This window comes from Podarcis tiliguerta, assembly GCF_965153285.1.
Source record: "Podarcis tiliguerta genome assembly, chromosome: 1".
Taxonomy (NCBI): Eukaryota; Metazoa; Chordata; class Lepidosauria; order Squamata; family Lacertidae; genus Podarcis; species Podarcis tiliguerta.
The window spans coordinates 3,490,505-3,765,066 of record NC_139534.1 but is presented as its reverse complement, the minus strand read 5'-3'; the positions used below and the strand labels follow the sequence as shown (position 1 = coordinate 3,765,066).

The 274,562-nt window shown below is 43.2% G+C and overlaps 2 protein-coding genes and 1 long non-coding RNA gene across 12 annotated transcripts; 2 read left to right on the top strand and 1 right to left on the bottom strand.

Annotated features, from left to right (window-relative positions):
- The first annotated feature begins 87,318 nt into the window (after positions 1 to 87,318).
- Positions 87,319 to 114,320, top strand: TWIST2 (twist family bHLH transcription factor 2). The gene is made up of 2 exons (XM_083403171.1): positions 87,319 to 88,058; positions 113,597 to 114,320. Exon 1 carries the CDS (start codon positions 87,538 to 87,540, stop codon positions 88,018 to 88,020), a length of 483 nt encoding a protein of 160 aa, XP_083259297.1. The 5' UTR covers positions 87,319 to 87,537; the 3' UTR covers positions 88,021 to 88,058; positions 113,597 to 114,320.
- Positions 114,321 to 124,811: 10,491 nt separating this feature from the next.
- On the bottom strand, positions 124,812 to 248,162 carry HDAC4 (histone deacetylase 4). 10 transcript variants are annotated; one of them, XM_083401020.1, is made up of 28 exons: positions 247,961 to 248,156; positions 223,799 to 224,041; positions 214,298 to 214,352; positions 201,020 to 201,097; positions 199,647 to 199,891; positions 197,857 to 198,007; positions 192,874 to 192,994; positions 190,489 to 190,610; positions 184,900 to 185,031; positions 183,802 to 183,914; positions 179,333 to 179,449; positions 179,041 to 179,239; positions 177,138 to 177,361; positions 172,780 to 173,022; positions 169,068 to 169,254; positions 167,060 to 167,193; positions 165,448 to 165,568; positions 161,813 to 161,859; positions 160,007 to 160,114; positions 159,602 to 159,657; positions 155,294 to 155,381; positions 153,305 to 153,424; positions 148,737 to 148,834; positions 140,092 to 140,210; positions 137,272 to 137,405; positions 134,158 to 134,242; positions 131,575 to 131,719; positions 124,812 to 129,785 (listed from the first exon to the last, which is right to left on the bottom strand). In XM_083401020.1, exons 3-28 carry the CDS (start codon positions 214,347 to 214,349, stop codon positions 129,746 to 129,748), a joined length of 3,279 nt encoding a protein of 1,092 aa, XP_083257146.1. In that variant the 5' UTR covers positions 214,350 to 214,352; positions 223,799 to 224,041; positions 247,961 to 248,156; the 3' UTR covers positions 124,812 to 129,745. The 10 variants fall into 10 exon arrangements, with proteins under 10 accessions (XP_083257146.1, XP_083257142.1, XP_083257145.1 ...); XM_083401016.1 differs by lacking the exon at positions 214,298 to 214,352 and adding an exon at positions 214,203 to 214,274 and having other exon boundaries at positions 177,138 to 177,376; positions 247,961 to 248,142; XM_083401019.1 differs by having other exon boundaries at positions 177,138 to 177,376; positions 247,961 to 248,141.
- A 2,119-nt stretch (positions 248,163 to 250,281) lies between these two features.
- On the top strand, positions 250,282 to 267,838 carry LOC310659582. The gene is made up of 4 exons (XR_014502825.1): positions 250,282 to 260,688; positions 261,572 to 261,781; positions 263,028 to 263,117; positions 267,824 to 267,838. It is a non-coding gene; the product is annotated as an uncharacterized lncRNA (long non-coding RNA).
- Positions 267,839 to 274,562: the final 6,724 nt, after the last annotated feature.

The following is a 274,562-nucleotide window of genomic DNA, read 5'->3' as shown; positions in this document are numbered from 1 at the left end:
TTCGTCCGATGTGAATCCCTGGAACGTGCTGGTAGAAAGCGTGGGTGTGAAAAGCCAGTCGTCGAAATACTCGGCTGGCATGGGCCTGTGTGGGAACAAGGCATGAAACTCCTCTTTGAGGAGAGGCTCGTCCAGGGCATAGTCCGGCACCCAACTGTTGGCGCTGGCCGGGGTACCTTCCCTTGCGAGAAAATATTCTACTCCCTCCTCCCCCCATCTCGAGTCCAAAATCTCTGTGACCTGGTTGATGGGTTCTCTTCTTGGCGACTCCCTCCTTGGGGGGGCCTCCCTATACGGGTCTGGTGCCGTGCCCTGCGCCTGAAATCGGTGAGGTGCTTTGTAGGGCGTGAGCACCGACCTATGGAATACTGGGTGCATTCTGGATCCTTCCGGAAGTGTCAACCGGAAGGCCACCGGATTGATCTGTGCTTCAACTCGGTAAGGTCCTAGTTGCTTATGTCCGAGTTTCTTCTTAGCTAAAGATCTGGTCGGCACTGCGTGGGCCGCTAACCACACCCAGTCTCCCACCTGTATGTCTTCACCAACCCTCCTGTGCTTGTCAGCCTGCAGTTTGTATGCGTGCTTTGCAAGCTCTAATTGCCTCCTAAGCTGATCGTGGACTTCCTGCAATTCCGCCGCCAAGACTTCCGCTGCCTGTGGCTCCCCCTCCCCCAGTTTCTCTAATCCCGGGAAGGTTCTGGGATGCCTCCCGTTGTTGGCGAAGAACGGCGTCACCCCTGTGGACACGTGCTTCGTGTTGTTGTAAGCGAACTCAGCGAGCGGCAGGTAGTCCACCCATGTCGTCGGCTGTTGATTTGCATAGCATCTCAGGTACTGCTGCATGATGGCGTTGACGCGCTCCGCTTGTCCGTTGGTCTGCGGGTGTCTCGCCGACGCTAGGTTGATCTTGACGTTCAGGAAACCCATCAGCTTCTGCCAGAAGCTCGAAATGAACTGGCGCCCCCTGTCGGACAAGATAGACCGTGGCAGTCCGTGCACCCTGAAGACGTGGTCTATGAACAGTTTGGCGGTCTGTTCTGCCGTGGCCACCTTCGCGCACGGAATGAAGTGGGCCATTTTAGTGAACATGTCCACCACCACTAGCACTGCCGTTTTACCCCTCGAGCTGGGTAAATCCGTGACAAAGTCCAGTGCCACCCTCTCCCACGGTTCGCTCGGGGTCTGCAGCGGTTCGAGCAGTCCTGCCGGAGGTTTGTGCACTGACTTGGCCCTTTGGCAAGTGTCGCACCTCGAGACGTACTCCGCGACTTCCCCCCTCATCTTGGGCCACCAGAAATCTCTGGCAACGAGTTCCGCCGTCTTCTCCTTGCCGAAGTGCCCGGCGGTTGGCGCGTCGTGCAACTGCTGCAGTACTTTCGCGCGGAGCTCATCTCCCGGTACATAGAGTGCTCCTCTGCGGATGAGCAATCCGTCCCTTATTTGGAACTCGTCGTTTTTCACCGTGCCCTTGCGCACCTCCTCCATCTTGGCTAGAGCGAAGGAGTCCTCCTGCAGTGCTCGACGGACCGCTTCCAGGTCCACGGTTGCGGAAGCGCACGCCCACGCTTTCTGGGCGAAAATGTGCTTGGCCGCTGCTGGCGCCGCTTCTTCGAGGTATTGCGGCTTTCTGGACAGTGCATCTGCCATGATGTTGTTGTCGCCTGGGATGTATTCTATCCTGAAGTCGAAATCCGCAAAGAACTCCGCCCATCTGATGTGCCGCTGGTTCAGGAACCTTGCCGTGCGCCAGTACTCCAAGTTCTTATGATCCGTGCGAACCTGCACAGTGTGTTTGGCCCCGATGAGGAAGTGCCGCCACGCCTTGAATGCTGCATGAATGGCCAGCAACTCCCTGTCCCAGATGGTGTAGTTCTGCTCTGACTTGCTGAGCTTCCTAGAGTAGAAGGCACACGGTCTCCAGTCCCCATGCGGGTCCTCCTGCAACAGTACGGCGCCCACGGCTCTGTCTGAGGCGTCCGTCTCAACCCTCAGCGGTTTGCTGGGATTCACATGCAGTAGCTGCCCTTCGGACGAGAAGAGACGCTTGAGGTTCTGGAAGGACTGCTCCGCTTGCTCCGTCCAGATGAACTTCTTCTTCTTGGAGCTGAGCGTGTCGGTAATGGCCGCTGTCTGCATCGCGAACCCCTTGATGAATTTGCGGTAAAAGTTGGCGAACCCCACAAACCGCTGGACCTCCTTCCGAGTGCGCGGGCTCTTCCAATCCAACACCGCGCGAACCTTGGCGCTGTCCATGGCGAGCCCCTTGTCCGACAGCTTGTAGCCCAGGAAATCCACCTCCTTCCTGTCGAACTGGCACTTCTCCAGCTTTGCGTACAGCCGATGCTCCTGCAGTCGCTGCAGAACCTCCTTGACGTCCCCCTCGTGGGTCTCCTCAGATTCTGAGAATATCAGGATGTCGTCCAAGAAGCAGACGCATTTCTTGTAGAGAAGACCCGCCAGGACGTGATGCATGAACGCTTGAAAACAGTGGGCGCCATTTTGTAAACCGAAGGGCATAACTCTATATTCATATGTGCCCAGGGGCGTGAACATGGCAGTCTTCCACTCGTCCCCCTCCCGTATGCGGATCAGGTTGTACGCCCCTCTCAGATCCAACTTTGTAAAAACGCGTCCTTTCCTCACCGTTGCAAGCAGGTCATCTATTTTGGGCATTGGAAAGGCTGTGGGCTTGGTCTTTGAATTTAAGAGCCTGAAATCCACTACAAGTCTTTTTTGGGGCGTGTCCTTTTTCTTCACAAAGAATACAGGACTGCCCCCCGCTGCTTTCGACTCCCGGATGAAACCGCGCTTTAAGTTGAGGTCTATGAACTCCTTGAGCTCCTGCAGCTCGTCTTCAGACATGGAATACAGTTTCCCGGCTGGCAGCGTCGCCCCTGGCAGGAGGTCAATCTGGCAGTCATAGGGCCTGTGGGGAGGCAGCTTGTCTGCTTCCTTCTCGCAGAAAACCTCCAAAAACGCTGCGTACTTGCGTGGCACTGCTTGCAGCGTGCTCAATTGTAGCTGCGTGTCTTCCCCTCCTTCTTCTTGGCTACGAAGAATGCAATGTTCCGCGCAATAGGAGGAACCGAAGGTCAATTGGCGTTGGTACCACGCCAATGCTGGACTGTGCCTGTGCAGCCAACTCATGCCCAAGACTACCGGCGTGCCTGACAGTTTGGTGACGTTGAAGCTGATGACCTCTTGGTGATTTCCAATCCGCATCACCATTGGTTGCGTTTGTTGCACCACTTGCCCCCCTAGCAAGTCCCTGCCATCCACTGTGACAACCTTCAGGGGCAGTGTGGCTGGCAGCAGTGGTATATTGTGCTGCTGAATAAAATCCAGTCCTATAAAGTCGGCGTTGCTGCCGGAGTCAATGGTGATCGGCACTTCCAGAGTGCTTCCGTTGGGCAGTTGGAGAGACGCTGTAAGCTGCACCACTGGTTTGGGTGGGAGGGGGTCTGTGGGCTGCAAAATCCCTGGGGATTGTTTCATTGATTTGTCTGGCTGGACCCCAGTACCTCTTCCTCCAGCCAGACTCTGTCGTTTCCCTGCTGCGTTGCTTCTGTCACTGTTGCTGATGCTGCAGTGTGCTTGTGGAGCCTCTGGGGACACTCTTTCGCCATGTGTTGAGCACTGTCGCAGATGTAGCACTTCCTGTTCCCTCTAGGAGGCTTCGTCTTGACTGCTCCCGGCGTCAGGGCTCTGGTAGCTGACTGAGCCCTGGCACCTCCGAGCTCCATCGGTTCCTCTCCCCCTCCCTGCGAGGGCGTGGACTGCGCACGCGCTGCTTCTTTGGGATAGAAGGGAGGTGCTCTGGCTGGTGCCCTTCCCCAACGTCCTTCTTCTCTGTTGCAAGGACGTTCCTCCAGATGCACCCCGATCTCCAGAGCCCTCTGGACCACTTCCTGGGTGCTCCTTGGCCTCTCCCCCCTTCCAATCTCGGCTTTTACTTCTGTATTCAAGCCCTCCCAAAAGAGATCTCTCACTGGCGCAGAAGCTTTGTCCCATCCCAGTGCATGAACCAGTGCGAAGAAACGCGTATGGTACTGACGCACGCTGGCTTTGCCTTGCTTAAGTCCATGTATGTCTCTCCTGGCAATATCAACGTCTATCTTTGATAAAAAACACGAGTCCATAGCTTTAATGAAAGCCTTCGCGTCTTGGAGCGCCGGATCATTGTCCCTCCATAAATTTCTCAGCCACGTTTTGGCTTCACCATGCAAATGGGATAGGATAAACCCCACTTTCTCTCTTTCATCTCTAAAGTCTTTGTCAAGCAGATCCAGCGCAAACAACAGGTCTGCTCTAAAGTTGGGGTACTGCTGTAAACTCCCGTCAAAATGGGATACAAGGCTGCCTCCCCTCTTTCCCAATCCAATGCCCTCTGCTTTGGATCCAGGTGGCCCCTGTTTGGAAATCACGTCCAATCTTACTTGGAGATCCCGGTAGGCGCTACTCATTTCCTCCTCTCTTTTTCTGGATGCAATTACCTCCGTGCTGAGTCGTGTCACAGCTTCTTGCAGGGCGGATATCTGCTCTTCCGTCGTCATCTTGCCTGAGTTCTGTGAGCTCTTGAAGCACCCCTCCTCTGCCCTCGCTGCGTCAACTCACGTGGCGAGGTTCTTGGTGCCAAAACTTTAAGAATTGAGATAGAGCTTACTGTCAGAGCTGGCTCCGGGTCCCAGCTCACCAAGGACCAACGCTAGCCGGTAGTACAGTATCAAAGTCTTTATTGAAGAATAGTCTCCATTTACAAATCTCAGCGTCCCAGCTCTACGTCTGAGCTTTAGACCGGCGAAGCTCTATCTGGATCTCCGCCCCCTGTGCACCAGCTTAAAACTCTAATCTTACTCCACCTCCTCCTTCTCTCTCTCTTCCTCTGGGTCTTACTACCCCCCGGGGTCTCTTCCCTCCTGGACTCTTCTGACGCAGAGCTGGACCCCTCTGACTCCTCCCCCTCTCTTCGGCGTGCTTTAGGACCTGGCTCCCTACCCGGGCTGCCCACCTTGCCGCCCTCCTGTACATTTGAACTTGGCGCGCGCGCGCGTTTAACTTTCCTGATGACCGTTTCCTCGCTCCCTGACGAGGGTGTGGCCACTCCTGCTTCACGCTCTCCCTCTGCCTGCGCGCTCCCTGATCCCGATGCCTTGGACTCCTCCCCCCTACTGCACTCTGGGGGGGAAGCTGGTCCGGATTTCCAGCTGTTACTCTCTGAGTCCCCTCTGGCCCCTTCTTCCCGAGGTGTCCCCCTTGCCCTGACCATGGGGGCCCCTTTCTGTGAATCCTCCGAGTCACTGGAGAGACTCAGAGACCTCGGACTACTGTCGCCGCTGACATTTCCTTCCGACTCCTCCCCCTCGCTCTCCGTTTCTTCCCTCTCCTGTGACTCTGCTCCTGAACCCCTGACAATGATATTATTTCTGTTAATTATTCTATTTAATTTGGGTTTTAGCAAAGCTGCTTCCTGGTGAATTTGATCTGATGTGTTACAGTGCTTCACGTATCATGAAAAAGATAGGGCGTGGTCCTATAGCTTTAGTGCGGACAGTATTTGTTTTTAGTAGTGTGGATGTGTTTATTTAAAGCATGCGCTGTTGTTCCAAAAACAGCTCAAGGTATTTATTTAGCAGGCAGTGTGGCAAGGCTGTGCCTCCCAGCTGCCACAGACACCTCACCCTTCTCCCTCCTGGGATGAGGCAGCATCTCAGCCAGAGGGAGGCCAGGTGAGCAGTGCTGCTCTTCGGGGGGCTCAGGATGAGTTCTGCAGTCATAGGCAGCAGAAAGTAGTTCAGGGTTGCAATTTACATGGTTTTGGTTCCAAGACTTACCTCATCCCTCGCCATACGGCCAACTCCAACAACCTATGTATTCCCAGTCGTGCCTTCCCAATACAAATTACATATATGTTTTGAAATGCACTCATCTGATTTTTTCATGCTATTCAAATAATCACCAGTAAATTATTGTTGCTGTCTTGATGATTAGCTGTTGTGGAATTTATTCCAGTTTCTTTTCAGCACAGTGTAAAGTATACTAAAAATCTTGTCCATCAGTAGCATGAGGTAACCACAGTTCTGAATCATTTTATCTTGTGTGTATGTGTTTAAGAAATCATGTTGGCTTCAAAAAATCTTCAAGGTAAGGCGAACGCAGCGTTTTCTGATGTCCAAAATATGTACCTTTGGCTCCTAATGCTATTCGTATTTATTATTCACAAAGCACCTGCATTTTTCTATGTGCTGTAAAAATATTTAAAATATTGGTTGTATCCAATGTAGTGCAAGTAGAGCTCCTCCTACAGTAGGACTCCAAGCCTTTGGAGCAGATTTTGAGGATGCACAGAGTGGATGCACAGGGTGCAGGAATCATAGAAGAGTTGGAAGGAATCTCAGCCAAAGCATCCGTGACAGATGCCATCCAACATTTGCTTAAAAACCTCCAAGGAAGGAGGTTCCGCCCGAGGGAGTCTGTTCCACTGTTGAACAGCTCTTCACGTTGGAAAGTTCTTCCTGATGTTTAGTCTGACTCTGCTTTCTTGTAACTTGAAGCCATGGGTTCGAGTCCCAACCTCCAGAGCAGGAGAAAACAAGCTTGCTCTGTCTTTCATGTGATAGCCCTTGAGATATTTGAAGATGGCTGGAAGGGAGAGTCTTGTTGTGCATACAGAAGGTGCTTCCACCGGTGCCCTCTTACTGTTGGATACAACCATAGTCCATGACCACAGGTTTACAATCTACCACCAGACTTTTTCTCAGTTAACAGGACTTGAGTCTGATCAGCTGCATTGATCACTGCCATTGCACAAAGAGAAAAGTGAAGGCTCACAGGGAGGGTAGAAATCATTGTTTTGCTTATATAGTCAGAGATATCGCAAACCCAGTGTGTAAACATAAATTGTACATACAAATAAATAAATAAATATGTGTGGGCCGGACCTGTACCCTCCCTTTTTGCAGAGCCAAAGTTGCCTGTGAGAATCCTACATGTGCTGTGCATTGGGTACAGGCCCCTATGCAAATGAGGTCTTGAATGTGGGCTGATGAATGCAATCCTGGGTCTCCCTCCATGCAGTCCTTTACACTGGATGGCCATCTGCCTGGGGCTTCAGAGTTTGCTGATTTAGTGTGCTGCTGTTGTGAATCAATGCTTTCTAAAAACCACTACAAGGGAATCCCAGGACATTTTACCCACACATCCCATTCTTCACAATCTCCGACTGTTTTCAGGCTATTGTCTTTATCTTCAGTGTCTGTGACTCATCAGAGCTAATATTGTTGGAAGCTACCCAGAGGGTAACCCAGCCAGATGGGCGGGGCATTAATAATAATAATAATAATAATAATAATAATAATTTATTATTCAGGATCATTCTTGACAATATTAAACCTGGTATAATTAAAACTCCAAACTGCAGTGGCGGAGGGTTCTTCTCTCTCCTTTCACTCCCATTCAGCATTGAAATCAAACTTTCCACACTTTCTATGAGCTCAATCATTTAAGAATCTTAAAACAAATCTATTGAACACTGTAACAAATCCATTTACTAATTGTACTATTAGGGTATAGAAAATCTGGCAACCTAAACTTACACCTATTATTTCATTAATCCCAATATCACACCACCCAGCAAAGGGAGAGATTAGCAATTTGAACATTGGAAATCCATAGGATTATATACATAATGAGATTTGTATAGCAATAATCAACCTATATCTATTAACCAAATAAAAATACCTTTGTCAAATTTTAACATTAACTGAATCTATTTTAAAACAACATGTAAAAACACAAGCTCTGAAACCCTTAACACAATTAGAAAATTTATTAAATGCAGAGGGGCAAAAGGATTAGATGCTAAATTGTACTCTATATTGCTCAATGTAACTTATGGATCTATGGAACCCCTTTTAAAAATGGGGAAATTATTGCACAGATGGTAACGCACCCCTTTGGAAATGTCAAAAAAAATATTCTACATCACCTAATTGTTGGAGGGGTTTCAATAAACTTGGTACGTACTATCTTTTATGGTGGGAATGTTAGTTGGTGCAAGATTTTTGGAATTTAATTTTGACAAAGATGATAAGTTTCATACCCACCAACATTTCTTTGGTGAAAATAGGGCTATCTCTATACCAGGAGGCTTATCCCGTGTTTGATCTCCTGCACACATAGACATCATAGACACATCTACATGGGTCACGTGGAGCCAATTACAGCCTCTCCGCTGAACCTACCTTGCAGAATTGTTGCAAAGAAAAAATGTGCGTGGAAAGGGATCGTGTACAACAATGAAATTAACTTGTAGCTGTAAGCTGCCTTGAGTCCCTGACAGGGAAAAAGGTGGGAAATGGTTGTTGTTGTTGTTAGTAGTAATAATAGTAGTAGTAGTGGAGGTGGTGGTAGTACTAACAGTAGTAACCATGAGAATGATCAGGAACACACCAGACAGTAAATCCTATTGAACTCAGTGGGACTTGGTTCTGAGTAGACATGCTTTGGATTGCAGTGTGAGGCTGCCCAGTCTTGACCCAGGTTTCATCGCCATTGAATATAGCAGGACTTACTTGTGAGTAGACAGTGGAAGGCTCAACTTACAATAAAGAAATCAAGGCTCTCTGCGTTTCCTACAAATGGCTGATTGTGAAAGCATTGCAATTAAAGTATTTAAAGTGGATTGGTGACGGGACCTGATGGGCTGACTGCAAGATACTATAAATCATTGAAAGATTGGTTAATTCAACCTTTAAAGGAAACATGCAATGAGATACTTCAGGGAAAAAAGGCACCAGAATCGTGGAAAGAAGCTTTTGTGACCCTTATACCAAAGACAGAAGCTGAAAAACATCAACTCAGAAACTACCGGCCTATATCATTGTTAAATGTGGACTATAAAATATTTGCAGACATTTTGGCGAGAAGGCTGAAGAAGGTATTAATAGAGGAGATTCATAAAGACCAAGCAGGCTTTCTCCCAGGAAGGCACTTATCAGAGAACGTAAGAAATATAATCGACATCTTGGAACTTTTACAGGAAAATATAAACACTAAAGCGGCACTGATATTTGTGGATGCGGAGAAAGCCTTTGACAACATTTCTTGGAGCTTTATGAAGAAGAATCTCCAAGGCATGGGGGTAGGCCAAGAATTTGAAAATGGTATAGGGGCAATCTATTCGGAACAAAAAGCTAAATTAATTGTAAATAATGTTTTGACAGAGGAGTTCAGAATAGAAAAAGGAACACGACAAGGGTGCCCAATTTCCCCTTTACTTTTTATTTCGGTCCTGGAGGTGTTGCTGAATATGATTAGAAAGGACCAACTGGTTAAAGGGATACAGGTCGGAGGCAAACAATACAAATTAAGAGCCTTTGCAGATGACCTGGTTTTGACGTTGCAGGAGCCAGAATCTAGTGGAAAAAAAGTTTTAGATTTGATTCAAGAATTTGGTCAATTGGCAGGTTTTAAATTAAACAAAACAAAAACCAAGGTTTTGACAAAAAATCTGACAGAGATGGAAAATGAAAGGTTTCAGAAAGAAACAGGGTTAACAGTAGTGAAGAAAGTAAAATATTTGGGAATAACTATGACAGCAAAAAATGGGAACTTATTTAAAGATAACTATGAGAAATGTTGGGTGGAGATAAAAAAGGATTTAGATACATGGTCTAATTTGAAACTCTCACTACTTGGACGTATTGCTGTAATTAAGATGAATGTATTGCCAAGAATGTTATTTTTGTTTCAGACATTGCAGATTATTGATAAAATTGATTGCTTCAAGAAGTGGCAAAAAGACATATCTAAATTTGTCTGGCAGGGCAAAAAGCCAAGGATAAAATTTAAAATATTAACAGATGTTAAAGAAAGAGGGGGCTTTGCCCTGCCAGACTTAAAACTCTATTATGAAGCAGCAGCTTTCTGCTGGTTGAAAGAATGGCTACTTCTTGAAAATACAGATATACTGGACTTAGAAGGGTTCAATAATGCATTTGGTTGGCATGCATATTTATGGTACGACAAGGTTAAAGTGCATAGAATGTTTAAAATTCACATTGTTAGAAAAGCACTGTTTAATGTGTGGATCAGATATAAAGATCTTTTGGAAAACAAAACCCCAAGGTGGTTGTCTCCAATGGAAGCTAAGGCAGTAAAGAGACTCAATATGGAGGCTAATTGGCCAAAGTATTGGGAGATCTTAGAACAGGATGGTGACAAATTGAAACTGCAGAGTCCGAGATTGGCTTCATTATTATCAAATAATGGAGGCATTTAAAATAGACAGAAAAATTGGCTTCCAGGTGGAAAAATCAAAATTGGAAACAGAACTGTTAGAACCCAAAACAAAAATATTGTCTAGAATGTATAATTTGCTGCTGAAATGGAACACACAGGATGAGGAAGTAAAATCGGCTATGATTAAATGGGCACAAGATGTTGGTCATAATATAATGTTTGCTGACTGGGAAAGGTTGTGGACCACTGGAATAAAGTTTACGGCATGTAATGCCTTAAGAGAGAATATAATGAAAATGATTTACAGATGGTACATGACACCAGTCAAGCTTGCTAAAATGTATCATATGCCTGATAACAAATGTTGGAAATGTAAAGAAGCTGAAGGTACCTTCTTTCACCTTTGGTGGACGTGCCCAAGGATTAAGGTCTTCTGGGAAATGATTTATAACGAACTGAAAAAAATATTTAAATACACATTTAGAAAGATCCCAGAAGCCTTTCTCCTGGGTATGGTAAACCAACAGGTTCAAGTGAAGGACAGAACTTTTTTTATGTATGCTACAACAACAGCAAGAATACTCATCGCACAATATTGGAAGACGCAAGATCTACCCACGCTGGAAGAATGGCAAATGAAGCTCATTGACTATATGGAACTTGCAGAAATGACTGGCAGAATCAGAGACCAGGGAGAAGAGACGGTGAAGGAAGACTGGAGGAAATTTAAAGACTATTTACAGAAGCACTATAAAATTATGAACGTTTGAGGTTATCAGATTGAATGTAAAAGAATGTTATTATAAAAATGATAATGATAAAGAAAGTACACTTTGTAAGACATAGGGAAACGTAAGGACTATTAAGACAATAATCATTAATCTGAACCAAAAATACGCCAGAGGGAAAGAGTTTACTACCAGAATATAAGACCCAGAATACAGAGTGGGAAGGCATGGGGAAGTCGCAGACCTAAGTTAATGCTGAAGAATACAATGACACAATATTTGGTTTTTAATTCTTTTATTTCTACTTCTTTCTATTCTTCTTTTTGTTCTTGTATAATGTATGTCTTGTTTTTCTTTTTCTTCTTTCTTTTCGATGTGTTTGTTGATTTGTATTTTTCGTTTATTGAATGTGGAAAATAAAATATCATTTAAAAAAAATAAAAAAAATAAAGTGGATTGGTGAACTTTTCCTTCAAAATTATAGAAAGGGCTTTGCTTGCTAGCTTCACCTTTTCCTCCACTTGGTGCAACGATCTTATTTTCGACATAAACAGGACTCTGTTTTTTGCAGCTACCACCCCCACCCCCACTTTTAATTGTTCTCTGAGACATGGAGGCAAGGAAAAGGGAAAAGGAGGACATTCCAGGATCAATTCAAAAACCAGGATGGCTTCTGTAATTCCAGGACTCCCTAGGAAACTGGGACACTTGAAGGGAGTGAAATACTACTAAGGAAACTATTGTCTGTTGACCAAAATTAATGTTACTGGACATTTTTTATGATACCAATAGAATTGGTCTTCTATATGATACAGGCAGCACAAACTGGAAGTGCAACTCAATGCAAAACAGCCCAAAATCTTACACTGAGCGCTTGGTACCACTCACTCTGGAATATAGCTCTAATGGAGAGAATAATGTATAATTTGAGATTTCAACAAGGACTAGAACCTCCAGACAGTTTTCATATGATTTGGCATTACTTTATGACATATACGGCAAAACCTTCATTTTCAAGTCAACCCTCGTCAAAAGCCGGGCAAATCTGGAATTATGATCTGATAGTCTCCACTTGGACTTCATTTTAAGTCATGTGCAACTATTCATTCCGCATGCCTATTTTATAGTTTTGGTTTCCATTTTTGTCTTTATCATTATGCTTACCTTTACTGGTCAGGCAGCACTGCATGGCAGGGCCTCTCTCCCCACCCTGAGCTGGCAAGGGATGGGGATTTCCCCCAGGCCCAGCACAAGTGGGCTTTGTGCTGGTCTGGGAAGTGGATCAAAGGCTGCTGGCTGACTGGCCAATCGCAGGCAAGCCTCTCCGCTGGCTCCATCCCTGGGGCAGCTTGGACTGGGCACTCATCTCCACTCCAGTCCACCTCAGGAACACTGCTGGCGCCCAGCTCCTCCCTTGGTTGCTTGTGGGATCTCGCTGTTGATCATTGCTGGACCTGGTCTTGGGTGGAGGGGAGACTGCAGCCTCTGCCTCTCCAGTCCTAAGGGGATCCAGAAGTAGTTGCTTCTGTCCAGAATCCCAAGCGGGGGCCATAGTGCTCCTCAGGGTGGCAACCATTGGCCTCAGGGTGACCCCTAAGAGGCAGGCTGGAGGTCATGTGGCCGTACCCAACGCCTTTCCAAAGACCATGACCTCTGTCATCAATAAAGTTGTGGCCTGATTTGACCCAATAACTATGTTGTCCTGTGTATTGCTTGGGTGGAAGTCATGCGTCAGGGGAGGCAACTTGTTCATGAAATTGTTATTTCTGTTCATTATAAAATGAAATAATAATAATGAACTTTGCAAACCCCACCCCCCAGTGCTGGCTTATTCTAAAGAGTTGTTGAAAGAATAGAAAGGTTATAACATGCCCTTTATTCATTACCAAGCGGTGTGTCGGTGCTGAACTCTAATCTTACTTCAACATTTTAACTATGCATGTCATCCAGGTCTTGTTTTTGCTGGACCTGGGATTTTCTGCATGTGCCTCTTTTTGTTTCCAACCATCAAAAATCTTTTGCCACAGCATTTTACCAGAGATCTTGGGAACCATGAGGGCCAGAAACTTATTTCAGTTTGAGATTCTCGGAGCAGTGGAGCTTATTGCTCCGTGACCATCACCACTTAACTTTTCATGGGTTTTGGCCGGCTTGCAGAGCCTCCCCCTCCCCCCACTGGTTTCCTTTGGGACCCAGTTGCTTTTATTTTCATCCTGTGAACCTGGCTCAACATCAAGCGGTGTGATTGCACTGTAGGAAAGTTGTGCCCTCTGGTTTTTGAATTATAAATGGAAAAGCCATACTGTTTTTGGAATAAACAGCACTAGTCATTAGAAGGTCTGGCAAGTTACTATTGCATTACAACAGAACGAGGAATTATTTTAGTGGAGAAAAGCCCCCAGAAGCAGACAGTCAATTGTCACCTTTTCCAGGGTGGAAATCTTTTATTTTCTTTGTTAATGCCATACAGACCATAAATTAGAATTCCAGGTGAAAGGTAAGGCTACATTTCAAATTAGTGGAAGTCTTGTGAGTGCTGCCCTGAGACGTTGCTGATGGCTCTTCCTCATCAGATGGAGTAAATCGGAAGCCTTCTGAAAGCCTCTCCTAGCCCTGATGCTCAATTTCATGCGCATCAAATAAAGATTTTCCTGAAGCAACAATGGCCACATTCCCACAACTAGCTAACCATTTCAGTATAACTTCAATGCACTCCTAAATCATTTTCTCACTGAGGATCAGTTCTGACAAAACACTGATGGTCAATGTGCTCAAATAAATGACGGGGAGGCAACCTGTCTCAAACCAACAGCCTACTTGTATGAGTTGGGTAGTGTCAGCTAAGTTTCCATTTTTCCAGTTCACGGGAAAAGAAGGGGCAATCTTTTTTTGTGGTATTTGTTGCCAGATTACCACCACATAAAAATAAAACTCAAATAAATTGAAGGAGTAATCTATATCTAATTGCAAGTATTCCAAAAAGAAACAATTATTTTACGTTGTAATATACAGTTACTGACTCACATTTGTGTGCATGAAAAAGTTAATCTGAACCCTGAGCAAAAGTTGCCAGAGTGGGTGTGTCGTCGCAACCTATGCTCCACCCACATCTCAGTCTCTTTTTACATGCATCATTTTATTTGTATGCCGCCTTTCCACAGTTCAAACCATGCTTAAGGCGGCTTACAACATGGAATCAAAGAACTGTAGAGATGGAAGGGACCCAAGGGTCATCTAGTCCACCCCCTGCAATGCAGGAATCTGAACGCAAGCAGCCATGACAGATGGCCACCCAACCTCTGCTTAAAAACCTCCAAGGAAGGAGCGTCCACCACCTCCTAGTAAGTTTCCAAGCACATTCAAAGTGTTGGTGCTGACCTCTAAAGCCCTAAACGGCCTCAGCCCAGTATACCTGAAGGAGCGTCTCCACCCCCATCATTCTGCCCAGACATTGAGGTCCAGCTCCGAGGGCCTTCTGGCGGTTCCCTCATTGCGAGAAGTGAGGTTACAGGGAAGCAGGCAGAGGGCCTTCTCAGCAGTGGCGCATAAGTTGGATGAGGCAGCAGGAAGAGGAAAAAAAACTTTCAGATGCATTGGAGTCCTCACACTGGTGCAAGTGTTACTGAATTGACATTTACACTGGTGCGAGGGCCATGGGAGTGTCCTGCCAGTTTTTGTATAATAGATGAGAACAACTGGCCCCTGTGGAGAAAACGGCCACTGATACAGGACAATAGCATGGAGCAAAGCATGCTTTGTGTTCATTTGGTTTGCTTCTTAGTGTGGAGTGTCTGATGGAGAATTTGGGCAGTTGGGAAATTTGCTATTTAAAAAAACTCCCTATAAAAAGGTAACTGTTAAAATTAATATCTTACCAGAATTTACATGTCTCTAGCTGCTTCTGCCCTGGTGCCCTCTCTCTTTCCCCTTGCCTTCCCTGGCCCATGCCAAGACACTACAGCTTTCCCTTCTTTTGGGTGCAGATCTTTTGGATTCAGTTATTTCCCAGAGCTTTGTATGTTGTGTCGGCTGCAGTCTGCAGGTGTGTCACACAAACGCTCCTCCCAGGGCTCAAAAGGAGTTAGTTTAACCTCCGGTTTGCTTTGTTGTTGTTTAGTTGTTTGGTCATGTCCGCCTCTTCGTGACCCCCTGGACCAGAGCACGCCAGGCCCTCCGGTCTTCCACTGCCTCCCGCAGTTTGGTCAAACTCATGCTGGTAGCTTCGAGAACACTGTCCCACCATCTCATCCTCTGCCGGTTTGCTAGAAAAACTGAATTACTGTGTCATGAAATGATGCACGTCTAAAAAGTGTGTCCCCAACACGAAAAATTTGGAAAGCTCTGCTCTTTTCTTTTCGAAGAATTAATCTGTGTAATGCAATTGCAGTTGTTCTTTTATAGAGGTGTTAGGTCTTGGAAAGTTCAAATGGTGCTGATAAGTGGGCCAAATTGAACCGCCTGAGAGGAGAGGTGTTTTCGTTTTTTAATAGCACTGGTCTCTCTCCACATCATGTGCAGCAGCAGCAGGGCTGGAGTTTTATAGGCCTTTATACTAACTAGAGAATTGGGTGTTTTATAATGCATTTGCTTATCCCAGGTTGCGGTAACTGTTCCCCAGCTGCCCTTTGCTTAAGACAGTGTGTCCTTTACTCACCCACCTGCCTTTTTCTCCAGTCATCTCAGCTAAAAGAACAAAAAAACTAAACAGGTTTGGTGCTCGGCTTGGTTGCTGAATGGAACATTTAAATGCAGCATGTGGACAAAATGTTGACAGGGTGGAAGAGACTTTAGATTTGTTTTCTAAATACTATATGGCTCTGATGGCCAAAGGAAGCAAGAAGACACAGAAGGCCACTCAACAAACCTCCTGTTGTTTTAGATTTAACATAAAAGTAGCTGTGGGACCCCTAAATCAGAACAGGGGAGCAATGCCGAGAAAAGGGTGGTTTAACTCTCATCTCTACACCACTTCCCCAGTCTTAACCACCACTACCCCGGCTGCTCCCTGTTCTCCAATAATTCTCAAAGATTATAGACAGAGGCTCTGAGATTACATCCACAAGATCCTTTTGTTTCCTTTGGTGTAGCTTATCAGGCCCTGGAGATAGGAATTCATTTAAAGTAGCTAGGTGTTCCCTTACCATCCCTTTTCCTATATTGGGCTGCAGCTCCCTCCTTATATCATTTATTATGTTACCATCCAGTTGGGCATTGTTTTCCTTTTAGGTGAAGACAGGCAAAGTAGGTGTTGAGCAATTTCGCCTTCTCTTTGTCACCCAATAGCAATTGCTTGATCTTTCTCTTGCTTCAAACATAGCCAAAGAAACCTTTGTTGTTATTCTTAATCTCTTGCAAGACAAATCTCATTCTGAGCTTTAGCCAGCCTGACTCCCCACCCCTTGCAATTGTTGGTTACCTGTGTGTACTCCTCCTTTGTGATTTCCCCTTTCTTCCATTTCATATACATGCCCTTCTTAAATCTCAGCTTATCTGCAGCCACACCGGTTTCCTTAGATGCCCCCATTTTTCTTTCTTGTTGGAATTGTCTGCATTTGGGCCTTCAATATTTCACCCTTAAGAAACTCCCATGGTCCTATGCACACCGTTGAGACAGCACTTTGTGCTGCTAAATTCCCCTGCTAAGCTCCCTCACAAACTCCCCAGTTTGCAAATCCTTTTTGCAAGCTCTTGGTCCAGAGCTCCCAGAAGCTGCATTCAGCGAAGTCTAACTATTTCTGACTGCTAACTTCTCCCTCAATTGAAAAGTTCAGCTAGGAAAGCATAAGAAGAAAGCAGCCAAGGGACTAAGTAGAATGAAGTGGCAGCAGGAGGCCACCACCAGCCTGGGTAAAATCAACACCTCAAAAAACTTCCCTACAGGTGCTCTAAACAATGCATTGTGAAATTACAGTTAAATAATTCCAACAATCAAGTATGATATTCTGCAAAGCAGACATCTGAAAAGGGTCATGTTGTGCTCTCATACAACTAAACCGGTTAGTTTGCTTCTCCTGAATTGGCATAACAAGGCTGTGGATAAAACTCATAAGCACTAAAGCAGAATATGGGATGGGAAAATGTGCCTGTCTTTGTGGAAAGGGCTGGCAAGGGATGTCCTTCCCAAATCCTGCCTGAAGACTCCCCCCTCCTCTCTCCCTTCAGTGGGCTCTGAATGATCCCTATTCCAGGCTTTCAGGCTTCCACGCTAATTTAACCTGAAACATTTCCTGCTTTGTGAGAGGGAAGCAGGGGCGAAAGCCGCCTATTTGAGAGGGGAACTGAAAAGAATATCAGCAATTTTATGGCTGCTCTGTTTCTTGGCAGCACATGGGGGGGACAGCCTCCCTGCCCCCAAAGGGAGAAGGTGGAGCAATGCAAACATTGGCTCAGGGTCAGTTTGTTTTTACTGCAAGTTTGTCCTCATGGTGTTTCTTTCCCATATTAATGTTATTAATATTCATGCACTCATTCTCAGGCCATTGTTTCTACGCGACACAGCAGCTCCCTCTCATGAAGCCTGAACCACGGCAATATCAAGGCATCTGAAGACAACAGCCATCTTCATGATCAAGCAAAGTGCACTTCATAACTAAAAGAATATCCATAAACTGCTGGACTGTAGTATGAATCACAGAATCACAGAACTGTAGAGTTGGGGGGGACTCCAAGAGTCCTCAGCTCCAACCCCCTGCAGTGCAGGAATCTCAACTGCTGCGTCAAAGACAGAGGGCCGTCCAACCCTTGCGTAAAAACCTCCAATGAAGCAGAGTCCACAACTTCCCAAGGGAGTCTTTTCCACTGTCAAACAACACTTACTGTCAGCACGTTATTCCTGAAGTTTAGTTGGACTCTCCTTTCTTTTACCTTGAATCCATTGGTTCATAAGCCTGCATCATCTTACCCTTTAGATATTTGGAGATGGCTATTGTATCTCCCCTCAGTCTCCTCTTTTCCAGGCCAAACATACCCAGATACTTCAACCATTTCCCAAACCTTCGATCATCTAGGTTGCCCTCCTCTGCACATGTTCCAGCTTGTCAACATCCTTCTTAAATCATAGTGCCCAGAATTGGTCACAGTATTTCAGGTGTGGTCTGACCAAGGCAAAATAGAGCGGTGCTATTACTTCCCTTGATTGGGACTCTATACTTCTGTCAATGCAGCTGAAAATAACATTAGCTTTTTTTGCTGCTGCACCACACTGTTGTCTCATGTTATTTTTATTTTTTAATATTTTTTATTAATTTTCAATTGCTAAAATCCAATGACAGCCACATTTTATTAGTATCAAATTATATTTCATACCCATATATATATCAGTTATAAAGCCAATTATACAAATTGTGTGATTTCCCGTGTGCTGGGTTTTGGGGTGCAAAGTTATTATTTCTTTCTGCTTCCAAAATCTTGATTAATCCAATTACATTCAGTCATGATCTTAGTCTCTTATCAATAGCTGCAGAGTTCTTGACTTCCATCGTATTAACACATTTAATAAATTTTATTTCCACAGAAGGAGTTCTATATCCTGTAAACTGCCTGTGTGAGAAGTCCCCCCCCCCATTTGTTTCTTCAGTTTTCCTGTTCTGATCATGTCCTAAGCAGCTTCTCTACTCTTGCTTTTTCACCCTTTCTCTTCCTCTGTTTCCATTTAATTTCAGCTGCGTCACACGCCATCTTGGTTTGTTTGAGTATAGATAAGAAGTAATCTGGTGTCCCCGCCATAGCTCCGGGCGATTCTCCAGTTTCTCCTTCTCCAACCTTTAAATCACTAACCATCTAGTGTCCTGCCAGAGCTATGGCCAATCTTCTAAGCCCATAGTCCAAATTGTGATAAGTGGAAGTTCAGTGCTTTAAATCATTTCAATGTTCTCACACAGTTCTATTTTCATATTAATCCATAAATATAATCTTGTTCTCTTTTTCTCCTCTTGCTTTTTAGCAGTTTGTTGGCATTCAGGGGGAGGTTTGCCGAATCATTTAAGTAGCAAACATGGGATATATAAAGAAAGGGTAAAGGCTCCTCTCCCTGCTCACATACCGTATTTTTCTATGAAGGAAATCATCTTTCCAGTTCAAAACGTTGCAACTCAGTAGCTGATTCACTTGGCAGTTTATAATCTTGTCCCATCCACCCTGCACGCGTCTGTAAATTAGAGCCAGTTTCATCCTAATAAACAGAAGAGCCTCTGCATCTTAATGGCTGCATTGGGGGGTTACTGATAGGCGAAGTGCTTTGGCACCCAGTGTCTTCCTGCCTCGCGCATTCCAGGTATCAAGATGATCTGTGGATGAAGTTCACTCCCCCGGGCCCTGGGAGGAACTTGGAAGGACAACTACCCTCAAATCATCCTTGTTTATCTTCGCTAACAATCTCCGCTAATGTGGGAGCTGCATTCATTAAGGCAGGAAGCACTGGAAGTCTGTTGACTCATATTAAGCTTGTGGTCTACTAAGACCCCTGGATCATGGGTAGGAAACTAAGGCCCGGGGGCCAGATCTGGCCCAATCACCTTCTCAATCCGGCCTGCGGATGGTCCGGGAATCAGCGTGTTTTTCCATGAGTAGAATGTGCCCTTTTATATAAAATGCATCTCTGGGTTATTTGTGGGGCATAGGAATTCGTTCATTCCCCCCCCCCCAAAAAATATAGTTTGGCCCCCCACAAAGTCTGAGGGACAGTGGACCGACCCCCTGCTGGAAAAGTTTGCTGACCCCTGCCCTAGATCCTTTTCACAAGCCCGGTATCCCCTATCTTATATTGGCGCATCTGGCTCTTCCTGCCTAAGCGCAGAACCTAACATTTGTCCCTATAGAAATACATTTTGTTAGTTTGGGCCCAGTTCTGTTAAGGTCATATTGAATCCCGATTCTCTCTCCTTCCCCACACTTCTGCAGAATGTGCCTTCCTCCACTACACACCACTGGGCGCAGGTCTCTCCTTCCATCCCCCACCCCACCCTGCCTGGGGGGGCGTGTTAGCTGCCCAAGGGAGGAAGGGCAGTAACAACTTGCAGAAAATATTGTGGAGCCCCAGTCTCCCTAAATATTTTATTAGGGGGCGAAGGGACTAGGGCCCCATAGAGCTGGTGCCTGTGCCCAGGAAAGTGCCCAATAGAGAGCAGGCAGTAGAGATGAGGATAGTTAGAGGGCTGGGTGAGTTTTCTGCTTGACCAGAGCTCAGAAACAAAATACTACAAACACCCTGTTTTATGCTTGGCTTGTCCTCCTGGTTTGTTTGAAGAGAAATCTCACTTCAGACTAAGCCGGCATCTGGTTTGTTTCCTCCTGGTGCAGGGAGGAGGGGGCAAGTGCAATGTGAGCAGTGCTGTGCACCAGCACACTAGCTCATTCCTAGCAAACCATAGGTCATTTAACTACGGCATACCATAATGTTGAACCAAACCACTAGCTGAAAAAAACAACAGTGCATATTTCCGGGAGCCAAAAAGAGTGCAAATTGAATGCTGGCAAAATGCAATGAATTCACATTGGAAGAATAGCTTAACAGACAGACATCTGATTTCCATGTAACAAATCTGTGCAATTATAGGATCATGATGCAAATGATGACGATGACTATGATGTGATTGTCTGGAAGGTCCTTAGCAACTGCTGCAAATATTGAAAAGGTGAGAAAAAACAACAACTTTTGTAAGCTGGGGCTTCTGGATTCATCGCAGATGAAGTTGGGCTCTGGTTATGCATGGCTGAAAACCAGCCACTTTACTTCACAGCACCTAGGAGGCATTTTGTTGCCTCACCCCCCACAGCTACTGTCACAGATGAGAAAGATCAAAGCCTGTGTTGAAAATAGTAGAAAGAAGGGAGGGGGGCTGGTATTGTACATCTGGAAGCCAGAAGGAGCTCTAAGCAATCCAGAGAAGGAAGCTGGAAACGGCTGCCTAGTCTGCTAAAAAACAACAACAACACTGTGTCCTGCTGCGTGGCACTGGTCTGTATTCTGTCTTTGCTTCTTTGCATAAATGATGACTGTAGAAAGCATGTAGAAACAGAACAAGGCTGCAAGTTGGATTCCATGGAAACCAGAGTTCTCAGTATGGCCTAGAGGGTACCTGCTGGGGCGCAGGGGGGATGGGACCCAAACTTGAGCAAGGGTCCCATCTCCCCAATCTCTCAGTCACAAACTGTGCCACAAGTTTGTGACTGAGATGGCCCTTTGGGATCTCCTGTTCAGAAAAGATAATACCTATTCAGAGTCTCATTTTATCATGTCAAAGAGAGCAAAGTAAACAGAACCAGATATTGATTGCATTAAGATCTACAAGGTTTAACAAGATATAATATCTACTATGACAACCACCATCCGGTCTGCATGGATATCACTGCCTTCACTTGGACAGAATATGTATTACAGTGGTACCTCAGGCCCTGTTAACGAACTATTCGGTTTACACCCCCCCCCCCAATAAAGTAGTGTTCTGGTTTGCGGACTTTTCATCTCTATGAATGGAAGCCGAACGGTGGAAGGGCACCGGCAGCGAGAGGCCTCGGTAGAGAAAGCGTGCCTTGGTTTAAGAACGGATTTGATTTAAGAACGGACTTCAGGAATAGATTAAGTTCGTAAACCGAGGTACCACTGTACTTGTTTTGTTCTGGGGGTTTTATTATGAACATATTAAAATTCTCCTTTCTCTGAGGGATTGCCCAACAGAGGAATACTGGCCTACATTTTAGGGCTGCTTTTAAGGATTACAACAAGATTTCAGTATGTCAGAAAGCAACACTATTAAGTCCCATGTTTGTGTAAAGTGAAGCTTTGCTCCAAATACTACAATTTTTTATTTGCAAAATACATTTGGGGAGCATAATTTTTTTTTAGCTCCTAGTGCAGAAATGGTCACTTTTTATCAATTTTTGGAAGATTGGCCCATTGTTTGAAAATTTGACCAGTGAGACATGCTGAGTATTGCTTCTAAAATGTTGTATGACATCCATTTGCTTATCTTGCTGTTTTTTGTAAGACATGTTAGAAGCTTTACAGTATATCTGAATAAATCAAATTAAAAATCTTTTCATTTGTGCCATTCTTCTGTTTTCAAAATAAAGCTATCTGACTAGCTTGAGGCCTTGCGGGCAGGTGAGAGGGGAGCGGAAGGGGGGGAGGCAGGGCATACCTAGCGCTCCATAATTTAAAGCATCTTTAGCCAAGTGGTTCAGTGAAAAGGATGTGGCTAAAACAAACTTTTAAAAAAGAATGCAAAAGGGGATCAAAGTGCGTATACAAATTTATTCCTTGTGCCAGAGAAGACTTTTCTTCTCTCATGTCAAAAAAAGGTGATGGTTTGACCTGTGATGAAAAATTAATAAATATCTACAATAAATAAACACACTGCATGCTTTTTGACATGAACATCTGAGCAAGGCTGCTGTAAATCTTGAATTTTTATTTTAATCTGACAGCACACTTGATCTTGCACTGAATGTAGTATTACTAGTCTCAGATCAATAGATAAAATGCCTACAGTAACCTAACTGGTTTACAACACATGAAACTTGAGGTTCTTGCATGGTTTAGGGTTGGCATCGTGCCTTTTACAGCTGTGCAGCAGCCATAAATTCAACAGGTTAAGCCTTTTCCAATATGAAAATACATTTATGGGGAAAGCTTTCTGTCATTCAGACTTGCAGGTCCAGGCATCGTGCTCCCCAGTCCCCAACCCCGGAGCATTAAAAGACCACTGAGATTGGTTTGGATCAAAGCCGGTCACAACTCTATTGAATACAGATGAAAGAGGTTTGGCTTGGGCAGGGGGCAATTAAACACTTCCAGCCCAACTGCCGGAAGTGATGCATAGGTAAATCCAGGCAGGGGGTCCTAAGACATACATCAAATAGGGTGACCCCCATAGGGACCGCCGTCTGGGGTCATTGGCCCTGGCCCCCGGCTGGGTGTGAGGACATGGCGACTGCCCCCGGATCCCATTAACAGGATACCCCAGCGCTTCCTCCCCTCCACCCAAGGCACGACCAGCAGCTTGAACCAAGGGTGGGGGCGGGGAACCTGACAAAGGAGAAGCAGGTGGGCCCCCAGGTGTGGGCTGTTGAAATGGCCAGGGAGAAGACCCCATGGAAGCCTCCTCATTCTGTTTACTTGGCTTCCTTGCCCAGCCTTGTCAATCCTGGGTGCAGGCTAGGATCCTGCTCCTGTTGGCAGCGGGGACTTATGCCCCATATCAAGATAGGAAGCTGATGCTGCCATTCCCTCCCTGGGGCCTTGGGGGAGCATCTGCCGCCCCAAAAGAGGGTGAGCGGGATTTGACATCTTTCCGCAGGGCCTGCAAGACGGAGCTGTTCCGCCTGGCCTTCGGTTTGGACTCACTCTGACCACTTATATGGGATTTGGTATATAAATGTTCCCTTGGCTTTTTTTGCTGGCCTATGTAGGATCAGCATGGATAGCTGGCTTGGGTGAATATCTGATGTTTCCTCCCATTATGGTCTTGATTTATGGGCTACTACTAAAATGAGGCTGAATTTTAAGCTGTATTTTAATTAACTGTGTTCCCCCCCCCATTACGTTTTATTGTAATTTATATTTGTTGTTAGCTGCCCTGAGCGCAGCCCTGGCTGGGGAGGGTGGGGTATAAATAAAAAATTATTATTATTTATTATTACTTATGTGTGGTCACTGAATTTATTTTAGCCTCCTACAATAGAGGGCACAAATGTGTACAGTATAATGCGGTGCTTTTTTCCTGGGGGGACGCAGGGGTACACATACCCTTAAACATTTTGTGAATCTAAGTTTGGCCTCATTGAGGGTCAGTATTTCAATATGAGCAGGAAAGTGAGAGTGCCCCTAAACATTTGTTTAGGAAAAAAAGCACTGGTGCAATGCTTATGCAAATTCTATGCAAATATGTGCCCTCTCTTGCGAGTGGAGTAGGTGGGGGGCACAATCCACATACAGTGTGGATTGTACAATGTCCAGAAAAGCCTGTTGGCAGCCCTAAACATCTCCATCTTTGAGGGGAAATGTCCTTTCTTTTAACCTGAATAGTAATTGGTCTTCACATTCATTTCAACAGTGGTATGATATCTATGTAAGGGGGGGGGACGAAATTATGAGAGGGTCCCCTTCATATGTACTGGTTGTACTGGTTTATTTGAAGAACTTACTTAAGTTTATTTTACTGTTAGGAAAAGCTGCCAGCATTTATGTCAACAGAATTATTGAGTTAATCATGAGATTTATTTATGTTGGTCCTGAAAGACAGTTCCATCTGGGAAGGAGATCAGGCACAGAATATACTGGGATACGTTTTAACCCCAACTGCTCAGGCACTGCTTGAGGAAGCAGCAGGGGACCTCTGCCTGCCACATCCCTCAGTCTAGCTCACCAGTCTGTCCCAGCTATCTCTGCTCACCTGCCAACCGTTCCATTGTTTCATCGGTTTATGGTTTTTACCATTACCGTGATGAATGGCTTAATTAGCGTCTACTGCATATTTGGGGAAATGGTTTGTCTGTTTGTTTTCTATAGGTTTAGTCACCTCTTGAGATATCACCATCACAAAACTTGGGTTCCCATTTTGAGAGAGGCGGTCTTTGTTGATGTTTGAAACAAGAGGGTTGACTGAAACATCACTTTGGTGGAATTATGTCGATTTTGGGCGAAGGATTGTCCGCCTCTTGAGATATCATTGCCAAACTCAGTATGAAGGTTCCCAAGTTGGAGCTGAGGGTCTGTGTTGACATTTGGGTGCCAGGTGTCACTTTGAATCAAGACAGTGGGCCAAAACCTGACATCGGCAGCATGACTTCACTTGCTCTTTTGGCATGGATCCAACCACTTCTCAGTATGTTGCAAAAATCAACATGATGATTCCTGGGGTGGGGAGCCATTTTGATTCAAGATGGCAGACCAAACTATGACTGTGGCGTGACTTCGCCCATTTTGTGGCATAGATTTAGCCAACTCTCAATATATCATTGTCAAACTTGGCACAAGAGTTCCCAAGGTGGGAGCAGCAGTTTTCATTGACGTTTGATCCTGGGCTTCGTTATGAATCAAGAAGGTGGAACAAAATGTCACTTTGGACTGACTTCACCTAGATCCAAACTCACAAATTTAAAAATCACAATAGCTTTTGGTTTCTAAAAATACTAGGGCAGTGCTGGGCTCTCTCTGCTAGTATTACTATAGATTAGAATTATCAGTAGATTGGAGATAAGACTTAAAGATCAAGGAGGGGGATCTGTCTGCTCTTTGAGAATGAAATGCATGATTTCCACCCACCCTGGCACTACCTTTTAATATTATGTTCAGTTGCTGAGATGCTTGCACTATTATATGTGGTGGTACCATTAGTGTGGGTGAAGAAATCACAGGAAGGCTATTTATATGAGAGGGAGAGAGGGGAGGCAGATTCATTTTCCCCACCCAATTTCTTCTACTTCTTGGTAGGGGAGCCTTAAGGAGTCTAACAAGTAGAGTTCCTAGGTGGCAAGCCTGCCATGCTCCGCAGGGAGTGTAACATGTAGCCTGGATCTCAGAGATCATTATTCCCCACAGAATTACAGTTCCTAAGGTTTCTTGGGGGACATGAGAGTTTGCAGTGTGGCTGAAGAATGCGTTTAGAGTAGCCATGCCTTCCTCCCAGCAGAGGTTACCCCCCAAAATTCTTCAAATATAACATAGCCTTCTTCAGAATTATTGGCCTGAACAACTGTCTCCACTATATGGAAGTATCCATAGATAAACTGCCTATCAGGGGAATTCTCTGTCTGGGCATCAAATGTCCATCAAATGCCTTCTCGTTCCTTGTTTGGCAGTACTGCATTTTGGCTCCAACTTTGCAGTTCCACAGTTCGAACTCAAACATGTTCAGACATGGGGGAAATGTCATTGTCTTCATTATATTGGTAGGGAACAAAAGTCTCATGGAGTAACAGGTTGCCATAAAAAGAAACATCTCATGGAACCTGGAACAAGGCTAATCTCTTGAAGCCAACTTGGATGCTGCACTGAAATAATCAGACCAAGTAAATTCTGAACAAAGGTAGAAGTATATTTATTTGCGTCAGCTACCAGCCTTTACAGTGTGTATACAAAGTGCAAATGTAAGTAATATTACCAAATCAAATTAAAATTCATGCTATGTAAAACTCAGAGAGGATCATCACCCTTATCTCAGTGGTACCCTGCTAGACATTTTGTGGTCTTGGCTGCCACCAGCTTAACTTGATTGGAAAGGAGAAACAAAATAATAATAATCAGAAGCAATGGCTGTGTATATACTTCCATTTACTCAGCACCCAGTGTGCTTCCACTACTAGTTTGTGATGTGCACATGATGTGAACCACAATCCATGTACCCATACTATCATTTCTTATGAAATACTGTGGGGTGTTTTACAGGAAAATTGTTCTGATGTTCAAAATCAAACAGGTATTTCCTCAACAGGACTTTTGCTTTCACGAGGCCTAAACATAGTAACTGTTGTGATGAAAAGCCAAGAAAGCATCATCTTAAATGAATGGCTTTCATCCAACTGTTTTCATACAAATTAAGCAGAACTAAGGCAACCAAGCCAGGAGGAGCTAAATTCAATTAGGCAAACAGTTAAATGTCCTGACCCAGACATGTGTAAAAATGGTGGGGAGACTGACTCTGAATCACAAAGCAGTATTAGAAACACATTCTGGTACAGAGGAAAAAAGTCTAAGGAATTTAAGATTGCACAATCTTTAGTGGGCTTAAATTGGCATTAGCCCAATTTTGAATTTCATAAAACAATTAGGCTAAGACTTTAGCTTTAACATTTTCACGCACAGCATGTATAAAAATTATGAAGAAACATGCTTTGAGTGTCATAATTTGCACAACTCTTTCTACCATGTATTCTTTTTAAGCTGATCATGTTCTAGACCAGAGTCAACCTTTTGACTAACGACATTCTTTCTGCGGCACCCCTGTGGGGCTCAGGAGCCCAGTTATGTCACCCCTTGCCGACAGAGCTGGCAGCCCCCCACCCCTTTACAAACACCCTCCCTGGGGCAGTGTTCCCTCAGCCTCCTCTCCTATCTCCTTGGCAGCACCTTACTCACCTTAGGAAGCAGCAGTGGCAGCAGCGGGCACCCCCAGGACAGCATGGCGGAAAGGCCACCCTTTGGCACCAGACACTCCGCTCTCACAGGCACTGCACACAGCAAGCACAAGAAAGGCCCGTGTGGCCCCTGCCTGGCCTCCCTCTTCCCAACAGTGAGGGCTGGCAGGCAGGCAGGCTGGCTGGGTTCCCTCACCTCCTTGCTTGCTTACTCCAAGGCCGCCTCAGCTTCTGGCATCCAGCACCCTCAGGCCAGCGCCAGAGACACCATTCACCTGGGGAGCTTGTAGCCAGGGCTGCTCCAACAAACAGATGCACAAGCCTTTGGGAGGCAGAGACGTGAAAGGGCATCAGAGGAGGGAGGGAAGGGGAAAGGAGCAGAGGCCAGTGTTGTCCGTGGCACCCCTGGCCATCATTCAAGGCACCCCAGGTGCCACGGCACACTGGTTGAAAACCACTCTTTTAGACTATTGAAAAGTGATACCCAAATATTTTTAAAGTCTTACTTATCCAATGAGCTGTTTACCCAAACACCATTTTGCATCATTTAGAGAATAGCTGGCTATAATTCACCATAAGGTGATATTTTATTTTATTTTACAAAATTCCCCCAGCAATGTTCTCAAATCCACTTTTGTCTTGGATGAAGGTACAATGGCATCTGTATACAATAAAACAGATACCGTACTTAGGGACATGATAATTTGGAGATGACAAAAACATCTGTGAGCTCATCCAATTTCGCTTGTCCTGTGCCCAGAAACTGGGTCTGAAAGGTTTTCCACTCGCCCCCTGCTTTCCTGGCATGGGTCCAAGTCGTTTTCCATTTGGGAGAAAGCGATGTGACAAGTGGAAGTGTGGAAGAGCCCCATGGCAAGGGTAAGAAACCTCCACCGCACTTGCCAGTCTTTCCCTTATGGCCCACAAAACTGGGCAAGCCCACCCGCCCTACAGAGAAGGCTGGGGCTGGCCCCCTGGCTTGAGGATTTTTTATCTAACCAGGACTATTTTTCTAGAAAAGAGGTGCCGGAACTCACCATGAACGCCTCCCTCATTCTCTTAGAATGGCAATGGCGCCCACCTGAGAGGGGCCGGAACCCACCTGAGAGGTACAGGGACAGAGTTCTTGTGTGTTCCCCCTGAAAAAACCCCTGCCAATACCTATTAGTACTAATTTTCTTCTGTCAAATATCTGAGGACATTTGATTCCATGTCATGACGAAAGCGAAGGGGTGGGCAAAGTCATGCTCACCTGGGAGTCTATTTCATTTCATTATGGTGCTCTTCTGTTCAGGCAGGTGCCCACAAGAAGGGGCCAAACTAGATGGGCAAGAATTGCATGAATATCCTTACTGTACACACACTTGTTGTGTAAATAGCAGCTGTGGGGAGTGTGGACTGCTGGGGCGGCGATGAGAAGTATACCTCTTTCTCTTTCTGCCATGCTCTGGCAAAAAAGTTGCAGCTCTCTGAAGCTGCTCTTCACATTTAAAGGGAAGCCACACTTGGCAGCAATAGTGGCTTCCTTGGGAGTGCAAGTGGAGAGATTCTTTTAGGCACAGTGGGAGAGAGAGAGAGAGAGAGAGAGAGAGAGAGAGAGAGAGAGAGAGAAAGTTAAATTTCCCATCTTTCCCCCCACCCCTGGCAAATGTCCTGAGGCTTCTCAAGCTATCTCATGCCTACGGTTTACAAAACAAAAATCATGCACATTAATTGCGAAAATGTCTAGCTTGGCCCTGAAATAAATACGCACAACGACATTGTAGAGGAGCACTTTGTAAGGTGTGAGCTGTTTCAGAGAAGTATCCCAAGGACCCGGAGACAGCTGCCTGGCCGCCTCGTCACTTCCCTGTAAGTGTCTGCACATGAGGTCAAAGTGCCTTTGCTTCAGTTTTCAATCTTCTCTCCTGCCTCCCCAAACCAGCCACTGAGTTCCTTACTGAGCCTCTTTTTGTGCGCACAAAAGACATGTTGAACTCATTTAAAATGGGCTCAGAGTACAAACACGAATGCAACCCATCTGAACTCACCGAAGTTTGAGCCGGCAACCTGGTTTCCCTGGTTTCCTTTCTTTTCTGGTAAATTACAACGGCCTGGCAACACAAACATTTGCTTCCATCTAGCAAACAGATTTAAATGAATCATAAAACAATTATTACCACCATTACACAAAGTCTTGGTGGCTTTTTTAAAAAATCCTATGAAAATTGCACAATGGTCCAGTTCCCCTAATGAGATTAACAGGCAACATGGATGCCTCAGGGCAAAGTGTTGCTGTTTTGTTGATGATGATGATGATGATGATGATGATGCTCTTGTGTGGTGGCAGCAGTCAAGACCAGGAGGGCGGCATCCTTAAAGTTATTCAGAATTGATCCCCAATTTTCCTTTTATAATATGGAATCGGTGCTGACGAATGTGAAATTCTTCCATTGTTATGTGTTAGCCGAGTGTCTTGTTGCATCATTGGGCGTATTTTTAAATGCCATAACATTGTCCAGCTAACATAACATGTTTCATTGGATTCAGAACTCCACAGTATAGTCACATCAAAGTGCACCCGGTTTGTTGGTCTTTGACCCTCATAATGGAAATAGTGGTTTCAGAAGTCCAATCCAGGACGTTTCACAAGATTCACTTTTCCAAGTCTGCTCCACATTCATGCCTGGCCATGGGACGGAGTCACCCTTGGTCATCCAGATGGATGACTTTTATGGAGAGCCAGATAGAGGATGCAGTCTTGCTCCTGCTTCTCAGTCTTTCTGCAGCTTTTGATGCCACTTGACCACAGAATCCTCTTGGACCAGCCCCATGGAATGGCAGTGGGGGCCCTGTGCTACAGTGGTCCCAGCCCCACCTGCAGCACTGAGTAGCACTGGGAGAGGGCTTTTCAGCCCCCTGGCAGTAACACAGGGCACTTTTTAAAATCCTCAATGTTATTTAGTATCCATATGAAGCTGCTGGAGTGGTCTTTAGGAGTGTTTAAAATCACAAAATAAGTAGCAAAGTAAAGCATGGAAATATAGGCTCTTAGACCTTTAAAATACAATCTTCCAATTTTCTTCCAAAGTTTCCCACTTCCCCTGGTGAAGAAAAAGACCATATGTTTGGTAAATTAAATATGGTTTATTTACAAACTCTCCCAATGTCAGATTCATGTGCTTTTCCATACAGCATTCAGAAAAAGTTGTGTAGGCAGTAAAACTTGGCTTAATTTCAACGGTGAAAGTTCCTAAATTATTTGTATAGGAACTCAAGAGAGCCTTGTCAGAGCCAAAGGGAAGGAGAGATTATTTGATATCTTCATAGAATCATAGAACTGTAGAGTTGGAAGGGACTCCAAGGGTCATCTAGACCAACCCCCTGCAATGCAGGAATAAGTATTTTCTGATAAGTACTTACATTGCTGTTTTTCTGTTTTTGATCCTCTATCTCAAGGGCAATTGTGTTGATGATAAAGAGAATTAATGGCGGCTGCACTCGCTGGGGGCAGATTGAATGTGGGGAATGTGTTGGCTTTGAGTGAGTTCATCTAACAGCACCCAGAATTACAAACATGTGAACTGTGGCAGATTTGCAAAAAGTACTTGATGGGCAGAGAAAACAATCATGAATCATGCAGAAGATAATAATGAGCAAATCTCTTAATAAAGGGAAGGCTGGTGAAGCAGAGCAGCCCCTGAGAAACAAATATTGGAGATGATTTATTAGACCAGGAAGAAGGTCTCACAGAGTTCTCTGAAGAGTCACAGCCATGCCTAGAGGACGGCTCAGTTAAATCTGGAATTATTTTAGAAGAAAAAGCGACTAAGCTCCCCGCAGTAGCAGGAATGCTGGAGGGAGACAATCAATGTAATGGTGGAGCCAGGATGTTTAGAGCCAAGAGGTTGAGGAAGGAGATGGAATTAATGGAATGGGGACTCTGTGTACAATCTGAAGTCATCTCAGAAGAAGTGGCCATGCCCCCCATAATACCATTGAAAAGAGAATGTAAATTCAGAAAGTGGAAGATTAAGCTTTCTAATTGACAAGGACGGAAGGCCAATGTAACAGGAAGCCTAGAGTGTGAATGAATGTCTACATAACTTGTAATTAACAATGGATATTGTCCTATTATATAAACACAGCAAAGAAATTCATGAGAAAGTTGTTGGACTGGGGGAAGTTCAAGGCTGAATTTTATATTTAATAATAATTGAAGAACCTCTCTTTTATTCTTTTATTCTTCCAGTTCTTTTTCTTTTCTCCCCTTCTTTCTGTCTTTTTTATTATTTTCTGTTTAGAATAGTTTGCTTTTTGTTGTCTTGTGAAAAGTCATAATAAAACTTTATAAAAAAATGAAAACTGCAAAGGGGGGCGGGGCTTGTTAGAGCCCTGTGGTCTGAGCTTAGAGCAGCCATCTCACACCTCTTGACAAGCTGAGCTTCTCTGGTAGACTGAGGTACAGCAAAAGGCTTGATTACCTTCCTCCCCAAATCAGGGGAAGTGACCAAGCTAAGCTTGGTAGGACAGCTTACTCTATGTCATTAACCCCTCCATGCATTAATTAGACTTAAGCATGTTGCTTTTATGAGGCTGATGATTGCACAGTCAGCATGGAGAGCCTCTGCTCTGAGATCTACACTGCCTGCCAATCTCCTGAAGGGCCAAATTCATGGTCTTACAATTGGCTTTGTCAGTATTTTCACTGCCACTATTGCGGAGGGTCACATGATGGGATGATTCCATTTCTTATCACTGTGTGTGTGCGCGCCGGAGGTCAGGCTGACAAACTTCTGCTCTTTGTTCTCTCTCCACATAGAGAGGATGTGTGAGAAGTCGCTCACACAGCATGCTATGTTTCTTTTGTTTTCTTTGCTGTAAATAATAAAACGCTTGATGCCACAATTCCTACACAATTTTGCTCTTGCTTATTCTGCTGACACGTCTTATAGTGTGCACATGTCTTGCGGATGTGTGCCGATGCTTTATACGGGCCTCCGCCAAGGGATCATCCTGTTGGTTCTTAATGTCTTGAGACCAGCTTATTTGAGGAATCAACCACTCAATGGGCAGAACTGGCACTTTGGCACTTTAGTTGTTCTGCAGTTGTAAAAAAAATTACATTCTACTCCTTTTGGCACCAGCTTAAAAACTCTTCGTAAGGCAAACCAATTTCACGTGGTTTTTTTTAGCTTACTGCTGTTTTTAATTATATTTGGAATGTTTCTAATACCTGATTTTAATTGTATTTCATTGGTAATTATAATGTTTTATTATTTTTGTAAACCACTTATCACATGCAAGCAGTATATAATTTTTTTATTTTTTAAAATGATACACACTGCACCTTAAATTGTGGCTGCATGCAGAAGCACACATTTTAAGCCTGGTTTCCCTCTGAAAGAATTATTGGAACAGTGGTTTGTTAAGGGTGCTTGAAATTGTAGCTCTGTGAAGGGGACCTGTGGCCCCCAGGATTCTTCAGGGCTGGGAATGTGCTTTGAATGTATGCTGTGTATGCAGCCCATGAACTGAGACCTTATTACCGTAAGTCCACTTAGCCTTCTTGGTACAGTGGTGTTGCAGGCTGGTAACACCTCCTTCCACTGAGATCTGATGTGGGCTGCAGTTGCCAGGGTCTGCCTGGCTGGTGAGGGGGCTTTTTGCTCTCCTCTCTGGCTGGGAAAATTGACCCAAGCCTGCCTGCCATTGGTCAATCTTGCAGGCAGGCTTGGAGGCTGGGCCCTGATTGGGGGCGGGCATGACGGAACAGGTAGACTTCCCTCAGTTCTGCTCCTAGGGTATTTAAGACGGCCTACTCTGGCCCTGGCACCTGGTTTTCCATGTTGGATCAAGAGGACCATCAGACCATCTTGGATGGAGAGGAGGTTGCAGTCCCTGCCTGCCTCTCCAGAGGGACCCAGGAGTCCATACACCAAGGCAGGGATGGGGGCCTCAGCATTCCTGCCGGGATCCCCCCATTTGATGTAAGTTATAGGAATCTTCCACTGCCGGCTTGACCCTTTGTGTCACGTTTGGCAAGTCAGCCAGAAGTTAGTGGTTGCCCAAGGCCTATGCCAAACCACTTTCATCTGTAAATCAATTCAAGATGTGTTGTGTCCATTATGCATGTTCAGTCAGGGGAGGTGGGGAGGGCATGCAAGTCTTCCCATAATTAGATTTCATGGTTTCCCCTTCACCAAGGTCAGCTTTAGAAGGCCAGTTCCCTATGGAAACTGATGGCATTTTTTGGGTAATGTTTATTTAGAACAATATGGGTTGAGCAGGTAGCAACCAAGTAGGCTGGCAGGCCAGTCAGGCAGTCATATGCCATTCCCAAATCACCATCACCCCAAAGCAACTGGCCCAACATCAAAGTGGGAGAAATCAAGGATGTTCAGGGAATCTAGATCTAGAATCTTTTTTTGTAATCTTCCACCATTCAGCAGGTATTTTAGTTTCATAAATCTGTGGCAGTGATTGGTCATGGTGCTGAGGATCAGCTCAGGAGATTTTCCTTGCACAGCCAATAGTTGCTGCCCCCTGTCCTGTCTGCTGCTTTGCTGGAGAAAGAAAGTGCAGCAAGCAGGTCGTAAGAAGTAAAAGAGAAACAGTAAAATTGATTGATTCTGTGCATTATATAAAATGAAATAGATGCAATGGGGTGTTGTTCTTTTCAAAAGAGAGACATTTTTAAAAATGCACAGTTTCACGGAGAGGTCAAACAAGCAACAGAAACACACGTTTCCCCAGTGACTCACAAAAGAGCATTGATCTCATTGTAGTGGCAAGAAGTTCCTACTAAAATAATGTGACCTTTGCATAATAAAACCTCAAAGAGAGGTGGGGGTGTGTGTGTTTTCCTTCAATTTGGCCAGTTTGGCTCAGGTTTACCAAAGGCTTGGTAAGAGACTGTTCTATTGCTGCTGACTCTGAGCCAGGCTTTAAGCAACCTTCCCAGAACGACATGTTGGCTATGAACCAAGCTGAGTTCAGCTCCGCAGATTCATTACTTTGATCTGGAAAATAGCCAGACTCTCATAATCTGGATTAGCAATATTTGTGTTTTAGCTAAGGGTGGGGAAGAAATGCTGCTCCAGAGTTTCTGGGTCAATTTCTGTTTCTTATTTGAAGACCTGCAGTTATATTGTCACGTATCTGCATTTTGATTGTGGTCTTAACAACTATATGGTGCCAGCAAATTGTTTCAGGAAAGATTGGGCCGCTCTCTTGCCCAGGGACCAGGGGTCCTCCTGCATTTTAGTAGGAATGCTAACAGAACCACCCACCTCAGTTGGACTCAGAGTGTGAGGTTCCACTTTACTTTAGGTTAGTTCCCCCCAGAAGTATATTATTTAGAGAATTTTGCAAACTGGGAGAGGAGAATTTTGCAAACTGTTTATAACCCGGTTATAAACATACCAAAATGCATTAAAAATATTAAAAGTAACTTTTCCCAACCGAAGGCATCTGAAATCATTTTTGTTGCAGAATTGCGCAGCTGCTGGTTTGTTTGTTTTTTATCTATTAAAGTTATTATTTATTTATTTATTTATTTATTTATTCAACTTATACACCCAGAGGTCTCAGGGCGGTTCACAACAAGATCACAACATATAAAATCAAACCGAAAGCACTAACCCAACGCACCCACCCACCCACCCAAAGCCACATTCTAAAAGGGTGCTGGATGCCAGTAAGAACAACCAAAGACTTGGTCAAAAAGGAATGTTTTTGCCTGGTGCCTAAAGGTGTATAATGAAGGCACCAGGCGAACTTCCCTGGGGAGAGCATTCCACAAAGAGGGAGTCACCACAGAAAAGGCCTGTTCTCGTGTTGCCACCCTCCAGACCTCTCGAGGAGGAGGCACACAAAGGACGGCCTCAGAAGATACACTAAACATTTGTTAGAGTAGTCAACGCCCTTAACCCAATGAGGCCGCTTTGAGTATGACTTAGTTGGATGTTCCTCACTGTGTGGCATAAGTTTTCATAGGCTTCTGAAGCCCACAGGCAAGGTGTTCCCGTCACAGCAAAGCTCATGCCAGCATATGTTTATTAGCTCTTAAGGTTCCACAAGACTCTGCTGCTTCTATGGATTCAGTGCAGATTCTAGTGCACACACTTGAGTTATTTTCGGGGTAAACACAACTGACCAGTTACATGTTGAATCAGCTTCAGCCATACACATCTAAAAACTGTATAGCCCAATGTGTAAACTTGGAACATACCAAGAGACTGCTGCCTTCTTTATTTTCCATTTTGATCTGCCATGTAGACCCAAAGTGCTCTGGGTATTTTTTTAACCTTGTGGGGCAGAATCATTTTGCTTGGCCAGGTGTTAGAGAGCTAATCTCTGGGACATTCATCAAATGTAGAGCATCTTCCAGAGGGGCTCCCGTCTAAAAAAAACTGGGCCTGAGCTTTGGTGACTGAGGCTTGTTAGATGGGGATGGGTAAACTACTGGGGTTTGTTGGTTTAATGTGATTTTAACTGGATATTTTAATTGTGTGGCACTAAAATTGTGTGGGAGAGGCTAGAAAAAAATGGGATATAATGTGTGCAATAACCTTGTAAGTTACTTTTTACAAATATAGTTCACGTTGTATGAATTTAGCTTCTTCTGAGACTATGATGAGAGCCAAAACAGGCCTCCAATTCATCCGACTGTTGGTGCTTTCTGCATTAAAGATATCATCTCTCATTCCGTGTATTATTTTCTCAGATTCAGTGTTACGAAGAGGCAATCCATTTATTCTTCAAAAGTGCCTGCTAAAAAAGAAAACTTGCGTGCTTAGAAAATCTGGGACAGTTTTTGGCTGAAGCAGGAAAAAAAAATCTTAGAATCATTTCATAATCTGAAAAACGTGGCTGGAAAACAAATGTTTATTCCAAATGTACTAATGCCACAGTAATTAATAATTGTTTAATATTAACAACATTGCTGTTGAATCAATGAAAATACATTGGCGATAGTTGCAAGAAAAACTGACTAAAAAATGCAGATTCCCTCAGATATACACAGGTCGCTTCCAACTCCCCCCTGCCCTCTGCCCCTTTTCTAAAAATATCCTTAGTAATAACCTACTTCTAATATAAGGCAGCTTGTTTGTTACAATGAATGCTGGGAATTTAGTGAATGTCAACATTTGCATGTGAATATTTTGAATCACAGCTGAACAGGGGTGCAAACTTGAATAAAAGATTGGCAAGGTAAAATTTTGGCATAATTGATCACACAAAACAGCAAACGGACACCATTTGAATAGCAATGCCTATCAACTTGGGAGGGGGGGCCCTCTCAGATATTTCTTTGAAGGGGGCTGAGCCCCTAGGATAAGTTACCAGATTTTTTTCAATGAATCCGGGGACACTTTTCAACTTCAATTGATTCTGTATGGGGACTGATTGAGGCAGGCATCTTAATTCGTGGTGTGTGTGGGGGGGGGGGATCCAAAAGCAACAGTCGGGCAATACCTTTATAAGGACCAACGCAAAAAGTCACAAAACAGTGAGCAAGCTTCGACATTCACCAGTGCTCAATTTTGGCTGGGGGGGGGGGAGGTGAAGGAAAGAGGGAATCCTGTATGTCACAGAAAATATGTGCAGGTGTTTAATTTCCACCAACAGTGACATGAAAGAAGAGGTTTCCAGGCACCTATCTTTATCTTTGTGGATGGGGTGGAATCACAAGATATACCTGGCAATTACGACTAGAAGACAACTGCATATGGAGGGGTTTATTTTTAAATGAAACGAATCTTCCACATGGCTGTTATCAAAACACAACAAAGTCTCACCTCACTGCTGCTGAGGAGTAGAAGGCTTGGGTTCTAATTTGAGTCTCTTTTTAGAAAGCCAGACAAATGGCAGGGGAGGCTGGCTCTTTAAACATTTTATTTTTATTTTATAAATATTTTTATATTATCAATATTTTAAAAAAATCTTAATTCAAACATGTCAATCAATAAAAAGCTGCTTGAAACACTATTATATGAATGCTTTTAATCGCCACTTTAATCCTCCAACCTTCCCTTGAACAGTGACTTAATTTTTCTTAAACATCCATTCCAGTTCCTCTCTGATTTTGCATCTTGTTGTGAAGCATTGCTACAATCATACTCTCACTCACACACATGCAACACACACAAAAGCAAAAGGAACAGAAAGAAAGAATGAAAAGGCGGGAAGGAGGAGAGAGTGAAACAAACACTACCAGGCGACCCTCTTCTTTGTTGTTTAGTCGTTTAGTCGTGTCTGACCCTTCGTGACCCCCTGGACCAGAGCACGCCAGGCACCTCTGTCCTCCACTGCCTCCCACAGTTTGGTCAAACTCATGTCAGTAGCTTCGAGAACACTGTCCAACCATCTCATCCTCTGTCATCTCCTTCTCCTTGTGCCCTCCATCTTTCCCAACATCAGGGTGTTTTCCAGGGGGTCTTTTCTTCTCATGAGGTGGCCAAAGTATTGGAGCCTCAGCTTCACGATCTGTCCTTCCAGTGAGCACTCAGGGCTGATTTCCTTAAGAATGGATAGGTTTGATCTTCTTGCAGTCCATGGGACTCTCCAGAGTCTCCTCCAGCACCAGAATTCAAAAGCATCAATTCTTCGGCGATTCTTTACACTGCTTTTGCACTCACAACATTCCTCACAAAGCTCTTGCACAGTTAGGCTGGCCGTGCAAACTGCCGGCTTACCCAAAGAAGGCCTTGGTCACATCCCTTCAGGGTTGAAGTATGCAGTCTAGTATCCTTAGGAGAAAGGGAGGGGTCTTTAGTATGAATGAGTGTTATAACACAGAATCATAGAGTTGGAAGGGACCCCGAGGATCATCTAGTCCAACTTGGGGATCAAAATTGCAACCTTGGCATTATCAGCATCACGCTCTAACCAACTGAGCTGTCCTTAGGGTATTTATTCCTTTGCACCATTTTTTTATATCCTGTAAGTTACTGTCTATTTGCTATTTTGTTTTCTTTGCCCAGTTTGTAGTTGAAAGGACATGACCCTTGTGAGAAATGACTAATTGATTATCTTGTACATTTCCTGAATGATGACTTTACTTTGAAGGAAGATTCCATAGTCTGTAGAAAACTCCATTCTTTCCTACCAGAGATGATAATTAAAGTGTTCTGGCATCCCAATATTAGTGTGCTGATCATTAATTACTAGGATGTCAGGTCACATTTTAAGATAAGTGGTAGTATCAGCATCAACATAGTTCTTTGAGAATTATATTTTATATCAAATTATGCCATCTTGACTCATGTCATGATTTACAGGAATAAGCCACATAAAAAGTTCAGATTGGCACACACCATTAGGGTTAGGGTGTTGGAACCGGGAGACTAAAGTTCAAATCCCTACTCAACTATGAAGCTCACTGGGTGACCTTCGGCCAGGGACTGTCTCTCAGCCTAACCTGCCTCACAGTGTTCTGGTGAGGATGAAATGGGGAGGAGGAGAACCATGTTCACCACCTTTACATCCTTGGAAGGAAAAGGTGGTATATAAATGTAATAAAAATATAAATACACATACCACATTACATATTTTAAAAAGTTTTTATATACAGTGGTACCTTGGTTTACAACCACAATCCATTCCGGAGGTCCGTTTGTAAAACAAAACAGGTTGTAACCCAAGGCGCGCTTTCGCCAATGGGGCCTCAAAAAAAAAATAAATGTATTCGTAATCCCAAAAATAAATAAATGGGTTGTAATCCCAAAAAAAGGTTGCAAGCTGGGACATTCACTTCTGGGTTTGATGTGTTTGTAATCCAAAATGTATGCAAACCAAGGTACCACTGTACTGCTAAATCACAAAACATATCAAAGCAGTTTACAACATTAAAATGTTAAAAACTATACAACCAAAGCATAAAATACATGGTGTACTGTATTTACACTTTTATGTCTTCCTCTGCAAATACATTAATTTTCTTAGTAGTTCAGTCTGTGTATTTATAGAGAATAAAGCACATAACATACAGGCAGTGGCCATTTTGTGTGGCAGTTCCTTTCTTGGTGCCTGCACCTGTCGGTGGAATGTGCACCCCCCCCCCATTGCACCCCTGTTCTGCCCTCTTCTGGGTCCAAAGGGACCGACACATCAGAGATTGCACATCAATCGGACACACTTACAATGGTTGCCACCTATACACATTTTCATATTCTTTGAGTGATGTGGTAAGAACCAAACAGGATATTATGACTATTATCTTAGGAAATAAAAGGATTTGAATGGGCTTCAATTGAGTGCTCGTTACAAAAAATCTGCATCTGAAAATTCCATAATTACTATTTGACTAAATAGAATCAAATAATGGAAAGTTCATGAAATATTTCTTTGCTCTCCTTTTTCATTTAAAGTAGTGGGCTTGTATGCTTTTAATAAAACTCTATTTTATCTCTCAGAAGAACTTCAAATAATTTTTTACTATAATCAAAAGAATGCAGAGAATTGTAAAAGTTTATAGAATTGTTTTCCCCCCCTTCTGATTGGGCAGTGCATCATAAAATCCAGTCTGATGTACTATATTTTATAGCCGTACAAAGCAGAGATTTCCCACATTTACATTGGCTGTTAATGTTGCAATGATGCTGACAAATGAAATGCAGATGGAGGGCTCAATTTTCAATTTAAAGCAAAGCCTGGATATGTAAGAATGCTGTCATTTATGTGAGTATATTTAAATTATCCTAAGTCAAAAGATTAAGGAACATCACAGCGTGGCAAAAACTGCATTGGGTGAAAACACTCCCTGTCTTTGATGTGTCTCTCATGTACTGAGTGGGGTGTGGGTGTGTGTGTTTTACTTGTAGTGCCGCTTCATTTTTATTTTGTATCTCCCCTCTAATTATGGAATTTCTCATTAAAATAAGAAGAACCACATCTAGCCAAATGTCCTGCATGTGTTTTCGCTTTCTGAAACCAATGCAAACGATATGAATGGACTTTTTCTTCCCCTTTGCAAAAATGGTGGTATAAAGTCATGCTGACCTTCGTGCTTGCTTTGGCACCAGCAACGATGGCATCATAGGTCTCAACCCAGGTCATGTTAGTTACAATTAAGACACGGGACAAGTTGATTGTGACAAACTTGCTCCACTGGTTTCAGTGGGAATCAGTGGCAACTGTAGCTGGATCAGGGCCACCAGATTTAAAAGAGAATCATTGGTTATCTAGTCCCTCTGCCTACAAAAGCAGGACTGCCCAGGACTGAAGCTATCATTTCTCATTATCCACTCTCCAGATATTAAATGATTTCACACTTCATTTGGGCAACTTGTTTTATTTCCCTAAAGCTCCTCACAGCCACATACTTTTCTCACTAACATTTTAGATTTCTCCTGTTCTGCTCTGTCTTCATTATTAGCCCCCACACAAAGCCACCAAAGCAAAGTGGAGGTGGTGTCTTAATAGCAGCAGAGCCTGGTGACTTCAATTCTTGAACAATATGTCTGATATATCAGCACTATAGCTGAGAGGAGTGGCTGTGCCTGCTTATCCCTGCTGCAGTTGTGGCCACATGGGAAAGGAGCAAGAAACTTCATAGCAGGAACCCTTTCCAGAATCATCTCAGACTGAGAGCCAATGTGGTCCAGGGGTTGAAGTGTTGGACTAGGAGCTGGGAGGCCAGAGTTTGAACCCCCTCAGCCATGAAGCTCACCGGGTGACCTTGGGCTCTCAGCCCAGCCTACCTCACAGGTTACTGTGGGGATCAATTGAGGAGGGGGGGAACTACATGTGCCACTTTGAGCCCCTTGGAGGAGAAGGTGGGATATAAATGCAACACATAAATAAAATAAATAAGAAATATTGATATACCCCCAATTGTATACTAAGTGCTTTCCTGCAGCTAAAACATAAACAAGGCCTAGTCTGCAGGCATGTACGTAACTTTAGTGCATATTTGTTTGGATTTTATTTCCAGTAAATAATGGGGTTGTGTTTATATTTGCTGAATACTTTGGAGAACACGTTTTGCTTAGATGCTCAAATGTTTAACACAAGAGGGAACATTGCAAATTTGGTATAATCGGTTTCATTTTCCAGGGCATTTTCTTATTGGAGTCATTTTCCCCCCAGTTGTACATTCAACATAGCTAAAAACACGCAGACCTGTTCAGATTATTTACAAAAACTCTCTAGATGCCAAAATGCTCTGAACAATCATTTCCTTTCAGTTTACAGGAACATTCAAAGTGCTCTGAAGCATATTTTCAGTGTAACTCATCACTTTGAAGATTTGTCCAAGCTTTTGTTCATTTCTTGACAGGAAGTTGTTTTCCATTGCTCAAATCTAAAAGGGGAGCTTTGTAGCTCAACAGTGTTCTTCAAAAGATGACATGCAATCTAGGCTCATGCATTCTAGTCCACCAGAGCTTTAAAAATTATTATTTAGTGACAGAAGCATTGATCTTGCCTTATTTCAATTGACTTATTTCTGATTTTTGAAACATCCAATAAGATATGGAATCATATTCCATTGATGGTATATAAGCCATCACACCCTGGAGCTTCAGAGTCCACGTGGGATGGAACCGTCCCCAGAGGACACGGCAGCCAACCCCCTCCATATACTTGAGAACCACCACGGGTTATCTTTTGGTCTTTGTGTGAGGGTAAACTTAGATACTTAGAGACTCAGGCAAAAGTTGAACAAACAAGAAAGATTTATTGTATAGAACAAGTTGGCAAAACAAAAGATGTGTCAGGAGATAAAGTTCTTCCAGGAAACAGTTAACTTATTAATAATTATACTAAATGTAGTGGATGTTTCAGGCTTCTAAACAAGGTAGCTGTGGGTCCCTACAGTAGTAAAGATACAGCTTCTTTTTAACTTTGTAGCAGGAAACCCCCCCCCCCCCAATCATTCAGTTTGTACAGACTTCACACACACTCACACTCACACACTACATACGCTACACTTCTGTTATAAATTCATAGAAAATCAACCATACATCAGATTTGCACTGTTCCACTTTTATTTTACTCCATGAAGGAAGGACTACAAAATGGGGAAGGTTTGATATACAGGCCATCAACTACACTACAGACTTCCCTTGAGCATAGCAGCACATCCACAGGAGCCCTGCCCAGTTGCTATGCCAACCCTGATGGTCCTAGACAAAAGACCATCAACTACACTACAGACTGCATACAGGAGTGGATTCAACACCGACTATAACAAAAGAACAGTGATTGGATTTCCCCTCAGGGGGCAGGAAACTGCAACTACCTTTGTCTTCAGAAAATGACTCATGGGAGGGGGGAAAGAGGAGAACCAGCCAGGTGACAGGACACTCAGGTTACCACCACAACTCCTCCCTCAACCCCTCCTTTCTGTAATGTATGCATGATGTTTCTGGGGGTGGGCTTGACCTAGAGGAGGGGAATTTCAAAAGTTTTTATAAGGTCTTGCACACCATTTTTCTGTGTCTTTCCTCTCTCCTGCGAGTGAGGGGAACACCCTGCTGCAACAGTACAATAAAGGCCAAGCCTACAGGCTGCTGATTTTTCCGGTAACAACTTTAGTTGCCTATATTCAGTTATATTCAGTTATTATCCTTCAGTTAGATGCTACAAGTTTCTAGGCAAGATGGTAAATGCTCATCGTATTTCCAGTTATTTCACTTCATTTCTTTAGCTTAATTGCATAGGTGTTGCAGCTTAATATTTTGGTTCTTAAACACAGTGCTGCTTTCTGTCAGTTTCCCAACACTCTGTCAATCACACTCTTAAGGTGCTTCAAGCAGTAGAGCGGATTCAGGGGTTCCCCACACAGCCCTTTTGCCTGGTTTCTAGAAGGTCTTCTCTTTCTAGAAGATCTCTTCTCCCCTGGCTGAAATGAGACCCAATGAGACTTTTTCCTCACAGCTTCTACTTCTCCTGGCTCAAATTCAGCCCTCCAGTCAACTCTTGCCATAAGAAACTTAACACTGTCTTTCTCCTTAAGCTCAGAGGCTCCTTTCTCTAGCTATATATATTTTCCTCAGCCTGTTACACAAAGATCAGAACAAATTCCCTCCCTCTCCTCCTCAAACTGTCTTGCTCTCTCAGAAACGGCTCCTTTTATTCTCCCTCCCAAAATGCTGGCTCCACCCCCTCTGGCTGGCTGTCTTGGTGGCCAGTCAGAGAGAGGGTCCAGCCCTCTGGTGGAATTTTGAGGGACTGCATCACCAGATCTGATGGGAAAACAGGGAAAACCCGCTTTATAGATTGTTATAACAAAAGAAAGAAATCCCTATGGAAAACCACGTTTTAAAATTTCCTGCTCTCTGGCGCCATCTGGTGTTGCATGTTTATAGCGCACTCAAAATGGCTGTTTAATTAATGTAGCTGAGTCCCTAGCCTGGCTCTGCCGTCCATCACAACCTCATTGAGGAGGAGGAACTGATTGAGGGGCAACAAACCAGAAGAACTGGCAGCACCAGTGAGGTCAAGGTCCAGCTCTGAAAGTGAGGAAGAGGAGGAGGAGGGTGAGCAGGATGAAAAATCCACCTTTTTGGCACACTGAAGCACAAGAAGGAAATCATTTCCCAGCATGACCCCTGCATGGAATGCAGCCTGAACAGCCAGTGTGCCCTTGCCGGCAGGGTGTACAGAGAGTTGGTTGACCAGATGAAGAGGCAAATGCGCCAGCTGCCCACCAGCAAGTTCCTCCACAGGTGGTCACCACCACCAGCAGCAAGTGCATCTGACCCCAGCCAAGCACATCAGGGTCCTGGTCTACCCACCTTTCCACATCATCCTCCAGCGATGAGGAAGACTGAGAGCCACCATTGCCACCCTTCATACCTGTCTGGTAAGTGCTGCTGGCTTTTTAAAGGGTTTCCCAAGGGTTTCCAGAGGTTTAGAGGGTGTTTACAGGCTTCTTAGATGGTGTTCCCCACTAGCGCAGACGGTGCCTCAGAACGTAACCCCCGCATAAACTGGGAGTTGCCAATATATAAATACAATTGAATTACTTGTTATATAAATTAACTTGTTGCAGTATAAAATACACTTTAAATTGTGGTTATTGAAAGTTTTATTTACAGTATTCAGTTAAATGGACTCCTCTTTCCTCCCCAAAAAACACCCTTCCGTTGTCTTCCTTCCTTTTCCCCTTGCATAATGTGTTACTTTTGCTGTTAACTCAAATTCACTGATTTTATCAGTTCATTAATTACCTGTAATCCCCATTTCCTTGTATATAATATACATGCTGCTTTTAATGTATACCAAAAAAATGCTCTTTTTTCACTGAACTGTCTAAATAATTAATTAAGAAGTTTATTTCTGCTCTGGTCAGACCTCACCTGGAGTACTGTGTCCAGTTCTGGGCACCACAGTTCAAGAAGGACACTGACAAACTAGAACGTGTACAGAGGAGGGCAACCAAAATGGTCAAAGGCCTGGAAACAACGCCTTATGAGGATCGGCTAAGGGAGCTGGGCATGTTTAGCCTGGAGAAGAGGAGGTTAAGGGGTGATATGATAGCCATGTTCAAATATATAAAAGGATGTCACATAGAGGAGGGAGAAAGGTTGTTTTCTGCTGCTCCAGAGAAGCGGACACGGAGCAATGGATCCAAACTACAAGAAAGAAGATTCCACCTAAACATTAGGAAGAACTTCCTGACAGTAAGAGCTGTTCGACAGTGGAATTTGCTGCCAAGGAGTGTGGTGGAGTCTCCTTCTTTGGAGGTCTTTAAGCAGAGGCTTGACAACCATATGTCAGGAGTGCTCTGATGGTGTTTCCTGCTTGGCAGGGGGTTGGACTTGATGGCCCTTGTGGTCTCTTCCAACTCTATGATTCTATGATTCTATGATTCTATGATTCTATGATTTTATTCTATTCCCTCACAATTTTTACTATTGAAATTTTGCTTCCCGCCCCCAATATTTATTTGCAATTTTTGGCCTTTCATCCCTGTAATTGGATACTTTTTATTTTATAGATTACCTTTGGTGTTATATACTACCTCGTCACTGTTTGAAAACAGCTTTCTCTTGTGATAATATTCAAATAGAACCTGTGTGTCTTTCCCCACAACTTTTCACATACTGTGGTATCTTCCCTATTTCTGGCTCCCATTTTATTGACTAAATATTTGTACTGGGTAGGAATTCTTCTATTCAGTAAGCCCACAACTTAAGCACATTTAACTTGTACACATTCAACTTTATGCACGTGGCAAAAAATGAAAAATAAAAAGGGGACAGAAAGGGGGTGGTCATCTGGGGAAAATGACTTTGGCAATCCCACCTGCCCTGGCACCCAGTGTGTTTTGACTATATGTGATTTCGGCTTTAGGCGCAATCTCCAGGACATAACCCACACCTAAGCTGGAAGCTTACTGTACTGCCTTGGAAGGGACCTAGCACACAGTTAAGAGCCCAAACAAGGTGTTTTGCTTGAACAGAACTTCACTGAGGAAATCTTGATGACCACTCAACATCTTTTAGCCTATCTACCTTGCAGGGTTGGTGTGATGATTCCAAAATGCATATTGCTTTAAGTTTGTGATATGCTGCTCTGGGTTTGTAGATTCTAAGTTTTGTTTGGTCCTAGGCATGCAAAATGGGCTAAAAGATCCTGCCCCCAGCACCCAAGTCTGTGTTCGCAATGATCTATGTGAGACTGGATCTCTATGCATGCCGGCCAAATGGGTGATCAACCAAATAGGAGAAAGTGCTAATTGGCAGGGAAAGGAGGACTAAATCCAGTCTCTCCATTCTCCTCCTGCCTTGAACAGAAGATCAGTACCCCTATGCCAAAAAAGGCACCTTACATTTACCACATCCCACCTGTAAAAATGAAAATGATCATGAATCCCCCCCCCTTGGTTCCATTGGCTCATGGTTTTGGTGAATACCCTTAAAAGAGAACACAGACTTTGTGGATCATATTGAGGATGTTTTTGGAAGAGAAATCAATCAGCCTCTGGGTTATTCGGGTGAATAGGTGGTTCTGTGCTACAAATATTGCAGTATGGATTGATTTCAGCAGTGATCTTGTTCTCGTTGGTGAAGACGATGGCAACCCACTTCTGCTCAGCTGGTAAAAGCATCATCTAAATACCATCTGCTCCCTCAGCTAGGAGGCTCAAGGGAAATAATGGAAACTGAAAACAAAGCTGAGTGTGATACAAAGAGCCTAGAGGCAACTTTCATCATGCTATGCATCATAAGATGCTGAAAATTGCCTCTAGGCTCCTCACGTCACATGTGGCTATTTGGAAGCTGGGAGATTCTCTGCTTTTAGTTAACAACCTAACTTTGAATTGTGTAACTGTTCTGCATTTTAAAAGCATAAACAATTCTTGGCAACTATTATTGTGTCATCTTTTATAAGTTCGTGACCTACATTCAACTTTACTGCTGGGGTTTTTTTTGGGGGGGGGGGGGGCGGCACTACTGGATCTGGCCCTAGCATGGTAGGATGCCATGATTGGAATGTTGGAACTTTATTCTGCAATTACCATTCTTGTCCCTAATGTACCTAGCAGTGTGGATGGTGACAGGAAATTCTCACTTTGGGCACAGAGTTACCTCATCCCCTTTTCCTTGGTCTCTGAAAGGAAAAGCAAAATATGGGTTACCCATTAATCCACCGAGTTTCAAAAATGCAGGATACAACCCTTCAGAAGCACCATAAACAGACAGTGAACTACAAACAGAACAAAACGAAAATTGTTCATTGCAATTGATGTAAATCGGCAATCAAACTTCTTTTGGGAAGTTCCAGAGGCCCCCTGTTATTTCTACGCTCTCTGAATGAGAGACCCTTAAAAGTTAAAATCCAGTAGATTTACCGCTATTGAAAGATCATCCCTCATCTGAAGTTAAAATGTTTGTTGTTAACTTTTTAACCTGTTGCAGCCTAAGTCCACTCCACTCCCCTTCCTCAGTGGGCACTGTTGCAGCCTGGCCCTGGGCCACATGGGTGATCTGGCAGATGGCAGGCTGCTGCCTAATTGGCCTTTGCCAGCAGACTTTGGTCGGGCATTCCCCTGGAGCGGGCCCAACCAGCCAGTCAGGATGCTTGGGCTTGCTCCCAGGGGTCACTTAATCACAGCCTGGCCAGCACTCCATCGTGCTTTTGGCCAGATCTTCTGCCCTCCCTTCCTTTACCTGTTGCTTTCTTGTGCTATGACCTGGCTATGGACCAAGTTGGCCACCATATTCGGGACCAGGCAGGATTTTTTCCATTTGGCAAATAGGCACTAGCCATTTGGTTTTTGCCTACCTTGTAGCAATTGTCACAACTTTGTAAGGCGGTTAGGCATTGGGTGAGCCTAGATCTTACCTGGAGAGGAGGTTGTATCCTCCGCCTGCCCCTCCTTGGGAAAAGGGTATCCTGTTAGAAGGATCTGGGAGGAGTGGCCTCTGTCTGACACCCAGGCAGGGGCTAGGGCCAGACCACTCCTCCAACGGGAACCCCACTCGGGTACCCTTATTTGATGTAGCATTTTTTTTGTGTATAAGATGTCCCCATGTATAAGACGATCCCTATTTTTTTGAACCAAAAATCAATATTTTAAACATCAAACAGAACAACTTTGATATTTTATTAAATATTCAAAGCACCGGCACTGGCGTAGCAACCCCTGCCATCTAATAACATTGTCTTAAACAAGGAAAGATCCCCTTCCACCTGGAAAATATGGCAAGTCACAGGGCATCCCCCATGGGTGTGGTTTACCTTCACATGCACTTCCAGCAGAGGGGCTGGAGTGGAATAGCAATGGCTTGACCCAATGCCTACACCAACCCATTCTCTAACCCACAAAGTTGTGGCCTTATTTAAGCCCAAACCCAAAATGCTGTTGTCCCATGTGGCTATTCATTTCCCTAGGGAACTGCGGGGGTCACAGGGTCTTGGCACACAAATGGATTAAGGTCCACACCAAACCCTCCTGCTGCTCCTTGGGGGAGAGCTTGCACACCTGGGCTGCACACTCCCCCCCCCCCCCGTTCAGACGAGTTACCAATAAAAGACACCACACCATCCAAATGGGATCAAATCAGGCCACAACTTTACTGACTACAGATTGGCATAGGCAACGGGTAAACATTTATTTCCGGCCCACCTGCCAGAAATGTCATCAAGGGTCAAGCCAGCAGCAGGGATTCCTAGCACTTACATCAAATGGGGGGATCCCCGCAGGGATCGCCCCCTAGAGGAGCACTGAGTCCCAAGCCCCCGTCTGGGCATATGGACAGAAGCAACTCCTTCCAGGATCCCTTTAACTGAATACCCTATACCTGGAGGGAAAGGCGAGGGCACAACCCCCTCTCCACCCAAAACTAAGGCTACCCAATGCCTAAACCACCCAAGTTGTGATGACTGTTATGAGGTAGCAATCTTAACCTTAACCAAAACAAGGTTTCTGTTCTTGGGACCATGGAAGGACCAAGAGGAAGGTGGTACTGGGCCTGAGGGAAAGAGAACAGGAAGTGGGCAAGATCCGAAGGCTGAGGGTTTAGCCATCAGATGCCTCGGCACTTCAGAGTGCAGGTGGGGCAGCACAGGGTAAAACGTTCTCCACATACCCTGCCAAAAAGAAGCCCTCATATAGTTGCCACAGAGAGAAAGGTTAGCCTAAGCTTTTCTTTGGCATGCTGGTTTTTGGGTGGAGGAGACAGAGCCATCTCCAACAACTACAGCTGCTGGGCTATTTGAAGCCTTTTGTCCCTGTTGGACAATAAATGTTCTCTTTTCACAAATCTGGGCACTGTCATCTCTCAGGAAATGGCTGAGCTGCTGGGGTCAGCTGTAATGTTACAGGAATTTTAACACTATATAAAAGAAAGTATTTTGTCACTCTTATAAAGTGACAGGAAATGAAAGGCATGCCCATGGAATTCAACAGTCCAGCAGGTAGTGGCTGACATTATCACTTGCCTCGTTAATGGAATTCGGGAACATAACACTCAAAGGTCACACAGTCAAGAAGTCATCCCTTTTTAAAAGCTCCATAATTATTTAGGCCAAGATCCTGAAAATAGTGTCTCAACTCTTACATTTGAATATTGACAGCTGGCAATCCTACCCCAAGTGACTAAAATGAGGTGCAAGTGATATGGTGATTGACAGAGCTGGGACTTTCAGACTGGGTAAAAGTATACAGAGAGGTCACCCCCTACTTGAGAGTTGACTGTGACTGATATATCTTCTCTGTAGCTATTGCACACTATTTTTGAAAGCCTCCCCTGATGGCACTGCTGTTCCTCTCCTGAGCTGACACTTCAAAGGCTTTGAGATTTTCAGCCATTTCCCCTCTGCCCTTTCTTAGTCAGTCAGGTGCAACTGCTATGAAGAAAGAGAAGGGGAGGGAGGGAGGGAAATAGAAGAATATGGCTGGCCCCATGATCAGAGACATCTGCTGCCTGACTTACTTAGGACATGATGCAGCCACACAGTTCCTTTTTATTGCAAACATTCCTCATGAGTTAGCACAATTTTATTTTCTTCCTCCAGACTTCAGATGCCCCACAGGAATCTCATAATACCAACGGGATTGGCTCTGCCTTTGCGATTGACTCCCATACTATTTCACATCTCTGTCCACTTTACCTATGTGTAAAGACAGCCAGTTGGGACAGAGGGAGTAGCCTAATTCCATTCCATTTCAAGTATTGCAGGTGTTCAGTCTTAGGTCCATTCTGCCTGTTTGTTTGTTTTTTAAATTGTTTCGAAATAACTCAGGAAAAGGTTACATTTAAATTGTAATTTTGTACTCACATTTTACGCAAAAGAAATACTTTACATGTAAAATAGGTTTCCCCCCAGTGTTTTTCAATGTCTTTCCCCATAAAATAGACAGGAAGACCATATGGTAACACCCCCAATAAAACTGTAAAATACTGTAGGTGTTTTGTATGCATTCTTATGTACAATACTATTTTTGTATGTGCGCTGAAACTGAAATTCCAAAATCTGGATAACTGTGTAAGCTGACTAGGAGTTGTATTCTGTCAGGGATTAGTCTGAAGACGAGGACTGGGAATGCATTCCACGGCAGACCAGCTTCTCTCTGATGGAGAGCTGGGGGGGGGGGGAGAGTCACCTCCCTTGTCCACAGCATGTTCAAAAGCAGAGAGACAGAAGCTGAACAGCTAAGGGAGGAGTTACCCAGTTTCAAGATAATGACAAGAGAGCCAGAGGGGAGGGGGCAGCTAGTTGAGACATCTCTTGAGAGCATGAGGGACCCCCCCTCCCCACAGACTTGGAGATCCAAACATATCAGAGAGCAGAGGAGTCAGAGGGAGGGAGGAACTTCTTGTTGGCGCCTAAAATGCTACAGAAGCTGGAAGGAGGATTAGACTAGCCGACTGCCCTTCTTGTGGAGAGCTGTGTATTTGTGCTTGCAACATGATGCTGTAATAGAAGGACTACAAATCTATCAACTGCTTGTTAATTCTTATCTGTGAAGTTACCAAAGGAGGGGAGGACTCTCCACGCCTGACACATTCCAACCCACAAACAAATTCAGGATCAGGTTGATCTGCTGTGAAAAGCAGGCTGAACTATTTCATCTAGATCTGATAGTGCAGAATTCAGCGGTCAGGTTACTCACCAGAATAAGACAGTTTGAGCATATTACACCTGGTCCAATTGTACTGGCTACCAATTAGTTTCAGGGCCCAATTAAAAGTGCTGGTTTTGACCTATAAAGCCTTAAATGGCTCAGGACTGCAATACCTCAAGGACCTCCTCTTTCCATATGAACCTACCCAGACCCTGAGATCATCTTCTGAGGCCCTTCTTCGTGTGCCTTCTCCTCAAGAGGGTGGCAACATGAGAACGGCCTTCTCTGCAGTGCCTCCCCGTCTGTGGAATTCTCTCCCCAGGGAAGTTCACCAGGCGCCTTCATGATACACCTTTAGGCACCAGGCAAAAATGTTCCTTTTTAACCATGTCTTTGGTTGATTTGATTGACATCCTATGCCCTTTTAAAAATGTGGCTTTGGGGTGTGTGTGTTATTGGGTCGTTTTTATTTTTATTATATATATTGTGGTGTGTTCTGCTGTGAAGCGCCCTGAGACCTCTGGGTGTAGGGTGGTATATAAATTTAATAAATAAATATTCCATTCCTAGCAACCAATAGTATTCACATGGCACAGAAGTTGAAAAAAAATGCAGAAGTAATACAGAAATAAAACAGCTGAAGGCAAACATAACTTTCTTAGAATATAAGGAAACTGAGGTGGTACTCCAGAAACCTGTTTAAGGGCAGGAAACTACAAGAAGGCAGCAAGTGTAGAAAATGGCTAATGGTTTCAGTTGCATCTACACAAGTGCACAGAGTATGGGAAACAAGCAAGACGAATTGGAGCTTTTAATTCAATATGACTTGGTAGACATTACTGAAACCTGGTGCAAAGAGACCCATGACTGGAATGTAGGAACTGAGGGGTTTAACCTGTTTAAATGGAATAGACCAACCAGGAAGGGGGGAGGAGTAACATTATATGCAAAGGATGTGTACGCATGTGAAGAAATCCATGACCTGGAGCATGGAAAGCAGATTGAGAGAATATGGCTAAAAACTTTAGGAGAGAGAAACAACAGTGGCCTTACTGTGGGTGTCTGCTATAGACTGCCAAGTCACACTGAAGACTTGGATGATGCCTTCCTAGAATAGATTGCCAAACATTCAAAAAGGAAAGACATAGTAGTCATGGGAGACTTCAATTTCTCCCTTATCTGTTGGAACTCAAACTCAGCCTAGAATGTAAAGTCCAACAAATTCCTCCATTGCCGAACTGAAAATTTCATTTCCCAGAAGGTAGAAAAGGCAACAAGGGGATCATCTATCCTGGCTGGGTCCTCAGCAACAGGAAGGAACTGATCAACGAAGTGGAAGTACTTGGAAACCTTGGGGGAAGTGATCATGTCTTCCTGGGTTTCATGATACAGAAGCAAGGAAAAGCTGAGTGCAGTCAGACATGTACTCTGGACTTTTAGAAGGCTAATTGCAAAAAACTGAAGGAGCTACTGGGTGAGATCCCATAGAAATACTCAAAGAGCAGGAAAGGCAGAACTACTCAACACCTATTTTGCCTCTGTCTTCACCTAAAAGGAAAGTGATGCTCAGCCTGTTGATAACAGAATAAATGATGTAAGGAGGTAGTAAGGGAATACCTACAGTTGCAATCGGAATTATTCAACCCCCATTGCAAATCAAGTTTATTATCAAAATTTACAGACTTTCAGCTGTTTGCAATGAGCAAATAAAAAAAAAGCAATTGAAATAGCTCAACACAACAAATGCTTCAAGTGGTTCCTCCAAATTCAGAAGAAAATGCAACTGTATTGAGCTGTTTCAATTGCAGCTGTAGCTACTTTAAATGAATTCAAATCTCCAGGGCCTGAGGAGCTGCCTCCAAGGGTTCTAAGGGAGCTTGCGGATGTAATCTCAGAGCCGTTGTCTATGATCTTTGAGAATTCTTGGAGAACAGGTGAAGCCCCTGCAGACTGGAGGTGAGCAAATGTCCCCATCTTCAAAAGGGGGGGGGAAATGAAGACCCAGGTAACTACCGACAGGTGAACTTGACCTCAGTACCAGGAAAGGTTCCAGAACAGATAATCCAACAGTCAGTCTGTGAGCACCTAGAAAAGGATGCTGTGATTACTAAGATCCAGCATGAGTTTCTCAAAAACAAGTCATGTCATATGAACCTCTTTTCTTTTTTTGATGGAGTAACAAGCTTGGTGGATTAGGGTAATGCTGTGGACATAGTGCATCTTGATTTCAGTAAGGCTTTTGGCAAAGTCCCCCATGATATTCTTGTGAGGAAGCTGGTAAAATGTGAGTTGAATGAGGTAACTGTTAGGTGGATTTGTAGCTGATTGGCGGGTTGAACCCAAAGAGTACCCATGCACACATTCTTTATTACAGTCCAAAGACCTGCAAAAACAATTTCAAAAGGAAAATACAGCAGAGATACAGGAAAAACATTGCTAGGCCGTCACTGTGGTTTTTTTTTAACTGTTCTGACAGTTGCTGTTGGGCAACTTCAAGATCCCTGCTTAGATTTGGATTTGATATCCCACTTTATCACTACCCTAAGGAGTCTCAAAGCGGCTAACAATCTCCTTTCCCTTCCTCCCCCACAACAAACACTCTGTGAGGTGAGTGAGGCTGAGAGACTTCAGAGAAGTGTGACTGGCCCAAGGTCACCCAGCAGCTGCATGTGGAGGAGCGGAGAAGTGAACCCAGTTCACCAGATTACAAGTCCACCACTCTTAACCACACTGCTTCTCTCCCATCTTCCAGTTCTTTATCTTAACACCAGATATGGACCAGAGGTTTCTGCAAATACTTGTAGAAATTGAGAACTGTCCTCTGAAAGCTCTTCAAATAGAGGGCTGTCTTCTTTGATGTAGGACATGGCCACCTGTCTCCAGGAAAAGGTTTGATGAGGAATTTGCCATTTACTCTGCCCTGAGGCACTCCAAATAGACAAGGGCCCTAATCACATCCACTAAGCTCCACCCCTACCCTATCAGGCTCCACCCCTGACCTGCCAGGCAGCCGCCTTGACCACAGTACATTCCCTGTCAGTTTGCTATCCTTCTTTTATAAGGAACTCAAGGAAAAAAGGAGAGGAGAATAAGACCGTTTACATGTCATTTTCCCGCCCCAGGGCTTTTGTGAATGAGATCATGGGGGAAATATTTCAAAAGGGCCGTTCTTTGTACTGTGCGGGGACACAGGAAAATGCTTTAAAAGGCATGTCTGAAAAACACAGGGCTATGGTTTTTTGTTGATGTAAATCAACATTTATTTCATTGCAGTCATTTTGACACTCGCTAGCTAAGGAGCTACCCCAAATGCTTCCTGTGCTCTGTGGTTATGCTTGATGCTTTAAACCGTTTTCAGCTGTGGTTTATAGGAAAGAAATAATTAAATGCAGCCCATCACAGTAAGGCTCCATTTCCGTCACTCTTGAAGTCAGAACATTTCTTACTTTTATGCTTTGGTTTATTTCTGTGATACCACCTGGGTAATTTCAACTGGATTAATTAACATTTTTGACAGGACTTTAGATGTGGAAAGAGGAGGGAGGAATAACCTCCCTGTCTTGTTAGCGTCTGCTTGCTATAATGATGTCTAGAACCGCAAGCCTGAGCTCTAGTCCCTGCAGTGATCTCTCCGAAAATGTAGCCTTGTTGCTTCTTGCCATTGCCAGCGGAAATGTGGCACGTACCACAAACAGTTGGCTAGGTGACAAAGGATATATTCAAGTTGCAGAATGGGGTACTAGGTTCTTCTTCAAATACATCTTCATCTATGAATTATACCAACAGGCTTTCCTTTTTTTATTCTGTGCTGGCAAATAAAAGATTAGGATATGTACTACTATGGCCTTCCCAAATGTGTTTTCCTTGAGATGTTGCTGGACTACAACTCCTATCATTCCTGACCATCAACCACATTGGCTGGACTGAAGCTGGAGTCCAACAGCATCTGGACTAAACTGGGTTGGGAAAGACTGGTCTAATCGGATCATCACCAGCCACAGCATTATCACAGCTTTACTGGGATGCTACAATAAATTCAGGATCTGACCAGTTGGCAACTGCAGTCACTTATTGTCCATTTGTATTAGGAAGGCATGAAACAGGCCCCTCTGTTCCTGCTGTGTTCTCCTTTTCCAGCCATAGTTTTGGGTGCCTGTTGACGAGGTCCACGTGCAGAATCTTGCTCAACTTTCTCAAGCAGGCAAGAACTTACAAGGGAAATGGTTGTCCATTCAGACTAGTTTCATCAGTAACCCATCCAAGAAATTTTGAAGTGAATTGTTTACAAAGAGGTATTTAGAACATGATTTGAATACTCATATTTAGAAATGTGGACGTGAGGCTGGTTTCCACGTGCAGCCACAGAGTACTCACTACAAGATTGTTCATAGGCTCATGTGTGCTTGTGACCATATGGGGTAGTCATAGTTGGAAGTATCAGTAATATTTCTTATTTATTCAGCACCTAAAGATCCACTAAGCACCAGATAAGCATTAAAGAGCAATGCAATGATGGCTCTGACTTGTAGTCTAATGACTGGAGATACCTACGTGGAATTGCCAAGTTTACGCAGGTTCAAGGACAATCATGTGGGGGGAATTCAGCACTTCCCCTGCCTGAACTGGCCCAGAGCATCCCCCCGGCCTCAACTGGGCTGCACACCATTCAAAGCCTGAGGGACTGTTTGGCAGAAGAGCAGAGGGGGCAGGGAATGCTTCAAATAAATAAGCAAAAAAGCTAATTGGATGATGAGCCATCAGGTGCTGTATATTTCATTGACTCTACAAATCCAACATAACTGGGAGCTCCCTGTTCCAACAGTCTTTCAAGATCTCCAAACTCAATTTTCCATCTTATTCAAATCAAGGATAGGTCTACTTTCATCCATTTTATAACTTGCTTGACCTTCCTTCAGGGGTTGTTGTAAAGCTGGTGCTGCAAAATGAGAAAACAGACAGATCCACCAGTAAATCAAACTGGAACCATATGGAAGGAACATATTAGTGAAAAATCCAGCATTAGCTTCACTGCTGCCTGGAATGAGCCGTCCTCTTCATTTCTCTTTGTATTCCCCCCATATGGCTTATTTCATCAGGGAGTTCTTTCAGATGCACAAACTAAAAAATGTTGCATGTCACTCAGAAGTGAAATGTAAAAACAAAACATATTAACACAATAATTTCCCCTGTTTGCTAATAACTGCTGATTTTTCTCCTCTGTCTCTGAAGTTTCTTCCTGTCCCCCATCCAACAACCCCCCAAGACTCTGCCCACTTTCCTCCAGGGAGCACAGCTCACAATTTTGGTGCCAAGTGAATTACACAGAATCACCCCACAAATTTCTTTACATATTTAGTATATTTACATCCCACCTCTGAAAAGCTATTGTCCAGCTAAAAACTACTATTTACATCCAAGTCCAAACAAATTCCTTTGCTATGAAGATCAAAAATTAAACAAATAAAACAAAATTTAAAAATCCTGACATCACCTTGGTGGGCTCCTCAAAGGTCAAAGGCACTGACATTTGCCCAACCATGCCAGGGACTGAGCCTAATCCTGGCTCATGGATTGATGGGTGTCTAATGGACAAAAGGAAATGCGAAAGAGTTGGCTTTATTTGAATTTTCTACAAGGACTGCTACAGTTCTTTTTGTGAAGTTCTTTTTCTGGAAAACAGATGTGAGCATGCTACAAGTTTTTAGAGAATTTGTCATTTGAGACATAAATATGGGAGCTCTGGATGTAGAAATCCCGGGTTCAATCCTTTAAGCTAAATGACAAGATTCCCAGGGTGGTGGCTGTTAACAGATTCATGTCCTGAGGAGGGGTGGGAGAGAGAGAGAGAGAGAGAGGGGGGGGGGGCTTCAAAAATTGTGCTGTTTCCAAAACCATCAAACATTTTGCAGAAGACTGTACACACGCTACTTTTTATTCTGGCTCAACTGTGCTCCCACCACTGGTTTTTTTAATCTGTGTTCACATGATGTACTGGCAATCAAGAAGCAGCCTGTACTTTCATGCATTTTACCCATGCCTGCCCGTTCCGCTGCCCACTGCCAAAGTCTCACTTAGCAGGGTCACGTGGCAGCTTCCGGTGAGATCGTGCCTAACTCTCACACAATCTCCTTGGAAGCAGCTGCAGCCGTGCATCCATGGTGGCAGGGGCAGGCTGCTTCACCTCATGTGTGGCCTTGCCCTGCTTTTTCTCCAAGACAGCTTGAAGCCGAATTTGGAGCGGCAGCTGTAGTCCATTCAGAGTTAAGCCCAGGTTTCCTAAGGGCAAGTGGCCCTACATGTCTGGCGTGGGTGTTCACCATGAAAGACCAGCCCACTTCCCACAGACCCTCCATGTGTCCTATTTTCCAGGGACAATCCTGGATTTACAGAAGCCAAATTGGTTTCTGATTTGATCCCATAATGTCCTGCTTTTCCTTAGGATGTCCCTATTTTCATGGAGAAATGTTGGAGGGTGTGGAGTTATGCGACCCACTAGCCAAGGAGATAAGTAACTACGCAACCTTTAGAAGACATTTGGAGGCAGCCCTGTATAGGGAAGTTTTTAAATGTTTCATGTTTTATTATGTTTTTATACATGTTGGAAACCGCCCATAGTGGCTGGGATAACAAAGTCAGATGGGCAGGGTATAAATATTATTATTGTTATTGAATAGGTTGTCCCTATTTTCATTGGAAAAATGTTGGAGGGTATCTTCCCACCTGCTCTCTGCCTGCCACCTATGTCAAAGCTGTGCCAAAGAGGAGATCTTTGCACAACCTCCTCTTTTCACAACCATCACTAGAAAGTTGTGGATTTTGCTAGCAGCTCCAACACTAAATTTAGCTGTCTCTTTATATATGCATAAGCTGTTAGTACCCAAAAAGCTCAGCCTCCACTGGAGAAATGGCAAAACTCCTGGGACCTGAATGAGGTTAACCCAAGCAAGCTGGACAATTCCTGCTTAGAGCACTTCTTTACACTTTCTTTTTAATTCCTCCAGGCACTTTCTGTCAACTTCTTTCTCTTCCTTTTTTAAAAAACGCCTTACACTTTATGGCCTCCCTTCCATCTGCTTCTTATTATCACCTCCAGTTCTAATCCCCTCCTTAGCTGTTCACATAATCACCCATTTATTTGAAAACCTGGGTTTGCACCCTTTGATCCAGGGGTTGCCTTTGTCTCTCTGGTACTCTCCAGTCCCTTCTTATGCCTCCCATTGTATCCCATAGGCTATTATTGCTCTGTGGCATTACTCCCAAGCCTCCGGTACTATCTATGAATGTATGAGAAGAGATGACTGCCCCATCTCCTGCTTCCTACAGAATATAACTGAAACTGTTTTGCTATTTCCTCCCCAATTACCTCTCAATATGGCATGAACATACCTAGCAAATGAAGAACTGTGCACTGTACTGATACACACAGTCACTTCTGTTTCCTCTGTAGTACAGATCTGGTGAATAGAATTTTTTTTTACAGTTTGATTTTCCTACACACACCCTTTCAGTAATAGCCAGCTATTGACTTTCGATTGTTTTTGGCTTTTAAAGGATTACAGATTATGGGCATGGATGGTCCAACCTTTTTCTTTGTCATTTTAAAAAATTGTTTGCATTTGCACATGTGGTGGTGGAATAATCAACAGCAGCAGAGATGACTTGCTGCTAGAAGGTCTTCAGCTTGGCATCAGAAGGACATAAGATTTGGCTTCAGGTGAGCCTTCCTGAAGACGACTTGAAGGAGGACCTCTGATGACAATCTTAGCATTTGGAAAGACTAGTTGAGGTTCTTTAGATAATTGGATCCTGAGCCATTTAGGGCTTTAAAGGTTGCATTGTGCTCTGAAACAGACTGGCAGGTATTTAACCACTGGTAAGAGTACCAAATTCTGCTTTTGTTTTTTGCCTTGAACATCTTCACTCCTGGCAAAAGAGGCATTCTTTTTTGTGAAGAGGAACAGAACCGTGCAAAGAAGGTTTCCGGTTATGCTGATGCATATGCACCATGTTTTTTCTTTCTTTCTGCACTCCTCCCAGCGGCCATTCCTCCTCTGGTGACTTCTACAGATGTGCAACCTGACTGCCAGGCTCCAGGTGATGCCGTCGTCTGCAAGGAAGAGCGCATAGGGAGAGAAACACAACTTTTCTCCCAGTAGAGAAGCAGGGACCCTTCTGAACCAAACGAAGACATTTTTCCATTTAGTTAGGCAAAGGTAGCTAAATCACAAAATGCCTATCTGCAATACAGTACAATAATGATTTCTGTTAGAAACAGAGTAGCAATTTTGCTTTTAACAAAGAGCGGCATGCAGTGCCATGGAAGCACCAGGAGTGATGGCCGCAAAGAGAGTAGATGGAAAAGAACAAAAGAAGACATTAAGAAGTGGAGATTAAGGCGTGAGCCAACTGCTGCTGAAGAGCCATAACCATCCTACAAAATAAAGGAAATTTTCCAATTTCAATTGCTTTTGAACTGATTTATTTATAAACGCAGAAGTGGCATCTGGAAGTGTTTTGCTGCAGTGCAAGCAGTGTGCTTTCGCTTAGTTTTTCAACCTTGTAGGCCCATCATTTTCTCCTATTGTTGTGGTATCTGTAGAGTATTTTTAGAAAATTGGAACAATCTATGCTATCCCAAGAGCAGGAAACTCTGTTCCTCTGATCTGAGAGAAAGCTATTGAAAGAGACCGACAAGCAGGGAGAAATTATCTTTCTACATTCCTTTTTTCCAGGCAACATTTCATGTTTTTTTACTGCCATGAGGAAGCCTTCAGAGTCACAGCTTCGAGTTTGCGAACTGGTAGTCTTCAGATTAGATTCAGTAAGGAATGTTGTACAAATTCAAAACCTTTACAATGATGTTCATAGAAACAGTGGATAGTTTACAAACGTTAACATTATGATTTTATTGCCATATATATCCATGCATGTATGTTTTATGTCTCAATCGATCCCATCTATATGACATGGTAGCTGGTTGTCTTCAGGGCAGCATATTATGCTTCCACAGGGAAGGCACAGAACCAAGTTACCTGGCATGGAAAGTGTGTCAGGGGCGGGGGGGGGGGACTGAAGAAGTCTCAACCCCCACAGGCAACTGCATGGAAAAGAGCAGAGATTTTGTGGAACACACATAAGTGCACATGAGCCAAGTGGCAACAATCCAGCCCACCCATGTATGTCATTACAAACCATGGCCATGTGCAGAACACATGCACAGCAATGTGGGCCATGATCATGACAGGCTAAAATAAATCAAAGTTCCTATTCGTGACGTGTCAGAAGGCTTTTTTTCTGCATTAGAAACTGGAGACCAAACTGGAGAGACACTTTCATTTGATTGCCTTTCTTGGAACATCTAAAACGGCAACCACCAGCCGCTGTTTTTCTTCCTTTTCTGTTAAGCTCTGTTTTCCTTCTATGGGTATGTTTCATTACTTGAAATTAAAAATCAATTTTTAAAAAACCCCATAAAAAGCTATGAAGAATAGAAATGTTTTCACTGCTTCCCTAAAGACCATTAGGGATGTGGTTGGTCCTTTGGGAAAGAATTCCATACCTGGGGCTACCACAGAAAAAGCCCTGTCTCACATTCCCATTAACTGAGCTTTGTAGTGGGCCGTATAACAGGGGTGTCTGTTATAGTTCTTTAGCCTGCAGTGCTACACATAGACTTACCCAAGAGTAAGTTTCACTGAAGTTAATGAGATACACTTCTGAGGAGACGGGTTGTTTTGCCTATTTGAGGTAAAAAGAAGAGAATGACATTGGGTTGTATCCAAACACTTAATAGAACTGAGTAAAGCAAGATTGTTTTAATTTTTCTTTTTCCCTCAGTTCAGTTCATAAAGCTCTCTGATGTTCTGCAGTGCTCCCAGTGTTGATAGCTGTACTGCATTTCACCCTCTGCTCTTGAGTGCTGTTTTCCTGGTCCCTCTAGAGAAGGTCCCTCTAACCCTCTAAAATAAACACAAAGTTAAAGAGTTTTTAATGTAATCACTAAACTATGCATCTTATCTTATGTTCAGTGTTCACAGCCAATTGTGTGAACAGTGCGATGTAAATAAATGTGATAGATTTTTGTTTTTTGAAAAAATGAGAATCAAATCTGTAAGGTGACTTTAGAAATATTAATCCTAACAGCTGCATCAGCTGAAATGCAGCCACAGAACTGAGAGTAGAGCTGTATGCAGGCACCTTGGTAGGTCGTGGACTCTCCTTCATTGGACCCCATTAGTGAGGCAGCCCAGGACCTCCAGACACACTGCCCAGGCTTGCAATCCAAGGAGGTCACTACTGCTAACACAGCGGTTTGACTTCAATTCCAGAGACACACTCCATTGTCTCTCAAGACAGATGGATGCCAACAATAACAATGTAGAGAAGGGATGTGCTGCTGCATGTGTCATGCCACCCTTATGCATACAGAGTAATGCCCTTATCTTTCTCTAGATCTCACCCTAGGAGAAGCGAATCTGGGAGTGAAAATGGCATGGAGAATGTCAGAAGAACCTATTGGCATGGCTTTCACATTTCTCCAGAGTTTTTCAGGAAAGCATTGATTAGCCTATACAAACAGGTAGTTACTAGTGCTGACTAATGCATAATGTCTTGCTTTTATGTTGCCAGGAAATGTTACGGCTTTGAACATTCATTGCAAAGTGTATTTTGGAAGGATTTCCCTTAGCCATCTCTTATGTTAGAAACTGAAACAGACACATGCTGGGGAAAAGATCTGGTCTTGTAATCCTTACACCTTGAACATTTAGAGTGAGCAAATCATATTCATATTGTCCTGTTCTTTTCTTGAAAAGTCATTTTGAAAATGTTTTGCTACTCTGTTCTTAGAAATCATAAACATAACTGTGCAGGAGGAATGCTGTAAATGTAATACATAAGGCTTCAGCTGACCAGCATTCCATGACTTCAGGATAAAGAAGAAACTGGGAGGGCAAGAACACCTCTGAGAAGTGCAAGAATTTTTAAAGAAGATTTTTAAAGATCCTGGTAAAAATCAAGATTTCCCCTTTCTCCAGATGTTCTTCGTCCTTATGCTGACGCCTCTCGCTTAGTTTTAGGCATGATGTTGCATTGATTCTGAAGAGGTTCATGAGACCCCAAATCCGCTGTTCTTCATCTGGGGGCAGAAAAAGGGGAGAAGGCAATGAAACAAACATCTGGAGAGCAGAGCTGCCAAGTGTGTGTGTTTTCACTGTTTTCCAGCTTTCCAATTCTTTGTTTTCTGCATTTGATACATGCACAAAGAGCTGCAGGGCAAAGATTGCAATCAGCGCAGAGTGTGATCTACTACTTCGTTACTCTGAATATACATCAGTTAAGACCAAGCTAATGTTGAGTCCCTTGTCCACAGACTTGCTCTGTTCTTTTGTCCAATGCTGAGGTAATTGTGAGCATTGGCACTCACTTTCCCGGGAAGTGGATGGGGGCTGAAGTTTGTTAACAGCAGTGCTCATGTCATGGACATCTGCCAAACCTTGTACTTCTCATTTTTAATAAAGTGTAGTGGTTGGAAAATAACTTTATGGATGCTCTGCTCAGCATATCAGAGCACCAGATGGTGCTTGCACCAACAAGAATAACAGAGTGTTAGTAAGCAAACACTGGTGAAAGGGAATAGAAACCTGAAATAGAAATCTTTCTGGAAAGATTAGGAACACCCTCGTTGGTTGGTTTTGTCACAGGAACATTGAAAGTGTGTGAGAGGGGTGCATTTAATGGAGTAGACATTAGAGAGGCAAACAGATCTGAAAATCTCTGTAACAGCTACTACACAAGCTTTCAGCCCAAGTTCAGTTTACACCTATTGTGAGGAGTGTTTTGATTATTCCCTTGATTTTCCCATCTTCCATCTGGGAAATTATGAGTGTCTGACTGCAGGAACTCTGAGGGACAAATTCCAAATGTTTAAGAGGGGGAAATCTGTTATTATTATTCCTCCTCCCTTGTGAACTAATAGTAATAATAATAATATAGTAATGGCATAAGGACATAATTGAAGGGCATAATAGTCAGAGTTTGGCCATTGCCAAACAGTTATTGGATATGCCACACACACTCATTGTTCAGTACAGCTTATTCCCAAATATGCAAAGAATTGCAGCCAAGAATTGCCTATACAGTGGTACCTTGGGCTAAGAACTTAATTCGTTCTGGAGGTCCATTCTTAACCTGAAACTGTTCTTAACCTGAGGTACCACATTAGCTAATGGGGCCTCCCGCTGCCACCGCCGTGTGATTTCTGTTCTCATCCTGAAGCAAAGTTCTTAACCCGAGGTACTATTTCTGGGTTAGCAGAGTCTGTAACCTGAAGCGTCTGTAACCCGAGGTACCACTGTATGGCAGTTTCTCCTACTCTTGGTTCAGTGCTTTAGCATGAAGGAAAAGTGAAATATGGAAGCCCTGGGGAAAAGCAAGTACTATATAGAAAAGAAAGAAAGAAAGGAAGGAAGGAAGGAAGGAAGGAAGGAAGGAAGGAAGGAAGGAAGGAGGGAGTGAGTATAGAAACACATCAATGTCACAGTGTTCTGGGTTGCTTGGAGAACAATATGGTTCACTATCAGCTATACCTTGTATGCAGACAAGAGCAAGACCACCACACAGAGAATGAACTCATGGTGTGTACAGCTGGGTGGCATCGAGGATGGAGAACCCCTGGCCCTCTGGATGTTATTGGAGCCCAGCCAGCACAGGCAGCGGACAGGAATGGTGGCAGTTGTAAGGTTCCCCCGTGTCTGGCCTGCATGAATGGCTCCAATTCCCTTCTCTCCAGAGGCTCAAGTGCCGTGGGGCTTAGACTAGAAATTGGACTAGAAATACTGACAAAGTTTGTAGATAAAAGGCTTGCAACGTGATTTTTCATATTCTTTTTATTAAAAGCTGGCACTCTTACCCTTAAACCAACTCATTCATAGCTGAACTGAATTGCAAAAATTGCAAGCTCCTCAGTTCTATGTCTTGATTTAGAACTCTGGGAGGCAGGGAGCGATTTCCATTGTTTCCAGAGGAAGCTTGTCCACCCTGAGCCTGGGCTGTGGCCTTGTTCCCACTAAGGTGCTATACTGCAGGGCTGAATGTAACAAGGCAGATCACTGACTGTTCCTCCATACAGCCCCAAAGTCCCTACACAACAGAAAACTTGCATGCCTGGTAAACACTCCTTCTCAATGTCTAGTTCACATCCACCCACCCCTATGGCAGGAGTTTATCAATAATGGGCGTCTGAAGTGTTCTGGTATAGGTTTTCTGCTGCAGTGAGAACTAGGTCTAAAAGAAGCTGTCCAAGGAAAATAAGATAAGAATAGACCAAGCCGCATGTCAGAGACAAAGGAGCAGCTGGTGAAATGAGTAATACCAGGCCGTATTCTTTCCCTTTCCCCAACTATCTTTTCCTGCCTGTGATATTTTCAAAACAATTGTTCTTGTTTTATAGTGTGAACATGTGCTGTGTTTTTTCCATAAAGCTGCAAACAAGTGTCAATCACATAGATATCACCCTGTAAATCTGCTTTAAGAACTTGGTTTTGAAATCTAGGGCCCCAGGGCAGGTTTATGAGATACTCTGCAGGTGCAGGATAAAGAAGGGAGCAAGGAACAGGGTCGAGAACACAAGTCATAAAATGAAGTGCTTTTGACTTTCAGTTTGAGGCTTTCATAAATTCATATTCTTTAGGTTAAAAAGGAGCAATGCAGTTTTCTAGCATAGGTATTAGTCTACTGCAGGCATGCCCAACTTGAAGTAGGCTGTGATCTACAATCCAATATAAAAACTGGCAGTGATCTACCACCCAGGGATGGGTCCAGGGAGGGCGGGGGCTGGCTGCTTCCCCTGAGAGGGCAGGGATAGGGGCAGGCATGGCAGGGGTGGAGGGGTGCAGGGCGGGCAGGCATCGATGGGGCAGGGCTGGGCGCACTCACAATGTCAAAACAGCCCCTCCCAATGTCTCCAGTGGTTGGTGGGTGGCGATCGACCAGAATTCATCGCAGGGTCTATTCGTTGATCGTGATTGACGCATTGGACATGTACTATAGATTCTATAGTAACATTCAGGTGAGGTTGCAGGATGCGTAGAGCAAAAGGCAATTAGTTTTAATCTATATATTCCAGGTTATGATGAGTGTGTGTGTGTGTGTGAGAGAGAGAGTTCAAAAGCACGTCAAGTGCAAGTAGATAAATAGGTACCGCTCCGGCAGGAAAGTGAATGGCGTTTCCATGCACTGCTCTGGTTCACCAGAAGCAGCTTAGTCATGCTGGCCACATGACCCGGAAGCTGTCTGCGGACAAATGCTGGCTCCCTTGGCCAGTAAAGCGAGATGAGCTCCGCAACCCCAGAGTCGTCCGCGACTGGACCTAACCGTCAGGGATACCTTTACCTTTATGATGAGTAAAATTTGTCTTGGGAAGAATTCCAGTGTTCCAGACTCATTTCTTCAAGGAAGTTTAATTTTATAATTTTATATGATGGTCTTTTCCAGTATTTAATGCTGTTATGATTGAATTTGCAAGACTGAAGGACCTACCTGTGTCACTTAGGTTTTTCAATTGGACATGTATTTGTAGCATGATGAATGCACCTCTGAGTCTAAATCGATTCGTGGTGTGTGGCCTTGGAAAACCCCAGTATCCCAAGATGCAATGCCATGCATTTGAACTTATGGAATACAGTGAAGCACTTCGGGCAATATTCAGATGTCTAGGTATTTCTCGTCTCTGTTCAAGACCTCCAGGTGCAAAGGATATGACTGCTGTGTCAAATGAATGCTCAGCTGCCGGCTGGAACACAAAGCACTGATAAATGTTACCTTCCTTGTGAAGGATTATTCCTAAATCAGTTTCTGTCCTCCTTTTGCCACTCAGGGTTTCCACTCTGTTCTGAACACTTATTGTAAGAGAAATGTGGTTGTCAGCATGAGTAGGAGCTGACAGAGCCAACATTTTGCATTCCCTCGACTTACGTTTCTGGCTTGGTACTGGCATTTGCTGATAATCAAGTTCTCCAGTACAATTATAACATAACCTGTTTTACACATAATTATAGTGTGATCATATTTTAGAACAGCAGACCTCTTCCAAAAAGAAATATGGGCCTCATCTGCAGTGGAGTGTAATGAGCATTCGAAGGAACTTTTATCTCTTCCTCCTTTTCCTTTTACATGTCCATAATCGAAGCAGGCAGACCTCACTCTTCCCTCAGATTTTCCTGATCCATGGATAATTCAGTGAAATTGCATGTTAGCAAACTGTGGATGTACATTGTGTGGGCGGGCTTTTTATTTTTAACTTGTGAGGTGACATTTTTGCTGGGTGCTGTCTATCACCAAAGCTCTACCTCCATTTTGTTGTCTTCAGCCCAAGCGAATAGCTGCAACATGTCTCTTTCTACCAGTTGTTGCCGAGGGCATTTGTGTATACATTTTTTAAGCTGCTCTTTTGTGTAGAACTGCTTCTGCAAAAAAATGACTGTATTAAAAAGAAATGCAAAATATGCCCTTGCAGGTTCAAGGGTGGGAAGGAAAATGGGGAGGAAAGAAAGCAGTATTTCATGTGAACCACCCTGAGATCTTATGATAAAGGGCGATATATAAGGTAATGGGCCCTTTATATGTCCAGCTGTCCTTCATCAACAACAAATTGTTGCTGTTTTTTGTGTTGAATATATGCTATATGGTAATTTATGGATCTAATAGGTTTCTGTCTTGTCTTTGTAAAGAAGCTATCTAATTTTGGTAATTTGCTAAGCTCTTCCTCAGCTTTCTGTTCTCCTTCCTCTTTTGAGCTCTACTTTTGTAACTTCTGGTTGACATTTTAGAAACTGTAAGTAAAATATTTAATATAATATTTATATATGGTATTATAGTAGCAAGTGGGGGTAACAGGGAACTGTACTAGTAAATAATAATATAAGCCTACTAAATAATAAAGATGAATATTTTTCTAAAGTAATTTTATAATGGGATCAAAATAAATAAATTATGTATTACAGTGGTACCTCGGGTTACATATGCTTCAGGTTACATACGCTTCAGGTTACAGACTCCGCTAAACCAGAAATATTGTTTCAGGTTAAGAACTTTGCTTGAGGATGAGAACAGAAATTGTGCTCCGGCGGCGTGGCAGCAGCAGGAGGCTCCATTAGCTAAAGTGGTGCTTCAGGTTAAGAACAGTTTCAGGTTAAGTACAGACCTCTGGAACGAATTAAGTACTTAACCCGAGGTACCACTGTACATGAAATCCATCAGTAGGCATAAGACTCATACCCTTAGTCTATGCTGCCTGATCACCAGTCTACAAGCACTCTTTAGTATTAGATAACAGGTCCAACAGCTTGACCTACATTCAACTGTGCTGCACTGCAGTCTGCAGCTGCCTGCTACATATTGCCCTGCAACCAGTCCATGCAGAATGTCAACACCCTATATATAGAAATGAGCAAGCCAGTGATATTTAGGGAGCAGGCTAGCAGGCGGGGCCCATGACTTACATCATAGGAGCCTACACAACACAAAACACTGTTGCTGTATGTAGGTTTTATTTCATTTGTTTTTTAATCTTATATTTTGGAAATGTAGATCCAGTGTTTTTTCCCCTTTATTTTTTTTTTGGGGGGGGGCTCCCAGAGCTCTAGCCTGTTTAGCTTATACATAAATCCGGCACTGTTGTGGATGAAGGCGCACATGGAAACAGTGACACATATATGTATTAATGCTCTAGTGTGGACACACTCACAGTCTAGAATGCTGTGATTCTAGGAGATTCTGCTTCTCACACTCGATCAGCCATGAACCTGCTGACTGGCTTTGAACTGTTTGTTATTTGCAAACCTCTCTTCCCAGACTGCCTAAGTAATGACAGTGGCCTGCCCCATATGGTTGTGGTGTTGCCAAGTAAGATGAAATGTAGCTATCTGGTCAGACCACCAAACCAGGGCAAGCTATGGATTTAAGCATATAATGAAATGGAACATTTGATGTTTTCAGTGCTATTTTCTTTTTGCAGGTGAATGAACTTACTACATCATCTAAGGATGGTGTTACTGAGAAGATCATAGATACATACTATATACCATGAGATAGTAGGTTTACATTAACCTTCCCAAATGGCTAAATAATCAAGCACTTGGTGAGAGCGTGGTTTAGGAATGGATTCCTGCCCAGAAAAACAAGCAAATTGTTTCCCTAAATTAGCACTGCTGATTCAGGCAATTCATTCTACTGAGCTCAGTGAAATGACACACAGAATGTATGTATGAGCAAAACATTCCTAGGAGAACTGAGTTAAATTTAGCTAACATTTCTTGAGAAGAGCTTTCAGTATCTTTGTCATTAAATCACAAAAACTACTGAGTGCAACTAGCAAGATTCCCTGCACCTAAATCACCCACCCCAAAGAGATTTTTTGCAGTTCCTTCAGAGAGGACATCCATGAAAACTGTTCCATTGTCCAATTTTGTGCTCACAGGATGATTTTCCTGACAACCATCCGGAATCTGGTTCATTGTAATTTCAAACTGAAAAATCAAGTAACAGGTAATGTATAATAAAAAGAAGAAGAACTATTGATATGTAAAAGAAGAACTATTGATATGTAGATATAGCTATAGGATCCACCAGTCAATTAAGAATGTAAGAATATGTATTAAATCTTACATTTTTTCTGCAAGTGATCATGTTAGATTTGGTTTTGCCTCCTTTATTCTTTACTGCATCTAAAAAAAAAAAAACATTTGGTAAATGAACAAAAGCAATAACTGAGTAAAAATAGTTTCCTGGCAAATAAATTAGTTTTCATAGTTATTTTGATCTGTTCTCTAATACATCAAGTTGTAATAACAAGATGTAGTACTGGTATAAAAATTATTTCATTAAATATATAATTATATTACAACCAACTGCATGGTACCTTTCTGTACTGATAGGTGCAGTGCTTTTTTCTGGGGGTACGCATACCCCTAAACATTTTGTGAACCTTTGTACTTTTGTCCATTTACTGTATTTATTTTTCCTGATTTGAACTATCAAATGGTGATTTTCTTCAACAAAATGAGAGTACCCCTAAATGTTTTTTAAAGAAAAAAAAACACTGGATGTAGATATATACCATGGTGGAGGAAACTACTCAGGCACCCGGAGCGGCAAACATGATGTGCACCAGGGGGCATGCCGTTCCTCCTGGGGGTGCCATCGGTGGTGCCCAATTCTCCCAGGGGTACCACTGCTGCCCCTGACCACACAAATATGCCTGGTGTGCAGCGCTGCCCGCTAGGCATGTTAGCATGATCAGCAGGCGGATTTTTGCGGCGACAATTGTGCCAATCACCAAAACCTGCCCGCCAGGGATGTGAGCGCCGCCATGCCAATCCACCTGGGGGGATTTTGTCACCCCCCGGCATGACACCCAGGGTGGACCCCGCACCCCTTTGTGACGCCCCTGGATATATGAAGCATCATTAACAGCTAAGCACTCAGCCTGAAGGCTCTATAAAGCACAATTGTCCTAACATGCCATCTAATCATAAAATGAAAGTCACACAAACCTCCTCCAGAAGACACCTCCATTAGCATTATCTCCAAGAAGCCCCCGCCTCCTGTAAATTCCCACAGCATCTCAGATGGTGGAGGTACATGAAGTAGGGTCTTTAGTGGTGATAACCAGCTGTGAGTTAGTAGAGTCTATGCAAGAAGATGTTCCTGAAATTTTCCTGTTACAGATCAAATTACCCACTCACAAATATTTTTTTTAATGTAGATGTAGAAAATGATGTATCCTCTAAATATCAAGTATTATGTTTAACTTGAGGTGGATCATTGCTTTAAAAAACCAAACAGTTCCTGCTGCAAGCTGGTCTTTTTCATACAGACATGCCTTTAAATTAAAGAGAGTCCTTGGGTGTCATATAGACATAAAGAATGACTTCAGTAGGCGCCTCAGGTGTCTCTTGCTGGTCATCCCTCTCCCTCTAGAAGCTCTTATTCCCTTTAGCACGTCTTCTGCTTCACTGCTGGGCACTTCAGTTTTCCTTGAACCTAATAGAAGAACTGGTAGAAACTGTTCCAGTTGCCCAGCTCCCTTCCAGCACCCCTTGCTTCAGTTGGAGGCCATATCCTGAACTGTTTTTAAAGGCAGCCCCATACAAGGGGCATTGCAGGAGTCTGGTCTCTCTGTAACAGGGGGAAGTTGCAGGGGAAGTTGACAACAGTAGACTGGCAAGGAAAAGAGACTTGTTTGGAAACAAAGGTAGGCCTTCTTCGGATAACCTTTAGAGGAGTCAGGAGTAGGGAAGCTTTGGCCCTTCAGGTATTTCTAAACTGCAATACTCATCAGCTCTAGCAAGCATGACCAATGACCAAGAATGATGGGAGTTCAGCAACCTCTGGCTTTAAAAGCTTTAGTCTTTAAAAGCTTTAAAGCCAATAGAAGGAGCTATGGTTAGGATGCAGATCAACATGGCTCTTTTTATATATAGGCTTTGTTCTCTATGCAGGGATGTAGCTTGGCTTGTTCTTTTTATCCACAGCCCACTTAACCTTCAACACTAGCCTGTTGTTGTTTAGTCGTTCAGTCGTGTCCGACTCTTCATGACCCCATGGACCAGAGCACGCCAGGCACTCCTGTCTTCCACTGCCACCCGCAGTTTGGTCAGATCAACACTGGCCTATTTTGACTTAATTAGATATTAACAATTTCTGTGCTAACATATCTGTACTTTATACTTTCTAGACTAGATCAGTGGATATTGTGATGAAATCTGCTACTTCAGTTCAGAATTCCAGACTTTTAGAAAATGTAATGTCATTTTTAAAAACATAGACTAAAATAAAACAGTATTGGTTTAACTAGCTATTATGAGATTGCAACAGTATCAAATATTTGTATTCCAGTTCAACACAGCAGGTTTGCATTGATCCTTCTTCCCACTCACTTCACTTGTTCCTTATTTAAAAATAAAAATCGGAGGATCCAAGTGGTCTTGTTGCATCAAAGGGGCAGCATCATATGTTTCTGACACCATTGTAATGGGATAAATTCTGTTCTTTTTCAATCAGCTGCACAACATTCTGTTAACCTCTTTAAAGGGATAAAAAGAAGCACTTTATTCTCTTTTCTCTTTCTACAAAAACAAGTGTTTTTAGAGTATGTTCCACAAATAGTAGGCAAAGAGTAAGGCGAATGATCTTGCAGAGAAATTGGGAATGACATCAATGGGTTTTCAATCTGGAAGTCAATAGAAAGTAGTTGTTTGTTATCACAGGACAGCCAAGAGATAATAGGACAAGAGCCGTTTCTTTTGAAGGGTTCAAGTATTTAAAGCTTCAATTCCGTCTAGCTCTGGATTAAAATTTTATAGGTGTTTGCAGCAATAACAAGCTGATGTTATTCTGATTCTTGAGATTTTGTCAAGCCAAGAGTTAGACCACCAGATAATTTTTCCTAGTTTTCACCTGCAATCAGTTTGCTAGTTTTCAACTGGATTAAGTACAATTCGAAGGCAAACATAATGGAATTGTCTTGTTTTAATTTTGAAGAAGATTCAGTATCAGATTTTCAATTCTGGGTCAATGCGGATTCTACTGATCAACTCTCCTCTCAGCCAGATCATTTTCTACTTGACCGTTCTACTCCAACAGGTGAAGGCTCTTCTTGGCCACCTTTTTCTTGTCAGTCATTGTTTCCTGATGTGCAGATACCACTCCCAGACCCAGGTGGGCAGATTCGGCAGTTTGAGGGTGGTGCTGAATTGGACAGCTCCTTGTTGGTTCAATCTGATGATAGTGACCTGCAGTTTAAATATCACCGATTCATTCCTGCTCACCCTTACAAGACACAGAGACACGCTGCCAACATCAGGGAACGAAAAAGGATGCTCAGCATCAACTCTGCTTTTGATGAACTTAGAGGCCATGTACCAACCTTCCCTTATGAAAAGCGTCTCTCCAAAATTGACACTCTCAGACTGGCCATAGCATACATCGCATTGCTTGGTGATATCCTGACTTCAGGATCTGACCCCAAATCCTATGTGCAGAAATGTATGAAAAACGGATATAAAGGCCATCAGAAGGCAATCTGGAACACAAGTGGTAAGCGTACAGAATTTGCTTTGTTTCATTTTTAAAATTTGTTTCTTTTCTTTTTTCTTTTTTCTAATACTATATTAAAAGCTGGCTTTCATTGCAAAAAATTGAAACCAGTAAAACAATATTATCTAAACCAAATTGAAATAACATAGTATTCTCCCTTGTTCACAGACTAGTCAGGTCTGAAAAGATAGTCAATCTTTTTTGTGATTTATGCTCAGTGTAAATAGTTTTGGGGCCATTTTAGACAGGACCCGTTTAAAATATTATATGTCCTTGTGCTTTAACATTTTCTAGATCTTGCTTATTTGGTAACTATTCAGTTTGCAATATAGCAAAGTAAACTTGTAAATCATGGGCTTCCCTGACTGAATAATTGTTTCATACTCTTACACTGGTCACTAAAGCACGGAGACCTTTTTTCTGTTTTGTAACCACATAAGCCTATAAAAAAGAAAAACAAACAAACCCAGATCAACAACAATAACTTAAGAAAACCTCTAGAAACAGTGAAAATCATAGAAATGTGCCGAAGCAAATTGCCACAATTCAACCAGTACCCTGAATTTAATTATATAATTATTTATTATACATTTATATAATAAATGAAATGGTAGCTAGCTGGCTAGACAGGTGGATAAAATTTTATATGTAATGAATCAGGATGTCTGACATAGTTTATTCAAATATGTAGCTGGACAAATTTTGTGCAGTGGGGGAAAACTGTGCCGAATGCAGGAGTAATTGAACCCTTGAGCATATGCAGCTTAATAAGAAGCTAGATTCTTTCGTTAAAAGAAATGGATGAAAGGGGAAAAGATAAAAAATGAATAGGGAAAAAATTGAATAAAGCTTTCTTTAGATTTTCATAAGCTTACACGAAGAATATATTAGAGCCACCTTCTACTCACCAATTCATTACCTCTTCTTTCCTCTCTGTTTTTTACTTTTGTTTTCCTTTTCCTCCCCCCCCCATCTGTCCTTTCTATTTTTCTGTGGGGAGTGTTGTTGGTTGGCCATTTGTCTAGCCTGTAACAGACTAGACATTTGACTAGACATTGCAGGTTCAAATTATGCCTTTATAAAATTAGTAGGTGACCCTATGGATACTATGGGAAGAATAATAGCCATTTACTCAACAGGAGTTCTTGTAAACTAAATAAGTGCTATATAAAATCGTCTTCATCAACAACAATTCTTCTCTGATGTCCTTTCTGTGTTGTGAGATTGCTATTCAAGGCAAAACTTAACCTATCCATACTGTTGATGCTAAATGAATATTAAATTAAATATATTAAAGTGTTGGTGGCAGTGTGAGCTTGCCTTGGAAAGGAGTATGCTACGTTCTGAGAATGACTATAAACTACTCAAATATTACAATTATGGATATGACGAAGCAAAGCCAAGTGACTATAAGATCAAATGGTTTTTACTGAAGAGTTTAGCATACGCTTAGATCCTTCCTAGCAAAAACAGACTTTAAAGACAACAAACCTGCACAAGCACAGGCTGTTTAAATCCCAAATCTGTGCAGGAGTACAGGCATTGTGCATTAACTGTGGTTAATTTATGCCTCATTTGCATTTATTAATAACAATGCTTAGTTTCTATGTCACATTTTTCTCTGTTAACTTCACATATGTTATCTCACCATTCTGGGGTGGGTGAGGAGAGATAAGGGTGTTCCTAAAGTCGCCCGATTCTCTCACTGAGGATCTTCCTTGTTGATGGCTCAGCCAGTCAGCCATTGTGCAAGACCAGCTTTCCTAGCCGTTCCTTTATTGATATCAGTCAATCAGTATGTAAAAAGCAAACTCTCACTGAAAAGAGTGAGGCAGGCCTGAAATGTGCAAATCAAAATAGCTCCTCCTGACCAAACTGTCACTGACACACTGAGTTGCTTAATTAAAAGGAAAGCGTACTGAACATTAATTAAGTCTTTCAATTCAATTAGTTCCATCAAACATATGGTAGCATTGGGGAAAGTAATTGTGAGATAACAATTTAACACATTCCTATCTTTATAAATTAAAATGCTTTGTCCTGAAGTGAACGTGTTTTCATTGCACTCTTAGCTAACTGTTTTGCTCAAGAGGGACATAAATAATGGAATTACTTTTTTCAAAGAGATGGAAGTATGACTTGCTAACTACTTGTGCACATTTGAGTCAGTGTGGATTTTCTTCACTAGATTTACTGTCCCCCCCCCCTCTCTCTACAGATTTGACCGCCCGCTTGTCCTGGATAAAATGGGATTAAGAGATGCTGCTTCAAAGGATTTTTCTGCTTGACACCAGCCGTTAAGTTCTCACCACAGCAAACATAAGCTATTACATTGAAATGAAATAACAACAATAAACACATACTCGAGATTGATTTGAAGACCCAGTTTCGATTAAAATCCACTGGAATTAGACATCAAGAGTTTCCTATTACACAACAACCAGTGCTTTCATAAGTGATAATACACATGTGCACCAAGTTTTCTTTTAAAAAAGAGACACTTAGAATGTTGCAAAAGCTGCAATCATTCTTTTTTATATAGAATCTTAGACTTGGAAGGGGACCAAGGGTCATCTAGTCCAACCCCCAGCAATGCAGGAATATCGGCTAAAGCATCCATGGCAGATGGCCATCCAACTTCTGCTTAAAAACCTCCAAGGAAGGAGAATCCACCACCTCCTAAGGGAGATTGTTCCACTGTCAAACAGCTCTTGCTGTCAAAAGGTTTTTCTGTATCTCCTTTCTTGTAACTTAGAATCATAGAATCATAGAGTTGGAAGAGACCACAAGGGCCATCAAGTCCAACCCCCTGCCAAGCAGGAAACCTTGACGCCATTGGTTTGAGTCCTACCTACCAGAGCAGACGAAAACAAGCTTGCTCCATCTTTCATGTGTCAACCCTTGAGATATTTGAAGATGGCTCTCAGTCTCCTCTTTTCCAGGCTAAACATACCCAGCTCCTTCAACCATTCCTCATCAGGCTTGGTTTCTAGTCCCTTGATCATCTTGGTTGCCCTCCTCTGCACACATTCCAGCTTGTCAACATCCTTTTTAAATTGTGGGGCCCAAAATTGGACACTATCTTCCATGTGTGGATGTGTGACCAAGGCAGAAGAGAGTGGGACTATTACTTCCCTTGATCTGGACACTAGACTTCTGTTGATGCAGCCTAGAATAGCATTAGCGTTTTTGTTGCTGCATCACACTGTTGGCTTATGTTACTGCTATTAAGCCAGGTGTCCCCTATCTTATATTTGTGCATCTGGTTCTTCCTGTCTAGGTGCAGAACCTTACATTTGTCCCTATTGAAATTCATTTTGTGATCTTGCACCCAGTTCTCCAATCTGTTACGGTTATTTCGAATTTTGATTCTGTCTTCTGCAGCATTAGCAACCCCTCCCAGATTCATGTCATCTGCAGATTTGATGAGCATCTCCTCAATTCCTTAATCCGAGTCATTTTTCTATTTTAAAAGATTGTTGCAAAATCTTCTAAAGTATATAGTTAACTGAAATAAGTTTTGCAGCATGGGCCAATTGGCTGTTGCTCAATTTGTGGGCTCTTTGTTTTGGAGGAGGGAGCTTTTCCATGAAATTACATGAAGTAGGAATTAATCAACCCATGATAGTTGAAAAAGTACAAAGAGCACACAGGTGGTTCCATATTCCTGGGATAATTTGATATTTATTTGGGCAATTTCATTTTCATAGCTAAGCTTGATACTACATGATAAACTGTCATGCAGCTTTTTTCCTTATGGATTTATAGCTTACTTCTATGTGAAACAGTCTTGTTCAAAATGATAAAATAGTAACACTAATAAAATTCAGAAAGACTTTATTATGTACAGTACTGAAATAACTATGCAAATTTCGCTGCTTAGCACTGCCCTCTAGTGGCAGATCGTGCAAGCTTTTGCCTTTGGGTTGGGAACAAAACAAGCAGACAATTAAGGCTGCAATTCTGTACACACTTACCTGTGAGAAAATGAAAGCAGCGGCTTAAGGACCCAGGAAAACAAAAGGGATTTGCCTGGAGATGAAAATAGATTGACGTAGCCTTCCTGCGTGTCTCCCTGGACAGTGTATAACACCAGGGACGGTGGTGGCTCTGTGGTGTAAACCACTGAGCCACTTGGGCTTGCTGATCAGCGGTTCAAATCCCCACAACAGGGTGAGCTCCCACTGCTCTGTCCAACTTCTGCCAACCTAGCAGTTCAAAACACACCAGTGCAAGTAGATAAATAAGTACCACTTCATTTCCGTGCGCTCTGGCACTCGTCACGGTGTCCCGTTGCACCAGAAGCAGCTTAGTCCTGCTGGCCACATGACCTGGACAAACTGTCTGTGGACAAACACCTGCTCCCTCAGCCTGAAAAGCGTGATGAGCGCCACACCCCATAGACGCCTTTAACTGGACTTTACCTTTTACATTTTACCTGTAACACTGGAAAGCAGCCCTAAAGACCTTATCCCACATATAGCGACCTCATCTGTACCTTGCCTTGGACAGCAGGGGCGCCAGAGGAGGACCTCCAAAGATGACCTTAGTGCATGTAAGAGCATGGACAGGTTCGTGTGTTCCATGGAGCTTCTTGCTATGAAAATAGCCAACCAAATAGCCTGGCTGACTTGTTAGGCTAACATCACCCGACTAACCAGAGGTGGAAGGGTACCATTAGAGCTGAAGTCAGAAATGCCAAAATGTGCGGGTGAGGGAGGTGATGTTGCAGTTCCATGTTAGCAGACCCCGTCTTATTTTTCTCAAGAGCACCTTTATCGCTAGAGAGCTCACTGGCTCTGGGACCTGATCAACAATTGTTATACAGAATTTAATGGGCTCTGAGGACAGTTGCCATGCTGGCTGGACAGATGCAAAAGAGGTCAAGGCTTCTGCACCAGTAATTGTGCAAAAGAAGGGATCTCAGAAGATGCGGCCTGCCATGCAAGCTGGAAATGCTGAACAACTCTTCTGCAGAACTATTAAAGATTCAGGAGGCCTGCTCTCTTTTGCACCTGACCACTCTAAAGCCAAAGTACTCATCACTGTTTCTCTCTCTCTCTCTCTCTCTCTCTCTCTCTCTCTCTCTCTCTCACACACAGTACACATCTTTTGTTTACAACACTTTTAATTATTTTAATTACTTTGAGGAAAACAAGCACACAATGTATTCTTAACATCTACTGCTCCCCACCCACCATTTAGCCATAAATGCAGCCAAGATCATGCCGTTGCTTCTTGCACTTAGTGAAAGAGGAACTTAACACAGCCTTCTAGTGTAGTTTATTCTGCACTCTTACGGGTTCTTGGGAGGGGGCAGTGCTGGGTGAGAGCACATAAGACAGGCCAGAGCTACGGCTGGAGCTCATTTGGATTCTCAGTCAAAGATTCTCTAAACCGCTCAGATTGCAGTAAAGGTCAGTCTACTTCTATTGCCCCCGCAGACCTCTGCTCAGGCTAAATTTGGCACTCAGCAGCATGCAGAAGACGCACTCCACGGACTCGAATGGAGGCGAACTGCACTTTTTAATTTTATAAAATGCACTTGAAGTAAGAGCAGAGACTCCTGCCTTTAACAGCTGCAGGCACACACCAGAGACACACAGCAACACTTTGATGTGCGCCTCCATTTGTGTACACAGCCAAGTGTCATATCTGTGTGCTGCAACCTGCTGTACCTTTATTATGTGGCATTTTGGATTGGGAGCTTTTTCTTATGGGCAAACATAGCTGACTTTGGTTTTTATGGAGCTTGTGTGTGTGACCAATTCCAACTATATATTTACCTGTGTAAAAAGACATTGAACCAACTACCCCAGCATACAAAAATTGAGTGTTTGGTCTTAGGGAAAGAGAAAGAGCTGATAATGATGAGCAAAACATTCCTCCTTTTCCTGGTTTCCAGTTCCTCTGCTAAAGGAACACACATTCCCCCAGGGCCCAGTAGATCCAATATTCCTAGATTCATCCAGTGCTTCCTAAAACAAATGTATTTTGAAAAGACCTTCAGTTACCACACATCCACCAGAATTCTTTGAAAATCTCTTAATTGACTGGGTCCTTGTGATCAGACACAGCTGTGACTCCATTGGCTCTTCACCAAAGATGTTCTCACACAGCAACTGGCTGTGAACTTGCTACAATGGACTAAGTTTCAGCATCAACTTCTCTAATAAAATTGTTGGCTCGGGGGGGGGGGGGGCGGAAACTGGACATAAACCCAATTCAAATGTCACTAGCCAGGTGTGCTTCTAAACCAGGCAGACTTCCTGGTTTGTTTCAGCTGGGCATGATCAGATTTTGCACATGCCCTCAGAGCTGTGAGAACAATTTACACATGAGGGGAAGCCTTGGGACTTGTGGGACTGTGAATGCATGTGTTGATCCAGGACTTACGTATTTTTATGCACATTTACATATTAAGCCAAGCCTCCATGATCAGAAGGTGTATTATTATCTCAGTAGGGCTTTATAAATATTTACGTTTGCTTAAAGATATAGAAGTTTGATTGAAGGATAAATAATATGTAGCTTATGTTCATCTCAATTATAACATGATCCATAACTGGAGATCAGATAACTTACGAGAGAAACGCCATTATAGAAGGAAAATCCTTTCCCGGATCCATTGTCTTGTGGTTACAATGAAGCACGCTGATATTTTCCCAGCAGTGTAATATCATGACGTATACAATATTGGTATTATAACCATGTTATGTCAGCATTGCATATGTTTAGGCTCGGGATGCAGATCACCATAACCACATACAAACCTTCACAGACAAAAAAGAAAGCAATGCCCTAAGGAAAGCTACCCAAATTTAGTCAATGACAAACAAAACAAAGATTTTGTCTGAGATCCAGTTTGTTTACAGCTTTTTACGGGGAGGACTTTATTTCTGCTCTGTGGCTCTTGGTGGTTCTGAGCTCCTCCCTTTTTTAAATTTTAAAAGTAGTATTTTTAAACCATGTACTTTTAACATATGCATCTCAATAACACTAAAAGAACACATACAATTCTAAATGCATACACTATAAAGTGTACATTAATAACACCAATTGTAGTAAATATATACAAGTAATAAATTCATTCATGAGCAAGACTATGGCTGGCAGCAAAACCCTATGTATGCTTACTCAGAAATAAATCTCAATGATTTCAGTGGGACTTACTCCCAGGTAAGTGGGTATAAGATTGCAATCAAATATATGTATAGCACTGCACTGCTAATCTGAATTCAACAAGTATTCATTTCAGTTAACCAAAAGGCATATTTATTAATATTTTGATTAAACCAATAGGTTATAGTGTTGCATGGCCCCACTTGTCCTGCATGAAATCTCACCAGAGATGTAAGTTTAAACCTATATAATTTCATTTGAAAAATTGTTTGGATTCATTAGGAGGAAAATGCCTGCCTTTGAAAGAATACAGGTGTGTTTATTTTTCAAGTCAATGGATTTTTATATTGTTTTATCCATTGGCGTTTACAGAAATTTACGGCAAATGCTAAAAAGTACAGACCAACAGGACTTGGAACTTTAAATAATAGGGTATACTATAAAGTATGAAATGTGGGGTTTTATTTTAAAAGAAAAGAAACATAGACAAACTTTAGAATCGCAGTGGTTAAGATGAAGCCATGCCTCTGGATTTTGTGCAAAGTACTCATAACTCACCCTGGTCCAGAACGGGAGGTGTCAGTGTGCACAAATGATGCAAATGTCAGCATCTGTACAGATGCAGAGCCAGGTGGGACTGCTCATCTGGGAGCCCCCTGAACTGGCACAATGTGTTCTCTAAACATTGTTGTTGTTAATTATTATTATTATTACAGTATTATTATTAATAAATGCTGTCACAGAAATGTGGTAAAATATCATCCCCAGCACTGTCCTGTGAATCAAAACAATTTACAGGCATGCATGCAATAACACTCTTAATATAGCTAATTTTTAATTATTCCTTAGATTCATTTCCAAGGCTTGTCAGCATTCACTCCCAGCATTTGCATTTAATGTTAAGACTTAACCCTTCACTAAAGGAAGTAAAAATAAATGAAAGTGTCCCAGAGCACTTGTAATGTTCTCCTCCCTCAGGAACTAGGTAGAAGGTCTTCAGGATGACACAAGCTACTATGTCTCTTCTTTCTAGATAGCAAACACTGTTTAAGGTACAGACATTTGTCTTTCCACAGAAAGTGCAATCCTTCTGTATAAAGTGCAATCCTAGGAAACTAGGTTTGGTGGGATTTACTTCCAGGAAAACAGGCACATGCTTCTCCAATTCCTTGTCAGGCTTCAGTACGTTTCCGAGCACAATTCAAAGTGTTGGTGCTGACCTTTAAAGCCCTAAACGGCCTCGATCCTGTATACCTGAAGGAGCGTCTCCACCTCCATCGTTCAGCCCAGACACTGAGATCCAGCGCCGAGGGCCTTCTGGCAATTCCCTCACTGCGAGAGGCCAAGTTACAGGGAACCAGGCAGAGGGCCTTCTCGGTAGTGGTGCCCGCCCTGTGGAACGCCCTCCCTTCAGATGTCAAAGCGATAAACAACTACCTGACATTCAGAAGACATCCAGAAGACATTCAGGGAAGTTTTTAATATGTGACATTTTAGTGTATTTTTCATCTTTGTTGGAAGCTGCCCAGAGTGGCTGGGGAAACCCAGCCAGATGGGCGGGGTACAAATAATAAATTATTATTATTATTATTATTATTATTATTATTATTATTATTATTATTCAAAGAAATGAATAGAAAATGGTTTCCGCATAACCAACCAACTAGAATCCTATCGCCACACGCCCAAGCAGTTTATTTTCCACAAGCAGCGACCTTTTAAAACTTATCCTGCCCTGTATACTTTATGCAGCCTGCCATGCTCACAATCATAGTTCTAATTGTGAATTTCTTTTCCTGGATGTTTTAAGTATGATATGAGTAACAGCAGAGATTTTTTCCCCAGCTGGAACTCACCAGAACTCAGTTCCGGCCCCTCTCAAGCGGGTGCCGTTGCCATCACAAGAGAACAAGGGAGGCGTTCACGGTGAGTTCTGGCACCTCTGATCTTGTACCAGTGGGGATCTTAGGGGGGCACAGTTGAAACACTGCCACTTTGCAAGAAGAGAGAGTTACCAGTGTGACCCTTATTATTTTTAACCAGAAATGTTGCTTCTTGTTTTAAAAACATGCTGTCGTTCTTCAGATGGGATCTATTGTTTCTTACAGGGAATTTAATAATAAAAAATTCTAATTTTATTATTTATACCCCACCCATCTGGCTGGGTTTCCCCAGCCACTCTGAGCAGTTTCCAGTATTTGTACAGCTTTGGGTATGGGCTTCTTCCCCAGTCCTAGTATGGATCCTTTTTGAACACCATTGCAGTGGCAGAGAGAAGGCTAATTTCTGGTGTGAAAAGTAGTTCCATTGTAAGAGCAGGATTGGACCTCTTTCTCATGTGCCATCACGGGAGAAGTGACAGCCTCTTTTCTTTATGACCTTCAGAACATGAACAAAGTTGCTGCTGAGCTTTTCTAAAATCCTACACAGTTTTCAGTATTAAAGTCTTTTGTTTGCCTTTTGCCTTTCACTGTTTTTATAGGACAAAGGACAGGATATAAATGCATAAAACAAACTAAGCCTCAGATAAAATGGTCACATGCCTGGTGGCGTCCATGTTTCTGGGAGGTGAAATGAGGGAACGGGAGGGTTCTCCCCTTAAGGGCATGGGGCAAAGTACCTGTTCTGTCCCCACGTCACAGTGCCCACTTGCACAATGGCAAAAAGAGGAAATACATCACACACACAAAACATAGATTTACATAAAATGTGTGCATGTGTGTGCAAGTTTACATATAATTACTATTATTCAGACAATGCAATCTATCTCACTTTAGTGAGGAAGCCTGGTGGGCTCCGAATCTGCTGAGTCTGTTCTGCCCAAGTGCTGTTGAGGGGCAACTTCAAGGCCCCTGCTGCCCTTCCTTCATATGGCTCTGTATTTTAAAGCAAAACCTGGACTAGAGAGCCCTTCAAACAGAGGCCTGTCCCCCTAAAAAGTAAGGCATTGGGCCACTTTGCTTCATCACCTTCTTTGTCTTTCTCCTCCTACCTCTCATTGCTCCAGATTTGCACTTATCCCAGGGAAGGAGGGAGGGAAACCTGCAAAATCAATGTTTTCATCCCAGCTGGTTCTGTGGCAGTGCGTCCAGTTGGGTGATTCATCAGGCCTGCCAGCTGCCAGTCAGAGCACCACTCACTGTCCCTGGTTTTGCCTGGTCCTGCCTCGTGAGTTGCTGGCCTCAGAGCGGCTTGCTTTGCCCACAGACACTGCCAACTTAAACTCCCCTTTTCCTTAGCCCTGTGCACTTTGCATTTAAGCACCAGCTAATGTATCTCTGTTTATTACATTGTGCCATCACTCCCCAATACTAGTAGATGAATAGGACACACAAAGAGAACCTCATTGTAGGAGCAGAATCATCAGGCTCTCACTGTTTCTTCTTCTTTGACTTCAAGTGTGCAAGTGTGGCTGGCAAAATGGAAGATAATGTGAAACACTTGCTAACAGTATGTGTGATTGCAGTACAGAAAACCACTATGCTGGTTGGTGTGCAGATGTTGAAGTACAAATGAAAAAAGCAAGTTTCTATTTCTGTATTGAATTAACTCTTAATTGTGCCACCAACAGTGTTCAAAACAACTATTTTATATGAATTGTAGGAATGCTGCACTCAGATTGGCTGCAGAGATTGTGAATCTACATAATTATCTTTACACACACACACACACACACACACACACACACACTTCACCAGCAAAACTATTATGGTGAAGCACACAATTAAAAATAAATCCATATAAAATAAAAATCAAGGATTTAGGAAGGACTATTAAACAGGAACATACTCTTTAGATTAATTTTGTGCCTATTTGAACCCACTGGATGCCTTTCCAGAAAGATCAATGCATTTTGGTTTGGACCCTTATAGCTGTGCGTTTTCCTTTTCTGGCACAGAAAAGCAATGGGACTGTAATATGACCAAGCTGCTCTAATTTAATTCTTCCGCCAGCAGTGCACCAGCTGATCACGAGAATGAAGAACGTATGGATTTCAGAAAGCAGCCTGCCCCTCTCCTCTATAGGACCACTCTCTTCTCAGCCTGCCACCCCAATCTCTGTCCAATGCAAGATTCCAGGGGTTCCAGACCCAGGTTCATTTTTCCTTTCGGAAAGGAGGCACAGCAGAGACTGTGGTGTCTTTATGATATATGGTTTCATTCCAGATAAATACAACCTGAGCCAACGATGGAGGGGCTCACAGCATCAGCACTCCAAAAGGGTCTCACCAGGAGGCTAGCTTGGTTATTAGAACCCTTGATTAGATTTTAACACTTGCTGGATTCAGCAATTAGAAGGGTCTTGGCAGACACCCCCCAACTCATAACAGTACTTTTGCTGTTGCCCCACTTCTTTGCCCACTAATTTCTCCCTCTCCCAGATGCAGACATCAGCCCACTTGAAAGAGGCAAAGTCACCTTGTGATAAGGCAAAATATCTCCACAATTTTATTTTGTGAAAACATATCACAATAAAACCTTGGTTCTTAACTTTTTTTGTAGACCATTCAAATGAATTCTAAAATATATTAGCAAGTAGCCAAATTTGCATTAGCTTCTCAGCACCACCCAATACGTTTGCACAAAAATAACCACAAAACTTTTTATCAGGAGTTAAAAAGTGGATGTTTGGAAAAGTACCATGAGTCTTCTTTTTCAGGGACAACAAGCAGGCAAGAAGCTTTACCTTCCCTGTTCTTCACTCAAATCAGACAGGCACAGCCACGTCTTAATTCATCATAAGGTAATGGCTTTTCAATAAAGGAAAGCACATTGACCAGAGGATTGGGGGGAGGCAAAATAAAGATTCCCACAGCTCACATCGGGGTCCTGAGCCAATGACAGTCTCTGTGGCAAATGGTTTTTGAAAGGGAATGCTGGCATGTGGAATTTTGGAAACTGGTCTCTCTCTCTCCCTTTCTGTCTCTGTTTCTTCCAAGCCAAAAATAACTCCTATTACCTTTATTGCTTTTGCAGAAAACCTGCCCTGAAATTATATGTCTGTTTCTGTAAAAATGAAAACGCAGTGCAAGTGCTCATGTTTGCAGCAGATTCCAGAAAATCCCTTTGTAGCAGTTTTCCCTATATATTTCCTGGAGTTTTTATTCTAAGCAAACATGCAAGCAAGGTTTTGCACCTTATTGAATAACTTCTTTGGTTGATGGTGGGAAAGAGCTCCATTTCAATGGTGCAACGCTTTATTTGTTTGTTTAAAATTTAATATCCTGTTTAACTTGTCCTATTTGGCTCTCAAACTGACTCTGCTATCAGAAGCTAAAAAAAAGAGAACAACTTTATAACAACAGAATCTATAAGAAAAAAGACCATGAAAACAGAAGCCGAGAAGCCGGAGTGAAGCCCCCCCCACCATGAAGAAAGGGAAAGGGCCACAGACTTCTGAAAAGCTGGGAGATAATCTGCCAAACAGGCCTCTCAATGGAGGAAGTTTCCAGGAGACGGGAAAAGCTCTAGATCTCCTTGCAACGGTCCACACCGTCAGCAGTGATGCATGGATACAATCTTCAAAAGGAAAAGGAAACAAAAAAGGGGGGTTGGCTTAAAGATAGAACTGTTACGAAAACATTGAACGCTGCATTTATGTGACAAGTAGAGGTGAGGGAGACATTTGATTCAGTCTATATTTAAAGGCAAACGAAACTAATTTGTGCTGTTTTAAAACCAGATGGTAACCGAAAGACAATCAGCCTGTTTGTAATGTGTACAAAAATGCAAACACCAGTGTACAATGTGCATATAAATGCATATATTAGTAGATAAATTCCAATGCAACATTGCACTGCGCTAATGAAGGGGATGTGGTAGTTTCTCATTTTTCTTGTTTATTATCTTAATTATTCATAGAAAATATTTAATAAAAAGAGTTTAAAATGCATATTGTTGTTGTTGGCATCCATCTGTCCCGGGAGACAATGAAGGAGTGTGCCTTTGTGGGGTGAAGTCAAACTGTTGGAGAGTCACAGCGCCTGCTGTGGCTGTGGAGACTGATATGGGAGAGGCATGTTCTGTTGCAGCCGGGGCAGAGGAAGAGGCATCTGGTTGTGCTGCTGCAGATCAACCGTAGTGTTTCTTCTCTCTGCACAGAGAGAAAATTCATATATTGGGCAAAATTACATACAAAAATCGCCATAAAGTAGGAGAAATTCAGACTAAAATTCTGGTGAATTTTCATGAGGGCATTTAATAATAATAAAATAAAATAATTGCAAACTAATGTGGAAAGAATGAGATTGGAAAAATGAGAAACAGAGAAAGTGAAATTGACATATAAACCCATCTCTAGTAAGAAGGTTTAGCTTCAAAGTTGCTCCCTTTGGCTTCAGGTGGAAACTGAAACATGTAAACAGCCCCACAGATGCTGCAAGAGCCTCCCTTGCTCCACTGCAAAGGCCAGTTTTGCAGTTTTCATTACAAGAGGCAAAGGTGTGAGATGAACCATGGATCTGTGGCTGAGGTGCAGCAAGAAGCACAGACTTCCTGCCTTACGGATCACACAACGCGCGAGAACCTTAGTCATCACCAGAGGTGAAATGTTATAGCTGATGGATTGGCAAAATGCCATAAATATCATCCAATTTAATTGATAACAAATTCTCTCTCTCTCTCTCTCTCTCTCTCTCTCTCTCTCTCTCTCTTTCTCTGGGGTAAGGAAGGAAAATAATTAACTATGGTGGGAAAAGAAGGAAACAAACTACAATGGCCAGACAGGCTGCAGAGGAAGATACAGAAATTTCAATCAGTAGGAAACCTTTGGTGCTGAGCTGAGTGACATACTTATGCTTAATGCTTCACACACTCACTAATGACATGTTTCTGCCACACTTAGCACAATTTCAACATTCCTTTATAGCAGTCTTTCTCTAACTTGGGTTCCCAGATGTTCTTGAACTATAACTCCCACCATCCTTGACCACTGGCTATGCTGGCTAGGCATGATGGCAGTTGTAGTCCAGCAACATCTAAGAATCAGATGTTGGGAAAGGCTGCTCTGTGGGGACACCATGGCCAGGGCGTCCCATGATGCGTTAAGTGGTCAACTTGCTTCTGAGCCAATATTTTGGCCTCATCATATAACCTTCAAAACAGTGAAGTCAGAAATACATTTTGTTGCTTAACTACTTGAGATGCCACTGTGCCTGCCATTGCACATGCATCCTGCTTTTGGTTCAGATTGCTTAAGGATAACTCCTTTAGAGCTACCTTTTGTAGGGCAACAAATGACCAGTTTAAGCAAATTTATGGACGTGGCTGTTGAATTAGGCACGCAGCCTTTTTGCATGCTCCTTGCACAGGCCACCACAACACAATGAAGCAGATCCATGGGTCTCAAAACCAGGTTTAAATCTGGCAAATCTTTGATGCTTTTTAACTTTTGTGCTGACTGCTGAGCCTGAAAACATTTCCTTCTGAAAGTGATGCTTTCTCTTGAATAATAGTCAGCTGGTTGCAGCAGGGAATTTCAGCTCTCCAATCAATCTAGCAGACAACAGATTGTGGTTGCTTCTAGCTATGTTGCTGGTGATAATTCTCCATTGGAAAATGGCAGTTTTAGAGGCTGTAGTTAAGAGTTTCCTCCTTTCTCTTCTTTTATTTCAGAAAGTTGGCTTATTTGCTCCTGCTCTTAAGTCCTGATCAAAACATTAGCAATTTGCCATTCATTAACTGTTCTCACCTGTAATGTGTGGAACCAAAATAGATTGTATCAAATAAAGATTCGGGGTTCATTGTTGAATTACGAATTGCTTTAAAAAGAAAATATGAATAGTGGGCATTCCCTCTATGTATTAGGAATAAAATAGCTGGGGAGGGGGCTCTGAAAGAGGAATCTGTAAAATAGTAATGAGGAAATGTGATGGTTGTTAATAACCTTCCAAATAATTGGGGTGTTGTTTTTTCCATGTCCCAATAAGCTAGGGCCCGTCTACACTTCCTATTGCCCTGTGCCTAGAAAGCAGGTCTCCTGGACGTTTTCCACTTGCTTTAGAGATCCAGGTCCGGGTGGTTTTTTATTTGTCCCCCTGCTTTACCTGGGGAAACCCACTGCTTACCGCTGAATCAAAACAAACTTCAATCCTCAGAAAAGCCGAATTACGTTTGTTCTGATTCAGGGTAAACTGCAGGTTTTCCAGTGGGAAAACAGTGTGACAAGGGGAAGTGTGGATGAGCGGTAAACCTTCAACTTATATTTCACAGTTTGGAGCTTCAGCTGACATTCTTCTTTACAGGCTTGCAGACACATGTCAGCAAATAAACAAACAATTCCTTTCTGATTAGCTTAATTTGGAGGGTTTGACATAGCCGCAGATATATACATACAAAATTTGGGATGTGGGGAGAAGGTTGTAGTTGTCTCTTACTGGAGGTGCATGTCCAGGATTTTGCTAAGTGTAACACAAAACTGTAAAAGTTTAGCTGAGGGAAATGCCTTCCTCCCACTGGCCTGCTTGTCCAATCAGGAACCAGCCCTGCATCTCCCTCATTTCTGACAACTATTTAGCAACTGAGCTCAGCTAAAGTTTCCAAAAAAGTTAGAATAACTTCCTCTCTCCAAGACCTCAATTTTTGCACAGCCCGGTCCTTGAAATTAGATCCCTTCAAGAGACCTGGAAAACGTTTGCTCAGCAAAACCCTCCTGTTTTTCCAAAGGCTCTGTCTCAGGAATTTAAAGCACACTTTTAAAAAACACAGAGACACCCACCACTTGAGGAGGGGGGAGAATTCCTTTCCCTCTCTCCCTCCCCTCCTTACAGAAAGAATGGAAGAAAGTTCTAGCCCTCCTGCTTCTCCTGTGGACAGCCTGGGGACCAGTGAAGAGGAGCTGGAGAGGCAGCCAAAGAGGCTGGGAAGGAAGAGGAGATACAGCAAGAAATCCAGCGAAGATGGAAGCCCAACCCCAGGCAAGCGGGGGAAGAAGTCCAGCCCTAGCGCACAGTCCTACGAGGAGCTCCAAAGCCAACGGATCCTTGCCAATGTCCGAGAGAGGCAGAGGACTCAGTCCCTCAATGAAGCTTTTGCAGCCTTGAGGAAAATAATTCCCACCCTGCCTTCGGACAAACTCAGTAAAATCCAGACTCTCAAGCTTGCTGCCAGGTACATAGACTTCCTCTACCAGGTCCTGCAGAGTGATGAGATGGACAATAAGATGACCAGCTGCAGCTATGTGGCTCACGAGCGGCTCAGCTACGCCTTTTCGGTGTGGAGGATGGAAGGAGCCTGGTCAATGTCTGCCTCACACTAGCCAACATCAGGGTAAAACCAAGGATGACTGCCAAAGTGGTATGTGGCTCATTCTTCTTACTCTGGGCAAAGCTTGTAGGCTTGGGTGGCATATTTGGGGAGGTGGCAAATGAGTAATGCAGCAAATGTGGTAGTGTTGGATGGAGATGTGGAGTCATAATCCCAGCTGGAATGATTTGATAGCCTTTAGGCATGTTGCTATTTGCCTAGCCTAGATTTATTGTCGTCTGTAAGCTGGGAATGACAGAGCTTTCATATGGCAAAATCCATAAAGAACTCTACTTGTCTGATACTATCCTGCAGGCGAGGAAGGCTACTTATTTTTGTGTGTGGTTAAAGCTTAGTCCCAAGATAGGCTCAACAATTCAAAAACCAATTACTGCATGGGAATTACTTGCTTCTGATCCTAATAGGATCTTAAAACAAAGTAAAAGAAAATTCATTTTCAATCATAACATCCCTCGGATGGCCCTCCAGAGTCATGTCCAAGTCGCTTTTCATTTGTTTTGCATCTTATATGAGAGAACTGTGATATTTGCCATACCAGATAAAAACGTCTATGCACAGAGCGATGGAATGCAGCTGTTATTCAAAAGGTTTGGTTCCAGAAGGAGTGGCAAAACTGTGTGGTCCTCATTCTGAACTTTGCAGGTCTGCATTTGTTACAAAGGATTTTAAAAGTGGGGGGAGAGATTGTGAGGAGCTGGTGCTTCTTAAAACAACCAACTCCATTCTGGTCGTAGCACAATTTTGTAGGTTAAACAGATGTTCAGTATTTGTTTTGCTGGGCTGTGCCCCCCCCCCCGCACTGCATATTCAAAGTAAACACAGAACCAGCCTTTTTTGCCAGCTTCTGGTTCAGTTCGCTTCTCTTGACCACAACTTAATGTCACTTACTTGAAGATCTGGGTCCTAGTCCAGCCTGCTGCCTTAAATGCAGCCCCCAAGGCTCATTCCACCCCCCCCCCCATCTATTACAAGGCAAAATAATCCTTTCTTATTTCATTTTTTTCCAGGGGTAGAATATTTTAGGCATTTTGAGAGAGAGAGAGAGATGAACATTATCTGAGCGCTTCATAACTTTACATTGTTTCAGAACAATGTGAACACTTTCCCTCAGCGATGTAAATCACAACATTATTTTATATGTCCTAATACACACATGAAATATGCAAAAGGCTTTGTACATTGTGGGCACCCAATGAAACACCAATGGACAACAATAGCAAAGCTATTTTGCAGAAAATACTATAAAGATATAAATGCAGACTGTAAACCTATAATGACACGTATAATTTGTAGAGTGCAGAAAATGTGGGGAAAAATACATTCATTATTTGAAGACAACAATATTTTTAGGTTTCCTGCTTATAAGTAAGATTATAAGATTTACAGGTAAAGACCAGAATGCAACTGGCCTACGATCTCAACTAAGGCCATGTTATACAGATGCACAGGCATCAGTCATTACAGAGAAAATTTTAAAATGCACCATTTTAAACCGTTTTGGAAATGAATGCTCATGCTTTATTTGTATTTAGAAGAAAAAATGAATACGTTTCTTTAAACCGACTTGTTCATTAAATATACAAGTGGATGCATAAGTAATAATTAAGAGAAACTCTGTCTCCACCTTATTGCCCTGGGGACTTTATATCATAAAAAGTATACATTAATTAGGACTAGTTTTGTGTGGCTTTGCTTTAGTATCAGCTGCAAAGATACATGTAAAAAATGGAACAAAATCCATTGGCTTCCCATTTATAAATATGAATTGTAAAGCCTAAGTAAGGAGGGCCGGGGGGGGGGTGTCTATCCGCTTTGTGGGAATATTCTGCTGCTTTTGCCCAAAGCAGATGTAAAATGTCTCAGACACATAGTTTGCTAGAGTTTAGATTGTGCTTTAATTATTCAGTCATAGGAACAATAAATTCACTATGTCTGCAATTACTTAGCAGATCTTTGGCTACAATCCACAGCTTTTTACTCTGAAGAAGTCCTATTAAATCTAACTTTACTAGTCCAGAGGAAGTAAATTATAGAAGCCTTCATTTGTTAATCTCCTCTATGCCATTCTTTAGACATGTACATTTGAAAACATGTTAAGAGACAGAATGTGTATTTCATCTTCACATTTTAAAAAGTGTTTCTAGTTTATAAAATTAACATGTTTTCCTGAGTATAAAAACACCAAAAGTGAAGTCACAGATTGGGACTTCTGGAAGTAACGCATCATGCCTCAGATAAAAATTATTCTTTTCCAAACATTCTTTTCAGAAGCATTTTTACATTTTTACACTTCTAGCCTGTGGCATTTGTAGAGAAATTTAAATTTTGAGTATTATTCAAACCTAATTTATGGTCTGAACAAATAAAATGATTTATCAGGACAGAGAGTGAGAAGCTAGAATTCCACCTCACAATACTATCTGGGACTTGGCACACAGAGAGAGGGATTCTTAGCCATTGCAGCTTTTACCTTAATACAAATTACCTTCTAGAGGACCTGCCATGTTTCAGAAGCAACGTAAGAGCTTTTTGGTGGAACAAGAATGTGCAGGTCAATGCTAAGGAAGTAAGCGGATGCAGTGCTTATAACAGTTTCTAGATATTATGTAGCAACACAATAACTGTTATTTTAGCTTATTATTCTTAAATATTACTTTTAATAATATGTTGTTCTTTGCTCCAGACCCAGATTATGACAAAACAGGGCACTTGTATAAAAAAGAAATAAAGCAAATGAGAATGGAAGCCCCACACATTTGTAGAAATCAAGCATGGAAAGGCCAAACTAGAATTCTTCTGTAGGAATATATGCTCCAATTATACTATGTAATTACCCTATCTATTTTCATGTTATCAACACAAAAGGTACTTCTAGAAGGGGGCCTAATTTGCAAATGGGTCATTAAGATATTGCAAACTGGTCATTGACGATGGTTGTGGTGGTGATGTTCTACTCTGGGTTTCCCCCAGAAGGGATGAATCCAGATTAAATTGCAGGGACAGAGCAGGGACAGGTTGGCATCATCATGTGAATGCTGCCCACCTGCATATATGAGAAGCATCCATCCCACAAGAAGCACCCATTTGGAAGCTCCCAAATGTTGGTGTCTAATGAATTTCTGTTATAATTGATATACATTCTTACTGTATTTCTTTCAGATGGCACATTAATGTCTGATATGTGCAGATTGGCTCACTGTACATCTGAAGTTAATTGATACCACCGGATTTATTCCTTTAGCTTGCACATTCTCATACTGTGAATCTTCTCTTCACTTAATGTAGAACAGGTTTAACAGTTCAGTGTGCCTCTTACTCCTTGTCCTGTAAAATGTGAGTGAAAATTGACATGACAGAAGATGGGCGGATGCACCATTTGAAGCAGGGGGAATTATGTGGCTTACAGTGTGAGAAAAATAACTGGGCATTGTTAAAAGCTCTCCTTGTGGATACTCTGAAGTTGTGCATTTTGAGCATTAATTCTTAAGAAGAAGTCTCTTGGATCAGGCCAGGGGCCCATCCTGGCCAACCAGATTTCCATGGGGGAAGCCTGCAAGCAACAGCCCTCTCCTCAGCTGGGATTCCCGGCAACTGGGATTCAGAGGCACACTGCCTTACCAGTTGGAAAAAGACCACGGCCTTCACACCTAATAGATACCTAATAGTTGCCCATCCAAGTTAAAAGCTGAGATGAAAGGAGACAGTCCCAAAATAAAATATGCAATTTGAAACTAGTACAAAGCAGAATCTTGGTAAGATCCAATAGGTTAGCTGCTGCTGATGGGTCCCATTCACAGCCCACCCCACCATGATTCAAAATAGTAAACAGAGTTATTTGTCCCAACAATCAGTCTCTTGAGAAAAATACACCAAAGGAAATCTGAGGATTGATCCAGCCGGGGTTTCTCTGTCTTATAGATGAATGGAGGCTCGCTTCTGTCAACACAAAACCCAGAGAAGTCTTTTAAAAACCGAACTGTGATAAGTGGGTTGGTAATGATGAGGAAGGGGTATCACTTAGCTTCAAAACTGCCAACTGCTGAGTCCTGCAAAAGTATTCCATTATCACACATTCCCCCACATTGGCATGCTATTCAAGGAAGCTTTTAGGATAGCATAACCAAGTCTGTACTTGAGTAGTTGAACTGCATTTTTGCAAATCTGAATTTTGGAAATCACCAGTCCATCACCCCACACCCATCACCCAGTTTTCCCCTCTGTTTTCTAGTCTTTACTGCTATGTAAGAGAATCAATAACACTTCACAATTTTAAGAGGATTTATGTATATTGCACAGATACATTTAATTCCTGAGGATTTAAATAGAAGAGTTCAGCACTCATGTAAAATCAGTGACACATAACCCAGTACATAGTTACTTGAGAGTAAGTTACACTGAACTCTATAAAACTTACTTTTAACCAAACATGTATAGGGCCATGTTTAACATTAACACAATCTTGTTGTTTTGCTAAGTGTGGATGCTGTTAAAATGAGGACATGTTGAAGAATAAAGGGGGTAAGGTAAAACAGTGCTGTTATTTACATAGCACTATGTGGATATTGACTATGCTTCAGCGCAGGCATTCCCATTTGAAATCTCAGTTAATAATTGTGGAGGAGTCACCTAGTTTCTTCATTGGTTATATTGGTGCTGAGCAAAAGGAAATCGCCATGTTTGTTCAATATACTAATATTTTAAGTTTATAAATAATTTTAATATACAATTAACAAAATATTGTTGATCTATAGTCTTCATGTCTTGTAGGCAGAGGGGGGTTTGGGGAAATCCAGGAAAGAGTCTATGACCGATATCTAAAAATATATTCTGTTCCTCCCCCCACCCAGCTTATCTTTAAGAAAATCTTTCATAAATCCATTAATTTAGTTCATACAGTTATATTTTTAAAATATTCATGGACTGATTAGTTTGTATAATTATATATTTATAAACTTCTAAAATGAAATTTTCTGAATAAGTATTAACAAACACTAGTATGCATTACATCATTACCTACTTCAATATCTATTTAAGTTTCTAAACAATTTATAAACTAAGCTAGATATTCTTGGCTTGAAATAGTGTACGTGAAGTTCTATTTCTTCAGATATGAACAGACTTTTGCTTTAATTACTCAGGGCGTCATCTCCACAAAGTTAAGTATGTTCAACTTATTGCAACTGAATTCAAAAAGTATTATTGATTTCCAGTCTGGATTGCACCTAGGCGTTTTTGAATTGGGGTGCAAAGAAAAGGGGTGCCTGGAAATCTCTTGAGCAAGAAATGCTAGGCTCACTTACTTTTCTCTTAAAGTAAAACACTAAATGGAACCAGTTCCTTCCCTGTTGAAAGGGAAGAGCTACGCATGTTCACTTCTCATAACGTTATAAAAGAAGAAGATGCTTCATGATTTTCTGCCAATACAAACAAGTATTTTCTGATTAGATGGAAAACATTTTACACAACAATAAATGGTCTTTTGTATTTGTTTAGAATTCTATTTTTAGTCATTTGTTTATGAGATTTACACACACACACACACACACACACACACACACACTTTATCATTATTATTTCAAACATTTTCACAATAATTTTTTAATCAGATAATTACATTGTTTCATAAGTTGAATTCCCACCCTCGCCTCCTCGGTGTTTTTATTCAAACCTTTTCTGATGCATTATACCTTTATCTATTACAAAAAGTTTCTCTATTATAGTTATTTTGTCATTTTTCTTCCGCTGTTTTTTTCTCAAATCCTGCCTGCAATTTCATGTGACTAATATTTTTTTAAATAGTCTGCAAATGGCCTCCATTCTTCTATAAATTTTGCATTTCTGCATAGTCCATTACTTTCAGAAGCCCCTCCTCCTCCATCGGAACCGTCTCTTCTTTCCATTTCTGTGCATAATATTCTAGCTGCTCTTGTCACATACATACATAATTTAGTCGTCTTCTATAGAACCTCCATCCCTATTATACCTATAAGGAAAGCTTCTGGTCTTTTGGGAACAGCCCATATAAAGATGTTCTTCATTTCATCATATATCATTTCCCAAAAGCCTTTTGCTTTTTCACATGTCCACCACATATAGAAGAATGACTCATCTATCTGCTCATATTTCCAAAATTTACTTGACTTTCGTACATCTTAGCCAGGTTATTTCACATTAAATACTACCTGTACATCATTTTAAGATAGTTTTCTTTAAGTGTATAACAAGCAGTAAATTTTATATCCTTTCCCCATAACTTCTCCTAAGAAGCCTAAGTCTTTAGCCCATTATATCATTGTTGACTTAACCATTTCATCTTTATTCTAGTGATTTTATAAATTTTAGAAATCAGTTTTTCATTACTCTCAAGCAGCCCCATTTTTAAGTAAGATCTTTTTTCCATAAAACCATTTAACACATCCTTCTGAAATAGCTCATTTACTTGATGATACTGAAACCAAATTGATACCAAATCTTGAATTTCTTCTAATTTTTAAAAGTTTTTACCCATGTTCAATGTAACTTAATATATCTCTATACGGCCCTCAAGAATTGCAAATAATTTATTCCAAATCATTTAATTTGGGGGCATATCCACACTGGAAGAAAAAAGTTTGTGTGTTGGGTTTTACTCTGGAAACTCATACAATAACTTCAATGGATATGAAAGCCTTAATATTTGAAAATCTGAACTTGAAGGCACAACATTACCAAATAGGCAGAAGTGGGTACTGGCCTATGGGCCCCACACCTTTTAGGGGCCCCATGACAAAGTAATATTGATTTGATCTTGAAAGAATATTACAATCAAGCTTACTTCGTTCAATGTTATCCCACATGTTTTTTAAAACAAAAATAAATATCCTTGTAAAAGCACTAGTCCAGATTCATAGCCATGGGTATCAACATCTGTGATTTCCACGAGTTCTCAACTAGCAGTTCCTTATATTCTAAAATGTTATGGGATTATGATGTCTTCTTTATGCAGGAATATTTTACCAGCCGTTGAATTATTTCCCCAAGCGTCTTCAATTCCCACTGCACTAAAGCCATGCCAGCAAATCTGAACAGATAAATCTCAGTATTTTGTAGAAGGCATTCCCTCAAGTCAATAATAGTAGGTCGGGATTTGATCCTCCTCCAGCTGGCATGAGTAGGAGTTTTGTCATTTGTAAACGACTTTCGCTTGCTCCGCCTAAACACAGCGAGAGGGGAAGGAGTCCCGGGGACCCCAAAGGGAAGCTTCACGGGCACTTAGGATTGTCTTGCAAGGAGTTTGTGCAGCAAACCATGTTGAGCTGTCAGCTAATCGCTCCAAACAATTGCTTTTAAACCTGTCTCTAGCTGTTTGTAGTATATGCTTGTAATTCACTTTGAGAAAGGTAATGCCACAACAACAACAACAACAACAACAGATGATCGTATTTGGCATAGGTTGACCAGGCTAGCCAGGAGCTCTGCTCCTGAGGGTCTTGCAACAGAACCTGATGGTATTTTACACAAATAGAATCTGGAATAACTTTTGGATAATAAAATGATTTTCCCCATCTTCCAAGAGCCTATTATATTATTCTAGTCAATTGATTTGCACGGGGATATATTCCCCACCTCCTTTCTCTTCACTTGCTCAGGCTCTTTTAGCACAGAAAATGGAATGGGAAATGTTAATTTAATGGTGGTTTACTGGAGAAATGGAAGGGTTTAGGATTGCTATTAAGGGTGAAATCACACAAAAGCTTGTTTTTAAAACTTGCCATTGCAGGAAACAACTGCAGAGACAGTTGCCTCCAGTCTGGCTTTAGTCACATGCACCAAAATGTGCACATTTGAATGTAAAACTGAACAGTAACGCAGAGATACTGGGTGTTAGTCACATTCAGATGTACATGAATGTACCTCCAGTTTACGCCTCTGGGTCCTCATGGGAGCCAGGAGGCCACAGTACGCATTAAGAAGTATTATGAATTAATGAACAGCAAAACAAAAACATCTGCATAAAACTGAGCAGCATTTTCCCCACAAATATTGGCCCATGTAAATTAACAGCTCTATTGTGAATTGGAACATCAAAAAGCAAAAATTGCAGGCTATGCTGAGATGAGCAATAATTTGCAGATAATACAGTACAAGCCATTTGACTGGATTTTGAGTCAAATAAGTTGCAAAAGACTGAAACTTAGACAGTTGTAAAAATTATGGAACAGGGCAGAGAAATCATACTTTTGAAATGTATAAATTACTTGCAAATAATATATGAATTACTTGAGGGGGGAATTCTCATTTTAAGATGTATATTAGGTACAATACATCAACCGAAACACAGCTATCTTTGAAATCCACACATCTTCAAATTTTGCAATGCAGTTCTGCAACCAAATATGTGAATAAAAATGTGTATATTACAGGAAATTATGAACAAAATGTAAAAATAGCTTTCAAAATGTGTTATCCTAGAGAAAATTGCATAAAAATGTGTGTGTTGTGAGAAATGCACACTAAAATGCTAAATAAGTTTCATTGCTTAAAAAAGTTAGCAAACTGATGCAGAAATGTGACACCATGCACAGCAAAATCAGAGTGCCATTCTGTCACAAGTCACAATATACCTAGAAACAAGTTTAACAAAATTCAGCAATCCCTTTTGCTTATAACATTACAAGATAATAACATTTCAGCAAACAATAAAACAAAATCACACTCCTCAGTTGCAACAAATGAATAATTCTGAACAACCAAATCACTTGCAAAAATGCAATACATAAAATGCCAGATACACACACCAAGAAAGATAAAAACTTAGCAGCTAAGACTTCATCTTTCCTTCCTTGTCCCGAGGGACCTGTCCGCCCACAGGAAACAAGGAAAGCTCTTAATAGAAAGGGGGGAAGAAACAATTAGCATAGTCTGATTTATCACCTATTGTGTCCATAACTTTGGCTGGATTTTTAGTTCATTTTGAATAATTTAACTGTTCCTTCTACTCACGCAATCCAACTCTCCCTGTTTGCCAGGGATACACCCCATTTCCTGGAATCTGTCCCAGCAGTAAATAATTGTCCATATTTTATCACTATTGTTGCTTTTGGGGATTTTGTTTATAAAAGTTGTAAAAGCTCAACTTCTTCCTTGGGGTCTCTAGAAAATATTGGAGTGAGGGAAATGTATTTTGCCTCTGACATGCAGGTAAACAGGTAAACAACCCCTCCCCCCCAAAAAAACGTTTAGGTAGCATAGCCTGCAGGCTCTCGTTTCACAAGCTGCTAAAGCTCCATTAGACAACAGACAACTCTGGTATGATGCTCTAGTGTAACTTTTAGCAAAACCTTCTTGTCTTTCAAGCCAGTGTTGGATAAGTGATTACTAAGCATACAGAATACAGAACAGAGCCTTCTGAAATCGGTAGCGAAGAGAGCAGGGAGGTCTCAGGTACTAATATTGGTATTATGATAGGTATGTTCAGTCCTTTTTTCTAAAAAAAATAATGTTTAGGGGTACTCTCATTTTGACTCCAGAATATCACTATTTTATAGTTCAAATCAGGAAAAATAAATAAAGTAAATGGACAGAAGTACAAAGATTCACAAAATGTTTAGGGGCATGCGTACCCCTGCATAGCAACCAGAAAAAAAGCACTGGGTATGTTAGAGGGGTCTCCCTAATTCTGTTTGTGAAATCTTAGGGGCTACGCGCAACTACTACTGTTAATATAATTGCCTGTGATTCCCAACAGAAATTAACTATCTTGTACTCGGAAGAGCTGCTGAGTTAGAGTAGAGATTGGCAGTATCACTGCCTTCATTTCAAGCTGCAGGGCCGCCACTATTTCTGGTCAACATGTTCATTTCATATACAGAAAGTAAATATTGTCTCCTTCCCACCACCCTGAAATAGTATCCTTTGCCTCAAAACCAGAGATAGGGAGCCGGTGGCCTTTCAGATGTTGCTAGACTCCAACTCCCATCATCCCCGACAGCCTAACCCATGGGAGTTGTAGTCCAGTTGTAGTCTAGAGGGCCCCAGGTTCCCCACCACAACTCTAAATGATTCTGTATATCTTTAACACTTTGAATTATATTCCTGAGACTGAGAATAAGTCAGTACATTTTACTCTTCCAGTATTTTATCTGTCATGCCATTGGGGACACGTTGGCACCTACTGAAGACCCTCCTCTTTCAACAAAACTTTTAAGTCTTGAAAAGCTTTTCTGGGGAGTTTTTGAATAATCTGAGGGGGGCTGCTGATGGAGGAGCAACCTACCCAAAATTGGGCTTGGATCCTAAAATAAGAGAGCTTCAATAAAACTAGCCTTGCCATTTCCCTTCCCTTCCTCCCCCTGCTCAGCATCGCCTATGCCTCTATCCCATATTGTTCAACCGCAGGAAAGAGCTCTCAAGCTTTCCTCAGTGGACTATGGGAGGCCTCTAGGCACCTCTCTTTGGGCTCGCTGGACTATTTGCTTGCAGCTCAATCTAACATACCACCATTCCCAGATGCATATTTATTTCAGAATTTAATTATACCAGCTTATTATTTTTACAGTAGTTGCGCTATCTTTTACCCAGGTCTACAAAAGAAAAAAGAGGGACAAAAGAGGGATGCGGGTGGCGCTGTGGGTAAAACCTCAGTGCCTAGGACTTGCCGATCGTATGGTCGGCGGTTCGAATCCCCGCAGTGGGGTGCGCTCCCGTTGTTTGGTCCCAGCGCCTGCCAACCTAGCAGTTTGAAAGCACTCTCAGGTGCAAGTAGATAAATAGGGACCGCTTGCTAGCGGGAAGGTAAACGGCGTTTCCGTGTGCGGCTCTGGCTCGCCAGAGCAGCGATGTCACGCTGGCCACGTGACCCGGAAGTGTCTGCAGACAGCGCTGGCTCCCGGCCTCTTAAGCGAGATGAGCGCGCAACCCTAGAGTCGGACACGACTGGCCCGTACGGGCAGGGGTACCTTTACCTTTTACAAAAGAAAACCTCCCCCACCAACCCAAGAGTTCTCTGCTAGTTTATGATTACATAATGGGTCAGATGAAGGGCCCATTTATTCTGGCATCCTGCTTTTCACAGAAGCCTCTGTGAGCCCCAAAAGCCTATCCTCCCAAGAGGCTTCCTCCTCTGAACATGCAGGTTCCATGTGCCATCAAGCCAGTAGCCAGTGGCAGATTCAGCCTCCGTTCATTTGTCATTTGTAAGCCAGTGGCTGCCCATTATATCCTGTAGCAGTGACTTCCATAGTTCTTAATTCTCCCTCAGCTTTGGTTGCCAGACCTGGAGATTCAAGTAATGACAAGTGTAGCACAAAGACATAAAAGAGAGTCCCATGGACTGCAAGAAGATCAAACCTATCCATTCTTAAGGAAATCAGCCCTGAGTGCTCACTGGAAGGACAGATTGTGAAGCTGAGGCTCCAAGACTTTGGCCACCTCATGAGAAGAGAAGACTCCCTGGAAAAGACCCTGATGCTGGGAAAGATGGAGGGCACAAGGAGAAGGGGATGACAGAGGACGAGATGGTGGGACAGTGTTCTCGAAGCTACCAGCATGAGTTTGACCAAACTGCGGGAGGCAGTGGAAGACAGGAATGCCTGGCGTGCTCTGGTCCAGGGGTCACGAAGAGTCGGACACGACTAAACAACAACAACATCGATGTTTTTGGACGATGCCACAGCCTTTGGCTAGTGCAATAAGGTTTATGATAATGATGAATAACACAGAAGTCTCACTCCCTATTGATCCTGTTGAGACTCTCATTCCCAATCTCAGCTGCTCCAAAACACACACTCACAGGGTTTCAAAGGATGCTAGCTACTTCAATGGGTTGCAGATAAAAGCTTTCTTATAGGCAAGGATGTTCTAGTGGGATAATTCATTAGGCAGAGCATTTCTTTCACTGGGATTCTCATAATCAATGAACATACAAAATGCCATCACTATTCTTGTTTTATTTTCACAGTGTTTCAGAAATGCTGTGGCTGGACTCACAGTCCAAAAGGCCTTGCCATTTTACCTTTGCTCACACCTGGTGGCTCTTTCCTGGCACTGCTCAGCCACTGTAGGGCCCTGGTCCTGCTTAGCTGAAGGCAGCAAGGCTAGTCCCACCTTGGAAGGAGCTGGAGGGCGGCGGCAGCTGAGCCCACCCACCAAGGGATCAGGTCTCACATGGCTTTCCTGCCCCACTGTTTTGAGAAAGGTATCAAAAGATACTGGTTAGAACAGAAGAATGTGCTTTCTCCTTTCATTCGAGTCTGGCAGGGGTCCTGAGCAGCACAATGTCAGTGCCCCATCACTTCCTTTCACCAAATAAAATATTCCAGCAAACATTTAAAATTCACATCCCAAAGAATATTCTAATTCATTTGCTATTTTGTCAGCTGCGTGACCCTGGGGCAGAAGTTTCTAAAGACCTGCGTGTGCTGTTAGCTGAAACTTCACTGTACTTGGAAAGACTGCAGTCATCTTTGATCTGCTGGTGTGTGTAGGACGTCGGGCTATGCACTTTCTGAGTGTGTGCAAAAGCAACAAATTAGCTGATAGAAAATGGAATCTGAAAAGTGGAAATTGGAACAGAGCATGTAAAGTTTTCATTATACAATTCTATTTGAATTTTTGCTCATTGCTATTCAGAGAAGGCTCACACACTAAATGATTGGTAATAATAGGGTTTTATCTAATGAGGCTTTCTGACTTTGGAAGAAATGCTTTGAACAATTCACTCTGCTAATAAAGCATACAGTGCATGTGCAATCTCCAGTTTTGCCCTTAGAAGTGTTTCATAGTGGAAGAGAAGAAGGAACATGGGAGGATATGGGAGGAGCCTAATTGCCCAATATTCTGCAAGGGCTTCAGAAGAAAATAAAACAACCCTTTAAATGAGAGCTTTAAATGTAAGAGTAAACCTACACTGGCTCAAAGGGTCAATTGATTTTCTTCTTCTGAAGCCCTTCTGTTTCATTAGTGGTGTTCATACGTGACACACAAAAACATGCAAGAGCAACCCCTCAGGCATCCTGTTCTGCCTCTCATCTGTTTTCACAGTTGGCACAGTCGGGACCATTCTAAAATCAAAACACTTTCAGCAGCATTTCAAGACGCCCATTTGGATGAAGAGGAGTTCCATAATCTAAGATATGAAGAGCTTGCATACTTGTTGTAATCCATCCAGTCTTAAAATCAGTTTGTGATCTTCTAGAACAAAATACGTCAGACACAAGACAATCATCTCATAGGAGTTTAAAGTGAAAATAGTTTCAGGCAGATGCAAACCTTAATGTAAATTTCTTCAGACATCAATTTTGCAAGAAAGGAATTTCAAACTTCCTTGTCTCTTGAGAGTCTAAAGCCTCATTCCTCACAACCTGATTATGGATGGCAGAAGGGCCAGTGTAAGGTTTAAGGTTTTCTGGTATCACATTAAAAATTGGTCCTCAAGCTACTTGGTGCTGCTCATTTCTTGTTGTTTTTAATTGTCTCTTTGTGGGAATGTTAGGGACGCGGGTGGCGCTGTGGGTTAAACCACTGAGCCTAGGGCTTGCAGATCAGAAGGTTGGCGGTTCAAATCCCCTTGATGGGGTGAGCTCCCGTTGCTCAGTCCCTGCTCCTGCCAACCTAGCAGATCGAAAGTACGTCAAAGTGCAAGTAGATAAATAGGTACCGCTCCAGCGGGAAGGTAAATGGCGTTTCCGTGCGCTGCTCTGCTTCGCCAGAGGTGGCTTAGTCATGCTGGCCACATGACCTGGAAGCTGTATGCCCGCTCCCTCGGCCAATAAAGCAAAATGAGCGCCGCAACCCCAGAGTCAGCCACAACTGGACCTAATGGTCAGGGGTCCCTTTACCCTTACCTTGTGGGAATGTTAAGGATAGTAGGAAAGGATATATTGAAAAAGTATTATCCTTCCTTCACTCACACTAGTAAGTGCCATAGCAGAGCAGATTCCCCTCAATATAGCTGGAAGCTTGTTTGCAGATTCATTTGAATCTCTTAGTTAAGATTATTCCTGATGTCCCCTTCGATCCCTCTTAAAAGAATAAAGATACAAGAGCCTTTCTGAGTAAAGTAACAACATGTTTACTCACATTTCAGTTCACAATTTGATCCCTGAAAGGCAGAATTTACTTGTTAGTTACACAAAGAAACAGTGAGTTCATCTCATATGGAGATTGAGCTCATGTGCTGCTGGCTGAGAGCCAGCAGACAGCAAAATTACATTTAGATAACAAAATGGCTGCAGGAGAGCAGCATGGCAGCAAAAGAACAGCAACAAGACAATAGAAAGACAAAAGTAAACTGGATGAGAGACTGAGAAAATGGCTGCGTGATTTGGCTCTTTTATGGAGTCAGCCAGAGCCAAGCCCATCTCCCAGGTCACACGCAGGGGGAGGATGCTCCAGACCAGTGGAAGAGGACGTTACACTGACTGGATGTCCCCCTGCCTGTGCCCACGCTAGGGAAATAAGGAATGCACCAATGGATTACATCTCACACTCTTTAAGTTATACTCTTGTTTTAATATCAATTAGTTTTACATTCTATACTTTCTCATATTTTGTATGCAGGCTCTACAATTCTATGATACTAAGTTGCTAAGTGGTCCAGAAGGAAAGGCCACCGAGAGGTCCAGCAGAACCAACAGGAACAACCTCTTTGTTACCTCAGTTCCGCCATGTGGTCGGAGTCTGACAGGGACTGGCAGGGCTCTGATGTGTGGGTGGCAGAGGCAAGGGCGCCAGCAATTTATGGGGTTTGGTGCCAGGGCAAGGTGGAGAGGAAGGGTCTGAGCAGTCAGAGGCAGAAGAGGGGGCACAGGATGGGTCAGAAGCAGAGAACGAGGCTGTTCAGGTGAGGGGCGGCCTGCTCAAATCCCCTGCTATCTCTTAGAACCAGGAGGGGCTTGAAGAGGGAAGAGTAGTGATGACTTCCAGGCAGAAGTATCGGGTTGGGTGCATGCACTCTGTCAGGCGAGGGTACATCAGCCGGGGAGAATTGTGTGGTCCCACTGTTGCTTCGGTTGCTCCACAGGGACAAACCTGGAAAAGGGAAGGCCAGCTCAGTGGGCACTAGAAGCATCTGCGTGTGTGTATCCCGGACACCTCGGGAGCTGTTGTGTTTGTCAGCAAAGAATTAACTATTGGCTATTTGCCTTCATTGGCTGGGTGGGCGCAGGACAGAGTCAGAAAGAGCATATTCTCCAAGTGTCCCTGTTTTCCAGGGACAGTTCCAGAACTATGAAAACCATCCTGGCTTCCGACTGGATTCCAGAATGTCCCTCTTTCCCCCGCCAGCACTGCCACCACCGCCAAGCTCAGCAGGGAGGATGAGCCAGCGCTTGTCCTGAGTGGTGGCAGCAGTGGCAGCGATGGCTGTGAGGACCCCGTGGCCTCCCCATGGCTGCCGCTGGAGAGCGGAGGAGGAGGAAGCCCAGCCCCATGTGGGGCAGGAAGAAAGAGGGCAAGGAGTCTTGATTTTAAAAAATAATGCTTTGCGTTTCCACATCTGCACTACATTTGATCTTAGCCAAAAGGCCGAGAAGCAATTCCACGTCTGTCAGAGCTGGCTCCAGGTCCCAGCTCACAGAGGACCAACGCTAGCCGGTAGTAATGTACAAAAGTCTTTATTGAAGTACAGTTTCCATTTTCAAGCCGCAGCGCCCCAGCTCTACGTCTAGGGTTAGATCGGCGAAGCTCCATCTGAATCTCCGCCCCCTGTACACCAGTTTAAGATTCTAGCCTTACTCCACCTCTTCCGTCTCTCCTTTCTCCTCTGGGTTCTGCTACCCCCCGGGGTCCCTTCCTTCCTGGATTCTTCTGACGCTGACGTTGACCCCCCTGACTCCTCCCGCTCTTTTCGGCGGGCTTTGGGACCTGGCTCCCTATCCGGGCTGCCAACTGCGCCGCCCTCCTGTACATTTGAACTTGGCGCGCGCGCCCAGCCTTCAACCTTCCTCTCAACCGTTTCCTCGCTCCCCGATGGAGGCGTGGCCAATCCTGACTCATGTCCTCCCGCTGGCAGTGCGCCGCCTGATCCCGATGCCTGGGACTCCTCCCCCCTACTGCACTCTGGTGTGGACGCTGGTCCTGATTTCCAACTGCTGCTCTCTGAGTCCCCTCTGGCCCCTTCTTCCTGGGGTGTCCCCCTCGGCACCCCCCTTGCCCTGACCATGGGAGCCCCTTTCTGTGAATCTTCCGATTCGCTGGAAAGACTCAGAGACCTCGGACCGCTGTCATCGCTAACATTTCCTTCGGACTCCTCCCCCTCGCTCTCTATTTCCTCCCTTTCCTGTGCCTCTGCTCCTGAACCCCTGACATCCATCCCCCCCTCGAAGCCCCCCCTTCCCCTCCTTCAGGTGTGGGTGCTGGGTGCTCCGTCGTTGTGGGGGTGAATGCCGGATACAGTTCGTCCCCCGTGGCGTGCATCCAGCCGGATAAGTCCGGCTCGTCCTCCGTGCTCTCGCCGACCTCGATTTCCTCTGCTTCCATCTCTTTGCCGCCGTGCTCGAACCCAAGGTCCTCCCCCAACACGTCCATGTCCGTCTCTCCCCCGGTCTCCTCTGGGGACGTTGCCTGCCAAGGACCCCCCAGCCACTTCCTACGCCACTGCTCCTCTGGTCGATCGTCCCACCAATAAGAACGGTCTGAGGCAGACCCCAAGGGTGATCCCTCCGGGGAACGTGTTTCTAGTGCCGGTTCTTCGTCCGAGGTGAACCCCTGGAACGTGCTGGCTGACAATGTGGGTGTGAAAAGCCAGTCGTCGAAATACGCGGCTGGCATGGGCCTGTGTGGGAAAATTGCATGAAACTCTTCCTTGAGAAGAGGCTCGTCCAAGGCATAGTCCGGCACCCAACGGTTGGCGCTGGCCGGGGTACCTTCTCTGGCGAGAAAATATTCTACTCCCTCTTCCCCCCATCTCGAGTCTAAAATCTCTGTGACCTGGTTGATGGGTTCCCTTCTTGGCGACCCCCTCCTTGTGGGCGTCTCCCTGAGCGGGTCTGGTGCCGTGCCCGGCTCCTGAAATCTGTGAGGTGCTTTGTAGGGCGTGAGCACTGATCTATGGAACACTGGGTGCATTCTGGATCCCTCCGGAAGTGTCAACCGGAAGGCCACTGGATTGACCTGTGCCTCGACTTGGTAAGGTCCTAGCTGCTTATGTCCGAGCTTCTTCTTCGCTAACGATCTGGTCGGCACTGCCTGGGCTGCTAACCAAACCCAGTCTCCCACCTGTATGGCTTCCCCAACCCTTCTGTGCTTGTCAGCCTGCAGTTTGTATGCGTGCTTTGCTAGTTCTAACTGCCTCCGAAGCTGTTCGTGAACCTCCTGCAACTCTGACACTAAGGCTTCCGCTGCCTGTGGCTCCCCCTCCCCCAGTCTCTCTAATCCCGGGAAGGTTCTGGGATGCCTCCCGTTGTTGGCGAAGAACGGTGTCACCCCCGTGGACACGTGCTTCGTGTTGTTGTAGGCGAACTCAGCGAGCGGCAGGTAGTCCACCCATGTTGCCGGCTGCTGATTTGCGTAGCATCTCAGGTACTGCTGCATGATGGCGTTGACTCGCTCCGCTTGTCCGTTGGTCTGCGGGTGTCTTGCCGACGCTAGGTTGATCTTGACGTTCAGGAAACCCATCAGCTTCTGCCAGAAGTTCGAGATGAACTGTCGCCCCCGGTCGGACAGGATAGACCGTGGCAGACCGTGAACCCTGAACACGTGGTCTATGAACAGTTTGGCGGTCTGTTCCGCCGTGGCCACCTTCGCGCACGGAATGAAGTGGGCCATTTTGGTGAACATGTCCACCACCACTAGCACTGCCGTCTTGCCCCTCGAGCTGGGTAAATCCGTGACAAAGTCCAGGGCCACCCTCTCCCACGGTTCGCTCGGTGTCTGCAGCGGTTCGAGCAGTCCCGCCGGAGGTTTGTGCACTGACTTGGCCCTTTGGCAGGTGTCGCACCTCGAGACGTACTCCGCGACTTCCCCCCTCATCTTGGGCCACCAAAAATCTCTGGCAACTAATTCTGCCGTCTTCTCTGTGCCAAAGTGCCCGGCGGTGGGTGCGTCGTGCAACTGCTGCAGTACTTTCGCGCGGAGGTCGTCTCCCGGTACGTAGAGGGCCCCTCTGCGGATGAGCAATCCGTCGCGTATCTGGAACTCGTCGTCCTTCGCCGTGCCCCTGTGCACCTCCTCCATCTTGGCTTGTGCGAAGGGGTCCTCCTGCAGCGCTCGACGGACAGCATCCAGGTCCACGGTCGCTAAAGCGCACGCCCACGCTTTCGGTGCGAAAATGTGCTTGGCCGCTGCTGGTGCTGCCTCTTCGAGGTATTGCGGCTTTCTGGACAGTGCATCCGCCATGATGTTGTTGTCGCCTGGGATGTACTCTATCCTGAAGTCGAAATCCGCAAAGAACTCCGCCCATCGTATGTGCCTCTGGTTCAGGAACCTTGCCGTGCGCCAGTACTCCAGGTTCTTATGGTCCGTGCGGACCTGCACTGTGTGTTTGGCTCCGATGAGGAAGTGCCGCCACACCTTGAATGCTGCATGAATGGCCAGCAACTCCCTGTCCCAGATGGTGTAGTTCTGCTCTGACTTGCTGAGCTTCCTGGAGTAGAAGGCACACGGTCTCCAGTCCCCATGCGGGTCTTGCTGCAACAGTACTGCTCCCACGGCTCTGTCTGAGGTGTCCGTTTCAACCCTCATCGGTCTGCTGGGATTCACATGCAGTAGCTGCTCTTCGGACGAGAAGAGACGCTTGAGTTTCTGAAAGGACTGCTCCGCTTGCTCCGTCCAGATGAACTTCTTCTTCTTGGAGCTGAGCGTGTCGGTAATGGCCGCCGTCTGCATCGCGAACCCCTTGATGAACTTGCGGTAAAAGTTGGCGAAACCGACAAACCGCTGGACCTCCTTCCGATTGCGCGGGCTCTTCCAGTCCAACACTGCGCGAACCGTGGCGCTGTCCATGGCGAGCCCCGTGTCCGACAACTTGTAGCCCAGGAAATCTACCTCCTTCATGTCGAACTGGCACTTCTCCAGCTTGGCGTACAGCCTATGCTCCTGAACCCCTGACATCCTGGCGCCCAACGTGGGGCTCGAACCCACGACCCTGAGATTAAGAGTCTCATGCTCTACCGACTGAGCTAGCCGGGCTGCCAACTGCGCCGCCCTCCTGTACATTTGAACTTGGCGCGCGCGCCCAGCCTTCAACCTTCCTCTCGACCGTTTCCTCGCTCCCCGATGGAGGCGTGGCCAATCCTGACTCATGTCCTCCCGCTGGCAGTGCGCCGCCTGATCCCGATGCCTGGGACTCCTCCCCCCTACTGCACTCTGGTGTGGACGCTGGTCCTGATTTCCAACTGCTGCTCTCTGAGTCCCCTCTGGCCCCTTCTTCCTGGGGTGTCCCCCTCGGCACCCCCCTTGCCCTGACCATGGGAGCCCCTTTCTGTGAATCTTCCGATTCGCTGGAAAGACTCAGAGACCTCGGACCGCTGTCATCGCTAACATTTCCTTCGGACTCCTCCCCCTCGCTCTCTATTTCCTCCCTTTCCTGTGCCTCTGCTCCTGAACCCCTGACAACGTCTAATCTTGCCTCTTTCTAAAATTAATTTATTGGTGTGTGTGTGTGTGTTTTGATAAATATACCAAAGAATAAATAACATTTAATCACCTGTAAGTATGGATCGAATTGCAGCCTTAGCTACTTCACAAGATTTCATTTCTTTGCCAATATATAAATAGATTTGAAAGCATTCATATAGAAGGACCGTGGATTAAAAGTGAATGACATTCCAAAGTTGGAGCAGCAGTGACCTACCCTCTTACAGCAGCTGTTTCTGACGAAAAATCTGTTAAGAGTTAGTTCTGTATTGCTGTTTTGCTGTATGGCAGCCGTGTGCCCATTCTCAAGAAAGCATGTCTTTATTTTGGAGTTATCTACATTCAAATTGCATTCAAATATTGTTGGTGGGAAAATATCAAATGTGTGGGAAATCTGAAAAGAGATTTTGCTTAATCAAGCTTCAGTTCAGCAGTTAAAAAACAAGTATGTTAGGGCACTAACAAACGGCCTGGCCTTGTACCTTTTGTAAAATATTTCACGGAGCTGTAACAGAGAGAGGAAACAGAAGGGAGCCATGATATTTCACTTGGTCTCAGGCTGCATCTTCACTCTGCAGGCCTTAAGAAAGGTGTGGACTTCCTTTCTACAAACACAAGCAAAAAGCCTGAGTATCTTCTACATTTTCAGGCGGATTTTATTTAACAAAATTTATACACTGCTACTAGGAGATCTCTATGTGGTTTGAAATAAATTCTTAAAACCTGATTTAAAATACTAATAAAAGCCAACATTGAAATTAATGTACACAATACATTAAAAAATCAAAAAGGTAAAATAAAATCAGTAATTTTAAGACTTAAACTTCCTAATTCTGCTCATCAATATTACATGTTCACATTAAATGCCTGGATATGCTTGTCGAACAAAAAAAAAGTTCCAGAGAACAAGTTAAGGTGGGTGGGTGTGTTTAATCATTTTTATTTAGTTTTAACTACCTGCAGGCCTATGGCCAGGTGAACTTTAGAACATAGGGGGCTGCCTTACAGACCGTCCCAGATTACAGGATTACCCAGGGTCCTATTTCCAGGGACAGTCCTATATTTACAGAAGCATCCTGGTTTCTGATCTGATCCCAGAATGTCCCACTTTTTCTTAGGAAGTCCCTGTTTTCATTGAAACAATATTCGAAGATATGGTATAGGGCTGCCATATGTCCGGGTTTTCCTGGACATTACTGAGATTTCAAAGGCGGAATTGACGCCCAGGAGGAATTTCCGAAAGGCACTACTTTGTTCTGGATCTCAGGCAAGTTAATCAGAAAAAATATAGCTCAACAACTTTTGGGGTGTCCTGGTTTTTACTTTTTGAAATCTTTTTCTTCTTCTTCTTTGGCGATCACTCGTAGCCGAGTAAGATTGTCTTCCATAAACACTGTTTTAACAGTGAGTCCGTAAGTGACTGTGGAGGCCAATTCTGGATCCACATGTCCTTCCACAGTGGGGACATTGGTTTCTGGGTGGGAGTTGATCACAGTGTGGATTTGCCAAGCGTGCCTTCCTCTTAGCCCTTGCGTCCTGAGTTTGAGTGTCTTCAAAGCCCATGACACCTTGGTAAAGGCTGTTCTCCAACTGGAGCGCTCACAGACCAGTGTTTCCCAGTTGTCAGGGCTTATACTACATTTTTAAAGATTTGCCTTGATACAGTCTTTAAACTTCTTTTGTTGACCATCAGCATTATGCTTTCCATTGTTAAGTTTGGAATAGAGTAGTTGCTTTGGAAGATTGTCATCAGGCATCTGCACAACATGACCAGTCCAACAAAGTTGATGTTGAAGAATCATTGCTTCAACACTGGTGATCTTTGCTTCTTCCAGTACACTGATATTAGTTCGCCTGTCTTCCCAAGTGATGTGTAAAATTTTTCGGAGACACTTTGGTGAAATCTTTCGAGGAGTTGGAGATGGCGTTTATAAGTGGTCCATGTTTCACAAGCATATAGTAAGGTTGGTAGTACAATAGATTTGTAAACAAGCATTTTGGTTTCCCTGTGAATGTCCTCAAACACTCTGCACTTCAATCAGGAGAAAGCCGCACTCACAGAGCTCAGGTGGTGCTGGATTTTGGCATCAATGTTGGCCCTTGTGGAAAGATAAGGTAGGAGAAGTGATCGACATTTTCCAGTGTTACACCACTGAGTTGGATTTGTGGCGCTGCAGAGGGGTCATTTTGTACTTGCTGGTGCAGCACTTTGGTTTTTTGTATGTTGAGTGATAGGCCAAGCTTTTTGTAAGTATGCAAAGATAATATGCAAAGACAGTAGTACCTCGGGTTAAGTACTTAATTCGTTCCGGAGGTCCGTTCTTAACCTTAAACTGTTCTTAACCTGAAGCACCACTTTAGCTAATGGGGCCTCCTGCTGCTGCCGCACCGCCAGAGCACGATTTCTGTTCTCATCCTGAAGCAAAGTTCTTAACCCGAGGTACTATTTCTGGGTTAGCGGAGTCTGTAACCTGAAGCGTCTGTAACCCGAGGTACCACTGTGTGGTAGGGTATTTCATCGGAGAAGTGTATAGCCTTATACCAACTAAGTCCATTGGTCCATCCAGCTCAGTTTTGTTTAGACTGACTGGCATCTCCTCAGGGTTTCAGACATGAGTCTCTCTTGGCTTTAGCCAGAGGTGCCAAGGGCTGAGCCTGGGGGTCTTCTGGGCCCCCCCCCCCCGCAAGTCCTGGAGTATGGCCAACAAGGCCTACTTGTTGCTGGTGGGAAAGGGAACAAGAGAAGCAGTGTGATGAATTTTACATTTTGCTTTAAAATACCCAGCCGAGTCTTCACACAAAAAATGTACATTTTACATCACTTTTTATAATTTCTTAAATCTTCTTTAAAGCAGCCAGCCCAAGCATCAGACATCAACACTGATCCATTTAAGCTTAGAATAAAAGGAGAGCATTTCTGAGCACATGTGATACAGATTGCAGAACTGATTATAGTTTGGGATGTGTGTGTCCGTGTGTTTTCTTTCCGCTGATGCCTTTTGCAATAGTTGCATCTGTATTTGAGCTCACTGCTCTGCATAGGCACTGCCAAGCTTTGAAGATCTTCAAAGTACTCCAGGGCTGAATGCCAAGCCCTGGCTTTTCTGCAGAATGTCACTGTAATTAGATAAATAATATCTGAGATGCGGGGGTGGGGGGATCTGAGTGGGGAGCAGTGGGGAAGGAGCCGAAATGGAAGCTTTCCTTTGTGGGAGGAAGTGATTGTACATATTTACCACTGAGCTGAGTCAGTCCGGCCCTGCCCTTAAAAGGAGGTTTCATGTCATGTCTGAAAGGCTTATGCACTAATAAATTATCCTCCCAGGATGGGCAGAGCTGTGTGCGCATTCCAGGATTCCATGCAACTGGGGACAGGGAAAACTAGGAGTGCAGAATGTGGCCCATGCACCCAATCCAGCATCTTTAGCATCTCAGACGGCATGGGCCCCATGCCAGGAGAAAAATCAGAAGTCTGTGGGTAGGCAACCAGAATTTCCAGTATGTGAGGATGGGCAGGAATTCAGGGTCCTTTGGTGGCAGCGGCTCCTCCTCCTTGACTTGTCATGTGAACAGCAGAAACAAGGGAGACAAGGGCTGCCTCTATGAATGAAGCACCTGCACACACTAGGCTTACCTGACTCCCCTTCCCACCTGTGACACTTGCAAGACACTTGCACACCACCTGTGACACTTGAAAGAGGAGCACTTTAGGATGGAAACCCACGTAAATTATGCCATTGAAGAATATGATAGTTGCCGTGATTTGCTTTTAAGGAAATTTGCCAAAATCGACACTTCCAAAATGGCCTGCCATATGTTTGGAATTTCCCAGATGTTAAAGCTATTTCTGCCCGGAAATAGCAACTCTGTCACAAGGAGCAGAATTCTGCTTCTCTGGTCAAATAATAATAATTTAGATCTCCTTGGGATAGAGAGCCAGCATGGTGTAGTGGTTAGAGTGTCAGACTAGGAGCGGGGAGACCAAGGTTCGAATCTCTGCTTAGCTGTGAAGCTCACTGGGTGACCTTGGACCAGTCACTTCCTCTCAGCCTACCCTACCTCACAGGGTTATTGTGAGGATTAAATGAGGAAGGGAAGAACCATGCACACCACCTTGGAGAAAGTGGGATATACATGCAAGAAGCAACACAGGCTGTGGCCTCTAGAAGCTGCTCAACTGCACTCCCATCCTCGCTGACCACTGGCCATGCTGGCTGGGACTGCTGGGATTTGGAGTCCAGAAGCAAGCACAGGTTCCTTAGCCCTGCTTCAGGATTTGCCTGATGAGGAACTGCATAGCCTGGCTCAGAATAATGAACTCCCCCAAATATAAGATCCGTGCACTGAGATGCTTCCTGTTGATGAGGACACAAATCTGGTTTGCGTTCTGAATTTGCAAGCTGCCAGCAGACAGCAGAAAACAGAAATCCTGTTAAGCATTATGCAAGTGATTACAGGATTACCCAAGTACCAAGTTGTGCAGAACTTGTGCAATCTCACAGAATCCCTGCAAACTCAAATGCCTATGTGGATTATTTATTTTATTTAGAAGCATTTAGAACCTGCTCTTGGGTGGAAAAGGCTCCAAGAGCAGCTTATATACAGTCAATTGAAACAAGGCAGTCCCGGGCTGCACATTTGCAATCTTTAAAAAAAGGGCAGAAAAGGACATAGGGACTGAGAGGGAGTAAGAAAAAAGCAAACAGAAAAAATATTAAAGAAGATGATGACCTTCATCATCATCATCATTATTATATATTTTATATTATTATATCAATCAAAATAACTTTATTTTACTAGCCAATTACCATGACAAATCTGAATCAAAATAAATAGAAGCAAAAGGGGTACCCTGTTATATCATCTGTCTAGGACGGAGGAGGGAATAGCTTGAAAACGCAGCTCAGTAAAAGCAAATCTTAGTCTGGCTGCAGATTCGACAGGTAAAATGGCTCTAAAATGGACCGTTTTTAGAAGGGGGGAACCAAGGAGAGCATTTAAAGGGTTTGATCAATTGCTGATCACGTAGTGATTCTGTCCAGTGGCACCAATCCCTTAATTGGTCTTTGTCTGTGGATATAATCTCCTCTAGTTTATGGAAAGAATAAGAGTTCAAATAACATTGGTTATTTAATGATAAATTAAGGTAAGATGGGGAATTTGGAGAGGAGGAATGATTTTGAGGAAATGTGAAAGGTATTTGTAGAATGTGTACTGTTAAAACAGAGAAGGGTTAAACCATCGCAAGAGGTGTTGAAATTTCGAGAGATTGGATAGTTACGATGGATAGTGGTCTCAGGGCGGGGTGCACATTTTTATTTTTATTTCTACCTGTGTTATTATTACTTTGTTTAAAATAATAATAATATAAACACATAGAATAAAAAGAGTCAAGTCCAGTACAGACTCCCAGTGGGGGGAGAGGGTTAAGCAGGTAATTTGCTCTGCCTCCCAGAGTTCCTTAACTTTGATTTTTATTTTTATAAAAAAGATCAGTAGGTGTAGATACAGTGGTACTTCGGGTTAGGAACTTAATTCGTTCCAGAGGTCCGTTCTTAACCTGAAACAGTTCTTAACCTGAGGTGCTTTCGCTAATGGGGCTCCTGCTGCCGCTGCCGTGCGATTTCCGTTCTTATCCTAGGGCAAAGTTCTTAACCTGGAGCAACCACTTCCTGGTTAGCGGAGTCTGGAACCCGAAGCGTCTGTAATCCGAGGTACCACTGTACTTTCTTATACTTCCTAATTTTCAGAAGTGAACATTTCATTGAAATACTCTGTTCCCCTTAAATGGTGTCCCTTTCTGGCTCGTCTCCATATTTCTTTTTTGTGTGACTGATGCAGTCTTCTCTGTGACACGTGTGTTCATACAACTCTAACAGCATTTCCCTTCCCCCTTTTCTAGGCACAAACGTGTCCTAGTGTTGAATTGTGACCTTAGGAAAGAAACCAGGAACCAGAGAACACAACACTGGGATGCATCCAACAGTAATATATTTTTCTTTCTTTTTCCCTAGACTGTCCACTTCTGGAGACTGGAGTGGAGCTGAAATGCATCCACGTTTGTAGCTTGTGAAACCTTAACAACCTCAAGAGAACTGGTCTAAAGGAACCACTTGATTTCGCCTCCCCTTGAGCTCCTGCAGAGCATTTAGAGAGACCAGAAACGCAGCACCAAACTAATGGGTTTGAAATGTTGCAACATCTCTCCCCAAGAGACAAAACTAAAACACAAAGAGGCTATTCAACTTTGTGTTTACTTGCTGGAGCTTGTGTTTGTGTGTGTGTGTGAGAGAGAGAGAGAGAGTGAGAGAGAGAGAGAGAGAGAGAGAGAGAGAGAGAGAGAGAGAGTTTTACATTTAAAAAAAAAAAAATCAGGAACACATTAATGAGGAATCCATTGATTTGGATTTCAAATTATCTCTGTATTTTTGTGTGAATAGTTTAATTAAAATCATGTTGTATAAAGTAATGTCAAAAACTGGACCAAGGCTCTTTAGAAAAGCAAACTTTCTAAATTCTGCACATTTCTTTCTCATCAAGGAAGCCTGGAATACACCTTTTTTTCTGTTTTTGCATCCAGCACCACCTTCCTTATTGTTTTGCTTTAACCGGCCTCTTCCTTATTGTTTATTGTTTGTTTTATTTATTGAGAAATCTTTAAACAAAAGACTGCAAAGGTCCTGGCTTGTGTATAAAGCTTCTCCAGCTCAAAAAATTAAAAGAAAGTGATGCAGTTAAGAGCAAGACATGTGATTTATTTGTGAGTTTCACAATCATAACAAAAAGATCGACAGAAAACATACCCAGTTTTAAAAGGAATCAGTATGCTTTACCAAATTATGTATACTCTTTATTTATTTGGGACTTTTTGTATAACACGTTTAACAGGTATACTAAGAGCACAAAACAGACAAAACTAAGCAATTCCACGTCCCAGGTTAGGTTAGCCACTTGAAAGTAGTTTGTTTCCTTAAACCTACCTTTTCCAGTGTTGCTCATTGCTGTTGGCAGCCACTGCCAGCCCCTCCTGCAGCTTCAGTGGCCATTTTGTCTGTGTTTTAATCCTCAGCAAGTGATCCCAGTCAGTTGGGAATCTTGGATGCAATGACATCAACTGTGTTATGTAGCCATCCAGAACTGGCTGCTTATGGATGCTGATAAGGACAGGTAAAGACCATTTAGCCTCAAGCTGTGCTTCCTGTCCAGGTCATTTGTGCCATCCCAGCCAATCAGAAGTAACAAAACAAACACTTTTGCGATGATCCATGGAAAAATAGTTTTGGAGAAAGGTTGGGAATGCAATATTTTAACAAAATGCAACCCCCTTGTGCCTTATTCCTTGTTAAATATGGCCCCAACTTTACTTAAATGAGTAGGTTTTCAGAAATTGGGAGTTATGTCCAGTGCAGCTCACCTTCCAGTGCAGCAGACTTCTATTTGCACAGCAGAGATTCCCTGACCTCTCCTCATAGTCACCTCAAAATCTGTTTCAAAGGGATGGAGCAGATTTTGACTGTGGGGAGAGGAGAGGGAGAGGAAGTCTCATTGTATGAGAGGACTCCTTTGTGTGTAGCATTTGATACAAGCAAAAGAATGTTGTTGTGCTATTTTAATTAATGGCACAATAATGTCTACTCAAAAGTAAGTCCCATTTAGTTCAATGTGGCCTCCTCTCAGGTAATAGGATTGCATCTTATATTCTGGCACACTGTACAGAGAGAAAGGGAAAGAGCTCAAATACAGTTTAAATTCTAAACGTTATGCCCCCCCCACATTTCTCCAGTGATAATAGGGACATCCTATTAGAAGAAGAAGAAGATGATGATGATGACTCCGCCCATCTCCCTGTGTTGCCCCGGCCACTCTGGGTGGCTTCCAAGATGTATAAAAGCATAATAAAACATTAAACATTAAAAAAAACTTCCCCATTCACGGCTGCCTTCAGATGTCTTCTTAAAGTTGTATAGTTACTTATCTCCTTCGCTCGGGGGTTGCATAACTCCATACCCTCCAACATTTCTCCAACAAAATTGTCCATTCCTTAGGGACGTCCTAAGGAAAACTGAGACATTCCAGGATGAAATCAGACACTGGGATGGATTCTGTAAATCTGGGACTTTCCCTGGAAAAGAGGGACACTTGGAGGGTCTGGCATTGTGAAACTAGATGGCTCCAAAGGAAAGATGTCTTGGGCCCTGTCTCATCCTATGTCTTCCAGATGCAAAGATCAGGATTAAGGTGACAAGAACTTCCTTGCTCGCAGTTACTCCTAGTTTGCCAACAGCACCCCAATTTTTTAGAGTTGCAAGACTCCAGGAGTTCCAGATGCAAAGCAGGGTTTGGTTTCCTTGGGATGAGGGACAATGGTGACTGTGGCATCTTTAGGATTTTTTTATTTATACATATACAACCTGAGTCTACGATGGAGGCTCAGGCATTAACACCCCAGAAGGTATTAGTTCTCCCATAGTCACAGTCTTGGGTTCAAGCAGAAATCAAGCGTGGCTCTCTGGCTTCTGCCTGCTTCTTGCCCAGCCCTGAACTTTGTCTGTCTCAGTCCAGATAGCTCAGTTGGTTAGAGCATGGTGTTGATAGCGCCAAAGTTGTAGGTTTGATCCCCGCATGGGGCTGCTGCATATTCCTGCATTGCAGTGGGTTGGACTAGATGATCCTCAGGATCCCTTCCAACCCTACAATTCTATGATTCCATGACTACCAGCCAGGTGAGGGAGGCCTACCCATTTGGTGTCTGGCACAAAGCCACTTCCTTTGTTATGTTAGATTAAGGAGCAGGCTTAGGCCCATTAACTCACCAATCAGCTGGCCTGGTTGCTTCAACAATTGAACCCTCCATTAGATCCAGTGATAACCCAATAATTACAATGGACTCAGGCATCACCCACCAAACTCACAACACTATTTTTAGAAGCAGTGTAATAAAGAACACTGGGCATTGCCAAGTCTCCTGTACCAGTCGTGGCCTTTTGGGTGGCTTTGGAGAAGCAACCCATTCTCTCTGCCCCAGTTAGAATCATAGAATCTTTGAGCTGGAAGGGACCCAAGGGTCATCTAGTCCAACCCCCTGCAATGCAGGAATCTCAGCTAAAGCATCTGTGACAGATGGCAATCCACATACTTAATATGCACACCTAAAAGGTCCAGGGTTGTTGCAAGGCTAAATGAAAGAAGGATTGCAATATAATTCGAATATAACAAAAGTCTGTTCTAGGAAAAGTTCATGTCCAAGTCCAAGGCTTTTCTCTTTCAAGCAATATATTTTGGTCTCCCAGCCAGCTTGAGTCCCTTTGGAACAGCTGGGGAATGCTGCTGACAGAGAAGGGAGCTGGAGGAGGCGGGGGGGGGGGCTGGCAATTGCTCAGAGATGTTTGTAAGCTTGTAACTCAGGGGCCACCCAAGTGCAATTTCTGGAAAGAGCCGACTCATATTAAATGGTGTCGTGAACACTAAGCATCAGTTCTCAAGTTCGCAGCAAAAGAGGGGAAGTTTGTTTTAGTATGAAGCCTCAGAATGCAAATTGTCTACTTTGGGCATTTAAGAAGCAAAATTAATTGTATTTAAATCTTTACCAAATTGTGTTAAGTGGGATTTATTAGCCCTATCAGGAGAGTTAAACTGTGTATTCAAAATAATCATGGTTGGGCATGGGATGTTCAACGGAATGGAAGGGTCTGTCAATTGCACTTATCTTAGTTTCTCACTTTTCCAATCTGAAATTCAGTTCTCCACATTTCTGCAGCAATTTATGATTTTTTTTTCCTTTTTTTAAAAAAACATCCCTATGAAAATTCTCCAGCATTTTAGTGCAAATGTCTCATACAAAACATATTTTCATATACAGTTTAGACTGTATATGTTCTCATATTGTTTCAGTTTTCATATTGTTTCAGAAACTACAAAATTGATTGCTGCAGCTTTAAATGCGATCTGCATTGAAATGCTCCACCATCCTTAATGTCTGCATGGAGTCAGGGTTTGTGCAACTGTGAATGTGTAGAGTTCCTTCCCTGAGGTTGGGAGCTTCACTTTTCAAGGGTTAACAACCACAACAGCCTCAGTTCAGGCCTTCAAAAGAACATGTGAGGAGGACAGACACTGTGTAGATGAGGAATACAGGCCCTTCCCTTCCACCTCTCTGTGGGCTGCTCACATTCCCCTCCTTTGCCCACTTCCCATACATTGAGCACAATCGCCTGAAGAGAGATTTTAAGCATGTTCAGCAGAATACGCACAAAATCCTCCCCACAACCAGGTTTCCTCAGCTGGAAGGTTTCTAAATATTGTTGTAGACAGGATGAACCTGAAGGAGCTCTTCTCTGTGCACAGTGGGCCACATTCTGGCCACAGAAAATGCATCTCCATCCAGCCAAGCAAGCAAGAGGCATTGTCCTAGTTCAAGGGCCTATTCCAGCCAGGCTTAAGCGCTCAAGGAGGACACAGAGCGTGGCTGGTGAGGGGTGTGGTCCTGGGAGAATCCAGAGAGCCAAGTAGAGACAACAGGAGGTCCACATTTGGCCTCCAGGCCTGAAGTCCCCATCCTGCACTACACAGTTAGCGCTGTGTGCGTTTTTCTGAAGGCCTGAACATGGCCAAGGAAGTTTGTGGAAGTGTGAGAAGAGGAGGGCCAGGAGCAAAGGGGAAGCAGCAGCTCAGAGGGTTGGGGGCACAAAGCCATGGCGAGTTGAAGTGAAATTCAGAGGGATGAAGGTGGAAACTTGGCTCCCAATTGCTCAGGAATTTTTCAAATTAAGAGGATTTGATTCTAAGCCTTTCCATTTCCAAATTTATTCTGCATTTTTATTGTATTTCTATCAAAAGAAAAGGAGTTGCAATGGGAACACATTTAGTATTCTAACCATGTTGTCATTTTGAGGGGCTTTGAACTGATACCTCCATGGAGACCTAACCATAATCTCAGTTTTTCAGGAAGAACAGTGATGTTATGTGAAGAAAGGGATTCTGTATCACAACCATTCATTACAGCACATGCTGCAGTATTTACCCCACACTGCTGGGTGCTCAGGGCCAGGCTGTGAACCTTATCTAGTGCTGAAGTCAGAAGCGCACTGGCCTGCTTGCCTCAACTTCCTATCTTCCTGAATTGGTCAAGTGTTGGGGATATTTTGTTCCTTCCATGCAAAGGCCGGAGAGCAGTCCTCTGCCCCATCAAATTGCAGCCCAGTATAAATGCCCAGTATAACTTGATCTCCCATGATATGACAAATAGAGCTTATTTCACTTTGGCCATTATTGCAGAGATAGCGAAGAAATGAAAAAATAGTCATAATTTTTCTCTGATTTTAAGTACAATGAATGAGGTACCCAGCGCACTACAAATCCCCTGCCAGCAACGCTGGTTGGGATGAGTTATTGTCTTCCCATCTCTGCTTTAGCCTAGCCTCCTGCTTCCCATGGCGACTAGTGTGTTGCCTCCAGGAGCTCCAGGAACAGGTCCTGAGGCACCAGCTCCTCCTCCCCCTCCCTTGAACGTAGGATTCAGAAGGTGCACTGCCTTGGGGAATGAACTTTATTTACGTTAGCCATCGGCCATAGCAACAAAAGAGCATTACAACATACACAAAACAAAAGTCGGTTATTGGTGTATTCTTTAGTTATCCTGGCTTAGCATCATTAAGGGCAGCCCAGTTGCTGTGTGCATAAGCAGCTCTCGCACCAGCAAGGGCGGCATCTGCATGCAACCTCTGTGCAATGGCCGCCCTTGCTGGATCCAGGCAAATGGATGTAGAAGGTTCTAGCTGGTGTGCAAACCCACCCCCACCCCCCACCACCACCCCCGAAAAATTTCATGCCTAATACATTTCCTTGGGCTCCTGAGAAGATCTCCACATTTGCTTGGGCCAAATCCAATGACAACCTTAAGAGGCACAAAACCCCATCTGAGAAACTGCATTACTCTTATGGAAATATCTTGGCTTCCCTAAAATTCCTCATATGTTTGGTCCCATGAGAAACCCTTCCATTCAAAGTTAATATTACCAGGTCTATGACCATAGAATAAAAGTTGTTGATGTCGATGAATTTCAGTTCAGATGAAATTTTGGCAGCAGGCCTGTCTTCAGGCACAGGGCATTTTTGTCTTTTTGACTCTGGAATAAGTGAACTTTGCCATGAACCCAGAGCCACCACCCTTTTTAAAGAGACCACGGAAGGGATGAGATGGCTTTATATAGCATTATAAACTGGAGTGTGACTGGCGGGGTGCAGGTTAGGGAGGAAAGAACAGTAGAGAGGGGCTCAAATTGTCCAGATGTTAGTTTTTCTTGCCTTGAAATGTGTAGAATATACTTGGATTAGTTTTAGTGATCTACACCAAAGCTATGCTTCTGAGTCCCAGTGTGCTAATTAATAAGAAGAGGTGGACAGTGACCTCATATTGGAAGCAGCCCAACACTGACAAGAGGAGGATCAGAATTCAAGGAATTGAAAACACTCCAAGCAGAGATGACCTTGGGGCACTGTGGTGGAAGTGTGTGTGTGTGTGTGTGTGTGTGTGTAGCGAGGGAGTCAGGATTATATAGGCATGGCTGGGCCTGGGAGGCGTGGTAATACATCTGTTAGGAGGATTTCAATTATAATTCCACTCCACCCTTTCTCTTAAGGGTCAGGGTGCACTGCAACCTTTTTACAGACAAATGTAATTTGGTATATAAAACAGCAAGCACAACACCTTCCCCACCTATCCCCAAATCCCCTTTGCTTGTGCTTTGAGTTTTTGCAAACATCTAGTGCATGACCGTTGGGAAATTTGGGAGTGGCAATGAAGAATATAATTCTGTTTTGCCATTTGCTTTTGGTGAGCAGAGGGTGCTATTGAGGCAAAAAGAAAAGAGAAAAAAATGACTAGGGACTCAGCTACACTCGTCACAATAACACAATTTGAATGTGTTTTAAACATGCAACATTAGATGGCACCAGAGAGCAAAAATGGTTTAAAACGGGCTTTTTCATTGGAATTTTTTTGTTTGGTAAAAACAATCTAATTTCTGACCAATTTACAGTGTTGTGTTCCTGTGTTTAGATCCACCGCAGGGCACTAAAGGATGCTACCATGAAGAATCCAATGCTAACAAAACATCCTACATAGATTGTGAGCAAGGTGTATGAAAAAACAGAGCATTGTGCCTTAAAATGTCCAGTTTCAACAAATTATGCATGGCATCTGATCAAAGCACCAAGGGTACACCTTTTGAGCTCTTGGACCCATGCATGTGTGTGTGTGTGTGTGTGTTCTTCAAAGGACAAACAAGAGAATCCGCTACATGACATCAAATGTAAAACATACATGGTGGGCCTGTTAGACCAGTCCCAGGCAAATATTTTCCTCTGCAGCTTTTGCTTTTCTTCAGACCGTGATGAGCTTCTCCTCTTCCCAGAGCAGAGAGAAGTTGCAGCAGGAAGGCACCCTTGGCTGACCAGAACATCCCAAGGCTCATCGGATGATAGACTGGCAGATGCCACACTGCAGGGGGAGGTCAAGAAGAATCCAGGCTGCCAGAGAGGATGATCCACATCACCCCTTGGCGCATTTGAAAAGCTGCACAAACTGGTTGCGAGTGAGATGCACCCAGCCAGTTGGTGTGAGCAGGCAACTGACATATATTGCGAAATGCCGTCCTGAAAGGGCATCAGGAGGAACCAACAGCAGACACACACCTGTCAATTATAGATTTATTAACTCATTCATGTGAAACATTTAACCCCCAGTTTCCCGTGGGAGGCTCCACCCTCAGCATTGCAGGAAAATGCAGAGCAGCCCCTGACAGCTATAAAAGTGTCCCATTTTGAAAAGGCTGCCTACTTTAACTTCATTTCCCTCCTCCAAATTAAATACTGTGATCTCTTTTCAGGGATTTCAAATTCTATCCACGAGGGGGAGCTAGAGAGTTACTTGTCACCCAATAATTGTGATAAAGTGTGATAAATAATATGGGCATTTAAACACAGGACATCCTGCATTTCTAAAAAGTTCTCAGCAACATGGAATTTGCATTAGAAGATACATTATTTATCTGAAAAGGGATAGTACCCAGAAGACTCAATAAAGATCACCATGATAAGTATCATTTAAAAAACAAAGTGCTTCAAGGACATTTTGTCTAAATTTCAGAGCACTCTTTATCCTCTGATCTAGAGTGGTGACTGTGCTTCAGTGCAAACATCCCTGTGGAGGTGGCTATTTATATATTTATTTACATTGTACCAGATTACTGTTCTTCCAGTTTTCTGGGGCTCCCAGAAATCAAGTGACAACAAATATATATATAAAACAATAAAGGAGCTAATAAGCAGCAACTGCGTATGTGGTCATTATCTGAACATCAGAGTGCTGGTGCAGAGTGCAACTTCAGCTACCTTCTATAGATCTAGCGTTAGGGATACCCATTTCTGGAGAGGGTGGTTGACTAAAAAGTCAAGTTATCTTCTACTTGTGTATCCCAGGGACCTGAGATGGGTAGCCATGTCCCACTAATATAAAACATACAATTTTCCTATTCCAAAGGCTTACACAGATATAAAATCACAGGAGACAAACACAAAGAAAAATAAATTCTGAAGGCAACACCACCCTTTTAAGTGTCTTAGCTCCTACTCTTTCCACATCACCCCAAACACTCCTAAATTGAACACACAGGGGAAAGCCCAGCTGACGTTTCCCAACATTTTCAAAAAAACAAGCAAGACCCTCATCATATTCTTTCAGTCCACTCCCACCCCAGAGACTTGACTTCCAAATCCACCTCACCTGCCTTAGATAGCCATACGCCTACCCTCCAAGCGAGCCGCTCCAGACTCCAACTGCCTGTTTTGCAAGGCAACAAGCTTATACTATGCACAGACCCTGCAGCTTCAAAAAGTTGTGAGGCAAGCACCATGTAAGGAGAAAAGAGTTCTTGAGGACCATCCCATGAGGACCTGAAGGTCCACGACAAGCCAGATGGGCTTGCGCTGATGGAAGTGCAGGTGGAACAAAAGCCACCTGTACCTATAGGGCCATGTTGTTGGCCTCAGACACCTTTACCATAAAGCTAAGGCCCAAACAGAGTGCTGTCATGCCATTGCCTCTCCTAGGAGGCATGACACAGATTCATGAAGGATGGTCTGTCAATAGCTAATAGCCATGAATGGCTAAACAGAGCCTCTATGTGCCGAGGCAGTGGACCTGCAAAGATCAGTTGCTAGGAGAAACACAGCCGGACAGGGCCCCTGAGCTCACGTTCTGTATGGGGTCTTCCTGGAAGCACCTGACTATTCCCCTTGTTGGAAACAAACTACTCAACCAGGGGAGGAGGCTGGTCCGATCCAGCTGGGCTGGATTGCTTTGTTCTTTTTTCAGAGGAAACTCTCCTTCTTTTCCCAAAGGATCTATTCAGATTATGGCCATTTGTCACCAGAAATTATGATACCAGCAAACCCTCCCACAATCCCCACCCCACCTTCTTGGCTAGTGCTGAGCAAGTGCTGATATCCTATCAGTTTCCTCATGTCTTGGGCTGAAAGCACCAGCACTGTTTTATAGAAGGTTTTGGGAACCAACTTTCTATCTGCTAACACCAATAGAGGTGAATTCAAGAAACAAACGGCACAGTTACAAGGAGAGAGTGGTTCTAGACACATGAATGTTGCTCCCACTTGTGTTGGTAGAAAAGGGTGCTGGTATATTTGTAACGAAAAGTGTTTTTAATAGTGAAACATTGGAAAATCAGCAAGACCTAAGAGACAGTTGCTGCAGAGAAGCTGAAGAAGCAGGAGTGATCTGGAGAACTGCTCTTCCATTTTTGCTGTCATTTGGGAAAGGGGCAAGCTTTTGCAGTTCAACTGCTCCAAGGTTTGTGAGCTCTAAGTGATGCTTGGAGGACATAAATCACACTACAGGTGAGGTAAATTATACAGAAGGAGTATTATGAGCAAGTCATTTCCTTATACTTTTGATTTTCCTGGTTTCTCTGTAATGTGTGAGAGTTTTAAGGGATTTGAAAGCTAATGGACAACGCACGGTCCTGTGACCGCATGTCAAGGTCACTCCGGATAATATGGATGAAGGCCTCGTGAAATCTAGAGCTGCACTGCTGCTGCCACCCTTCCCACTTCCTGCCTAAAAAGTGGAGGCTTGGCTAGTCCTCAATCATTAAACGTGCCATTTTATACCCAAAAAGAACTACAGGAGATGAATTTGGAATGTTACTTTAAATGGGAACAGTGTTCTCATAGCTACTAACATGAGTTTGACCAAACTGCGGGAGGCAGTGGAAGACAGGAGTGCCTGGCGTGCTCTGGTCCAGAGAGTCACGAAGAGTCGGACACGGCTAAACAACAACAAAGCTTTTAGATCAGGGGTGGCTAAGCTCTGGCCCTCCCATTTGCAACTTCCATCCCCATCCCTGACCACTGGTCATGTTGTCTGGGGCTGATGGGTGTCCAACAACATTGCAAGGGCCACAGGTTTTCTATGCCAGGTTTGGGGAGGGGGGGACTTCTATGAGGCAAAATTGAAAAGTTGCTCTACGTGTGCAGATTCAGGGGCGCAATTCTCTTGATTTTGGCCTGATTAGCACATTTTATACATTGTGCTTAGAATGTAATGTATGCTTTATCCACCTCTCTAATAATCTGATTTTGCCTTCATTTGGACTGAAATGCTACTGCCCTAGCAGAGACCATTTTGATAGCCCGAGGGATAGTTTGGGAAATGCTAATGAATAATAGCGAGTTCCAGTGTTTCAACAGAAGTCTCGTCATCACTGAAGGAGTCTACTTGCGTCTGGGCTGCACGACCTCAGACCTTAGGTGATGGAGTGCTATTCCATACAAACAAATACAAACCCTCTACACAGAAAACTAGAAGGAAAAACGAAGACAAAACACTTATCTGCAACATCTAGTTTTGCATGTGTTTTTTGGTGGTGGTAGGTTTGTTAGGCATATTCAGTCATGTGAGCCCCAACTTGCTGTTTGAAATTGTGCAATGCAGAAACAAGTCTTTCCCTCACTAGAACAAAGCCTTGAGATAGGCCTGCTTCTTTAGAGAGACGTATCTGCAGAAGCTTTTCTGCTCCAGAGCTCTGAAGGCAACATATGCCAGATCTCCAAGTCATAGTCAGGGGACGGCAACGCTAGTGTAGGTGTACAAGAATGAGTCAAACAATGGAAGACAAGAGATATGAAGATCAGCAACTGCAACAGAGATGGTACTATAATTCACTTTATCTTTTTATTTACACCACAAGAATAACAAGTTGTCATAATGTGGTACAAAATACTGGACTTCTATTAAAGTTGAAAGTGAAGTTGGTATTGTCAGAGAAAGACACCATTGGCCAGTAAAAAACAAGTGAAACAAAACAACAAAAACAGGAATGAGAGAGAGATATATAGAACTAGGAAAAATAACCCAAAACCTTCAACCCCACCAAGTAAAGGAAAAAGGTGGTAAGAAAATTGAAGTACAAAGAATATGCTACCATCACTTAAAGGGTTCATACAGTTAAGAGTGAAACTGTGTCTAAATTACAGAATAAACTGGTAGCTGCTACCAATGGTGACAACATACTGAGCATGTATAGGTATAAAGCAGAATATAGTAAGAGTTACAACTTTTGGTACTACATATTTGTAATAAGCTCTTGGGTGAATAGATTTCCATCCCATATACATAGCATCTCCAATGTAGAGCACCAGAAGTGTTAGATTCTTTGTTTTTCCTCTTTTTTCTTTCTATCAATAGGATTTTTCATCAATATCAAATACACGGTGAAGCTCAACTATCACTATGAAGAAACTTCATTTCCTGCTGATATAAAGTTTGTTTGAAACCACAGTGTTTGCACATCACTGCTTAAAAGTGAAATCTATTGATACATCTTTCAAAATAAAAATGTTAACACAGCTGTGCTGAAGAGTTAACTCTTAAAAGTTCTTGACATTTTTATCTGAGCATTAATATAAAAAGAAGTTGGCATATGTTTGTGCCTGCCTTATCCCTTTCCTGCCTAAATGAAAAACAAAAACAAAAAAATCCTCCCCCCTTAAAGAAAAATGACACAGGCAGTTACTTGTGTGTTCTGTACAGTTTCCCCTAGAACATTATTTCCACATAAATACAATAAACTCTATAATTGGTTTGTCACAAGTGCTAGATATTTTTTTCTCTTAAAATGACAAATGTTTAAGTAGTCCTTTGTATTTTTTAAATTTTACAATAAAAAGCACAGGTCCTTAATAAGTTCAGTAAGACAAACGTCCCCCCCTTCATGCTCCTCACTTTAATTTGCATGACAGAAAACACCCCAACAGTTTATCTGTTGCTAATGCCATTAGAGGGGATTTCTCTTTCCAAAGCTGCCACGTGTGGCGTGCAAAATCTGTATACAATATAAAGACATGCCAACCTAACAGACCATGCAACCTCAAGGTGTAGGAAACTTAAAAAAATATATTCATATATATATTTTTATGTATATATATATATATATTTATATATATATATCAATGCCCATAAAATGTGGGCCCAAAAGTTTACAAAAGGAAGAATGGAATGAGTACATGACTAATAAAAAGGAATGTTTGTGTACTGAAAGTAAAATAAACCCCAAATACTCAACTATTAGTACTTTGTACTACAACCTGGATCTGGCTTCTGGGTAATACAGCTTCAAGGTGTTCCTCTGTTTCTAAATTGCTACAAGAGAAGAGTTGTAATAAAGCCACCCAATGCCTTGGAAGCGGAGTTAGCAAAAACCTCGAGTATCTTGCTGGTGGAACTCAGGTACCTCATATTCAGAGTCTATAAAAATGTGGGAAGCATAGATATGTTGCCCAAATCAGCTTGGATTCTTAGTTTAGCCACAGAGCTCACAAGCAGGTCCATGTTAAGTGGGGGAAACAAGGCTAGAGTGGTACCTTCCCAACAGCCATGATGCTCATGTTTGCCTTGTGCTCCTGGAGCAAGGTCAGGCAACAGCAATTTTAAAAAGATCTCAGAATTTTGGATTATGGAACAGACTGACATATAACAAAGTTGCTTGTGACTTTAGAAAGGCAATGATGTAGCAACACTTGTTTGTAAGAAACAAAGTAAGAGTCCTAAAATTAACAACATTGAAAGCAGTTACCAAATACTCCAGGCCAACATGTCAACACCGTTGAGTTGTGTGTACCAGCAATTTCTTGCAATGAAAAAGTACCGTATTTACTCGAATGTAATGTGCACCTTTTTTGGCCAAATAACATTGCGAAAATTAGGGCGCGTATTAGTTTTGATGCTGCATTTACAGTCGCCAGCAAATACTTTTTTGGTTCCAAGGTTTTGGAAATTGAGGTGCGCGTTAAATTTCATGGCGCATTAGACTCGCGTAAATACAGTAAGTATTTTGAAAACATGTAAAGTGGTGTTGAAAATAAAATGTATTTTAGACTGAAGTAATTGTGGATGTATCACTTTTATCAACAGTCATAAAGGGCTAAACTAACAAAATATGAAATCAGATGATTCCACAGCAAAAATCTTTAAAGATCACAGCAGCAAGGTAGTCATTTTATAAAATATACATTTTATCTTTACTGTCAAACTTTACTCTTAGAGTATGCTCTCGGCAGTTCTAATGCCAAAAAGTATTCATCAATTTGCATGTATTTGGGTTAGCAATAACTCAAATATTGTAGTGTGTCTTAAAAATTGCATATCAAGCGTTAAATAAAAACCTCAAACTCTCTCCAGCACTCAGTCGGATTTATAATTAAATTCTCACAATTCTGATTTTAATGGAATGAAGAAAAACAAAAACAAAACTTTTCAGAACCAGAAAATAAGTTACGACAAAGTGACCCTGTCAGTTATCATAACAAAAATATTAAAAAAGGAAAATACCACTGGTTATTCAGATGAGGGGCATGTAATATCCTACACTGCTTGAAAAAGAACACATGAAATTCAGTCTCCTCCAGATATCTAATTTCACCACTAAAAGTTTAGTTACTTATTCTGAGGGTCAACTCCCCTCACCTCAAAAGGCAACTGGGGGGATAGGAAATAGTGACCAAGATTAGCAGTCTCCCAGCCAAAAAGAAGATATTAATATTACGGTTCACTGTGAAATAGTCTTTTAGAGGACTAACTCAACCAGAGTGGTTTAAGAAAAGTTCTGTGTGTATGTGTTAGCATTGACTGCATGAGAGTTTGGCAGACCTCCAACATGGTCACTAAATTTATTAATGCCTTTAATAATCCTTGTCACACTCTATACTGAGGATATAGGATACATCACTCTTTGTAATATTAATATATTTTTAAGGTTAAGAAAGCTCCTTATTTTTTTAAATGTAGCATAGCAACTATGACTGCAGAACTGATAAAATATACAATCAGTTTCCTGATATAAAAAAGACCTTGGAATCCTTCCTTTTGTGAAAAGGGCTTTCTAAAAACAAAGCCTAACAATTTGCAACTGTCCCACACGACCATGAAAACTCTTGATGGTGCGAAAGGCCAAACACAAATAAAACTCCAGTGTGGAAAGTGACACAGGTCAAGAAAATGGTTACTGTTTAGAAACACAGCTGTCCAATGGAAAACAAAATGAAAATTCATGCAATAAGGCTGTTTTAAGGATTTTGTAAAAACCAATATAAAATAAAGCAACAGCAAATACATATTTACTAAAAAAACTCATTTTGTTAAAAGAAGATCAAAATTAAAAATCTTAAATTAAAATAGTGATGTTAGGGTAGTTGCCTAGCGGCTAAAATGTTGGCATTCTGAAAGCATTCCAAACTACAGTTTGAAAATGGTCAAGTTTCAAACAAGATCCCTTTTCTAAAAACCCTTACACTCCAATTCACAAATAAATCTTTTGCAAGGGAACTTCCAATGGCTACCATTGTAATCTGCATTTATTTATATATTTTGTATAAATGCATTATAAATATTTTATCAATAATTTGTAAGAGTCGCGTTTCTAAGCTTGGAATACATTTGGAATATACATTATACATATACATTTATATAATTATACCTAAAATATTAAGCAGTATATCATGCTAGTTGCTTTTAATAAAAAGCATTCCAATTTTTTAAAATTTGCAGTTGTATCTGACGCATGCTTTTACAACCAAATTGATAGTTAAAATGGTTATACATAATGTGTAGGAGAAGATGTTGGGATTTTTTAATCAATCGTTGAATTTTAGAAACCCAACAGTATTTGCCACATTACTGGCAACTACCTTAATTTTCATTTTAAACAGCAATAAAAGAAAACAAAACAAAATCCAAACTTGTCAACTGTTTGGGAGAAGCTCCGGCCATTACTTGCCAGCAGAAATCCTAGAGCCTTTCTTGCTGATTGCAGTTCTCAGCTGCCCGCCCTTCCAGAAGAATCACTGCAGAGTTCTTTTCTTTAAGGCATTGTTCATCAAAACGTCAGAAAAAACCAGCTGCCCAAAATCAATCCAATCTTTTTTTTTAAAGGCACAAACTCTTCAGATGGCTTTGGAGATGCTAAAGCCAATCCCCTTTCTGGGCTTTCTTCCTTGGTTTACGTTCTTCCTCGCCACACATATATAGTCTGTCTGCATGTATATTAGGTATAAAAAAGCTTAGTTCTCTTTTCACCCTTCATATAAAGGGGAAAAAAGACTTCTCATATTGTTTGGGTTTTGAAGAGAGTGTCTGGATCACAGGTAGGCAAGAGCCACAAAAATAAAACATAAAACACAAAACAACAATATGGTCTGAGTGGTCTGAACGGAGGATAATCAAACTTTAAGCACCAGTTTTAAATGAAAGTTGTCATATCTGTGTTTAATCTTTGATTTCTTTCTTTTTAAAAAGTTGGCAACTTTGCCAAATACTTCACTGGCTTCTTGCCTCTCAAACTTCCATTTAGGAAAAGAGGAAGAAGGCTCAGCGCACATGTCTTTAATATTTCTGCTCTTCACCTGCACTTTTTCTTTTCCACAAGCGTATTCTGTACAGATACAGAGAGATTTAGCTTTCTTTTACGCATGGCTGCCTTTCTGTAGTCTGGAAGAAAACCATGACAGGATGCAGGAGGAACAAGAGAAAGCTTCTTGGCAGAGCTTCAAGACAAGACGAACAAACAGGAGAACTCCAGCCTGAAAGATGCCTGCTACAGGGGAGGGTCCTCTTCCATGGGCTCCTCGTCTGGCCTGGAAACAAACGCATTGAGAGGAGTCAAAAGGAAGGAAGCAGATGGAGGTACAGAGCAAGCAAGGCTCCACAAGGCTCCTGGTGACGGGATATACTGTGTGCAGATTTACCTCCTTCAGCTTAAAGACCTAGGCAGGACTTGGGGAGGCCAAACTTAACAGCATCTGATCATGAGAAACAAAACCTCATTCTCTTCTTTATCTACTCAATGAAAGTAGAGTATTACTGAAATTTTAGCACTGATAAAATGATAGTTTATAAATTTATAACTTTTAATAAGTTTACAAAAGTAGGGAACGAATGAAGAAATTCACACAGAACATTCACCGGGGAATCAGAGTTACCTCTGTATCACTTTCATATTGCTTACTCATTACTTTCACAAGAAGTCAAATTTAAATATTGTTGTGATGCACAATGATATAAAAGACTCTTGTGTTTTCACACTATAACGATAGACAGTGATCTGAACACTTGCAATACTTCATAGCTGACTTTGTAATTTGATAATGAGTAGCTTTAGCCTCCATGAACTTTACTAAACATCATGCATCCACCTGTGTTAAGCAGTCATAGACTCATACGTCATGCATTTAATGTTACTAAGCATCAGGGCCTAGTTAGTAAAATCTGCCTGCTTTAAAAAAATAAAAAAGCTGGAAAGAGGACAAGGCCCCCAGATTATGAGGCCCTGGGCTGCTCAGTCTGTATGTAAATTTGGGACTGCCATCAGGGTTTCTTTAGGCCATCACGCTGTGTCTCTGTAGGTAGAGGGGGATATTCATGAGTAGAGCAGGAGTTCTTGACACGAAAATGTCCACTGCTTGCTCCTCCTCTGCCACTAATCAGTCAACAACAGAGGGCAAAAAGGAGGCATTCTGGAGCAGATTGAAAGCTTTCCTGGCATAGCAATTTTCCTTCTCAGTGGTCTTAATGAGAAGGACAATTTTAAAAAACCAACCCGCAGTTAGCCAAAAAACCTAAGCAAAATGAAGAGGAAAATGTTGCCCTTACTTTCGCCATGACTGAGTCTAGAACAGCTTTGGAATGGGCAGACCCACCTTCCTTCAGACCCCCCCCCCCATCCCCTTTGGATTACTCTGTTATATTCATAATAATCAGTTGGGAACTTCTGGAGATAAATCTGGCTTCCCAACTTTAATAAAGAATCAGGGTGATGTTTAGTTTCCACCTCCATTCAACATATTAAGCTACAAAGCACTCAGCCTTGAAAAATGCATGGTGGTTCTTCAAATTTTGAAGGCCACAAAATAAAAGTAGTTTAATATTAGAAAGGACTTCCCGGATAAATGCAATTTTCTAGACCCACTTGATGGGAGACCCGAGAGCAGCTTTAGAATCTATAGAGGAATATTTCATATTATGGTAAGCAATTGGTTCCACTGTTCAATTATTCAAAACTGTTGTGTTCCTGACCCCCACACATGTCGGTGAGCATGCATAATCCTGCCCCATTTTCTGACCACTTCCGGGTTGTGGTGATGTGCACACATGCAGTTGTACAGGCAATGATCAACTGATGTACATCTAGTATTAAGCATAAATCAATCCTGCTGCAGCTTGAAGCTAATACATCTTACCGGCAAAAAAGTCTTTTCACTGAATTTTATTTTTCTCCTTGCTGAACACAACCCTTTTTTGTTTTTCTTCAAATCAGGACACTATGCTGAAGCCTAATGTGCTTCACCTGCAGATGCCTAATTTCACACTTTTTGCCTAAAATACCACTGTTTTAGATATAAGCAGATAGAAAGAAGTGAAGCTCACTTTTTGTCATGTGGTGGCTTGACCCCCACTGATAATGAGGCCATAGCTGTTACAGTTTCTGCTTCTTCGTTCTCACACTTCTGTGCGTCTATCAAAGAATAGCTGACTGTTGAGGAATAGCGCTGGAGTGAGTGCCAGTACTTACCTAGAGGAAATAAAAAATGATATGCCATTAGGCAATCCATTACTGCCCATTGCTTTTAGTATAGCTACAGGAAAAACCCAACCATTATCACTACTACTGACATGGCACCATCCATGTACATAGCATTTTACAAAGAACAGGTTTAACAGGTCCCAGCCAAAGAGGCTGACACATTTGGCCTGTGAAACATGGGTGTAGCCAAGGGGAGGCAGGGGGGGCAGCTGCCCCCCTAAATCAATAAAAAGCAATACAAATCTGAGGTTATGCCCCCCCAACCAAAAATTCTGGCTACACCCATGCTGTGAGACTGTTTTCCTTAGACTTCACCCGGCTGTCCCACATTCAACCTGATATGTGACATGTGGGGCAGGGACAGACATGGCTGGATCAGCTGCACCACTGAGCTTCCCTTGTGGAATTCTTTTGCAGAGAGGAATGACTGAAATCCCTGCCCGTCACCCCTTGGGGAGTGAGTTCAGCCCTGTAGCACTGGCTATGGCTTCCCTCGGGAGAACTCAAGCACACAGCTTTGTCAGCCCTGTGCTTGGTGTTTTGCTGAACAGTCTCTTGCGCTGGGGTTCCCAGGCGCTCAACAAGCTGGCTGCCAGGTGCTTGGGAAGTGCTGCAAGAGGACTTTGACAGGTGGCCCAGACAACACACCTGCCATCATCTGACATCATGATGTCAGGTGATTGTCCTGCCCACATGTTGAAAGTTGGTCAAAGGCAAAAAAATTCAATAGGCTTGAATATTAAAGTTTTAAAATATTTATTTCTACAACTTATATCCCACTCCTAATCACAAGTGATCTTATCGTAGATCACAATTTACAATACAAAACACATCCATCCATACAAAATACAATTAAAAGCTCACCATCTATCTATCAAAAATTATAATCCATATGGCCGTGAGGCAGCATATGCAAGATGCACTTTAACCAAGCAACCATAGGCATAAGAAACATAAAGTGAAGTGGCTGGCAAGTAACCAGTTAGCCCATTGCAAAAGAAGTTATTTATGAGACAAATTCCAAATAATCTGCAATCGCCACCTCATTTTTCCACAATGTTTCCTTTTTCCAAGATCAGATACTGAACTCCTGTCAATTTATTTGCTTCATTACAGTTTCATTCTCCAGCTATCTTTGCTATTTGCATTTTTTAGTATTGAAACTTCGGGGCTTTTCTATTACAATATGCACTTTGATTCTTACTTGTGCATATTATGCTTTTAATTGATTTTGTTAGTTCTAATGGTTTACTCTTTGCCTTTGGGTGCTTGTAGAATAACCCTTCTGATTTTATATGATGAAACATTTAATATACCGTATTTTTTGCACCATAACACTCACTTTTTTCCTCCTAGAAAGTAAGGGGAAATGTCTGTGCGTGTTATGAGGCGAATGCCTACAGATGGCGGGGGGATCAGCTGCAGTCGTGAGCAGAGGATCCACGGTTTCCCTTCCTTTCCTCCTCCGTGGCTCGCTTTGAAACATAAAAGCGGGAGAAGAGCCGCTGAGTGGGGAGGAGAGAGAGACAGAGAGCCAGAATGCTTTAAAGGAGCAAAGTGGGAGAGGAGAGGAGAGGAGCCGCTTACATGAGTGTAAGTGGCTCCTGTCTGGTTGGCTCCTTTAAAGCAAGCAGGCTCTCTGTCCCTCTCTCCTCCCCACTCGCTAAATAACAGCAACGTTTTTTCAAGGAGGCTCTCTGCCCCTCTCTCCTCCCCGCTCACTAAATAGCAGCAACGTTTTTTCAAGCAGGCTCTCTGCCTCTCTCTCTCCTCCCCACTCCTTCTCCTATTATACCCCTCTTCTGCATTATTAACAGCATCCTTCTCCACCCACCCCACGTGTGTTCCTTGTCCCTTGAGTGCTTTTCCTTCCCTCCCCACTTAAAACATGGTTACAAAGCACGGATCCACATGGATCCTCAGGATTTTTGCACTGGGTCACCCCAAATTCACCATCAGATCACATAGCATGTCCATGGCTACAGCTTGCACCAAAAAAATCACGCACCCACTGTTGCAGTGGTGCAAAAACGTGGTTACAAAGCAGGGATCCACATGGATCCTCAGGATTTTTGCATTGGGCTACTCCAAACTCACCGTCAGATCACATGTCTGTGGCCACAGCATGAACCACAAAAATCATATAGCCACTGTTTCGTTTAGAATATTTTTTTTCTTGTTTTCCTCCTCTAAAAACTATGTGTGTGTTATGGTTGGGAGCGTGTTATAGAGCGAAAAATATGGTAATTTCTTTCAGAATTATTTTACATCTCCACAGATTTTTCTTAGTGTAAAGCAGTCTGCATGCAAGTTGAAGTTGCGGTTTATTATTTGAGTTAATGGAACTACATGGCTTCCCTTTAAACGGATGAAATCAGGAACTCTGTTTAACTGTGGAATAGCAATGACTGCTCCCAGGTACTCACTGTGTATTTCAATGACCTTCTCAATGGAATGTACTGCATTAGCATTTGCTCTCTGCTGTAATACCTTTTCAGGAATAGGATCAAGCTGAAATGATTAAAAACGTGCACTTTAGATTAATTGAATTTAAAAAAATAAGTATTGTTTCAACAGTTGTCACAGAATTCTACATAACCAAGTTATGCTTACTGCCTGGCTGTTAACACTACTGACTACTCACCATTTCCTACAAGGATAAAATGCAGCTCTTCCATTCCTAGTTTCTTTCTGAAAGCAGGACACAACTTTCGAGAGAGGCCGTGCCCTGCCCTTTGCTGCCTCACTATAATCTATAATCTATAATTGCTGCTTCTTTCTCATTCCCTCAAAAAATGCTGTTGCCTCGAACCCTTTACAGAAACGAACTCTGAAAGGAAAGATGTTCTAATTATCTGTTTCTTTGTTTGTTTTTAAATGCAGTTCTGTGGCCACCTTCAGCAATCTAGTAGTGGTGGCTTCTCATTTATATTTGGCAACGTGAAGCAGCCTTTCACTTGGCACTTCCAATGTGTTAATATTCTTTGAAATTTTCCAATCGGGACCTTATTTTGACAGTCTTCTATCACAAATGAATGAACCTGACCATATTCGAAAATGGCATACTCTAGGGACAAATAACTTTTCCAAAGTGAAGGATTTAAGAACTTTAAGTATGACCCTCTGACTCTTCAGCACATTTTAAGGCTTCTAAAATTCAAATATTGACTCCTGCTGAGCTAAATTATTTGCTCTTTGCCCATGTTTGGATGATGTTAAGGTGGTCTATTTATATAACATATAAATATAGCCATTTAAATATTTAAAAACAAATATGGTATTCTGTTTGTGGTAGATGAATTTCTCTTATATCCCTGAAAAAATGATATATCTTGAACTAATTTGTCTGTCATGACTATTCTCAGATTTAGAGGGGTCACCGAAAAGAGTATGTCTAGGAAAAAATTCAAATGTGAGAGTTGTCCCCTGCTCTATGAGGATTGAGGCGCGTACACCATTTCTCCATTGCAACTTGGTCACAGCCAAACTGGGTCAGCCATTCAGGTCAAAGAGAAAATTCTTTTTTCAGTTCCAACTATTGATTGAAGCCTTGAGCTTTGTTTAGTTTTTGGAGAACCCTCAATGAATGGGTTTTATAGTTGCTTAGAATTACATAAATGTACATATTTTCACCACTGGTGAAGACAATAATTGTAGCTGCATGGTATCCTCATACCTCTGCTACATATTTTCACAATAATATGAATTAGTGACATTCATTTCTTTCCCAAGTGAGATCCATGTGCTCAGAGTTTATCTCAAGTATGCAGAATTGTCTGCGGACGAGATGTAGATTTGCACATAATTTTACCAACGCATGGGCAACTTCATAATATCTTTTACTTGTTTGTAATATGAAGTGACTGTTACTTCCTTGACCATCAACCTTTTATGGCTTAAATATGTTAAACTGAAAATGGAATTTTCATGAAGCTACAAAAAGCTAAGGTAGCACGCACACCATAAGGCATAAGATAGACTGTGGTGCTTTCAGTGAAATCTTCTACAGGTATATTAGATTACTTGCTCTTTGCACCAATCAAAGTATGCTGCTGTGTGGTAGAAATTAGCCAGAAATGTGACTAGGGAAATAAAGCATACCTAATTACTCAGTTCTCCACTTTGCAGTTCAAAATGCAGTTCAAATACAAAAACCTAGACATGTACGTAAAGCCTGTTTGCTGTTGCCAACCTTTTGACAACATAAGTAACTAAAGCTACAGTTACTTTGAGAATGAATATAAATAAAAGTATGTGAGAATTTCTGATACTTTAATTTTCAGTTTAAATTTTGACAATTAAAAAGGAAAATATTAGGACTAGAACATGCTCCTGCATCTCAGTTGTTGGGACTTCAAGCATCAGGTTTCAGACATATGTGTACATGTACGCGTGTGTGTGTGTGTGTGTGTGTGTGTCCCAGCAGTCAGGGATATATATGTTGAAATATAGCCCAGTTTTCAATTTTGGTTGAATTAAAAAAGAAATTATAACTGATAATAGTCTCTAAAGGTAACAAAATGTGATCTCTTTATGATATATATTTGGCTTTTCAGCCAAAGAGGCCTAACAGCACCATTTGGTATCCTCAAGCACAGGCTTCCTCAACCTCGGCCCTCCAGATGTTTTTGGCCTACAACTCCCATCATCCCTAGCAGGACCAGTGGTCAGGGATGATGGGAATTGTAGTCTCAAAACATCTGGTGGGCTGAGGTTGAGGAAGCCTGCTCAAGCAGCTGTTGAGGCCCACTACTCATAATGACTGCCATTGTGGACGTCATATTTATTTCCCCAGAATGTGATGACCTGGAAGTTTGGGAGGGCTGCATTTTGGGAAGTATGAAAAATATGAGTGTAGTCCTAACTATGTCCCCCAGGGGCCCACTGGACCTTGCCAGGGTATCCCTGGAGCTTCTCTCATATAGCTGCCGTACACTCCAATAGGAAAAGAGCAAAGAGCTGCAGCCGGACATGGGCATAGCCAAGGAGGGGCAGGAGGGCAGCTGCCCCCCTAGATCCACACACATTATGGAAAAGCATTGAAAGTACTTAATTATTTGAGGTTCTGCCCTCCCAGCAGAAGCCTCCCCCCCCCCCCCCGGCAGAAGCTATGCTATCTGAACTTTTATTTGCTAAAAAAAGCTGAATACCTTCTGTGGCTCCCCCCCAAAAAAAGCTCAGCCGCCCCACCCCAACAAAAATCCTGGCTACGCCCATACAGCAGGAAATAGTAATAAGGGGGCCAGTAAAAGGAGAGGGAAATTTCAGGGCAACTCCAGTGTCCAAACGTATTTCTCGACTGCAGAAATCAACTAGATTTTCCAGACTTCTCACTATCAAGATTTAGTGTGAGTGACTTGGGGATTTTAGTATGATTTATTATTGTTCTTATACAGAAAATATTGCCCAATACATAACAATACAAAACTGACAGGTTTCAAACTGAGATTATAATATAATCACTGATGCTATTACTGATATCACAGTATGTGTGTAAAAATAAATAATAAATAACAACTTTGCTTTCTTTGTTTTTATACCTCAATTCCTAGCAAAGCAGAAACGCATGCTTCAGACGCATCACAAATGGCTGTTAGGTCATGGCCTCCTTCAAGAGCTAAAATGATTCGTCCTCCAGCAAGACCCATGAGCTGTTTTGTCAGGTACCCAAAGCCTGTGATGCAAGAAATGCAAAAAAGGGCAACAATTAACAGATTTAATTTATTCTATAAAGTTGGAAACATTATAAAAATGAATAAAATTACTTCTAAAGGTATTTGGTAGAACTTATTTAATCACATTGCATTGCATTCAACTCAGTTGTCATGTGTGCACAAGGACTTATGCAATGGAACACGCCCCCCCCCCCCATGCTCTCCCCACCCCACTCCAAATTTGTTCCAGAGGGTTGGGGGAACTGCCAAAACAGATGGGGGGGGGAGGAAAACCTCCACTGCACAAGCAGAAGTCCATGTGCAAATGGGGCAACTTTGTTGGTTTGCTGCATTTGCAAAACCAAAGTGACCTCTCCAGGGTGCAAGCTTGGGCAGTGTGTCCAAGGGTCACTGATGTGGTGCAAAGCAAAGCAAAATATTTGACACCAGCTTGGCTACTGGAGTTGCCATCCAAACATTCTAGGGATTCCACTCCAGAACTGTGTAGGGTTTACTCCTTAGCCTTTTCTTCTCCTGGAGATATCCCACAAGGCTGCAGGTACAGATTTTTCTTCAGGGTTTACTCCAGAAGTCTTCCTCACAAGACAGGTCCCTAACTCACCGTGGGTTTAAGACCCACTGGCTACCCTTCACCTGGTTTAGTCAACCAGTCAAAGCCGTTACCTGGGCTATGGCCACTGTCACAAGCTGACAGCTTCTAGGAGCCACAGATGAGAGCGGAGTGCAGGGTGAGGACCAAAGTAGGACAAACCACCCAGAAGGAGTGTTCCCCACCAGAGATCTCTTTGTTGGCTGCAACCCATTATTTGTTAACGTGTTTTGTGATTCAACCAAAACTTTTTACACCTCTGAAGAACTAATGGTTTGCACACTCAGCCCTTATGGTTTGCACATTCACCACAAGCAGGGCTTTCCCCCCAGTGGAACTCACCGGAACTGCATCTGGCACCTCTCAGCTGGGGGGGGGGGGGGGGAGAAGAGAGACCTGACCAGCCTCAGCAAAACCCCGTTGGCACTTCCGGCTCCTGAAGGGGGTATCCTCTATGAGCTCCAGAGAGGGGCAGGCAAGATGGAGGTGCAGGGCGGCTTTGCTGAGGCTCTTCTGCAAACTGACACGCAGGAAAGCCACGCTTCAGCTGAACAAGCCCCCATGCTGCTCTGGCTCACAGGCAGGCAAGCCATCACTTTCTCCTGGGAGGAAGAGGAAGTCCCACCCCCACCCTCCATGCGTAGGTGGCTGAGGTAGCCCCACAAGTGAAGCCTGACAGAAGTTGCCTCTGGCTTGTGAGGAGACACTGCCCCCCCCCAAAAGATATCCTCTTTGGGCTCTGGGGTGGGTCTTCTGAGGGAAATACATTCTGGCACCTTTTGGTCTGTAACAGGCATAGTCAAACTCCGGCCCTCCAGATGTTTGGGACTACAGTTCCCACCATCCCTAGCTAACAGGACCAGTGGTCAGGGATGATGGGCATTGTAGTTCCAAACATCTGGAGGGCCGGAGTTTGACTATGCCTGGTCTAGAAAAAAGCACTGACTCCATATCTATCTACCTTTTTAGATAGGTCTTTGGGTTTAATGCTGTTTTTACTGCATTTTGTTGCTAATTTCATTTTACTCTTTTTAATTATGCTATTTTGAGGTCTTTATTTTATATTGCATTTGTAAGCTACTACCAGCTATTGATGAGATGGGATAATAACGTTTAGATACCGTATTTTTCGCCCTATAGGACGCACTTTTTCCCCTCCAAAAATGAAGGGGAAATGTGTGTGCGTCCTATGGGGCGAATGCAGGCTTCGCGGACCTCTCTGCAAGCAGTGGGAGCGCTCCCACTGCTGGCGGAGAGTTGCCTGCATGCTGAAGCCTGCGCCGCTGAGCTCAGCATGTCCAGGCTTCGCGGACCTCTCCGCTAGCAGCTGAGAGGTCCCGCTGCTGGCGGAGAGTTGCCTGCATGCTGAAGCCTGCGCGCGCTGAGCTCAGCGCGTCCAGGCTTCGCGGACCCGCTGCTGGCGGAGAGTTGCCTGCATGCTGAAGCCTGCGCGCGCTGAGCTCAGCGCGTCCAGGCTTCGCGGACCTCTCCGCAAGCAGCGGGAGCGCTCCCACTGCTGGCGGAGAGGTGCCTGCATGCTGAAGCCTGCGCGCGCTGAGCTCAGCGCGTCCAGGCTTCGCGGACCTCTCCGCAAGCAGCGGGAGCGCTCCCGCTGCTGGCGGAGAGTTGCCTGCATGCTGAAGCCTGCGCGCGCTGAGCTCAGCGCGTCCAGGCTTCGCGGACCTCTCAGCAAGCAGCGGGAGCCAGCACTGGGCTCCCAGGGCTTGCAGAGAGCTGCCTGTTTGGGGGCTGGGGTCGGGGGAAGCTCGGGCTTCCCCAACCCCGCGCCTGGGGGGGAAATAATTTTTTCCCTTTATTTCCCCCCAAAAAAAACTAGGTGCGCCTTATGGGACGGTGCGTCCTATAGGGCGAAAAATACGGTAAATAGAAGAAGGAATCTGAATTCTATGTATAACAGGGAAGTGTGATTGGATTGAATTATATTATAGTGCCTATAAAAAAACCCTCCCCAAACTAACAAGTGTAGGAAGGGTCTAGGTACAGTGAGTTATTATTAAACAGACAACTCAAACAGATAACAGGGTAAATTTGCAAAGAAAATGAGATCACTGAAATTTAAGCCTGTGGGGACTTACATTTTGCTGACAGATTATATCCTCCAAGTGGTGCAGGATGACCTTCCACTGCATCAAAACCAGATGACACCAGCACAACATCTGGAGCAAACTCATTAGCAATAGGCATTACTACTGTTCTGTAACAAAAAAAGGAACAATAGAAAGCACATTACTATGCCTTGCTCTTGAATGGACAGCTACAATGAGATAGACTCTTGTTCAAGGGTGCTTTTTAGCACAAAATATAGAACAAAATATGGAAGAAAGGACTAGAAAGGAAACCAGACAGTGTACAAGGGCATTTCTTGAGTTCTTTGGGTCACAGTGTAAAAGGTAGCTTGTTCTTCAGATCTGTGAACAGTTGCATAGAAAATGATATAGTTCCATCACATTTCTTTAGATTGCGGCTAATGATGGTAATCCAAATCACCAGGTGGGAGTGCCTGAGTCCCATTGATTTTATGGGTTTTAAGAACTTAACTGCATGGTTAAATCTCTGTGATTTCAATCTTGATATAGTAACATAAAGGGGGGGGGAGAGAATTAATGCATGTTTCATTCACACAAATCTGAATAGATTGAAGGACAAGCATCTCAAATTGGGATACACTTTTAGAAAAGCACTGTTGTATCAAATAACAAACATTACAAAGAACCTGCAGCTTCAAATAGATATTTTAAATTTCGGTCCTGATAGACAGCTTGTATCAAGAATGGGACGCTGCTTCTCAGTCTGCCTGTGGCTTTTGATACCACTGACTAAGATAGACCACTTCTGTAGGATGGGTGTTGGGGGCACTGTGTTACAGGGGCTCCAGTCCTTCCTGCAGGGCCATGTTCCGAGAATGCCTCACGGTCCTTGTGCTATGGTGTGCTACTAGGCACAATCCTGTTGCCAATGAATGCCACTGGGATGGTGACTGGGAGTTTTGAGGCAAAGTATCGTTAGTATGCTAGAACATTTTCTGGATACAGCTGTGGAATGGATGAGGGCTAATAAACTGAGCTTGAACCCTAGGAAGACAGAGGCAGTGTGGATGAGGGGTTCCTGCGTTGAGAACAGTCATTTGCCTATTCCTGGTTGGACTACTCTCCCTCTGAAATAACAGGTTCCTTGTTGGGAGTGCTCCTGAATCCATCTTTGTCACTTGAGGCTCAGCAGCCTATGGTGGAGGATTATTATCAACATCACTGACTTAGTAATAGCCTTCTAAACAACCATCTCAAGGTGATGTACACTAAAGAAAATTAAGAACATTTAAAAACACAAAAAAACAGCAAATGTATTTAAAACAAAACTAAAACCATACAAAGTAGATTATTGTGGTGAAGACCCATTTATCCAGGCTGTCAGAACAAAAATGTCAATTTCCCCCCAGAAAATGCAGATATTAGGCACTTGCCCTATCTTGAGAGGAATGCTAGCATTCCTGTAGTGTCCAGCTTTATGATGAATTTTTATGGTGCTTAATTTTTATAGGATTTATTTTTATAGTTTGGAATTCTGTGTACACCATTTAGAGACATCAATGATTACCGTATTTTTCGCCCTATAAGACGCACTTTTTCCCCTCCAAAAATGAAGGGGAAATCTGGGTGCGTCTTATGGGGCGAATGCAGGCATCGCGGACCTCTCCGCCAGCAGCGGGAGCGCTCCCGCTGCTGGCGGAGGGGTGCCTGCATGCCGAAGCCTGCGCGCGCTGAGCTCAGCGCGCCCAGGCTTCGCGGACCTCTCCGCTAGCAGCGGGAACGCTCCCGCTGCTGGCGGAGAGGTGCCTGCATGCCGAAGCCTGCGCGCGCTGAGCTCAGCGCGCCCAGGCTTCGCGGACCTCTCCGCTAGCAGCGGGAACGCTCCCGCTGCTGGCGGAGACGTGCCTGCATGCCGAAGCCTGCGCGCGCTGAGCTCAGCGCGCCCAGGCTTCGCGGACCTCTCCGCTAGCAGCGGGAACGCTCCCGCTGCTGGCGGAGAGGTGCCTGCATGCCGAAGCCTGCGCGCGCTGAGCTCAGCGCGCCCAGGCTTCGCGGACCTCTCCGCTAGCAGCGGGAACGCTCCCGCTGCTGGCGGAGAGGTGCCTGCATGCCGAAGCCTGCGCGCGCTGAGCTCAGCGCGCCCAGGCTTCGCGGACCTCTCCGCTAGCAGCGGGAACGCTCCCGCTGCTGGCGGAGACGTGCCTGCATGCCGAAGCCTGCGCGCGCTGAGCTCAGCGCGCCCAGGATTCGCGGACCTCTCCGCTAGCAGCGGGAACGCTCCCGCTGCTGGCGGAGAGGTGCCTGCATGCCGAAGCCTGCGCGCGCTGAGCTCAGCGCGCCCAGGCTTCGCGGACCTCTCCGCTAGCAGCGGGAACGCTCCCGCTGCTGGCGGAGACGTGCCTGCATGCCGAAGCCTGCGCGCGCTGAGCTCAGCGCGCCCAGGCTTCGCGGACCTCTCCGCTAGCAGCGGGAACGCTCCCGCTGCTGGCGGAGAGGTGCCTGCATGCCGAAGCCTGCGCGCGCTGAGCTCAGCGCGCCCAGGCTTCGCGGACCTCTCCGCTAGCAGCGGGAGCCAGCACTGGGCTCCCACGGCTTGCAGAGAGCTGCCTGTTTGGGGGCTGGGGTCGGGGGAAGCTCGGGCTTCCCCAACCCCGCGCCTGGGGGGGAAATAATTTTTTTCCTTTATTTCCCCCCCAAAAAACTAGGTGCGTCTTATGGGACGGTGCGTCCTATAGGGCGAAAAATACGGTAAGTGGTTGGAGGACGGATGGTGGCTAACGAATTGAGGTTGAATCCTGACAAGACAGAAGTACTGTTCTTGGGGGACAGGGTGTGGGAGGGTGTAGAGGACTCCCTGGTCCTAAATGGGGTAACTGTACCCCTGAAGGAGCAACTGTGCAGCCTGAGAGTCATTTTGGGCTTACAGCTGTCCATGGAGGCGCAGGTCAATTTTGTGTCCAGGGCAGCTGTCTACCAGCTCCATCTGGTACGCAGGCTGAGACCCTCCCTGCCCACAGACTGTCTCGCCAGAGTGGTGCATGTTCTAGTTATCTCCCGCTTGGACTACTGCAATGCGCTCTACGTGGGACTACCTTTGAAGGTGACCTGGAAACTACAACTAATCCAGAATGCAGCAGCTAGACTGGTGACTGGGAGCGGCCGCCAAGACTACATAACACTGGCCTTGAAAGACCTACATTGGCTCCCAGTACGTTTCAGAGCACAATTCAAAGTGTTGGTGCAGACCTTTGAAGCCCTAAACAGCCTCGCCCCAGTATACCTGAAGGAGCATCTCCAATGCTGATGGATTCTTAAGTTTTATTGTTTTTGACTGTTCCTCATAAACTGGCAAATGTGAGTAGATGCTGGGTTCCTTACATTTTAGCAGCTAATAGCTTTATCTCTAACATGTTTTGTAAATTCAATTTGCAACTATTCTTTGACTAAGTTGTACTTTTTATATCACAAACATGATAATTTTATGGCAAACCAAGTTATATATAATACATTTCATGCTCATAATGTAACAAACAGTATTTTATTCTGCAAAGGGTACTAAAAACGGGGGTGGGAAGTACTGCGTATTTTTCAACCCCCCCCCCCCCCAATTTCAGTTTCCCTTAAAAAAACCACAAGCCTCCAGTTTCTTTCCATGGCTTCAAAATTTCTAGAAATTTTAACATTTCTAGATACTACCCTCCACTGTAATCAACTTCGGGCCTCTATTTCGGTACCAATAGAATATCAAGCAATGTGTTGGATCCATATGAAACTCCCCTTTGCAAAAGATTAAGCATTTTTAATAATTTGATTTGTACTGTTTTGGCTTGCACCCAAAGTCATATTTAAAAACTGGGACAGGAATATTCAAAAGTAGTCAAGAAAAGCAAATTAACTTGATGGACTAGCTCCAACACTGTGTTCTTGAATACATGATTCTGGATTACATTCTAGTGGGTGAAGAAGACAATTCACCTGCCTCAGGTGCCTGTAAAAAGGAGACCCAGAAACAATGGGTAAAGTGGTAGAGAGTGAAATTCTCACACTGACACCAACTAACCCATTAATATTTCAGCCAAAGGCCTCCAGTTTCATAACAGTGTCTGGTTTCATTAGAATATATAGTAATTCCACTGACATTCTGCAGCTGAAGAGAATATTTTCTTTCTTATATTTTTCATAGACGGCAGCTACCTTTTCATGAACAAAGTATACTAGGAGTTAAAGAGAAGGCATGTGTATCTTTGCCTAGCTCAAAAGGATCTCCACTGATTCATCTGAAGACTTCAAAGCATCTGAATTTTGCATTTGGACTGGTTTGAATTACAGCTCAGTTCTGCATTCTGAGTTTCTAAGTTCATAGTGAAACTGCCTGCAGCTTCTGGATTTCATTAGGGCTAATTTTCTTATCTTTTCTTCAACTTTTGGTTTGATCCTTTGGAAATGCAACGTGGCATTCAATGGGCCAGAGTAACAAGGTGCTGCTTTTAAGGCATGCATTGCCTCATAAGATGGGGGGGGGGAATACAACCCATTCACTTCACTTTTCTGCCTCTCTGGGGACTGTGAATTGTAAACTTCAAAGAACCTTTTTACATTAAAATGAATCAGGAAAAGGTTTTTCAAAGCAGCTGGTCATGAACCTCAAAGGCCACTTGACAATCCATTATCATGGGGCATGGGGACTTGGCACAAGATTAAACAGGTTTCCAGCATAACCTCCAGGCTGAAGGTATGTGCACATAGGCATGGACTGCTGGAATTGTTTTCTATGGATGTGGTGTGCAATCCTACGTTTTTCTAGCAGGCACAGGTTTGTGCCCCACAGGGAGTGGGGGATGACAGCTTGGCCCGTGGTGATCTGGCCCACCTGGCTGACATTCCAGGCTGGGCAGTGGATGCCCAGATTGTGTGGCCTTCTTCAAGGCTGGCTTCATGCAGTGGTGCAAGAGTCAAGACTAGGCGACACAGATAAGAAGGCAACCGTTCACTCTGGTTTGCCCATGGCCCATTTGAGAGGACTGAAGCTGGTGCCTCTTCTCAGGGAATATTTGCATTCAAATACTTAGAATTGCAGTAGAATTGGAAATGTGAGAGGCCCTGGCAACAGTCAAGAGCAGCAGGGAGAACAAAAGGTGTATTGTTATCATCACGTGGAAGTGGGGAGCACTCTAGCATACAAATACCTCTTAGATCTTTACCCCCTCCCATTTTACATATCTGTCATCTCTCACCTCCTTCACCCCCATTCCAGTACCACTGTCATCTGGGGCATCAACACTTGCCTTAACCCAGCTGTTCTTCCAGCTGGGAAGAGAGAGAGAGATGCACTGGCAAGTTCTGTCTGCCACAAGCAGAAGCTACAAGCCCAGGAGAAAAAATGTATTTGAAAACGTCTATGTAAATCCACACTTCAAAAGAAGCTCAATCCAGGTGGTTCAGGGGGCAGCAGTGAATGGGCGCACTCCCTATTCCTCGCCTGAAGTGGAAGCTGCAGCAAAGCGAGGAGGAGAAGCTGGGAACTGGAGAGGAATGCAGTGTTTCCATACTTATGCTTTATATAGCAATGCTGACACCTAGTTATCTGTATTCAATATGGCACAAGATCCAAATATTTTGAAACCACTGGACACATCTAGCTCAGAGACAAGTCGCTAGTTGCATCCAGCAAGTGCCCTGGTCCAAACTCAGGGCTGTCCTGGCTGAAGTGGATGGCCAGTCACAGGGCAACAGGGTCTGCCCTTCAACAGCGACATCTCTATCCAAGATGGTACTTAAGTTCTTCACCTTCACCAATAGTAAAATCCACAGGAAGGCTTTTACGAATAACTCATTCCTTAACCAGGGTAAGGTGAAGCTCTAGAAGTATTCAAAGAGACCAGAAAAAGTGGAGATTGCCCAAAGGATACTGGCAATGCATTGGGTTCTTTTGTGGCAAGGGCCAGTGGCAGTATCATTCAATACACGAGCATCACAGACTTCTGTACTGAACATTGTTGAGAAGACAGAGGTCACCTGTTGTGGACAATAAAATCTGGTCTCAGGAACAGACTGGAACTATTAGTGCAATTGATCAAGCTCTTAAAGAAAGGCCTCAGCTCAGAGGCAGAGCATCTGGCTTGCAGGTAGAAGGCTCAACCCACATCACCTTCAGGTAGGGCTGGGACAGAACTCAAAACTCAAAGCTGAACTAGATGACTCAATGGCCTGACCCAGTAGAAGACAACTTCCTATGTACTGCTTGTATTCTGTGGTGCTTTGCAGTAAGCAGGAACTAAGCTTTTAGGTATAGCAGGCTTGAGTACCCCACAGTAACGCTTTGTGGGGGATCACCGTAAAAGAAAGGGAACAGATGAGAGTTATTCAAAATAATTGTAAAGCTTTTCATATCAGTTTTAGCAAAATACAGTGGTACCTCGGATGTCAAACAGAATCCGTTCTGGAAGTCCATTTGACTTCCAAAACCAAAGTGAAGCTTCCAATTGACTGCAGGAAGCTCCTGCAGCCAATCAGAAGCTGGAGAAGTCATATCAGACATTCGGGTTCCAAAGAACGATCACAAACCGGAACATTCACTTCCAGGTTTGCAGCGTACGGGAGCCAGAACATTCAATTCACAAGGCGTTTGGGATCCAAGGTACGACTGCAAAACAAAACCTGGGAACAATAAAAGTTGGCAAGTCTACCTACCAGTAAATGCCACAATCGTTATCAAAAAAAATTTACTTCTTGTAAAAGCTTGCATCTCATGCAAACTGCAAAACAACTACAGGCATCATAAATAAAAAGTGCTTAATTAGAAGACAACAGAGCATGATCTAGAAATGTGCAGGACATGCCCCTTTTCAGTTTGTTTTCCAAATAAGTGCCCCATCAAATGGAAAGAGGTTTAAAGCTGGTTAGAAAGCCAAGCAAGGACTGGGGAGATGCGGTTCATATCTCTTGTCTGGAGATCCTTGAAGACAATGCAGAATAAAAATGCAATCTTTTAATAATGTGTCCCTGTGTACAGAGGGATATTGCTAGCTTAAAATATTTTTTTTCCCAAGTGACAATAATCTAAACAAAACTCACTGTGTAAGTGATCCATAACAGTTTGCTGTGAAGACATGTACTCAACCACTGGTCTTTACAACTGTTTGTTGCTGAAGGGAAAGTAATGGCCGTACCTTGATTTAGCGTTGCACACTTCTTCATTTAACATATGTGGCTCGAGATGAGCATGACAACCACAGCCATCTGACAGGGAAGCATAGATCTGCAATGCTCATATGATGCTATAAATCAGAGGTAGGGAATGTATTCACTCCTCTGGTATTATCTATACCTATACATCATGGAAAGTACTTTCCTAAAACTCTCCCCATATCAGGAAATAGGTTCACTATGTAGCACAATAGTACACAGGAGGATGAGCTTAACTGCAATCTTTGCCCATTTAGCATGATGTGCTCACATCTAGGTATACTGGAGTAGCATGTAAACGATGTACAGAGCACAGATGTACAGCAAAATTCCTCGTATCTCAAGTGAACCTATACATTATGGCTCTCCATTTTAAAAACAAAAGACACCTGAGTAGTGCAAGCTACTTAGCTCATGGATACTTGAAAGCTCTTACTTTAGAGACCTTAGTTAAAACTTCAATAAAATAATTATGTATTCCAGACTGTGCTGTGTATTATGATTTCCTTTGATGAGATTTGAAAGCATATACATAGAATTATGATACCGAGAACTGTGATTCCATCAATAACTTCTTCCAATCTGGTTATAAACTCTTTGATCAAGCAATGCTCTACTTACTTGAATTCACTGAAACAGCAGAATAAGACCAAAGTGGCCCATCAGAGGTGATGGAATAACAAGTAAAGAATACATACGCATTGTGGAACCAAATTTAGATAGGTATTAACAAATTACTTAAATATGGATGAAAATGCAATTAGTTCTGTGCTGGCAGGGGACATTCTTTCTATTCTGCTTCCCTACCTTCTTGGTTACTACTCTTGGTTGTGTTTAATTGAGTCCTTCTCAGAGTAGACCCACTAAATTAATGAACCTAAGTTAATCATGCCCATTAACTTCAATGGGTCTCATATGAGGAGGACTAGCATGGAATACCACCCTCTGTCTCCTGTTCTTCTAACAATAAGGTAGAAATTTGCTTTGCTTGTAAATCCAGATCAACTGAAATCAATTTTTATTATTAGCACTATTAAAGCAGACAACATGCAGCAACTAGCCTGGAATGGCCAATGACCTGAGGTTGTTTCATAAACCATGGCTTATGAAGTCTTGAATGATCATCTGAACTGGGTCACAACAACTTTGGAAAATTGTGTCATAAAATGGCAAAATGTACAAAATGGCTTTTCTATACAAAGTTATGCACAATGACAATTTCACTGTGTTTCCTGTTTGAGAAAGAATCCTATTCATTATTATAACATGAATGCATGCATGAGGGTTATCAATATTGTGCTGGTGAACAGTGTCCATGTGCCAGTCTTTCCACATTGCATCAGTACCTTGCCACTTGCAGTCAGCTTTAATTACTTGGTCTCAGAACAGCAAGGTACTCAACACAGAGAGAGAGAGGTGTGTGTGTGTGTGTGTACACAAACACACATACAACAACTCAAAGGACACATTTAGGGAGAAATATAGGCAGGAAAAGCAGAGAGGATTACCTGAAAGCCGTCAAGTATTCTGTATCTCCCATGGGTGGATCAAGACCACCAGTAAATGCCATGTTAACATTGAAACCGGCACCTGGTCCTATGCCAACCTAAGAAAGGGGTGGAGAGGAAAAGAAAGCAGCAGGTTACACCTCTGGCAAATACTGCCATGCATGGGGGGGCTGCCCATATCACCTCAGCAATATCTCCAATAATTTTATGTTGCTCCTACAATTCAAAGTGTGATAACACAACAGTTGTTGTTGAGAAGGTATTCTATTTTGCTTAAAAATCCACTGCTTCCTGTGCCATCAGATCAATGAGTGGGATGAAAGACAGAAACAGCCTTAATCCTTAGTTAGCATCTAAAAGAAAAACATATGCTCATGCCCGTAACTTTAAAATAGTTATTACATTAAAAAAAAAAAAAAAAAAAAAACACCACCAAATTGTCTAAAGTTCCAGTCATATTTTAAAGCCGTTCACACAGAATACTGGGGACTCTGGATTTGGTAAGAAGTAGCTTCTTAACTGCCGCAAATATTGTAAATGCAGAATCAGCTTCTTTTCCAAAAATGTTTCCTGGAGTTCTAATATCCTAGTGCACACATTTTCCTTACTGGATTCAGTGAGCTCAGGATCATCACTGCTGCTTTGGGGCAGAAGCCACAGGCTGAGATTATTTGCAATAACAAAATACTCTCTTATAATCAACAAAATAGCACATAAAAAGGAGCATATATCAGAGGAAACCATGCCTCCTGGCCTCCAGATAAAAATATAAAGACTGTGTCTTAAGAGCTGTCATTCTTAAGTGAACGTGGGAGAGCTGGGCCTTGGAGCAGTTTTTTTCTGCCCCCCCCCCCCATCCCAGTTGCCTGAGTTCCTATGACCTTGGCATGATGTGCTCTGTCTATGGGTGCATCCAGGTCAAGGCCTGCCTTTTATCACAAAGGGTCTAATTTTTCTGCGTGCCTATTTGGTACATTGCCTCCCACAGGGCCGCTTTTTCATGTTTTTTCATTGCTATTCTGCGGCTTGCCATCCATATCTGTGGATGTATTGGGGTGGGAATGTTTATTTGTCCCTTCCCTCAATCTCTCTTTCCTAGCCCTTTCTATTCTGGGCAAGTATTTCTGCATCTATACAACTTAAACAAACCCAAAAGTGTGCAAAAGCAATCATTATAAAATTTCACAATGGAGCTGTGTGCTTTTTTGTTTTAGTTTTAGATTTTTACCTAAAGATCGCACAAGAATGATAAGATCTTCTGCAAGATTCTCCTTGTATTGTGTGTGTATTTTGATTATAGTCTCCAAGGTAATCCCTTATAAGTACTGTGTGGAGATTGAGAGAGAACAGCTTCTCTTAACTGGGTTGTTGAAATTCAAGTATACCTTCAGCATACAGCAACTGCTAGAAACAGGCACATTCTTATAAGTTTTTGCTACCAGAAATAAAACAGCAAGGTTGTGTGCTCAGGTGAGGAGCCAATGGAAACAGAGGTGCAATGTGAAACTTCACCACACATAACCTGCCCACCAAAATTGCACTAACAAGCTACAACACCAGCAAAGACTACAGATGTATAATGCACTATTTTTACTTAACTGATTTGTGGTGTTAAGGAAATTTCTGATTTAAATGTAAATAGAAAAGAAAAGGAATTGGCGTCATAAGAACACTGCAAAAAATGGTGTCCATAAGCAGCACCAGTTCAACAATAAATTCCTGTATGTTACAAAGCATAACAGTACCACGATTTTTCTAAAAATGTTAGTCTATTTCCTCATTGTTTATTCTGGTGCTATTTGCTTTTAGTTTCACTTCTCTTACAAAATGTCCCCAAGTTCAACTTGCACTTCCGGTACAGAAGGTTTAAAAAATTCAGCTTCACAGTCGGATGTGTTGGGTTCACTGGGAGAAAAATAAGCTATGTGAGCCCTGTGGAGACCTAGGAGGCTACCACTCTATGCCTTTAATGCAGTCACTGAAGCCTTAAGAGTAGAAGCCTTCCCTCCTTCCCTCCTGGGTGCTTACATGACATGTGCGCTTTGGGGGTACCAGAAACATTCAGTGTTCTTAATTACAAAGAGACTTCCAACTCTAGGACTAAGTGCACAATGGTTCCACAAATAGGAAATCTTCAGCAAAACCTAAGAATGAAGCTGCAGCTCATGCTGTACAGCCAAGCATTTGGCACTACAGTGGTACCTCGGGTTAAGTACTTAATTCGTTCCGGAGGTCCGTTCTTAACCTGAAACTGTTCTTAACCTGAAGCACCACTTCAGCTAATGGGGCCTCCTGCTGCTACCGTGCCGCTGCAGCACGATTTCTGTTCTCATCCTGAAGCAAAGTTCTTAACCTGAAGCACTATTTCTGGGTTAGTGGAGTCGTATGTAACCTGAAGCGTATGTAACCTGAGGTACCACTGTATTTAGGTTGACTGAACTTGGTTGCCCAGAGCTGACAAAAATACAGTAGTGCCCTGTGAAGGGTAAGGAATGGCATCAGCGAGACAGAGGCCCAGTGTGCACATAATGCATGGGTTCCTGGAGAGATGAAAACTGCTGCACTCTTTCGGTGGTCCTGCTGCCATCATGCTACCTATGCCTATGGCTTAACCTGGGCCTGTGGTTTGTCTGTTCAGACACAGCATTAAGCTTAGCCCTGAGTGTCACAGCAGCAGCAAGAGCAGAGGGGGGTCATTGTGGAAATTAGTGAAATACCTTCTACCTTAGAACGTGAGACAGCAAATATGCACAGGATTTTTGCAGGCTGGTGGATGGGGGAATGAGTTCCACTTCATGTTATAAAAGCATGCAGGTTCCTAATTCCCACGTCTGTTCATGCAGCACACACACAAGCAGTCTCAACCATTATCAGGTACACACTGTCATGGACAGATGTTGCATACCAGCTGGGCAATCAAAGGTATATAGACAACAGTGATTCACGCTACTATAACTGCTGGAAAAGATACTGCTCCAGCCAAACAAACCCTTACTCATCACATCAGTGATCTTTCAGTTCATGTTACATTTCTTAATGCAAGCATGGGCCCAAATATTGTCAGGACTTCTTGCGTGTAAGAAAAAAGTAAACTGTGCACCAATTCTCATTGTTTTGCACATGTACAGTCTACTCTGCTGAAGCCTCAAATGGTCAGTCATGAACCTTTCATATTCTGTCAAAAGAGCATTCATATTTTACCCTGTCCACGCATTCTTATGGTCGCCTTCCCATACCTCCCTTTGTCAACTTACACTATAGGAGTGGGGGTTGGGCAAATTTCTGCAAAACTTTAATTTTTTTTTCTACCTAGATAGAATATACAATTGACCATGGTTATATAAGAGTCAATGTTTTACTTTTCTTTAGTACATAATTTATTTGACCACTAGGATATTACAGGGCAACCGCTTACTTCCACGTCTTAAATAATGCAATGAGTAATAGATCTTCCCGATTCCAGAGGTGTATAACTATCAAAGAACTCCATGCTTTTCGTAACCATCACTACTAGCTCCATTCACAACTTTTATCAGCAAATGGCCAAAGACAGGACAGGGCAAGAAAGGCTGCTCCCTCCTGTAAGTACAAATAACAAAACCTTGTAGAGAGTGGATTGTGAAATGTTCATAATTCACTTTCATTAGAAACAATGTATAAATCCTATGTGTTGTAAGAATTGTCCTTTTCCAGATCTAAGAACTCAGGTGATGGGTGTCCTCTACTGGTAGAAAAAAGCAAGGCCTTCTGACAAATCAAAGCTAAATAAATATTGATACTAAATGCCAACTATTATTTTTAGGAATGCCAACCAAAGTTCAAAAAAGTGACTCTTGCCTGCCTACCTATATTAGCAATACTTGTCTCTAGCTGTTGTAGTGACTAGAGCAGGCTTCCTCAACCTCGGCACTCCAGATGTTTTTGGCCTACAACTCCCATGATTCCTAGCTAGCAGGACCAGTGGTCAGGGATGCTGGGAATTGTAGTCTCAAAACATCTGGAAGGCGGAGGTTGAGGAAGCCTGGACTAGAGGCTGGGGTAGGAGGTGGGGAGGGAGACCAAATTATATTTGCAAAGACTGAAGACAAGAATCTGAGAGTGCTGCTTGTGTGTAAAGGCTGGGTGCAAGTAGGGAGACGAGCACACTAGGCTCATGTGCTCATTTCACCAAGACTGACTGCCGCCCTCCTTGACTGATCTGATCACTACAGCTGACTGCCACTCTCCTTGAGTTCAAAGCAGGGAGCCTCCTCTACTCATGGAAGCTGCCTGCATTATTCAGAAATACAGTTCTGAGGGATTCTATATCACATTGGGAGCCTTCACAAGCAGAAGGCTTTGCACCCCGCCTCAAGGACAGCAGCATGCATAGATGTGATTTTTGGTGTGCCTTTACAAGCAAACAACATGTCTGAATAGGGCATCAACACATTCATATTTGCCACACCCCCATATGAATTGTAGTGAAAGTCCTAATCCATTATTGCTTGAGTGACCTCTAAGATTGCAATAACATTATTATAAACAAATGCTGTAAGAACACATATCAATATTATTATTATTATTACCTCGTCAGGAGCTCCACTGCCCGGGAAGAAGTTTCCATCATCATAGCGATGTAGTGAAATATAAAGAACATTAGGATCATTGTAGAAAGCCTGCTGAGTACCATTTCCATGGTGTACATCCTTCAGGGATAAAGATGATATCATATGAGAAGGTTTATAACATGAGAGGCTGTCTACATTAGCACTAACTGTAATACAACGTTTCATGTTCATGCTACCAAAGCCCTGCAGGGGGAAGGCTCAGCAAGGCACAATTTCATACCACCAATTTTAGTAACACTAATGTATGGTTAAATGATTGTGACAATGCTTGTTGCATTATGCTTGGTTGTCACATGAGATGCATACTGCGAAGGGACTCACTTTCAGTCCTATAAATAGAAGATGCAAAAGGTGGACTGGCAAGTAAGCATTTCTGAACATAGAGAACTGCCCTGACATAATTTCAACTATGTATAGTAACATCATCAAAACTAGTAAGAATTGATTCTTCCAGTGATAAAGGATGTAATGCCTACAAACAAACATGGGGGCAGGTGAAAGTATGGCCATGCTACTCCTTGCTTGTGTGAGTACCCTTCAGACAAGGGTCTCTGCATCTCTGAGAGAAGAGTCCAAGAAAACAGATTGGAAATGACTGAAAAACACTGCAAGGGAAATCCAGGGAACACCTGAACTGGGATGCTGGATGTGCTCTGCTAGCATGGCCCTCCACCGCCCTGCCCTGCCCCCTGTGTTTTGACTGCTGTCTCACTTTCTTGTTTAGTGGTGGTGTGGCAGGCAGGATGGGAACAGGGCCATAGGTAGACCTGGCCCTCATATTAATTTACAACTGAACATGCTGCCTGATAGAATCTACAGAAGACACCAATCTAATAGTGCCTTATAACAGATAGGCAGGAAGGTCCAAACTGCCATGCTGCAAATGTCCTTGATAGAGAACAAATATGAAGTGCCACAGAAATTGCTGCAGCAGCACTTCCTGGGGCAGCAAAACTAGTAGCAAAGCCAATACAATCGCTGCTGGTGGTTTGAGGAATGGCAAGTCTGTGCACTCTCTCCTTCTATGTAATAAAGAGAAGTTCAACCCATCCACTGCAATCTCCCTCCCTCAAACATCAATCACTGGTGTTCCTTAGGATGTAACAACTAGGCAGAAACCAAGGGGATTAGTTTAGTGTGAAGATCTGGGTAAAACGTGCACCATTCTTTACTGGCTGAAAGGGCTCCTCTCTCTCCAACTTTCCTGTGCAGATGTGGATGCAGTGGCAAGCAGGCCTGCCTACCACTTTTCAGGGTAGTGCCCTTAAGACATGACACCCTTCAGGTGTAGTTGGACTCCAACTCCTGCCAGCCCCAACCAGCATGGCCCACGGTCTAGAATGATCAGAGCTGTAGTTCAGCAACCCCTGCCTTTAAAGAGCAGAATATATAGGTTCAAATGACGTCTTAGTGCAAGTCCTCCAAAGGAGAGGTGCTTCACAATAGGAACCTATGCGCCAGAAAAGAAAGCGTGTGATGTGTGAATGCTTTCTTTGGCCCTGGTTTCCCTAGGGTAACAGACTGCCTTTTAGGGTGCTGTACTGAAATTCTTGGTCCAGTCCTGCTGAATATCTCCACAACAAAAGCAAAATACAGAGGAGACTTTCAGGTAGATGATCCCTGGTGGGGCTAGATACCTAACTTGCCTCCAAAGCTTATAATGCTCTGGAAAGAAGGGGGCATCCCCATAATTATTAGCATTTTGCAAATGCTCCAGACATTAAGCCCTGTGCTGACTGAGAGCAAAGTGCTCTTCAACTTGGAATGCACGTTTGGTTGGCCTTGCTCTCCTGTCAACAAAGGAGAAAATCGAGCTCAAACGTTTTGAGGATTCAAACCCACATTTTATTGAGATTTAATGACTGCACTTTTGCTGACAGAGTTCTTGCATTTTGTACCTGTATTGGAAAGGGGGTGGGGTGTAAAAAAAAGTGCTGTTTCACTCACCCAATCCACTATAAGTATTTTGTTCACATTCAGTCTTTGCTGGAGAAGCTTGGCTGAAATTGCCACAGAATTAAAATAGCAAAACCCCCTGAAAGATAATAGATTATTATATACGTATATGTGGAAAGTACACTTGACAACTTCAGCACCAAACACTTTCCAAGGAAAATGACATATGCTGTTGCTTTGAAATGAGGAGATAAAATAAGACACTGAAATGTATATGAAGATGGCAATGCCAACTATTTAATGCACAGACTATTACCGTATTTTTCGCCCTATAGGACGCACTTTTTCCCCTCCAAAAATGAAGGGGAAATCTGGGTGCGTCCTATGGGGCGAATGCAGGCTTCGCGGACCTCTCCGCAAACAGCAGGAGCGCTCCCGCTGCTTGCGGAGAGGTGCCTGCATGCTGAAGCCTGCGCGCGCTGAGCTCAGCGCGTCCAGGCTTCGCGGACCTCTCCGCTAGCAGCGGGAGCGCTCCCGCTGCTGGCGGAGAGGTGCCTGCATGCTGAAGCCTGCGCGCGCTGAGCTCAGCGCGTCCAGGCTTCGCGGACCTCTCCGCTAGCAGCGGGAGCGCTCCCGCTGCTGGCGGAGAGGTGCCTGCATGCTGAAACCTGCGCGCGCTGAGCTCAGCGCGTCCAGGCTTCGCGGACCTCTCCGCTAGCAGCGGGAGCGCTCCCGCTGCTGGCGGAGAGGTGCCTGCATGCTGAAGCCTGCGCGCGCTGAGCTCAGCGCGTCCAGGCTTCGCGGACCTCTCCGCTAGCAGCGGGAGCGCTCCCGCTGCTGGCGGGGAGGTGCCTGCATGCTGAAGCCTGCGCGCGCTGAGCTCAGCGCGTCCAGGCTTCGCGGACCTCTCCGCTAGCAGCGGGAGCGCTCCCGCTGCTGGCGGGGAGGTGCTTGCATGCTGAAGCCTGCGCGCGCTGAGCTCAGCGCGTCCAGGCTTCGCGGACCTCTCTGCTAGCAGCGGGAGCGCTCCCGCTGCTGGCGGAGAGGTGCCTGCATGCTGAAGCCTGCGCGCGCTGAGCTCAGCGCGTCCAGGCTTCGCGGACCTCTCTGCTAGCAGCGGGAGCCAGCACTGGGCTCCCACGGCTTGCAGAGAGCTGCCTGTTTGGGGGCTGGGGTCGGGGGAAGCTCGGGCTTCCCCAACCCCGCGCCTGGGGGGGAAATAATTTTTTCCCTTTATTTCCCCCCAAAAAAACTAGGTGCGCCTTATGGGACGGTGCGTCCTATAGGGCGAAAAATACGGTAGTTAGATCTGTGCCAAACACTCTCCATGTTCAACTTTCAGGTTTAAAGCACTGCATTCAGATGATGGGGGGGGGGGGGGCTTGTTAAAAAAAATACTGGCTTGCTGCCATTTTGTTCCCTTGTTGTCCTTCAGAGTGATCACTAGCAACTGGGCGCTACTTAAACACGATGGTGACAGCATTACAGACGTACCCAAAGGAGTTTTATTGCAGAAAACTATTTTTTCCTTGGTGTAAAACCTGCATGATTTTGAAATAGTGCTGACCAGCTTTGGTTTAGCAAACTACAGTAATCCAATTCAAAGATTTATAAACACACTCAAATAACTTCAATGTAGATAAGGCCTACATCAAAGAAATTACCCTTGGTCAGATGATGGTGTTATGTAATCTTTCAGGGATTATTGGTAGTGGAACAAAAAGAAAAAGAAAAAACCCCAAACCAAAAAACCGTAATCTTCTGACTCCAAATGGATGTCACCTCATAAAATCTTGGAAGGGACCCCAAGGGCCATTTAGTGCAATGCAGGAATTTTAACGAAAGCATCCAAGATAGCCATCCAACCTCTGCTTAAAAACCTCCAAGGAAGGGGAGTCCACCACCGTCCGAAGGAGCTCTTACCATCATAAAGTTCTTCTTGACATTTAGTTGGAATCTTCTTTTCAATTTCTCTTTTATTTTATTTATTTACCTCTTTTATTTTTATTTTATTTTATTTTATTTATTTGATAGTTTCTATGCCCCACCCTTCCTCCAGATCAGAGCACAGCATGGCTTACAACAATAATATACAGTAAGGTCCTAGAATACACATCCTGGGGAAAAGTGACAAGTGGGGTGCTGCAGGGTTCTGTCCTGGGCCTGTTGTTGTTCAACATCTTTATAAATGACTTGGATGAAGGAATTGAGGGGATGCTCATCAAATTTGCAGATGACACCAAACTGTGAGGAGTAGCTAATGCTGCGGAAGACAGAACTGGGTTCCAAGATGACCTTGACAGATTGGAGAACTAGACCCATTTCAATAAGGATAAATGTAAGGTTCTACACTTCAGCAGGAAAAACCTGCTGCACAAATATAAGATGGAGGCACCTGGTTTGCCATAACATGTGAAAAGGACCTAGGGGTCTTAGAGCACAAGCTTAACATCAGTCCACAGTGCGATTCAGGCCCATTAAAGTCAGACAGCTGCCCAATTCTTGGACCTGAGAACTGCATACCCACAGGACCTCCATCTTGCCAGGAATCAGTTTCAACTTACTGTTCCTCATCCTCTCCACCACTACATCCAAGAACTGGTCCAAGATGTGCAAAGCCTTGCCTGACTCAGTTGGTACAATGGAACAGAGCTTGGTGTCATCATCATACAGGTGACACTGCTTTCCAATGGCTTCATACAGATTGTAAATAACACTGGAAACAGAATAGAACCCTGTGGCACCCCAAAACCAAGGGGTCAATCTGGCTTCACCCAATGATACTTTCTAGGAGTGACTCTGAGGTGAAACAAGTCCATTCTATCACGCTGTGGGACAAGGAGTAAGCAGGGACTGAAGGCCTCTCCATCAGGATTCTAAAAGGTTAGCAACTTCTGACTCCTTTTCTCCTTGAAATATTTCCATTTCAGATGGTCATTACAAGAACTCTGCAACAAAGAAATACAGTAAGGCCGCAACTTACGCGCATTTAATTTGTGCGCATTCAGCTTTACAGGCTCGGCAAAAATTAAATAAAATAAATAAAAAGGAGCGGAAAGGGGGTGGGGTTCTGGGGAAAATGACACTGGCAATTCCACCAGCCACTGAACCCAATGGATTTTGACTATAAGTGATTTAACTTTAAGCACAATCCCCAGAATGTAACCCCCATGTAAGTTGCGGGCTTACCATAGTGTCTGAGATACCATTTTTCTCCTCCCTCCCTTTTCTGTCATGTCTTCTAAATTGCAATGTTGGTTGTAAGTCAATGACATTTGTAAGCTGCTCTGGGAGCCTTATTTGGCTGAAGAGCTGGGTAAAAATACTTTTTAATTATTTAAAGCCTGCCTCTCCTTCAAGCTCTCATAAATGACTTTAGGAGGCAGTTGTAGAAGGTAGGAAAGTCCTCCCGCTTCTCCAGTTCTCCCCAGTTTGGAGAGTCTCCCCCTTGCAGGTGGCATGGGGTGCTTACTAGGGGTGGGCGTCCAAAACCAGTTTGAAGTCTACATTGTGTTATCAGTTTCATCATTTTTGACCTGGCAATATATCGGGAATCATGAGGAGTGGGTGGGTACTATGCAAAGATCACAATGTGGGGAAAACTGTGAAACCAGTTAATGTTTCTCTCAATTCCTACTGCGCCTGTTAATTCTGCCAGCTCAGCTCTCCCCTGCCTCATGCAGGGCACAACGAATCACAAGAGCAGGTGCTGGCAAAAATCACAATGCAGGAAAAACCATGAAGCCAGCCAATTCCTCTACATGGCTCCATCCTTATTTCAGACATCGTGGTATATCAATATGTCATGGTGTTTAGCTTGTGATATATTGCAATGTTGAAAACCAGATATCGCCCAGCCTAGTGAGCTGCTGAATGGAACACTGAACTTCTGACTGGGGTATACCACCTGGGTGAATTCCAATGTACCATTCCACTTGTGAAATGTTTTTGTTGCCACAGAGAACGCTACAAACTTAATAGGTCCCCCAAGACTACCTTCCTTGCTAGTCTACAGAGTTTTCCTAAACCTTTGGAACAGATTTTCAGAAGCTACAGGGAGTTACTGAAGGAAGTAGGAATCAGCAAAAAAGAGCTTTTATTCTTCTATTTAAATGAATGCTCCTGATGTTCTGTTAACAGAATGGTGTTGGGTTTTACCCACTGTGTATGAAAAAGTCGCATGGGAAACACTATGAACTGATGCAAAAGGACAAGCATACATGCAAACTGCAAAACAAAAAAACAAGCTCAGTATTGACTTGGAGGTTTTTTCAGGTGAAAAAGACACCCCTGAAACTTTCAACTCTAAGTTCTGTGAAAACACTAGTAAACGTAGCCAAAGCACAAACACATACTCACATGGGTGTGCTTTCTTCAGCATGGTGACCAGGAGGTCGAACTACGGCAAATCCATTCTACCAAAACAAAACCACATACATTTCAACCATATTTAAATAATTGTAGCTAAGTCGCTATGTAGTTTGTGACATATTCTGCTGGGTTCTCCCCCACCCCCAGTACACAGATTCTGGGGGGAAAGGGTAGAAAACCAACCAACCAAAACCAAATTCTTTTACCTTTTAAAATACAGAAAAAAATGTTTTAGCTGCTTCTTAAATTTTAGGCATGCTGCTGAAATCTGGGACTATTTCAGTAAGGATTACAGTTTACATTTGCACACGATTTATAAAATACAGTCCTCGTGACCAAGTTATTCTCAAATCTACAAAGTAATAAGCAAATCATCATTAGCATCATACTAACCTTTAGCTCCCCTGTAGCCACTTTAAAAACAAGTTCTATAACACAACCAACAGCAAGGCGAGCAGCACTGAAGGAATGGACCTCATTCCAAATTGTATCACTGTCAACCTACATAAAACAGATTCACATCAGTAAAGTTTTTTTATCAAAGTCACAGACTTGTGTACTAAATTCTGTGGTTATGTTACTTGTGTAAGCCGCTTAATCATAATTGTGCTAATCATCAATATCTGATGGCACAATTCTTGCATTTTTGTCAGGTGAGATCAAACAAACCACAACGCTAGGACCTAGAAGTGAATCACAACCTGACTTATGACGGATTGCAACAGTGACATCACCGTTCTATCTCTGTTTGCTTGTTGTTGTCTAGAGAGATCCATTAGGGAACTGTTTTAAGATGATGACTACAAGGACACTCCTTAGGCACGGTTTGGTGGGATGCTACCATCCTAGATGAGACAAAGGGCAGGACCCAGTAAGAGAAATGGCAAATGATCAGGTGCATTAGTTATCCAGCACTTTCTTGGAACTGGAAATAGTGCAGTTCATTCTGTATTTTATAACTAGCCCAATCAATGAATGATTTAAATGCCTTATATATTAAAGCATACTGTAGTTATCAAATAGCATTACCACCATCATCATTATTAATAATAAGCATTATTAGCTACATTCTAGTTGTGTTTTAACTGCACAAATATTCCCATAAAATAGAACAATAAAACCATAAAATCTCAACATAATAAAACGTCAGCAAATTTCACAGGACATGTTAACAGAACAGCTAACAGACACATTTGTCCACAAAAGGAACAAATATAAATTTAAAGGTTTAAAAGGTGCTGGCAACAAGGACTGTCATAATTCCAGTGAAAAGTAGTTCCACAACTGGGACACCATAATAGAAAAGGCTCTGTGCTGTGTCACAATGAAGCTGGGCATTTGTCTGTTGTTATTGGGAGGTGTTTTCTGGTCAGAGGCCTTCCGTCTATGATTTAAACTGATTTTCCCAGAGTGACTGGGGAAACTCATTCAGATGGGAGGGGCATAAATAATAAAATTATTATATTATTAAATATTAACCTGCATTTAGTTTATAATTACACAAAACTGCATTGACAGAATGTCAAGCACTCCCTCAAAGTCTCAAATAACTGCAGTAGTTGGAAGAGATGAGGGAACAGCCAACATGATATATACAGAGATAAACAGACTGCTGAACCTGCCATGAAGGAGGCTTTGTGCAATAGGTAAGAGTTGGCAGTGTCACCAATACAAAGCAATTTCAAACCGATTATACTGTTAGTTACAATAATCAGTGTTTATTTAGTGAAACCAGTCATTCTGTGTTGCATCCAATGGTGACTTTTGTGTTGATAAAAGTCTCTTTGATGCAGGAGGGGTTTCCATCCGAGGAATGGAGAGGGAGCAGATTTTTTATGATTCCCCCTCACAGCTAAGTTCCCTACCCTCCAACACGGGTTCCAGAGGCTTCAGGAAAATGTTCCAAAGAGCAAAGGGGGTAGTGAAAGGGGCATAGGTGAAGAATCACCTCCCCGTTCTGCTGATTCTACTGGTGACAGGCCTCACAGGATCAAAGAGCATTCTGTCAGTGGAGGAACTCCACTGGATGCAGCACAATTATTTCATGTAAAGATATTCTCCCTGCTTTAGATCTTACTTCTGCAGCAGTCTGTGGTACAGATGAATACTATGTTATTTAATCATTTTAGCTATACACAGTGGAACTCTAACCTACGAGATACACACATTATTTTCACGGGGGGGGGGGGGAGTACTTACCCCAACGCCACCACAAGGGAGCCTGACAAACATTGATGTTAAAGAGCCTGGGGGAGTTAAGAGGAGAGCAAAAAACTGTTGAAACTGCACAATTCTCAGGCTTTTAGACTAAGCATTTCATGAACATGCACCTGATGTCAGCTGCAGGAGAAACCTACCCATTCACAGAATATTAAGTGTGGCATGTATACATCCACCTTCATTTGCCTCTTTCTTACACCTGTCGACTTTTGTTTTCCATAAACCTTCAGTCTAGAATAGATTCTCCTAAACTAACTTCCAATATATTCTGTGTCATCCTAGTGACTTGTTATAGGTTGCAGTATTTATTTAAAGGGCATAATAGTGCCCTGAAATGGTTACAAAACCTTTCTCTGATTTACATACATCTTAATGCATTTTCAATCTGTTTTTTAAAAAACCATGCACATCTCAAAGTATATACGATTCTGAACAGGGCTCCAAAGCAATTTCAAGAACATCCACATTCTCTGAAGACACTTCAGAAAAAGAAAATCATATCCGTATCATTCTGTCTGAGGGTATTAAAATGTTACCAGCAATTTAACAGAAACAAAAATCCAATGTGATAGTCAGATCATTCTGGCTCCAACTGAATATAATGGTAAGCCATGGTTAATGGTTTATTGCAAACACACCAAATGTACCACAAACACAGAACATGCCTAATTTACTCCTCCACACGAGCAAGCATGAGCAACCAACCATAATCCTCAGCTTGTTATATCTGAACTGGAAATCATGGTTTGTCTTTGCTCAAATAAATCATGATCGATAAAGCCAAGGACAACATTTGACTTTACATTGCGGTTTCTTTGGAGTGAAACAACCCCAATCCCTGGGTTCCCTGCAACAATAAGCCAAGCATTGTGCTTTATGGCTCCTGCTCACTAATGGAGAGGAGCAAAGTGAAAACAATCTGTGGATTCATGGTAAACCATACATCATGACTTACCTTGATGTGCAAATGCACCAAACATGCAGTTTTCAATGAAAAGCCCACCACTAGTGGCATCAGAGTTGGTTCTCTATCAAGCCTCTAATCAGCAAATTGCAAACCAATGCATATTGGGAAATATATGTAGGAAAAATGTCAGGGCACATATATAGGAAACATCTATTTTATGGGGGGGGGGGGGGAGACGACTAATGCAGGAATTCCTATGAAGAAGAATGAAGTATATTATCACACATTTCCTGATTTCCAAGATAATAATCTCCATGAGGATATGGCCTGATTGCTTTGTTCTTAAAATTGGCTAGATGTTAAAAATTGTGGTACAGTGGTGCCCCACAAGATGAATGCCTCGCAAGACGGAAAACCCGCAAGACGAAAGGGTTTTCTGTTTTCAGAGGCGCTTCGCAAGACGAATTTGCTATGGGCTTGCTTCGCAAGACGAAAATGTCTTGCGATTTTTGAGGGGTTTTTTTGCTCCCCAACCCTTTTTTCTAAAGCGCTAAGCTGCTAATAGCCTTTTAGCAGCTAATCCGCTAATCCCTTAAGGCTTTAATAGCCGTTAATAGCCCTTAAACTGCTAATAGCGCTAATCCGCTAATGGGATTGCTTCGCAAGACGAAAAAACCACAAGACGAAGAGACTCGCGGAACGGATTCTTTTCGTCTTGCGAGGCACCACTGTATTTAAATGAGAATGGTCAATTATTCTATCATTTGCCACTGCACTAATGTGTACCTTTCCCCAGCTGTAGCAGCAGCAATTGTGTGTTTACTTTCAACTTGTTCAGAAAACCTTATACCATTTTTCCCAATCCATTATGATCACACCAGAAAAAAATCATTTCCTGTTCCTAAATAATTGCTGAAATGTCAATCTATTGTTAACAAATGCACTATGTTGCTATTTTAAAAAATCACAGTGTGCTATTTTTTGGCCCGGAGTGCTAATTCAAATGAAAAAAAGAGAGTGCAAAATATGGTCTGAAGCTCAACATCAAAAAACCTAGGATCATGGCCACTGGTCCCATCACCTCCTGGCAAATAGAAGGGGAAGAAATGGAGGCAGTGAGAGATTTTACTTTCTTGGGCTCCATGATCACTGAAGATGGTGACAGCAGTCACAAAATTAAAAGATGCCTGCTTCTTGGGAGAAAAGCAATGACAAACCTAGACAGCATCTTAGAAAGCAGAGAAATCACCTTGCCAACAAAGGTCCATATAGTAAAAGCTATGGTTTTCCCAGTAGTGATGTATGGAAGTGAGAGCTGGACCATAAAGGCTGATCGCCAAAGAATTGATGCTTTTGAATTCTGGTGCTGGAGGAGACTCTTGAGAGTCCCATGGACTGCAAGAAGATGAAACCTATCCATTCTTAAGGAAATCAGCCCTGAGTGCTCACTGGAAGGACAGGTCCTGAAGCTGAGACTCTAATACTTTGGCCACCTCATGAGAAGAGAAGACTCCCTGGAAAAGACCCTGATGTTGGGAAAGATGGAGGGCACAAGGAGAAGGCGACGACAGAGGACGAGATGGTTGGATGGTGTTCTCGAAGCTACGAACATGAATTTCACCAAACTGCGGGAGGCAGTGGAAGACAGAAGTGCCTGGCGTGCTCTGGTCCATGGGGTCACGAAGAGTCGGACACGACTAAATGACTAAACAACAACTAATTCAAATACCTCACAGGTTGAAGTGTAAATGGGCTAACTTACTAGCCAAGTGTGTCACATCACTTAAAAACAAACCAACCTGAATGAGTTACTATGACAAGGCCAATTGTCTCTAAAATTATATTATCTGATCTTAATTATTTTTTATTCTTGTAAAAAATTGTCATTGTCCAATACCGCATACTTACTTAGGAGTAAGCCCATTGTACTCAGTGGGACTACTTACTTCCAAGTTCACATGCATACAACTGGGCTCTGTGAGGTTTTCCAAAATTGCATCCAGGAGCCCAACCAGCTATAAACCTTGAAGTTTCAAATATTATCAGATCACATTTTGAGGGTGCTCTAATTGACTTTTTGCACACCATTTGCCTAATTTCCCTGATATTCCAGGATTATTAAATTATTTGTTGGGGAGCATGGAAATATGGAATCTGATCAGGGATTTATTAGCAATTATTGTAGTTGTTTTAGTTTACATTTCTTAAAACATAACTTAAGATTTCTATTTGTTCTTAAAATGTGGTACACAGTCACGCCTTCAACATCCCATTTGCTTGCTTTGTTCTTAGCCTGCCACTGTAAGTTTTTTGTTTCTGTTTTAAATGTGGCTAGCACTATTTAAAATCTGGCTAGGATTTTCTAGGCAACACAGAAGACACATACAGAGATCCCTTGCAAATGAACAAGGCTTGATAAACATACAACAGCTTATCAGTTCACCTCATTGGAGGAGGATGTGCTGTGTGTGTGTGTGTGTGTGTGTGTGTATCTGTGAGAAAGGTCCCTGGAAAAAAGCATTCTCCTACAACAGCTTATATAGACTTGAATGCAAATGAAGATCACAGAACTTTGGATTGAAACCCAGATAAAAAGGAGTAGACCATCATCATGTCCCTTGCATATCTCTATATGCAGAGATTACTAGAGTCAGGATGTATAGATTGATGCTCAAGGATGTAGAGAAGACTAAAAGCCCTGCTGTACCTAACAGTTTCTTGCTGTCCAATTTCTGCCTATTCAGAGGGTTGGTACCATAAAGCAGGGTGTGGGCTTCTGAATGAACAGTCTGTAGTTCTTCTAGAGTAGCTTTTCTTCCACGGATACACTGCAAAAGAAAAGAAAACAATGAATTACATTTACTCTAAAAAAGCAGCAAATAGGGGGAAATATAACTGAAGTTAAACATAGGTTTATTTTCTAAGCTTATGTTTCGTTTCCACATTTTTATTCTTAAATTTCTGAATTTCTTCTTCTCAAACTAAGCCAAGAAATTTAGGATGTTTTATGAAAACAGGTTTTTGTTATTCTGGCAACTGAAAATAACAAAAACAATTCATGAGCAATTAAACTGTCTCAGCAGGACTCACTGTGTTGAAATAATATGGTAAAACTTGAAATAACTAAGTAAGACACATCAAATAAAATATTGCTTGACTATTACTCATCTAGTGCACACAGGAAAAACAATATGTAGCCTTTTGATACCAGCTAATATGAGAGGATTGGAGTGGGTCTTAATACCCAACATATTTGTATTTAACAACAGTTTGATCTTGTGGACTCTTTTCTCTTTTCTCCAAATTCACTCAGATAATAACTAAATGAAGTTTAAAAAGGACTTGCACTGCAAGTTTTCCCTGGAGTTCCTTTCCCACATATTCAAGGCCTCTGATCTGAGATAACAGAAATGGATGAATGAATGAATATTTTATCTTAGATTGTTTGCAGTAACTATGCAGAGATAAACCACTGGACCCAGACTATGACCAACTCACACTCGGATCAGGCAATAAAATCTACAATGATGGTCTGGTATGCACATCGCACTACGTGCAATGCACAAGCAATTGGGCTCCAGTAGGAAAAAATTGTGGTCACTGCATGCCTCCCTAGTTTGGTTGCTGCACTGTGTTGAGCTAAACCATGGTTTGGTTTAGTGTGCTTATGTTTAGCTTTTCCAGATAAACCACAAGCCCTAAGTAATAGGCCAAACCTTGGTTACACTTAATGGTTAATCTCAAGAGAGCTAAACCACCAGCCTGAATTCAGATGACACACAAAGTCAAACCATGATTTAGCTTATCACAACGCTAGAGCAAATCAATGTGGGAGTTGGGGGATAGAAGCACAGCAGCCACAATCTCTTCTCTGGGAGCCCACACAGTCACAAGAAGACACGGCTTGGCTTAGTGTGAAATGCAAACCAATTATGCAAATGCAAGTAAATGATGTGTTAACAAACTAGTCAGAAATTTCAACCTGTGCATCTTTAAAATAAAACCTAATAGGCTTAGAATAAGTCACATGAAATTGCAGAGTTTTTCCCATGTATGTACTATCAGGTTGGTGTACACATGCAACAAAATGAAGTTGTAGAATCCCTGTGTTGTAGAGGGTTGGGTAACCTTTGACCACAGCTCTATTTCTGAAGGCCTGACCGTGTAAAAACAATAACAGCACTCCACAACACTAGCACATCAGACAGGAAGGTTCTATCAGAATGCTGCATATATAAATTATATATATGGGCAGGCCTCATTTCCCCAGTATCACAAGTCTGTTTGCCTTCCCCAGATTCTATTAGGCCATCCATTACCTCACACTTGCTGCGAAGACCTGTCTCCTGAAGCCGGGACCAAATGCTCTGGATTCTCCCTGCATGTTCTGGATGACTGTTTGTGTTGCCGCAAGTGCACTGGTGTTTCAGCATCAGAGTATCATACACAAGGCCTGCATTAAAGGATACAAAGTAACTCAGGCTGCAATCCTGTACTTATTTACCTGGGAGATAAACACTTCTGAGTAGATGCGTACAGAACTACATTATTAAATGCACTATTATTATATGTGCATAGAATGTATTCTTTGAAGTAGAGTATTTTGAATTGATTTTTGGACACAGCTTTACCAAAAACATGGGACGCGGGTGGCGCTGTGGGTTAAACCACAGGAGCCTGGGAGTTGCTGATCAGAAGGTTGGTGGTTCAAATCCCCGCGACGGGGTGAGCTCCCGTTGCTCGGTCCCGGCTCCTGCCAACCTAGCAGTTTGAAAGCACGAAGTGCAAGTAGAAGGTAAACAGCGTTTCCGTGCGCTGCTTTGGTTCACCAGAAGCGGCTTAGTCATGCTGGCCACATGACCCGGAAGCTGTACGCCGGCTCCCTCAGCCAATAAAGCGAGATGAGTGCCACAACCCCAGAGTCGGTCACAACTGGACCTAATGGTCAGGGGTCCCTTTACCTTTAACCAAAAACACACAAAAATAACCTGGGCAACAGAAAAAGGATGGGCATATTTTTGACATATTCTGGTGCTAGTGTTGAAGTTTCTTCTCTCTTCTACTGGCATCCAGTGAGAAGAGACAACAGTTCTAATTAAATCCAATGGGGGGGGAATTGAGAGAAGGAAGGTTACAGGGAACCATTCAGAGGGCCTTCTTGCTAGTCATGCTCACCCCATGGAACGCCATCCCATCAGATGTCCAAGAAATAAACATCTATCAGACTTATAGAAGACATCTGAAGGCAGTACAGGGAGGTTTTTATGTTTGAAGTTTTTTTGTATTTTAATACTTTGTTGGAAACTGTCCAGAGTGACTGGGGTAACCCAGCCAGATGGGCAGCATATAAATAATAACTTCATCATCATTACCCTCGTGTGAAGATATAGCAAGGTTGTGTCTGTGCCTTGGTGCAAGAAGGACCCCAGCCCTAACCCTACCAGAAGCCTCCAAACTGCTCTCCCCGCTGCCCACCCATCCACATCTTTTCTTTTCTTACATCTGACCACTGAAAAATACAAATCTCACCATGCTGAAAGGAAACAGTGTTCCTGAGAATATTCAAAATATATTATTTTTAATTCTGGATTCTGTTGGCCAAGTGAGCCCTCCCATTACTGGTTACTCATCCCTCTTCACAAAGGAGGTGGGGGAAGAGAGAACTGATGGGGGAGCAGGCAGGGGACGTGAGGGCTGCATACACCCTCCACATTTTGAAAATATTTGTAGATGATGCTTGCAAAAGCTCTCAAGGTTTTTTGTTTGGTTTTTTTCTTAGTATCTGGCCAAAATGTTTGCAAAATTCAAAAGGTTTTCAAGTCGGAGGTGGGGGTGAAGGAGGGCTATGCCACTAAACAGTTTTCCAAGAAGAGCAGCTTTTAAAAGTTTGTTTTAACCAAAGGATGAGCAATGGTCATGCTGAATGTAGTTTTATAAGAACCACAGCTCCCACGGGTTTTGATGCCAAAAAGGTTTCAAATATGATGATTTGTTATAATTTTGCTGACTGGCTCAAAAGACACAGGGGTGAAATAGGACTTCCAGAGACAACTTGTTGGGGGTTTTTCATTCTACTGCCTTTGACTCTCCTCTTCCTTACCACCTGGTTCTTATCAGGAAATTCTGCACCATACCAAGATAATGCTGGGGGTTTTTTTGGGGGGGGGGTTCTGTGCAAAGGAGGATACTAAACTGCTTATGGCAACTTTGCCTCAATGAAGCAAATCTTGACCTACACAACTACTGGCAAATACATTTAGAAGGCTAACTGTAACAAACTGAACTTACGGTGAAATTTAATACTGTGAGAATAGTTTTGTCCATTACCTGTTGTGAATTGTGGCTTGCAGGGTGGTTCCTGTACGGACATGGGGAAGTTGGCAGAGGCAGGTGAAGACTGGGCACGAGAAAGTGGCCTATGTCCTCCAAAAGACACTGGGATGCCAGCAGCTTCCACTGATGCCTGGTAGTTCCTCAGCTGAAGAATCCGTTGCTGTTCCAGTAGAAGTGCTTGCTGTTAGGGAGGGTGAATTGTTATTGCAAACACAAATTAAAATGATACAATGAATAAAATCACTGGTGCAGCTACAGAGAATCAGAATTGTAGAATTGGAAGGGACCCGGGGATCATCTAGTCCAGGCTTTCTCAACCCTGGGTCCCCAGATGTTTTGGGCCTGCAACTTCCATCATTCCTAGCTAGCAGGGCCAATGGTCAGGGATGATGGGAGTTGTAGTTCAACAACATCTGGGCACCCACGGTTGAGAAAGGCTGATCTAGTCCAATGCAGGAATCGCAACATGTGGCCCACCATCCAATCTGAAACCATACCAGGTCCCGCTTAGCTTTGCAAATGTGCTAGCAGTTTTATTGCTGCACCACTTCACATGTTAAGCCTTTTACCAGTGTTCCCTTAAAAAGAGTATTCAGACAAATGGGTACCACTCATATATCCTGTTAACATTTTGTTTATGAATGCGGTCTTGTTTTTAAATGGCAGTTGAATTAATTACCTTATCACCAACCTTTCTAAAGAGGAGGAGGAAGAGGAAGAAGCAGCAGAAAAAGAACATCTCAGATAATAATAAAGATAAATAGTCCAAGACTGCTGGGACACAAGCAGCAAATCCCACTCATTTTTTGAGTGGAGAAGGAGAAAGTACAGCAAGTGGAGAAAAATGCCAAAATAAGGAGTATGGGAAAGAGATGTGACAGAGAAGAACAGATCTCGACAGATAGCAAGAAAGAGAAAAAGTAAAAAGCGTAAGGTCTGAGAAATTAAAATGAGTCCCAAGCTGCTTGTTGGGCTTAAGAGTAATCCTGTGCATGGAAAGGTGAATGATCACTCTGCGAAATAAACTTGCATTTCAGTGTACGGCAGAGTTCTTTCCTGTGACCCCGCTTCTAGCGGGATCTCAGACGGCTAGAGCGAGTATGGCGACGAACTCGTGACGGAGCCTCAAGAACATCTTATAGGATGCTTATGAAAGCCTATGAGATGGCTATGAAAGCTGCTAAGAAATCTTACTTTGCAGCTTCCATTGCATCCGCTAGCTCTCGCCCGGCACAACTTTTTAGAATAATTAGGTCAATAACGTCCTTAGGAGGACAACCAAATTTAAGCACAAATTCGACCCACAGCTGTGAGGCATTTGCGAGCTTTTTTGCGGAGAAAGTCCTGTTGCTCCGTCGTGACCTCCCTGCCAATTTAGATACAGTGACTGAACTGGAGGCCCCTCGACTGACTTCAGGTCCAGTGTTGGACCATTTCGATCGGATACTCCCTACTGATGTGGATAGATTCCTCCAAGTTAGTAGGCCCACCACCTGCCTCCTTGATCCGTGCCCATCTTGGCTGATTAGGGAGTGTCCAGATGTTGCGCGGACCCCCCTGGTTGAAATTATCAATTTGTCTCTTGACACCGGGACATTCCCAGGGGAACTGAAGGAAGCAGTGGTGTGTCCACTCTTAAAGAAAACTTCATTAGATCCCTTAGACCTATCCAATTACCGCCCAGTTTCAAATCTTCCATACCTGGGTAAGGTAATTGAGAGAGCGGTTGCTGAACAGCTTGGTAGGTTTCTGGAGGAAACATCAGCATTAGATCCATTTCAGTCCGGTTTTTGTCCTGGTTTTGGGACGGAGACGGCTCTGGTTGCTCTAACAGATGATCTCCGTAGACAACTAGATCGAGGCGGGTCAGGACTGCTGATCCTTTTAGATTTGTCAGCAGCCTTTGACATGGTTGATCATGATCTTCTAGACCACCGCCTCGCAGACGTGGGGATACAGGGCATAGCCCGTAAGTGGTTGTGCTCTTTTATCTCTGGTCGGGGACAGAGGGTGGCACTAGGGAGGGAAATGTCATCGCGCCACTCCTTGGTGTGTGGAGTGCCGCAGGGCGCAATTCTCTCCCCGATGCTTTTTAACATCTTTATGCACCCCCTTGCCCAGATTATCCGGAGCTTTGGGCTGGGCTGTCACCAATATGCTGATGACACTCAGGTCTATCTGCTGATGGATGGCCACACCGACTCGGCCCCGAACACACTGACCAGATGTTTGGAAGCTGTAGCTGGATGGTTTCGTGGGAGCCGATTGAAACTAAATCCTTCGAAGACAGAGGTCCTATGGCTAGGTCGGGATGGCATGGGGATGAGGGACCAACTCCCTTCTCTTGCGGGGGCCCAATTAGTGCCATTGCCTTCCGTTAAGAGTTTGGGTGTAATCCTTGACGCCTCCCTTTCCATGGAGGCGCAAGTTACAGCAACAGCCAAGGCGTCATTTTTCCACCTTCGCCGCATCAAGCAGTTGGTCCCTTACCTTTCCCGCCCCGACCTGGCCACAGTGATCCATACGACGGTCATCTCCAGGCTTGACTACTGTAATTCGCTCTACGCAGGGCTGCCCTTGAAGCTGTCCCAGAAACTCCAGCGGGTACAGAATGCTGCAGCGAGGCTCCTCACGGGGTCTCTGCCATGGGAGCATATTCACCCAGTGCTTTTCAAGCTGCACTGGCTCCCGGTGGAGTACAGGGTCAGATTTAAGGTGCTGCTTTTGACCTTTAAAGCCCTTCGCGGCCTAGGACCCTCGTACCTACGGGACCGCCTCTCCTGGTATGCCCCACGGAGAGTCTCAAGGTCCATAAATAACAACACCCTAGTGGTCCCAGGCCCTAAGGAAGTTAGATTGGCTTCAACCAGAGCCAGGGCCTTTTCAGCTCTGGCTCCGGTCTGGTGGAACGCTCTGCCTCATGAGACCAGGGCCCTGCAGGATCTGATTTCTTTCCGCAGAGCCTGTAAGACAGAGTTGTTCCGCCTGGCCTTTGGCTTGGAGCCAATTTGATTCCCTCCCTCCCTCTCTTTCTTTTTTCTTTTCCTTCTCCTCCTACAATGAGGCTACATTTTAATATTTTAATGTTCCATTATTTTAATGTTGTATTTTACTTTTGCTTTTAAGTTGTAATCATTCATCTTGTTTTTATTATTGCTTGTAAGCCGCTCTGAGCCCGGCCTTGGCTGGGGAGGGCGGGGTATAAATAAAAAAAATATTATTATTATTATTATTCTAACACTGAGAAGATTCAGAGCCGTTCAGTCACTATAAACTCAATTATACACAATAATGATTCATATTAGGGCAGAGATTTGTCTCAATGGGCATGAACTACAGGTTGACAGCCCATGCACATCCTTTACCTTTTCATAAAAATGATTCAGTCATGAGGGGTCACACTTCCTGAATACGGTAAATATTAAATATGAGTGCCTGCATATGATGCAAATACAGAGGAAGGAAAAGAAAATGTGTCCAGCACTTCCTTTTCCTACATTTCTCAGATGAAACCAGATGAAGTCAATTTCACAAGCAGTGCTTCTGCCTCTTTTTAAAACGTCTATACAAAATCAGCTTTGTTTCAATTAGTAAATGTCTTTTATGTGGTTTATCTCCATTCAGAACAGCAAACAAACATACAAACCTCCAGAATATTTTCATCAAGTAATATTAGCATGCTGCCACTTATTGCACCATGTCTTACCTGTCTGAATAGCATCTCCTGCTCAGCTTGCCTCTGCCCTGGTTCTAGTTCTTGTGGCAACTCTCCATCTTCATCGCTCTCAACAGGTTCTTGCTTCACCTGGACCATACTGACTTCCTTTTGGTTTGATATCCGCTCAATATACGGGTCTTCTAAAAATGCCTGGTGTTCTCGCAGTTCTTCTTCAGTCTCTTCAGGATGGCTTTCATGCTGGCGGGAAGACTCATTGGATTTTGGCATAATCTGAAAACATTCCTCAAAATTAACCACTGAAAGTGTGACCTCAAGAGTCAAAGCAAAGTCTAATCAAAGAAACCATTTGCAATTGTAAAGTATGGGAGAAAAGTAAGTTTCCCTGCCATTTATAACAAGTTTACTTCTTATAACAAACTCTAAATTCCTAAACCAGATGCATGTGATATATTTTAAGCAAAGGAATAACACGATAGCTTGCTCATTTTCACAACTGTTTCATTTAACCACTCAGGCCCTCCAATGATTTCACAGCCTTTAATTAGGGTGTAAATGCCTGTGTTCAGGCGACACTGAGAAAGAGACACAGACGTGCTCTTAGCATGTCTTCTCCCCCCTCCCCCGCTTGCCACCAGACTCCCCCTTCCCTCTGATAAGCCTGCACTGCTCCAGGTGTAGCTGATCGGACCCAGGACTGACAAATCCAGGGTCAAACCAACTTGGCTTGATTTGGTTTGTGATTAGGTCACATCTGGTGCCCAGCTCTACGCCATACAATCAGATTTAGCACATGGACACAGATCTTGCCATGGCCCAAACAGGCTCCCTGGGTGAGTTGCAGATCTCTCCTACCTTTCCACTATGTTGGACACTTTGTATCCAAACCACTGTGTATCCTAAACAACTTACAGTGGTGCCTCGCAAGACAGAATTAATTCGTTCTGCGAGTTTTTTCGTCTTGTGATTTTTTCGTTTTGCGAAGCACAGTTTCCCATAGGAATGCATTGACGGTTTTAAGAAAAAGGCGCAAGACGTTTTTGTCTTGCAAAGCAAGCCCATAGGGAAATTCATCTTGCGAAGCAACTCAAAAAACAAAAAACTCTTTCGTCTTGCGAGGCATTCATCTTGCGAGGTACCACTGTATTTGGCAGAAAGTGTGGGCACTGAAAAAGGAAACTATATATTTTTAAAACTACTATATTTTTCCGTCTATAAGACGCCCCCTATTTTGGGGGCCTCAAAATGTAGAAAATAGGGGGCTTGAGCTTTGGGGGAGGATTATTTGGGGGGAATGCCGAAAACCGCTCACCAACCAGAACGCAGCACACAACCGCTCGTGTCGCTTACAATTGCCACTTACAATCTTGGGCTCGCACTTTGTTCCGACGGGTGAGCGATTTTTTGCATCTCCCCCCCCCCCCAACAATAAAGCGGCCAATTGCCACTTTGTTTCAGTGGGTGAGCAATTTTCGGCATTGGCCGCTTGATTGTTGGGGGGGGGGGGGATACCGAAAATCACTCACCCGCTGGAATGCAGCACACAACTGCTTGCGTTGCAGCTGCCTGATCACCTGATCACCGCCATTAACCCTCCTGCTTGCCGATGCAACAGCCAATAGACGGCTGCCCTTGTCACAGCAAGCGGAAATGTGATTGGTGGCTGCTGGTGGCGATTGGGGAGCTGATAGGTGGTTTCTGCGAGTTTTTAAGCGGCGACTGGCCACTGGATTGTTGGGGGGGGGGGGAGATGCCAAAAATCGCTCACCCATCGAAACGAAGTGCGAGCCCGATATTGTAAGCGGCAATTGTAAGCAATGTGAGAGGTTGTGTGCTGCATTCTGGCGGGTGAGCGATTCATTGAATTCCCCCCTCCCCAACAATCAACTTACAATCTCGGGCTAGGGCAAAAAACCATTCATGCATCCCCCCTCAGCACTAAGGTAAAGGTAAAGGTACCCCTGCCCGTTCGGGCCAGTCTTGCCAGACTCTAGGGTTGTGCCCTCATCTCACTCTATAGGCCGGGAGCCAGCGCTGTCCGCAGACACTTTCGGGTCACGTGGCCAGCGTGACAAGCTGCATCTGGCGAGCCAGCGCAGCACACGGAACGCCGTTTACCTTCCCGCTGGTAAGCGGTCCCTATTTATCTACTTGCACCTGGAGGTGCTTTCAAACTGCTAGGTTGGCAGGCGCTGGGACCGAACGACGGGAGCGCACCCCGCTGCGGGGATTCGAACCGCCAACCATGCGATCGGCAAGTCCTAGGCGCTGAGGTTTTACCCACAGCGCCACCCGTGTCCCTTCCCCCTCAGCACTACCTGTGTATAAGACGAGCCTAAATTTTGAAGCTTATTTTTGAATCAAAAAAGCTCGTTTTATACACAGAAAAATACGGTAATTAACAAGGCAGTCCTAAAAGTTTCTACTCAGAAGTAAGTCACATTGAATTCCGGTAAGTCAGGTTAGGGTTGCAGCCTAAATTAGTATGCTGCCTCTGTTGAGTTTTTCATAGCCCACTCGCTATTCCTTGACATTATCTGGAAGCAAGACGGTACCAACATGTGAAACAGCTGAACCTACAAACAGTCAAGTGGCAGGGCAGCCAGATTATTAAGCAGGGGAGGGCAGTTAGTGACCATCTATGTGACCATTTGTTCACACCAAGGAGTCAGGCCAGAGACAGAAGATTTAAGGGAATGAGTGCCAGGTGTAACATTTTTGGCTCGTGTGTCACCCGATCCTACTGACCCAGTAACTTCAATGCTACCCTTTGGTCATTTCAACTGTGACATTAAAGCATAAGAGAAAGTAGGCCAGGAGCTTTTTCCTCTGGCCATAGTATCACAGATAATGAGATGCCTGAATTCCATCGCCAAAGGACCTTGGTCAGCTTCATATGCATTTCTACTCTTCCCTTTGAACATTTGTTTTAAATGGGTTCTTAGTTATTTTCAACATAATTATCGGACAGGACCTAACCCACACAGCAAGAAACTGCACACAGCACACAGCTATGATGGTACAGTGTTAAGGTTCTCTGCTATAAGACAAAACTGGCAGACTGAGAGATTTCTGCTATTGTATGAGATTGAAACACTGGGAACTGTCCGTTGAAGCCTGAAATTGAGATAATCAACAGTCTAAATCCAGGTTTTAAGCTACTGAAAGGGGGGAAAGATAGTCTGCCTAGAAATAATAAACCTGATTCCAGGAAGGTCTGCATTCAAGCTTGAATAAATGAAATCTTTTAACACATATTTTGTTGCAATACTAGCAACAGGATCTTTAAAACTGACATAAATGAACTGCAGTATATTTACTTTCAAAGAGATTGCATCACCCATGTCTTCTAATAACCCTAATTTTAAGCTTTGCTTCACAAAGTATGTTTGTAGAACAGCAAATGAAATCTCCATGGAAATAATAGCTCTAAACTACATCAGTATGCTAATTTGAATGAAGTCCAGGTCTGGCACATGCATAGCAGTGGCATATTTCCAGAAGTACAAAAATGACGTCAGTGGCTTGTGTAATCATCTTGTCTTGCTCTGTTCTATAAACAAAGTGCTTTACCCCCCCCCCCAATTGTCTCTCCTTTTCTCACTGGAAAAAAATTTACACGAGCAGCCAAAGCTTTAGGCCAATATAACTCATTCTTGTGGTGGTTTTAATCAAAGAACAGCAATAATCTATCTACCATAAATGAAACCACAACAGTCTGAAAGCCAATCTGGTTACTGATTTCACTCCAACTGTAAGATGCCTATAGTAAGGCATGGAGAGAGAGGTGGGATGGGGAATAAACACACACCTAAAATCAGGATGTTCGTGAATTATATGTCCATTTGGAAATAAGCTTATCAGCTTACTCTCTCAAAAGGTTCTTGGAATTTTAGACATTAAACACTTACATAATTCTTTCAGCCTTCACATACCTCATAAATATTAATAGTCAATATACAGAATCCTTTTAGGAGGAGAAGGAAAGAAAGTGAGCAGCAAATGGCCTTAAGAAGAAGGAGTCTGTCAGGCTGTGAATAGAATTCAAGGTTCCCAGGTGCTAATTCAGTGTTCAGAATAATTCCTTTCACGCAGAATGGTATTCTGGTGAATGAATTAAGGAAACATACACACTTCACTCAAATAAGTGACTTTCAATGGAATCCTTTTTATTTCCAACTACTTAGTTTTAAAAAGCCAATTTTGTACACATTTCTAATGTCTAATTTCCCCCTGTGTTTTCTACGTTGATCCTAACAGTAAGCAATCCCAAGGATGAAGACAAATTGACATTACATAATTATAAGCAGTACATATTAGAGCAAAAAACATTTCAAAACGGGGGCATTAAAATTGCATGAGTAAGAGCCAGCGACCAGCATACCTACCTTGTTAATGTGCAGCTGCTGCTGCTGAAATTGCTGTTTGTGTTTTTCCAGGAACTGCTGATGTTGTTGCTGGATCACTAATTGCTGGAGGGCCTGTGCATTCTGGGGAAGAGGAGCAGACTGTGTGCGCCCCAAAGGGCGGTGTTGCCGCAGTTTGTGTATGGAGGGAGAGAGTCGATCTGTGCCCACCAGGGACTGCGCATGGAGGGGCAGTGCCCCGAGCCCTGAAAGATACCAGTCTGAAGATAATATGGAGGAAAACAGCGGAGAAGAAGAAAGAAGAAAAGAGGAAGGGAGAAAATAGCTTTTGAGTAACTCACACGGTAAGAACGTGTGCTATTAAGCCAGCCACCGTGTTATGTCATGCTGCTGAAAGGTTTTTAAAACAACAGAGATGAAGATAAACAATGAGACACAGTTTGATGTTGACTCAGAGTCAAGATTAGCTAGACAGCAATATGAGGAATAAGTGAGAGCTGTCCTGGAGACTTTTTCCCCCTAAAGACAAGCACTGTCACACTCCATCACAAGTGTCATTAATCAGCATATTTCCAATCTGCAGACACCCCAATGTGTCCGGCTTCTATTCACACAGTTTACTATTTGTGTACTCTACAGAATGGGCACTGAATTCCAGAGCAGGAAGCTCAACATTTTTCATTGGTGTGGGGAGAACATAAAAAATGGCCAGTTGATAAAACAGTACAGTCAAACCTCATTTTGCAGACGGGATCCGTTCCAGAGGCAAGTCTGCAAGCCAAAAATGACACAAAATAACCCATTCCGGTACTTCCAGGTTTGCCACGGACGATCGCCGAAGTGGGTGGAGGAAGATGCAGAACGATGTTTGACTGTATGCAGATAGTGGGGAGAGAGAAAGTTCTTGCCATCCTTTACAGCACTAGAACTCAACGTAATTCAGTGCAATTGACCAACAGCAAAATGGTCCATTGTCAGCATGTGGCATTCGCAAGCAAATGCCGGAGCCCCAAGGCCTGGGCACCTGGCTGGCTAGCAACTGAAAGGAGCACTGCACACCTACAGTAAACTTTCATTTTGATCTGTTCCTGATATAGCACACTCTGGTGCAACATTAACGCAGTAAGTTATCATTTTAACTCCTCCCCAATCCTCCTGGACACAGTGTCACTTCAGAGTGATGCTGCGTCTGGGGCACTGGAAGAAATTAAAATGGCACTTGCTCGCTGATGTTGTCTGGTGCGCCTTAACACAGCTATCACTGCAGTCAGTGCTCACTTCATCACTTGCATAGTCCGTCAGCGGCAGGATCCCATCAACCCTTGGCAGGGGGAACTCCGGGCACTTTTTATTATGCTTCTCTTTCAAGCCAGTTTGTGCTCACCCTAATCTCTCCTTTCCACATCCACCGTGGACACAAATTATTTCCTTTGTGTATTCATTATCTGTATTCTCTTAACTTATCACACTTTGGTCTGAGATAATATGCCGAGAGACAAAAACTGGGCACTCCATCCTTGTACAAGCCCTTGTCTCCTTCTTTCCTGACATGCTGTAACTGAAGTCTTCATGAATGTGCTAACTATAGATTTTCTCACTGCATCCAAATCAAGGAACTGTAGTCAGGATTGGATAAATCAGGGTCAGAAAGACCAACTCCAAACTGTGGCTTCAGATTCTGTAATCGTAGGCCCCAAATTTAGATGCGATGGGAAACTATGATTAATTAACCCAGGAAAACTTCAATCACAGCACAGTGAGAAAAGAAAGGGGCAGTGAGAGGTCAGCGCACACCGGCACAAGGTTTGTACATATCTCAGTTTATTAAGTTGAGATATGTATATCTGAAGCTAGCCTTTGGCTTTTGGCCCTGACTCTGAGGAACGCAGACATGCTTTTTCAGTAAAACTCTGGTTGTGCTCACCTGGGACTAAGGGGTTTTGTGCAGTTGGTTGTTCCAGTAAGACCATGTGTTGAAGAAGAGGGTTGTGTGCAGTTCCCCCATCCCTTTCCACTGCAGAACTGCTCAAATAAGGAGTGAGGTGGGTGCCAGGAAACAAGGAGATTCGTTGTTGTAAGGGTGGAATAGCAAGTCTTTCAGCATCCTGCTGTCCTGATCCCCCCTGCAAGCATATAACTGGTAATACATTGAGCTTATGAACAGTTAATGTAACAGATAAAGCCCCCCAAAAAACTTTGCATTAAACATCACTTACACTGGACGGGGCAGTTGCGGGTAGTCCTAACGTTATATTTGGCAAGGAGGGAGATGTGTACAAAGGAAGCTGCGTTACTGAGCCTTCACGATTCACCAGTCTATGAGCCAGGTTGGTCTGAAAAGGGGGGGAAATGGTTGCCTCAGAAGAAAGGACAACACAAGAACCACACACTTCACCTATCATCATTACCAGTCTGGAAAGGAACGTAACATTAAATACAAGGGCAACTGAATTGTAATTGGAATTACTGGTGATCAAACTGTACTGAATCTTCCTCAAAGCCCAATGCAACTAGAGGGAATCGGATTATAATCATAAGGCTAAATATACATTTTAAGACAAAATTGCTGCATGACACTGAATGAATGTCCACTTTATCTAATTGTACGCAAAATCAACTACAGTCGTACCTTGGAAGTCGAACAGAATCCAGAAACCAAAGCATGGCTTCTGATTGGCTGCAGGAAGCTCTTGCAGCCATTTGGAAGTCGTGGAAGCCCCGTCGGACGTTTGGCTTCCAAAAACAGTTCACAAACCAGAACAGTCACTTCCAGGTTTACGGCATTCGGGGGCCAAAACGTTTGAGAACTAAGCTGTTTGACTTCCAAGGTACAACTGTACTGTATATGCCATACCTTGCAGGTTGCACCAATATACTTATCACTCAAGTCAGTGATTTTTATCCCAAATACTTAGGAACACAACAACACATAGACACGTGACATTAGCTTGTTTCCATATAACTATCCACTGTTTGCAATAGCAGCTACTAAACTTTAGGGGGGAACAGTTGTTGATTACAAATTAATAGATTTACACAAATATGTTGTAAAAAAATTATTTGAAGGTATTTTAATATTAATCACCTACTAATTTGAATCTGAAGTTAGCAAACGATTGCCTCTGTGTGCCCAAAGAGGCTTTTCTGCTCCCTCTTTGTGGAGGCAATCTTTGTTACCACACTGCAACAAGTTTACCTAAAGGTAAGCCATCCAGAGCAGCTTGTCAGGTATCAAGGAAGCTGAGGAAGAAAACCCTGGTGCATTTAGAAGTGATCAAGTGCTGGGGTAGGAAAAGGGGTGAAGATCCATATCATTCACTGAAGCCAGCCTTGATTTTTATTCATATTATTATATTATAATGCTAGGTTATATTACTAAACTAAATCTATTGGATTTAATTTTAAAATCATAGAATTCCACTGGCCTTGAACCATCAACTAAAAAGATGTGGGCTTGATTAATGGAGAATATGAAATAAATTTGTGACATTTGATTACTAATCATACATTTCAAACAAGCAGATATGTCTAAGCCTGCTCTCAGTGCACTGCAAAAAGATAATTATAGGGGGAGAAATGCCAACCTTTGCAGCACTGAGTACGGCTAAAGAGTTTCTCAACAAATTTGTTGATTTCACCCAGTAGCAAGTCATCATCTTTCCTTTACTACCATCTATTCAACAATACATCTCTTGAACACTTTTGTAATTACATTTGTGTGTATTTCAGACCATTTTCATCTCAGTGCTCTTCTGACCAGAAGCTTAATACTATTTCTCATGAAAAATGCTTTAATGATTGGCTCCCAGCATAACCAGCAGGTGTTACAACCTTAACACTTTTCACAGTAATTGCAATTTTATGAAGTACTGTGTGAAATGTAAGTCTAATAGCACCAATTTTAATGTGTTGGGCAAGCTGAAATACAATCTGTAATTGATGCCAAAAGCAACTTCATGTGTATGATCTGCTTCATGTTCATTAATTTCTGTGTCAGAATACTAGTAAAAAAATATTGATGGAATGTTATGTTTTAAAGATAGAGCTTCAGTTTCTGTAAAAACATAACTATGGTTTTTAATATATTGTAGTTCACAGAAAATACCTATTTGTTACATACAACTTAGACCAAACATATGTAAAAGTCCATTATCGAGAGTACTCAGTGGCAGTAATGGCAGAGAAGAGGACCTGACCTTTACTATTCTCTCCTAAGAATGCCACCCAATGGAGTACTTCCAAGCTGTTCAGGGCCTGTTTGGCCCACAGAGAAAAGTGAAAGAACCCTCATAGACATGATGTAACATGTCTGCTAAATATTTTGATAAAATAAAGCATATCCGTTTTGACCGCTCTGTGAAGGGCGGTATATAAATGTCAACAACAACAACAATCTTTGGCGATCACTCGTAGCCGAGTAAAATTGCCTTCCATGAATATGGTCTTAACAGTGAGTCCGTAAGTGACTGTGGAGGCCAATTCTGGATCCACATGTCCTTCCACAGTGGGGACATTGGTTTCCGGGTGGGAGTTGATCACGGTGTGGATTTGCCAAGCGTGCCTTCCTCTTAGCCCTTGCGTCCTGAGTTTGAGTGTCTTCAAAGCCCATGGCACCTTTGGTAAAGCCTGTTCTCCAACTGGAGCACTCGCAGGCCAGTGTTTCCCAATTGTTGGTGTTTATACTACATTTTAAAATTTTTGCCTTGAGACAGTCTTTAAACCTCTTTTGTTGACCATCAGCATTACGCTTTCCATTTTTAAGTTTGGAATAGAGTAGTTGCTTTGGAAGACGATCATCAGGCATCTGTACAACATGCCATCCAACGAAGTTGATGTTGAAGAATCATTGCTTTGACACTAGTGATCTTTGCTTCTTCCAGTACACTGATATTAGTTTGCCTGTCTTCCCAAGTGATGTGTAAAAAATTTTGGAGACACCATTGATGGAATCTTTTGAGGAGTTGGATATAATAGCAGTGTAGTAAAGATGTTGCGAGGCATACAGCCTACTATTTATATTGCTCACTATTTACATTTTACAGCTGACAGGAAGAGGTTGACTGGTTGAGTCTAGGAAGTGGTGAATGCATCTTTACAAGAGGGAACAGGACCAGCTGCCTTTCAAGAGGTGACTGTGAGGCTACTCCTGGAAGTGTCATCCCTGGGCCATGGGAATTATATTGTCTGGTCTCTAATATCCCCTTCTTGGGCCAGGGTGTTGTGCCCACTTTTGAATGAGAATCCTTATCTGGATACATTTCAATCTGGGTTCAGGTCTGGTTTTGGCACACAATCTGTATTGGTTCTCCTGCTTGATGTTGGAAGAGTGACAGGGCAAGTGCAACCTGGCTCACCATCCTGAACATCTCAGTGGTTTTGATACTATTGATTATGGAAGGGGCAGCTAACCTGTGGTTCTTCAGATACTGATGAACTATGATATTCATCATCCTATCATTCTGTTTCTTATAGAGAATTTTATCTCTAAAAGACTTCTTTGTGGAAAATAATCCCTGACCACTGGCAAGACTGGTTTAGGCTGGTGGCAGTGGGACCACTGGGTCTCACCTGAAGAGTATTTCTCCTGGATGGTGGTCCATAAAGAGGACTATTACCTCCACCTAGCATCCAGGGCCAGGAAATGCATACAAATTCCATATTTTATAACATTTGTTTTAGTATTTTAAAGCTATAAAGCCCCTTTTGGTGTCTTGGCAGAAAGGCAATACATAAACACAACAAATACTATTTTAAAAATACCACCTGTGGAATGTGTCCATCTCCAGATTAGTTTGCCATTTACCATGATCATCCTGAGATCCTTCTCTGGGTGCCTTTACTTTGTTTCCACTAATTTTGGCTCTTCTGTTGCATGTGAACCTTGGTTCATGGTTTAAACTACTTAGTTCAAAGCAAGTCAGCTTCATGACCAAGGGCTTAAAGATAGCTTGTTTTGAAACTGAACAGTCAGTGATAAACTATGAGCCCAAGTTTGCAAATAGCCAAGACTAGAAAGCAAAGTAAAGGCTATTGAAGAGTTTCTCTTAGCTGCACAGGAGAATGGGGAGGGGCACGCAACCCGTATCTAATTTGGACTCATTTCAGCTTGGGGAGCGTGGAGAACATCTGGTCTTCCAGATGTTGCTCAACTACAACTGCCATCAGCCCTAGCAAGCATGGCCAGTGGCCTAGCAATGATGGCCGTTGCACTTCAGCAATATCTGTAGGACCAAAGGTTCCCCATAACTGGTTGAGCATGACATGAAGTAAGGTGATTGAACAAGTCATACTGTGAATATTTATCTGGAAAGGTGACAAATATTTGAAAAATGGAAATACCCAATAATAAAAATGGGTATGCACAGTTTAAGTTGTATGCACAGTTTAAATAACACCGCGAACAGTGCATTTTTTACCAGCTTTTGTATTCAATCTTTTCTTTTCCTTTTTAACATACTTTTCAGAACTTTGGTGATTATACAACTTTCCCTTCACAGGCAAATCTGTAAATATTGACTCACTGCGACAAAAATGGAAGCATACTTAGGTTTTTCACATTTTCTATTTACAGTCTATTCTTAAAAATTTGTGACATCTGAAGTAAAGTACTTTGCTCTCCATAATCTATAATGCAAGTTGGTGTACTGTAGAAAGAAACACAAATGTGCAAAGCAATGTATTTTACCTCTGCCTGAAGATTTGCAACTGATCCAGTAATGCCATTCTCAGTGCTTATGTTACTGGAACTATTATTTGGAGAACTAGGGCCAGATCCAGGAGCGCTGTTGCACGCAGAGTCTAAAAGACATTGAAAACCATTTATTAATGCCACTGTCATGCAATCATATTACAAAATAACAGGATTTTCTCAGCATTTCCACTAAAACTCAACAAACTTATCAAACTAACTGGATTTTTTTTAACATAACTCTGCAAATATTCCAAATACACACAAGATTGTACAGAATTAATTATACAATTACAAGTCTATAAAGTAACTGACAATTTATGGTAAGAATTATCATTATATCGAAAAGCTACAAAAATAGTTCATATTAAACAACGGCATGTCAAGATATACCATCCAAGAGGTGACAACTAAAAAATGTTTTACCTACGGTTACATAACTTGCCTAGCATTTATTATTTTCTAGTAAATAAATAATGTGGGAAGCAGGATGGGGGCTGCAAGGGAAGGGGACAATGGATGAAAACCACCTTTTCCTAAATAAATCTCTGTCCCTTCCACAAACTTGTGTGATGGACGCTCTGGATCCAATTCTACAGCTCTAATTATAATAACTGATAGAGCTGCAAGGCATTAAAAATGAATATTTTCACTTCTGGTATAAGTGTTCACTTATTCTAAAATTATAGGAGAATATATTAACAAAAAATCAATAAAAACATGCTCCCTTATGGTGTATAATTCAGTTACTGGGCAATTTAGAAGCATCAGTAGAAATTACAGCTTTGGTGTTCAGTTTTTTAACCACTACCAAAATTATTGTAGCCTACTAGAAGAAAAGACACCATTCCCATATCCTATATATACTGACATCTCAGAATTTGAATAGCCACAATCCTCAGATGGACTAACTCTGGGAGGGTAAGGGCAGAAAAATACAACAAATTTACTGAAAGAGAGTCATTGCTCACTGAATAATGGAATAGGAATACAAAACACATAGTGATTATTGCAATTATATAAAAAAGACATAATATTTATAAAACATATTTACGTATTTTGTAATTTAAATTTAGCTCATGGTCAGCAACCTACCTGTGACATCTAATGGGCGCTTTTTAAGAGCTGTAACTACAGGTCCATCTTTTCTTCGTAATAATGGGCTACTCCGCCTTTCTGCAACCTTCTGCTTTAACCTGGATCGCAATTTAAGATTGGGTTCAGATGCTGGAATAAAGAGAGCGACAAGGGAGAATATAAGCTTATCATATGCATAACAGTTTTCCAGTAAAAATATCTTATTTAAACAACCCTAACACTTGCTATACCAAAAACATAACATCTAACACAGGGCATACTTACCACTGAATTAGAACAGCATCTGAAAGCATGGATTTAGACAACATTTCAGGAAGACATTCTGGACCAAAGGGTTTAAATCTGAGCAGCTAGTAATCTATTAAATGTATTTCAAATATTGCTGAAGCCCTCCCATGTAATTAGATAAGCGATCCAGAGTGGTTAAGAAAGCAAAACACGGCACCCTCAGCCATTATATTGCAATCCTATGCCCTCACTTCCTCTGCCCATCAGTGCAAGAAACTTGGAAGTTTCTTCGTTCACTTGAGAAGGTCAGTTCACAAATCAATGTCTGAAAGCACAATCTTCTAACCAAAGTTAGTTAAAATAAATTATAGTTTCCCAAGTGTGTACATATAATAATTGCTGTCTGTTCTAAAGGGAAAGTTTGCACTCTCCTGTTGCCTCCTCCTCCGAGCTAGTTCCCAAGTATTGTTTCTTAAACCATTGTCTATGTGTACTGGAATGAACATATTTTCTTGGTAGCATACTTTTGTTCGTTACGCTCAAGTATGAACTTGATGTTAAACATTGCCATTGCAATGGGGTGGCATGACATAGTCATTCTCCTGGCACTAGCACTGCTGTTGCTTGTTGGACTATTAATTTAAAATGCTAATTATTATTAACAAATTTGGTATTGTAGTGTTCAAAGCACTTTACACGTTGTCTAACTGTAATCCTTAAACTACATGTAAGGTTAAGTCAGGGAGTAGTACCCAATGTAGTTCCATTAATGCAAGGAACGGAAACTTCTAGCCGCACAATGGAATTTCACATTCCCCTCCTCTCCCTGCAACCTCCCAAAATCTGTTATGGGGTTTCCCCCAATCCTCCAGAGCAGATCTAAGGAGATCACAGTGGGTGAGCAGGGAGAGGAGAGCGAGGGGAAGTTATGCTAACAAAACTACGCCATTGGATATCACCCAGTATTTGTATCTTCCATGTTGCAGGTGGAAGGAATTAGGACGAGTGAGATATGTCTAAGAAAAAAATTTCAGATTCCAAGCTCAGTTACCATGCTACACCAGCTCTTAATTTAGGTTCTATTTTAAAGTATGTTTAAAAACATTTTTACATGTCCAAAATCCAGGATTAGGCATGCTAAAAGATCTAACTAAATTTAAATACATTTATAAAAAGGAGCTAAACAACTCCAGCCCCACTTATGAATCTACAATATATTGCTTTGACCCTAAATTGCAGTTTCCTTTGATACTCGACCATATACTTGACCATAGTCAATGATGACTCAGTGATAAAGTAGAAGAACTGGGGAGAAAACTTAAATTTGGTGACAGAGAAACAAGTCCAAATAGACAATTCACTAGGCAATGCCATCAAGTTAATTATTTAAAGAAATAGAGAATGTCCTACCCCTATTATTCATTTTATTTATAAAATTATTTTGGGGGGGTCACTTTTTGCTCAAAAATAACTCACAAGGACACTTACCATTTTAAAACTTTAAAATGATAGGGCTGCAATTCTAAGTGCACTAGAATAGTTAAGCTCCACTGAAATAGACAGAACTTATTTTTAATTGGTTTAGATTAGAATTAAGCTTTTAAATCACACAAATTATAACCATCCTATGGAGTGGCTTAAGTACAACACCACAAACATAGTGTAATAGAAAAATGTCATAAAAACAGTAAACGTATAAAAAGAGCAGAGCTACAAAAAATGAGCCTTAGGAGTCAGGAAAGGCCTGGACAAAAAGGTATGTTCTTCAACCTTCACTAGCCAGCTAAGCTATTGAACTAGAAACTTGTTAGTACCTGCTACAGGGAACAATATCTGAAGTAATTTCCTCCTATATTTAGGAATTTGACAAGATGTGGCATTTTGGAGTAAAGAATAATGCTCAGCAGAACCAGACTTTGGACCACGATCACAACACGAAGTACAGGGTGGGCAGAGATATTGTCATGGTGTTTTGCGCACCACCAAGGAGCGGAGGCTCTCACTGAATTGCACATCCACACTGAATTACGCACTTAAGGTTGCCATGCAATTTTTCTAATATGTCACTTAGTGCATTCATAAGCTCAGCATCAGCCTGCAGAGGAATATTTATGGGTAAAACATACTGCTAGTTTACAACCCAAACAAGTTTGTTTTAACAGAAGTGTTAAAGTCACAGTAATTTGATCAACATAGCAACAACACTTTCCCACATTTTTGCAAAAATAAAACAGCATGCTGTACACTTTGCATATTAGAAATAATAGCCCTATTTTCCTGTTTTCTGGAACCACAGCTCTTTGCAATAAAAGCTTTCTCTTTGTAAATAATACAATTAGTAAATAAGTATACAAACATCCAGCAGCAGAAGCTGCTCCATGACAAGATCTCAGGATCTTCACGATGAGATCTATAAACTGACTAACAGAAAATAAGCAGGGCAAATCTTGAAAACCTCAACAGAGAAACGGCTATTAAGAAAGGAAAAGAAACTTGGATCACCAGCACCTGGAACCTAATCACAATCCAGCCTGCTAACTATGCTCTGCATTATCAGCTAGAGAAAGGGAAAGTCATAAGCTGCACTTTGAACCACAAAATATGCAAGTCTAAGCCCCCCCCCCTCAAAAAACCCCATGATTAATAAATTATATATCGGCAGTAGAGAAAGTTGAGCAGCATTTCCTGGACTTTCGCAGAAATTGTCTGGAGAAGAGCCTTCTCCTGCAACACTGCCATCGGTGGTAGACTCAAGGACAATTCCACAGACCATTTTTAGCCTTGGCTACTCCCCTGTGATTTTCCCAACCAGTTTTGTACACATCACCCTATTGCAAAGACTTCTGTACAACATTAGACAACGTTGTACAAACTCTTTCCCTCAACAGTTTGCAGGAAAATGACTGAGCTGTGTGTGTGTTTGTGTGTGTGTGTGTGTGTGTGTGTGTGTGTGTGTGTGACTGATCCACATCAGTCTTACCAAACCCAGTTTATGTCTAATTTCTCCTTCAGACAGCGCCCAGCTTTCTCAGAGAGATCCTTTATATGTGACCTTTGATTCCCAGATCCCAAATTGGTCAAACCTGTCTTTACTAACTGGACATAGTGGAGACTTCCTGAGAGCCAGAGCTCCAATCCATTTTTGCCATTTTCACAAACAGATTCTATGCCATCAATATCCTGCTTCTTAATGTTTTGAAATGGCCAGGCCCTGAAGCTGGAGGGACTCTGTCCCATTCCCCCATCTACCCACAACACTTCTGTGTTTCCTCTGATTATGTGAACCAACTGCTTCAACTGAGAAGCTATGCACAGGAAACTCCCCATTTACACGAGTTCAAGGCACACATGACCAAACATGCGTGCATCACAGCAAACCCAGAAGTGGTACAGAATGGGGCAAAAATGTTTTCTTTTCACACAAAAGAGTGTGGAAACGACGAAAATGGCACAAAAACAGCACCTTTGAGGTCTGCAGAGGGTTAGAGTTTGAGAAAGGAGGTTTGGAGGGTGTTTGCAGACATTTTCAATGCTTTCCCTCATATATGCAATTTCACTTAAACGTGTCGTGCCTCGTAACATAACCCCCATGTAAATGGGCGGTTGCCTGTAGTACGTGTTTAGATACGGTGGGAGCAGGAGTATGCAGCAGGTTTGCAGATGAGATTTTTGTCTGAATGTCTGCAAAAGTGGGTCATCTAGTATACCTGATCCAACGCTGGCATTATTGTCAATATCAATCTTGTTGATGGGTTTAAAACAGGTGAAGTTTTTGTTGACAGGGACACATACGGAAATAGTGATACAATGGAAAACTGCCCAATTTTTAACACACAGCTGGATAGCTTGGAATTTAGCAGTACCAGAAAGGTTGACTCAGCACAATAGCTGTGAGAGGTGCTGCAAGAAGAGATTATTTCAAAATATCTTGGGTGCCCATTATAACTTTTGTTAATAGACAATGGCAATTACTTCAGCCACTAGTCACTCAACCACCTTAAATATAACTAACCTGTGCACTGCTCTCCAAGGTGATACCAGTAATATGAGAATTGTACTCTGTATGTTTTTATATCAGTTTAAAAAAATTAATCTTCCAGTTCTGCTGTCAAATTTTCACATTTAAAGTTATGCAATAAGGTGAATTTGCATGACTATACTTCCTTTTTTTTTTTTTTTTACTCTTATGTTTTGAGTTTTGGTTGTGGGGGGTGGTTCAATTTGATTAGCTGGTTCTTTGGAATTTTTTTCCTTCTATTTCTGGTCACTGCAAAATGGAGCTAAAGTGACTACAGTGGTACCTTGGGCTAAGTACTTAATTCGTTCCGGAGGTCTGTTCTTAACCTGAAACTGTTCTTAACCTGTGGTACCACTTTAGCTAATGGGGCCTCCTGCTGCCGCTGCGCTGCAGGAGCACGATTTCTGTTCTCATCCTGAAGCAAAGTTCTTAACCCAAGGTACTATTTCTGGGTTAGCGGTGTCTGTAACCTGAAGCGTCTGTAACCCGAAGTACCACTGTATTACTATCTTAAGTGCGCAGCTTCATATAGGACAAGGGGATGAAATACATATTTACCTGAGTACAGTGGTGCCTCGCAAGACAAAAAGAATCCGTTCCGCAAGTCTCTTCGTCTTGTGGTTTTTTTCATCTTGCGAAGCAAGCCCGTTAGGGCTTAGCGGATTAGCGCTATTAGCGGCTTAGCGGGCTTAGAGGATCAGCTGATAAGCGGCTTAGCGGATCAGCCGATAAGCGGCTTAGCGGATCAGCTGATAAGCGGCTTAGCGGCTTGGGGAAAAGGGGGGGAGAAAAAAAAACCCCGCAGGAACTCGCAAGACATTTTCGTCTTGCGAGGCATTTGTCTTGCGGGGCACCACTGTATTTGTTTCAAAGCAGAGGCATTCCTCCATACCCTTCCACCCCCACCCATACGGCCTGAGCTGTGGTAAGCAGGTACACAATACATGGCCTTTTTGCTCAGGGCACAACAGGAGTGCCTTCTTGAGGGAAACCCAATTGCTCCGAAACATTGCCTTTACGCATGTAGGGACAGCATGGTTACCTGAGGCTGATTATTCTATAGGATTATATCTACCAATGTTTTACTGATTTCCGTGTTCTTCTGCTGTGTCCTGTTCTGACTGTACTATTTGCTGGCTTCTTTTAAGATTTAATATCTTACCATTGTGTTTTTAATCTTAGCCACCTTTGGTGTGAAAAGAATGGCTATAAATATTAGGAAAAAATAAAGGCAAATGTACAAGCAAAAGCACATGAATGAACAAAGATCAAATTATTTATGTAACTTTTTAAAAGAAATGTTTTCGAATGCTGTGTGAACAATGAAAGGTAGGACTTACCTGTTTTCCTGAGTGGAAAATCATCTTTGGAATCATACATCCCTAGCACAGGATGATTATAAGTGCCTGATACTCCGCTTTGCGGTGGAGAGCTCTGGTCAAGAGAACTATGCTGTGTTTTCCTACAGAAAAAGTGAGGCATTACTAGCCTTGCAGTTTACACTACTTTCCCCTTAAGCAATAAGCAAGATTATTGATAGTTAACGTGGGCTTCACCGAAAAGCTTAGTTTCCCCCAATGGCTGTACCAACCAGCCCTGATTGCAATCCTAGACTGAGTTCCTGCTGGTGACAGGTGCCCAGTTACAAATCTGCAACTAGAGCTGCCATGAGAGTGTTGATGAAGAATGTCCTTTAAGGGCTTTGGCAAGTCCAGGCTCGAGGTTGTCACCTCATCCATCTATAAGTAAGCAGCTCTTGCAAAAATCAATTTGGTAAGAGATGCCTGAAGGCCTGAGGAGGAAGCCTCAAAGCTCTCAAGGACCAACTCAATACATTATTTGACTGCATCTTTAGAGCTCCACCCTCCTACTGTGGGAGGGACTGCTGGTGATGACAGAGGCACTTCATGGAGATGCTCAGAGAGCATATATAGTTTGCTGATCAGCTAATGTATAGACATTGGTCTGGTTAGGGCGAGCCACTCTGCCAAAAGGATCCTATTAAAAGACTCAGGGAAGGGTTTTGCTGTGCTCCAGAGGGAAACTTCATCGTCCCCTTTGGGCAGGGTTGGAGCTTCCCCATCTCCACTCTCTGTCCCCACCATCTGACAAAGAGTATTTGGGAAGTTTTTTGTGTTTGACATTTTATTATGTTTTTTTTTAATTTTGCTGGAAGCCGCTCAGTGGTTGGGGAAACCCAGCCAGACTGAGAATTCTGTCTGAAAAAGCTTGTTCAACAGCTGCTCAGTTTGTTCCTCTTCTCCCTAGAGAGCTGTTCTTCTTTCTCTATGAGACTGTGTCCTTACCAGGAGATTAATATGAACATTGATCCATTGTTTGTGTTAGTGTGCCTTCATCCACATGAGTGTTTTCAGTTTTATGCTTCCAAATTTCTAACTTGATATTTCACAATATGGTTGATATAATGTATTTCTTACTTTGTACTGTTGCTCCCTCCCCTAAATTACAACTTCCCAGTTCCCAAGAATTCTCATAATTGTAGACATAGCCTCTGAGATTACATTCTCAAACATCTTGGGTACCACGCTTAAGGTCACGGAGATCTGAATTCATTTAAAGTACCATCTCTTTTCCTATCTTGGGCTGCAGCTTCCTCCTCACATCATTTATTTTGTTATCACTAGGTTGGGCATCACTTTCCTTTTGGATGAAGACAAGAGGCAAAGTAGGTGTTGAAGAGTTGGCACCTTCTCTCAGTCACCCAATAGCCTTTCTCTGCCTTCTCCATGCAGAGCACCTGCCACTTGCTTGTTCTTCTTCTAGCATCAAACATAGCCAAAGACACTTTTTTAAAAAAGATGTGGGTAGTGCTGTGGTTTAAATCACTGAGCCTCTTGGCCTTGCCGCCTGGAAGGTTGGCGGTTCAAATCTGCGCAATGGGGTGAGCTCCCGTTGCTCTGTCCCAGCTCCTGCCAACCTAGCAGTTCAAAAGCACAGCAGTGCTTCTTCTTCTTCTTCTTCTTCTTCTTCTTCTTCTTATTATTATTATTTCTAGTATTTTCCTCTTTCTTCCTAGACCACAACCTTCAACAGGAAGGAGTAATGGGAAACCCCAAGGCCCTTTAGCTTCCTGTCCAGAGTTTCACTCGCTTGCTATATGTCAAAGGCTGTGTCTGGCAGTATCATGACCCACATGAATCAGAAGGATGGGGTTGTGGTCAGTGGGCTTTGTAAGTCTTGGCAACTTCTCTGTTTCATCATGAATCTCTGCACCTGTGAAGGCAGCACACTTCCTGGGACATCCTCTGCACACGGCTGCCTCTGTCCCCCTCAGTAGGGAATCACCTACCATCACATGATGTCTCTTCCTTCTCTGGGGAATAGCAGCACTTGTTCTGTGCACTGTACCTCCCACAGCCATTTTGGTGTATTCTGAAGTCTGTAACAGCTATCCTGGCTCCTCCGGCCCAGAATCGGTGTCCGAGATGAGGACATGCAATCAAGAGTGGACCTCCGGAACGAATTAAGTTTGTAACCGGAGGTACCACTGTACCTTTCGTAGGCACGAGGCAGGGAAGTGGATTTATTTTCATCACATTCAAAGGCAGGTTACAACTGTTTTAGAACATGCTACCCATGGTTTACTCCAAAGGCTATCCCTTTTGAGTTCAAATTTGGAGCAGAATATTCTTTCAAGCAGAAAGGGGAGGATGCTATCTAATAAGCAGTCAAAAAGTTGTTAGAAATAGGATGGGGCCACTTACCCATACCAGAAGCGCGGGTCATTAGAAATGCAATGGTTGAGATTCCGCTGGGCCAAAGCTTTTTTTTTATTTAAGACAAACTCTTGTAGCTTCATTTTTACTTCTGTGCTTGCCACTGCACCTGAAATACCAAACCCAAAGTAAATAGACTGAACTAGCACCCACAACATTAATTTGAGACCTACTTCATGAACTTACAAAAGGTTGTCTAAAGATTTCAATCAAACTCTTTCAATATTTTAAGCTATCAATAAAGAATTATTCTGTGCAATGAGGAGTGGTACACAATTACAACTGATGTTTGGAAATGTAAATTTAATCAGAGATTTATCTTTTTCCCATGAAGGGAGGTGCAGCTGAATAGGATTTTACGCACAAAATTATGCCTAAACTAAAGCACTTGTAGAAGCTTTTCCAGCCGCTCTGAATTAAAACCATTTAAGAACAGAAGTGTTGTACATACTCAGGGGTTTTTTTTTAAGTTACATCTGCAGGCAAAGGTTGAAGATGAATGGCTCATGTACAGAAACTGTCTAGGAAAACCTTCCAAATAAGGATCTTTGTTCACTATATCTGCATAAATATTTCCATTCACAGTCAATCATCTGTTTTGTCAAACAGAAAATCTGGCATCTAAGAAAGTTACATGTTTTCAAAGTCTAGAATTACATTTCTAGCAGCATAATTTCTCATCACTATTTACTTCACAAGATACCAGTCCATCAATGCACAGACAAATTCTTGTGCAGTGAGACTTCAGAAGAGCAACATATTGAAACTTTACAGTCTTGCCATCAGCAAGACTCTTTTCAGTCTCTGGGTCCTGACTTTATGTAGCTTCAATTCTAATGTGGAATAGCAACTTTCCACATTATTTATTATTAAATTTGTATACTGCCTTATACCTACAGGATAAAATCACAATATAAAAACACAAAATACATAATCAAAATAGAAACAGAAACAACCGATATTCAAAAGTACTGCAGGGAACAAGAATGGGACTTATATATGACATGAACTGAAAGTCTGCTGAGTATTTTTAGGTAGCTTTGATGGAAGTTCAACCACCATTATTATTAGTAGTAGTGCTTTGTAGTTGTTGTTGTTGTTAAACAGGTTTTCTAGAGGCTTTGTCCAAATTTGCAGTTGTGCATATTGTTGTGCTCCAATTCCAATTTCACAAAGTCATTCCAGAAAGATACAATGGCTCGTAGAACTGATAGGCTGATAGGACATTGAAGTCAAAGAGATTCAGAGCTGCCCTTCCATTGTCAGTCTTTTGAAGCAGACATCCCATCACAGTGCGGAAGGCAGCCCACAAACCAGACCAGAACATCAACTGAAATATTTCAAACCATCTGGTAGCTACCAAGATCACCTGGAGCAAAAGATGGTTCTTCATGAACAGCCTCGTGGGCATCTTCTTTCAACACAGCCGGAACTACTCCTTCCTTTTTTTCTTGTCACATGACTAACAAGCTATTTACTTATTCTTTTTACAATAAATATGTTTCAATATTTTCACTTCCAACCCTACCTGCTCTTTCGCACCTTAATTCTAAAAAGGAGTAGCTTATTAATTATGTGTGTACTCTCTGTATATACCTTTAAATGGATAGCTGGTTACAATGGGGAAATGGAAGCTCTCTTAAGCTACGAAACCTAAGATGAATTCTTGTTATACCTCTAGTCACTGACCTAAGTGCTTTTATAAACAAAGATCTCATTCATGAAGCCACAGATAACTGTTTATGTCCATAAAATCTGTCTTCTTAGCATACCCAATAATGCAAATGCCTGTTTCTAGGCTGCCCTTGAAGCTGACCCAGAAACTCCAGCGGGAGGCTCCTTACAGGGTCCTTGCCGTGGGATCATTCATCCAGTGCTTTACCAACTGCACTGGCTCCCAGTGGAGTACAGGGTCAGGTTTAAGGTGCTGGTTTTGACCTTTCAAGCCCTATGTGGCCTAGGACCCATGTACCTATGGGACCGCATCTCCTGGTATGCCCTGCGGAGGACCTTAAGGTCCACAAATGACAACATTTTGGAGGTCCCAGGTTGCAAGGTGGTTAGATTGGTCTCAACTAGGGCCAGGGCCTTTTCAGTACTGGCCCCGACGTGGTGGAACACTCTGTCACAAGAGACTAGGGCCTTGCGGGACTTGACATCTTTCCGCAGGGCCTGCAAGACAGAGCTGTTCCGCCTGACCTTTGGTTTGGACTCAGTCTGACCCTTATGTTTCCCTCCCCTTATGGTCTTGATTTATCGACTATTTTAAAATGAGGATGCATTTTAAATTGCATTTTAATCTGTATTTTAAATTTGTTTTCCCCCCCTTTCTTTTCCCCCTATTATGTTTTTACTGTGGTTTTATTGGTGTTAGCCGCCTGAGCCTGGCTCTGGCCGGGGAGGGCGAGGTATAAATAAAATTTATGTTTATTTTATTATTATCATCATCATCATCATCATCATTATTTCTAGGCATGTGAGAAACACCAGGGCTACTGCTGCCTACTGCGCTGAAATAATCATCATTTGTGAAATGGCAATGATTACCACTAGTGTGCGTGTTGAATGTGACAAGTACAATAAACCTAGGAAGTGAAGACATCTCAGAGGCAGGTGACTGTGTGCAGAGAGTGCAAGGTCACTAACAAAATCTATACTATATATTGGGTCTCCAATTCCAGAAAACATTTCATATATTTATGCACCGCCTGCTTTCTTTGGCACTCAAAGGGACATACATAGATCCCTTAGATCTAATTATCTTTACATAGTACCATTCTGATAATTTTTAGATGGGCATCAGCATTTTCTTTCCCCATAAGAGACTCTTGCTTCAAAAGGAGAAGAATGATGGAAAGGACACAGATGTAAATCAAAGCAGAAGAGTTTAGTATATAATCCAGCTAACAGATGACTCACAGATAAGGAAGAATGTGTAAATAGAGGGTTGTCTTGCAGATACAACAATGAATTTCCCCCCACTTTATTTGAACTCTTGAATTAAGGCTTCTTAAAAAGCAGGCTTTTGATCCTAAAAGCAATGCTTTATGTAACAAGTTCAGCTTTCCCCCCTTCAGATCCTGTTCCTTCACCCACTCAACTATTTCTATAATTAATCTTGAAAGAAACTTGAGAAATTGGAAGAAAAGCCTCCTTGTTTTCAAACAATGAGTGATGTTGAGAAGGATACCCTACAGGATTTAGCCACCAATCCTAGTGTAATCATTAAAGGAGCAAATAAGGCAGGTGTAGAAGTAACTGTGAATAAGAATGGACGGGTCAGTCTAATTCCAGTCTGCACCTATTTCACATGAGTTCACCCTTAAGTCCATTCTGTACCATTTCCATGTTAAACTGCAAATTTTGTGTGGCTGGGTGTGTTAATCTGGACAAAAATTGTTTCCAAATATATATTTAATTCCTTTTTTAAAAAAAGGATTGTCTCTTAAAATGCACATTGTAAACATATTTGATATGTCCTTTGACCCAAGAATACCAACGGGAACATTCAGAAAGTGCATTGGTTCATATTGGAATTCATGAAGATCAAATTCCCTAAGTATGAATAGCAAGATGAAAATACAGGCTAAACTTTCTATGCTGAAAGAGCCACATAAAATTAGAATGACTCTTAAAGGAAGAATATTGGAGCACATATTTTCTGAGATAGTTCCTTGCAACATGGAAATACTATGGATATACCTCGTCAAGTCTCTCATGGATGCAGCCCACGTGTACAGTACCAAGGGATTGCTAAAGGATTCAAAAGTACTCTTTTTCTCCCCACTACACCCGCCTGCATACACTCATGGGAAAGCAGGTACTATGCAAGGACATTATGGTGACCAAGAAATTTGGGCACAGCTGCAGTATTCCTATCCAGCCCTCGGTGCTGCTCTTGACAAAAATGCAAGTTAATTGAGCTTTAAGCCTGAGTTACTTGGATTAAGCAGAAGGGGGGAGAGAGTCTGCCATCAGGGAGGGGCAGCAGCAGAGACCTGGCCTCCCAGCAACAGTGTCTCTACTGCAGGGGTCGGTAACCTAAGGCCCATAGGCTACAAGCGGCCCAAGGGGGTCATTTAAACAGCCTATGGACACACACCCCCGCTGCCACCCGCTCGGTCGGCTCCCGTGCACTGCACTAAACCGGCGCAGAGCAGAGCAGGGACCACCTTCCGCGATGCTGGTCGGCTTCCCATTGGCTGCAGGAAGCTCCAATGGGAAGCTGTGCACGCCTCCTCCACACTGGAAATACCATTTATGCATGCGTGCGCACACACACTCCAGCCCACCAGTCTGCGGGACCGTGAACCGGCCCAAGCCACAAAAACTTTGCCGACCCCTACTCTACTGCATACTGAGGGAGGCTGGCAGCAAGGTCCAACAGAGCTACTCCCACCAGTGCCCTAGCCATGTCCAGGCCTTACTGCTGTCCTGCCCCATCCTAGTATGAGGTAGCAATGCTGGCCGCTCCAGGTATGCATAAACCTCACAATCCCCATAACAGCCGCATGCACACAGATACACTCGTATGATGGCAGAAGGGAGCATTGCTCATAACGCAACAATTCATTTATACAAATGTAAAAAATCACCATCTCATTTTGTAAGTAAGTGGACAAATATTCACAAAACAGGTGGTCTGTAAGAACAGAAACTTCACATGGACAAGTATTCTTTGGATAAATTAGGACATCAACCCTAAAAAGGAAATCTTCCAAATGTGATCTCCATTAACATTTACAATGTTATATTCACTTCTTTAAATGCCTTTCTTTCTCTCTTTAGGTTTAAAGCATAGTAGAGGTCAACATAAAAGACAGGATGAGCTCTACTCAGAGAAAAACACCTGAATTACTTAAACATTGCAATTTACAGTAATCTTCACAGTAACCTGATCAAAATTGCCTTCCTCATTATTCATGTACCACTAGAAGCATCACTGAGATCATCTGTCCCGCTGTCACTTACTTTCTTTTCCTTTCTCCTTGTTTTTAAGTTGCTGCAGCTTCTGTTCTCTATGCTGCTTCTCTAACTCTTGTTCCTGCCGGTGCTTTTCCAACTTTCTCTGGTGTTCCAAGAGCTCCTGCTGATGTTTCATTGCCAGAATCTCCTGTTGCTGCTGTTGGGCAAAAAAAAAAAAAGAGGTGTGTGTAAAGTAAATGCACACAATCTTTGCCCTTTCGGTCACAATCTTTGCCCTTTAAAGTTGCCATCTCCTAAGCAGCAGTCAGAATAAAACTGTTAAAAGTGAGAAAATAACATTCCAATTCCACACAAGGAAACAGAGGCGGCAGCATAGCAATAATTTTGAGTTTTGCAATTGTGCACTAGATCAGGGGTAAAAAACCTTTCTGGTCTGGTAGACCATATATTTATTGTCACACAAACCCTGCGGGTCAACTTTGACAGTTGGGCAGAACAACTCACCTGTCAATCACCCAGTATCATAATGACATCAAGTGATTAATATGTGTCAAAGTTCTTTGCCAGGTGCTTGGGAAGAGCTGTGCAAGAGGGCTTTGCATGCACTGCCCTTTTAGATCACGCCTGCCATTGCCTGCCCCACAGAGCACAGAGCAGCCCAGAGCAGCAGCTCAGCCAAAGCTTGGCTTAATGTGTTGTCTGAGCTCAGAACAGCAGTTAAGATTTCTCCTTTTTCACCACAATCTGTAACAATAGGACAAAGCTTGGCTACAGATAGTAAGGAAGAGGTTCCTTAACGAAGTTCAGAGAACACGTTAAATCACACCTTGGCTTAGCTGTTGTCCACACTGGATATAAACTCCTCAAGTGAACCAGCACATTCCAACTGTCATGATAAGTCACATTCCAGCTGACTGTTACATGTGAAACAGGTCTATGACTAGAACTGTAAGAGGGATTGATTGATTGATTGATGACAATTTATATGCCACTTAATTATCGTTGGCTCTAAGGGGTTACTGGTAATTCAATACAATAAAGATTAAAAACAGTTAAAAAATAAAATCAGAACTGAGTTAAAATGCTTGCTGGGGGTTTTTTGAGTAAAAAATTAAAAGTGCCGGTGTTAGGTGCTGGCAACAGTCTGTTCCCAACTCAAAGCATCACTCCTGGAGTTCACCAGATTTTAACAGTGGAAATAACTACAAACTACAACCGTACATAATTTTGTGAACTGCCAACAAGGATCAAGGACTGTTAGTGTTTTGACTAGCAGTGTACAGAAAATCAACAAAAGATACTCTTGTCTTTTGTTTGGTTTTAAATACACACATACATGGCCATTACATGAGAGATACAATGACCCAATTCACACATAACCATAAACTATAAGCCATGGCTTCCTGTGAACATGCAGGGTGCTGGTGTATGCTGCTCATTCACACACACCCATCTCCTCCTCCGTGTCATGCAGAGAACAAACAACCAGAGTTTGTTCTTGGTTTGCTGCTTGTGTTGAATTTGTAGAGAAACAAACCACAAGTTCACGCATAAAGCTAAGCCAGTGCTCAGGTCTGTATCCTTCCCGCATGACACAGGGAGGAGAGTGGTGGGAGTGAAGGAGCAGCAGACATGAGCCCACAGGAAGCTCATGGGAAGCCATGGCTCATCTTAGGCTATGGTTTGCCACTGATCCAATATATACCTAGGTGCACATGTTATGTTTCTTTCCTTCTAGAGCATCTAAAGTGATTATATAAAGACAACTGTTTAACACACATCAACCACTGCTTGGGAGACTTTGTTCCAACTCAAACTGAATTCTCGCCACTCACCTTTATGTGTTCATGTAGTTGAGCTTCATGCTGACGAGAGAGCTGTTCATGTTGTCTCTGAAATTCTGCTATGAGGATCTGTCTCTGGATCTGTTGCTTTTGTTTGAGGGCCAACAATTCCTGTTGAAGCTGCTGCTCACGTAATGTAGGTTCTGCAACTGGCATAGAGAACTGATGGTCCAAACGGAGATCCATAGGGACTACAGATGGTGCCACTTGCAAAGGTAGTGTTGTGGTCACATCAACTGCAAAACCCCAAAGGCACGGTTAGCTCATCTCCAATTATTATTACGATTTTTACGCAGTATTTATTAGGGGTTTTTTTATCCCACTTGTCCTTCCAAATGACCCAAGGGCAGTCTTACATAATCTATGTTAGAAATAGAAAATCTGAACAATTAAAATATACTTCCAAATCGTCAAAAATAATTTCAAAGCTGCTAAAACTGTCTGACACAGGTCACCACCCTTCAAGCAATACTCACTGGCAGTGGTACCAGCAGCGACTCCCCTACCAATCACAAGGCCTGCAGCGGCTGGTATTAGGGGAGGCAGTTTTTAAAGTACTTGGATCCCAAATGGTTTAGGGCCTTTACACCAGTACCAACATATTGATTTTGGCCCAGTTGCTCACTAGCAGTCAATGCAGTGCTTGTAAAACCAGTGGCCCAAGATCCCACTGTGCTACCCCGCTTACAAACCTGACAACTACATTCTGCACTAGCTACAACTTCAAGACAGTCTTCAAGGGTAGTCCACATAGAATGCATTGCAATAGTCCAAACAGGGAGTCACCAAAAAATGGACTGCTGAGCCCAGGCTCTCTCTGTCTCAGAACAACTCTAGTTCCTGTGTGAGTGCCTGGAGGATGGATGGTAGCTAACTGATTGAGGTTGAATACTGACAAGACAGAAGAATTGTTTTTGGGGGGCGGGCAGGTGTGGGAGACTCCCTGGTCCTGAATTGGGCAACTGTGCCACTGAAGGACCAGGTGCAAAGCCTGGGAGTCATTTTGGACTCACAGCTGTCCATGGAGGTGCAGGTCAATTCTGTGTCCAGGGCAGTGGTCTACCAGCTCCATCTGGTACCCAGGCTGAGACTGTACCTGCCCGCAGGCTGTCTAGCCGGTGCATGCTCTGCTTATCTCCCGCTTGGACTACTGCAACACGCTCTATGTGGGGCTACTTTTGAAGGTGACCTGGAAACTACAATTAATGCAGAATGCGGCAGCTAGACTGGTGACTGGGAGTGGCCACTGACACCATATAACACCAGTCTTGAAAGACCTACATTGGCTCCCAGTACATTTCCGAGCACAATTCAAAGTGTTGATGCTGACCTTTCAAGCCCTAAACGGCCTCAGCCCAGTATACCTGAAGGAGTGTCTCCATCCACATCATTCATCACGAACAATGAGGTCCAATGCCAAGGGCCATCTGGCGGTTCCCTCGCTGCGAGAAGCGAAGTTAGAGGGAATCAGACAGAGGGCCTTCTCGGTAGTGGCACCCACCCTGTGGAACACCCTCCCATCAGATGTCAAGGAAATAAACAACAAGACATCTGAAGGCAGCCCTGTTTAGGGAAGTTTTTAATGTTTGAAGTTTTATTCTATTTTTAATGTTCTGTTTAAAGCCCCCCCCCCAGAGTGGCTGGGGAAACCCAGCCAGATAGGCGGGGTAGAAATAATAAGTAAAATTATTATTATTATTATTATTATTATTATTATTATTATTATAGCTGGTAAGGCAGGCAAAGACAGATGCCAGCATCCGTATCACTAAGGCCACTTAGATTTATAACATCATATTTGGATCAAAATATAATTCCAATAGCCACAGCTGTCCTTAAAATCTAACTCTGATCAGCCACATGAACAATGGCAAGGATGATGGGCGTTGCAGTTCAAAAACAACTGAATGTTAACTACCCTTCCTCAAGTCACTTAACCACAAAGAACCATTTAAGTTAGTAAGTTTAAAACAAAAACACTTTCGGAAGCTATTTTGGTGCTACCATATTTCAGTTATAAAGAATGAGAAAAGCAGAATATATTAGTCTTTCCTTCCTACAATGACTAGTAACTTACAATTTAACAAAAGCTCTCATGATAACTTCAATATATAACTATACAGATATTTTGAAAATATGCAGATTAAATGTGAATGAATTGATCATTTAGAAGGTAGATAATAAAATTATGATGCTATTTAATTAATTTACAAGCCTTCCTTTGGGAGCCTTGTATATACCGTATTTTTTACTGATGTTAGCTGTTTTAGGAAACAATATTTGTCTGAAAAGCAGGATGTAAATAAATAAATAAGAACTGATTTGCAACAAGACAATGGACAGAAAGAAGTTTTGATTCCTGACATCTCTACCCCCAAGTCAGCGCTAGTCAAGAAGCAGGATGCACAAGAAACAAGAAGTTGGACATGTCTGCATATAAGGATCTGAAATATTTTATTTTTATTATTTATTGAATTTATATGCCGCCCTATACCCGGAGGTCTCAGGGTGGTCCACAAAACAGCACAAAAGAGCCACATTTTAAAAGGGTATAGGATGTCAATCAAATCAACCAAAGACCTGCTTAAAAAGAAACATTTTTGCCTGGTGCTTAAAGGTGTATGATGAAGGCACCAGGCGAACTTCCCTGGGGAGAGAATTCCACAGACAGGGAGCCACTGCAGAGAAGGCCCGTTCTTGTGTTGCCACCCTCCGGACCTTTCAAGGAGGGACACAAAGGAGGGCCTCAGAAGATGATCTCAGGGTCTGGGTAGGTTCATATGGAAATAGGAGATCCTTGAAGTATTGCGGTCCTGAGCCATTTAAGGCTTTACAGGTCAAAACCAGCACTTTGAATTGGGCCCGGAAACTAACTGGTAGCCACTGCAGTTGGACCAGGATTGGTGTAATATGCTCAAACCGTCTTCCTCCGGTGAGCAACCTGGCTGCTGAATTCTCCACCAGCTGAAATTTCCAAACCATCTTCAGAGGCAGCCCTAGGTATAACGCATTGCAGTATTCTAAACCTGAGGCTACCAGAGCGTAGACGCAGTTAGGCTATCCATGTCCAGAAAGGGACATAGGTGGGCCACCAGCCGAAGCTGATGGAAGGCACTCCGGGCCACTGAGGCCATCTGAGCCTCGAGCGACAGCAAAGGATCCAGGAGGACCCCCAGGCTACGAACCTGCTCCTTCAGAGGAAGTGTAACCCCATCCAGAGCAGGCGACCTCCCAGCCATTTTTCTTGAAGCTTATATCTACTTTATTCTGGGTTGTTTTATATGATGTTTAATGAACTGAAGTGAAATGAATAATAATAATAATAATAATAATAATAATAATAATAATAATTCTTTAAATATATTATTTCTTTAAAATACAGAAATGAAATCATAGAATCATAGAGCTCAAAGAGACCCACGAGTCATCTTGTCCATGGGTAGGCAAACTAAGGCCCAGGGGCCGGATACGGCCCAACTGCCTTCTCAATCCAGCCTGCAGACAGTCTGGGAATCAGCATGTTTTTACATGAGTAGAATGTGTGCTTTTATTTAAAATGCATCTCTGGGTTATTTGTGGGGCATAGAAATTCATTCATTTCCCCCCCCCCCCAAATATAGTCCAGCGCACCACATGGTCTGAGGGACGGTGGACCGGCTGAAAAAGGTTGCTGACCCCTGTATTTGAAGATGGCTATCATATCTCCTCTCGGTCTCCTCTTTTCCAAGCTAAACATACCCAGCTCCTTCAACTGTTCCTCATAAGGCTTGGTTTCCAGACCCTTGATTCCTCCTCTGCACACATTCCAGCTTGTCAACATCCTTCTGAGATTGTGGTGCTCAGAATTGGACACCATATTCCAGGTGTGGTCTGACCAAGGCAGAAGAGAGTGGGACTATTACTTCCCTTGATCTGGACACTAGACTTCGGTTGACACAGCCTAGAATAGCAGTGACTTCTTTTGCTGCTGCATCACACTGTTGACTCATGATAAGCTTGTGGTCTACCAAGGCCTCTAGATCCTTTTCACATGTACTGCTAGTAAGCCAGGTGTCCCCCATCCTATATTTGTGCATCTGGTTCTTCCTGCCTAAGTGCAGAACCTTACATTTGTCCCTATTGAAATTCATTTTGTTTAGCTTGGGCGCCGTTCTCCAATCTGTTGAAGTCATTTTGAATTCTGATTCTGTCTTCTACTGAATAAGCTACCCCTCCCAGTTTGGTGTCATCTGCATTTGATGAGCATCCTCTAAATTCCTTCATCCAAGTAATTTATAAAGACATTGAACAACAACGGGGCCAGGACAGAAGCTTGTGGCACCCCACATGTCACTTTTTCCTAGGATTATGAGGGACCACTAATGACCACTCTTTGGGTTTGGTCCACCAACCAGCTAGAAATCCACCTTACAGTTACCTCATTTAACTCACATTTTACCAGCTTCCTTGCAAGATTATCATGGGGGACTTTGTCAAAAGCCTTACTGAAATCAAGATACACTATGCCCACACCATTCCCCTGATTCACCAGGCTTGTTACTCAGTCCAAAAACAAAAAAAAGAGATCAGACTGGTTTGTCATGACTTATTTTTGAGAAATCTATGCTGGGTCTTAATAATCACGAGGTCTGGTTAATATCTGATTTTCAACATTGTGATATATCACCATCTAAACATCACAATATTTTGATATATCATGATATCTGAAATAAGGCTGAAGCGATATAGAAGTGAATGTGGGAATGTCCTGGCAACTGCTAAAACCTATCAGTCTAATTCTAAAACTGAAAAAATTTTACTTACTCTTAACATATTGTTACAACTGCTATGTTACAGTACTACTGTACCGATAAAGTTTAAATTATCACATTTTCTCTAAAATTTAAGCTGTAAAATTTAATCAGTAACATAGATATCAAAGGTAAGGTGAGAGAATGTTCCCTAAAAAATTAATTACATTACAAAAGAAGTAAAAGGCCAATTCAGTGTCACTTTTAGTTATTCAAGTATAATTCACTATTGAGTATAAAAGGTAAAAGGATAGCCAAAAATTTCTTTGCAAGCACCTTCAACTTTGGGAAGGATGCCGCATTTTCCATATCAGAGAGCATTCATCAATGTCCTCTGTTGGCCATATAGTCTGTGGGTTGCTTCTGCCCCAAAAGAAAGGCACATACAAAAAACACAGGGGGGTCCCCCCTTTTATTCTGAGACGACTTGCAAGCCAACTTGGTATCCCTCCCCCTTGCAGCAGCATAGTGCAAGCAACTCAGAAGGGAAAGAGAGAGAGAGAGAGAGCACAGCTAAAAAAGAAGTTCCTTGGAAGGGCAGTGCCACAGAGAGAGAAGCTCACCACTGGAGCAAGGAAGGGAAAGGGTTAACACAGAGGAGGCCGGGGAGACGCTAGAGATGGTTTCTGAAAGATCTGTTTCTCCATCAGGCTGCAGTTTTTGCTCAACCTTTTGTAGCTATTTGTAGCAATAACCTGTTCTCAAAGAGGCAGCAGTTATTTGCAGCAGCCTGTTCTCAAAGAGACAGAGATTTTTAGAGGGTCATCTTTTCTCAACCTGTAGCTATTTGTAGCAATGGCAGGGAGAGCTGACCAGTTCTCAAAGAGGCAGAATTTTTTACAGGCAGCTGTTTTTGCTCAGCCTATTGTAGCTACAGTCATACCTCGGGATGAATACGCTTCATGCTAGGCAAATTCGGGTTGCGCTCCGCAACGACCCAGAAGTAACAGAGCGCGTTACTTCCGGGTTTTGCCACGCGCATGCGCAGAAGTGCCGAAACGTGACCCGCGCATGCGCAGACACGGGTTATGTTCGCTTCAGGATGCAAACGGGGCTCCGGAACGGATCCCATTCGCATCCCGAGGTACCACTGTATTTCTAGTGATGGTGGGGAGAGCTAACCTGTTCTCAAAGACTTGGTGATTTTTGCAGCAGCCAGCTGGCAGGGAAGAGCTGACTAAGGGAGTGTTAGCAAGGGCTGACTGTGGAATTATCTGTTCTGGGACCTTTCCTGGTACTGAGGTCAAGTTCACCTGTCGGTAGTTACCTGGGTCTTCATTTCCCCCCTTTTTGAAGATGGGGACATTTGCTCACCTCCAGTCTGCAGGGGCCTCACCTGTTCTCCAAGAATTCTCAAAGATCATAGACAAAGGCTCCGAAATTACATCTGCAAGCTCCTTTAGAACCCTTGGAGGCAGCTCTTCAGGCCCTGGAGATTTGAATTCATTTAAAGTAGCCTGGTGTTCCCTTGCCGCCTCTTTTCCTATCTTGGGCTGCAGCTCCCTCCTTACATCATTTATTCTGTTATCACCAGGCTGTGCATCACCTTTCTTTTGGGTGAAGACAAAGGCAAAGTAGATGTTGAGTAGTTCCGCTTTCTCTTTGTCACTCAACAGCATTTCTCCATCTTTTCCACACAGAGGACCGACCACTCACTTGTTCTTTCTCTTCCTTCGGACACAGCCAAAGAACCTTTTTTATTATTATTTTCAACCTCTCTTGCAAGCCTGAGCTCATTCTGAGCTTTCGCCAGTCTGACTTTCCCCCTGCAACTGTTGGCTACTTGTGTATACTCCTCCTTTGTGATTTCCCCTTTCTTCCATTTCTTATACATGCCCTTCTTAACTCTCAGCTCCTCTGTAAAGCTCCTTTTACGGCCACACCGGTTTCCTTAGAAACAGTAGCACCTCGGCTTACATTACCCTCGGGTAACGTAAACTTCGGGTTGCAAAAGCGTTAAACCCAGAAGCGTTTCGCCGCATGCGCATGTGCAGAAGCGGTCCTTCCAGTTGTGGAAACCTCGGGATCCAACTGAAGCTCTGGAATGGATCCCGTCTGCAACTGGAGGTACCACTGTACACTTAAAAACTATATAACCAGAGTACCGGAGGGCGCCCCATGCTCCGGAACTCCCCCCGGGCGCGCAAGGCTTGCGGATAGCTTCCTGAAGCCTGGAAAGCGAGAGGGGTCGGTGCGCACCGATGCCTCTCTCTCTCTAGGCTTCAGCAAAAGCCTGCATTCGCCCCATAGGACGCACACACATTTCCCCTTCATTTTTGAAGGGGAAAAAGTGCGTCCTATAGGGCGAAAAATACGGTATTTTATCATGGCCCCAGCCCACTGAGGAGAATGAGAGTCCATATCCTATTGATTTCACTTGGACTCACCCTTGACTCACCTTCTCTAGATTAGAGCCCAGAAGTGCCACGAAAGCTCCCCAATTTGAAAGCAGATGTGTAGGTTCATTCAACATGAAACTGCATTTTGTCATTTCTGAATTTCTATACTGATATAAAGAATCAGCAACTCAATGCTTCTCCATTAGCAAGCACCTCAAATTTGCCCTGTAGAATGAGCTTTATTACACTGTGGCAGAGCCACTTCTGAAGAAAACCTACACATTTTACCTATTTAGTTGCTACAAATAATATCTACCTCAAATGCCTTCAGTATTAGACAAGCACGCCAGCTGCAGAGCTCATCAACATCATTCCCATTCATTGTATTCACAGACTGGTGCGTCAAACATGACTCATACTACTTCAGTCACAAAAAACTATCAGACATGCCACAACTTCCAAACAGAAGCAATGAGTGCCTCTGACCCACAGTACTCTTCGGGAAACAATAAAACCTTCTCTACTTAATGAACATGTCAGCCAAACAGAAAAAGCCTGTATTGTCATGAATATTTTATGGCGAACTAGAAAATTGCTTTTAACAGCTATGTCTTCACAACATATTAGTATGATCAGATTCATGACGTGCACAAAAAAGTATACAAAGACTATATTCAGAGTTTTAATGAGAAATGCCAAAGGCACAAATTAGGTTTAAATTATGAATAGGTTGTATTCTTGAAGTCCAGTCTTTTCAACACCACAAAAGAATATCATACAGATTTTCAATGATTATGCTACTTTTTATTATAGATAGATCACGGTCTTAGTTATCATTTTAACACATGTATACTGAGAAATTAATTTTTTCCAAAGATTGCCTATGTAAAAAACGAACCTCCAAGACATTTAACTTATAACTATAAAGTGTAAAATGAAAATGTATTTTTAGTGAATTTGTTTTACACACACACACAGTTCACTCTGACAATGTTCATACATTTTTAAATCTAAAGTTTTAAAATTATGGTCAAATAAAATATATTCCATCATACCTGCAACCCACTGTCTGCAAATAAGTATGCGTGTGTGAATTCACGATATATATTTTCCACCCTTAAAAAGGTGCTTAAAAAACACATTAAAATCCCCGCCAAAGAAATCAAGGCAACACTTGCAGATGCTCTGCTTGGGCAAAGGGGCTTTTAAAATCCACCTTCCAAACAGCAGCCTCTAGACAAGCCTCCTCCCAATAACACCCTCTTAGCTAGCAACCCATAAAGTACAGGGGACGCTTGCTGGAAGGAAACTTTGTCCTCAGTCTCTATGCGAGTTAAAGTGCTTTCTCCTTGCTAATGGTGGCAACACATGAAAGATTCAGCACTCCACTGCCCCACAGTTAACTCAATACACAATACTGTATGTGAGGAACACAACTATCTAACCAACATTTTGAATTTATTGCTATTTTAGTCTACCAGAAACCTAGTCTCTGAACTTGAACCCACCAACATAGTTTCTCACGTTATTTCCAGTGTGTATCAATGTGCAATGATCATCTTGAGTATCTTAAACTATTTCAGACACTAAAATCCTTGCACAAGAACTCAACATATATTTTACAAGTCCTTCAGAATTTTAGATCAAGTTAATGGCTGCCAAACAATATTTTCATCTGAGAAAAATGTAGCATGTGATTTGGGTATGCCCAACGTATATCAAATGGAAATTATAATAAATTCAAAGGAACATTCAAACAAATGCTGTTAATTCTCAAGAATATATTAGCACAAAGCCACTTAAACAGACTAGCAATTCACTTAGAGGATGAACCCCCCAGAATCCATTTAAAAATTATCTCTAAAATTGTTCACTGCGCATCATTTTTCTTCTGCTCAATATTTGTCACAAATACATGCTTAACAGTGTTATTGCTTAGAAGATTGCACTGTATATGCATGGCACTCTATTCACAGTCCACACTTCAGTAAATGTCAAAATTTGCTGAAACACTAAGAGACAGTGAGATCATAGCTATCTATAGAAACAAGCTTCTGCAGTATCTGACTGCAGTGCCAAGATACAGGAATGATATTTTTATTGAAGCTGTAGTAGAACATACCTCAACATGGAATAATAGCAAGCTATAGCTAACGATCACCAGATATTTGTCCATTCTGTTTTAAACGCCTTTTTAGTCACAAATAATTATAATATGTTGAACACTATGAAGCTAGACTAAGGATTCAAACCAGAAGATAAAAACCAAGCAGAACTTTAAAACGTAACGTATAAGTAATATGGTTTATATATTGCAAACCATATTCAAACTGGAAGTCCTTCACAGTAAGACACTAGGATGAGCTCGGCACAGACAATATGTGCTAGTCCTTCAACGCTGATAAGGCGATCTGGAACATGTTCCCAAGTTAGAATAATAGAACTACAGAATTGTAGAGTTGGAAGGGACCCCAGTATCAATGCAGGAATCTCAAATAAGCATCCTTGACAGAGGGCCATCTAATCTCTGCTTAAAAACCTCCAATGTCTGCCACCTCTTGTGTGAGTCTGTTTCACAGTTGAACAGGTCTTAATGTCAGAAAATGCAGCCCTTTCTCCAAACTATGAGAATTTTCCCTGTGGTTTTTTTTTGGGGGGGGGGTGGAGGTGGGATAGGCAGAAAGGTAACCATGGTCAGGATTACATGTGCACCAAATTTATCTCCAGAAACAGAATCAGATGGAGAAATTCAAGTCCTAAAAGGGAGACACAATACAGTTCCTGCCTTCTGTAATAGGAATTCTGAGGTCTTAGATATATGTTAAATGTTCATAAGTGTACCAACCAAGCACGTACATAGATCAGCACAGGAAGACCGACCTGGAACCATTTTTATTCCCAAACTGTCCCAAGCTGACCAAATGTTTTCTCTGTAAGGTCAAAGGAAAATGGAAAAGCCTCCCTATTGTCTTTTCCTTCACAAATCCTGTCTTAAGGGTATGTCTGTGTTTGAATAGGGTGTGAGCCTGTGACCTGGCCCAGGAACTAAGTATTTATCATTACAAAAGACTGGCCAGGCTCCCCAGGCAATCCAATCAAGTAACCTGCCAGACAGGAGATAAGCAAGGACAGGAGAAAAACATGTTTCTGGGGGTGGTCTTGATCTAGAGGGTGGCAATTTCAAAAGTCTTTATATGGCCTTGAGCGCCATTTTTCTGGGTTCCTCCTCTTCTCTTGCGGGTGAGGGGAGCACCCTGTTGCAACAGATCAATAAAGATCAAGCTTACTAGCTGCTTTGCTTCTCAATATTCTCTGGTTGGCCTCTGTTATTTTCTCCTACCAATAGGGAACCTATGTAAGGACTCTATATGGGCTCTTGGATACCCCATAAGGGAAAAGGGGCAGGTTTTTGTTTACAATACTTCCGATCAGGGTTACAAGATTGGGAGCACTAAATGCTTCATTCACATGTCATGCAAAAATGTGGTTTAGCACAATGAATGAACAGGAATGAGCCTCAGCAACCCTTAGGCTTCCACATTCCCCCACCCCAGTCAGGATGCTTTCGGAAGCTTTTGCTTTCAGTTTTGGTTAACCACAGCTTGCCATGCCATCCAGACCCAGAACTGTGCTTAAAATTAACTGCAATGAATGGAATGGTTTGAAGTTGAACATTAACCAGTTTATCACTCCCACACTACCTCCAGCCACACACAAAGAGGAATCCAAAACCCCAAAGCACAACCAAGAGCTGGTTCATGAATAAATATACCATATTTTTCGCCCCATAGGACGCACCGGCCCATAGGACGCACCTAGTTTTTTGGGGGGGAAATAAAGGAAAAAAAATTATTTCCCCCCCAGGTGCAGGGCTGGGGCGGGGGAAGCCCGAGCTTCCCCCGACCCCAGCCCCCAGAACAGGCTGCTATCTGCTAGCCGTGGGAGAGCCGCGCGATGCTCTGGATGCTTGATTATACAAGCTTCATAACCCATGGTTTAACAATGACTTGCTGTGAAACAAACCAGTTTGTTTTAAACCATGCTCTCTGGCTCCTACAGAAAAAAACACACCACGATTCATGAAGCATGAGAGTGCCAGGCTCCTGCCCCCCAAATGGCTTGTACAAAACCAGAGTGTGCTTTATAATAAATGACTCTCTAGAGAAGGCTCTCAGCTATTGGCACACAGTAAATGAAGAGTAAGCCAGAACAGGCATCAGGCCACAAAGTCCTTTAAGTAACTGTGTTCAGGTGGGGAGATGTTCCTGACCCAAAGCTTATCTTTTCCTTCTTTGGCTACTCGGTATGTACTATTGCCCATCCGCCAATACCAGACACAAAATAGTACCAAATGTGCCCTTTGGGGACAACATTAAAAACATGGAGAGGCATATAAATTCTAGCTAGTTCCATGAATTGATTATCTAGAGCAGTGGTAAGCAATATACTGCCTTCCATATGTTCTGGACTACAACTTCCATCATTGCTAACCTTTGGCCATGATGATGGGAATTGTGCTCCAGAATACCTGGAAGGCCCTAGGTTGCCTATCCCTATCTAGATCCCTTATGGCCGGCTTTCAGAACTCAAATTGACTTGGAGGGTGACTTGCACAGGGAGACTGGGGAGGACATAAGGATTCCAACTGAGCGTTCTCAGTGGTGTTACCCCAGTTGTGGATTCCTCTTCTTAGCCCTCTTCTCCCTTCTGAGTAACCTTTCCTAATCTGGTTAAATCTCCCCCCCCCCAACGTGATTCTCATTATGACTGACCCTCTGCTGCTATTGCCTTTTCCCTAAGCTAACAGCAGTGGCAGGAGTGGTGAGAATTTTCCATTAGAGCTGTGAGAGTGGGAGGAAAGGTCTAACATTTCCCTCTCTGCAATTCCTCTTTTGCTGCTTAGTTGACTGGGGAACAGGTAAGCATAGTGAAAATGAGGCTGGACTACAAAAATAAATTAATTTGTATCTGGAGGCCCCCCCATTTCCTGTGGATTAGTGGGAGGGTAGTCAGCAAAAACAAGACCTGGAGCTGACTGTGGCTCAGATCATCAGCTTCTTATAGCAAAATTCAAGCTTAAACTGAAGAAAGTAGGAAAAACCACTGGGCCGGCAAGGTACAATCTAAATCAAATCCCTTATGAATACACAGTGGAAGTGAGGAACAGGTTTAAGGATTTAGATTTGCTGGACAGAGTGCCTGAAGAACTATGGATGGAGGCTTGCAACATTATACAGGAGGCAGCAACGAAAACCATCCCAATGAAAAGGAAATGCAAGAAAGCAAAGTGGCTGTCCAATGAGGCCTTACAAATAGTGGGGGAGAGAAGGCAAGCAAAATGCGAGGGAGATAGAGAAAGATACAGGAAATTGAATGCAGATTTCCAAAAAATAGCAAGGAGAGATAAGAAGGCCTTCTTAAAACGAAGATCATGGCCACTGGTCCCATCACATCCTGGCAAATAGAAGGAGAGGAAATGGAGGCAGTGAGAGATTTTACTTTCTTGGGCTCCATGATCACTGCAGATGGTGACAGCAGCCACGAAATTAAGAGACGCCTGCTTCTTGGGAGGAAAGCAATGACCAACCTAGACAGTTCTTAAAAAGCAGAGACATCACCTTGCCAACAAAGGTCCGTATAGTAAAAGCTATGGTTTTCCCAGTAGTGATGTATGGAAGTGAGAGCTGGACCATAAAGAAGGCTGATCGCCGAAGAATTGATGCTTTTGAATTCTGGTGCTGGAGGAGACTCTTGAGAGTCCCATGGACTGCAAGAAGATCAAACCTCTCCATTCTGAAGGAAATGAGCCCTGAGTGCTCGCTGGAAGGACAGATTGTGAAGCTGAGGCTCCAATACTTTGGCCACCTCATGAGAAGAGAAGACTCCCTGGAAAAGACCCTGATGTTGGGAAAGATGGAGGGCACAAGGAGAAGGGGACGACAGAGGACGAGATGGTTGGATAGTGTCTTTGAAGCTACAAACATGAGTATGACCAAACTGTGGGAGGCAGTGGAAGACAGAAGTGCCTGGCGTGCTCTGGTCCATGGGGTCACGAAGAGTCGGACACGACTAAACAACAACAATTTTTGTGGGCCATGTAACATTAAGCAGTGGGCCAGTGTTGGTCAGGGGAGTGGGGTGAACTGCACACTTCTGAATGAGAAATAGAAAAATGTTATGTATCTTGGAGACTACGTGTACAGATCAGAATATGTGCAGCCTACCTGGAGAACCAATGGAATGCAGGCAAGGTATGTACATTTCCAAGGCCTGTGGGAGATTATTAATAATGGCTGGAGAATGCAGAAAAGTTAGTCAATATATGCACATTCCCCAATGCCTGATAAAGACCAGGAAATGACTAGAAGATGTACACAATTCCCCGAGTTATGAACACATTCTCTATAAGGCTAGGAGAATTTGCAGCGACCACTTGTTATACACATTAGCAACTTAACATACATATGAAATTCCCCTTAACATACATATGTATTTATGCTTCCTTTCCCCACAGATGTGCAAACACAAAGAAATGTTCAATAAATCTGTATACAGAGTATGAGAGTTGTATATGTGTGTGGATGTGACAGAGTGATGGAGATTGATAATATTTATACAATCAACTCAATATTCAAAAACCTGGCCATCCTTTTAGTTACCAAATATCATTCCATCCTATTTCCCTATACAAATTAATTATAGGTTAGTACCAATCAATAGCATCACATATAATCAAGCAGATTACAATGATAACATATATATAACAACTGCAGCATAGGCCAAGATTATAAATACAACCATTATCTCAATATTATTTTAATTAGCTTGAATAAATTCTGCAATTAATATCTAACCCATATCTATTCCATTCTAGCTCATAATATTCTTTCTTTACCATGTTATTCAAATAACCTAGTACCACAAATAGATCTAATGATATTATATAACTTAATATTACCTATAATGGACAGTTAACCTTTTTCCAAAAAAAGTTAATTTCTGCCGTATCTACGCATTCCAAAGAATAATCACCATTTCATAAACCCAGGGACAGGCATATAAAGAAATCAGCCCTAACAGACAGAAAGGACCCATATTTACACAGATGAGGCATCAACATAAAACTCAAAGGCTGATATAAAAGTTAGTAAAACAACAACAACAATCTTTATTATGGTCCAGAGACCCAACAAAAATTAGTAAAACTGTTTGGCCTCAGCTTTGCTTTGTTTACTTCCTTCAATATCCTTCCCGTTTCCATTGTTAAGTATTATTTTTCCATAGTTGACATTAAATACTACAAATAATCTATGCTCCAAATGATTCCAAAAGTATCACGTTACAGATCTCCCACCCCTTACAGAATGTTATGTATACTTCTCACATATGGCATAATAATAAACAGCTTTATCGCTTACCAGAACTTGGCATATGGTTTACTCTGGCTGGATTTAACAATTCTACTGGCTGGTCCCTGCCAGAAAGTCCATCTGAAAAAAAGAGAGAAACCCACCTAGTGTTAGTAGCTCCAGCAGGTTAAAGTTCACCAGAGGGTCTGAAGACATGACCTGATGAAAAAATAGAGGCAAAGAAACTGAGCTACGATTCTCAATATATGTATATATATATATAGTTTTCAGTTATAAGTACAATTTACATTACAATATATTTTGTTTCCGTATTCAACTGTATTGAACTAAATTTTATGTAAGAACATGGTTGTTTTTACACAGTGTGTTTATATTACTGGCATTTTGTACCTTGCATTTAAATTGTAAGCAACTGTTGTAGCCTATGATACCTAATACAATACAAATTGATCATTCTAACAGTTTGGTTAAGTTATTGGTAAATGATTTGCAGAAACTTTATTAAGTTCATACTTAATAACAAGTTGCAAAAGAAGCTATTACAGAGTTACCGGTAATAAAAACACACTGCACAAAGTAATGAACAATTCTGAGAATTTTGGGTTCCTTTTTATTAAGTGCATGAAATCAAACTACAATCTGGAATTGTTTGGGGGCTTTTCACTGCTGTTATAATACAAAATACAGATTGTAGAATATTTTTATATATTTTTTTTTCTTATAAATCCTTATTGTATATTAAACAGCCCAATATAGGAATTAAATTAAATTGTAAAAAAAGACAAAATAAGTTTTTCAACACACAACTGAGATTTCAAGAAGACAATGTTTTAGGAAAGGTTTACTTTAAATGGTATAAGCAGAAATTCATGCTGTCAAAGCACTTTCCTGATTATAGTTTTTCTGGGCCACTGTGCCGGGAGCCCACTGTGCCCCTGGGTCAGGCGATGCCACGGCCGGCCACCACAGCTAAGAAAAGCGGAGGGCAGCATTGCTGCAACTCTCCTCTCTCTGCCCCCCCCCCGGGGGTCAGGCTGGACACAGCTGGCAGCGTTGGGCCGATGAGGGAGCCTGTTGTTGGAGGCACCTGGTCGTGCCCCCTCAAAAAAATATGCCCGAGGCCACAGTCCCCACAGCTCCCACACACACTACGCCATTGACCCACGTCATGCTGATCTTTTCAGGATGCTGAAGAGATCAGTGTAAAGTCGGCTTTCCAAGAAGGCTTGCCCATCAGCTGGCATCACTAGTAACATAAGCAAGTGGGCATGGTTTGGAGGAATGGCTTTACAGGCCAAACTGGACCCCCCCCCTCAGTGGGCCCAGACTGGCCCACAGGCCAGAGGTTCCCACCTACAATGTGTAGCCATAGCCATACACAATTTCCTCAGGAACGAAAAGTTATTTCCAGCTGCTACCACTATCTGATCATCCAGATATAAAGCTGAATCTAGCAGCACCCCTAAGCTGATTTTTCAAGTTGAGTACATCCCCCTTCAACTCCTAATCCACAGTCTCCCTCCCTCCTGACCAGGAATACATCTGTCTTGTACTGAGCTTCACAATGAGAACCTTGAAGCACCAGTTCAGAACCCCATTTTACCACATCTCACGTTTAATTTAGTAAAGAAAAACATCACATTGGGTCTAACTAGAGAGGAATAAGTTATATCACTGTAGCTGAAAATGATACTCCCCAACTAAAAAAGGTAGAGAAAAAGACAGCAAATACAACATTCTGAAGGCAAATCACATTTCTATTTCTACAGTCATTGGCCAGGAGTGTACAGTGCAGACTAGAACAGTGCAGGTCATAGAACATTGAGAGATAAATTTGGCAATTGTGAGGTAAAATGTCAGAATAGTTCTTATTCAGTAGCTATTATGCTGTGCTCTCTTTGATTTGACTATCTCAAGTTACTAATGGCTTCAATGACCCACTAAAGAAAAAAGAACTCTGCTAGTGGCCAGCCAGAAGAGAAGGGAACTTTCCTCCAGTCACTAGACTGGGCCAGCAAGATACAAAACATTACACGGCAACCACCTACAATTCGGAAGAACAGAACAAGGAAAACTGAAGGAAAAGGCAAAGAGGTCAGGATAAAACGGGGGTTCACTGAGGCTATGCTTCTTATATAGAAGGGAAGTCAAACTTTCTGTTTATGGTTAGCTGAACTTTCTGGTTCTCCTGCAGCAGAGCATACATTTCCATCCCACCTTAAGGAACGGACATGGGATTGTTACCTGTCACATGTCTGTTTACATTCCAACACAGTATATGCTGGGAACTTCCATTGTGTGTATAGCTTTTGCTTTTACCTGTTCTCTCTGAGATGACATGAGAGAGAGACATGTTTCTTTGCCCTGATTTATGATTAATAAATCTGTAGTTGTAGTATGCTTCCACAAGCCTCACACCTATTCTGTATGCGTAGTTCGATCTGCTGATAGTGTGCTGTGGCTCAGAAGCCCGGGTCGCTGATTTACATCAGAGCAGAGGCGATGGTCTTCATAGCGGCACGGTTGGAAGGAGTCGGCTGAGCTGGGGCTAGCCAGCTGGCCTCCCGGCCATCTGCATGCCGACAATGTCCACTGAGGGCAGGAGAACCCCTATTCACAGAACTTGTTGCAAGATCCTCCTGCCAAAGGATACTTCCACTCAAGCAGAGATTGGGTGGCCACCTGCCATGGGTGCTTTAGCCGAAATTCCTGCATTGCTGGTTGGACTAGATGACCCCTGGGTCCCTTCCAACTGTACAATTCTATGATTTTCTGTACCTTGCTTTTGAGCACTGTGTATTTTGCAGTGATTTGGTGTGAAATCATCACGAATTATAATCAGGCAAAAGTTTCCTATTTTTCTCTGAGAGAGCATTTTCAGTCATTTTGGATTGTCATCTCCCACCAGTAGGAGGCAGGGCCTGACAATGAGGAGTCGTCTTTGTGTTGGCCTCCCCAGTTCTCCTTTAAGTGCACCTTACTTTTAAAATTCTTTCTACCTACCTACCTACCTACCTACCTATCATTCATTCATTCATTTCTAGTTGTTTATTCTCTCCCCCTACCCCCCATCCCAAGGAAGACTAGGATTCACGTGGATGGCGATCTCAGGATATCTAAAGTTCCAGCCTCTCCACTTTTCAGACTGAATGGATGGGTTAACTGAAAGGAGGAAGCTGTTGCTTTCTCCTGCCTTTTTGCCTTCTCCTTTATGTTTTCTATGAAAACATATTTATCCACCTTGGAGAATTCATTAAATGTGGTGGGGTGAAATCACAAGGCCACTCTACATATGTCCTGTAAGAGGATGTGGATGTGACCACCCCTCTATTATAATTACAAATGAAATTTTTGATACCTCCCTTCATCTGAGGATCACAGGGCAGTTTACAATTTAAAGACACAAAAATACATACCACAGTAACAAACAAAAATCATAACTCACTCCCCCCCCCCTTGATTGTGGGCATGATTCCCTATTGAACATCAATTTTACTCAAAGTCTGAGGACTACGTGGTCTGGGTGAACACCACCACATTCCCTCCAAAAGGCCAGAAACCCCAGCAATCTAACCTGCTTGGACAGGAGGATAGGAGAATTTTGTATGTGTGTTTGTTCATGTTGACTTGCTGTGTGTGTGCAACAAATATTTAGTCCTGCAGGAGGGGTGCCATTTACAGAAAACAATGAGAACTGGCAGGTCATCTCTTGTGAACGCAGAAATGTAAAAAGCCACACAGTTGTGAATACAGCCAAAAAGTCATGTGAGGAATTAAACACGGTACTGTACTATGTTGATCCTTCCATCCAGGCAAGCATATCAGCTTCCCAGACAGAACAATCCCCCCCCTCCTTCCCCCATACACTGTTCTCAAGGGCACATGAGGTGGGAAGCCTCCATTGTGGAAGCAGAAGTCATCTGAATCCTGCTCCGTGGGACTGAGGTTGAGTAAGGAAGAATAGAAGCCTTGATAATAATTAAGAAGTATTACTTTTCTATAAGCAATACTTAACAGTACACCTGCCCCAGATCTGTACTTGCAACACCACCAATACACACAAAGAACTTGTTTTCATCACATCCATGCCAGACTGCATGATTACTTCTGTTATCCTTTCCTTCCTCTGTCCTGAAAGTGATGGCTTCATTTACTATTACTATTTATTAAATTTGTATACTGCCCTTCGGATCACAACATAAAAATACAAAGTAATTCATGGATGTGGTGAGCATGTTGCCTCAAAACAGAAGGAGTGTGCTTTCTTTATCCAAGATGCTCATTGCCTTTCAGCTCAACTGCTGAGCAGACATTGGAACAGTGGCTTTCTAAAGGCAATTAAATGTGAGGGAAAGCGCATCCAGGCATGTAGAGCAGATGCCCTTGTCTGAGAGAACAAGATCCATTTTCTATTCATGCCAGAACATTTCCCAGTGCTCTATGCCTTTTAAAAACTTGCCTACTTGCCTGATAGACAGAGTAAGTGAAAAATTGTAATACATTTTTGTTGAAATACGTGTACTACACTAAAATGTAAAGAAATTGTTCCTTCAGCGGATTTCTGAAGAACACAATATTACAGACAACCCATGCATGTTGAATGACAAAAGTCACCTGCCATTATGAAAAAGTTTGAAGTACTAGCTTTACTCAAAATAATTCAACTCTTTGTCAGGGACTGGAAGACATTATACAGCCAAATCACAATCCCAAACATTGATAAATACTTTTGTACTGCAAATGCACATTGGGAGGCAGCAATTTGGGAGAGATATTAAATGAAAAGGAGGCTTATCCCCATGAAACATGCCAAAGATACGGCTGCTTTTCTACAAATAAGGGTTCCAGATCAGTTTCCAAAGCAAACATGTGAAGATGACACAGTTTGGAAGCACATCGTAGTAATGTAAAGGTTTAAATATACCCTCTTGGTGTGGTGCTCTGGACAGTTAGAGAAATCATTTATGAGTCTTCAGTTCAAATCCTGAAATGCTTCACATCCTCTTAAGAGTAATGGTCTTCCATGCCTTGAATTTGCCCAGCATCCGGCCTACCACACTGGCCAGCCAAATGCATCACAAACAAAGCAGGTGGATGGCGAGAAGCAGAATATCACCATCAGTTGCTCTGGAATTGCGAGACATTTCCAAAATGCCATGCAACCAGCAATGCCCTCACTCTTCCCTCATAGTTCGAGAATAAGGAGGTGAGCAGTGTGAGAAACTCAGATACCTAAGCTACTTCCCAAATTGCCCCTTAAACCTAGGTTACAGCTACTGTGACGGAATGTCTAGGCACCTTTTTTAAAAAAACAAGATTACAAAGCTGAAAATGAATTGTATATCTTGTTAACACAATAAAATTCAAAAAGCGTAATGTGGTTTTCCCACTTTTTTAACTTCTGTTTTGATTCCCATTGGTTATTTCAGGCGTATTTTGTGGCCTTTTGAAAAACAGAAGCAATTAATATTTCCAAAAAGAAAGCATCAAAAGTATCCCAAACCATACCATTGTACAGTGGTGCCCCGCAAGACGAATGCTTCGCAAGACGGAAAACCCACTAGACGAAAGGGTTTTCCGTTTTGGAGGTGCTTCGCAGGACGAATTTCTCTATGGGCTTGCTTCGCAAGACGAAAATGTCTTGCGATTCCTGGGGGGGGGGTTCGCTCCCCACCCCCTTTTTCTAAGGCACTAAGCTGCTAATAGCCTTTTAGCAGCTAATCCGCTAATCCCTTAAGTCTTTAATATCCGCTAATAGCCGCTAAACCGCTAATAGCGCTAATCCGCTAATGGGCTTGCATCGCAAGACGAAAAAACCGCTAGACGAAGAGACTCACGGAACGGATTCTTTTCGTCTTGCGAGGCACCACTGTATTTTGGGCAAATTAATCCAGAGTAACTACCATTTCCTGATTCCGTACTAACAGCAGCACACACACAGGCGTATTGAGTTGGGCCCAACATTAGGGAGGCCATCACATGTGCATGAGGTCACATGCCTCACCCCCGCCCCAGTCCAGCCAGGCCTGCTGGGACGCATGGGCACCCCTTTGAGGAGCGCCAGAGCGTCTTCCCAGAAAGCGCTCTGGTGATCACAGCAGTGTGCGGGGAGGGTGAAAAACGCCCTCCACGCCTCCTGCACCCATCTGGCGGGCCAGCGCTTGCCTGAGAATGCTGCCTCAGCAGCACCATCTCATGGCGCTGCCCAGCTGACTTGACCCAGGAGCTCCCTCGCACCTGCAGCCCTGTACGGACGGGGGGGGGGGGGCACGGCAACGCTACTGCCGCAGCCTCTCCTCCACTGGGCCAGACCTGACTCAGGAGCAGAGCTGAGGCTGGGCTCGAGGGCTTGCCTGGGGGCAGTGGGGGATTGTTGGAGGGGCTCAGCTCCCTGCCTATTGAGGAGGCTGAAGCCCCTTGCGTCTACTATAGCTGGTGCCCCTGACAACACATATTACAAGCCTGCACACTGATGGCAGAGACACCCACCTTGAGTGTCCAGTTTGGTGTCCCTCAATCCCCCCACTCCAATATTTGTTTTGTTTTTAAGCACCACTGTGAGAGTCTAAGGTAAATAACACTTTGTTATATTTTAGTATATATGCTGCCAAAGCAAGCATGGTAAATTACACTCTAAAATGCACTACAAGCAGTGACTGCTTTAGGCGTGTCCTATATGTGTGTATGGGGATGTGGGCGGCGCTGTGGGTTAAACCACAGAGCCTAGGACTTGCCGATCACAAGGTTAGCGGTTCGAATCCCCATGATGGGGTGAGCTCCCGTCGCTCGGTCCCTGCTCCTTCCAACCTAGCAGTTCGAAAGCACGTCAAAGTGCAAGTAGATAAATAGGTACCACTCCGGCGAGAAGGTAAACGGTGTTTCCTTGCGCTGCTCTAGTTTGCCAGAAGCGGCTTAGTCATGCTGGCCAGGGGTCCCTTTACCTTTATATGTGTATGACCAAGCAGGCGCACTGAACCCAGAAGTGACCCAAAAGTCACAAAATGGGGTGGGGCAGGGCAGGAGTGGGGTTTTTGCAGGCTTTTACAATAGATTTTCAAATATATGTGATTTCACTTAAATGCATGGTGCCTTGGAACTATGACAGAGTTTGAGGCTCAATGCCACTGATAATACTCTCTAGTGGTTTATTAAGTAAAGGACCCCTGACCATTAGGTCCAGTCGTGACCAACTCTGGGGTTGCGGAGCTCATCTCGCTTTATTGGCCGAGGGAGCCGGCGTACAGCTTCCGGGTCATGTGGCCAGCATGACTAAGCCGCTGCTGGCGAACTAGAGCAGTGCACGGAAACGCCGTTTACCTTCCCGCCAGAGTGGTACCTATTTATCTACTTGCACTTTGACGCACTTTCAAACTGCTAGGTTGGCAGGAGCAGGGACCAATCAACGGGAGCTCACTCCGTCGTGGGGATTCGAACCGCCGACCTTCTGATCGGCAAGTCCTAGGCTCTGTGGTTTAACCCACAACGCCACCCGCATCCCATAGTGGTTTATTAGAACACCACAAATAAAACATGATGGTATAGGTCCAGTAAGGAAAGTATCTCAGGATGCTAAGAACTGACAGAAACAGCGTATTTTTTTTTTAAAAAAAATACATACTTCAATGGCGCACAATACTTTGTGCCCCAAATTTTCAAGTTAAAAAAATCAGTCGTAACCTTTATGAAAGAATATTAACTTGCAATCTCCAATAATGTTTCTCTGGAATAAAAAAGCTTTTGTAGTTAAGATAAAACGGAAGTATGGCACCCTCAGAGTGGTGACCTCTGACATTAGAGTGAACAGAGAGCACCAATATTTGAGGTTATTTTAAAAGCAGCAAGAAAAGTGCAATAATTCAACTTTTACTTCAACTTGAATTCATTTCAGGACAAAACAACCAGCTACTACTAATTTATATTTACTTCCCAAATGTGAAAATTGTATTTTACTGCATGGCACTTCAATAAAAATAAAAAGTATATGAATAGCCCTTGAGGATATCTAAGGTTCAAAATAGCAACACGGCTGTCAAAGTAAGTGGAGGAAAAGTTAACTCCTCCACACTATCAAAATACAGAGAATAAAATAATTCATTATTTTATGATAGCTTTCACAGAACTATTAACATTTTCATCTGTTATTACTGGTGGCTAGCACATTAGCACATAAAAATCACTATATCCTGTTTCTGAACCCAATACTACTACACGTGTGATGTTTCTTGGTCACATCTATGCAGGACAAAATGTAGACGCCTCTTTCATGCCAACATCTTATCATAACGTGTCATCTCCACAAGATTGCATTGAGTAGCTAAACACACAGCAATTTGTGTTAATTAAAGCACAGAAGATACACTACGGGGGGGGGGGGGGGGTTAGCAAAAATGTCACAGACCAAGATATACATAAGACTGTCAATATGTGGTAACTTCCTAGCCATTAAAGGAGCAATTATATCAAAAATTGGGAGTTCAGAACTCCAAGTTTTGAAAAGTCCAGGTTTTGAAAAGAGCATGTACCCACATGATGAAAGGCTGGAAAGGCCCAAGCTGAGGGGTGTGCTGAGAAACTTGAGAGACTGAAGCTGGCAGAGGCTCAAAGAACAGGAACATCAGTAAAAAGAGGCCCGACATACACAGAATCAGCACAAAGCAAAGTCTTGGGGGAGACAGTGTGCATGCTTAATTCCCAGCCCTCAGATCACAGTAAGTAGAAGCCACAGGGGCTGGAGGTGTGAGATGCCACCCCAAGTCTAGCTGGTATGCACAAAGCTAGAGCAACAGCTGGCCACGCTGGCCCAGTTGAAGCACATTGAAGGCTGTAATACAAGATGCACTCCAGAGTCCCAATACTTTGGGGGCAGCAGATTCTGTAAGTCAGCTAGACAAAGCCTATCCAGCCCCTGTAGGAAGTTTTGAAGGCACGGCTCCTTTAATTCTAGGCATCTTCCTAAGTTTCTGTTTGTGGAAGCTTATAAACACTTACAGAACACTTAGTCATACTTCATAAAAAGTAATGATAACGGGACAGTTAAGTCCCATACAAAGGTGATTATAGGGTGCAGCACGCATCTTGATTTTCAGGCCAAGGGAGCCGGAGTTTGTCCAGAGACAGCTTTCCGGGTCATGTGGCCAGCAGGACTAAACCACTTCTGGCACAATGGGACACCGTGACAAGTGCCAGAGCACATGGAAATGCCATTTACCTTCCTGCCGCAGCAGTACCTATTTATCCACAGTTGCACTGGTATGCTTTCAAACAGCTAGGTTGGCAGAAGCTGGTATCAGAAGGGAATGGGGCAGATCTTGCAATTTACCAGGGACAACTACAACGACCCACTGCTTCAGCCTCCACCAACATCTACCCCCACTACTTTAAAACTCTTCATAATTCCTCAAATTCTTCCATTTGTCATTTTCACCCAGAGTACCCTGTTAGACTTCTCTATTCATACCTGGTCCCAGATCCTGCTACATGTCTAACATCCCTCGTTCTTTGCAAGATTCTGATTAAAATTCAGACACGGTAGGTTTCCTAACTTGCTCCATATTGTGTAAGTAGCCTTAAAACTCACATCATCTATCACTTCTGGTTTCCCATGGTAACATTTTGTTCTAGATAGAAATGATTTTTGACCTTACCTGGATGGCTTTGAGAACTCATTGCTAGCAGAATTTAAACAAGTGTGAGAAAAAGAGGCTAGCTTCTGAACAGACAACAGTCCTGGAGAGCTTCAGTGCTCCAATGGAACATAGGACGTAAATTCAGGAGGAAACACATTCATAGCCACCAGATAAATTCCAGATCAGAAAGACATTCTATGTTGTGAAGCAATGCAATCCAGCAAGACGGTAGACTATTCAAGTTGTTTTCAAAACGTAATCCTGTAAAGAAAAAATGTCAAATGAATTTGGTTTCTTACATACAGTGTTCATGCTCCCACACTTTACTGCTTGTTACCATCTTACATTTTAAGACACAACAGACCCCTATGCACCTCTCCCAGCATTTCTCCTTTTGCCTTATCTCACTCCCGCTGTGCAGTCATTTTTCAGGGCAACAGGAAAGGGTTTTTAAATAAATGCATCAAACAGAAAGTCTCAGCTGTTCGCCTATCAAGCAGCACTGGTTGAAATACAGGTTTTTAGCTAAATTCAGATATTAATTGTGCACATATGCTGACTCGGCCTCCCAATTTAGGGAGAATCTGCTGCTCCAGACACTCTAAGCAGAAGGCCTATTTTATGTTTTCCCTTCAAACCTCCTCCACCCCACCCTGGTGCCTCTCAAACTATTGTTACTCATCACCTGTAATTTCTCCTCCCTTTCTCTTTTCAGTTAACTTTTATCTTATCCCTTCTCCCAACAGAATATTAAAATCATGATAAAATATCAAACATTAAAAACTTCCCTAAACAGGGCTGCCTTCAGATGTCTTCTAAAAGTCAGATAGTTATTTATTTCCTTGTCATCTGATGGGAGGGCGTTCCATAGGACAGGTGTCACCACTGAGAAGGCCCTCTGTCTGGTTCCCTGTAAGATCACTTCTTGCAGTGAGGGAACCACCAGAAGGCCCTCGGAGCTGGACCTCAGTGTCTGGGCTGAACAATGGGGGTAGTGATGCTCCTTCTGGTATACTGGGCCAAGGCCATTTAGGACTTTAAAGGTCAGCACCAATGTTTTGAACTGTGCTCGGAAACAAACTGGGAGCCAATGTAGGTCTTTCAGGACTGGCATTATGTGGTCTCGGGGGCCACTCCCAGCCGCCAGTCTAGCTGCTGCATTCTGGATTACAGTGGTGCCTCGCAAGACGAAAAGAATCCGTTCCGGGAGTCTTTTCGTCTTGCGGTTTTTTCGTCTTGCGAAGCAAGCCCATTGACGGAGTAGCGCTATTAGCGCTATTGACATTTTAAGGGCTAAAAACGGCTTTTTAAGGGGTGGGGGATTAGCGGTTTTGCTGCTAAAATGCTTTTAGCAGCTTAGCGCTTCAGGAAAAGGGGTTTTGGAGCAAAAAAAAAATTCAAAATTTTTCGTCATTTTTCGTCTTGCAAAGCAAGCCCATAGGGAAATTCGTCTTGCGAAGCGCCTCTGCAAACGGAAAACCCTTTCGTCTTGCGGGTTTTCCGTCTTGCGAGGCATTCGTCTTGCGGGGCACCACTGTAGTTGTAGTTTCCGGGTCACCTTCAAAGGTAGCCCCACGTAGAGCGCATTGCAGTAGTCCAAGCGGGAGATAACTAGAGCATGCGCCACTCTGGCAAGACAGTCTGCGGGCAGGGAGGGTCTCAGCCTGCGTACCAGATGGAGCTGATAAACAGCTGCCCTGGACACAGAATTGACCTGCTCCATGGTCAATGGTATCAAAGGCTGCTGACAGATCCAGCAGAACTAGGAAACAGATTTCACCTTTGTCCCTAGCCCACCGGAGGACTTCAACCAACGTGACCGAGGCAGTTTCAGTCCCATGATGAGGCCTGAATCCTGACTGGAAGGGATCCAAATGGTCGGCATCCTCCAGGCATGCCTGGAGTTCTTCATGTCAGCATGGCTTAGGTTTGCATCTGAAGAAACTACAAGACTTCTGGAACAATGTCCTTTGGACAGACAAGACCAAAGTGGAGTTGTTTGGCCAAAATGCATAGCACCACATTTAGCCAAAACCAAGCACAGCATATCAACACAAACACCTCGTACCAACTGTCAAGCAGGGTGGCGAAACCGGTGATGAGTTGGGCTTGTTCTGCAGCCACAGGACCTGGGAACCTTGCAGTCATTGAGTCTGACTATGAACTCCTCTGTACAGAGAAGTATTCTAGGGTCAAACTCGAGGCCATCTGCCCAAAAGCTGAAGCTTGGCTGAAATTGGGTCATGCAATAGGACAATGGTCCCAAGTACATCAGCAAATCTACAGCAGAATGGCTGAAAAAGAAAAGAATCAAGGTGTTGCAAAGATCCAGTCAAAATCCAGACCAGAGAGCCGTGCATAAACAAATGCCAGCAAACCTCAACAAATCGAAGCAACAGTGTAAAGAAGAGTAGGCCAAAAATCATCCACCACAATGGGAGAGACTGATAAAGTCATCAGAAAACAATTACTTCTAGTTATTGCTGCTAAAGGTGGTTCTATTGAATTGTAAGGTACACTTAGTTTTTCACACATGGCTTCTCCATCTTGGTTTTATTTTTGTTAAATAAATCTTGACACAGTGTAATATGTCCTATGTTGCTGTTCATCTGAGGCTGTATTGTAAGACTTGTTAAGAAACAGATGATTGTTATTATGTCCTGTAAAACCACAGAATTCAAAGAGGGTATACTTTCTTTTTCCCATAGCAATCTCAGACTCAAAATATAAAAATTAAGAAGACTATGCAAATCAAGAAGGTTGCCTTGCACTAATTTTGACTGCACCAAAATCCAGCTAAAACTTAATCTCTTCTTGCTGGGTGGCATTTTGGATTTCCAAATGTAGCACAGTGAACGTTGCCATAGCTACAGTGGAATTCTACAATAACTACTGCCTTGCAATGGATTGATGCCTGTATACAAGCAGCTGAGCTTACTTAATTCACCACCCTTTTAAGACTCAAAAACAGCAACCTGTTTTTGATCCTGGGTTTTTCTCCCCAGTTTTTTCGTAGCAGAAGCTCCCTCAACAAAGTGTGTTACCAATGTAAATAAATGCAGAGCAAAGAATGGAGCACTCATTCATCCCAGAAACCAGGCCACACTACACCCATGTACCTGGGAGTAAACCCCATTGAATTCATAAGAAATTACGGTACTTCCAAAAAGAGGTGTATAGGATTGCACAGTAAACATAAAAGGAGCAATGGCACTTAAGCTCCAAAATCCAGGGAAGGGAGATACAAGGAACCAAAGACACTGGAGAATATGGGAGGGGGTCCTCCATTAGCACCCCCAAAACCAATACTAATAGCAGCAACGGGACTCCACCACCTGGCCAAGAATCCTTCCACAATGGAATTATGAATTTTGGTCACTAACAAAATGGAACCACATATCAAAGGCAGTAGCTGCCATCTACTTTTCTGAGTGACTCAAAAACTGTAAATACAGTACGGGGAGAAAGTATTTGATCCCCTGCTAAATTTGCCCGTTTGCCCTCTGACCAAAAAATGATCAGTCCATAATTTTAATAGTAGGTTTATTGTAGCTGTGAGAGACAGAATAACAACAGGAAAACCCCCAGAAACCCAGAAGACAAAAGTCAGAGATAGATGTGCATTATAATGAGTGAAATAAGTATTTGATCCCCTATCAACCAGCCAGATGTCAGGCTACCTGGTATCTTCACTGTATGTAACGAGCAGAGATTAGAAGCACCTGCTGTAAGGGAGAGGTCTTGCCTGTAATCCCAGCTCGTTACAGTACCTGTACAAAGGACACCTGTTGACAGAAGCAATCAATCCAGCAAATTCCAAAGTAGCCACCAGGACCAGGACCAAAGAGCTGCCCAAGGATGTCAGGGACAAGACTGAAGACCTGCACAAGGCTGGACTGGGCTACAAGACTATTGCCAAGCCAAGCAGCTTGGTGAGACAGTGACAACAGTTAGTGCAATAATTCGCAAATGGAAGAAACACAAAATAACTGTCAACCTCCCTCGGTCTTACTGACTTGGAGAGGATCTGCAAAGAGGAGTGGGACAAAATACCTCCTGAGATGTATGCAAACCTGGTGGTCACCTACAATAAACGTCTGACCTCTGTAATTGCCAACAAGGGTTTTGCCACCAAGTACTAAGTCATCTTTTGCAAAGGATCAAATACTTATTTCACTCATTATAATGTCCTGTTTCCTAAGCTATTGCTTGCTTACTACTTAGACTTCATTGTACAGGTAATAGATAATGTATGTATTCTCACTGAAATGTAACCATTCCACACGGAAACAGATGTTGACTACATATCTTGTTCTATCTTATCAGCTCAATGATTAAGCCCCTTTGTGGGAAGAAACACTGAGTTTACCAGAACAGTGCCTGGGTGTTGACTTATGAATTGATGTTACTCCTATCAAATACAAGTGATTGTAGAGAAAAAGACTACATCTATATTTCTCTGTCTATACACCTTATTGTGGAGCACTTGTCCTTGGTGATATATTTTTCTGTGACTTATAAATGATAGAAGACACCAGACAAAAGTGTACCGTAACGGTTGCTGCCACAGTAGTGAAGTGTTTCTTGACAGAATAAATGCAAATCGAGTACCTTACAGAATCATCACTCTCCACTGTGGAGCTGTTTATTGAAAAACTAGTGATCAAGTATGCCTCATTCATAACCAACCAAGAAAAGGCGATCAATAATTCTGATGGTAACAAGCCCCAAATAAACATCCATTGATTCTACTGAATAGCTGCAAATTTAAGGCAAATCCATCCAATGCCAGATTAGGAGGACATCCAAACAGTCATGATGTAACTTCAGAATGCAATTTTAAAAGCATTATTCATACAAAACTTTATACAAAGGGTTACACGTAATCTCTGCTGACAAATTCCAACATAAAACTTACAGATAATTTCAAATCATGCAGCTCTATTAGTGAGAGAGCTTTACTTTTAGTAGTTTATAAACTAATCAGACTCACACTTTTCCAAATGCTACCACGTCTTCCTGTAATGCACCACAAAGTATTAACACTCAGAAACTAGCTTAAAGAGCTATCCAGATAAAATTCAGACACAGAAATTTCTTACAAGATTACCACATACTAAAAACAAGCAGACTGCACACCCTCACTGCACAAAATATTAATTTCAAAACATAGTAAAACAAATAGGGGAAAGAACGGTCTCAGGTAAGTACAGTTGTGCCCCGCAAGACGAAAAACTCGCAAGACGAAAGGGTTTTTTGTTTTCTGAGGTGCTTCGCAAGACGGATTTCCCTATGGGCTTGCTTCGCAAGACGAAACGTCTTGCGGCTTTTTTTAAAAAACCGCCAATGCATTCCTATGGGAAACTGTCAATACACAGTGGTGCTTCGCAAGACGAAAAAACTCGTAGAACGAAAAAACTCGCAGAACGAATTAATTTCGTCTTGTGAGGCACCACTGTACTGTAGTGCAGCAGTCAATGAGGACTGGGGGAGTTGGATACAAATCTCCATCCAGCCTTAAAGCTCCACTGAGCGAATATGGCCCAGTTACTTTTTCTCAGACTAACAAACTTCATAGTGTTGCAAGAATAACATGGGAAATGGCCGAGTAGCAGGTATTCCAACTTCAGCTATTCTATTATAGATCACTGCTATATACATTTTCAGCTTTGTATTCTTGTAAAAAAAAAAAAGCGTGCCTAGATGTTCCGTTGTTGCGCCCATAACCCAGGTTTAAGGTGCCACTTAGCTCCTAGCTTTCCTCTCTCAGTTTCTAACACTGATTATTGTACCCAGCACATCAGACTGAGTTGCCCCAGCCACTCTGGGAGGCATATATATGGATACATAGCAGTGTAGAATGTATTCAACTCATAGGTTTTACTCATTTTACTCATAGATTTGTTGAAATTAATGAAGAGAACTAAGTTACATAGGCCCATTAATGTCAATGGGTTTACCATGAGTAGAACTTAGTTGAATACCACCCCATGTTCTTATTTGATAGGGGGTTTTTTGTTGTTGAAACAATCCATCATGATATTCTACAAAACAGGGGAAATAACCAAACTCAGATACAAATACCTTACTATTACTATAGTTAAAATGTTTGTCTGCAAATTACAGCTAGCTACTTAGAAAAACTGACAAAGTTTTAGAAGACTGGGTGAACTGTCCTCCATCTGATATCCTAAAGCAGAGTTTTCCAAACTGTGTCGCGACACATTAGTGTGTCGGCTGCAGTGTGTAGGTGTGTCACATGAATGCTCCCCACACGCTTCCTGGGGCTGGAAAGGGGTTGGTTTAACCTCCAGTTTGCTAGTAAAACTGAATTACTGTGTCACAAAATTATGCATGTCCAAAAAGTGTGTCGCCAACTTGAAAAGCTTGGAAAGCTGTGTATTGTACAGTCATAGCTCGGGCTGAATATGCTTCAGGGTGAGAGCTTTCGGGCTGCACGGCGACCTGGGTTTCGCAGCTTGCGCATGTGCAGACAGTCAAAATGATGTCACGTGCATGCGCGGAAGTGACGAATCCCGTTCGCATCCTGAGGTGCCAGTGTATACAATCATGCATGCACACACCACAGCACACCCTGTGTAACATGTGGCAAGAAGCAGACACACGCACTTCTTATGTGTTGCTTTCCCAACCCCTTTTCGAAAGTAGAGAGATTGTGACAACCAGGCATTGATACACACTCCCATGGTCTGGTATGCAGTATAGATAGAGAAGCAATCTGTTTCCTTGCACCAACCAGCCCTTAGAATATGTATTGAAACAAGAAATAAGATGTGTGTTTCAGAAATCATGCACTGCATTTTAAGCAGGGTTTTCAGTCAGAACAGCTTGAAGTACAAGCTTTGTGTAGGTTATTTACTCTGAACAAAGATCAGCAGAAGCTACAGAAGCTTTACTATTAATACACCTTTGAAGGTGGCTATCAATGTATTAGTACAGTTTACATTTAATATGCATAATAAATCTTTACAAATCCTGATTTGAACTCCATTCTACATCTGTGAAATGGGAACAACCATGACAGATGATATACCAGATGATAGAGAGAATTACAGTTGTACCTCGGAAGTCGAACAGAATCCATTCTGACTTCCAAAGCGCAGCTTCTGATTGGCTGCAGGAAGCTGCAAAAGTCCCGTCAGACGTTCGGAATTCAAAAGAACATTTGAAAACTGGAACACTCAATTCTGGTTTTGATCGTTCAGGAGCCGGAACATTAGACTCCCAAGGAAGCTTTGCTAACTAAACCACTGTGAACTTGAAAGACTGCAACAACGTCTGAAGTCCACTCCAAATATCCAACACTTTGTTCTGCTAGATACCTGAAAACATATGTGTCATCCAATATTTTAAAAAGCAAATGATGAAGCTTGCAGCGCAAGCACCCTCAAACCCTTGCCATGGAAGCAAACCATCAACTGGCACGCAGGTGGGGAGGAATAAGAGCCTGTAGGATTAGGCCAATGGCTAATGGTTAAGAGCAGTGGACTTGTAATCTGATGAACCAGGTTCGATTCCCTGCTCCTTCAACACAGCCTCACAGAGTGTTTGTTGTGGGGGAGGAAGGGAAAAGGAGATTGTTAGCTGCTTTGAGACACCTTGGGGTAGTGATAAAGCGGGATATCAAATCCAAATTCTTCTTCTTCTTCTCCTCCTCCTCCTCCTCCTCATAGCGGCCAAGTAGATACTTATGGGAAGCAAGCAAGCAGGTCTTGAGCACAAGAGCACTATCCTCTTCTGCAGTTTTCAGCAACTAGCATTCAGATCATATGGCCTCCAAGCATGGAGATAGCCACTGTGGCTTCTGGCCATTGATAGGCTTGTTGTTAGCATCCATCTGTCTCAAACCGCTGTGTTAGCAGCACCAAAGTGACCTCCCTGGGGTGCAAGTCTCGACAGAGTGTTTTGAAGTCCTGGGGTGCCCAGAAGACAAGACCACCCTCTCAGCCTCACTGAGGTGGTCCAAAGGAAAGCAGAGAAATAGGTTTGGCACCAGTTTGGCCAAACTGGAAGGAGGCATACAAGGCTCCACTCTGGATTTGTGTTGGGAAGAGCTTTCCAAACAGGATGTTGTCACACAATAGTATGGCAGCTGCAGGGTGTCTGTGTTTCACGCGACTGCTCCCCATGCTCCTCTTGGGGCTGGAAAAAGGTGAGTTTAACCTCCAGTTTGCTAGTAAAACGGAAGTACTATGTCACAAAATGATGCATGTCTACAAGTGTGTCACCAAGGTGTTATTTGCAGATGACATCTCACTAACAATCGAAAATCCATTGGAAAATATGCAGGTAATAGAGGCATATTTGGGGGGAAAATGAATAACAGGGTTGTGAATTAATTGGTCCAAATCAGAGATAATAATATTTAACTACGATGAAGATGAAAAATGAACATTTTTCAAAGAAATAAAAATAGATTTAAAGTTAAGAAATGTAATAAAGTACTTGAGAATAAATATAACATTAAATTTAGAAAATCTAAAGAGAATCTTAACAAATTAAAGACGGAAATTAAGGAAAAGCTGGAGGAATGTAAGAAAATAAGCTATTAACAATTAACAAAAAGATGAACAGGTCAAGTCGGTAATGATACACTGGGCGAGAGACTTGAGACATAATATTCAGATGGCAGATTGGGAAAGGTTATGGAAAACAGACATGAAATTTACAGCCTGTTGTACTTTGAAAGAGAATTACGTGAAAAAGATGTACCGGTGGTATTTGACTAAGTTGGCAAAAATATATAGGACGTATACAAATACCTTCTGGAAACGTAAAGAAAAAGAGGGTACCTTTTAACATATGTGGTGGACTTGTAAGGTGGTAAAAGCTTTCTGGGAGATGATATATAATGAAATTTAAAAAATGTTTAAAATACATTTTGTTTAAAAACCAGAAGCTTTTTTATTAGGAATTATAGGTACCAGTATCCCAAAGTACCAGAAAATACTTTTTATGTATGGAACAACAGCCGCTCGGATGCTACTAGCCCAGAGATGGAAACAAGACAAAGTCCCTACCAGAGAAGAATGGCAAACCAAGCTGATGGACTAGGCCAAAATGGCAAAGCTGACTGCAAAGCTCAGGAACCAAGAGGACAAAAACTTTACAAAAGAATGGGGGGGGGGGGAATTATGTTACTTAAAAGACCACTGTGAGCAGATAGAAATACTGGAAGGATTTTGATTCCACTTGCAGTGTAATAATTACCATGGAAAATATGGACTGATATAATAGAGAAGGGGTCAGCAAACTTTTTCAGCAGGGGGCCGGTCCACTGTCCCTCAGACCTTGGGGGGGCAGAATATTTTTTTTGGGGGGGGGGAGAATGAATGAATTCCTATGCCCCACAAATAACCCAGAGACGCATTTTAAATAAAAGCACACATTCCACTCATGTAAAAACATGCTGATTCCCAGACCGCCTGCAGGCCAGATTTAGAAGGCGATTAAGCCGGATCCGGCCCCCGGGCCTTAGTTTGCCTACCCACGTAATAGAGTATGGAAGAAGATGCAGTTTTAATGTTTAAAATGGGACTCCAGGGAGGGAGAGAGGGAAAGTCCTGCATCTGAATTTTTTAAAATATAATTTTGTATTGTAAAACCAAATAAAAATGATTTCATAAAAAATTAAGCTTTCATGGTTTGGAAGAATAGTGATAATTACAATGAAAATTTTGTCTAAATAATTTTTTTATTCAGAACGTTACCAATTAAGATATCGGGGACAGAGATAAAGGGTTGGCAAAGTATAATTAATAATTTTTTCAATGAGGATAAGAAAATTACAATAGAAGATGGTATAAACCCCAGAAAACAGGTTTAAAGGGTCTCTCCAACATAAAGTTATGTTATATAGCAAATCAGTTAAGATATATCATAGATGGGATAACAGAACAAGGAGAGTTAGAATGGTTAGAGTGGTACACAGAAAGTGACAGAGAAGTTAGTGAATATATTTCTTATCAAACCAAATAGGCAATGGTAGCAGAATATTGAAAATCCCTTATTAAGAAACATCATTGGGATATGGATGAAATATAAAGGAAAACTGAAACCAGCAAATTCCCCACTAACTCTGGTGGTGGTGATAGAAGACTTGCCAGGAAATGTTAAAAAGGAAATTGAAAAAGAAGCAAAAGAGAAAATTTAAAATAAAAGAATGGGTGGAGAAAATGAAAAGCAAAGAACAATTGAGAGAAGGTCTAACTGCAGGAAGTAAAATAACTTGGTTTAACTGTATACAACTGGAGCAATGGACAAGGAAGTGGTTAAGCGAAAACAAGAACTGCAAAGAATATACAAAATTTGGAAAAAAAATTACAAAAGGGGGAGATAAAGAAGAAATATAGTTATAAAAGGTGAAACCAGTGAAATGTATAAAATGTAAGTAGAAATGGAGGATCAACGAGATCAATTAAAAGAGGTGTGGGAAAAGGAGACAACAGGGCAGATAGACTTACGGTAGTTTGGAGATGGTATTTAACACCAGTCAGATTAAATCAAATAAACAATGACTACTTGGTGTTATGTTGGAGGGGATGCCAGGAAACCAGGACTTATGTTCACATGTGGTGGAGGTGTAAATATTTACAAATTTTGGGGCAAAGGGTGTTTAAAGAGATAACAGAAATCACTGGTTTAAAGCCGACCAAAAGTCCAGAGGTAACATTATTATCAATTTACGATGGGGTGGAAGGTTCACGGGCTATGAAGGACTTGCTTACAAATTTATTGACAGCTGCACAAGTTATCATAGCTAGGAAGTGGAAGGGGCAAGGTGAATATAAAATGGAAGAATGGTATAAAGAAGTGTGGGATATAAATATTAATGATAAATGAACATGTGCTATTAAGGTAAGACGGGGAATATGCAGGAGAAATTCTTTTGAAGAGATATGGAAGGTGTTTGTAGAATCTGTACTGTTAAAACGGAAAGGGATCAAACTATCGCAAGAGGTGTTCAATTTTTCGGAGTTTGGATAGTTACAATGGAATGGTCTTGGCGATGGGGTGCACATTTTTATTCTTATTTATTATTATCACTTTGTCAAAATAAAATCATAAAATTGGGGGGGGGGGTTGTCATCAACATGAAAAGTTTGGAAAGCTCTGGTGTAGGTGTTTTCTCCTTAGCCTCACCATATATATTATAGTGCTTAGGTCTAAGAACCAGGCCCTTTAAACCCAGTAGGAGGCCACAGCAATCCCCTCCCTCTCTGCTGTCCTGTTCCTCCTAAGTACCCTTTGGATAACAGGCAAGAAAAGAATGGCATACAACTAGACGGCAATTCTGACATCAGGGCATCCACGCCCAAGGCCCCTTGGGTCCTGAGGAGAGAAAAGAACATGCTCAGCTTCCTGTTTTCCAGACTTATAAACAGGTTCACCACAGGCATTCAGAACATGTCTGTGATCTGTAGAATCACCTGTTGATGTGACTCCATTCTACTTACACATTGGAGGATGTGGTTGGCTGACAGGGATTCTAGATGCTTCTCTAATCCAGAGAAGAGAGTGATCTCTGGACCCCTGCCTATTTATCTCTGGGGCCTTGGTGATCATATTGCCCATGAGAACATGGACATCTGTGGATTACCAGAGGTAAGAAATGGAGACGGACCAACCTTACTGCTTGTAGCTCCAGATAGTTTATCAGTCTTTCTGCCTCTTCCAGGCCCAAAGTTTAATGGATTTCCCCCCAAATGATTTTCACTGCCCATATGTATGTGCCCCTTAGTCTGAGAGCCACACATCCACAGTGGAGCACCTCCTGGAAGGAGACGTCCCTATAGAGAGCTGCAGAGAGCTACCAGAGTAGAGAACACCTCACCCTTTTGCTCAGTTCAACTTTTAACATAGTGGTGGTGTACAATCTCTTATTGATAAAGTGAGGAAAGCCGATTGGAGCAGACTTGAATGGAACAGCACCTATGGGATGGACCCTGTGGAAGCAATTATTGCTCCCTGGGCTAGATAGAAGATGTCTAGCCTTTGTGAAACAAGAACTACTCCCACCACCTTATGCAGTATGGAGACGTGCTTCCTTGGCAGACTCACCACGCCATCTGGGTGCTGATCACTGCTGCTAGATGTGTCATCTCCTGTAAAGCTCCTAGCTAACTCCTTTCCATATTTATCTGAAATCATGCTGGCAATCCTGTGTTGTTGTGACATCCTGATGGTGGGCATGTGGGAGAGAGTCTGAGCACACAAGAATGCCAACCAGGTAAAGGAACATGTGTAGTACCACTGCCACCTATACCTTTGTAAACATGCTTGGAGCAATGGTTAAACCAAATGAGAGAGCTGCATTGGTAGCATCTACTCGGGTAGACAGAGCACACCTACTGGCAATGCAGTGGGTGAATCTGCATATATAGCTAGACTTCTGTCAAGTCCTGGAAGTACATGAAGTCCCCAGACTCAACATTCTCCAGCAATGTCTGGAGAGTCTCCATCCAGAACTTTCTTATCAACAATCAAATGACCCACTTCAAATTCAATATGGTACTCTGGTCCCCCAACTTAGTGGGAATAGCAAATAGAATCTGAGAATATGGCACAACTTCTGTTGCCTTGATGTCCTGAAGATGCTTGATGACCTGTAGCGTCAATTGATGTTTTTAACACTTGCAGGCCCTGGAACAAGAAGCAAAGTGGTGAAGTATCCATCTGATGATGCTCAGAATCCATTGCTCCATGGTGGAAGCCAACCACTGGTATGGGTGCCTGGTCATGCCTATTGCTGTTACTATTGTTGCCTTCCTTGCCAAACTGCCAGCCTGCCTGCCTGACCAGCTTTGGAGAAGGTAGTCTAGCTCTACTACTGTTGTCATGCAGCAAAGCCCTGTCCACCCCAGGAGGGCCTAGAATCTCCGCCATCCCTGGGAGCATAGCAAATCTTAACAGAATGAAAGGAGGAAAGGGTGCCCTTGCTTCCCCTCCAATCATCTCTTTGGTCCCTGGAGCAATGCTTTCCCTCTTGTGACTAGTTTCCACCAAGACATAACCAAGCCCATCCCCAAAAAGTTTGCCCTCATTTAAGGGGTCACTGGAAAACTTCTCTTGGCCTTTACCTTTGCTTTCCAATTATTTAGTCATAGCTGCCTGTGCACAGCTACATCCATGATTATGGCCCTGACAAAGAACTGTAGTGCATCCACTGAAGTATGGCACGTTTGCACAGCTCCTGCAGTAAGTGGGTGCAGACAAACCTCAGATCCTGAACACCGAAAACCCGGAAGTAAATGCTCCAGTTTTCAAACGTTTTTCAGAAGCTGAACGTCCAACGCAGCTTCCACTTGAATGCAGGAAGCTCCTGCAGCCAATCGGAAGCCACGTCTCAGTTGTTGAACATTTTGGAAGCCAAATGGGCTTCCAGAACAGATTATGTTCAACAACCAAGGTTTGACTGTATCCACATATAGAAATTCTCAGGGTTTTTCCCCCAGGGGGAACTCACAGGAACTCAGTTCCGGCATCTCTGTTGGGTGCCATTGCCATTCTAAAAGAATGAGGGAGGTGTTCATGGTGAGTTCCAGCACCTCTTTTTCTAGAAAAAACAGCACTGGAAATTCCTGGAAATAGCACTGGAAATTCCGATATGAGAGCCTGTGCAAAGAGGAAGGAAGAGTTGTTTAGGTTCATGCCTGAAAGGTGTGTGGTCAGCCTCACTCTCAAGGCCAAAACTGTTTGCCTGAGATGTGAAACCAAGCCAACTCTTGTGGGGCTTTGAAGGAGGACCGGCACTTGTATGGTGGCACTTATACACCGCAAAGACTTTCCAGCACCCTCTGGAACTCTGGAGTGGGGAAGGAAAAATAGAAGGTAGCAGAAGAGGGCATCCCCCCCCCCCAGATGGTGGCCAAAGTAAGAAAAACATGGGGGCCTAATCTGACCAGTAGAATGTTTGGGATCTGGTAGGCTCTGCTTGTGTGTTCTGCTCCAGAATCAGCCTTCCCTTCAGGGGGTTCCGTTAAGTTTTAGCTAAGAGGGACCAACAGCCTCTTCTTGTTTCTTGCCTCATACTTATCTCATGTTGTTGTATTTAGTTTCTCTCATTATGTTATTTTGTTATAGTTTTCTTTATTATTAAAGCTTAGTTTACATTTAAGTAAGCCACTTATTTTTCTCAAAGAAAAACATACTCTGCTGAGGAAAGGTGTCGAATGTCCTAAACTGGCTAAGTGAGGGGATAATTTCCCAGTTTGCTAGGAGGATTGATTTTGTTCATCACCTCCCAGCTCCACAACATCCACGGGGCTGCAGTCTGAGGGGTCACATACACCTGGATGCCCAGGAAGGCTCCACAACCTGTACTGCTGTCTACAGCAGGGGGCACGTGCCAAGCCACGGGCATAAAGGCCCTGGCTGAGACATCTAAGCAGCTCTAGGACAAGGCCTTTTTCTTCTGGGAGCAGGGATGCCAACTTGAATAAAATGGGGGGGGGAGGTAAGCCTCGCCCTGCATAACTGACCACATGATGCGGCGCATGCAGCCACACACACCATTTGAATGGTAATACCATCAACTTGGGGGGCAGCCCCCCACTAGTTTATTGGGAGGACCAAGACCCCTCAGCCCCTAGAAGTTGGCTCCTATGTGGGGGGAGGGAGACCATGGCCAGACCCCCTCTCCCAAGTTCCCTGCTTACCAAAGCAAGGTCTTGTGTTGCCAGAGCCGCCACTGAGGTGCACCTGGGCAGTGAGCCCCAGAGCCCCCTCCGCATGCAACCTGAGGCCGCTCCATGTCAGCAGACGAGTTAGCAAAGATGGCTGGCGAGGTCAGGCTTTCCAATGCCTCAGCCCTCCAATCACTTCCTTTCTCCTCCACGCTTTCCTCTTTCTTTCTTTCTTTCTTTCTTTCTTTCTTTCTTTCTTTCTTCCCTCCCTCCCTCTCCCTCTCTCTCTCTCTCTCTCTCACACACACACACACACACACACAAGCACTGCAGTGCAGTCCTAAGGTGGGAAGCAGGAGAAAGGCCAGGTGGCCAAATTTGGGGCAGGGATCAAAGCTCAAGGCTATCTTAGAGCTATGCAGAGAGCAACCTGCTGTAAAGTTGGTCAGGAAGTAAGTAACTAAATAAAAAAATAATTATTATTATTTATACCCCACCCATCAGGCTGGGTTTCCCCAGCCAATCTGGGTGGCTCCCAACAGAATTAAAAGCACAATACAACATCAAACATTAATAATTTCCCTAAACAGGGCTGCCTTCAGATGTCTTCTAAAAGTCAGATAGTTGTTTATTTCCTTGACAGCTGCCCTGGACACAGAATTGACCTATGTCTCCATGGACAGCTGTGAGTCCAAAATGACTCCCAGGCTGCACACCTGGTCAGGGGCACCGTAACCCCATTCAGGACCAGGGAGTCCTCCACACCTGCACGTCCCATCCCCCCAAAACAGTTCTTCTGCCTTGTCAGGATTCAACCTCAATCTGTTAGCTGCCATCCATCCTCCAACTGCCTCCAGACACTCACACACGACCTTCACCGCCTTCACTGGTTCTGATTTAAAAGAGAGGTAGAGCCCAAACCCCCTGGTGGTCTCTCCCAGCGGCTTCATATAGACGTTAAAAAGCACGGGGGAGAGGACGGAACCCTGAGGAATCCCACAAGAGAGAGCCCAAGGGTCCAAACACTCATCCCCCCCCCCCACTTTCTGGACACTTTCAGGAAGGAGCAGCTCCCAGCCCCTCTAGACGGTCCAGAAGGCTGTCATGGTCAATGGTATCAAACTGGGGAGAGGTCTCCTGACCCACTCAGATAACCTCTTCTCAATTTACTTCTTCCTGTCCAGTGGAGCAAGTGGGCAGGGACAACCACACATGGATCCCCTTCTCCATCTGCAGGAAATGTCAACTGATGCAACAGTGAAGTACTTTTGAGGGTTGAAGAGGTCTGCCTGACAAAGAGAGGGTAGAGAGGGAAAGGTCAGGCTTAATGAAAGGAATGGCTTTCTAAAACCATTCATTCATTTGAACACGATTATGTTCTCAAAGATTTCAAGCAAGGAAAATTCCCATTCCTACCTGGAGATGTCAGGGATTGAACTGGCACCTTCTGCAGACAAAGCAAATGCCCTACCACTGAGCCATGGGCCCTGCCCATATTTAGTTTAGATTTACACACACCTCAGCCAAATCATTCAACACAGTGGCTGCTGGTGATCACCCGGGCTAGAGGGAGCAGGGACAGAGAGAGCATCCCAAGGAAGGCTAGGCAGGAATAACAATAGGCAAGAACACTGCAAGGTGCAAGGCTACAGAGATTCACGTTAGGAGTAAACCCACTGAGCATAGTGGGACTTCTGGGTAAAATGCATAGGGCTGCTAGTAATTATAGTATAAACAAACATTACATATAGTGAAAATGCAGTAATCTTATACAGTCCAGCAAACATGACCTCAAAAACAGTGTTATTTTACAACCCAGTGCTATAAACGTTTACTCACAAATGAGCCTTGTAGAATGCATTAGGACTTGCTCCCAAGAAAGCGCATATTGAATGGCCATTTTAGGATTCTCTTCTTTCTACTGGTCCTGTTCTTCTGCCTTTAAGAGCAGTTTGCAATGCAGAAATTAAGCAGGCGAAGCTCTTCACGGCATGGCTACTGGTACTCATAGGAGAAGAAACAGTAAAAAAAAAAGGCAATTCTGCTGCCAGCTATATAGTCTAGAAAGATGCCAGAGGTCATAAAATTGCAGGGACAAGTATGATTACCACCTTTTCTCTACACAAAACTACTGCACCTTTAACTGCCACAGCAGAGGCAGATACTCAACAGGTGTATCTTTCCTAAGAATGAAGATTCAACAAAATTTGAGAGGCTGCTCCAGGCCTTGAAATGCATTCACTAAATTTTAACAGCCACAGTTCTGTTGCCAAACCCCATTTCAGGGCATGCAAACTTGTCAGACCCAAAGCCAATTAATTTAAGACCAACGGAGTGTACAAGCCAACAAAACAAAAACACATACAAAAAACAAAGCTACAAAATGCCATTTCAGGTCAATCGAAGACGTCCCCTCTCACATCCAAAGCATTAAGAGTAAGGAAGGAAAGGGGAGAGGAGATTAAAACTATATTGTTGCTGCTGGTCTGGTTCTGAGAGCTCCCAGGGTTGCTACTACTGCTTTCATGGGAGTCACAGTGCTTGAAGTCAGTGTTAGAAACTGAGATATGAAAGCTAGGAGCTAAATGGCACCTTAAACCTAGGTTATGGGAACAACAATGGAATGTCTACAAGAATACAAAGCTGAAAATGAATGAACCGCAGCTAGAATATTATGTTCATTTTTCACATGGTCTAGTCCTTCCACCCCCCAAATATTCTTAAGAGGATCTCTTCTCCAGGCTTCAGAGAGTAGCTGGAAGTGGGGAAGCTGAAAAAAGTCCTCCTTTCCTTCCACTCTGCAGTTTTAATTTGAAATCTTAGGTGCAGAACTGCGCCCAGAGCTCAGAAACTGCTCGTGCTAATGAAATTCCCTGTCACAAAATGTGCCTAGAACAACAGGAGTTTCGAACACTGCTTGAAATTAAATGGTTGTGGATGTTAATCACAGACACAATTTATGCCAAAAAATTTTCCTCATGATTAATGTAAATATCTGTGCCCTGATTGGCTAGGTGCCACCAATCACAAGGAAGTAAGTCTATTTAGAAGACTGGCAAGCCTTGTTGCCATCCTGAACACTATTTTTCAATGGGAATTGCTTGAGGAAACCTATTTTTCTGGAGCAGGGCCAGGCCCAGGCCACAGCAACGCAGACTCCTGGAAGGCAGAGAGAGCAGAAAGTGAATGATTGTAACTTGAGTGGCAGAAACAGCAAGTGGGAACAGGCTTCTGGGTGGGGGCTTCCACTGGTGGTTCACTGCCACTTATATCCTTATCCATTCCTTCTTGGGGGGACGGGACAGGGGGCTGAGTTTATAGCCAGATGGAAAATGAGTGGATTGAGAGCTAACTGAATAGGAGTTGATTCTTTGTTTGGAAAAATTGGGTATGTGCCTCCAACCCACAGCAATGATTCTGCATCTAATAACACCCAACCATAGTAGCTATTTCCTCAAACGGTTGGTTGTTGGATCAAAGTATGCCATGTAGGAGAAAGACATTAGAAAGCTGAAAATGGTTGTATAATTTTGTGTTTGTGAACAGCCAGTAAACAGCCTATATTCAGTGGTTTATATAAATAGAATTAGGCATCTTCTGTTTAGTCATGGCAGCTGTCCTAGGGGGTTCCTGAAGGGCCAGTCTTGTGGCCCATGTTGTTTAATATCTGTATCAAACTAAGCCACTGGGCGTAGTCATGAGAAAATTTAGAGTAAAGTGCCATCAAAATGCTAATAACACCCAGCTTATGGTATCAGAGGAGGTAGTGATGGTTCTGAATTGGTGTTTGGATTAATGGGCTAAATGTATATCCATAAACTGAAACTGAATTCAAACAAGATGCAGGTCCTGTGGGTGGTTCTGAAGTCTGTGCTATGATGTGGTTGCACACTCTTTAAAGGAGCAGGTTGAAAGTTCAAGGTGCTCCTAGAACAATCGTTGTCAGTTGAGGTCCAAGTGACTTCAGTGGCTAGGAGCATCTACCACACCCATTTCTGCACAGGGATAGCCTGGTACTATAATTCATGCTCTGACTACTGTAATCACCTACATGAGGCTGCCCTTAAAGACAATCAAGAAGTTGCAAACTTGTGCGAGATGTGGCATCCAGACTGCTGATAGGAACAGCAGGTCAGCTGCATATAATTCATTCTCTAACAGCTGCACGGGTTGGCAGTCGTCTTCCAGGTCCAATTCAAGGTGCTTATGTTGACATTTAGCACCCCAGACAAAAGGTAAAGTAAAGGTAAAGGTACCCCTGCCCGTACGGGCCAGTCCTGCCAGACTCTAGGGTTGTGCGCTCATCTCACTCTATAGGCCGGGAGCCAGCGCTGTCCGCAGACACTTCCGGGTCACGTGGCCAGTGCAGCACACGGAACGCCGTTTACCTTCCCGCTGGTAAGCAGTCCCTATTTATCTACTTGCACCCGGGGGGGGGGGGGCTTTCAAACTGCTTGGTTGGCAGGTGCTGGGACTGAACGACGGGAGCGCACCCCGCTGCGGGGATTCGAACCGCCGACCATACGATCGGCAAGTCCTAGTCGCTGAGGTTTTACCCACAGCGCCACCCGTGTCCCCAGCACCCCAGACAACAGGGGCCCAAATATCCGAGGAAATAGCCTTTCTCCATATCATCATACCAATATATTAAGCTGCACAGATGAGGCTCTGCTGGTGGTCTCTGTTAAATGAGATGTGTATTGTGAGGGCCCATGATGAGTTTTTTAGTTGTGGCTCTGCATCTGTGCATCTTGCTCCAACTTCTTATTCATTTACACATCAGGAAAAAAACCTCACCTTTTTATGTGTGGCTTTTAGAGGCTGAGTTAAGTCATTTTTAAATTATGATACTATCATTTATGTATTTATTTTGTTTATTTCCATAAAATGTAGACACTGCTTGATTGTAAAAAAGTTTTTGAACAGGGATTACAAAAAAAGAACAATAAAATCAAGAAAGGTTTGTAGTACTTTAAACATACGAAAACCTAAAATACTAAAATAAGTTAAAATTCACAGCAATTTTCTACATAATCTGGGTAGGCTTGTCCAAACAATGTTTTTAGCAGGCGCCAAAAAGAATACAGTGAAGGCACCTGCTTGATATCAATAAGCAAAAAGCTCCAAAGTGTAGCTGCTGCCACACTAAACAACTGAGTTCTTACAAATGTGAAATGGTCATTATGCAATAGTACCAGTATAAACTCTGAAGTAAGACTCTAGGAAAAGAACTGGAAATGCAGCTAATTTCAGTCTAATGCAGGTTGTGCACAAATCCTACTGTAGGACTGGACAAGTTTCTGGAGCCAACTCAGTGGTGAGTTGATTTTGCTTTCTAGGATCTGGAGTTGTGGTCAGGGTGGATAAAAATCAATGATTTTTTAAACTTAAAAAAAATCAGACTTTTTTATTTAAATCAGATTTTTTTTATTTAAATTGGATTTTTAAAATAAAATGCTTTTGGTGGAAAAAATCTTTGTAAAGATAGGTTTCTGTTTAAGTTGCATTATAGTCCAAAGGCTATTCATCAAGAAATAAGGATTCGTTTTAAGTTTTTCATGTGTGCTGAAACTCAGTCTAAGGTTTTTTTTAAAAAAAAGAATGTTTAACCGCATCAGTTAACAAACATGGATACATATGCTATAATGTTGTTTTAGTTAAATAAATTGTTTAAATTGTTATTAAGGAAATGATGATTTTTCTCCTTCCAATAAAGTACAGCAGAAAAGTTGTCCAAATATAAACAGTTAACTTATTAAACCTCACAATAATTTCATAATTATCTGTCTATGTATTTCTAATGGTATAACCAAATCAGTAATTTTTTATATAACTGTAAAAACTACTCTGAAAATTTATTATTCCAAAAATGAAACTTTCATCTGGTTGTAAATATTAAGATTATACCAGCAGGAATGTATTTCTGTAAACCCCCCCCCCCAATTTAAATCAAGTCTTACTGCCAAGTAATTTAATTTGTGATTTATAATGATTTGATTTAAATCAAATATACCCTGGTTCTGGTACATTAAAATGTCAGTTATTAACTCTGGCTCCTAAATTTTAGAGATGGCTCTTAGATTTGGACAAGATTTGCCCAGGCCATTCTACTGAACTTAAGAGGATTTAAGACATTCTCTCTCTTTTTACTTTCAAAAATGATTTGCCATGTAGTTAGTTGTTCGAACTTTTAAACCGAACTTTATGCAAATTCATGCTGTAATATTCTGCATTCCACTTCAGTTTGCTGCTTCAGGGAGCAATGTACAGTTTGGAGTGTGAATGGAAGTGCATGTATAATTGAGAACTACCAATTATGTTCAAAACTTATGTTAGAAAACAACTATCATGTTTAAACAGCCCATAAAATTTTAATGCATTTTCTTTTCAAAAACCAAGAAAAGTCAATAATAAAATGCTAAGCCTGCCAGTTCACAATCAGAGTTAAGGCTCTCACAATGCCCAAAAATCAGAAGATAAGGCTAGTGCCTTCATATACATGCCCCATGATCAGCAATGATGCTGTGTAATGTCACAAACTGTGCTTGCTTCCAATTTACTTTCCGCATATTAATACTCTTCTTTGGCCTTTCAGGGTGAAATCCAGATGAAGAACCAGTAAATATGTCCTATGCGGTCCTCTTCCTGTTACCTCATGAAGTATCCAAGCCTTACTATATTGCTAGAAAAATCATTCTTGGGTTGACTGTCTTGTTTCCATCAGGAGCTGACAGGATGGGTTTAAGAGTGGGAAATGTGGACTCTTCTCAGAATCAGTAGGGGCAAAACTGGCACTGCGGCTAATGACTTGGGAGTACAGTGTGTACAGCTGTGCTTCCTAGCTGCAACAGATAGTTGTGTCAGTAATGAAAAGTGTCAAAGCAAATTTTGAAAATGGTCCACCTGTTTCATAGATTTTAAAGAGACAATAAGAAAAAGTGCATATTGACAGCGTTGAGAGGTGAGCATACCGATTTTGAGCAAGAACAGGTTACTTAATTATTTATGTTTCAGTGCATTTGTGCAATGCCTCTTCTCTAAAAGTTGCTCACAGGACCTTACAAAAAATATCAGGTTAGACAACTGAGTTCACAAATCTTTTCTCATACATCTTTTCTGTTGCAAAATGCTGCTGAAAGTGCAATCTGAAGAAAAGACGACGCACACTGGAAAGTAATTCTTGACCCCTTCTTCTCTGCTGCAACACCATACCACCCAGTCCATTTCATCCCTACCAAACATCTCAGGTTCCAAAGCAACCCCAGATATTTTACAGCATATCTACAGCTGGAAATATTAACATAGTGAGGAATGAACATTTTTCTCGTTCATCTTGAAGTTACAAATCCAGAAAAAGAAACCTAAATTCTTGTGTCCTTCATTCTTACAGTAATGGCACACAGAAGCCTACTCTGGAGTAAGACAGCATGAGAACTCTGCAAGGTACTAAAAAAGTGCCCTCACCATCCTGCCAGCTCCTGATGCAAGAAACAAAGAGTCATAGGTCAACCCTAGGTCTGCCCTTTGCTTGCCCTGTGCCTAGAAAGCACAGTTCCAAGGTTTTCTGCTTGCCCCATGCTTTCTACACGCAAGTCTAAGCAGCTTTTTGTTTGCCCCACCACTTTCCCCAGGAAAACCCACTCTAACAATGAATCAGAGCAAATGTCAATCCACAAAAAATCCAACTTACATATGCTCCAATTCAGCGATAAAGAGTGGGTTTTCACGGGGAAAAGAGGTGGGGAAAGTGGAAGTGTGGATGAGCCCCTAGGGCTCAAATGATTCATAAGGGGATACAGATCCAGGACAATATGGGACATTGTTGTTTCTCCCAGGCATTCCATCCTGCCCATCTGTATTTGAGCCTGAAAGACCAAGGTAAAGGATGATTACATTGAGAACAAGTTGTAAGGAAGCACAATCTGTGATACGGCACAGCAAGAAGAGACAGTTTTAACCCAAACCGGGGGTGGGAGGGAGAAAGAATCATTAAATACATATGACTGATATAAGACTGTTTCTTATGCATATCTCATGTCAGATCAGTGGCCCATCTTGCCCGACACTGTCTAGTTCAACAGGCAGTGGCTGCTTAGAGCCCTGTTTCCAATTAAAAAGGATCTCGGGTGATGCCAGGAATTGAGCATGAAACCTTATGCAAGCAAAGCTCCATTAATGAACTATACCCAGGATACATGAGATGAGGAGAATTGTAGAGTGGGAAGGGGAGCCAGGGTCATCTAGTCCACCCCGCTAGGCAGGAATCTCAACTAAAGCATCTGTGGGAGACGGTCGTCCAACCTCTGCTTCAAAACCTCCAAGGAAGGAGAGATGGAAAAGATGCTCGAATCCGTAAACAAGCCTCATATGTAAAAGTTAAAAGCACTTTCCCAGCAACAAAAACTCTCGTCTTCTGGCTGCTATTTCCTTTTCCCAATAGCCTGCGAGACGAGACTCGGGGATCCAAAGGCAGAGAGATCAGGCAAGGAAACCCTCAGCTCTCACAGACAGACACACGCGCGTACTTCAGGCGTCCAAAGCGGGCGGGCGGCGACCCACCGAGAGGCCCGGGAAGCTCTTGGCCGCCCAGCCGAGCACGGCCAGACCGGGACCACCTTCTGGACGGGCCTGCGTAGCCAGCGAGAGCTGACTCTCGAAGGGCTTGGCCTCGCCGCTCGCTCTCCCGCCGGAGATGCGAGGCTGGTCGGCCGGCTGCCTGGCCGCGAGCGCCCCGGGACCGGCCGCCCTTCGCCTCCCCTTCCCTCCGCGGCCTCGGCCGGGATTGCCGGGAGGGAGGGCGGACGCCGCCCAGCCTCGCCCCATGGGCGTCTCCGCGCCGCAGCCGCCGCCGCATCTCTCGCGCCCGTCCCCGTTATAGACTCACCCTCGGGCGCCTCGGAGGGCGGAGGGGCGAGGCGGGCGCGGCTCCTGGACCACTCGCCGCCAGCAGAGATCTCTCGCTGGGGATCAATGAAGAGGCTCCGGCGGCCCCGGGGCGGGCCAAGGGCGGCTCCCTCCCCTCCGCGCCCAGGGAGAGCGCGCCGGGGGCGGCACGGGAGGGGGGGGCAATGCCGGCGCAGGTGTCGATCAAGGACCCCAAGGCCCGCCCTCCCCCCCCCAGCCCAACGTGGGGGGCAGCGGAGACGGCGGCTCAAAAGCGCCCGCCAAGGCAGCAGGCGGGGCCCTGATTGGCGCTCCCAGGCGTCAGTCACCCCACCACACACACACACACACACCCTGGACGTCCATTCACCCCCCCCCGCAGGCCGCCCCCCCCGCCCGCGGCCCGTGAAATCGGGGGAGCGAAAAAGGCGCCTTTGGAAGGCAGCCGGCGAAAGCTGCTCATCTCTTTCAGACGGGGGGGGGGGGCAGCCCATCATCGCCGCCCGACCTGAAGAACACAACTACTGAGGGGAATAATGACAATAACAAAAACCATCCTCATCCATTCCCCCCCCCCCCAGAAGAACTGCCCCCGCCGCCGCCAGGGAGGGAGGAGGGTCGGCGGGGAAGTCGCGCCGCCGCTTACACTGACCTGCGTGCGAAGACGGGAGGCTGAGGGGCGAGGGGGGGGGGCGGCGACGGACCCTCACAGCGGCAGCCGGCGGGGAGGAGGAGGGAGGCAGGGACACGCGCCCGACGGGCCCTTTGGCGCTGGCACAGCGGTGCGCGCGCCGCCAACGGAATCAGCCCGTGACGCCACCCGCCATCTTGGAGTTTTCGGATGGAAAATCACGTGGTCAAAAATCCGCTTGATAGATATATATATATATATTTATATATATTTATTTATATATATATATATTGCTTCCCTAAGCCAATCAGGCGGCGGCGCTATTAATAGCCCCGTTTCCCTTTTTCTTCCTCTCCCCCTCCCTGAAAAAATAAAACATCCCCGCCCCCTCCGCGCCGGAAGTGGAGGGGAGGCGAGCTCGGCAGGCGCGTCCCCGAAGCCGCCCAAGACGGGGCTCCGCAGCTCGGCCGGCGGGGGGAGAACGACGGGCAGCTCCAGGCCTCCCCCCCCCCCCCGCCTCGCCCGGGGAACGCGGCCCCTCGCTCTCTCTCACAAACAGCCGCCGCCCCCTCTCCCTCCCCCGCGGGCCCGAGGTCAGGGCCGCCCCCCGCCAGCCCAGGTGAGGGGCCTCCATGCCCAGCCGCCTGCCTCCCCCCTCGGACCCCGCCCAAACGCCCCGCATCTCGCCCAGCTCTGGTACAAAAACAGCATAAATGTGCAAGTATGTATTGCGAGGACAGAGACCTGCGTTTGTTTCCTACTCAGCAAATGCATTGAGGAGGCTATATAAATTATTATTCTCACGTATCACTGGAGATAGAACCCATCTGGGTTTTCCATCTAAGGTACAAAATGCCTTAGGACAAGCCCAGAAATAATTAGATTGCAACCCCTCTGTCACTTCAGCTCAGGAATAAGGGACATCATCCTGGACTGTACAGTGATACCTCAGTTTATGAACGTAATCCATTCCTGAAGTCCGTTCTTAAACCAAAACCATTCTTAAACTGAGGTGCACTTTCCCTAACGAGGCCTCCTGCAGGCAATGCCCTTCCACCATTCGGATTCCATTGTTAGACCAAGGTAAAGTTCTCAAACCAAGACACTGTTTCCGGTTTTGCGGAGTTTGTAAACCAAATCGTTCTTAAACCAGACTGTTCTTAAATCGAAGTACCACTGTACAGTCATATCTCGGGATAAATACGCTTCAGGATAAGTATTTTCGGGTTGCACTCTGCAGCGACCCAGAAATAACAGAGTGTGTTATTTCCGGGTTTCCCCGCTCGCGCATTCGCAGACAGTCAAAATGACATCATGCGCGGAAGCGACGAAACACGCAAACATGCAGTCGCATCTTACATTCTGTTCAGGATGCGAACGCGGCTCTGGAACGGATCCCATTCAAAGGAAAAACCATCTTCCGCAGAAACTGCTGCTTGCCTTCTATCACTGTGCCATTGAGAGCGTGCTCACTTATGGCTTATGTGTGTGGTACGGAAGCTGTACTACCCAGGACAGGATGGGGTTGTGCAGGGTTGTTAAGGCAGCAGAGAGCATTGTTGGCTGCCCACTCTCCACCTTAGAGCAGATTTATGCCACAAGGTGCCATAGGAAGGCACTGGACATAGTAAAAGATCCATCGCATCCTGGTCACTGTCTCTTCGAGCTCTTGCCGTCGGGACGGAGATACAGGACGATGAAGACAAGAACGAGCCGTCTTAAGAACAGCTTCTTCTCCAGAGCGATCTCGGCCCTGAATGGGAAGCCCGGACTTTGAAAGTCAACTAATCTCCCTTGCTGTAGTATACTGTATTGTTTAATTAGTGTTTTTATGGAGCAGTTAAGTAATTTCGTTGTCCCCGAAGGGGGCAATGACAATAAAGATATTATTATTATTATTATTATTATTATTATTATTATTATTATTATTATCTCAAGGTACCACTGTATAATATACAGTCATTGGAATCTGTCCATAAGCACCTATTGCTTTGTCTCAGCTTCTGCCAACCTAGCAGTTCAAAAGCATACCAGTGCAAGTAAATAAATAGGTACCACTGTGGCAGGAAGGTAAACAGCATTTCTGTGTGCTCTGGCAATTGACACAGTGTCCCATTGCATAATAAGTGGTTTAGTCTGGTGGCCACATGACCCAGAAAAGCTGTCTGCAGACAAACACCGGCTCCCTTTAACTGAAGCGAGATGAGCACCGCACCCCATAGTCAAATTCAACTGGACTTAACTGTCCAGAGGTCTTACCTTTACCTACCATGGGGGGGGGGGAAGTACACCCTCTTTGAATTCTGCGGTTTTACACATTAGGACATAATAAAAATCATGTGTTCCTTAGGTTATTATGTAAATATTACATAAATATAACCACAGATGAACAACAACACAGGACATATTACACTGTGTCAAGATTTATTTAACAAAAATAAAACCAAAATGGAGAAGCCATGTGTGAAAAACTAAGTACACCTTACGATTCAATAGAACCACCTTTAGCAGCAATAACCAGAAGTAATCTTTTTCTGATGACTTTATCAGTCTCTCCCATTGTGGTGGAGGATTTTTGGCCCACTCTTCTTTACACCGTTGCTTCAGTTTGTTGGGTTTGCTGGCATTTGTTTATGCACGGCTCTCTGGTCTGGATTTTGACTGGGTCATTGCAACACCTTGATTCTTTTCTTTTTCAGCCATTCTGTTGTAGATTTGCTGATGTACTTGGGACCATTGTCCTATCGCATGACCCAATTTCAGCCAAGCTTCAGCTTTTGGGCAGATGGCCTCGAGTTTGACCCTAGAATACTTCTCTGTACAGAGGGGTTCATAGTTGGACTCAATGACTGCAAGGCTCCCAGGTCCTGTGGCTGCAGAACAAGCCCAACTCATCACCGCTTCACCACTCTGCTTGACAGTTGGTACGAGGTGTTTGTGTTGAAATGCTGTGCTTGGTTTTGGCTAAATGTGGTGCTATGCATTTTGGCCAGACAACTCCACTTTGGTCTTGTCTGTCCAAAGGACATTGTTCCAGAAGTCTTGTAGTTTCTTCAGATGCAACTTTGTAAACTATCCTGACATGTTCTTTTTAGAGAGAAGAGACTTTCTCCTGACAGCCCTTCCAAACAACCTACTGTATACTGGTTCAGTCTTTTTCTAGTTGTACTGTCATGAGCTGTAACACTGATGCTAAATGAGGCCTGTAGATCCTGTGATGGAACTCTTGGGTTTCTTGCAATTCTTCTGAAAATTGCACGGTCTGACCTTGGGGTGAATTTGCTGGGACGTCCACTCCTGGGAAGATTGGGAACTGTCTTGAATGTTTTCCGCTTTTGAATAATCTTTCTTACTGTGGAATAATGCACGTTAAATTGGGTAGAGATGGTCTTATAACCCTTCCCAGTTTCATGGGCAGCAACAATTGCTTCTCTAAGAGCATTGCTGACGTCTTTCCTCCTTGGCATAGTGTTAAAACACATCTGAATGCGCCATCAAACTGCTAGAATTTTGACTTTTGTAGAGATAGTCACAATTGCTGATGATCAATTAACCAACACCTGTCTGCTACTTAGCCTCATAATGATCCTTGTTTTATTTATTTTATCATAAATAGATCACAATTTACATTTATAGCACTGCATATAACAGTGTGACTTGCCATCAAACCACCTAGGAGTTCAGTGTCTGTTCATCACCTAAGCCATATGTTAGCAACTGGACCACATACTAGCATAAATTCCTTCCAGCATTATTTGCTGTTTTTTCTTGCAAGAGTGCACCCAAACCTTTAACTAGGTGTCATTTGGGAATCTGTTGTATCTATTTGAAGATTGCATTCAGTTACTCAACACTTCCTTATTTGATCTGTAAGCCAGTGCACTATTGATCAAAATGATTACTGTGTAAGTAGTCCTGACATGTTAGAACCTTGTTAAAAAGAAAGATGATGAATGTTCATATTCAACTGATGAAGTAGGAGATGCATTTTAATTCATTAAATGTATAATAATTTCAAAAAAGTTATTTAAATACTAAATGCAAAGTGCCAAAAGCTTTTCACATACAGGTCATTCCTTATCAAGTGATCCTACTTTTTTACCTCATGTCATCCAATTTTCTTAACATTTTGTATATTTGTTGAATGATCAAAACTAAGTTTAAATCTAAAATTTTACAGTTACAACAAAATACTGTACATAGCAAGCAAAATTATGACACTACTGGAACTCTTTAACTGGTGCCAAGATAACACTCCTTCTACCGAGTTGTCATTTTCAACAAATGAGGAGTGCAGAAAAGAACATTCCTAAAACAACACTTTGAAACAGTGAAATCAATCAAGGGAATACAAGGATTTCATTGCTTTGTTCCATCTTCATCCAGTCCAACAGAAATTGTGACCAAAGTGTACTCCTTTAGCAATGAGAGTGAGAAGTTCGACAATGAAGGAGGTACAAAATCTCTGGATATGGCTGAGATAACGAGGTATGTAACCTGTGAATACAATAAAAAATGGTGGTTGACCTGTGTGCTGTCGGTGGACTATGAAAGTGAAGACGTAACTCTGCCCTTCTGACACTTGCCGGGCTCAGCGTCATAATTTGTTTACACATCTAGTGGGGATGTTCTTAAGGTAAGGCACGCAGAAGTTCTAACACCGGTCAAACCAAGGACTGCAACTGGCCACACTTTGACAAAAAATGAAACATCGTGTGCAACAAATTCTATTGAAAAGTGTTTGGTATAAAGTATAATTAATGGAAGAATAAATGTTTTAGACCCATTTGATGTGTAAGGTTTTTCCCATAATTTTGTTTGATATGTATTTTGTTGTAATGCTCATGAAATGAAGTACTAACAAGGATGCTTTCAAAGCGTTAATTCTATCATGCAACAGCAAGTTATTACTCTGCTGTGGAACACATTTTCTAAAGAAAAGCCTCACTAGCTTTATCAGATACTGTTTAATTGAATAACTTTTTGAAGAAATGCCTGAAGTAACTGATATTATACTTTGAAGTCTTGTTTATTCAGTTATACTTTACCCAAAGAAGACTCATTTATCCTAAATAGAACCCAATAAGCCCAACATGTATATACAAAATATGTTTTTAATGTTATCCCATTGAGATACCAAGATGAAAGCTCTTAGAAGTATGAAATAATACAATTTGGGGGGAAAATTTTAATCATTTTTAAAAATAACTAAAAAAAGTAAACTATGTAACTTTAAATTTTAAAGTGGGCCCATCATATGATATTTGAAGAGATTGGTTTTTTATTTTTGAAATCTCTCAATTCTGGGCTGAGCTTTTAAGGTTTTTGTGTAGTCTGGCAATGTCCCCCCAAAAAATGAAATTTGAAACCCTCATAACTCAAAAACAGGATGAGATAAAAAAAATTAAATTTTAGATTTAGACTTAGTCTTGATCATTCAACTAGTGTACAAAGTATAAAGAAAACTGGATGACATGAAGTAAAAAAAAATTGGATCACTTGATATGGAATGACCCATACATTACCTGTGTGTCACACTTAAAATCCCCCTCAAGGCAGGCAAGTACGCTACAAAAGGTGGCTGAAGTTGAGGGATAGCGGTTGCATCAAGGCATGCAATAATTGATGAAATTTAACAAGAACCAGAGACTTCCATCTCATACCTTTTGATATTGGCCATTAGATCTGGAATCTTATGTACGCATAATTAGGAGTAAACCTCGTTGAATTCAGTGGGACTAATACAACTAAGTGGGCATGCAGATGGCTTTTCCCTTTAGCCCAGCAACAAGTGGCCAACAAGATGCCTGCAGGAGAGCCACAAGCAGAGCCTGAGTGAAATAGCCCTCCCCTCATTGTTGTTCCCAAGATACTGATTGATATTCAGAGGCTAGGGTGACACAGTCTGAAGCTTGTACTATGAGAGGCTAGGGAGGCAAGCAAACCAGCCAAAACAATTCCTCTTTCTTGTTAACTTCAGCACTTCCACCAGGAAGATATCTTTATTTTTCTCTGGCTGCTTCCTCTAAATACTCGTTTAACCTTCAGGACTTTAATTAGTCCAGTCAATCTACTCTCAACACTTGGTACAGTGTTATAGCACTTAGACATGGCGCAAATAACAGGGTCTCAGACCAATTTTTCCCAAAACCAGTTATGCTTTTACTTAGAATTTGGTATGGTAACAAGTTATTTAAAAATGAGAAATTGTTCTTAGAAAAAAGGTGATTTTTCAGTTTGTGTACTTACCCATTATAGAAAATAAAACATAATTAGAAATTAATCACATTCCGTTACCTATTCTAGACTATTTCCATAACTAAGCCAGTATTTTAATTGCATCACTCAGTTTAGTTTCTCTCCAGCATCCTGAACGTCCTATTCCTATACCTCCTCTGATCTGGCAGGTAGCATACAGCCATCATGACTAATAGGTGTCATGCCACTTTGCTTCTGCTTTGTGGTTCTCTGACATCACCCTCCGATCTACCTCAACTTCACTGGACCACCTTCTCTCTAAGGTGTAGAGCCCTCACCTGGGTTCCTGCAAGGTATCTAGGATCTCTTTGCTGCCACCACAGATACAAACTATCTGATTCCACCTTTAGTGAGGCCAGTCAAGAAACACATGTATAATACAACAGCTTTATTGATAACAGAACTAATAAAAGTAATCAAATATTAATTCAGCACACAGAAGCATATGGTTTTAGTTATGTAGTTAGAATTTATGTATTTAGTTATGGTTAGAAGTTATTCTAATTCATATAAACACTCCTACCTATTCTACCTTTCCAAAAATACCTAAGCTAAATTCTCCCTCACCATTTATCCCAAAACTATTACCAATAACAACACTGACCCTATTCCATCTCACTAACCCAATATACTCTCAACCACGTTCAATCCCAACTAGTATTCAAACTGCCCCTCAAAATTCCTATCTCGTCACCACTCACTTCCAATGTTCCAAGCACACTCCCTCCCCCTCCCAACCAACACTTAGCCTAATTAATCTAATCTAATTACCTCCACATTTAACACTACACACTATCAGAACATCACAGCAGCCATTGCTGCTTGCCTCATCTTTCATAAATTGGTCCGATTTCCTTTTAAAAGAAACTGATGGTCATCACTACTGTCTTGTACAGTATAGCAAATTCCATAGTTTGAAACTATGTGCTATGTAAAGTACTTTGCCCTCTGGCTCTTCCATTTTCAACTTCATTGGAACACCCCAGGTTTTAATATTATGAAAGAGTAAGGGGAAAAAAATCTCTAACCTCTTTCTCCACACCATCTATAAATTCATACACCTCTATCACAGCTGCTACATCAGCATTTTCATTGAGTTACCCATCTTGACCCCACAATTTTTACCACCCAGAATGATGTGGTGTCGTTACAAAGATTGCAACTTCACTGCTCATCTCTAAACTTCAGATTATTCACGTTAAAAGCTACAGGTCCCAATACAGATCCTTGCAGGACGTCACTTCTTACATCTATCCATTGTGAGTATGGTCCATTTATTCCTTTTTCTGCATCCTTTTCTTTAACCAGTTACAGATCCATAAGAGAATCTGTCATCTTATCTTATGACTGTTAAGTTACTCAGAAACTCTTGATAAGAAACTTTATTAAAACCTTTCTGAAACTGTAGGTACAAAATGAATACTCCAGGGATGGGAACACAAACTTTTAAAATAAAGGAAAAGTTGCTTCTGGTTGCATGCATTTTTTATCCCTCCCAAAATCAATTTAACTTTTCATTATCCAAAACAGTTTTTAATCTAAAGTAAAAGAACAAAGTATTTCAATCAACAGACTGAAAAAGATTGTTTCATTTGAGCCATGACACATTACAGCCCAACCCCATGAAAAGTCTTGCAGCAGTGGTCTGATGGAGAGAAGGAAAATGGGGTACCACCAGAACTGGAAGACATTGACTCAGACTTTGGGGAGGGGGAGAAGTCTGCTTCAGTGCCATCAGACACATTGGGTGCCACATCACAGCTGCCTCATGATGCCTGGGCCACCTCCCACCCCCAAAGAACCTCCACCCATCAAGGAGGTACCAGCGGGCAGATCAGACAGAAAGCCAGCCCCATGGACTCCAGCTCCATCGCCAAGGACACAAAGATGGCTGCACCTGCACGAACAAACTCAGCAAACCCAGACAGTTCAAAGGAGTGCCACTTACTTGCCCAGTCCTGTTTCTTGGCGCACCAACCATATTAATGCCAGTATCCTTTCTGCTCTTCAAAATGAGAGTCTGGGGGACATGGCCCAGTTTGTGCTTAGTCAGATATTTTAACCTCTGCTGCAAATGCTAACCAGTGTGCTTTGTAACCCGACTTACATCCCATAGCGATCTATGCATTAAAGCCATCAGCAAAACCTGAGTTGAGAACATGAGTGCTGCATCCACCAGTGAGAGCCAGGGGGCACACAGAAATGAGGCTCTTGAGAGTGAAAAGGGTTAGTGAGACAGGACTTGTTTGCAGAAGCCATGCTGATTTTTTCCAGCAGGACATATTCTTCCCATCAGTTTTCCCAGAGCAGATTCTCTAACTGGTCTGTAATTTTCTCAATTCACACACCTGATCCAGTTTTTTAAAAAGAGTATTATGTTAACCTCTTCCCAGTTCCAATCTTTTTGCCATACTGCCCAGAACTTTGTTTCTTGTCCCTCTTATTTGTCTCATTTCTTCAGATTCTCTTTCTGATAATGTCACTCCAGGCACCGGTATCTATGCTCCATCTCCCGCAGCAAAAACAAACGGAAATGATTAAATCAGCTTCTGCACAATCTCCTTTGCTTCCTTTAGCACACCTTTAACTCCACTGCTGTCCAAAGAACCAACCACTTCCCTTGCTGCTTATGATGTATTTAAGCACTTTTTACATTGTTGGTATTAATATTTTTAGTGAAATGCATAGCCCATAAATTTACATAATGTCATAGCAATAATTAAACTCACAAACTTTAATTGCTCAGAACTTCACAGCTTTTCTTAACTGATTGTTGGTTATAGTATTCAGATCATTTCCATAGCAGTGAAGAGTTCTGAAAATGTTCAAAGAAAGGGACATCTGTTAGAAGGCACTCTTCACAAATTTTGCAGTGCTACCAAATCATTACTTCTTTCTTTGACTGATAGTCTGGCTCTAGTCAGATCTGACAGAGCTAAATCTCCTCTATACTGTCCATTATATATTACTAAATCATTTGTTAGATGATTCTAACAAATTCTAAACAACTTTAGAATTTGTCTTAAATGTACTGTTTTCGCTTTTTTTAAACAGCACATAATAATCTCCTCTAGTTTATTTTCTGGATTTTGAGGCAATGGTTGGCAAGACATCCCTATGCTTGGTTTGCGTAGACAAATTGGCTTACTTTGCCTTCAGCAGTTATACCAGGATGTCAAATGGAGGATTTCTACAAACAATATGTTGGTACCTTACATTTCACAATGCGCAGATCATAGCAGTACATAAAATTAATTAATTAATTAATTGGTTTTTAAGCCACCCTTTAGTCAAAGAGGCTCTCTGAATCACTTACAAAAATCAGTACTAAGTGAGTCCCTGTCCTAAGGCTCACAATCTAAAACAGGAGTGAGGAACAGGTCTTCACTGTCTATTTGTAGTGGGTCCCACTACATGATGACTACAAAAGCTTAGTAGTTTATTATTTAGTGCAATTCATGCAATTCAAGTTAACAAAATGAATTCCAATAGGGATAAATTTAAGGTTCTCCACTTAGGCAGGAGGAACCAGACGCACAAATAGAGGGTGTGGGGCACCTGGCTTCCTAGCAGTATATGTGAAAAGGATCTAGGGCTTCTGGTGGACCACAAGCTTAACATGAGTCAACAGTGTGATGCAGCAGCAAAAAAAAGCTAATGCTATTCTAGGCTGCATCTACAGAAGTCTAGTGTCCAGATCAAGGGAAGTAATAGTGCCACTCTCTTCTGCCTCGGTCAGACCACATCTGGAATACTGGGTCCAATTCTGGGCACCACGATTTAAGAAGGATATTGACAAGCTGGAACATGTGCAGAGGAGGGCCACCAAGATGATCAAGTCTGGAAACTAAGCCTTATGAGGATCGGTTGAAGGAGCTGGGTATATTTAGCCTGGAAAAGAAGGGCTGTCACATGGAAGGTGGAGCCAGCTTGTTTTCTCCTGCTCTGAATGACTCGAACCAATGGCTCCAAGTTACAAGAAAGGAGATTCCGACTAGACATGCGAAAACACTTTCTGACAGCAAGAGCTGTTTGACAGTGGAACAGTCTCCCTCGGGAGGTTGTGGGCTCTCCTTGGAGGTTTTAAAGCAGAGGCTGGATGGCCATCTGTCATGGATGCTTTAGCTGAGACTCCTGCATTGTAGGGGGTTGGACTAGATGACCCTTGGGTCCCTTCCAACTCTAAACTAAAATTCTATGATTCTATGCTCTCTCTAAGGCATTCCACTTTATTCCCCCCCCCCCCCCCGCTCCACATTAGGTTTGTATTTCTCTTTATTCTTTGGAATAGCAGTGTTTTAGTGTAATCTACTTTCTCCCTAAAGCATACCACTATATGTGTTTTTCTTTTCCTGGCAAGATAGGGTTGACGTCATTTTTGTTGTTTTCTAAATTCCTTAGAATGACTGCTACATTCATGATATGGAAGCTTTTATCTGGCTGGGAGGTGGAGGAGGATTTTTACCCTGTGTGGCTGAAATTAACTTGTCAGAAGTTTCCAACTTTAGAAGCTTTTACAGCTCAATTGAACCATTATTCAAAACTGAATGAAGAGGCTGTAGACTATAGAAGCTCATGAAAATAAATTTCACAAGAATGCTTGTATCTGAAGTCTTAGCTCTATGCCATTAATTTAACAGCCTCTGAAATTTGTATGTTATTTAGAAATCTACAGTCCTGTCATTATATTATTGAGTATATGTGTGTTTTTATGTATTGCCTTTGAAACGGTCCTAAATTTCCTGTATGTTCACCAGCTGGTTTTGTTGTCTCCCCTGGTATTCTGTGCAGAGTTGGGCTTTGGCTGCAATCCACACCTTGTTTATTCTTCAGTACTCCACCATGGTGTTATGGGAGAATCTGCTAAAATGAAGGAAGATGACTCCCTTCAGCCAACCAACTTTCACGGCTACTGGTCAAAATAACCTTCAACCTGAGAAGAATTTTTGGTATCTCCTCAAATGACTCTTTTGGTAATACACCAAAGCAGGGGCACCGGATATATGGGGCGCAAGGGGCCAACATCCCCCGCCACCGCCACGTGCTCCCCACATGCCACAGCCCCTGCGTGGAAGCCCAGGAGCCGGGAGGGGGCTGGGATGAGTAAGGGCAAAGATTGCCCTCCATGGGTCCTGCCCGTGCCAGGCACATGCCATGGGGAGAAGGAGGCCGAGGATGGAGCCCAGCTCAGTGTGCGAGTATTGGCATCACGGGGGCGGGATGCATCCCATGATGTCACATGACATGTCACGTGATGCACCCCCATGTGGTGGGCAAGTTGGCATCCCTGCACCAAAGCATGGTAGCAGTACTGCCAGTAAGCAGAATACTATTTTCACTTCAGGAAGTACTGCCACAATGATAATTTAAGAATCTGCTAAAAAAGAGGATACTGTATTCTGGTTCCACCAAAAGTACAGTGGCTGCCATCCTAGGCATGCCTACCCGGGAATAAGCTCTAGGGAACACAGGAAAATTCCTAGCAAACATGCAGGCACTTGGTCTTCCAGTTTCCCACCTAAGTAAAAGAGCTGACTGCTAAACCCTGAATGAAACCCTGGAAGTGACTTACAATTAAAGTTAAAATGCATAGTTATATGACATCTCCACGTTCTGAAGCAGTTTACTGCTCATATAGTAAAGTCAGTGTGGTGTAGAATGTTGGACCAGGACCTGGCAGAGCAGGATTTGAATCCCCACTTAGCCATGAAGCTCACTGGGTGACCTTGAACCAGTCACCATCTCTTAGCCCAGGAGTTGTCCACCTGGTCCCTCCCACCCACTGGTGGGCGTTTCAGGATTCTAGGTGGGTGGTAGGAGGTTCTACGGCACAAGCTGAATCCTCCTTCCATCGAGCACTGGGGGGCGGTAAGGAAACTTTACCATCAAGAAAGATGCATTAGTAGGTGGTAGGTATAAAAAGGTTGACTACCCCTGTCTTAGCCTAACCTACCTCACAGGGTTGATGTGAGGATGAAACGAGGAGGAGAACCATGTACACCACCTTGAGATCCTTGGAAGATAAAGGTGGCATATAAATGCAAAAAATAATAATAAATAATGTTCCATAAGAATTGGAGAGGGTGAGCACATTTTTAATTAGCTGGAAGGCTTCTCAGAGGCCAGAATGGGAAGCAGAATACTGGAACAGGTAGACCTAAGAGTGAGGAGTGGAGTGGCTACAAACCATCCCATAATATACACCACAGTGATAAATGCAACACCCTCAGAGAAGCCACAAAACAAAGCATTAAAATGGGTAAATGGGGTTCTTCCATAGTGGTGGCAGTAGCGGAGTGAAGGGCCGGATGTCACAGTAAGTCCAGACTGCCTCTTCCTTGTGTGTTGGCTCTGCTCCCTGCTTTGCACAGGGCCGTCCTCTGTCTGAAGGTCTGTTCAGTCCAAGTCTGGTTAAAGAGAAGAAACCTACTGGTAGCATCCGGACAGCAGAGCAAGCCCACAGTTCACCCGGTCACAGTTCTTCCTCTATGGTGAGATATATTGTAATTCTATTACAGTGGTTTTTCTATATTTCTATCTATATATATTAAATCAGCACATGCAGATCTGTGCAGTCTTTTTTACTCTTTTCTGATGAAGCATAAGTGGCTACTTTGCTCCCAGCTGCTCAAACTGCCTACACTGCACTGATGCAGTCTATATTGGCACTGAGTGTTATCTCTGCCTACCAGGAAGCATACCTGGCAGTGGGTATTTCAGGCTGTGGAGGATGGGATGGCCTCACTTTGGCCCAAGATGCTAATGGTCCCTTGGCTAGCTGGCTGACCAGATTTGGCTGGTCTTTCCTTGCAAGCAGTGGGAATAGGAGGACCAGCAGTTAAAGTCCAATATGACAGTCCCTGCTAATAGCTGTCCAGCTGACACTTAAATAGCCTTTGCTCACACTGCCTCTTCTATCCCTCTGAGAATGGCTTTTGATCAGTTGTTGTTGCTGCTGCTGCTGCTGTCGTCGTCATCCATCTGTCTCAAGAGAGAGTGGGTTGCTCCTCCACGGGTGAAGTCAAACTGCTGCCTTAGCAGCACCAAAGTGGCCTCCGCAGGGTCCAAGCCTGGGCGCTGTGTATGGAGGTCCTCAGCTGCCCAGATGACCCTGCCCTCAGCCTTGCTGATGTGGCCCAAAGAGAGAGCAAGACGTTTGGCACCAGCTTGGTGGGAGGAGGCGTACAAGGGCCACAAGGCACCATCCAACTGCCTTAGGACATCTACTCTGGATTTGTACAGGGTTTACTCCTTAGCCTTTTCTTCTCCCAAAGATATCTCACAAGGCAGTGGAGGTTTAGGATCAGAGTTTTCCTTCTCCTAGATGGGCTACCTAGTTGACAAGCCCTATCTGCTCCTCATGTCTCTCTACAGCACATGCAGAAATCGTCTTCTTGACCATTGGACTCACTGTTGTTCTCATCTGCACAATCCGCCAGAGCCTTGTCTTCACCTGCAGGGGAAGTCCCTAACTCACCAAGGGTTTGAGACCCATCAGCTACCCTCACCTGGTTTAGCCAGCCAGTCGAAACCATTCCTTGGGGTGCGGCTCCTGTTGCATGCTGACAGCTCTAGGAGCCACAGGTGAGAACTGAGTGCAGGGTGGGGATGAAAGGTGGACAAACTGCCCCAGAAGGAGCATGATGTGTCCCCCACCAAAGGTACTACCCCTCCGCTAACACCCCATACATCCTGGCATTCTATCAACCATATGTAAATAGGCCAGGCGGAAGGGCACTCTTGGATTCCCCAGTTTGCAGCTCTCTTCAGGAAGAACTCAGCTCCTGCCCAGACTTTGCATCTCCCTAATGTAAAGAACTGGTTTACTTGACCAGACAGAGAAGGGGCAGATGGCAGGAAGGAAGGGTTTTATGGTATTATATTTTATTTTTTAATCCATGATATAGCCTTTCAAATGTTTTAAAAAACTATATATTTAAATTCTGTTTTTAAATTGTGTGGCTTTTTTTTTAAAAAAAAAGCAAAAATAAAATTATGAAACTGATAAACTGAGAATGACAAATAATTCTCCTTTACCCACCTGTTTTCTACAGGTCTGCAGTACAGAAGCTTCCCCCACTTATCAGCTCCTTAGACTCCTTCTTTGTGCTGTTTTGTGCGTGTGCAGTTGAGATTTTTTTTTTTTTAAGTTTGAAGAAGGTCTGCCAAGCATAATTAATATTCCTCCTCCACATTCACATTACCATTTCTCCTGACAGTAAAAATTAAGGCATCCAGTTCTATTCATTCAACCCCAGCCCACGGGAATTCAGTCACACAGGAAGACTTCTGAGGAAGCCAAAGGTTTGTAGATCTGCAATCAGTCAGTCAGCCAGTCAGTCATGGCGCTGCACTCATTCAGTTACTTTTGTGGACGAAGTGTCTCTTACTCCATCCGGATTGGGTGCTTGCCAGTGACACTCCTGAGCCTCGCTCAGAGAGAATGGCAGCCTTGAGAAAGCCATGCACTGGTGATTCAGTTCCCCTCTTTCTTATGAGAGGAACAGCTGCAGCATTGCTGCAGCCTTCCTTGTACCAGGGAGCGTTGCCATGGGCACTGCTGCCAAGGAGCACAGAGCAGTGAATAAGAGAGGCTGTCCCCAAACCTTCAAAACTAAACCTACTTATTATACTGTGTATTTTGTTTCAAATAACCTTTTGCCATGGAAGAAAGTTTTATTCTTGTTCTAAACATTGTTGACAGATGTATAATTCGGCTACTTAAATAGATGTTTAATAACCAGGGAGAAGATGCCGCTAAACATTCTACTTAACATCAGGCTTATTTTCTGTGATTATTAAAATGTCATTCATTGCACTGCATTATCAGTTTTCACAGGACTTAATTTGTCAAGCATTCAAAAAGAAGATCACACAAACATTTTACAGATGTGCGTGCGCATTTGCTGAATTCTTGCCAGTAAGTAAAATAAAAAGTAAATCTGGGAGATGTTAAAGACGTCTTGCAGGTGATAAAGAGGTTGTGGCGGTGGCAACATCAAGCGCATTTGCCAAGTAAATAGCTTATCCAGATTATAAATGAATATTTACCCAACTGCACCATGACCTTTAACTGAGTCTGCATCCAAAGTCACTGTTATCAAACAAGTAAGAGTAAATAACAGTAGGAATAACAGTAATGCTGTCAGCTGCGGGGAGAATGTTAGACGGCTAGGCACTCCAGCACTGGAGAGTGGACCAGCTTTGGAAACAATTAAATTAATATTAAAACATTCTTAGCATGGCAGAACATTGCAACACAGGAAAGGCTGTGACTTTCAGTTTAGAAGAAAGGCGGACGTGAATGAGGTTTATAACATAATTGGTTTGGAGAGAAAGAGTTTCACCCTTTCCTAAGACTAGAACTTTGGCCACCTCATGAGAAGAGAAGACTCCCTGGAAAAGACCCTGATGTTGGGAAAGATGGAGGGCACAAGGAGAAGGGGACGACAGAGGACGAGATGGTGGGACAGTGTTCTTGAAGCTACCAGCATGAGTTTGACCAAACTATGGGAGGCAGTGGAAGACAGGAGTGCCTGGCGTGCTCTGGTCCAGGGGGTCACGAAGAGGCGGACACGACTAAATGACTAAACAACAACAAGAAGACTAGAACTTAGGTTCACAATGAAGCTGATGGGCTGTAGCTTCAGGACTTACAAGCAGAATATGAAATAAACGTAGAACTCAATAGCCCAAGAGGTACTGCTACGAGGTGTTTGTTGTTGTTTGTTGTGTGGAATTAGACAACTTCAGGGAATCATAGAATCATAGAATCATAGAGTTGGAAGAGACCACAAGGGCCATCGAGTCCAACCCCCTGCCAAGCAGGAAACACCTTCAGAGCACTCCTGACATATGGTTGTCAAGCCTCTGCTTAAAGACCTCCAAAGAAGGAGACTCCACCACACTCCTTGGCAGCAAATTCCACTGACGAACAGCTCTTACTGTCAGGAAGTTCTTCCTAATGTTTAGGTGGAATCTTCTTTCTTGTAGTTTGGATCCATTGCTCCGTGTCCGCTTCTCTGGAGCAGCAGAAAACAACCTTTCTCCCTCCTCTATGTGACATCCTTTTATATATTTGAACATGGCTATCATATCACCCCTTAACCTCCTCTTCTCCAGGCTAAACATGCCCAGCTCCCTTAGCCGTTCCTCATAAGGCATTGTTTCCAGGCCTTTGACCTTTTTGGTTGCCCTCCTCTGGACATGTTCCAGTTTGTCAGTTTGTCAGTTTGTCAGTTTGTCAGTTTGTCAGTTTGTCAGTTTGTCAGTTTGTCAGTTTGTCAGTTTGTCAGTTTGTCAGTTTGTGGTGCCCAGAACTGGACACAGTACTCCAGGTGAGGTCTGACCAGAGCAGAATACAGTGGCACTATTACTTCCCTTGATCTAGATGCTATACTCCTATTGATGCAGCCCAGAATTGCATTGGCTTTTTTAGCTGCTGCGTCACACTGTTGGCTCATGTCAAGTTTGTGGTCAACCAAGACACCTAGATCCTTTTCACATGTACTGCTCTCAAGCCAGGTGTCACCCATCTTGTATTTGTGCCTCTCATTTTTTTTGCCCAAGTGCAATACTTTACATTTCTCCCTGTTAAAGTTCATCTTGTTTGTTTTTGCCCAGTTCTCTAATCTGTCAAGGTCGTTTTGAAGTGTGATCCTGTCCTCTGGGGTGTTAGCCACCCCTCCCAGTTTGGTGTCATCTGCAAATTTGATCAGGATGCCCTTGAGTCCATCATCCAAGTCGTTGATAAAGATGTTCAATAAGACCGGGCCCAAGACAGAACCCTGTGGCACCCCACTAGTCACTCTTCTCCAGGATGAAGAGGAACCATTGATGAGCACCTTTTGGGTTTGGTCAGTCAGCCAGTTACAAATCCACTGAGTGGTAGCATAGTCAAGACCGCATTTTACCAGCTTCTTTACAAGAATATCATGGGGCACCTTGTCAAATGCCTTGCTGTAATCGAGGTAGGCTACATCCACTGCGTTCCCTTCATCTACCAGGCTTGTAATTCTGTAAAAAAACGAGATCAGGTTAGTCTGACATGACTTATTTTTCAGAAATCCATGCTGACTATTGGTGATCACAACATTCTGTGCTTAATCATTGAACAGAAAGAACATGTGTCTGAATAGAAACATAGGAAGCGTAAGATGCTGCCTTATACCAAGTCAGAGCAGTGGCCCATTTGACTCACTACGGTCCACACTGGGAGTAGCCAACATGGCGCCCTCCATTGATTGATGGGGCTACACTGTGTTGGAAGTGTTTAGAAATGGAAGGCTTTTTAATACATATGTGGTAGCTATGTAAACATGAAAAAAAAAAAAAGGAAGATGATATATGAGGAATAAAAAAAATGTTCCTCACATTAAAAAAAAAAAACCCCAGAAGGCTTTCTTCTAGCTTTAATAGGAAAGGAGAAAAGAAAGGACACAATTTATTTTTACAATGCAACAGCAGCCACAATAGCAGTTTATGCAAGAAACTGGAAAGAAAAGGTTATCCTGACAAAAGACCAATGGTTGCATAAATTAATAGAATTTGCAGACGGCTAAAATAAGGAACTGGCTAGAGAGGAAGATAAGGAGCGAGTGGTAAGGTCTTGGAGAATACTTAAAAAGATATGGCATTACTGTAAATATAATTTTCAAGTTGGGACAAACCTTTGGAGAGCAGTTGACAAAACAAGGGAAGTGAAGGGACGAAATGGAGTGGAGAAAGTAACAGAGACGCAGTCAACTCAGGATGTCACTGAAGGATAGGATGGGAGGTCTGCTTGGGAAGATGGGAAGATTATAGGTAAAGGTAAAGGTACCCCTGCCCATACGGGCCAGTCTTGCCAGACTCTAGGGTTGTGCGCTCATTTCACTCTATAGGCCGGGAGCCAGCGCTGTCCGAAGACACTTCCGGGTCACGTGGCCAGCGTGACAAGCTGCATCTGGCGAGCCAGCGCAGCACACAGAACGCCGTTTACCTTCACGCCAGTAAGCGGTCCCTATTTATCTACTTGCACTGCTAGGTTTCAAACTGCTAGGTTGGCAGGCGCTGGGACTGAACAACGGGAGCGCACCCCGCTGCGGGGATTCGAACCGCCGACCATGCGATCGGCAAGTCCTAGGCGCTGAGGCTTTTACCCACAGCGCCACCCACGTCCCCTTTGGGAAGATTATAAATGTATGTAAAATAAAAACTGGAAATGCATAGATATAAATAAATAAGAATGCTTTTTGTGGGGCTACAACTCCCACCTTTCCTGTCCATTGGCCATGCTAGATCAATGTTGTCTACAATGACTCACGGGAGTCTTTCCCAGCGCATACCTGGAGATGCTAGAGATTGAATATGAGACCTTACACATACAAATCAATTGCTCTAAAACCCTTCCCTTGTGCTGGAGCAGTACAAGAGTAACAAGAAACCTCAGTGAAAGATTCTGCCACTGAACATACCAGACTGGTAACAACACACACCAATGAAAATTACCAAATAGATTTCCTATGGTATCTGCAAAGATCCTGATCATGCTCTTTGCTGTTTCCTGCCGCTGATTTATAGCTGAAGTGGGAATTGTAATCTGCATGGTTTGTTTAAGTATGAAACCCAAAGAATATGTTTAACAATACAGTATGACTTGATCTTTTAATGTGGTTTACAGAAAATGTAGTGAGACAGTATCCCTGTTTTAACTACTGCTTTTGGAGGATAAGCAGCTAGAATGTTCAGGGAAATAGCAGACTCACTAGACTTGAATCAAAGTTGCTAAATGGTTGACTACAACAAAGGGAAAGGCATTTTCTAGCTTGGAACAAGAATGTCACTAAATGTATCAGACACAAGTGCCAATTTATCCCCGTGACTGTGGGTGCCATGCATGGCTCTGGCACCAAAATTTGTGGGTGCCCAGCCCCTTCATGGGGAATTTTGGGCACCCAGGGCCATAGGGAGTTGGCACCTATGGTGTCAGAACATTAGAATATAAAGTCAGCACAGGGAAATAATTTCTCTTTCAGAAATTAGAAGTTTCAAAGATGGAGCATTTGAGATCAGATTCTATCCAGCAAGCAGGAAATAGCTGAGAATTATATAGTGGCAGAAGAAAGCTTAAATTAATGATCATGAACTGATTGAGATCAGCAAAGTGAAGTTAGCTGAACAGGGACAATGAACTTCAAAAGACTTAAACAAACTGAAAAAATGAAGTCTGTGACCATGACCAGAATTACAAAAGCATGGCCTTGACCAGAAAAATGTGTTAAAATCCTTGAGAACCTCTTGTTTCCTTTGTGACTCGCATTACGTTTGGTTTACCATTTGTTCTTAATTTGTGTTTGAAAGTCATCGTGATGAAGTCCAGTTTTAAGCATGGCTTTTTGAAAAAACTGAAACCAGTTGACATACAAAGAGAAAAACTTCAGAGTTAGAAAAACTGCCAAACAACTAGTAGCGTATGAAGGTTTGAGTTTGGGTTTGTAGAAGGTAAGACCACCCAAAATTTAGAGAAGCGTCAAGCATGTAAGACAAGGAATACCAGGCGGTAATTTCATAGAGATTAGCTGGCATCTTGCCATTTCCCCTTGGATTATTGATTTTATTCTTCTTTTGTACACCACTGTTTTGCAGCTAACAGTGAGGATAGCTAACAAATAATAAAGCACAGCAACCAGGCTAAAACATGTCACAGTATAAAAACAAAGCAATTAAAGCAGTAGTTCGGTCACACATACACAAATAGACAACCTAATTTTGCTCCAAAAACCTGGAGAAACAAGGAAGATTTTGCCCAGCACCGAAGAGTAAAAAAGAAGGCGGCTTAAAGTAGATCTCCTTTAAGGTGTTTTTCCACACTCATGTTGCAACTACAGAAGAAGGCCTTCTCCCTGATAGCTACAGGTGGGATATCCTCCAGAGAAGGGTTTTCGCAGAAGGTATAGAAGGTATAGTGGAATATAGCTCAGCTACATTCTGCTCAGAATGGTCACCCACTGCCGACAACCCAGTAGCAACTGTGTTATGAACCAGCTGACTGTTCCAAGCATGTGTAGCCCCAAGGATAGCAGGACCTAATTTCCTGGACTCACTGAGCAGGCGGTTTGGTTCGTGGGTGGCTCGTGGGCCAGTTAAACAACCCCTGTGGGCTGCTTGTGGCCCATGGGCCTTAGGTTGCCGACCTCTGTGTTATCAGAATCACAAAGCCCCAGGCAGGAAAAGCCATCTCCAGAGTGGAATGCAACCCAGCCTGAACAAGTAAACTGTGCCAGCCATGTTTTAACAAAAAAGGGATATGTAAATACTTTCTTTAGCCTGTGTGAGACAGGTGTGGGGACGTGCGATTGACAAGGGCATGTCTGGATTTTCTTCCTGACACCACTCCTCTTCTGTGACATATCTGTGAGGTTTTGATGACACTGCTGGAAATGTATTATGGGAAATTATGGGAACTTTTAAAGCTTCATGTAACCTTTTTTCTGGGCTGCTGCTTCTTTGCTTGCCTTAGAGGTTGGAACCTTTGGTGCAACAAATAAAGGTCAGGCCTATTGGCCACTGATTTGCTTTTTCATTACTTGGCTGAAGCCTCTTGGTTTCTGACTGATCCAAAATCCTCAGGGCTAGACTATAGCGAAGTTGGGAAATACTTTAAGTAGTGTACCCCAAGTTTCTTTGTCCTTTTCACACTTTAACACCAAAATTAAGCAGGAAAGCTTTTCCTGGGCTATACCATTCCAATCTACAGATGGGATGGGGGGGCAGCATCTTGGGGTGCTTCTCTCAACCTTTCTGATACACAGAAAGGTAACAGAATGTCAGGCTAGCCTCCCGTAGTTGAGGGGGGGGGGATCCCCCCAAGAGGAAGCAATCCTGCATTTCACATCTAAAGTGGATACAGGTAAGTGAAAGCCATGTCGCTTGATTCTTCTGATGAACTGGATAAAGCATCCTGCCTGCCAATTGGGGGTTGGAGGGGGACAGAAGCATTAATACAATTATATACCAACAAATGCATTCCAAGGGGTCACAGACACTGTGAGAGAAACGAGACATTGCAAGCTGAGGAAGGAGGCAAAACATGAATACAAAGTCTAGTCCAGAAAGATGCTTCTCCTAAAAGTCAATTAGCCTCAGCAGCTTTATTAAAATAGCAATAAATATAAAATGCTAATAATATGGACAAGCCAAATCAAAGCCCCAGTGTGACGACCTTCCTAAATGCATTTAATTCCTTCCTTTTTTTAATCACCTTGAATCACCTTCTGGATGCGTGCAAGAGAAATGCATGACTTTACATTAAGTTAAAACTTTCCCTCGGGACATCTGAGTAATAAATGAGAAAGCTCTCTTCATTCGGCTCCTTTCCCCATAAATCAGCTGAGAGATTATTTCTCTCTTTTTCTCTTTACTCTGTCTTGCTGGCCAGAGGCACCTCTGTGATTGATAGCACTGACTGGCACTTGTGCTTTTTCTAGTTACAATGTGCAGTTCCTATGACTGTGCACAATGTTCACTCTTGTCTATTTGACAGCAAGCGCTTAATGGGGAGAAAACAGGTAGCCTGCACTCACATTTTCATAATTGCAAATGGGTGGAAGTTAACTAAGTCTTGCTCAGAGTGGACCCACTGATTTTTATGAACACGACTAAGTTAGTGTAATGATCTCTGGCAGGCAAGCTAGCCCTGATAAGAAGTAATGACTCTCCAGCAGTTTTGTGTACGTTTATTTTCAACAAAACACATCCAGAGCACGGCTTCTCGCCTCCTCGCATTGACGATAGTTGGTCAGTCTGAAGCTTCGCCCCTCCCACAGCAGGAAGGATGCCAAACTCCCACCTTTCCCCTTTTGCCCTTCTGTTGCCCTCTGATCTTATCCAGTCTCCTAGAACAGGGACTGAGAGGCTGGTCTTCGCCCTCCCCACTTTCACTTGACACAGTCTCAGTCCTCTGCTTATCTGCTGATTGCCTAGCAACTCTCTGGCTGCCTTCTAACCCTCCTGCTTCTTGAGAGCTAACAGTGTCTTCTTTGGGAAGGGGGGTCCTTTCTCGGCTCTGTCAGCCAGCTCTCATTTACAGAGTCAGTCCCTCTTTCACTTAGCTCAGTTTCTGAGTCTGACTCTTCCCCTGTGCTCTGGGGAGCCACATTCCTAACAGCTAGGGCCTTTAATTTCACTGTGTCTACTCTGAGTAAAATGTAGTTTCATACCACGCAATGATTTGAAGGCTGCACTCCTATACTCACTTACCTGGAAAGTGTGTGTGTGTGTGTGTGTGTGTGTGTGTCACACATACTTTCCAGGTAAGTGGGTATACACACACACACATGTTTGTTCTGTTAGGCTCTATGTTAACTAACTTATCATCTATCCTGTCACAGCTCAGGGCAATAAAGTATTTTAAAGCATACAAACACAACCAAAAACTTTGATTGAATAGCTATTGTGACTCAGTAGTTTAGTTGTGTCAGTTCTTCGCTCTCAGATTACATCCAAGCAGACCAAGGGTTCAAATTCCACCATTCCTCTAATGTTGGCAGCCAGCACAGGCATCTGCATCTCACAAAATGTTTGGTGGAGTCAGTAGTAGACATCATGCATTCACTTTCTGCAGCCATTTGTGTTATGTACTGAAGTGCTCACCCTGGGCCAGCAGGGGATACTGTAGATAGTTATGCAAATAAGGGATTGAAAGTGACGTTCACTGATTGGATAGTTTTAGAAAATTGTTACAGTTACATTGTACTGGAGCTCTATATAAGCAGGCTGACTGAATCCTTCAGTTCAGTTCTGTCCTGGCCTGTGAATAAACAAGAGCTGTTTGAAGAATCACTGTGTCGTCTGATATGTTCACCCACAACTTAACAGGCCACACTTGGCACAATGACCAGGACCACCACCACCCCAAGTTAACTAGGCTGGCGTACCACATTTTAAATTCCATTCTGAAAACTCAGTATGCTAAAGAATTTTATTTCATTTTTAAAGGGGATGAGGAAGGGATGTATGTAGGAAGACACTCTTGGGAAATTTCCCAATGCTCCAGATATTTTGGATGTGTTAGACTAGGACCTGCCAAAGCAGGGTTCAAATCCCAACTCAGCCATGAAGTCCACTGGGTGACCTTGGGCCAGTCCCTCTCTTTCTCTCAGCCCAACACAGAGTAACACATGAAACCGGTCCATTCCGTTCCGTATTGTCTACACCACTGGTCTTCAGCTGGTGGGTTGGCACCCACTAACATGCTGCAGCCCCATCCAAGGTGGGTTGCAACCAGAGAGCTACCACCCTGCCAATATATGGGGAAAGATTAAGAAATGGGTCCCCAAATGCATGTATGATTAAAAGTAGGTCCTGGGTCTTCAAAGGCTGAAGATACTTGGTTTGCGCTGATTGGCAGTAGCCCTCCAAGATTTCAGGCAGGATCTCTCCCAGTCCCACCAGGAGATGCTGGGGACTGAACCTGATGCCTTCTGCATGCTAAGCAGTTGTTCTACCACTGAGCTATGGCCCTAGCTCACAATATTGCTGTCAGGATAAAATGGAGAAGGTGGAGGCTGAAGTGTGTATGTTCTGTGGAGGAAAGGTGGGATAGAAGTGTAAGAAGGAATAAAGTTTGTCAACTAGCCTAGAAGTGAATCAACTACAGTATATTTTTATCTTACCCTCCTAATAATTTGTATATAAATTATAAAAGTGGTATATAAATTGTGTTAAATAAAAAAGGGGAAATGTTCAGACTTTCAAACAGTGTGTTATGCCTGAGCCTTCATTGCTGAAACTCCCAACAGCATTTTCATGCTCACAAACACCTGATGAAGGAACCATTGTGACATAACCCATTCAAGCAGATATAAGAGGCAACAGGCTGTCAACAGTGGCAGTAGTTGGGAGCTCCCACCTATTAAAAAGCCACAGGAAGTCTTTTCGTACTGCCTGAGGAATTAATCCCTTATTTACCGTTCAGAATTGCTGGATCAATTTAACAGGACTGGAGCTAACATTTGCTTGGATTTGGCACCTTTGATAGGGAACTGCCTGCTGCGTCCTCCGCTTTGAAATCACCCTGGTCTTTGGGCCTCCAGCACCTTCTTCAGCATGTCCAACCCATCTAAGAGGCGTATGATAATGGTGTTCTACTGGGTTAGGAAGACGCCCCCGACAGAGGAGCCGTGCTCTACCACCTCGGCCAGACCTTCTGCCTCTGCACCGGCTTGCAACACTCCTCACATTTCACCCTACTTCACGAGGAGCAAGACACAACCCGCTCCACTCAGGAGGTCCAGCAGGCGCAAGGTGCCGCGATTGCCGAATCTCACCGACCCCAAGTTTTTAAGATCGGTCATAGGCAGCGTTGGCCAGAAGAGAGCCCGCAGGCGTGGCAAGCAAAAGAAGACTCCGAGACTTCTGGTTTAACCGCTGACATCGTAGAAGCGCGGAAAAACCTCTCTGAGGCTCTCCGAGCGGCGCGGGGGCTCTGAGGGTGGCGCAAGGGCACTGCGCACCTCCAAACCTCAAGGGGATCATCCTTTGGGGACTGGGGCACCCAGCGGCGCCACAGCTGCTCCCCTGTTTTCTCGGAGTTTTTTAAGGCCCGAGAGCAGGACGGAGTGGCAGGCGCAAAAGGGAAAGCACACAACCCCACCCCACCCCGTGCTGTCTCTTGAAATGTATAGAAATGAAGAAGAAACTGTAAGAGAAGACGTATATTAAGAAAACCACAACTGGGAAGGAAGGGAGTCGAGGTGTGATTTTACGCAATGTAAATAAGATGATATTAAAAATGATTGTAAAGACTGTTTTATTTTGTTTGTGGAAAAATTCAATTAAAAGTATTATAAAAACAAAAACAAAACAAAAGAAGACTCCAGTGGGAACAGGAAAAGGGGTGAGGGCTAGGCTAGAGGCATGAAGGCTCCAAAGCTATTTGCGGGGTGGGATTGCTTTGGAAGATGCCTTCTCACAATCTCTACCCTTGAACCACGTAAGGACATAAGAGGTGCCTGCTGGATGAGGCCACATTGGCCTGTCTAGTCCAGCATCCTGTTCTCACAATGCCCAACCAGAGGCCTGTGGAAACAAGAGCATTCTGTATTCCTATACTTTCCACCAACTACTATTCACAAACATTACTGCCACTGACTGTGGAGGTAGAGCATAGCCATTGTGCCGAGTGGCCGTTGATAGCCTTCTCCTGCATAAAACCATCCAAGTTGGTGGCCGTCACAGCTTTCTGTGGGATTGAGCTTCCAAAGGGGTAGCTGAGCATGCCTGCTGCAGCAAAAACAGGCATTAAAAGCACATTTCTCCCAAAGAAACAATTTTAGGCCAAAGGCAGGAGTGGACTTTGGTAATATGGCGCTCTGAGCAAGGACAGAATTTGGCACACCCAGGCAGAGGCCCGGGCCAGGTAGATAATGTGCCCACCCTTTTTCTTTACCCTGGAGATAACTGAAGTCTTATAAATAAGTATATAAATAATTTTCACAAAAGTTATGCTGACAAATAATTTTATTTCAAGGCTTGAACTGTATCCGCATATAAAGACAAAACTGAAAATATAGATATACAATTGTGAATATGCTGACTGAGGCCCGGGCCACCTGGCCCATATGCCCCCCCCCCCTGTCTGGGCCTGGCTCTCAGTGATATGGGACAGGAGCCAAACTGTCACATCTGACAACAAATGCAGCTAAAGTACATAATGTGGGATTTCACTCCTGGTAATTCTGCCATGGTGAGAGGTTGCTCTTTTCTATATAGATTTCCAGTTGTCTCCTGCAGTTTATCAGTCTTGTTCTGAAGCCTCACCCACACAGCACTCCAAGCCCACTAGTGGAGATGGATACACCAGCTCCTCAAACGGTGCATCAAAATATCCACAAAGCTAATTGTCATTTGACAAGGAAGGTGGTGGCCTTTGTCTGCTTCCTTAATATTTCTAATTCTCTAAAAAAAAATTATCAGCCGCATTTCATGAAGCAGAGGAATATATTGTTTGTGGGAAAGGATATCACATGGACCTTGCTCTCAGAGTTTTATCAAGATAATGAAGTCAATTTGCACGGAGGAAAAGAGGACGAGAGGTGTGGAGGAAGAGCAGATAGGGCCAAATATCTTTAAGATCAGCAAATTGGCATGTATTCATTATACTAGGGCAGAAAGGGGGCGAAATCTTCCAATTCTGCCTAAGGGGGCATTCAAATAGTAAAGAAAATAAAGGATATTTGTTAACCAAGCTGCTCTGATACTACATTCTGTTTTTGAAAGCACCGCAGGGTGTCTGCTGAGGAAAAGGAATCAGAAAAAGGAGGAGGTAATTACTGGCTTCACAATATTGGAAGATTTCAAAGCGCCTTAGCAGGATTGGGATTGC

Coding starts and splice junctions, on each gene's coding strand:
- TWIST2 (XM_083403171.1), top strand. CDS start 87,538: ATGGAAGAAAGTTCTAGCCCTCCTGCTTCTCCTGTGGACAGCCTGGGG.
- HDAC4 (XM_083401016.1), bottom strand. CDS start 223,820: ATGAGTTCTCAAAGCCATCCAG. Junction 199,892..201,019: donor GGATGGAGACACTCCTTCAG/GTATACTGGGCT, acceptor GGGGTTTTGCAG/TTGATGTGACCACAACACTA. Junction 134,243..137,271: donor CTGCTTTGCTAGGAATTGAG/GTATAAAAACAA, acceptor TAATCATTTCAG/CTTGATCCTATTCCTGAAAA.